Source organism: Globicephala melas, chromosome X, assembly GCF_963455315.2.
Source record: "Globicephala melas chromosome X, mGloMel1.2, whole genome shotgun sequence".
NCBI classification, from domain to species: domain Eukaryota; kingdom Metazoa; phylum Chordata; class Mammalia; order Artiodactyla; family Delphinidae; genus Globicephala; species Globicephala melas.
In genome coordinates, this window is record NC_083335.1 from 80,505,537 (window position 1) to 80,738,300 (window position 232,764).

The following is a 232,764-nucleotide window of genomic DNA, read 5'->3' on the forward strand; positions in this document are numbered from 1 at the left end:
AGACACATAGACACTTGGATGTACAGTCACTAGGATGTACAGTCACTAGGATGTACAGTCACTAGGGCACCTAGGCACTGGGAAACAAGGTACACAGACACTGAGACAACCACTGGGACTTACAGACCCTGAGACACACAAACACTGACACATAGAGATGTTGTGGTACACACTGGAACATACAAACATTGGGGTCCTCAGAAACTAGGACATACAGACACCAGAAAACATACAGATACTGGCATATACAGTAGCAAACACTTAAACCTACAGATTCAAGGACACGCAAACACTAGGACATACAGACAGTGTGATATAGTCCCTAAGGCACACAAACACTGAAACTCAGACAGAATACGACATGCTGACATAGGGACACAGTCACTGAAACATGTAGACCCTGGGATATGCAGACTCAAACACACAGAAACTGGGGTACAGACACTAAGGCACACAAAACACTGAAATACATAGACACACTGCAACATGCTTACTCTGGAACACACAGTCACTTTGGAACACACAAACACTGGGACATACAGACATTGACAGACAATAGAACATATAGTCCATTGGGACTTGCATAGACACTAGGACACATAGACACTGAAACTTACAGACATGGGGATACACTGACACTGGGACGTACAGACACTCTTTCCACAGATATTAAAACACAGACACTAGTATGAAAACACTAGGGCACACAGTCTGGGATAGAAACTGAGGCACACAGAAACACTGAAACTGAGCTATAAAACCAACATGCTGACACTATGACACACAGACACTGGGGGCACATGGACACTAATGCACTTATTTACAGAGATAGAGAAATTGGTATACATAGACATTGTGGTACATAGACAGAGACACATAGAAATTGAGACACATAGAAACTTTGATATACAGTGACATGGGGATATATATTCATTGAGACACTCAGACACTGGGAATGTAGATACTGGTGCATAGTCACTAGGATACTCAGACTCTGGGATATACAGGCACTGGAACTCATAGATATTGGTGCACACACACAAGGTACACAGACATTGGGACACACCAACACTGGGGCATTCACAGATTCTATGAAGCACAGACACCAGGAAACACAAGCATTGGGATACACAAACACTGAGGCATACAGATATGGGAACACACAGAAAGTAAGGCTCATAAACACTGGGATATACTGCCATCAGGAAATATACAACATTGGAACATACAGTAAATAGGATGCATAGACACTGGAAAGCAGGAGTTAGAACATACTGACAATAAGAACCACTGACTGGGACACAGAAACACAGGCACACTTGGTCAATGGGACACACAAAGACATTGTAACACAGAGACCCTGGGACACAGACACTGGGACCCAGAGACTAGGACAAACAGTCATTGGAACATACCTGGACCCTGCAACTCACAGACCCTAGGAAACACAGACATTGAGATATACAGCCACTGGGACATATTGAAACTGGAAACACAAAGGTTCTGAGATATACACAGATGCTAAGATAACATCACTGTTCAATATAGTCATTGGGACATGTACAGACACTGGGGCACAGAGACACTGGCATTTACACATAAGGGTAAATACCAACAGTGGGGACACGGTGCTGGGATATTCAAACACTGACCCCAAGACGCATAGACACTTGGGCATAGAGAAAAGCTATGACACACAGTCATTAGGACATACAAACACTGGAACACAGAGACACCAGGGCATAAAGACATTAGGACACACAGAAACTAAAACATTTGGACACAATGTCGCTGGGATATACACAAACACTGTGACACTCAAAGTTTGAGACACAAAGACACTGGGATACACAAACAGTGGGAGACATAGGAATGGGACACAAAGGATCTGAAGGTGTTCTTGATGCCAGGCCTTGTAGGACTTTTACCATTGCTTTACCATTGACAAAGAGGAGAAAAGGAGAGACTAGGAGAGGGAGTGGTCTCATACTGAGCCTTGTGACAGGGGTAAGCATGAGAGTGATCTAGTGAGGAGAGTGGATGGCAGGGTAAAACGAGTGAAGTGGAAAGAGGGAGTGTGGATGAGAAATGTGAGTTTTCTTCCAGGGCCAGTAGAACCAGTGCAGCTTGGGGCAAGGGATGGTGCTTGAAGCCAGACTTGAGGAGCTTGGTCTGATAGGATGGGAGGAGAGGAGAGGGGAGAAGAGAATGCCTTTCTGAGGTGTTAGTGGGTGGGAATGCACAAACACAAAACTCTATCCTTGGTGCACATTCACACTCCTTTTTCTTAATTGAATATTTTAATATTTCATTAAAAATATTATATTAGTTTCAGATGTACAACATAGTGATTCAATATTTTTATAGATTATACTCCATTAAAAGTTATTACAAAATAATGGTTATAATTCCTTGTTCTGTACAATATACCTTGTTGCTTATCTATTTTAAACATGGTAGTTTGTATCTCTTAATCCCATACCCCTAACTTGTCCCTCCCCAATTCCCTCTCCACACTGGTAACCACTAGTTTGTTTTCTATATCTATGAGTCTGTTTCTGTTTCACTATATACATTCATTTGTATTATTTTTTACATTCCACATATAAGTGATATCATATAGTATTTGTCATTCTCTGCCAGAGTTATTTCACTTAGCCTAATATTCTCTAGGTCCATCCATCCACAATATTGCAAATGACAGAATTACATTCTTTTTTATGGCTGAGTTATGTATATGTGTATGTATATATATATGCGCATATATATATATATATATATCTTCTTTATCCATTCATCTGTTGATGGACACTTAGGTTGCTTCCATATTTTGGCAATTATAAAATATGCTGTTATGAACATCGGGTACATGTATCTTTTGAATTAATATTTTTGTTTTTTCTAGATATATACCCAGGAGTGGAATTGTTGGATCATATGGTAGTCCTATTTTTAGTTTTTTGAGGAACCTCCATACTGTCTTCCAAAGTGGCTGCACCAATTTATATTCCCACCAACAGTGTACAAGCGTTCCCTTTTCTCTACATCCTTGCCAACATTTGTTATTTGTTGACTTTTTGAAGATAGTCATTCTGACAGATGTGAGGTGATATCTTGTTGTTGTTTTGATTTGCATTTCTCTAATAATTAGTGATATCGAGCATCTTTTTATGTGCCTATTGGCCATGCATATGTCTTCTTTGGAAAAATGTCTATTCAGGTCTTCTGCCCAGTTTTTAATTGGGTTGTTTGATTTTTTGATGTTGAGTTGTATGAGCTGCTTATATATTTTGGATATTAACCCCTTATTGGTCATATCATTTGCAAATATTTTCTCCCATTCAGTAGGTTGTCTTTTCATTTCATCAATGGGTTCCTTTGTTGTGCAAAAGCTTTTAAGTTTAATTAGGTCTTATTTCTTTAGTATTTTTAAATTTCATTTGCTGTAGGAGACAGATCCAAAAAAATATAGTTACAATTTATGTCAAAGGGTGTTCTGCCTATATTTTCTTCTAAGAGTTTTATGGTTTCAGGTCTTATGTTTAGGTATTTAATCCATTTTGAGTTTATTTTTCATATATGGTGTGATAAAATATTCTAATCTTATTCTTTTACATGTAGCTGTCCAGTTTTCCCAGTACTACTTATTGAACAGACTGTCTTTTCTCCGTTATATATCTTTTCTCCTCCTTTGTTGTATATTAATGGGCCATAAGTGTGTGGGTTTATTTCTACACTCTCTGTTCTGTTCCACTGACCTATGTGTCTGTACCATGTTGTTTTGACTACTGCAGCTTTGTGGTATAGTATGAAGTCAGGGAGTGTGATACCTCTAGCTTTGTTCTTTTTCCTCAGGGTTGCTTTGGCAATTCTGGGTCTTTCATGGTTCCATATAAATTTTAGGATTATTTGCTCTAGTTCTGTGAAAATTGTCGTGGGTAATTTGATAGGGATTGCATTAAATCTGTAGACTGCTTTGGGCAGTATGGCCATTTTAACAATGTTAATTCTTCCAATCCAAGAACATGGGATATTTTTCCATTTCTTTGTATCATCTTCAATTTCCTTTATCAATGTTTTATAGTTTTCAGAGTATAGGTCTTTTACTTCCTTGGTTAATTAATCTACCAGATAATAAGAATGCTAACTGAATTAGGGGAAAGAATAGATGAACACAGTGAGAATTTTTAAAAGTAACTCAAAAATATAGAAAAGAATCAGTCAGAACTGAAGAATACAATAACTGAAAGGAAAAACACACTACAAGGAATAAACAGCAGACTAGGTGATACAGCAAAATGCATAAGTTATCTGAGAGATAGAATATTGGAAATCAACCAATCAGAACAGCAAAAAGAAAAAAGTTTTAATGATAACAATTTAAGGGATATTTGGGATAACATCAAGCATACCAATATTCACCTTATACGGGTTCCAGAAGGAGAAGAGAGAGAAGGGAGTTGAAATTTTATTGAATGAAATCATGGGTGAAAACTTCCCAACCTGAAGAAGGAAACAGATATCCAAGTACAGGGAACACAGAGGGTCTCAATCAAGAGGAACTCAAACAGACCCACACCAAGACATATCATAATTAATATGGTAAAAGTTAAATATAAAGAGAGAATTATAAAGGCAGCAAGAGAAAAACAAAGCATTATATACAAGGGAACACCCACAAGACTATTAGTTGATTTTTTGGCAGATATTTTGTAGGTCAGAAGGGAGTGGCATAATATATTCAAAGGGTTGAAAAGGAAAAATCTGCAACCTAGGATACTCTACCCAGCAATATTTTCATTTAGAATTGAACAATAGATAAAGAAGTTCTCAGACAAGCAAAACCTAAAGAGTTCATCAATATTAAACCCACCCTAAATAAATGTTCAAGGGTCTTCTCTAAGTGGAAAAGAAAAGACTATAACAAGAAGTAAGAATTTATAGGAAAGGAAAAATCCCAATAGTAAAGGCAAGTATATAGTAGGGACTGAGTTTCACCATTTAAATAAGCTACTATGAAGATTAAAAGATTTAAAAAATTGTAAAGCAGTTATAACTACAATAAACAGTTAAGGGATAAACATGAAGATGTAAAATGTGACATCAGAAACAAAAAATGTGGGGGTGGGGGATAAAAAGTGTACATATTTCAGAATGTGTTTGAACTTAAATGACTGCCAGTTTTAGAAAAGTACGTATAGTTATAGGTTAACATACGTGAACACCCTGGTAACCACAAGTCAAAAACCTACAATAGATACACAGACACTAAAAAGAAAGGAACGCAAATACTGCTAAAGAAAATCATCAAACCAAAAAGGAAGAAATTAACAGAGAATAACTACAAAAACAACTGAAAAACAAGTAATAAAATGGCAGTGTGTTTCTTTCAATAATCACATTATATATCAGTGGAATAAATGATCCAATCAAAAGACTTAGGGTCAAATACCGTATGCTAACACACATATATGGAATTTAAGAAAAAAAAATGTCATGAAGAACCTAGGGGTAAGGCAGGAATAAAGACGCAGACCTCCTAGAGAACGGACTTGAGGTTATGGGGAGGGAGAAGGGTGAGCTGTGACAGGGCGAGAGAGAGTCATGGACATATACACACTAACAAACGTAGTAAGGTAGATAGCTAGTGGGAAGCAGCCGCATGGCACAGGGATATTGGCTTGGTGCTTTGTGACAGCCTGGAGGGGTGGGATAGGGAGGGTGGGAGGGAGGGAGACACAAGAGGGAAGAGATATGGGAATATATGTATATGTATAACTGATTCACTTTGTTATAAAGCAGAAACTAACACACCATTGTAAAGCAATTGTACCCCAATAAAGATGTTAAAAAAAAAAAGACCTAGGGTGCTGACTGAATAAAAAACAAGACCTATCTGTATGCTGCCTACAGGAGACTCACTTCAGAGCTAAAGACACACAGACTGAAAGTTAACAGATAGAAAAAGACATTTTATGTAAAAAGAAAAGACAAGAAAGGGAAGGTAACAATACTCATATCAGACAAAATAGAATTTATAACAAAGTCTAAAACAAAAGAAAAAAGAGGACATTATATAATGATAAAGGGATCAGTACAAGAAGAGGATATTGCACTCATTAACATAAACACACTGAAAACAGGAGCACCTAAATATACAAAGCAAACACTAACAGACATAAAGGGAGAAATTGACAATAATACAATGATAGTAGGCAACTTTAACACCCTAGTTACATCAGTGAACATATCATCTGGAACTGAAAATTAATAAGGCAAAAGTAGTGTTGATTCACAGAAAGATAGACAAGATGAAAAGGCAGAGGGCTATGTACCAGATGAAGGAATAAGATAAAACCCCAGAAAAACAACTAAATGAAGTGGAGATAGGCAACCTTCCAGAAAAAGAATTCAGAATAATGATAGTGAAGATGATCCAGGACCTCGGAAAAAGAATGGAGGCAAAGATCGAGAAGATGCAAGAAATGTTTAACAAACACCTAGAGGAATTAAAGAAAAAACAAACAGAGGCGAACAATAAAATAACTGAAATGGAAACAACACTAGAAGGAATCAAGAGCAGAATAACTGAGGCAGAAGAAAAGATAAGTGACCTGGAAGACAGAATGTGGAATTCACTGCTGTGGAACACAATAAAGAAAAAAGAGTGAAAGAAATGAAGACAGCCTAAGAGACTTCTGGGACAAGATTAAATGCAACAACATTCACATTATAGGGCTCCCAGAAGGAGAAGAGAAAGAGAAAGGACCAGAGAAAATATTTCAAGAGATTGTAGTCAAAAACTTCCCTAACATGGGAGAGAAAATAGCCACCCGAGTTCAGGCAGGGCAGCAAGTCCCACACAGAATAAACCAAAGAGAAACACACCAAGACACATAGTAATCAAATTGGCAAAAATTAAAGACAAAGATAAATTATTGAAAGCAGCAAGGGAAAAATGACAAATAACATACAAGGGAACTCCCATAGGTTAACAGCTGATTTCTCAGCAGAAACTCTACAAGCCAGAAGGGACTGGCATGATATACATAAAGTGATGAAAGGGAAGAACCTACAACCAAGATTACTCTACCCGGCAAGGATCTCATTCAGATTCTATGGAGAAACCATAAGCTTTACAGACAAGCAAAAGCTAACAGAATTCATCACCACCAAACCATGTGTACAACAAATGCTAACGGAACTTCTCTAAGTGAGAAACATGAGAGAAGAAAAGGAACAACAAAAACAAATCCAAAACGATTAAGAAAATGGTCATAGGATCATACATATCGATAATTATTTTTTAACATCTTTATTGGAGTATAATTGCTTTACAATGGTGTGTTAGTTTCTGCTTTATAACAAAGTGAATCAGTTATACATATACATATGTTCCGATATCTCTTCCTTCTCGTGTCTCCCTCCCTCCCACCCTCCCTATCCCACCACTCTAGGTGGTCACAAACCACCTAGCTGACCTCCCTGTGCTATGCAGCTGCTTCCCACTAGCTATCTATTTTACGTTTGGTAGTGTATATATGTCCATGCCACTCTCTCACTTTGTCACAGCTTACCCTTCCCCCTCCCCATATTCTCAACTCTATTCTCTAGTAGGTCTGTGTCTTTATTCCCGTCTTACCCCTAGGTTCTTCATGACCTTTTTTTTTTTCTTAGATTCCACATATATGTGTTAGCATACGGTATTTGTTTTTCTCTTTCTGACTTACTTCACTCTGTATGACAGACTCTAGGTCCATCCACCTCACTATAAATAACTCAATTTCGTTTCCTTTTATGGCTGAGTAATACTCCATTGTATACATGCATGACATCTTCTTTATCCATTCATCTGTTGATGGACACTTAGGTTGTTTCCATGTCCTGGCTATTCTAAAGAGAGCTGCAATGAACATATTGGTACATGACTCCTTTTGAATTATGCTTTACCTTAAACATGAATGGATTAAATGCTCCAACCAAAAGACACAGGCTAGCTGAATGGATACAAAAACAAGACCCATATGTATGATGTCTAAAAGACACCAACTTCAGACCTATGAACACATACAGATTGAAAGTGAGGGGATGGAAAAAGATATTCCATGCAAATGGAAATCTAAAGAAAGCTGGAGTAGCAATATTCATAACAGATAAAATAGACTTTAAAATAAAGAATGTTACAAGAGAAAAGGAAAGACACTACATAATGATCAAGAGATCAATCCAAGAAGAAGATATAAAAATTATAAATATATATATGCCCCCAACATAGGAGCACCTCAATACATAAGGCAACTGCTAACAGCTATAAAAGAGGAAATCGACAGTAACACAATAACAGTGGGGGACTTTAACACCTCACTTACACCAATGGATAGACATCAAAAATGAAAATAAATAAGGAAACAGAAGCTTTAAATGACACAGTAGACCAGATAGACTTAATTGATATTTAAAGGACATTCCATCCAAAAACAGCAAATTACACTTTCTTCTCAAGTGTGCATGGAACATTCTCCACTATAGATCACTACTTGGGTCATAAATCAAGCTTCAGTAAATTTAAGAATATTGAAGTCATACCAAGCATCTTTTCTGACCACAATGCTATGAGATTAGAAATGAATTAAAGGAGAAAAAACGTAAAAAACACAAACACATGGAGGCTAGACAATACGTTACTAAATTACCAAGAGATCACTGAAGAAATCAAAGAGGAAATCAAAAAATACCTACAGATGAATGACAATGAAAACAGAACAATCCAAAACCTATAGTTCTAAGAGAGAAGTTTATAGCTATACAACCCTACCTCATGAAACAAGAAAAATCTCAAATAAACAATCTACCTTACACCTAAGGGAACTAGAGAAAGAAGAACAAACAAACCCAAAGTTAGCAGAGGGAAAGAAATCATAAAGAGCAGAGCAGAAATAAATGAAATAGAAACAAAGAAAACAATAGCAAAGATCAATAAAACTAAAAGCTGGTTCCTTGAGAAGATAAACAAAATTAATAAACCATTAACAGTCTCATCAAGAAAAAGAGGGAGAGGACTCAAATCAATAAAATTAGAAATGAAAAAGGAGAAGTTAAAACAGACACCACAGAAATAAAAAGCTTCCTAAGAGACTACTACAAGCAACTGTATGCCAATAAAATGGACTACCTGGAAGAAATGGACAAATTCTTAGAAAGATATAACCTTCCAAGACTGAACCAGGAAGAAGCAGAAAATATCAACAGCCCAATCACAAGAATAGAAATTGAAACTGTGATTAAAAATCTTCCAACAAACAAAAGTCCAGGACCAGATGGCTTCACAGGTGAATCTTATCAAACATTTAGAGAAGAGCTAACACCCATCCTCCTCAAAGTCTTCCAAAAAATTGCAGAATAAGGAATACTCCCAAACTCAATCTATGAGGCCACCATCACCCTGATACTAAAACCAGACAAAGATATTACAAAAAAAGAAAATTACAGACCAATATCACTGATGAATATAGATGCAAAAATCCTCAACAAAATACTAGCAAACAGAATCCAACAACACAGTAAAAGGATCATACACCATGAGCAAGTAGGTTTTATCCCAGGGATGCAAGGAGTCTTCAGTATACGCAAATCAATCAATGTGATACATCATATTAACAAATTGAAGAATAAAATCCATATGATCATCTCAACAGATGCAGAAAAAGCTTTGACAAAATGCAACACACATTTATGATAAAGACTCTCCAGAAAACTGGCATAGAGGAAACCTACCTCAACATAATAAAGGCCATATACGACAAACCCACAGCAAACATCTTTCTCAATGGTGAAAAACTGAAAGCATTTCCTCTAGATCAGGAACAAGACAAGGATGTGCACTCTCACCAGTATTATTCAACATAGTCTTGGAAGTCCTAGCCACGGCAATCAGAGAAGAAAAAGAAATAAAAGGAATCCAAATTGGAAAAGAAGAATTAAAACTCTCACTGTTTGCAGATGACATGATACTATACATAGAGAATCCTAAAAATGTCACCAGAAAACTACTAGAGTTAATCAATGAACTTGGTAAAGTGGCAGGATACAAAATGAATGCACAGAAATCTCTTGCATTTCTGTACACTAATGATGAAAAATCTGAAGGAGAAATTAAGGAAACACTCCTATTTACCATTGCAACAAAAAGAATAAAATACCTAGGAATAAACCTACCAAGGAAGACAAAAGACCTGTATGCAGAAAACTATAAGACACTGATGAAAGAAATTAAAGATGATACCAACAGATGGAGAGATATACCATGTTCTTGGATTGAAAGAATAAATATTGTGAAAATGACTATACTACCCAAAACAATGCAATCCCTACCAAATTATCAATGGCATTTTTTAAAGAACTAGAACAAAAAATCTTGAAATATGTATGGAGATAAAAAATACCCCAATTAGCCAAAGCAGTCTTGATGGAAAAAAACTGGGCTGGAGGAATCTGATTCCCTGACTTCAGACTATATTACAAAGCTATAGTAACCAAGACAATATGGTACTGGCACAAAAACAGAAACATAGATCAATGTAACAAGATAGAAAGCCCAGAGATAAACCCACACACCTATGGTCAACTAATCTATGACAAAGGAGGCAAGGATATACATTGGGGAAAAGACTGTCTCTTCAATAACTGGTGCTGGGAAAACTGGACAGCTACATTTAAAAGAATGAAATTAGAACACTCCCTAACACCATACACAGAAATAAACTCAAAATGGATTAGAGACCAAAGTGTAAGTCCAGACACTATACAACTCTTAGAGGAAAACATAGGAACAACACTCTTTGACATAAATCAGAGCAAGGTCTTTTTTGGATCCACCTCCTAGAGTAATGGAAATAACAAAAATAAACAAATGGGACCTAATGAAACTTAAAATCTTTTGCACAGCAAAGGAAACCATAAACAAGAAGAAAAGACAACCTCCAGAATGGGAGAAAATATTTGTGGACGAATCAACGGACAAAGAATTAATCGCCAAAATATATAAACAGCTCATGCAGCTCATTGTTAAAAAAACAAACAACCCAATTAATAAATGGGCAGAAGACCTAAGTAGACATTTCTCCAAAGAAGACATACAGATGGCCATGAAGCAAATGAAAAGCTGCTCAACATCACTAATTATTAGAGAAATGCAAATCAAAACTACAATGAGGTATCATCTCACACCAGTTAGAATGGGCATCATCAGAAAATCTACAAACAACAAATGAGAGTGTGTGGAGAAAAGGGAACCCTCTTTCACTGTTGGTGGGAATGTAAATTGATACAGCCACTATGGAGAACAGTATGGAGGTTCCTTAAAAATCTTAAAATAGAATTACCATATGATCCAGCAATCCCACTACTGGGCATATACCCAGCGAAAGCCATAATTCAAAAAGACACATGCACCCCAATGTTCATTGCAGCACTATTACAATAGCCAGGTCATGGAAGCAACCTAAATGCCCATAGACAGACGAATGGATAAAGAAGTTGTGGTACATGTATAGAATGGAATATTACTCAGCCATAAAGAGGAATGAAATTGGGTCATTCGTTGAGACATGGATGGAGATTGTCATACAGAGTGATGTAAGTCAGAAAGAGAAAAACAAATATCATATATTAACGCATATATGTGGAACCTAGAAAAATGGTACAGATGAACCAGTTTGCAGGGCAGAAATAGAGACACAGATGTAGAGAACAAATGTTTGGACACCAAGCGGGGAAAGCGGTGGGGTGGTGGTGGTGGTGGTGTGAGGAATTGGGCGATTGAGATTGACATGTATACATTGATGTGTATAAACTTGATGACTAATAAGAACCTGCTGTTTAAAAAAATAAATAAAATAAAATTCAAAAATTAAAATGGCAGACTTAAGCCTTAACACATTATATTACATTTACATTAAATATAAATGATCTAAATATACCAATTAAGACTGAGATTGTCAAAAAGAAAAAGACTGAGGTTGTCAAAGTAAGTTTAAAAAAATAACATGACCCAACTACATTCTGACTACAAGAAATTTACTTCAAACATAATGACTTAGGTATGTTGAAATGAAAAGGATAGAAAAAGATATATCATTCAAATATTAATCAAAAGAGATCAGGAGTGGCTATGTTAATATCTGTGATGGTTAATTTTATACTTCAACTTGGCTGGGCTATGGTGTCCATGTGTATGGTCAAACACTATTCCAGGTGTTTCTGTGAGGGTGTTTTTGGATGAGATTAACATTTATATCAGTAGACTTTAAGTAAATCCGAATGCCTTCCATAATGTGGAGGGACTACCAGTTGAAGGTCTGAATAGAACAAAAGACTGACTTCCCCAGGCAAGACAGTATTCTGCCAGCAGTATAGCCTTTGGATTTTAACTGCAACATCAGTTCTTTTCTGGGTCTCCAGCCTGATAGCCTTCAGACTTGACTGCAGGTTTTGGACCTGCCAGCCTACATAATCATATGGGCCAATTCCTTAAAATAAATCTCTCTATATATATACACATACTATTGGTTCTGTTTCTCTGGAGAACCCTGACTAATACAATATCAGATAAAGTAGATTTCAGATCAAAGAAAATTTACATGCCCAGAGAGGGATATCATATAATGATAAAAGGGTCAATCCACCAAAAAGAGATACCAATCCTAAATGTGTATGCACTAAATAACGGACTGCAATATATGTGAAGTAAAAACTTACAGAACTGAAAAGAGAAACATGTAAATTCATAATTTTATCTGGGGACTTCAGTATGCCTTGTTCAACAATAGATAGAACAACCAGACAGAAAATCAACAATAATGTACCGTAACTGAATACTACCATGAAACAACAGAATCAAATCATCATTTATAGACTACTTCATCCAACAACAGAATACACAGTCTTTTTAAGTACCCAAAGACCATATCCTGGGCCATGAAACAAACCTCAACTAATTTAAAAGAATTGAAATCATACAGAATACATTTTATGACTACAATAAAATCATATTAGAAATGAGTAACAGAAAGATAACAGGAAAATCTCCAAAGGCTTGGAAACTAAACAACATACTTCTAAATAATCCATGAGTCTTGGGCTCTTTATAAAGCATTGGCAGAGTTAATAGAAACCAAGAGTGTATGATAAAGGACCCTGGGACTTGTGCCAGGAAGTAGTCATTACACCCACAAACTGGAAAGGAGTATGAACATGACAGAAAAGGCCGCTCTATGAGGAGATGAGACCTTAAGAGTAGAAATATTGTAATGGTCAGTACATGCCTCAGGACAAAGAGCCAAAGAAATAAATACCCAGAACTCATTTGTTTTCTACCCTCTAATGTCCTATCCCTTGGTAAGCATTTACATCCCTCTACTCTGTGCCTATCCCTAGAATTCCATCCAAATAACTAGCCTCCAGACTTCTTTGTCACCAATTTTCCTATCATATTCTTTCCTAGTGCCAGGCTATCAGTAAACTCATTCAGCCATTGGACACAAATCAATAAAGTCTAAACTCAGGACATCTCTCCTCCTAACAAAATGAACAAGTAAATGTACCTCCTAAAACTCTGCTCTGTGGCAGGATTTTACTTCACTTCAGCCTCTCATGGATACCCCTGAATTGGACTATAATGCAATAGTCATAGACTTCCACCTGATGCCACCATACTTGCAAGCCCATCTATAAACCAGGAGTGTGCTGTTTCCTCTTCTATTAGCTGGTTATAGTGAACTCCCCATAAAGCCATAAGGTGAGTTCAATAACAGGCATTGAAGCAGTGGGAATCAATATCATCAGAGTGTGATCCAGTTGCTCATACACTCTACTTGTGCCTTTTGATCCTGTTTTGGTCTGTTCTCATACTTACTATTCAAGTTAACAAAGGAACAGCACAACATATATCCAATATTCTGATTTGGTGGAATAGAACAGTTCACGACAAATATTTTGGGTCACATAATCACTTGCTGTCCTAGATTCAGGAGGTTAGTCTCTACCAAGACCAAATAGCAGGTCAGAAGCTATTTTTCGAATGGAGGATAGTTAGCAGGAAAAAGCATACTTTATTCCAAAACCTTAGGAGCCTGTAATCTTTCTGTGATGTATTCCAACAGCTCTACAATGCATATCTAACTGCACAGATATTTCTGATACCATTTTGTCTAATGGATCATAAGGCTCATGAGGTAAAACAGTTTGCACACTGGCCTGAATCACTGCAGAGCCTTCTTTTGCTCCAGGTCCCACTCAAAAACCTTATGGGCAATCCAGCAAACACAAGAGTGCAACTTGCCTAAATGCAGTATAACATGCCTCCAAAATCAGTGCAACAAGTTGTCTCTCTCTTTTTTTTGTTGTCTCTCACTTTTGAAAATATAACTTAACGTACCTCAGACAACTAATCCTCTAGAGACTTCATCAGTATGGATAGTTCCTGAATATTTATATTTTATCTCCCAATGATTATCATGCATGTTTCATACTTAGCCATCTAAAAGGCTTCTACCTCCTGCCCACTACTTCCATTTATTATCTAATGTCAATACATATAATGGACCAGTGCAATGTTTTTCAGAAAATCAATATGATGAGGGTTCTTCCAGACCTGACAATGCAGGAGACTTGATATAGGCCTGAACAAAAGAGTGAAAGGACTCTGTTTTCCTTGCTATACAAATGTCAGCTGCTTTTGATTTTTCATCCTGACAGAGATGGGGGAAAGTACTTGCTAGGTAGCCACATACTAATTTCCAGTGACTGTGCCAATTTTCCTAAAAAGACTACACAAGAAATCACAAACATGAATGTCATCACCACCTGATTAAGTGTGTAATACTTGAATAATTTACCAAAACCCATCTGAATTTTCACTACTACAGACATGAAATAAATGGGCATGCATATGGTAAGAATAGTTGAAGAAAAAGGAGAAACAGAACAAGAACAAGAAAAAGAAGAACAAGAACAACAAGGTGGCAAAACATAGACATTTCAATAATTTAAAAGTTGAGTGATTTCATTTCCAGCAGCTCTGGACTAAAAGAAAAGTTAAAGAATGACCTTTGGGCAACAAGAAAATGATGCCACTTAGAAATCTGTATTTACACAAAAGAATGAAGTGCATCAGAAATTGTTACCAAATGGTTAACCATATAAGATAAAAGCATGACAACAATAGGAAAAAAAGCTAGGAGGAGAAAAATGTAAGTATTCTATTGTAAGTTTTTTATACTATACATTAAATAATATAATACACTTTAAGAAAGACTTTAATATATCAAAGATATACATGGTAAATGTTAAAGCAACAGCTATAATAAAAAAAAACAAAGGGTTATAGCTAATAAGTCAATGAATTATATTAATGGAATCATAAAAATACTCCATTAGTCCTAAAGGAGGAAGAAAAAGAGGGAAAAGCGATTATACAAAAGAGCAGACTAAAAGAAAACAAATAGCAAAATAATAGACTCAAACTTAGCTATTTCAGCAACCATTAAAAGTAAACGGTCTAAATATCCACATGCAATCAGACAGAGATTGCCATATTGGATAAAAAGCAAGACCCAACTATATGTTGCATACTAGAAACACACTTTAAATGTAAAGGTAAATAGGTTAAAAGTAAAAAGTGGAAAAGATATAACAAGCTAGAGTGGCTATATTAAGATCAGGTGAAGGTAGATTTCAGGGTGAAGAATATAACCAGGGATTTTTAAAGGTCATTTCATAAAGATAAAGTGATTCGTTAATCAAGAGTACATAATCCTAAAGGTTTACACACCTAATGTCAGAACTTAAAATACATGAAGCAAAAACTGACAGAATTTTAAGGAGAAATAGACAAATCCCCAATGATAGTCAAAGATTTCAATAACTGACTCTCAATAATTGATAACTAGGCAGAAAATCAACAAAGATAAAATAGACTCAAATAGCACTATTGACCAACTTGACCAGATTTACACTTATGGAACCCTCCACTCAACAATAGCAGAATATATATTCATCTCAAGTGCATACAGAACATCTAACAAGATAAACCATATTCTAGGCTATTAAAAAGTCTCAATAAATTCAAAACTATTTAAGTCATACAAAGTATGTTTTCTGACCACAGTGGAATTTAACTGGAAGTCAGTAACAGAAAAGTCCTTAGAAACTCCCCAAATATTTTGAAATGAAGTAACACACTTCTAAGTAATCCAATAATCATAGAAGAAATCAAAATTAAAATTAGAAAATGTTTTGAACTGAAAAAATGAAACTATAATCTATCAGAATTTGCAGGATACAGTTAAAGCAGTACTTGAGGGGAAAGTTATGGTATTAAATACATAGATTAGAAAAGAATAGTCGCAAGTCAATGCCCTCATTTTCCATCTTAAGAAACTAGATAAAGAACACATTAGGGGCTTCCCTGGTTGCACAGTGGTTAACAATCTGCCTGCCAATGCAGGGGACACAGGTTCAAGCCCTGGTCTGGGAAGATCCCACATGCCATGGAGCAACTAAGCCCATGCCCCACAACTACTGAGACTGCACTCTGAGTTCTTCAGAACCATTTTTCTTTTTTTTAGATTCCATATATATGTGTTAACATATAGTATTTGTTTTTCTCTTTCTGACTTACTTTACTCTGTATGACAGACTCTAGGTCCATCCACCTCACTACAAATAACTCAATTTCATTTCCTTTTATGGCTGAGTAATATTCCATTGTATATATGTGCCACATCTTCTTTATCCATTTGTCTGTCAATGGGTATTTACGTTGCTTCCATGACATGGCTATTGTAAAGAGTGCTGCAATGAACATTGGGGTGTATGTGTCTTTTTGAATTATGGTTTTCTCAGGGTATATGCCCAGCAGTGAGATTGCTGGATCATATGGTAATTCTATTTTTAGTATTTTAAGGAACCTCCATACTGTTCTCCATAGTGGCTGTATCAATTGACATTCCCACAAACAGTGCAAGAAGGTTCCCTTTTCTGCACACCCTTTCCAACATTTGTTGTTTGAAGATTTTCTGATGATACCCATTCTAACTGGTGTGAGGTGATACCTCATTGTAGTTTTGATTTGCATTTCTCTAATAATTAGTGATGTTGAGCAGCTTTTCATGTGCTTCTTGGCCATCTGTATGTCTTCCTTGGAGAAATGTCTATTTAGATCTTCTGCCCATTTTTGCATTGGGTTGTTTCTTTATTATTGAGCTGCATGAGCTGTTTATATATTTTTGAGATTAATCCTTTGTCCGTTGCTTTGTTTGCAAATATTTTCTCCCATTCTGAGGGTTGTGTTTTCTTCTTGTTTATGGTTTCCTTTGCTGTGCAAAAGTTTTGAAGTTTCATTAGGTCCCATTTGTTTATTTTTGTTTTTATTTCCATTACTCTAGGAGGTGGATCAAAAAAGATCTTGCTGTGCTTTATGTCAAAGAGTGTTCTTCCTATGTTTTCCTCTAAGAGTTTTAGAGTGTCTGGTCTTACGTTTAGGCCTTGAATCCATTTTGAGTTTATTATTGTGTATGGTGTTAGGGAGCGTTCTAATTTCATTCTTTTACATGTAGCTGTCCAGTTTTCCCAGCATCACCTATTGAAGAGACTGTCTTTTCTCCATTGTATATCTTTGCCTCCTTTGTCATATATTAGTTGACCATAGGTGTGTGGGTTTACCTCTCAGCTTTCTATCTTGTTCCATGGATCTATGTTTGTGTTTTTGTGCCAGTACAACATTGTCTTGATTACTGTAGCTTTGTAGTATAGTCTGAAGTCAGAGAGTCTGATTCCTCCAGCTCCGACTTTTTCCTTCAAGATTGCTTTGGCTATTCATGGTCTTTTTTGTCTCCATACAAATTTTAAGATGATTTGCTCTAGTTCCATAAAAAATGCCATTGGTAATTTGATAGGGATTGCATTGAATCTGTAGATTGCTTTGGGTAGTATAGTCATTTTCAGAATATTGATTCTTCCAATCCAAGAACATGGTATATCTCTCCATCTGTTGGTATCATCTTTAATTTCTTTCAACAGTGTCATAGTTTTCTGCATACAGGTCTTTTGTCTTCCTTGGTAGGTTTATTCCTAGGTATTTTCTTCTTTTTGTTGCAATGGTAAATGGGAGTGTTTCCATAATTTCTCTTTCAGATTTTTCATCATTACTCTATAGGAATGCAAGAGATTTTTGTGCATTAATTTTTTATCCTGCAACTTTACCAAATTCATTGATTAGCTCTAGTAGCTTTCTGTTGGCATTTTTAGGATTCTCTATGTATCGTATCATGTCATCTGCAAACAGTGACAGTTTTACTTCTTCTTTTCCAATTTGTATTCATTTTATTTCTTTCTCTTCTCTGATTGCCATGGTTAGGACTTCCAAAACTATGTTGAATAATAGTGGTGAGAGTGGACATCTTTGGCTCGTTCCTGATCTTAGAGAAAAATGCTTTCAGTTTTTCACCATTGAGAATGGTGTTTGCTGTGGGTTTGTTATATATGGCCTTTATCATGTTGAGGTAGGTTCCCTCTATGCCCACTTTCTGGAGAGTTTTTTATCATAAATGGGTGTTGAATTTTGTCAAAAACTTTTTCGGCATCTATTGAGATGATCCTATGGACTTTGTTCTTCAATTTGTTAATATGGTGTATCACATTGATTGATTTTCATATATTGAAGAATCCTTGCATCCCTGGGATAAATCCCACAGATTGTGGTGTATGATCCTTTTAATGTGTTCTTGGATTCTGTCTACTAGTATTTTGTTGAGGATTTTTGCATCTATATTCATCGGTGATATTTGTCTGTAATTTTCTTTTATTGTAGTATCTTTGTCTGGTTTTGGTATCAGGGTGATGGTGGCCTCATAGAATGAGTTTGGGAGTATTCCTTCCTCCGCAATTTTTTGGAAGAGTTTGAGAAGGATGGGTGTTAGCTCTTCTCTAAATGTTTGATAGGATTCACCTGTGAAGCCATCTGGTCCTGGACTTTTGTTTGTTAGAAGATGTTTAATCACAGTTCAATTTCATTACTTGTGATTGGGCTGTTGATATTTTCTGTTTCTTCCTGGTTCAGTCTTGGAAGGTTATATCTTTCTAAGAATTTGTCCATTTCTTCCAGGTTGTCCATTTTATTGGCATAGATTTGCTTGTAGTAGTCTCTTATGATGCTGTGTATTTTTGCGGTGTCTGTTGTAACTTCTTTTTCATTTCTAATTTTACTGATTTGAGTCCTTTCCCTCTTTTTCTTGATGAGTCTGCCTAATGGTTTGCCAATTTTGTTTATCTTGTCAAAGAACGAGCTTTTAGTTTTATTGATCCTTGCTATTGTTTTCTTTGTTTCTATTTCATTTATTTCTGCTCTGATATTTATGATTTCTTTCCTTCTCCCAGCAGAATTTTTTGTGGATAAAAACAAGCTTACCTGAAATGCATTTGGAAAGGCAAAGGAAATAGAATAATTAGAATAATTTTGAAAATGAAGAATAAAGTTGGAGGAATCATACTACTTGATTTTAGGACTTATTATACAGCCACAGTAATCTAAACAGTGTGGTATTGACAAAGAAATAGACACATAGACCAATGTAACAGAATCGAGAACCCAGAAATAGACACACACAAGCACAGCCAAGTGATTTTTTACAAAGCTGCAAAGGAAATTCAATGGAGAAAGGATAGTCTTTTCAACAAATATTATTGGAGCTATAAGACATCTACATGCAAAAAAAAAGTGAACCTCAATGTAAACACCACACTTTATATAAAAATTAAGTCAAAATGGGTCATAGATCTAAAGGTAAAACCACAAACTTTTAGAATACATAGGAAAAAATTCTATATGACCTTAGGTTTGGCACCAAAAGTATGATCCAAAAAGAGATTTGCGAAATAGATTTGGACTTCAATAAAATTTCTAAATCTTTGTTTTGCAAATGACACTGTTAAGAAAATGAAAAACAAGCCATTTACTATGAAATAGTGTTTGAAAATCACATATCCAACAAAGAGCTTGTAGCCAGAATAAACACAGAACTCTCAAAACAGTAAGAAAACAAACAACTCAATTAAAATGTAAACAAGAGAGGTCAATCGGGGGAATTGGGAAGATGGTGGAAGAGTAAGATGCAGAGATCACCTTCCTCCCCACAGATACACCAGAAATGCATCTACACGTGGAACAACTCCTACAGAACACCTACTGAACGCTGGCAGAAGACCTCAGACCTCCCAAAGGCAAGAAACTCCCCCACGTACCTGGGTAGAGCAAAAGAAAAAGAATAAACAGAGACAAAAGAATAGGGATGGGACCCGCACAGGTGGGAGGGAGCTGTGAAGGAGGAAAGGTTTCCACACACTACTACGCCCCTTCACGGGCAGAGACTGTGGGTGGCGGAGTGGGGGAGCTTCGGGGCCACGGAGGATAGCACAGCAACAGGGATGCGGAGGGCAAAGTGGAGATTCCCGCACAGAGGATCAGTGACGACCAGCACTCACCAGCCCGAGAGGCTTGTATGCTCACCCGCTGGGGAGGGCGGGGCTAGGAGCTGAGGCTTGGGCTTTGGTTGGAGCGCAGGGAGAGGACTGGGGTTGGCGGCGTGAACACAGCCTGCAGGGGGTTAGTGAACCACTGCTAGCCGGGAGGGAGTCCGGGAAAAGTCTAGAGCTGCCAAAGAGACAAGAGACTTTTTCTTCCCTCTTTGTTTCCTGGTGTGCGAAGAGAGGGGATAAAGAGCACTGCTTAAAGGAGCTCCAGAGACGGGCGCGAGACGCGGCTAAAATCACGGACCTCAGAGATGGGCATGAGACGCTAAGGCTGCTGCTGCCGCCAACAGGAAGTCTGTGTGTGAGCACAGGGTACTATCCACAACTCCCCTCCCGGGGAGCCTGTGCAGCCCGCCACTGCCAAGGTCCGGGGATCCAGGGACAACTTCCCGGGAAGAACACACAGTGCGCCTCAGGCTGTCGCAAAGTCACGTTGGCCTCTGCCGCCGCAGGCTCGCCCCGCATCCGCACCCCTCCCTGCCCCCGGCCTCAGTGAGCCAGAGCCCCCGAATCTGCTGCTTCTTTAACCCCGTCCTGTCAGAGCAAAGAACAGACGCCCTCTGACAACCTACATGCAGAGGCAGGGCCAAATCAAAATCTGAGTCCCCGGAGCTGTGCAAACAAAGAAGAGAAAGGGAAATCTCTCCCAGCAGCCTCAGAAGCAGCAGATTAAAGCTCCACAGTCAACTTGATGTACCCAGCATCTGTGGAATACATGAATAGACAATGAATCATCCCAAATTGAAGAGGTGTACTTTGAGAGCAAGATTTATGATTTTTTCCCATTTTCCTCTTTTTGTGAGTGTGTATGTGTATACTTCTGCATGAGATTTTGTCTGTATAGCTTTGCTTCCACCATTTGTCCTAGGGTTCAATTCATCCATTTTTTTTTTCTTTTTAAATAATTTTTTCTTAATAATTATTTTTTATCTTGATAACTTTATTTTATTTTTATTTTATCTTCTTTCCTTCCTTCCTTCTTCCTTCCATCTACCTTCCTTCCTTATTTTTTCTCTCTTTCTTTCTTTCTTTCTTTCTAATTTTTCTCCCTTTTATTCTGAACCGTGTGGATGAAAGGCTCTCAGTGCTGCAGCCAGGAGTCAGTGCTATGCCTCTGAGGTGGGAGAGCCAACTTCAGGACACTGGTCCACAAGAGACTTCCCAGCTCCACATAATATCAAACAGTGAAAATCTCCCAGGGATCTCCATCTCAACACCAGCACCCAGATTCACACAACAACCAGCAAGCTACAGTGCTGGATACCCTATGCCAAACAACTAGCAAGACAGGAACACAACCCCACCCATTAGCAGAGAGGCTGCCTAAAATCATAATAAGTCCACAGGCACTCCAAAACACACCACCAAACGTGGACCTGCCCACCAGAAAGACAGGATCCAGCCTCATCCACCAGAATACAGGCACTAGTCCCCTCCACCAGGAAGCCTACACAACCCACCGAACCAAATTTAGCCACTTGGGACAGACACCAAAAACAACAGGAACTACGAACCTGTAGCCTGCAGAAAGGAGACCCCAAACACACTAAGATAAGGAAAATGAGAAGACAGAAAAACACACAGCAGATGAAGGAACAAGATAAAAACCCACCAGACCTAAAAAATGAAGAGGAAATAGGCAGTCTACCTGAAAAAGAATTCAGAATAATGATAGTAAAGATGATCCAAAATCTTGGAAATAGAATGGACAAAATGGAAGAAATATATAACAAAGACCTAGAAGAACTAAAGATGAACAAGCAATGATGAACAACACAATATATGAAATTAAAAATACTCTAGATGGGATCAATAGCAGAATAACCACGGCAGAAGAATGCATAAGTGACCTGGAAGATAAACTAGTGGAAATAACTACTGCAGAGCAGAATGAAGAAAAATGAAAAGAACTGAGGACAGTCTCAGAGACTTCTGGGACATCATTAAATGCACCAACATTAGAATTATAGGAGTTCCAGAAGAAGAAGACAAAAAGAAAGGGACTCAGAAAATATTTGAAGAGATTATAGTTGAAAACTTCCCTAATATGGGAAAGGAAATAGTTAATCAAGTCCAGGAAGCACAGAGAGTCCCATACAGGATAAATCCAAGGAGAAATACGCCAAGACACATATTAATCAAACTGTCAAAAATTAAATATAAAGACAATATATTAAAAGCAGCAAGGGAAAAATAACACAGAAGGGAAACCCCATAAAGTTAACAGCTAATCTTTCAACAGAAACGCTGCAAGCGAGATGGGAGTAGCAGGACATATTTAAAGTGATGAAGGGAAAAACCTGCAACCAAGATTACTCTACCCAGCAAGGATCTCATTCAGATTTCATGGAGAAATTAAAACCTTTACAGACAAGCAAAAGCTGAGAGAGTTCAGCACCACCAAACCAGCTTTACAACAAATGCTAAAGGAACTTCTCTAGGCAAGAAACACAAGAGAAGGAAAAGACCTACAATAACAAACCCAAAACAATTAAGAAAATGGGAATAGGAACATACATATCAATAATTACCTTAAATGTAAATGGATTAAATGCTCCCATCAACAGACACAGACTGGCTGAATGGATACAAAAACAAGACCCATATATATGCTGTCTACAGGAGACCCACTAGAGACTTAGAGAAACATACAGACTGAAAGTGAGGGGATGGGAAAAGATATTCCATGCAAATGGAAACCAAAAGAAAGCTGGAGTAGCAATTCTCATATCACACAAAATAGACTTTAAAACAAAGAGTATTAGAAGCGAAAAAGAAGGACACTACATAATGATCAAGGGATCAATCCAAGAAGAAGATATAACAATTGTAAATATTTATGCACCCAACATAGGAACACCTCAATACATAAGGCAAATATTAACAGCCATAAAAGGGGCAATCGACAGTAACACATTCATAGTAGGGGACTTTAACACCCCTCTTTCCCCGATGGACAGATCATCCAAAATGAATATAAACAAGGAAACACAAGCTTTGAATGACACGTTAAACAAGATGGACTTAATTGATATTTATAGGACATTCCATCCAAAAACAACAGAATACACATTTTTCTCAAGTGCTCATGGAATATTCTCCAGGATAGATCACATCTTGGGTCACAAATCAAGCCATGGTAAATTTAAGAAAATTGAAATTGTATCAAGTATCTTTTCCAACCACAATGCTATGAGACTACATATCAATTACAGGAAAAGACCTGTAAAAAATACAAACACATGGACGCTAAACAATACACTACTTAATAACGAAGTGATCACTGAAGATATCAAAGAGGAAGTAAAAAAAATACCTAGAAACAAATGACAATTGAGACACGACGACCCAAAACCAATGGGATGCAGCAAAAGTAGTTCTAAGAGGGAAGTTTATAGCAATACAATCCTACCTTAAGAAACAGGAAACATCTCAAATAAACAACCTAAACTTGCACCTAAAGCAAGTAGAAGAAGAAGAACAAAAAAACCCCAATGTTAGCAGAAGGAAAGAAATCATAAAGATCAGATCAGAAATAAATGAAAAAGACATGAGGGGAACAATAACAAAGATCAATAAAACTGAAAGCTGTTTCTTTGAGAAGGTAAACAAAATTGATAAACCATCAGACAGACTCAATAAGAAAAAAAGGGAGAAGACTCAAATAAATAGAATTAGAAATGAAAAAGGAGAAGTAACAACTGAAACTGCAGAAATAAAAAAGATCATGAGAGATTACTACAAGTAACTCTATGCCAATAAAATGGACAACCTGGAAGAAATGGACAAATTCTTAGAAATGCACAACCTGCCAAGACTGAATCAGGAAGAAATAGAAAATATGAACAGACCAATCACAAGCACTGAAATTGAAACTGTGATTAAAAATCTTCCAACAAACAAATGCCCAGGACCAGATGGCTTCACAGGCGAATTCTATCAAACATTTAGAGAAGAGCTAACACCTATCCTTCTCAAACTCTTCCAAAATATAGCATAGGGAGGAACCCACCCAAATTCATTCTATGAGGCCACCATCACCCTGATATCAAAACCAGACAAGGATGTCACAAAGAAAGAAAACTACAGGCCAATATCACTGATGAACATAGATGCAAAAATCCTCAACAAAATACTAGCAAACAGAATCCAACAGCACATTAAAAGGATCATACACCATGATCAAGTGGAGTTTATTCCAGGAATGCAAGGATTCTTCAATATACGCAAATCAATCAACGTGATATCATATTAAAATATTGAAGGAGAAAAACCATATGATCATCTTAATAGATGCAGAGAAAGCTTTTGACAAAATTCAACACCCATTTATGATAAAAACCCTGCAGAAAGTAGGCATAGAGGGAACTTTCCTCAACATAATAAAGGCCATATATGGCAAGCGCACAGCCAACATCATCCTCAATGGTGAAAAACTGAAAGCATTTCCACTAAGACCAGGAGCAAGATAAGGTTGCCCACTCTCACCACTCTTATTCAACATAGTTTTGGAAGTTTGAGCCACAGCAATCAGAGAAGAAAATGAATCCAAATCGGAAAAGAAGTAAAGCTGTCACTGTTTGCAGATGACATGATACTACACATAGAGAATCCTAAAGATGCTACCAGAAAACTACTAGAGCTAATCAATGAATTTGGTAAAGTAGCCGGATACAAAATTAATGCACAGAAATCTTTGGCATTCCTATACACTAATGATGAAACATCTGAAAGAGAAATCAAGAAAACACTCCCATTTACCGTTGCAACAAAAAGAATAAAATATCTAGGAATAAACCTACCTAAGGAGACAAAAGACCTGTATGCAGAAAATTATAAGACACTGATGAAAGAAATTAAAGATGATACAAATAGATGGAGAGATATACCATGTTCTTGGAATGGAAGAATCAACAATGTGAAAATGACTCTACTACCCAAAGCCATATACAGATTCAATGCAATCCCTATCGAACTACCACTGGCATTTTTCACAGAACTACAACAAAAAATTTCACAAATTGTATGGAAACACAAAAGACCCCAAATAGCCAAAGCAATCTTGCGAATGAAAAATGGAGCTGGAGGAATCAGGCTTCCTGACTTCAGACTATACTACAAAGCTACAGTAATTCAAGACAGTATGGCACAAAAACAGAAATGGTACTGGCACAAAAACAGAAATATAGTTCAATGGAACAGGATAGAAAGCCCAGAGATAAACACACGCACATATGGTCACCTTATCTTTGATAAAGGAGGCAGGAATATACAGTGGAGAAAGGACAGCCTCTTCAATAAGTGGTGCAGGGAAAACTGGACAGCTACATGTAAAAGTATGAGATTAGATCACTCTCTAACACCATACACAAAAATAAGCTCAAAATGGATTAAAGACCTAAATGTAAGGCCAGAAACTATCAAACTCTTAGAGGAAAACATAGACAGAACACTCTAAGACATGAATCACAGCAAGATACTTTTTGACCCATCTCCTAGAGAAATGGAAATAAAAACAAAAATAAACAAATGGGACCTAATGAAACTTCAAAGCTTTTGCACAGCAAAGGAAACCATAAACAAGACCAAAAGACAACCCTCAGAATGCAAGAAAATATTTGCTTATGAAGCAACTGACAAAGGATTAATCTCCAAATTTACAAGCAGCTCATGCAGCTCAATAACAAAAAAACAAACAACCGAATCCAAAAATGGGCAGAAGACCTAAATAGACATTTCTCCAAAGAAGATATACAGACTGCCAACAAACACATGAAAGAATGCTCAACATCATTAATCACTAGAGAAATGCAAATCAAAACTACAATGAGATATCATCTCACATCAGTCAGAATGGCCATCATCAAAAAATCTAGAAACAATAAATGCTGGAGAGGGTGTGGAGAAAAGGGAACACTCTTGCACTTCTGGTGGGAATGTGAATTAGTACAGCCACTATGCAGAACAGTATGGAAGTTCCTTTAAAAACTAGAAATAGAACTTCCATATGACCCAGCAATCCCACTACTGGGCATATACCCTGAGAAAACCGTAATTCAAAAAGTCATGTACTAAAATGTTCATTGCAGCTCCATTTACAATAGCCCGGAGATGGAAACAACCTAAGTGTCCATCATTGGATGAATGGATAAAGAAGATGTGGCACATATATACAATGGAATATTACTCAGCCATAAAAAGAAACGAAATTGAGCTATTTGTAATGAGGTGGATGGACCTAGAGTCTGTCATACAGAGTGAAGTAAGTCAGAACGAGAAAGGCAAATACCATATGCTAACACATATATATGGAATTTAAGGAAAAATATGTCATGAAGAACCTAGGGGTAAGACAGGAATAGAGACACAGACCTCCTAGAGAATGGACTTGAGGATATGGGGAGGGGGATGGGTAAGCTGTGACAAAGCGAGAGAGTGGCATAGACATATATACACTACCAAACGTAAAATAGATAGCTAGTGGGAAGCAGCCGCATAGCACAGGGAGGTCAGCTAGGTGGTTTGTGACCACCTAGAGTGGTGGGATAGGGAGGGTGGGAGGGAGGGAGACGCAAGAAGGAAGAGATATGGGAACATATGCACATGTATAACTGATTCACTTTGTTATAAAGCAGAAACTAACACACCATTGTAAAGCAATTATACTCCAATAAATAATTTTTTTAAAAAAAGCAACATCATCTCCATCAGCAACAAATAAGAACAAAAAAAAAAACCCCTGAGAATGGGAGGGTGGCAGATCTAATTTCCAGAACTGTCAAGTTATATTATTTTAAATGTCCACACTTAAACACACAATTTTGAATCTTTCAAAGAAATAGGAATGTATGGCTCATACACAGGGAAAAAAATGAAGTAAATAGTAACTCTCCCTGAGGACACTTAAACTTGTACTTACTAGACAAAGTCTTTAAATCAGCTTTTATAAGTATGTTCAAAGAACTAAAGGAGACTATGTCTAAAAAGTAAAAGAATGATATCCCACCAAATAGAGACTATCAATAAAGATGATTTATTTTTTAAATAGATATTATAATTTGAGGGACTTCCCCAGTGGCACAGTGGACAAGACTCTGTGCTCCCAGTGCAAGGGGCCTGGGTTCAATCCCCATTCAGGGAAGTAGATCCCACATGCATGCCACAACTAAGGAGCCCACCTGCCACAACTAAGACCCAGTACAACTTAATTAATTAATATTTTTTAAAAAGAAATTATAAGTTGAAAAGTACAATAACCAAATTTAAATTTTCACTAGACAAGAACCAGGCAAGGCAAGATGACTGGCCAGATGAAACCCAGAAGAACTGTCCCATATAAGTGATTCAAACTACCACAAAGGTGTAACTCTTTCTCTGAATTCACCCGTGTCAGTCACGGGTGAACATGTACACTTTTTCCTCCTAATAAACACTTAAATTGTTTCACTAAAAAATAAAATAAAATTTCACTCTACAGACTCGAAGGCAGATTTCAGCTGGCAGAAGAAAAATGTGAACTTGAAGATAGGTCTATTGATATAATCCAATCTCAATAAAAACAGAGGGAAAAAGAGTGAACAAAAATGAACGGAGCCTCAAAGAAATGTGGGACACAGTCAAGGATACCAACATTTTGCCTTCTTACTAGCAATATTCTTACTCAAAGAAGGGAAAAGGGGCAGAAAGAATATTTGAACAAATTATGGCTGGAAAGTTGCAAATTTAGATTTTAAAAAAGTATTACACAATCAAGACGCTCAAAATTCTCATCAGAGTCAAACTGCTGAAAGCAAAAATCTACCAACCAAGATTTTCATGTCCACAAAAACTCTTTTTGAAAAATGAAGAAGAAATTAAGACACTTCAAGACAAAAACAAGAGAATGTGTTGCTAGAATAACTAAACTACAAGAAATACTAAAGGAAGAAGTTGATCAGACTGAAATGAAAGGACACAACTCAAATTCACAAAAAAATATAAAGACCACTGGTAAAATAACTACATAAGTAAATATAAAAACTATATGTAGTTTTTACATTTTATATAGATATATATACATACACTATATAGAGAGTATAATATGAATTCATATATGTACAAAAACATTAAAAGGCAGTATCAATATATATTTAGTGTATACTCTTTTCTTCTCCTACCTGATTTATAAATGACTACTTTGCTCCAACTTCTAGAATGGCTACATAAGTAGCTCCATGGACTTTATACAAATCAAACAACCATAACTAATGAAAATTACTTCATAAAAACAGCCATTTAAAGTCCCTAGAGGGAACGGTGGTGGTGGTAGTGGCGGCGGCAGCAGCAGTGGCTTTGGGGCCGGTAAGCTTGGCTGCTACAGGTCCCACAGCAGCGCGCGTGAGGGACCCAGGCTGTGGGCGGAGGAGAAGGTGTGGGGCGGCGGTGCTTGGCAATGGTGGGCATCACTGGAGCAGCCATCTTCCAGCAAGCACTGGTTTAATATTTGCTCATTCAGTGATTGCAGCAGCTTTATGGAACACAACTACTGAGAATAACAAGTATCTGAATTATGAATTTAGATGGCAGAGTAGAAGGACATGCTCTGACTCCCTCTTGTGAGAACATCAGAATCACAACTAGCTGCTGGACAGTTATCGACAGGAAGACACTGGAACTCACCAAAGAAGATACCACACATCCAAAGACAATGGAGATGGTAGGAGGGGAGCAATCACAATAAAATCAAATCCCATAACTGCTGGGTGGCTGATTCACAGACTGGAGAACACTTATACTACAGAAGTCCACCCACTGGAGTGAAAGTTTTGAGCCCCACGTCAGGCTTCCAAACCTGGGAGTCTGGCAATGGGAGGAGGAATTCCTAGAGAATCAGACTTTGAAGGCTGTCAGGATTTGATTGCAGGACTTTGACAGGACTAGGGGAAACAGACACTCCACTCTTGGAGTGCACACACAAAGAAGTGTGCACATTGGGACCCAGGAGAAGGAGCAGTGACCCCAGGGGAGACTAAACCAGACCTACCTGCTAATGTTGGAGAGCCTCTTGCTGAGGTGGGGGGGGGGCTGTGGCTCACAGAGGGGGCAAGGACAATGTCAGCCGAACTTCGGGGAAGTATTCCTCAGTGTGAGCCCGCCCAGAGTCAGTCATTAGCCCCAACAAAGAGCCCAGGTACGCTGAAGTGTTGGGTTGCCTCAGTCAAACAACCAACAGGGAGGGAACCCAGCCCCAACCATCAGCAGTCAAGTGGATTAAAGTTTTACTGACCTCTTCCCACTAGAGCAACAGTCAGATCTACCCATCACCAGTCTGTCCCATCAGGAAACTTACACAAGCCTCTTAGATAGCCTCATCCACCAGAGGGCAGAAGTCAGAGGCAAGAGGAACAACAATCCTGCAGCCTGTGGATCAAAAACCACATTCACAGAAATATAGACAAGATGAAAAGTCAGAGGGCTATGTACCAGATGAAGGAATAAGATAAAATCCCAGAAAATAAAAACTACATGAAATGGAGACAGGCAACCATACAGAAAAAGAATTCAGAATAATGATAGTGAAGATGATTCAGGACCTTGGAAAAAGAATGGAAGCAAAGATCGAGAAGATGCAAGAAATTCTTATCAAACACCTAGCAAAATTAAAGAACAAAAAAACAGATGAACAATACAATAACTGAAATGAAAACTACACTAGAAGGAATCAATAGCAGAATAACTGAGACAGAAGAACGGTTAAGTGACCTGGAAGACAGCATGGTGGAATTCACTGCAGCGGAACAGAATAAAGAAAAAAGAATGAAAAGAAATGAAGACAGACTAAGAGACCACTGGGACAACATTAAACGCAACAGCATTCGCATTATAGGGGTCCCAGAAGGAGAAGAGAAAGAGAAAGGACCCGAGAAAATATTTGAAGAGATTATAGTCGAAAAGTTCCCTAACATGGGAAAGCAAATAGCCACCCAAGTCCAGGAAGCTCAGCAGGTAACATACAGAATAAATCCAAGGAGATACACACCGAGACACATAGTAATCAAATTGGCAAAAATTAAAGACAAAGAAAAATTATTCAAAGCAGCAAGGGAAAAATGACAAATAACATAAAAGGGAACTCCCATAAGGTTAACACCTGATTTCTCAGCAGAAACACTACAAGTCAGAAGGGAGTGGCTTGATATACTTAAAGTGATGAAAGGGAAGAACCTACAACCAAGATTACTCTACCTGGCAAGGATCTCATTCAGATTCGAAGGACAAATCAAAAGCTTTACAGGCAAGCAAAAGCTAAGAGAATTCAGCACCACCAAACCAGGTGTACAACAAATGCTAAAGGAACTTCTCTAACTGGAAAACAGAAGAGAAGAAAAGGACCTATAAAAACAAACCCAAAACAATTAAGAAAATAGTCATAGGAACATACATATTGATAATTTCTTAAACGTGAATGGATTAAATGCTCCAACCAAAAGACATAGGCTTGCTGAATTGATACAAAAACAAGACCCATATATATGCTGTCTACAAGACACCCATTCAGACCTAGGGATACATACAGATTGAAAGTGAGGGGATGGAAACATACAGACTGAAAGTGAGGGGATGGAAAAAGATTTTCCATGCAAATGGAAATCAAAAGAAAGCTGGAATAGCAATACTCATATCAGATAAAATAGATTTTAAAATAAAGAATGTTACAAAAGACAAGAAAGGACACTATATAATGATCAAGGAGTCAATCTAAGAGAAGATATGACAATTATAAATATATATGCCCCCAACAGAGGAGCATCTCGATACATAAGGCAACTACTTACAGCTATAAAAGAGGAAACCGACAAAACGCAATACTAGTGGGACACTTTAACATCTCACTCACACCAATGGACAGGTCATCCAAAATGAAAATAAATAAGGAAACAAAAGCTTTAAATGACACAATAGACCAGATAGATTTAATTGATATTTATAGGACATTCCATCCAGAAACAGCAGATTACACTTTCTTGTCAAGTGTGCACAGAACATTCTCCAGGATATATCATATCTTGGGTCACAAATCAAGCCACAGTAAATTTAAGAAAATTGAAATCATATCAAGCATCTTTTCTGAACACAATGCTATGAGATTAGAAATCAATTACAGGGAAAAAATGTAAAAAACACAAACACATGGAGGCTAAACAATATGTTACTAAAAAACCAAGAGATCACTGAAGAAATCAAATAGGAAATCAAAAAATACCTAGAGAAAAATAACAATGAAAACAAGATGATCCAAATCCTATGGGATGCCGCAAAAGCAGTTCTAACAGGGAAGTTTATAGCTATACAAGCCTACCCCAAGAAACAAGAAAAATCTCAAGTACACAATCTAACCTTACACCTAAAGGAACTAGAGAAAGAACAAACAAAATCCAAAGTTAGCACAAGGAAAGACATCATAAAGATCAGAGCAGAAATAAGTGAAATAGAAACAAAGAAAACAATACCAAAGATCAAAAAACCTAAAAGATGGTTCTTTGAGAAGATAAACAAAATTGATAAACCATTAGCCAGATTCCTCAAGAAAAAGAGGGAGAAGACTCAAATCAATAAAATTAGAAATGAAAAAGGAGAAGTTACAAAAGACATGGCAGAAATACAAAACATCTTAAGAGATTACTACAAGCAACTCTATGCCAATAAAATGGACAACCCAGAAGAAATTGACAAATTCTTAGAAAGGTATAACCTTCCAAGACTGAACCAGGAATAAATAGAAAATATGAACAGAAAAATCACAAGTAATGAAATTCAAATTGTGATAAAAATCTTCCAACAAAAAAAAAGTCCAGGACCAGATGGCTTCACACGTGAATTCTATCAAAAATTTAGAGAAGAGCTAACACCCATCCTTCTCAAACTCTTCCAAAAAATTGCAGAGGAAGGAACACTCCCAAACTCAATCTATGAGGCCCCCATCACCCTGACACCAAAACCAGGCAAAGATACTACAACAACAACAAAATTACAGACCAATATCACTGATGCATATAGATGCAAAAATCCTCAACAAAATACTAGCAAACAGAATCCAACAACACATCAAAAGCATCATACACCGGGCTTCCCTGGTTGTGCAGTGGTTGAGAGTTCACTTGCCGATGCAGGGGATGCAGGTTCGTGCACTGGTGCGGGAAGATCCCACAAGCCGCGGAGCAGCTGGGCCCGTGAGCCATGGCCACTGAGCCTGCGTGTGCAGAGCCTGTGCTCCACAATGGGAGAGGCCACACAGTGAGAGGCCAGCATACCGAAAAAAAGAAAAGCATCATACACCATGATCAAGTGGCATTTATCCCAGGGATGCAAGGATTCTTCAATATACGCAAATCAATCCATGTGATACACCATATTAACAAACTGAAGAATAAAATCCATATGATCATCTCAATAGATGCAGAAAAATCTTTTCACAAAATTCAACACCCATTTATGATAAAAATCTCTCCAGAAAATGGGCATAGAGGGAACCTACCTCAACCTAATAAAGATCATATATGACAAACGCACAGCAAACATCATTCTCAATGGTGAAAAAAGGAAAGTATTTCCTCTAAGATCAGCAACAAGACAAGGATGTCCACTGTCACCACCATTATTCAACATACTTTTGGAAGTCCTAGTCATGGCAATCAGAGAACAAAAAGAAATAAAAGGAATACAAATTGGAAAAGAAGAATTAAAACTGTCACTGTTTGCAGATGACATGATACTATACATAGAGAATCCTAAAAATGCCACCAGAAAACTACTAGAGCTAAACAATGAATTTGGTAAAGTTGCAGGATACAAAATTAATGCACAGAGATCTCTTGCATTCCTATACACTAATGATGAAACATCTGAAAGAGAAATTAAGGAAACACTCCCATTTACCATTGCAACACAAAGAATACAATACCTAGGAATAAATCTACCTAGGGAGACAAAAAACCTGTATGGGGAAAACTATAAGACACTGATGAAAGAAGTTAAAGATGATACCAACAGATGGAGAGATATACCATGTTCTTGGATTGGAGAATCAATATCAATCAATACTGAAAATGACTATGCTACCCAAAGCAATCTACAGATTCAATGCAATCCCTATCAAATTACCAATGGCAATTTTTACAGAACTAGAAAAAAAATCCTAAAATTTGTATGGAGACAAAAGAACCCGAATAGCCAAAGCAGTCTTGAGAGAAAAAAAATGAAGCGGGAGGAATCAGACTCCCTGACCTCAGATTATACTACAAAGCTACAGTAATCAAGACAATATGGTACTGGCACAAAAAAAGAAATATAGATCAATGGAACAAGATAGAAAGCCCAGAGATAAACCCACACACCTATGGTCAACTGATCTACAAGAAAGGAGACAAGGATATACAATGGATAAAGACAGTTTCTTCAATAACTGGTGCTGGGAAAACTGGACAGCTACATGTAAAAGAATTAAATTAGAACATTCCCTAACACCATACACAAAAATAAACTCAAAATGGATTCAAGACCTAAAAGTAAGACTGGACACTATAAAACTCTTAGAGGCAAACATAGGAAGAACACGCTTTGACAAAAATCAGAGCAAGATCTTTTTTAATCCACCTCTTACAGTAATAGATAAAAAAACAAAAATAAACAAATAGGACCTAGTGAAACTTCAAAGATTTTGCACAGCAAAGGAAACCATAAACAAGAAGAAAACACAACCCTCAGAATGGGAGAAAATATTTGCAAATGAATCAACAAACAAAGGATTAATCTCCAAAATATATAAACAGCTCATGCAGCTCAATATGAAAAAAAACAAACAACCCAATCCAAAAATGGGCAGAAGACCTAAATAGACATTTCTCCAAAGAAGACATACAGATGGCCAAGAAGCACATGAAAAGCTGCTCAACATCACTAATTATTAGAGAAATGCAAATCAAAACTACAATGTGATATCACCTCACACCAGCTAGAATGGGTATCATCAGAAAATCTAAAAATAACAAATGCTGGAGAGGGTGTGGAGAAAAGGGAGCCTTCTTGGACTGCTGGTGGGAATGTATATTGATACAGCCACTATGGAGAACAGTATGGATGTTCCTTAAAAAACTAAAAATAGAATTACCATATGATCCACCAATCCCACTACTCTGCATATACCCAGAGAAAGCCATAATTCAAAAAGACACATCCACCCCAATGTTCATTGCAGCACTATTTACAATAGCCAGGTCATGGAAGCAACCTAAATGCCCATCGATAGATGAATGGATAAAGAAGTTGTGATACATATATACAATGGAATATTACTCAACCGTAAAACGGAACGAAATTGGGTGATTTGTTGAGACGTGGATGGATCTAGAGACTGTCATACAGAGTGAAGTAAGTCAGAAAGAGAGAAACAAATATAGTATATTAACGCATGTATGTGGAGCCTAGAAAAATGGTACAGATGAACCGGTTTGCAGGACAGAAGTTGAGACACAGATGTAGAGAACAGATATATGGACACCAAGGGGGGAAGCCTCGGGGGAATGGGGATGGTGGTGTGATGAATTGGATGATTGCAATTGACAAGTATACAGTGATGGGTATAAAATTGATGACTAATAAGAACCTGCTGTATAAAAAAATAAATAAAATGAAATTCAAAGAAAGAAAAACTCCCTGGAGCATTGTTTGGCCTAAGATGACCCAGCAACTGAGCCTACCTAGCTCTTTGGTGGGGTTAATGGAGAACCCTGTGATGGCTCATGCCAAGGAATACAACCCAGAACTTCTGCTGCCAGTGTTCTTGTCCCCATGGTGAGCCACAGCCACACCCTGCCTCGGCAGGAGACCATCCAACACTAGCAGCCATGTGGCTGACAGGGCCATGGAGCTCTGGCCATGTGTCACACCTGTGCCTTTGAGGTGGGAGACACAGGTTCAGTACATTGGTCCACCAGAGACGTCCCAGCTCAATGTAGTATCAAATGGTGAAAGCTCTGCCAGAGATTTCCATCTCAATACTAAGACCCAGCTGCACTCAATGACCAGTAAGCTACAGTGCTGGACACCCTATGCCACACAATTAGCAAGACAGGAACACAACCCCACCCATTAGCAGAGAGGCTGCCTAAAATCATAATAAGGCCACACACACACCAAAACACACCACTGGATGCAGTCCTGCCCACCAGAAAGAGAAGATACAGCCTCATTCAACAGAACACAGACACCAGTCCCCTCCACCAGGAAGCCTCCACAACCCCCTGAAACAACCTTAGCCACTGGGGGCAGACACCAAAAACAACGGGAATTACGAACGTGCAGACTGCAAGAAGGAGACCCCAAACACAGTAAGTTAACCAAAATGAGAAGACAGAAAAACACACAGCAGATGAAGGAGCAAGGTTAAAAACCCACCAGACCAAACAAATAAAGAGGAAATAGGCAGTCTACCTCAAAAAGAATTCATATTAATGATAGTAAAGATGGTCCAAAATCTTGGAAACAGAATGGAGAAAATACAAGAAACATTTAACAAAGACCTAGAAGAACTAAAGAGGAAACAAACATTGATGAACAATAAAATAAGTGAAATAAAAAATCCTCTAGAAGTAATCAATAGCAGAAAAATACAGGCAGAAGAACGGATACCTTACCTGGAAGATAAAATACTCTAAATTACTACCACAGATCAGAATAAAGAAAAAAGAATGAAAAGAATTTAGGACAGTCTCAGAGACATCTGGGAAAACATTAAATGCACCAACATTAGACTTATAGAGGTCTCAGAAGAAGAAGAGAAAAAGGGACTGATAAAATATTTGAAGAGATTATAGTTGAAAACTTCCCTAATATGGGAAAGAAAATAGTCAATCAAGTCTAGGAATGGCAGAGAGTCCCATACAGGATAAATCCTCGGAGAAATATGCCAAGACACATATTAATCAAACTATCAAAAATTAAATACAAAGAAAAAATATTAAATGCAGCAAGGGAAAAACAACAAATAACATACAGGGGGATCCCCATAAGGTTAACAGCTAATCTTTCAGCAGAAACTCTGCAAGCCAGAAGGGAGTGGCAGGACATATTTAAAGTGATGAAGGAGAAAAACCTACAACCAAGATTATTCTACCCAGCAAGGACCTCATTCATATTTGACAGAGAAATTAAAACCTTTACAGACAAGCATAAGCTAAGAGAAATCAGCACAACAAAACCAGCTTAACAACAAATGCTAAAGGAACTTCTCTAGGATGGACACACAAGAGAAGGAAAAGACTTACAATAACAAACCCAAAACAATTAAGAAATGGTAATAGGAACATACATATGGATAATTACCTTAAATGTAAAAGGATTAAAATTCCAAGCAAATGATATAGACTGGTTGAATGGACGTAAAAAGAGACCCATATATATGCTGTCTAAAAGAGACCCACTTCTGACCTAGGACACATACAGACTGAAAGTGAGGGGATGCAAAAAGATATTCCATGCAAATGGAAATCAAAAGAAAGCTGGAGTAGCAATTCTCATATCAGACAAAATAGACTCTAAAATAAAGACTATTACAAGAACAAAGAAGGACACTACGTAATAATCAAGAGATCAATCCAAGAAGAAGATATAACAATTGTAAATATTTATGCAGCCAACATAGGAGTACCTCAGTACATAAGGCAAATGCTAACAGCCATAAAAGGGGAAATCAATTTAACACAGAGTAGGGGACTTTAACAACCCACTTTCACCAATGGACAGATCATGCAAAATGAAAATAAATAGGAAACCACAAGCTGTAAATGATACATTAAACAAGATGGACTTAATTGATATTTATAGAACTTTCCATCCAAAAGCAACAGAATACACTTTCTTCTCGAGTGCTCATGGAACATTGTCCAGGAGATATCATACCGTGGTCACAAGTCAAGCCTTGGTAAATTTAAGAAAATTGAAATCATATCAAGTATCTTTTCCGAACACAACACTATGAGACCAGATATCAATTACCACAAAAAGAAAAACTGTGAAAACTACAAAGACATGGAGGCAAAAAAATAAAACACTAAATAACAAAGAGATCACTGAATAACTCCAAATCAAAAAAATACCTAGAAACAAATAATGTTGAAAACAGGATGACCCAAATTCTATGGGATGCAGCAAAAGCAGTTCAAAGAGGGAAGTACATAGCAACACAATCCTACCTTAAGAAACAAGAAACATCTCAAATAAACAACCTAACCTTACACCTAAAGCAATTAAGCAGAGAAGAACAAAAAAAAAAAAACCAAAGTTAGCAGAAAGAAAGAAATCATAAAGATCAGATCAGAAATAAATGAAAAAGAAATGAAGGAAACAAGAGCAAAAATCAATAAGCTAAAAGTTGGTTCTTTGAGAAGATAAAAAATTGACAAACCGTTAGGCAGATTCATCAAGAAAAAGGGAGAAGACTCAAATCAATAGAATTAGAAATGAAAAAGGAGAGTAACAACTGACACTGCAGATATACAAAGGATTAAGAGTGATGGTACAAGCAACTATATGCCAATAAAATGGAAAACCTGGAAGAAATGGACAAATTCTTAGAAATGCACAACCTGCCAAGACTGAATCAGGAAGAAATAGAAAATAGAAACAGACCAATCACAAGCACTGAAATTGAGACTGTGATTAAAAATCTTCCAACAAACAAAAGCCCAAGACCAGATGGCTTCACAGGCAAATTCTATCAAACATTTAGAGAAGAGCTAACACCTATCCTTCTCAAACTCTTCCAAAATATAGCAGAAGGAAGAACACCCCCAAACTCATTCTACAAGGCCACTATCACCCTGGTACCAAAACCAGACAAGGATGACACAAAGAAAGAAAAATACAGGCCAATATCACTGAGGAACAAAGATGCAAAAATCCTCAACAAAATACTAGCAAACAGAATCCAACAGCACATTAAAAGCATCATGCAACATGATCAAGAGGGGCTTATCCCAGGAATGCAAGAATTCTTCAATATACGCAAATCAATCAATGTGATACACCATTTTAACAAACTGAAGGAGGAAAACCATATGATCGTCTCAATAGATGCAGAAAAATCTTTTGAAAAAATTCAACACCCATTTGTGATAAAGACCCTCCAGACAGTAGGCATAGAGGGAACTTACCTCAACATAATTAAGGCCATATATGACAATCCCACAGCTAAGATCGTTCCCAATGGTGAAAAACTGAAACCATTTCCTCTAAGATGAGGAACAACAAAAGGTTGCCCACTCTCACCATTATTATTCAACACAGTTTTGGAAGTTTTAGCCACAGAAATCAGAGAAGAAAAAGAAATAAAAGGAATCCAAATTGGAAAAGAAGTAAAACTGTCACTGTTTGCAGATGACATGATACTATACATAGAGGATCGTAAAGATGCTACCAGGAAACTACTAGGGCTATTCAATGAATTGGATAAAGCAGCAGAATACAAAATTAATGAACAGAAATCTCCATCACTCCTATACACTAATGATGAAAATTCTAAAAGACAAGTTAAGGAAACGCTCCCATTTACCATTGCAACAAAAAGAATAAAATACCTAGGACTAAACCTACCTAAGGAGAAAAAGACCTGTATGCAGAAAACTATAAGACACTGATGAAAGCAATTAAAGATGATTCAAACAGATGGAGAGATATACCATGTTCTTGGATTGGAAGAATCAACATTGTGAAAATGACTCTACTACCCAAAGCAATCTACAGATTCCATGCAATCCCTATCCAACTACCAATCGCATTTTTCACAGAAAGAGAACAAAAAAATTCACAATTTTAATGGACACACAGAAGACCCCAAATAGTCAAAGCAATCTTGAGAAAGGAAAATCATCTGGATGAATCAGGCTCCCCAACTTAGACTATACTACAAAGCTACAGTAATCAAGACAGTATGGTACTAGCACATAATCAGAAATATAGATAAATGGAATAGGATAGAAAGCCCAGAGAGAAACCCATGCACATATGGTCACCTTATCTTTGATAAAGGAGGCAAGAACATACTGTGGAGAAAAGACAGCCACTTCAATAAGTGGTGCAGGGAAAACTGGACAGCTACATGTACAAGAATGAAGTTAGAACACTCCCTAACACCATACACAAAAAAAAACTCGAAATGGTTTAAAGACCTAAATGTAAGGCCAGACATGCTCTTAGATGAAAACCTAAACAGAACACTCTATGACATAAATCAAAGCAAGGTCTTTTTTGACCCACCTCCTAGAGAAATGGAAATAAAAACAAAAATAAACAAATGGGACCTAATGAAACTTCAAAGCTTTTGCACAACAAAGGAAGCCATAAACAAGATGAAAAGAAAACCCTCAGAATGGGAGAAAATATTTGCAAATGAAGCAACTGACAAAGGATTAATCTCCAAAATTTACAAGCAGCTCATGCAGCTCAATAACAAAAAAACAAACAACCCAATCCAAAAATGGGCAGAAAACCTAAATAGACATTTCTCCAAAGAAGATACACAGATTACCAACAAACACATGAAAGAATGCTCAACATCATTAATCATTAGAGAAATGCAAATCAAAACTAAAATGAGTTTATCACCTCACACTGGTCAGAATGGCCATCATCAAAAAATCTACAAACAATAAATGCTGGAGAGGGTGTGGAGTAAAAGGAACCCTCTTGCACTGTTGGTGGGCACATAAATTTATACAGCCACTATCGAGAAGAGCATGGAGGTTCCTTCAAAAACTACAAATAGAACTACCATATGACCCAGCAATCCCACTACTGGGCATATACCTTTGAGAAAACTATAATTCAAAAAGTCATGGGGAGAGGAAACAAGATTGTGGCATAGAAGGATGTGCTCTCACTCCCTCTTGCAAGAACACCAGAATCAACAGTAGCTGCTGGACAGTCATCGACAGGAAGACAATGGAACTCACCAGAAAAGATACTCCACATCCAAAGACAACTGAGAAGCCACAATGAGATGGTAGGAGGGGCGTAATCACAGTAAATCAAATCTCATAACTGCTGGGTGGGTGACTCACAGACTGGGGAACACATAGACCACAGAAGTCAACCCACTGGAGGGAAGGTTCTGAGCCCCATGTCAGGCTTCCCAACCTGGGGGTCTGGCAACGGGAGGAGGAATTCCTAGAGAAACAGACTTTGAAGCCTAGTGGGAATTGATTGCAGGACTTCGACAGTACTGGGGGAAACAGAGACTCCACACGTGGAGGGCACACACAAAGTAGCATGTGCATCGGGACGCAGGGGAAGGGACAATGACCACAGGGGAGACTGAAGCAGACCTAGCTGCTAGTGTTGGAGGGTCTCCTGCAGAGGTGGGGGCTTGCTATGGCTCACTGTGGAGACAAAGACACTGGCAGCAAAAATTCTGGGAAGTACTTCTTGGCGTGAGCCCCCCCCAGAGTCTCTCATTGGCCCCACCAAAGACCCCAGGTAGGCTGCAGTGTTGGGTTGCCTCAGGCCAAACAACCAACATGGAGGGAACCCAGCCCCATCCATCAACAGTAAAGCAGATTAGTTTTACTGAGATCTGCCCACCAAAACAACAATCAGCTCTACCCACCAGCACTCCCACCCATCAGGAAACTTACACAAGCCCCTTAGATAGCCTCACCCACCAGAGGGCAGACAGCAGAAGCAAGAAGATCTACAATCCTGCAGCCTGTGGGAAAAAAAAACCACATTCACAGAAAGATAGACAAGATAAAAAGGGAGAGGGCTATGTAGGGAAGGAACAAGATAAAACCCCAGAAAAACAACTAAATGAAGTGGAGATAGGCAATCTTCCAAGAAAAGAATTCAGAATAATGATAGTGAACATGATCCAGGACCTCGGAGAAAGAATGGAGGCAAACATTGAGAAGATGAAAGAAATGTTTACCAAAGACCTAGACGAATTAAAGAACAAACAAACAGAGATGAACAATACAATAACTGAAATGAAAACTACACCAGAAAGAAACAATAGTAGAATAACTGAGGAAGAAGAACGGATAAGTGACCTGAAAGACAGAATGGTGGAATTCACTGCTGCAGAACAGAATAAAGAAAAAAGAAAGAAAAGAAATGAAGACAGCCTAAGAGACCTCTGGGACAACATTAAACGCAACAACATTCGCATTATAGGGGTCCCAGAAGGAGAAGAAAGAAAGGACCTGAGGAAATATTTGAAGAGACTATAGTCAAAAACTTCCCTAACATGGGAAAGGAAATAGCCACCCAAGTCCAGGAAGTGCAGAGAGTCCCATACAGGATAAACCCAAGGAGAAACACAGTAATCAAACTGACAAAAATTAAAGACAAAGAAAAATTATTGAATGCAGCAAGGGAAAAACAACAAATAACATACAAGGGAACTCCCGAAAGGTTAACAGCTGATTTCTCAGCAGAAACTCTACAAGTCAGAAGGGAGTGGCATGATATAGTTAAAGTGATGAAAGGGAAGAAGTACAACCAAGATTACTCTACCTGGCAAGGATCTCATTCAGATTCAAAGGAGAAATCAAAAGCTTTACAGACAAGCAAAAGCTAAGAAAATTCAGCACCACCAAACCAGATCTACAACAAATGCTAAAGCAACTTCTCTAAGTGGGAAACACAAGAGAAGAAAAGGACCTACAAAAACAAACCCAAAACAATTAAGAAAATGGTAATAGGAAGATACATAACGATAATTACCCTAAACGTGAGTGGATTAAATGCTCCAACCAAAAGACACAGGCTTGCTGAATGGATACAAAAACAAGACCCATATATATGCTGTCTACAAAAGACTCACTTCAGACCAAGGTACACATTCAGACCGAAAGTGAGGGGATGGAAAAAGATACTCCATGCAAATGGAAATCAAAGAAACCTGGAGTAGCTCTACTCACATCAGATAAAATAGACTTTAAAATAAAGAATGTTACAAGAGACAAGGAAGGACACTACATAATGATCAAAGGATCAATCCAAGAAGAATATAACAATTATAAATATATGCACACCCAACATAGGAGCACCTCAATACATAAGGCAACTGCTAACAGCTATAAAAGAGGAAATTGACAGTAACACAATAATAGTGGGGTACTTTAACACCTCACTTACTCCAATGGACAGATCATCCAAAATGAAAATACATAAGGAAACAGAAGCTTTAAATGACATGATAGACCAGATAGACTTAATTGATATTTATAGGACATTCCATCCAAAAACAGCAGATCACACTCTCTTCTCAAGTGCGCACAGAACATTCTCCAGGATAGATCACGTCTTGGGTCACAAATCAAGCCTCAGTAAATTTAAGATATTGAAATCATATCAAGCATTTTTTCTGACGACAAAGTTATGTGATTAGAATGAATTAAAGGGGATTTAATTAATGAATTAAAGGGGAATTAATGAATTAAAGGGGAAAAATGAAAAAAAACACAAACACATGAAGGATAAAAAATACGTTACTAAATATCCAAATGATCACTGAAGAAATCAAAGAGGAAATCAAAAAATACCTAGAAACAAATGACAATGAAAACACGACGATCCAAAACTTATGGGATGCAGCAAAAGCAGTTCTAAGAGGGAAGTTTATAGCTATATAAACCTACCTCAAGAAAAATCTCAAGTGCACAATCTAACCTTACACCTATAAGAACTAGAGAAAGAACAACAAATGAAACCCAAAGTTAGCAGAAGGAAAGAAATCATAAAGATCTGAGCAGAAATAAATGAAATAGAAACAAAGAAAACAATAGCAAAGATCAATAAAACTAAAAGCTGGTTCTTTGAGAAGACACAAAAAATTGATAAACCATTAGCCAGACACATTAAGAAAAAGAGGGAGAGGACTTAAATCAATAAAATTAGAAATGAAAAAGGTGAAGTTAACAACAGACACCACAGAAATACAAAACATCCTAAGAGACTACTACAAGCAACCTTATGCCATCAAAACGGACAACCTGGAAGAAACGGAAAACTTCGTAGAAAGATATAACCTCCCAAGACTGAACCAGGAAGAAATTGAAAATATGAACAGACCAATAACAAGTAATGAAATTGAAACTGTGATTAAACATCTTCCAACAAACAAAAGTCCAGGACCAGGTGGCTTCACAGGTGAATTCTATCAAACATTTAGAGAAGAGCTAACACCCATTCTTCTCAAAGTCTTCCAAAAAATTGAAGATGAAGGAACACTCTCAAACTCATTCTATGAGGCCACCATCACCCTGATACCAAAACCAGACAAAGATACTACAACAAAAGAAAATTATAGACCAATATTACTGATGAATATAGATGCAAAAATCCTCAACAAAACACTAGCAAACAGAATCCAACAACACATTAAAAGGATCATACACCATGATCAAGTGGGATTTATCCCAGGGATGCAAGGATTCTTCAGTATATGCAAATTAATCAATGTGATACACCATATTAACAAATTGAAGAATATAAAACATATGATCATCTCAATAAGTGTAGAAGAGCTTTTGACAAAATTCAACACCCATTTATGTTAAAACCTCTCCAGAAAGTGGACGTAGAGAGAACCTACCTCCATATAATAAAGGCCATATATGACAAACCCACAGCAAACATCATTCTCAATGATGAAAAACTAAAAGCATTTCCTCTAAGATCAGGAACAATGAGACAAGGATGTCCATGCTCACCACTATTATTCAACATAGTGTTGGAAGTCCTAGCCCTGGCAATCAGAGAACAAAAAGAAATAAAAAGATACAAATTGGAAAAGAAGAAGTAAAATTGTCACTGCTTGCAGATGACATGACACTATACGTAGAGAATCCTTAAAATGCCACCAGAAAACTACTAGAGCTAATCAATGAATTTGGTAAAGTTGCAGGATACAAAATTAATACACAGAAATCTCTTGCATTCCTATACACTAATGATGAAAAATCTGAAAGAGAAATTAAGGAAACACTCCCATTTACCACTGCAACAAAAACAATAAAACACCTAGGAATAAACCTACCTAGGGAAAAAAAAAAACCTACCTAGGGAGACAAAAGACCTGTATGCAGAAAACTATAAGACACTGATTAAGGAAGTTAAAGATGATATCAACAGATGGAGAGATATACCATGTTCTTGGATTGGAAGAATCAACATTGTGAAAATGACTATACTACCCATAGCAATCTACAGATTCAATGTAATCCTTATCAAATTACCAATGGCAATTTTTACGGAGCTAGAACAAAAAATCTTAAAATTTGTATGGAGACACAAAAGAACCCGAATAGCCAAAGTAGTCTTGAGGGAAAAAATCGGAGCTGGAGGAATCAGACACCCTGACTTCAGACTATACTACAAAGCTACAGTAAACAAGACAATATGGTACCAGCACAAAAACAGAAACATAGATCAATGGAACAAGAGAGAAAGCCCAGAGATAAACCCACACACCTACGGTCAACTGATCTACGAGAAAGGAGGCAAGGATATACAATGGAGAAAAGACAGTCTCTTCAATAAGTGGTGCTGGGAAACTTGGAGAGCTACATGTCAAAGAATGAAATTAGAACACTCCTTAACACCATACACAAAAATAAACTCAAAATAGATTTGAGACCTAAATTTAAGACTGGACATTATGAGACTCTTAGAAGAAAACATAGGAAGAACACTCTGACATAAATCACAGCAAGATCTTTTTTGATCCGCCTCCTAGAGTAATGGAAATAAAAACAAAAATAAACCAATGGGACCTAATGAAACTTCAAAGCTTTTGCACAGCAAAGGAAACCATAAACAAGATGAAAATACAACCTTCAGAATGGGAGAAAATATTTGCAAATGAATCATTGGACAAAGGATTAATCTCAAAAATATATAAACAGCTCATGCAGCTCAATATTAAACAAACAAACAACCCAATCCAAAAATGGGTAGAAGACCTAAATAGACATTTCTCCAAAGAAGACATACAGATGGCCAAGAAGCACATGAAAAGCTGCTCAACATCACTAATTATTAGAGAAATGCAAATCAAAACTACAATGAGGTATCCCCTCACACCAGTTAGAATGGGTATCATCAGAAAATCTACAAATAACAAATGCTAGAGAGGGTGGGGAGAAAAGGGAACCCTCTTGCACTGTTTGTGGGAATCTCAATTGATACACCCACTATGGAGAACAGTATGGAGGTTCCTTAAAAAATTAAAAATAGAATTACTATACGTCCCAGCAATCCCACTACTGGGCATATACCCTGCGAAAACCATAATTAACAAAGACACATGCACCCCAATGTTCATTGCAGCACTATTTACACTAGCCAGGTCATGGAAGCAACCTAAATGCCCATCGACAGACGAATGGATAAAGAAGATGTAGTACATATATACGATGGAATATTACGCAGACATAAAAAGGAATGAAATTGAGTCATTTGTTGAGACGTGGATGGATCTAGAGTCTGTCATACAGAGTGAAGTAAGTCAGAAAGAGAAAAGCAAATATCGTATATTAACGCATGTATGTGGAACCTAGAAAAATGGTACAGATGAACCGGTTTGCATGGCAGAAATTGGGACACAGATGTAGAGAATAAACACATGGACACCAAGGGGGAAAGCCGCAGGGGGATGGGGATGGTGGTGTGATGAATTGGATGACTGGAATTGACATGTATACACTGATGTGTATAAAATTGATGACTAATAATAACCTGCTGTATTAAAAAATAAATAATATAAAATTTAAAACAAAGGCTTCCCTGGTGGTGCAGTGGTTGAGAATCTGCCTGCCAATGCAGGGGACACTGGTTCAATCCCTGGTCTGGGAAGATTCCAAATGCCACGGAGCAACTAGGCCCGTGAGCCACAACTACTAAGCCTGCGCGTCTGGAGCTTGTGCTCTGAAACACAAGAGGCCATGACAGTGAGAGGTCCGCGCACCGCGATGAAGAGTGGCCCCCACTTGCCACAACTAGAGAAAGCCCTCACACAGAAAGGAAGACCCAACACAGCCATAAATAAATAAATAAGCTTTCATTTTAAAAAAATGAAAAAAAAAAGTCATGGACCACTATGTTCATTGCAGCTCTATTTACAATACCCCGGACATGGAAGCAACCTTAGTGTCCATCAACAGATGAATGGATAAGGAAGATGTGGCACATACATACAATAGAATATTCCTCAGCCATAAAAAGAAACGAAATTGAGTTATTTGTAGTGAGATGGATGGACCTAGAGTATGTCATACAGAGTGAAGTAAGTCAGAAAGAGAAAAACAAATACCATATGCTAACACACATATATGGAATCTAAAAAAAAAAGGTTATGAAAAACGTAGAGGCAGGACAGGAATAAAAAGCACAGACGTAGATAATGGACTTGAGGACACGGGGAGGAGGATGGGTAAGCTGGGACAAAGTGAGAGAGTGGCAATGACTTATATATACTACCAAATGTAAAATAGATAGCTAGTGGGAAGCAGCTGCATAGCACAGGGAGATCAGCTCAGTGCTTTGTGACCACCTAGGGGGTGGGATAGGGAAGGTGCGAGGGAAACACACGAAGGAGGAGATATGGGAATATATGTATATGTATAGCTGATTCACTTTGTTATAAAGCAGAAATTAACACACCATTGTAAAGCAATTGTGCTCCAATAAAGATGTTATTAAGTAAATAAATAAATAAATAAAGTCCCTGGAACTTATCTTAATGGCATACACCAAATTTGAAAAATAACATTTATTCTTGAAAATCTACCAAATCCCCCACAAGAACAATGAGAGTCTGTAGCACTTCAACCATAACCTGATCCCTCCCTCATCTCCCCAGCTTATCTTGACAGAAGCTCAACTCTAGGGGAATGTGGCCCAAGGAGTGCTTCCTCTCCTCATAGCTCCTAATCAAGGGATGATATCTTACTGGAGGGGAAGTCTGTCAGCATTTCTCAATTGCTTCAACTCTGAGTTATAGAGGCTAAAAATTCTGAGTGAGTTCCTTCCTCCAGCCAGCTCCAAATCATAGGGCAAAGGTTCTACCCCAGATACAGCACACCAATAATATGGGACTCAAAATGGCCTCACCTCAGCTTTCTCATTTAGTGCAGACCCAACACCGAGAGAGGCAATATAAGAAGGCCAGAGGCTACCATCCCAGCCAAGTGCTTGGAACAGTGGCTCAGAGCTTTTGCCCAGAGAAAGAAGCAGTCCCTAAGAACTGACTTTATTTGAAGCCTAAGGACATTCTCATAACAATAGATTTTGGTGATAGGGAATTAAGAGGAGGGTGATGGCTCTCTGTGAGCCACAAGTTAAATCATAGGTCACCTACATTACCAGAGAGAACAAAATAGAGAGATAAGAAGAGTCCTCCTTGGGGTCAGAACAAATCTCAAGTCTGACCTCAAAAAAACTACTTCTTCCTAAATATAATTGAATCAGACATCAGCAATTTATTCCGCAGGGCATTGTTGCAAAAAATAGAGCAATCAGCCTGAAATTAGTGAAAACTAATAACTGTAATATCAACAGAGGCACACAACATAGAAATCAGGGAAAGATATAGTCAAAAAGAATCCTGCTAAAACCTCTGTCATCCCAAGGTGACTGTGCATGACCAAGGCTATACCCTCTGAGGAGTGACATAAGAGGCATCACACTGTTGAGGAAGAATATTTCACTAAAATAGTCTAGGCACATGACTAAACAAATAAACAAGCAAAAACAAAACAAAATAAAAATAAGCCCAAATAGAGAGGGAAGGGAATCAATATATAGAGTTGCTACAATATATTGCATAATATGACTGGTCTTCAACAAAAGTATGAGACATGCAAAGAAACAGAAAAATGTGACCCATATAAGGAGGGAGGGGAAATAAGCAACAGAAGTGATTTGAGAGGGCCCTGTTGTCAGAGTTAAAAACTTCAAAGCAGTCATTATAAATGTTAAAAGAACTAAAGAAAACCATGCTTAAGGAAATAAAGCATGCTGTGATGACAATGCCTCACAAACGTAGAATATCAATAAATAGACAGAAGTTATTTTTAAAACAATCAAATAGAATTTCAAGAGATTAAAAAGTACAGTAACTGAAATAAAAAATTCACCACAGGGATCAATAATAGGTCTAAACTAACATTTTTAAAAAAGGATCAGTTAGCTGGAAAACAGATTGATAGAGATTATGAAATTTGAAGAACAGAGAGGAAAAAGAATGAAGAAAAATGAACAGAGAAATATAGACATTAAGCACACCACCATATGCATAATGGGAGTACAAGAAGGAGAGAAGAGAGAGAAAGGAGCAGAAAAAAGTTTTACAGGAAACAGTGACTGAAAACTTCCCAAATTTTATGAGATGCATTCATCTATTAATCAAATAAATTCAACAAATCCAAGTAGGATTAACAAAGAAATTCACACCCAGGCATATCATATTAAAAATATTGAAAGACAAAGACTAAAAGAACACTTTAAAGAAGCAAGAAAAAAATAACTCATCACATACAAGGGAACCCGATTAAGATTAATAGTTGACGTCTCTTCAGAAAAAAATGTAAGCCCGCAGGCATTAGGATGACATATTTAAAGTACTAAAAGAAAAAACTCTCAACCAAGAACATTATATCCAGAAAAATTAATTTTAAAAATGAATGCAAAATAAAGGCATTCTCAGATAAACAAAAACTGAGATAACTTACTGCTAACAGACCTTCCTTAAAAAAAAATACTAAGAGGAAGTTCTTCACGCTGAAAGTACGTGATCCCAGACAGTCATTCAAATTCACACAAAAAAAGAAAGATTATCAGTAATGGTAATTATGCAATTATAAAAAACAATATAAATTCATATTTCTTCCCCTTTCCCTTCTTAAGCTAATTTTAAAAGAAATTATATAAAATCATATCTAGATAGATAGGTGATAGATAATAAACAGATCATACATGTGTTCATATATACATGTATAGGTATATTTGTATTGTAGGTCCATACATGTAAAAACTAAAATACACTTGACAATAAAATCACAAAAGTGTGGGTGAGAGCAAAGCTGTATTGGCATAAGGAAATAATACCCGAAGGTAACTTAAATCCACAAGAATACATGGTAAATAATGTTAGTGTAGAGGAACAGTCACCAAGGTGGAAGAGTTGGCGACCCAAGCCTCCATACCCTCACAAAGATCAACAGCTAGACAGCTATCCATGAACAAAAACAGCTCTGAGAGAGCTCTGGAGTCCACTTAAAAAGTTTCAGCAGCACAGTGGAACAAAATATTTGAGAATAACCACACAAACACGGAAGGAAGAACAGCTTCATTTTGCCTGCATCATCCCATCCCCCAAGCCAGCATTACTCAGTGCCAAGAGAGAACTCCCCAACTAGAAAGATTTTGCCTCACCCTCCCTGGTTAGAAAAGGAGGATGGGTTGGGAGACCAAATTCCCCAGCCTTTTGGGGCACTGCATGAAAGACCTATTTTGGTTCCCCCCTGCCCCCCCGTTCAGAGACAAGCAAAGCTTAGACATATAGTGATGGCTAGGAACAAGGAAGAAAATCAGGGGCTACCAATACCAGCCATGCAGTGGGAATAACCAAATTTCCCAGTGACCTGCTCTGCAGAAGACCCAGCAGATTTCACTGCTGAGGAAACCAATGGCCAACACAGCCTCCACAGACCCCATGTAGATTTCACCATGTTTCATGAAAAAGTATTTGTGTTGACAAATGCCAGCTGCTTGCGTCCCTCCATGCTCCCTTCCTACATGCCCATGCCATAGCCCAGAAACTGCACCAGCAACAATCCCAGGCCCTTTAGCTGCATGAGTGCAAAATGCCAGCCTAGCTCATGCAGTTAACCACCACCACAATATGTGCACTCGGGGCTAGTCCCTATAGCTATGCTTTTGCTCACCATTGGCCTGATGCCCATCACTGGCCTCCATTGCCATGGGCACACCCATTGTAAGATTCTGCAGCCATAGAGGTGCATGCCAAAGGCCCCTAGAGATGCTATGGGTGCAGATATGACTGTATCCTGTCACTGGCCTCACCTAAGGATAGCCCCTCTAGCTGTGCACCTGCACATCCCCAGCACAACCCACATCACTGGATTCCATTGCCATGCACAAGTCCCTGGGAAGACTGTGCAGGCACTAGTGTGAACAACAACAACCAGAGTCTCCATAGCTGCTCATGGACCCAGATCTGACCCTATCATTGGTCTGGACCACTGAGCTCAACTGGAGCTAGCCTCTCCAACTGTGTACCTGCATGTCACCTGCCTGACCCGTGTCACCAGTCTCCACTGCCATTCACATGCCTGTGGGGAGACTACGCAACCACAGGAAGGCATGTCCAAGCCAGGACTTCCACGGGTACTTATAGGCTCAGACCCAGCCCTGTCTCCTGTCACTGGCCTACATCACTGGGCTCACCAACAGCTAGCCCCTCCAGACTTAACACTTGCATGCCCCCAGCCTGACACCCAATACCAGCCTCCACTGCCATGTGCCTGTAGTGAGAACCAGCATCCACAGTATTACGTGCTGACAGCCAGGTCCCCTGTGACTGCCAGTGTGCCTACAGTTGGCACTGGCCCTTGTTGATGCCCTAACCCCCTAACCACTATGTGTATTGTTGCAACTAGTGCCTGACACTACACAGGTACCTGCATCTGGCCCCTGCAGCTGAGTATGTACACACCACCAATTCCAGCCACTACCACTGCCGGCTCTGTTCCCTAGATGCTGGACCCGAAGGTGCCACTGAGGAACCCAACAGCCTGTGCAGACACTGTGGACCCCACAGCACTTGCCATGTACCACATGGTTGTTGGTGCTGTGGACCCCAGTAGCCTGAGCTGAAGAGATATCACACACACTCCCAGACCTGGTGCCACCACACACCCCTGCACTTGGTGATCTGCACCACTAGAACCAGGGTCACGGCACTTTCCAGCATACCTCACCCCCAGCACACATACAGGTAAAAGTCTTTCCTTACCAAAGTCAGTCCATGAAGTCCATAGAAGCAACTGCTTCTTCAAATGCACAGACACCTACAAAACACTACAGGGACCATGAAAATCAGAGAAATATGACTCCACCAAAGGAAACAATAAACTTCTAGTAACTGACCCCAAAGAAATGGAGATATAGGTATTTCCCAACAAAGAATTCAAAATAATTATTCTAAACATGCTCAGACACCTACAAGAGAACACAAATGAACAATTTAATGAAATCAGGAAGAACAATACAAGAACAAATTGAGAAGTTCAACAAACAGATACAAATCATAAAAAAAGAACAAAACAAATTTTGTAGCTAAAGAATACAGTGACTGAAGTGAAGAATTCAATAGAGAGTTTCAACAGCAGACTGGACCAAGCAGAAGAAAGAATCAGTGATCTTGAAGACAAATCATTTGAAATTGTCAGAGGAGCAAAAAAATAAATAAATAAATAAAAGAAAAGTAATGAAGGAAAGCCTTCAGAACTAATGGGATACCACTAAGAGAAATAATCTACACATCACTGTAGTCCCAGAAGGAAAAGAAAAGTAGGAAAGAATAGAAAGCTTATTTAAGGAAATAATGTCAGAGAATTTTGCTGACCTGGGGAGACATTTGGACATCCACATTCATGAAGCTAAGAGTCACCCCAAAATTTCTATCTAAAAGTATTATCTCCAAGACACATTAAAATAAAACTGTCTCAAAGACAAAGAGAGAATTTTAAATCAGCAAAAAACATTTTTTTCTTTCATACAATAGAAAGAGTGGACTTCTAAGCAGAAACCTTGCAGGGTGGGAGAGAATGGGTTGATATATTCAAAGTGATGGGGGAGGACTTCCCTGGTGGTACAATGGTTAAGAATCCACCTGCCAATGCAGGGGACACGGATTCGAGCGCTGGTCTAGGAAGATCCCACATGCCACAGAGCAACTAAGCCTGTGCACCACAACTACTGAGCCTGCGCTCTAGAGCCTGCAAGCTGCAACTACTGAGCCCTCATGCTGCAACTACTGAAACCCATGTGCCTAGAGCCTGTGCTATGCAACAAGAGAAGCCACCATAATGAGAAGCCTGCGCACTGCAATGAAGAGTACCCCCCACTCACCGCAACTAGAGAAAACCTGCGCGCAGCAACGAAGACCCAGCGCAGCCAAAAATTAATTAATTAATTAATTAATTTTTTAAAAAGTGACAGGAAAAACTGCCAACCAAGAATACTTTACCCAGAAAAGTTGTCCATCAGAAGTAAAAGCAAGATAGGGACTCCCCTGGTGGTCCAGTGGGTAAGACTCCATGCTCCTAATGCAGGGGGCCTGGGTTTTATCCCTGGTCAGGGAACTAGATCCCACATGAATGTCACAACTAAGAGCTTGCATGCCACAACTAAAGATCTCACATGCTGAAACAAAGATTCCACATGCCACAACTTAGACCCAGAACAGCCTAAATAAATAAATAAATAAATATTTTTTTAAAAAAAGTAAAAGCAAGACAAAGACTTTGGAAAACAAACAAAAGCTGAGGGAGTTTATTCCCATTAGACCTGCCTTAAAAGAAATGCTGACAGGTGTTCTTCAAGATGAAATGAAAGGACACTAACTAGTAACACGAAAATACACAATGCACTGGTAAAGTTAAATATGTAGTCAGATTCAGAATACTCTACTATTGTAATGTGGTGGAGTGTTAAACACTTAACTCTAATGTAAACTTTAAAGAATAAAAGTATTTTTTAAAAGGCTATAGCTACAATAATTAGTTAAGGGAAACAATATAAAAAAAGATGTAAATTGTGACACAAAAACATAAAATAGGGAGGAGGGAGGTAGAAGATAGACATTTTTTATACAATCAAATTTAAGTGATTATCAGCTTAAAATAGACTGTTATATATCCATAAGATGTTTCAAGTAAGCATCAGGGTAACCACATACACACACACACACACACACACACACACACACACACACACACACATGTACAACCCTATGGTAGATACACATAAGATAAAGAAAAGGGAATCAAAGTATACCATGACACAAACCATCAATTCACAAAGGAGGACAGACAACAAGAGGAAAAGAGAAAACAACAACAAAAAAGTAACCAGAAAATAATTAAAAGATGGCAACAGTGCTTATCTAACACTAAATCACTTTAAATGTAAATAGACTAAATTCTCCAATCAAGAGGCAGAGAGTGGATGAATGGATTTTAAAAAAATATTCAACTATACTGTGCCTACAAGAGACTCACTTCAGCTTCAAGGATACACACAAGCTCAAAGTTAAGAAATGGAAAAAGATATTCACGCAAATGGAAACTGAAACAGAGCAGTGGTAGCTGTACTTATAAGGACAAAATAGACTTTAAGTCAGAAACTGTAAGAAGAGACAAAGAAGGTCATTATATAATGATAAAGGGGTAAATTCATCAACAGGATATATCAATTGTAAAAATATATGCACCCAACATTAGAGCACCTGAATGTTAATCAAATACTAACAAATGAGAAGGGAGTAATAAACAACAATACAATAATAGCAAGATACTTCAATACCACACTGTCAGCAATATATAGATCATCCAGACAGAAAATAAGGAAACACTGTATCTGAACTGTACTTTAGACCAAGTAGACCTAACTGATAAATACAGAACATTCAATCCAACAGTAGAAGAATACACATTCTTCTCAAGCACACATGGAATAGTCTCCAGGATAATATATGTAGGTCACAAAACAAGTTTCAGTGATTTTTTAAATAATTTGTAATTATATCAAGTAGCTTTTCTAAACACAATGGTAAGAAACTAGAAATCAATTACAGGAGGAAACAAAATTTTTACAAATATGTGTGGAAATTGAACAACACACTCCTTATAAAAAAAGGATTAAAGATGAAATCAAAGGAAAATTTAAAAATAGCTTGAAACAAATGAAAATGGAACACAATACACCAAAACTTATGGAATGCAGCAAAAGTTGTGCTAAGAGTGAAATCTATAGTGATAAATGTAGACATTAAGAAAAAGGAAAGATCCTCACGCACCTATGGTCAGCTAATCTATGACAAAGGATGCAAGAATATGCAATGGAGAAAACACAGTCTCTTCAACAAGTGGTGCTGGGAAAACTAGACAGTTACATATAAAAGAATGAAATTACAGGGCTTCCCTGGTGGCGCAGTGGCTGAGAGTCCACCTGCCGATGCAGGGGACATGGATTCGTGCCCCGGAATGGGAGGATCCCACATGCCGTGGAGTGGCTGGGCCTGTGAGCCATGGCCGCTGAGCCTTTGCGTCCAGAGCCTGTGCTCTGCAATGGGAGAGGCCACAACAGTGAGAGGCCTGCATACCACAAAAAAAAAAAAAAGAATGAAATTACAACACTGCCTAACACCATACACAAAAATAAACTCAAAATGGATTAAAGGTACTTCCCTGGTGGCACAGTGGTTAAGACTCCACACTGCCAATGCAGAGAACCTGGGTTGGATCCACGGTCAGGGAACTAGATCCCACATGCATGCCACAACTAAGAGTTTGCATTCCACAACTAAGGGGCATGCATGCCGCAACTAAGGAGCCTGTGAGCCACAACAAAGGAGCCTGCCTGACACAACTAAGAATCAGTGCAACTAAATAAATAAATAATAAATGGATTAAAGACCTAAACATAAGGCAGGACAGTATAAAACTCTTAGAGGAAAACTTAGGCAGAACACTCTTTGACATAAATCACAGCAAGATCTTTTTAAATTTTTTTTGTGTGTGTGGTACGTGGGCCTCTCACTGCTGTGGCCTCTCCCGCTGCAGAGCACAGGCTCCGGATGCACAGGCCCAGCGGCCATGGCTCATGGGCCCAGCCACTCCGTGGCATGCGGGATTCCCCCAGACCGGGGCACGAACCCAGGTCCCCTGCATTGGCAGGCGGACTCTCAACCACTGCGCCACCTGGGAAGCCCCAGCAAGATCTTTTTTGAACCACCTCTTAGAGTAATGAAAATAAAAACAAAAATAAACAAATGAGACTTAGTTAAACTTCAAAGCTTTTGCATAGCAAAGGAAACCATAAACAAAACAAAAAGCCAAACCTCCGAATGGGAAAAATATTTGCAAATGATGAGCAATAAGGGGTTAATATCCAAAGTGTATAAACAGCTCATATAAGTCAACATTAAAAAATCAAACAACTTGATTAAAAAATGGGCAGAAGAACTCAATAGACATTTCTCAAAAGAAGAAATACAGATGGCCAACAGGCACATGAAAAGATGCTCAACATCACTAATTATTAGAAAAATGCAAATCAAAACTACAATAAGGTATCACCTCACACCAGTCTGAATGGCCATCACCAAAAAATCTACAAACAATAAATGCTGGAGAGGGTATGGAGAAAAGGAAACCATCCTACACTGTTGGTGGGAATGTAAATGGGTACAGCCACTACGGAGAACAGTATGGAGGTTCCTTAAAAAACTATAAATAGAGCTACCATATGATCCACCAATCCCACTCCTGAGCATATATCCAGAGAAATCCATAATTCGAAAATACATATGCACTCCAATGTTCATTGCAACTTTATTTACAGTAGCCAAGACATGGAAGCAACCTAAATGTCCATCAACAGAGGAACGGATAAAGAAGATGTGGTACATATATACAGTGGAATATTACTCAGCCATACAAAAGAACAAAATAATGCTATTTGAGGCAACATGGATGGACCTAGAGATTGCCATACTGAGTGAAGTAAGTCAGACCGACAAAGACAAATATCACATGATATCACTTATATGTGGAATCTGAAAAAGGGTACAAATGAACTTATCTACAAAACAGAAATAGAGTTACAGATGTAGAAAACAGACTCATGGTTACCAGGGAGCAAGGGGGGAAGGGATAAATTGGAAGATTTGGACTGACATATACACACTACTATATATAAAATAGGTAACAAATAAGGACCTACTTATAGCACAAGGAACTCTACTCAACGCTCTGTAATGGCCTATATGGGAAAAGAATCTTTAAAAAGAGTGGATATATGTATAACTGACTCACTTTATACACCTGAAACTAACACAACATTGTAAATCAAATATAATCCAATAAAAACTTTGAAAAAAGAGAAAATGGTGCTACAAAATAAAATAAAATAGGCGAAGGACTTGAATAGACATTTCTCCAAAGAAAATATACAAATTACCAAGAGGCACAAGAAAAGACACTCAATATAATTAGTCATTAGAGAAATGCAATCAAAAAAACACAATGAGATAGCACTTCATACTCACTAGGCAGGCTGTAATCTAAGAAACAGGAATTAGCAAATGTTGGGGAGGATGTGGAGGGGAAAACAGTTTGTCAGTTCCTCAAATACTTAAAACATAGAATTACCATATGACACAGTAATTCCACTCCTTGTTATTGAATATATACCAAAAGAATTGAAAACATGTATTTAAACAACTACTTGCACATAAATCTTTTTTTTAACTTTTTATTTTATATTGGAGTATAGTTGATTAACAATGTTGTGATAGTTTCAGGTGTACAGCAAAGTGGTTCAATTATAAATATACATGTATCTATTCTTTTTCAAATTCTTTTCCCGTTTAGGTTGTTACATATAATTGAGGACTATTCCCTGTGCTATACAGTAGGTTCTTGTTGATTATCCATTTTAAATATACAAGTGTGTACATGTCAATCCCAAACTCCCTAACTATCCCTTCCCACCACCCTTCAACCCTGGTATTCATAAGTTCATTCCCTAAGTCTGTGAGTCTGTTTCTGTTTGGTAAATATGTGTCATTTGTATCATTTCCTTTTAGATTCCCTGTATAAGTGATATCATATGATATTTCTCTTTCTCTGTCTGACTTAATTCACTCAGTATGACAATCTCTTGGTCCATGCATGTTGCTAAAAATAATATTATTTCATCCTTTTTAATGGCAGAGTAATATTTCCTTTTATATATGTACCAATTTTTCTTCATCCATTCCTCTGTCGATGGACATTTAGGTTGCTTCCATGTCTTGGCTATTATAAACAGTGCTCCAATGAACATTGGGGTGCATGTATCTTTTTGGACCATGTTTTTCTCCAGATATATGCCCAGGAGTGGGAATGCAGTATCATATGGTAGCTCTATTTTCAGATTTTTATGGAACCTCCATACTGTTCTGCATAGTGGCTGTATCAATTTACATTCCCACCAACAGTGTAGGAGGGTTCCTTTCTCTTCACACCCTCTCCAGCATTTACCATTTGTGGATTTTTTGATGATAGCCATTTTGACTACTGTGAGGTTATAGCTCATTGTAGTTTTGCATTTCTCTAATAGTTAGCGATGTTGAACACCTTTTCATTTGCCTCTTGGCCATCTATATATCTTCTTTAGAGAAGTGTCTATTTAGGACTTCTGCCCATTTTTTGATTGGGTGGTGTGTTTGGATGATATTAAGCCACATGAGCTGTTTGTAAATTTTGGAGACTAATCCCTTGTCAGTCACATCATTTGCAAATATTTTCTCCCAATCTGTGGGTTTTCTTTTCATTTTGTTTATGGTTTCCTTTGCTGTGCAAAAGCTTTGGAGTTTAATTATATCCAATTTGTTTATTTTTGTTTTTATTTCCATTACTTTGGGAGGTGGATCAAAAAGATATTGCTGCAATTTATGTCAGACAGTGTTCCGCCTAGGTTTTCCTCTAAGAGTTTTATAGTGTTCAGTCTCTCATTTAGGTCTTTAATCCATTTTGAGTTTATTTTTGTGAATGGTGTTAAAGAATGTTCTAATTTCATTTTTTACATGTAGCCTGTCCAGTTTTCCCAGCATCATTTATTGAAGATATTGTATTTCCCTCATTATTTAGTCTTGCCTCCTTTGTCATAGATTAATTGACCATAGGTGTGTGGGTTTATTACTGGGCATTCTATCCTGTTCCATTGATCTACATTTCTGTCCTTGCTCCTGCACCATACTGTTTTGATGACAGTAGCTTTGTAGTGTAGTCTGAAGTCAGGGAGCATGATTCCTCCTGCTCCGTTTTATTTCTCAAGAGTGCTTTGGCTACTTGGGGTCTTTTGTATCTCCACACAAATTTTAAGATTTTTTGTCCTAGTTCTATGAAAAATGCCATTGGTAATTTGATAGGGATTGCATTGAATCTGCAGATTGCTTTGGGTAGTATAGTATTTTGACAATATTGATTCATCCAATCCAAGAACGTGGTATATCTTTCCATCTATTTGTGTCTTCTTCAATTTCTTTCATCTGCATCTTATTATTTTCAGATTACAGGTCTTTTGTCTCCTTAGATAGGATTTTTTCTGGGTGTTTTATTCTTTTTGATGCAATGGTAAATGGAATTGTTTGTTGGATTTCTCTTTTTGATCTTTTGTTGTTAGTGTATAGAAATGCAACAAGTTTCTGTGCTTTAATTTTGTAACCTGTGACTTTACCAAATTCATTGAAGAACTCTAGTAGTTTTCTGGCGCTGTCTTTAGGATCTTCTATGTACAGTATCATGTCATCTGCAAACAGTGACAGTTAAATTTCTTCTTTTCCAATTTGGATTCTTTTTATTTCTTTTTCTTCTTGATTGCTGTACCTAGGAATTCCAAAACTATGTTGAATAAAATTGGCAAGAGTGGACATCCTTGTCTTGTTCCTGATCTTAGAGGAATTGCTTTCAGTTTTCATCATTGAGTATGATGTTAGCTGTAGGTTTGTCATATATGGCCTTTATTATGTTGAGGTATGTTCCCTCTATGCCCACTTTCTGGAGAGTTTTTATCATAAATGGGTGCTGAATTTTCTCAAAAGCTTTTTCTGCATCTATTGAGATGATCATATGGTTTTTATTCTTCAATTTGTTCATGTGGTATATCACAATGTTTGATTTGCAGATATTGAAAAATCCTTGCATCCCTGGGATAAATTCCACTAGATCATGGTGTATGATCCTTTTAATGTATTGTTACATTAATTCTTCTCCTGAGTTCTACGAGTGTCTTTATGATCATTACCTTGAACTCTTTGTTCAGTAGATTGCTTATCTCCACTTCACTTGGTTCTTCTGGGGTTTTATCTTGTTCCTTTGTTTGGAACATATTCCTCTATGGCCTCATTTAGCTTAATTCTCTGTTTTTATTTATATGTATTTGGTAGGTTTGTTATGTTCCTGATCTGGAGAAGTGGCCATATGTAGGAGACGTCCTATGGGGTCCAGCAGTACACACCCCTCTGGTCACCAGAGATATATGTTCTCTCTGTGTGGGCTGCCCTCTATGTGAATTGTGTGGGCCTTTCTGTTTTTGCATGCTGATATGCATGGCTGGCCCCATTCCAGTCCAACTGGTTACCTAATGTGGAGGCTGCTGGCCACTGGTGGGCAGGACCATGTCCTGGCATGGCTGGCTGTATGACCCAGGGAGTCCTGGTGCTGGTGTTGGCCTGCTGGTAGGCTTAGCTGTGTCACCAGATGGCTGGCTGCAGAGTCCCGGGGTTCCTGGGGCTAGTGTTGGTCCACTGGTCTGCAGAGCCAGGTCCTGAGGTAGCTGGATGTGGGGCTAAGGATCCCAGAGCTAGTGTTGGCCTGCTGGTGGGTGGGGCTGGTTTCTTATATGGTTGGCTGTGGAGTCTGGGACGTCCCAGAGCTGGTGGCAGCCCACTGATGGATGGGGTCAGGGCCCAGATAGTGTTGGGGCTGTTGCTGGCCTGCTGGTGGGTGGGCTGGGTCCTGTCACTGCTGGCTGTGGGGAGGCAGTGGTCCCTGGGCTGGTGTCCACCAGCTGGTGAGCAGTATTGGGGTCCATATGGTCCCAGGTGCTGACACCCACCCACTCGTGGGTAAGGCCAGGTACTGGAGCTAGTGCCAGCCCATCCATGGGTGGAGCCAGGTCCTGGGTTCTCTGGCTTCAGGCCCCAGGGATCCTGGAGTTGGTGGTAGCCTGCTGGTTGTCAGGGTCATGTTCCAAAGGCTGGCTACTAGTCCCAGGTGTTCCAGGGCTAGTGACAACCCACTGGTGTGTGGTGCTGGTTCCTGGGCCCTCTGGTGGGCAGGGCTGGGCCCTGGAGTGGCTGGGGGTTTAGGGGGTCCTATGGCAGCTGGCCTGCTGGTGAGTGGGGCTGTGTCCCTGCCTGGCTAGCTGCTTGGTCTGGTGTATCCCAGGATTGGTTCTGACTATCCAGTGGGCAGGGCTGGCTCTCACCACTGATAAGCTAGAGGGAGGGATCCAGAATGGTGCTTGCCAACACCAGTGTCCTCATGGTAGGCTGAGCTCCCCAAAATGGCTCCTTCCAGCATCTATGCTTCCAGTGTGAGTCCCAGTTGCCTCCTGCCTCTCTGGGAGGCTCTCCAAGATCAACAAGTGGGTCTTACCCAGGCTACTTTCAAATTACTGCTTCTGTCCTGGATCTTGGAGAGTGTGAGATTTTATGTGTGCCCTTTAAGAGTGGAGTCTCTATTTCCCACAACCCTCTAGCTCTCCCAAAAGTAAGCCCCACTGGCTTTCAAAGTCAAATGTTCTGGAGGCTTGTCTTCCTGGTGCAGGACCCCTGGGCTGGGGAGCCTAATGTGGGGTTCAGACCACTCTTTCCTTGGGGAGAACCTCTGCAATTGTAATTATTCTCCCATTTGTGGGTCACCTATCCAGGGCGGGTATAGGTATTGACTCTATTGCATCTCTACCCCCCCACCTGTCTCCCTGTGGTTCCTTCTTTATATCTTTAGTTGTGGAAAATGTTTTCTTCTAGTCTTCACATTGTTCTCATCGAAAGTTTGTATCTGAACAGTTGTAACTTTGGTGTGCCCATGGGAGGAAGTGAGCTCAGGGTCTTTCTACTCCACCATTTTGGCCACTCATTCCCAGAAAATATGTCTCTTGGTATTTACCCAAATGAGTTTAAAACTTATGTTTATGAAGAAAACATGCACTCAAATATTTATGGCAGCTTTATTCATAATTACCAAAACTTGAAAGCAACCAAGATGTTCTTCAGTAGGTGAATGGATAAAGTCTGGTACATCCATAGACTTGATTGCTATTCATCAGTAAAAAGAAATGAGCTCTCAAGCCACAAAAGCACAGAAAGAAACCTTAAATGCATATAACTAAGTGAAAGAAGCCAAACTGAAAAGTCTATATACCATATGTTTCCAAGTATATGACATTCTGGAACAGGCAAAACCAGAGGGAGACAGTAAAAAAGATCAGTAGTTGCAAAGAGTTGGCAGGGTGGGGGAAATAGGAGGGCTGAATAGGTGGAGCACATGGGATACGGGAGGCAGTGAAACTATTTTGAATGATACTGTTATGGTTAAAATATATAACACAAAGAGTGAACCCTAATATAGTCTAAGGACTTTAGCTAATAATAATATATCAGCATTGGATCATCAACTCCCTCTTGTGAGAGCACCAGAATCACAACTAAATGCTGAACAATCATCAACAGGAAGACACTGGAACTCACCAAAAAGATATCCCACATCCGAAGACAAAGAAGCCACAGTGAGACGGTAGAAGGGGCATATTCACAATAAAATCAAATCCCATAACTTCTGGGGGGGTGACTCACAAACTGGAGAACACTTATACCACAGAAGGCCACCCACTGGAGTGAAGGTTCTGAGCCCTACGTCAGGCTTCCCAACCTGGGGGTCCAGCAATGGGAGGAGGAATTCCTAGAGAATCAGACTTTGAAGGCTGGCAGGATTTGACTGAAGGACTTTGACATGACTGGGGGAAACAGAGACACCACTCTTGGAGGGCACACACAAAGTAGTGTGCACATCAGAACACAGGGGAAGGAGCAGTGACCCCATAAGAGACTGAACCAGACCTACCTGCTAGTTTTGGAGGGCCTCCTGCACAGGTGGGGGGTGGCTGTGGCTCACTGTGAGGACAAAGACAATGGCAGCAGAAGATCTGGGAAGTACTCCTTGGCATGAGCCCTCCCAGAGTAGGCCATTAGCTGCAACAAAGAGCCCAGGTTTGCTCCATTCGTGGGTCACCTCGGACCAAACAGCCAACAGGGAGGGAACCCAGCCCCACCCATCAGCAGACAAGTGGATTAAAGTTTTACTGAGCTCGGGCCACCAGAGCAACAGCCAGCTCTACCCACCACCAGTCCCTCCCATCAGGAAACGTGCACAAGCCTCTTAGATAGCCTCATTCACAAGAGAGCAGACAGCAGAATCAAGAAGAACTACAATTCTGCAGCCTGTGGAACAAAAACCACATTCACAGAAAGATAGACAAGATGAAAAGGCAGAGGGCTATGTACCAGATGAAGGAACAAGATAAAACTTCAGAAAAACACCTAAGTGGGCCATTTCGTGGACGACGGGTGTGGGAGAGCATCTGTGGGTGCCAGGAGCGAGGGGACCGGGAAGACCCAGGCGAGGGTGTGTGGATTTGAGCCTACGCGTTTCTAACCCGAGATCTCGAAATGCATCGTGATTCCTGTCCGTTGGACTGTAAAGTTTATGTAGGTAATCTTGGAAACAATGGTAACAAGACTGAATTGGAACGAGTTTTTGGCTATTATGGACCACTCCGAAGTGTGTGGGTTGCTAGAAACCCTCCCAGCTTCGCTTTTGTGGAATTTGAAGATCCTCGAGATGCAGCCGATGATGTCCGAGAGCTAGATGGGAGAACACTATGTGGCTGCCGAGTAAGAGTGGAACTGTCGAATGGTGAAAAGAGAAGTCGAAATCGTGGCCCACCTCCTTCTTGGGGTCGTCGCCCTCGAGATGATTATCGGAGGAGGAGTCCTCCACCTTGCCGCAGATCTCCAAGATGGAGAAGTTTCTCCCGCAGCCAGAGCAGGTCCCTTACTAGAGATAGGAGAAGAGAGAGATCACTGTCCCAGGAGAGAAATCACAAGCCGTCCCCATCTTTCTCTAGGTCTCGTAGCCGATCTAGGTGAAATGAAAGGAAATAGAAGACCAGTTTGCAAGAGGAGTGGTGTACAGGAAGTAACTTCATTTGACAGGAGTATGTACAGAAAATTCAAGTTTTGTTTGAGACTTCATAAGCTTGGTGCATTTTAAAAATATTTTAGCTGTTCACATTTGTTTGTCTCTTGGAACAGTGACACAAAAAGATGTAATTCTCTATGGTTTGAAATGGATCATATGAGGCATGTAATATCAAGAATTGTTACTTTACAATGTTCCCTTAAGCAAAATTGAATTTGCTTTGAATTTTTAGTCTTGCATAGATTGATAATAAACCTCTAACTCCTGCCCAGCTAAAGTGTGATGTTTAATATTACGGAAACAAAACTGGTAAAAATTGAAAAGACTCTGTAGCTGGGATATGGTATGCAGCTGTAGTTAAGCGGTCTTTAAAAGCTGCTGTGAACACAAGCCAGCAGGTAAAAATTAAAGTTGCACCCTTAAACTAGATTAGAGGTTTAAAAATTCCACTAGTCTTCACACTGGACAAGAGGTTGTCCAGTGGGTTTAGAATCTAAGAAGTTTCAAGAAAGTTAGTTTACCTTCTGTGATTGCTGAATATGGATACATAGCTCTTTGTAATATTATTTGGAAATTTGACACTATTCAAGATACCCATGTCCTGCCAGTTTAAGGGTACATTGTAGAGCTGAACTATGAGTTACTGTGCAAGATTTTTTTTCATGCTGTCATTTGTAATATGTTTTGTGAGAATCCTTGGGATTAAAGTTTTGGTTACAAAAAAAAAAAAAAAACACCTAAATGAAGTGAAGAAAGAAACCTTCCAGAAAAAGAATTCACAATAATGGTAGTGAAGAACATCCAGGACCTCGGAAAAAGAATGGAGGAAAAGATCGAGAAGATGCAATGTTTAACAAAGACCTAGAAGAATTAAAGAACAAACAAACAGAGATGAACAATAACTGAAATGAAAATTACACTAGAAGGAATCAATAGCAGAATAACTGAGGCAGAAGAATGGATAAATGACCTGGAAGACAGAAGTGTGGAATTAACTGCTGTGGAACAGAATAAAGAAAAACGAATGAAAAGAAATGACAGCCAAAGAGACCTCTGGGAAAACATTAAATGCAACAACATTCGTGTTACAGGGGTCCCAGAGGGAGGAGAGAGAGAGAAAGGACCCGAGAAAATATTTGAAGAGATTATAGTTGAAAACTTCCCTAATATGAGAAAGCAAATAGCCACCCAAGTCCAGGAAGCATGGAGAGTCCCATACATGATAAACCCAAGGAGAAACATGCCGAGACACATAGTAATCAAACTGACAAAAATTAAAGACAAAGAAAAATTATTGAAAGCAGCAAGGGAAAAACGACAAATAACATACAAGGGAACACCCATAAGGTTAACAACTGATTTCTCAGCAGAAACTCTACAAGCCAGAAGGGAGAGGCATGACATACTTAAAGTAATGAAAGGGAAGAACCTACAACAAAGATTATTTTACCCAGCAAGGATCTCATTCATATTCGATGGAGAAATCAAAACCTTTAAAGACAAGCAAAACCTAAGAGAATTCAGCACCATCAAACCAGCTGTACAACAAATGCTAAAGGAACTTCTCTAAGTGGGAAACATAAGAGGGGAAAAGGACCTACAAAAACAAACCCATAAGAATTAAGAAAATGGTAATAGGAACATACATATTGATTATTACCTTAAAGGTAAATGGAATAAATGTTCCAAACCAAAAGACACAGGCTCCCTGAATGGATTGCAAAATAAGACCCATATATATGCTGTCTACAAGAGACCCACCTCAGACGTAGGGACACATACAGACTGAAAGTGAGGGGAAGGAAAAAGATATTCCATGCAAATGGAAATCAAAAGAAAGCTGGAGTAGCAATTCTCACATCAGATAAAACAGACTGTAAAATAAAGAATGTTACAAGAGACATGTAAGGACACTACATAATGATCACCCTTGATCAATCCAAGAAGAAGATATAACAGTTATAAATATATGTGCACCCAAAACAGGAGCACCTCAATACATAAGGTAACCGCTAACAGCTATAAAAGAGGGAATCGACAGTAACACAATAATAGTGTGGGACTTTAACACCTCACTTACACCAATGGACAGATCATCCAAACAGATAATTATTAAGGAAACACAAGCTTTAAATGACACAATAGACCAGATAGATTTAATTGATATTTAGAGAACATTCCATCCAAAAACAGCAGATTACACTTTCTTTTCAAGTGCACACAGAACATTCTCCAGGATAGATCACATCTTGAGTCACAAATCAAGCCTCAGTAAATTTATAAATGTTGAAATTATATCAAGCATCGTTTCTGACAACAATGCTATGAGATTAGAAATCAATTACAGGGGAAAAAACGTCAAAAACACAAACATATGGAGGCTAAACAATACATTACTAAATAAGCAAAAGTTCACTGAAGAAATCAAAGAGGAAATCAAAAAATACCTAGAGAAAAATGGCAACGAAAACACGATGGGATCCAACTCTATGCCACTAAAACGGACAACCTGGAAGAAATGGACACATTCTTAGAAAGGTATAACCTTCCAAGACTGAACCAGGAAGAAATAGAAAATATGAACAGGCCAATCATAAGCAATGAAATTGAAACTGTGACTAAACATCTTCCAACAAACAAAAGTCCAGGACCAGATGGCTTCACAGGTGAATTCTATCAAATATTTAGAGAAGAGCTAACACCCATCCTTGTCAAACGCTTCCAAAAGATTGCAGAGTAAAGAAAACTCCCAAACACATTCTATGAGGCCACCATCACCCTGATACCAAAACCAGACAAAGATACTACAAAAAAAGAAAATTAAAGACCAATATTACTGATGAATATAGATGCAAAAATCCTCAACAAAATACTAGCAAACAGAATCCAACAACACATTAAAAGGATCATACACCATGATCAGGTGGGATATTTCCCAGGGATGCAAGGATTCTTCAATATAGGCAAATCAATCCATGTGATACACCACATCAACAAATTGAAGAATAAAAACCATATGATCATCTCAATAGATGCCGAAAAAGCTTTTGACAAAATTCAACACCATTTATGATAAAAACTCTTCAGAAAGTGGGCATAGAGGGAACATACCTCAACATAATAAAGGCCACATATGACAAACCCACAGCAAGCATCATTCTCAATGGTGAAAACCTGAAAGCATTTCCTCTAAGATCAGGAACAAGACAAGGATGTCCACTCTCGCCACTATTATTCAACATAGTTTTGGAAGTCCTAGCCACAGCAATGAGAGAAGAAAAAGAAATAAAAGGAATGCAAATCAAAAAAGAAGAAGTAAAACTGTCACTGTTTGCAGATGACATGATAGTATACATAGAGAATCCTAAAGGTGCTACCAGAAAACTACTAGAGCTAATCTATATATTTGGTAAATAGCAGGATACAAAATTAATGCACAGAAATCTCTTGCATTCCTATACACTAATGATAAAACATCTGAAAGAGAAATTAGGGAAACACTCCCATTTACCATTGCAACAGAAAGAATAAAATACCTAGTGATAAACCTACCTAGGGAGACGAAAGACCTGTATGCAGAAAACTATAAGACACTGATGAAAAAAATTAAAGATGATACCAACAGATGGAGAGATATACCATGTTCTTGGATTGGAAGAATCAATATTGTGAAAATGACTATAGTACCCAAAGCAATCTACAGATTCAATGCAATCCCTATCAAATTACCAATGGCAGTTTTTACAGAAGTAGAACAAAAAATCTTAAAATTTGTATGGAAACGCAAAGGACCCCGAATAGCCAAAGCAGTCTTGAGGGAAAAAAATGGAGTTGGAGGAATCAAAATCACTGACTTCAGACTATACTACAAAGCTACAGTAATCAAGACAATATGGTACTGGCACAAAAAAAGAAATATAGATCAATGGAAACGGATAGAAAGCCCAAAGATAAACCCACGCACCTATGGTCAACTAATCTATGACAAAGGAGGCAAGGATATACAATGTTGAAAAGACAGTCTTCAATAAGACCACCATTCAATAAGTGGTGCTGGGAAAACTGGACAGCTACATGTAAAAGAATGAAATTAGAACGCTCCCTAACATCATACACAAAAATAAACTCAAAATGGATTAGAGACCTAAATGTAAGACCGGACGCTATAAAACTGTTAGAGGAAAACATAGGAAGAACACTCTTTGACATAAATCACAGCACCATCTTTTTTGATCCACCTCCTAGAGTAATGGAAATAAAAACAAAAATAAACAAATGAGACCTAATGAAACTTAAAAGCTTTTGCAAAGCAATGGAAACTACAAACAAGACGAAAAGACAACCCTCAGAATGGGAGAAAATATTTGCAAATGAATCAACGGACAAAGGATTAATCTTCAAAATATATAAACAGCTCATGCCGCTCAATATTAAAAAAACAAACAACCCAGTCCGAAACTGGGCAGAAGACCTGAATAGACATTTGTCCAAAGAAGACATACAGATGGCCAATAAGCACATGAAATGATGCTCAACATCACTATCAGAGAAATGCAAATCAAAACTACAATGAGGTATCACTTCACACCAGTCAGAATGGCCATCATCAAAAAATCTACAAACAATAAATGCTGGAGAGGGTGTAGAGAAAAAGGAACCCTCCTACACTATTGGTGGGACTGTAAATTGATACAGCCACTATGGAGAACAGTATGGAGGTTCACTAAAAAACCAAAATTAGAGCTACTGCATGATCCAGCAATCCCCCTCCTGGGCATATATCCAGAGAAAACAATAATTTGAAAATATACATGTACCCAAATGTTCATTGCAGCACTGTTTACAATAGCCATGACATGAAAGCAACCTAAACGTCCATCGACAGAGGAATGGATAAAGAAGATGTGGTACATATAGATAATGGAATATTACTCAGCCATTAAAAAGAATGAAATAATGCCATTTGCAGCAACATGGATGGACCTAGAGATTGTCATACTGAGTGAAGTAAGTTAAACAGAGAAAGAGAATCTCTTATATGCAGAACGTAGAAAAAATTATACCAATGAACTTATTTACCAAACAGAAACAGACTCACTGACTTAGAGAACAAACTTATGGTTAGCAGCGGGGGAAGGGTTGGGGCAGGGATAGTTAGGGAGTTTGGGATTGACATGTACACACTGCTATATTTAAAATGGATAACCAACAACGACCTGCTGTATATCACAGGGAACTCTGTTCAATATTATGTAACAACCTGAATGGGAAAAGAATTTGAAAAAGAATAGATACATGTATATGTATAACTGAATCACTTTGCTGTACACCTGAAACTAATACAACATTGTTAATCTACTATACTCCAATATAAAATAAAAAGTTAAAAGAAAGAGGGGCCTTAGTTAAATAAATTCTGTTATATCCATACAATTTAATACTATGAATTTGGGCTTTTTTAATGAAGTAGTTAAGTACTGACATGGAAAGGTGTTAATGATAATTTGTCATGTGAAAAAGCAGGTTGCAGAACTTCCATTGCCGTTAAAAAGGAATATATGCACATTTATTTTTATATAAGAGAGGTATATGTTTGTATATGCACAGAAAATATCTGGGAAGATGTAGAACTGTTGAGTTACTGTCTCTGGGAATTGGTATTGGGGAAAAGAGGGTTGGATAAAGGTTTCTTTCTTTAGTTTATACATTCATTCATTCACTCATTCAACAAATACTGAGTGAACTTCTATTATATGGCAGCACTGTTTTAGGTTCTGGGACTACAGATGAGGCCTCTGCTCTGTGTTGAAGGAGAGACAGACGATAAGCAATGACATAAATGAATAGCACAATTTCAGACACAATATCAACACAATAAGGTCTGTGGAGAAAAAAACGGGGTGATATGATGGAGAGAAGTAGGGGGAAAGGGTTGGGTGGGCTATTTCACATTGCATGGCTGGGCAGGGCCTCTCTGAGGAAGTGACAATTGAGCTGAGACCTAAATGACAAGTAGGAGCCAGCCACCAGAAAATCAAGAAGAAAAGCATTCCAAGGAGAAGGAAGATTCGGTGCAAAGGCCCAAAGGCAAGAACAACCTTGATGTGTTCCAGAAACGGAGGCCAGTATAGCTGGAGCTTAGTAAATGTAGGGGAGAGTTGGAGAAGCTGACTGAGAATCAGACACATAATCTCTGTATTGATTATTTTTCTTTTATCTTTTTTTGTAACAAATTTGTGGTAATTTTTAAAAATAACAATAACACCTTAACACTTTTAAAAGAGAATAAGAGAATCACATAGACTAGCTCCATCACCTACTGGCTAGGTTACCTTAGTCAAGTTAATCTCATTAAGCCTCAGTTTGTTCATTTGTAAAATGAGGAAAAATACACTCACCTCAGAGGGCCAAACCTATGTAATGGGTTGTTTTGGTTAGGGCTCTTTTGGACACAAGGAAGAGAAACTCAGTCAAGCTAGATCAAGAATCAGAAATCCAAAATCAGGAAGTTGAGCACAGTTAGAGCTCATTAAGCCTGGAGCTGTAGGAAAGTTCTGGATGAGGCATGGGCCTCTGCTCTAGAGCTTTGCTATTAACATGACTCATCTACATTACATGTCTGCTTCTTTCTGCACATTTCCCCCATGCATCGTGCTCAACTCAGAAATGCAGCTGAGGGACTTCTCTGGTGGTGCAGTGGGTAAGACTCCGTGCTCCCAATGCAGGGGGCTCGGGTTCAATCCCTGGTTGGGGAACTAGATCCTGCATGCACGCCGCAACTAAGAGTTTGCATGGCACAACTAAGAAGTCCACATGCCACAACTAGGAGCCCACATGATGCAACTAAAAGATCCCACACACCACAACTAAAGAGCCCGCACGCCACAGTGAAGATCCCGCATGCCACAACTAAGACCCGGTGCAGCCTAAATAAATAAATAATAAATAAATATTTTTTTAAAAAAAAGAAATGCAGCTGACACTTGACTTGTTCCATAATGCCCACCCCCCCACCAGCATCCTGGTCTGCTAGACCTGCCCGCTCAACAACTAACTGGCAACTCCCCTCTGCATCTCTTATTTCACTTTCCCAAAAGTGCAATCTGATTGGTCCACATCATCTTGTCAAGCAGGGCCATAAAACTCTCAGGTTGTCTGGCTGGGCTTGGATCAGATGCAATCAGCTGTACCTTAAGGGAAGGGAGGATACAGTACATAGTCAGGCCTGGCTTGCCCATTCAGCAGGAGCTGTAAGTAGAACAGATTCTCCCAGAACGGAGGTGTAAAGATGGCAGGCAAGAAGTGGCTTTTCTGATGCATGTGTGTAGCAGAGTGACTGCCATACAGTAGGTGTTCAAAAATGGTCACAATTATTAACAGTAACATTATGCCACCTCTTACAGGAAGCCTTCTCAGAACTCTCAAGCGTCTCAAATTTTCCCCCCAGAAGAGAAATCCTACTGCAGGAATTGTCCAGTTAAGAAATCATTGAAATTCCTTCATCTAGGGCAGACTTTTAAAGGCTCGTAGGTGTAATGCACTGGGAGGAGGGATATACAAATGAATCAGGCCCTTATCCTGGCCTCAAAGAGCTCCCAGGGTAGTGCAAGGGAAAAGGAAGGCTAAGCCATGAGAGATCCACAGATAGGAAACTCTAGGAGTTCAGAGAAGGGCAAATATTGCTGTTTATCCGTATGTATGCATGTCTCCTGGATACATCCCCTTAGATGTCCCAAAGGCACCTCATACTAAATGTATTTAAAACTGATCTCATCTGCCCCCACCCCCAAACCTGTTCCTCTTCTCAGATTCCCTGTCTCCGTGAGGCAAGTTCATCCACACCTGTTGCCCAAGCTTGAAAGCTGAGCTGCACCCTCTCTCAATGTCAGCTGTTGTAGTTGCTAAAGTTGTCCCTGAGCCTTTAGTGTGTGTTTGTCTTGCCCCAAAGGGCAGAACTAATAATAAACTTGAGAGTTGCTTCAGGAGGGAGAATTTTAAACCAGCCTGGAACAATACCTGGAGTTCACTAGGGTTGATTTCGGATTTGGCCTCTGGCATCAATGGGTACAATCCCTTTCAGGAAAGTGGGTCAATAAGAGCCTAAAACATTCATGCCATTTTCCCACTAATTCTGCTCCTCAATATCCACCCAACCCTACTCCGAAACAAGAAAAGCTCTAAGCACAAAATTATTCCTAACAAGGCTATTTTCTGATGGTCAAACAGAGAAGTAGTCTTAATATCCAACAAGAGGGGAAGGGTTAAGTGATTCGTGGCACAGCTGTCTGATGGAACATTCTATAACCATTACCGATGGATGATGGCTGTGGAGATTCTATAGCAACAGGGGAAAATTATTATGCTGTAACTAAGGACACAGGGTTATGTGTACACTCCGACTGCAACAACGTAAAAGCTGCGTAGGCTCAGGGTCTGCTGGTGAACATTTAAAATGTCTCATCTACAGGGGGAAAAAAATGTCCTAAACTTAAGTAAACCATGAACATCTCTGAGGTTTTTCCTCTCTTTTTCCCCCTTTTCATTCAATCAGTCAACCATCTTAATTACGTGCCTTTTTTGTTACCGGGCCTCCCATTAGGTGCTGGAGATTCAACGAATCACCCATGATTCTTTTTCTCAGGGACATTAGGGCAGAAGAAGAAAGAGATACAAAAATAAACCGTTTCAAAATATATAGGCCAGTCTGTGCGGAACCATTTGTGGATGTGTGCAGGCACGGTCACCCCCTGGCGGCCACCCGACTGTCTTCGGTGGCTCTAACCTCCTCCTGGGCAGTGGCTTCCACCCTCGGGAGTCCAGCCCCAGCCTAGCTGCCTCCAAGACTCCTTCCTCTCCCCCGTTCTGAGGATCTCGACCTCTTAGTAGGTGCTTCAGCCTGAAGTTGGCCCGGACTGATTCCACCCTGCTACTCTCACCCGAGCTCCTCCCTCGCCCAAAGCCTCTCTCCGCTGGGATCTACAATATGATGTCATTCTCACTGGTTCGCATGCGCTCCCACCACTGGCCAATTGGTGCGCCGCTGCCGCAGGTGGGGCCGAGCTTCAGGTTCCTGAGTTCTCTCTTTTCTTTATTCCAATACTTTAAAAAGTGGCAACACCCTACTCGTAAGAAATGCAGGCAAACTCTTGGTTCTAAGAGCCGGATCCAAGAAAAGCTGCGAACCCTAAACTTCACTACTCCCTACTCTGCCTTTGTCGCACCCACTCCAGAGATAGATATCGCCCCTTTCTGACTCCTTCCACCTCCTTTCTCCAAGCGTGGGAATTGAAGCCCAGACCTGTGTGCGGCTCACACTTCTGAGATACTCTAACTGCGCCTGCGTCTGTTCGTAGCCGGCGGGGCTAGCGGGAGGCTGATGCAAGAAAGTCAGGGCGGGGCGCGTCAGATGAGATGGGAGCGGGATTGGAGAGGCCTGTTCCAGCCTTCCAAGTGGAAGTTGCCGTGGGGGCGGGGGGTGAGGGGGTGTTGGAGGGCTATTTGACAGTGTCTGTTAAAACTTTTAAGTGCGGGACTTTCATGGTGGTGTGGTGGTTAAGACTGCAGGAGGCCCGGGTTCCGTCCCTGGTCTGGGAACTAGATCCCACATGCATGCTGCAATTAAGAGTTCACACTAAGGAGCCATTGAGCGGCAACTAAGGAGCCCCCTGCCGCAACTAAGACCAGACGCAACCAGATAAATATTTTTTTAAAAAACTTTTAAATTCATGTATCCTATTGGCTCAGCAATCCCATTTCCATGTATACACCCAAGAGTCCTAGAGCAGTGCAACAGAATCACCTAGTGGGCCTGCTAAAACGCAGGTTGTCAAGGTTCACCCACTATCAGAGTTTCTGATTCAGTAGGTGTGGAATGGGGCCTGAGAATTTGCATTTCTAACAAGTTGTGAGTAATGCTGATGCTAACTGATTCAGTGACCACACTTCAAGAACCTTTGCTCTAAAGGGAAAAATACTTTGCAAGGACCCATGCGTGAACAAGTATAAGCCTTACTCATTTGTTTGCAAAAATGAAAATTGAAAGCGTCACTAGGGGGGTGATTTTATCTGTTAAAAATGGGCTATATCTTTATAAACTGACAGGGAAAGATACTGATGATGGTGGTGGTGGTGGTGGTGATGGTGATGATTATAGTTAACATTCATTGAGTGCTTACACTGTCCTAGGCACTATACTAAGGACTTTTATAGTCATTTAATTTTACAGCAACGCTCAATGATATGGACCATGTCTAACTCACCCTATATGTCCAGTCCAGAACAGGTTCTGGGACCAAGGATCTTGTCTGTAAATTTTTGTGGCTTCATATAGTCAGACTTACCCCCTGTCTGGTGGAGGAGACAAAAATACAAGTAAAGGAAGGCTGTAGGAGCCCAGAGGAATGGATCAGGCAGAGTTTCAGGAAGAGGTAGAACCTGAAATGTGGGTAAGTGTTTGCCAAAAGGGAGGAAAAGGCTGTCTCAGACAAAATGAGTGTGTGGCAAAACATCCCATTCCCAAACCATAGGACTTCAAAGGCCAAACAACATTTCAAAACATTATGAGGTGACAACAAATGCTGGTGAGGATGTAGAGCAACATGAACTCATGCACTGCTGGTAGGAATGCAAATTGGTACAGCCACTTTGGAAGACAGTTTGGTGGTTCATGCCAAACTAAATATACTCTTACTATATGATCCAGTGAACACATTCCTTGGTATTTACCCAACGGATTTGAAAACTCATGTCCACTGACAAAGATTCTTTGCTTGACCAAACTTTAGTCAGGCTTCCCTGAACCTTCTCCCCAGTAAGGCCCATCCATGTACTTACTTCCTTGTAGAATTCAGTTCTAGCTAGACTCCTACTAGGTCAGTTTAGTGAGAATTCCCCACCCTTGATATCTGATCAAACTGCTCATCCACACTATCCCCCAGGTGATACCTGATCACCTAGCCTATCGTCAGCAAGAATCCTGTTAGGTCAGTTCAGCCAGAATTCTCCCAGACTTCATGGCTCCTGTTACTAATTTTCCATCCACCAATGCTCCCCCTCAACTTGCTCCTTAGCTATAAATCCCCAGTTTTTCTGGTTGTATTCAGAATTGAGCCCAGTTCTATACTGGAGTCTCTCTTCTGCTGTTGCAATAATTTATTGAATAAAATCTATCTTCACCACTGTAACTTCTGTCCAACTTTGGTTCTCTTTAACAGTTTTTGGTGCCGCAACTCAGATCTGGATCAGAACCACCATCAGACCCTCAACTCGGACAACCAAGCTTCCCATCTCCCACCAAAAATTTTGTCTCCAGTCTGCTTGCTCATTTGGGTGTCCACTGTTGAGTCTGACTCCAACCAAAACCCGGTGCTCCAGATAAATGTCCGCTGAAACACGGTGAGGATAGACTTTGATTCTTAAGATTCTGAGTATATTCTAGAAGCCAGGTTAGAGTCCCAGACAAGCAGAGGCTAGTTAGAGTCCTAGGTTTCTCTGTTTGTAACAAGCTGGGTTAGAATCCCAGGCAAGCATCTGTTTCTAAGTTGCTGGGTTTCTCTTTCTGACCCACATTCTGGATAATTTCTTTGGATCTATCTTCTAGTTCACTAATTTACTGTTCATCAAGGTTTAATTTGCTGTCTGATCTATCCACTGACTTTCTGTTTTCAATTGTTATATTTTTTCATATATAGTAGTCCTATTTGGTTCTTTTTCAAATCTACTTGGTCATTTGTTATTATCTTCCATTCTCTGTACATATTTTCAATCTCCTGTTTTATTTCTTTAAAACTATTATAGTTTTATAATATTCTGTGTTTGAAAAATTTAATATCTTTATATGTCCTATGTTTTGTATGTAACCAATATCCTCAGACAAAGGGCTGCCACCCTGCTCTTCTCCCTTCCTCAATCAGGCCCCAATCCCTACTGGGCCATGAACTCATCGTTTTTTTCTTTGCTGGGGCCCCAATGCCTGCTGAGCTGCCAACCCATTCTTCAGCCTTCTGTGCTTGTGCCCTGACCTCCAATAGGCCACTGTTTATCTCTCATTAATATTTCTTGAAAGAATGAATAAATAAATAAAGTGAATTAATGAATAAACAATATTCTCCTTGCTGCCTCTGCCACCCAAGTGCCAACTCCATTTCATTCTAGCTCTGCCAACAGCTCCTCTCCATCTTTGCAGCCTAGTTTAGGTCCCATCACTTCCAACCTAGGTTACTGTCCACCCCCAACCTTTATACTTCCTAACCATTCTGTCTACAAAATCAAGTCCAAATGTTAGGTCTGATCATACCCCACTCCTCTGCTATAGAATATTCAGCAGCTCACCAAGGCCCACTAGAGAAAGATGGAGCCTTCAATCATTGCATTAAACCCTTCTGAAACTGGCACTCCTGTCATCCTCCTCTACTTTTCCTATGCTCGGTTTACAGTGGTTAACACATCAAAAATAGAAGTCATCAGAAGAAAACTCCCAAAATCTCTAACCACCTTTGCCCACCTACTCCCATCTGTGCCAACACAGTCTCCCTGTAACTGTGGATAGCAGGTCACTGCTCCTATCTAAGACCAATTCTTCCACTTGGGCACCTGATCCCACTGCATCTTGCTTCATCAGAGAGAGAATTACTGCAATTCTCCCATCTCTTCTTAAATCCAGCAATATATAAAAATAGCAAAGCTCTGCAACCAAGTTAGGTTTGTGTTGGGAATACAGAGCTGGATCAATATTTGAAAATCCATCAATGTAATCCTCCAAATTAACAGGCTTATGAGGAAACCCCACATAATCATATCGATTGATGCAGAAAATCAACTGAAAAAATTCAACACCATTCATGATTTAAAAAAAAACTCAGCAAATAGGAGTAGAGGGGAATCTCCTCAACTTGATAAAGAGCAACTATGAAAAACCTACAGCCTACATCATACTTAACAGTGAAAGACTAGATGTTTTCCCCTAAGATTAGGAACAAGATAAGGATGTTCAATCTCACTACACTTTTTCAACATCTAACTGGAAGTCCTAACTAGTGCAATAAGGCAAGAAAAGTAAACAAAAGGCATGTATATTGGAAATAAAGAAATAACACTATACCTATCCACAGATGATATGATGGCTTATGTGAAAAAATATCACATGGAATCTACAAAAAAAAAAGCTGTTAAGACTGCTATGTGAGGGATACAGCAACATCAGCAAGATACAGGGCTAGGAGGTCCCAATGTTCATCACCCCCATAAACAACAAATAAATAACTACAAATCAACAAAAATAGGGATTGCATTGAATCTGTAGATCACTTTGGGTAGTATGGATATTTTAACAATTTTAATTCTTCCAACCCATGAACATGAGATATCTTTCCATTTATTTGTGTCCTTTCCAATTTCTTTCATCAATGTCTTATAGTTTTCAGTGCAAAGATCTTTCACTTCCTTGATTAAATTTATTCACAAGTATTTTATTCTTTCTCATCGTACTGTGAATGGGATTGTTTCTTTAATTTCTCTTTCTAATAGTTCATTATTGGTGTATAGAAATGAAACTTATTTTTGTAAATTGATTTTGTATCCTGCAACTTTATTGAAATTGTTTATTAATACAATAGTTTTCTAATGGAGTCTTTAAGGTTTTCTATATATAATATCATGTCATCTACAAATAGAGACAATTTTACTTCTTCCCACTCCAAAACTATGCCTTTTATTTATTTTTCTTACCTAATTGTTCTGGCTAGGGCTTCCAGTACTTTGTTGAATAAAAGGTGTAAGAATGGTAATTCTTGTCTTACTCCTGATCTGATAAAAAGTGTTCAGCTCTTCACCATTCTTTCTGGTATTAGTTGTGGGCTTGTCCTATATGGCCTTTATTATGTTGAGGTATAGTCCCTCTATATCCAGTTTGTTGAGAGTTTCTATACTAAAAGGATGTTGAATTTTGTCAAATGATTTTTCTGCATCTATTGAGAAGATCATATGACTTTTATCCTTTATTGTGTTAATGTGGTGTATCACATTTACTGATTTGTGAATGTTGAACCATCACAGCATCCCTGAAATAAATTGTGCTTGATCGTGTTGTATAATCCCTTTAATGTATTATTGAATTTGGTTGGCTAATATTTTGTTGAGGATTTTTGCATCCATGTTCATCAGGGATATTGATCTATAGCTTTTTTTCTTGTAGTGCCCTTGTCTGGATTTGATATCAAGGTAATGTTGGCTTTGTAAAATGAACTGGGAAGTGTTCTCTCATTTTCTATATTTTGGAGGAGTTTGGGAAGATTTGGTCTTAATTCTTCTTTAAATGTTTGGTAGAATTCACCCAAGAAACCATCTACTGTTGGCCTTTTCTTGTTAAGAGATTTTTTACTGTTTATTCAATTTTCTTCCTAGTAATTGCACTGTTCAGATTTTCTATTTCTTCCTGATTCAGTCATGGTAGGTTTTATGTTTCTAGTAATGTATCCATTTCTTCTAGGTTGTCTAATTTGTTAGCATATAATTGTTCATAGTAATCTCTCATGAGCCTTTGTATTTCTGTGATATCAACTGTAATTTCTCCTCTCTCATTTCTGATTTTATTTATTTGAGTCCTCTCTCGTTTTTCCTTGGTAAGTCTAACTAATGATTTTTCAGTTGTTTATCTTTTTTAGAAAAAGTAGCACTTAGTTTTATTGATCTTTTCTATTTTCTTTTTAGTCTCTGTTTCATTCTTCTCTGATCTTTGTTATTCCCTTCTTTCTGCTAACTTGGGGCTTATTTTGTTCTTCTACTTCTAATACATTGGGTGTAAAGTTAAGTGTTTATTTGAGATTTTTCTTATTTCTTTTTTTTTTTTTTTTTTTTTTTTTTTTTTTTGCGGTACGCGGGCCTCTCACTGTTATGGCCTCTCCCGTTGCGGAGCGCAGGCTCCGACGCGCAGGCTCAGCGGCCGTGGCTCACGGGCCCAGCCGCTCCGCAGCATGTGGGATCCTCCCGGACCAGGGCACGAACCCGTGTCCCCTGCATTGGTAGGCGGACTCCCAACCACTGTGCCACCAGGGAAGCCAAGATTTTTCTTATTTCTTAATGAAGGCTTTTTTCACTAGAAACTTCCCTCTTAGAACTGCTTTTGCTACATCCCATAAGTTTCAGTATGTTTTGTTTTCATTTTCATCTATCTCAAGGTATTATTTTTATTTCTCTTTTGATTTCTTCTTTAACATGTTGGATTTTCCAAAGCATGTTATTTAATCTCCACTTATTTGTGATTTTTTTCCATTTTCTTGTAAATGATTTCTAGTTTCAGATCATTGTGATCAGAAATGATACTTGATATGATTTCAATCTTCTTAAATTTATTAAGACTTGATTTGTCACCCAACATATGATCTATCCTGGATAATGTTCCGTGTGAGCTTGAGAAGAATGTGTACTCTGCTGTTCTTGCATGAAATGTTCTATATATATATGTTTGTTCCATCTGTCCTAACATGTAGATTAAATCCAATGTTTTCTTATTGACTTTCTGTCTGGATAGTCTATTGCCAAAAGCAGGGTATTGATGTACCCTGCTTTTATTGTATTGATGTATATTTCTCTCTTCAGATCCGCTAATATTTGCTTTATATATTTAGGTGCTCCTATGCTTGGTGTATAAATATTTAAAATTGTTATACCTTCTAGATGAACTGACCCTTTTATTATTATATAATGACATTCTTTCTCTTTTTACAATCTTTGTAAAGTCTATTTTGTCTGATATAAATGTAGCTTCTCCTGCTTTCCTTTAGTTTTCATCTGATGGAATACTGTTTTCCATCTCTTCACTTTCACTTTATGTGTGTCCTTAAAGCTGTGGGGAGTCTCTTGTAGCCAACATAAACTTCATATACTTGGAACTTTCTAAAATTCTTAAATTCTTATTGATATTTCTTTCAAGATAGTCTTTTTTTTTTTTTTTTTTTTTTTTTGGCCTCACTCTTCAGCTTCTGGGATCTTAGTTCCCTGACCAGGGATTGAACCTGGGCCCTCGGAAGTGAAAGCACAGAGTCCTAAAAACTGGACCACCAGGGAATTCCCCAGTTGGAACTTCTTTTTAAGCCATTAAGCCATTTTATGCCTTTTGACTGGAGAATTTATTCTATTTATATTTAAAGTGGTTATTCATATTATGGACTTACTGTTTCCATTTCATTCATTATTTTCAGGTTATTTTTTAATTCCTCTGTGCCTTTATTCCTTTCTTGTTCTCTTCATTTGTTATTTGATGTACTGTACTGGTATGCTTAGATTCCTTTCTATATACTGTAGGCATTTGCTTTATAGTTACCTTGAGGCTTACATAAAACATTACACTTATAACAGTCTACTTTAATCTGATAACTAACTTTTAACACGTACCAAACTCCTCCACCCCCAAATTGTATATTTTTGATGTCAAAATTCCACCTTTTTACACTGTGTATCCATTAAAAAATTATGTTACAGTTATTTTTAACACTTTGGTCTTTTAACCTTCATACTAGAGTTATATGTGATTGACCTAACAGCATTACATTAGAATATTTTTAATTTAATTATATATTTAACTTTACCAGTGAGCATTTTAGTTTCATATGTTTTCCTGTTACTAATTAGCATCTTTTTGTTTCAGCTTGAAGAACTCCTTTAATATCTCTTTTAAGGCAGATCTGGTGATGATTAAACCCTTCAGCTTTTATGTGTCTGGAAAACTTTTAATCTCTCTTTCAGTTCTGAAGGACAACTTTGTTGAGTAGAGTATTTTTGGCTGGCAGGATTTTTTTTTCTTTCAACACTTTGAATATATCATCTCACTCTCTTCTGGCCTGCAAAGGATTCTTCTGAAAAATTGGCTGATAGTCTTATGTTGGTTCCCTTCTAGGTAACAAGTTCTTCTTCTCTCGCTGCTTTTAAGATCCTCTACTTGTTTTTAACATTTGACAATTAATATGTGGATTATTATCCACATATTATATTATTATATTATCTTTTTTTTGATGATAGAGAAATGGTTTATTCTTTTTTTTTTACAATGGTGTGTTAGTTTCTGCTTTATAACAAAGTGAATCAGTTATACATATATATATGTGTTCCCATATCTCTTCCCTCTTGCATCTCCCTCCCTCCCACCCTCCCTATCCCACCCCTCTAGGTGGTCACAAAGCACCGAGCTGATCTCCCTGTGCTATGCGGCTGCTTCCCACTAGCTATCTATTTTATATTTGGTAGTGTATATATGTCCATGCCACTCTCTCACTTTATCACAGCTTACCCTTCCCCCTCCCCATATCCTCAAGTCCATTCTTTAGTAGGTCTGTGTCTTTATTCCCATCTTACCCCTAGGTTCTTCATGACCTTTTTTTTTTTCTCTTAGATTCCATATATATGTGTTAGCATGCGGTATTTGTTTTTCTCTTTCTGACTTACTTCACTCTGTGTGACAGACTCTAGGTCAATCCACCTCACTACGAATAACTCAATTTCGTTTCTTTTTATGGCTGAGTAATATTCCATTGTATATATGTGCCACATCTTCTTTATCCATTCATCTGATGATGGACACTTAGGTTGCTTCCATCTCCTGGCTATTGTAAATAGAGCTGCAATGAACATTTTGGTACTGACTCTTTTTGAATTATGGTTTTCTCAGGGTATATGCCCAGTAGTGGGATTGCTGGGTCATATGGTAGTTCTATTTTTAGTGTTTTAAGGAACCTCCATACTGTTCTCCATAGTGGCTGTATCAATTTACATTCCCACCAACAGTGAAAGAGGGTTCCCTTTTCTGCACACCCTCTCCAGCATTTATTGTTTGTAGATTTTTTGATGATGGCCATTCTGACCAATGTGAGGTGACACCTCATTGTAGTTCTTTTTTTTTAACACCTTTATTGGAGTATAATTGCTTTACAATGGTGTGTTAGTTTCTTCTCTATAACAAAGTTAATCAGCTAAACATACATACATCCCCATATCTCCTCCCTCTTGTGTCTAAGACCTGGCACTCCCAAAATACATAAATAAATAAATATCTTTTAAAAATAAAAGCAAAACTAACAAAAACAGAAAACAAAAATCAAAACAGGGACTTCCCTGGTGGCAGAGTGGTTAAGTTCTGCCTGCTGGAGCAGGGCACATGGGTTCGAGCCCTGATCCGGGAGGATCCCACATGCTGCAGAGCAGCTAGGTCCATGTGCCACAACTACTGAGCCTGTGCTCTAGAGCCTGCAAACCACAACTACTGGGCCCACGTGCCTAGAGCCCATGCTCCACAATGAGGGAAGCCACCACAGTGAGAAACCCTCACATTGCAATGAAAAGTAGCCCCTGCTCACTGCAACTAGAGAAAGCCCTTGCACAGCAACAAAGACCTAACACAGCCAAAATAAATAAATAAATAAATAGATAGATAAATAAATAAATAAATTTTTAAAAAATCAAAACAAAAACAGAAAGCAAACTAAGAAAAAAAGCAAAGAATACATAAAACAAACACAAAAAAACAGTGGAAAAAAGATAAAAACAAAACAAAAGAAAACAAAGAGAAAAACAAAAAAATGAAAGAACAAAATCGTAAAATAAAAATAGAAAAATAAAAAATATCTTACACAAATTTTTAAAAAAGAAAAGAAAAAAAATTTAAAAAGTAAAAGAATAACAGGAGAGCAAAACAAAAAAAAATTTCCTGGGGTCTCAGCTGTCAGTGTTCTTGCCCCCACAGTGAGGCACTGCCAACCCCCACCTCCCCAGGAGGCCCTCCAATACCTTTAGGTAGGTCTCTGGACCCACTGTGGGCACTGTGGGGGCAGTTCAGCCTCTGACCTGCCCCAACTCCTGCATGTACTTGCCCCCAAAGTCCATGGCTGCTAAAGCTAGACTGGTCTCAGTTGTGGGAGCACTCATTGTCTATTCAGATATTCCACAGATGCAGGGTTTACCAAGCTGATCATGGGGATTTAACCCACAGCTTGTGCAGCTGTACAGAGAGATTTCTGTTCCTCTCCCTTGTGCAACTGTACAGCCCCTGGGGCTCAGCTTTGGTTTTGGTCCCACTTCTACGTGTGGGCCACCCTCAGGCATCTGTTCCAGGTGAGACGGGGTAAAAGGAACAGCTGACTGGGGCACACTTGCTTGCTCAGGGCAGGGATGGATCAGGTGGTCACAACTGGGGCACTCACACTCACTCTGATGGGATCCCCCTCTAGTGCATGCAGCTGCAGAGACCAGCAGGAAGTTGCAACAGTCTGAGGCACTCTGGTGGGCAGTTCCCGCAGAAGCAGGGGCTGGCGTGTGGGGAGAGAGTCCACGATGACAGCCCAGCCCCTTGCGCACCACTCAACAATGGCACCTCGTTTCCAAGGCAGACCACGCTTCCTCCAGGAGGATTCCCAACCACAGAACCCCTCACTCCTGTCCCCTCAGGTTGTCTCCGCGCACCTGAGCTCCTCATTCCCATCCCTTCAGGCCATCTCCATGCAGCCAACAGGAGCCTTCTCCCCAGGTCCACTCTCCTAACCCCACACTTTAGCACTCAGCCCCCGCCAGCACTGGCAGATTCCCGTCTCAGGTTGGGGCACCCAGGGCTGGTTCCCTGGAGGCTTTGGTTGGGGCAGCGCTCAGGACCCCGGACCCTGCGTGGGCAGAGGAGGCCTAGGCTTGAGGTGCAGGCCAACCTTCTCAGACGGGTGCCCCTCCACTGCATGCAGAGTCAGGGGCTGGAGGGTAGGGAACAGCATTGCAATGGTGGCCCCGCCCCTTGTGCACCACTCAACAGTGGTGCCTTGTTTCTATGGTGGCCTGGGCTTCTTCCACAAACATTCCTGGTTGTGGATCTCCTTACTCCCATTCCTTCAGGCTGTCTCTTCACAGCCAACAGCTGTCCCCTCCCTGGGTCCACTCTCCGAACCCCACTTTCCAGTACCCAGCCCCCCTCCACACCAAGAGACACACAACTCAAGGTGGGGTGCACAGGGCTGCAGCAAGGACCATGTGCATAGATCTTACTCTGTCCTGCTTTCCACAGACCTGTTGCTGTGTTATCCTCTGATCTCTCAATCCCCCAAAGGTCTCTCTCTGTCCCAGCTGATTTCTCCACCATGAGGGGGCTTCTCTGAGTGCAGGAAGCTCTCCTCACCTTCATCTCCCTGTCAGCGGTGCTGGTCCCTTCCTGTTTCCTCTTTTCTTTTTTCTCTTTCTTTCATCTTACCCAGTTGCTGGGGGGTTTTCTTGTCCTTTTAGGTGTCCAAGGTCTTCCACTAGTATTCAGCAGGTGGTCTGTGAGAACTGTTCCATTTGTAGATGTATTCTTGAGGTACTTGTGAGGAGAGGCGAATTCCATGTCCTCCTATTTCACCATCTTGACTCCTAGAGTCAGCAATGATTTTTTAAATATGACACCCAAAGTATAAGCAACAAGAGCAAAATGAAGCAAGTGGGTTACATCAAACTAAAAACCTTCTTCACACCAAAAAAAAAAATGTAAAGGCAACCTATGGAATGGGAAAGAATGTTTGCAAATTATATATCTGATAAGGGGTTAATATCCAAAAATATATAAAGAATGCATACAACTCAATAGCAACAAAAACCAACAACCCAATTTAAAAACAGGCAGAGGAAATGAATAGACATTTTTCCAAAAAAGATATACATATGACCAAAAGGTACATGAAAGGGTGCTCAACATCACTAATCATCAGTGAAATGCAAATCAAAACCACAATGAGAGGGACTTCCCTGGTGGCACAGTGGTTAAGAATCCGCCTGCCAATGCAGGGGACACGGGTTTGAACCCTGGTCCGGGAAGATCCCACATGCTGCAGAGCTACTAAGCCTGTGCGCCACAACTACTGAGCCTATGCTCTAGAGCCCATGGGCCACAACTACTGAGCCCACATGCCACAACTACTGAAGCCCATGCACCTATAGCCTGTGCTCCACAACAAGAAAAATCACTGCAATGAGAAGCCCATGCACCACAATGAAGAGTAACCCCTGTTCACCACAACTAGAGAAAGCCCACACACAGCAACAAAAACCCAATGCAGCCAAAAATAAATAAATAAAAATAAATAAATTTACTTTTAAAAACACAATGAAATATCACCTCATACCTATTAGAACTGCTATTGTTAAAAAGACAAATGATAACAAGTGTTGGCAAAAATGTGTAGAAAACCAAACCTTTGTGCACTATTGATGGAAATGTAAATTGGTATAATCACTACATATAATAGAATGAAGTTTCCTCAAAAAATTAAAAATAGAACTCTCATATGATCCAGCAATCCCACTTTTAGGTCTATGTCCAAAGAAATGACATCACCATCTCAAGAAGATATCTGCATCCCAACGTTCATTGCAGAATTATTCACAATAACCAAGAGACTGAAACAACCTAAGTGTCCACTGATGTATGAATGGATTTTTAAAATGTGAATTTATATACATATGTGTGTATGTATACATATATAACACTCACAAATAATGGAATATTATTCAGCCATGAAAAAGAAGGAAGTCTTACCATTTGCAACAATATGGATGGACCTTGGGGGCATTTATGCTAAGTGAAATAAGTTAGACAGAAAAACACAAATACTTATGATCTCACTTATATGTAGAATCTAAAAAAGCCAATGTCATAGAAACATAGTAGAATAATGGTTGCCAAGGAATGGAGAGTGGGGGAAATGGAGACATGTTGGACAAAGGATACAAACTTCCAGTTAAGATGATTGAGTTTTGGGGATCTAATGTAGAGCAAGGTGAATATAGTTAATAATACTGTATTGAATACTTGAAAGTTGTGAAGAGAGTAAATATGAAATGTTCTCACCACAACAAAAGGCAATTATGTAACATAATGGAGGTGTTAACTAACCTTATTTGGTAACCATTTTGCAATATATACATGTATCAAATCATCATGTTGTACACCTTAAACTTAGACAATGTTACATGTCAAATATATCTCAAGATAGCTCAGGAAAAAATCAATTGTATTTCTGTGCGCTACCAAAATTCAACTGGAAAATGGAATTTTAAAAATTACCACTTATAGTAGCTCCACAAAAATGAAATATGTAAAAACCTAAAAACATGTACAGGATATGCAGGCTGAAAACTAAAAAATACTGATGAAAAATCAAAGAACACCTAAATTAACTGAGAACCATACCATGTTCATGGATTAAAAGACTTGTGGAGGTGCAGGAAATTTTTCAGCTCTCTCCAAATTGACCTAAGGATTAAACATAATTCCAATCAAAACTCCAGTGGATTAGTTGTAGATACAGACAAACTGATTTTAAACTTTATATGGAAAGGCAAAAGAACTAGAAGAAAAGAATATTAAAAAGAAGAAATTTGGAATAATCACACTAATTCAAGACTTACTATGAAGCTATAGTAATTAAGACAACATGAAATTTGCATTGATAAAGACATAAATCAACATAAGAGTCCAGAAATAGACCCACGTGAATATAGTCACTTGATTTTTTTTTTTACAAAGATACAAAGGCATCTTGATGGTGGGAGAATAGTAATTCTTTTAATGGTTTTGAGAAAATTGGGTATCCATATTTTTTAAATGAACCTCAACTTAAACTCCACACCTTATATAAATATTAAGTCAAAATGGATCATAGATCCAAATGTAAAATTACAAAACATTCAGAAGAATACAAAGGAGAAAATCTTAATGGCATTGGTATAGGCAAATAGTAGACATGACACTAGAGATACAATCCATTAAGATATAATTGATAAATTAGAATTCATTAAAATTTAAAATATTTGCTCTGATATAGTCACTGTTAAAAGAAGGAAAACGTAAACCACTGACTGGGAAATAATATTTGCAAATTACATATCCAATGACGACTTGTAGCCAGAACTCACAAAACTCAATGCTAAGAAAATAAGTGACACAATTCATATGTGGGCAAAAGACATGAGCAGACACTTCACAAAAGAGGATTATAGGATGACAGATAAGCAGATAAAAAGATGTTCACCATCATTAGCCATTAGAGAACTAAAAGCTAAAACTATGAGTACCACTACACACCTTTTACGATATCTAAAGTAAACAATTATAACAACACCAAGTGCTGGTGAGGATGGAGCAGAACTATAGTTAGCAGAACTATAACTCTCATACCTGCATAGTGGGTGGGCAAAATGGTAGAGCCACTCTGAAACACAGTTTGTCAGTTTCTTACAAATATAATTCGTATCACAAAAAAAAGGATGAAAGGAAACTTTTAGAGGTGATGGGTAAGTTTATTACCTGATCGTGGTGATCATGGGTGTATGAATATGTCCAAACTCATCAAATTGTATACATTAAATGTGTGCCCTTTTAATATCAATTATAGCTCAATAAAGCTGTAAAAAGTTAAACATAAATGTACCATAAGGACCAGCAATCCTAAACCAAGTATTTGCTCCACAAAAATAACAATTCTGTACCTGCAAAAATCTGTACACAAATGTTTGTAAAAGCTCCATTCATAATCCCCATATATTGGGAACAACCCAAATAGCCTTCAATGAGGGAATGTATAAACAAACTGTGGTATATCCATACAATGGAGTACCACTCCAGAATTAAAAGGAATAAAGCATTGTTACATGGAACAAAATTAACTAATCTCAAAGCTGAGTGAAAATAATAGCTGTTCTCAAAAGTCCTATATTCTATTCTGTGTTTCCATTTATATACTGACAGAAAACAGACCAGTGGTTGTCAGGATTTAGGAATAGAGGGGAAACATGAAAACAAAGGGATAACACAGGCAGTTTAAGGGGTAATAGAACTGTTCTGTATTCTGATTGTGTTTGTTTTTAACCAATCTATACATTTGAAAATTAATAAAGGAAACCTCAACTAAAATTAAAGTTGGGAATGACTCTCATGCATGCATTATCACTGGCCATCCTTTGCATGCACTGACCTTGATTTGCATGCCCAACAGGAAGAAGCATAAGTTGCACTCCCAAACAGAAAGTACAACTACTTTAGTATCCTGAAGGAAGAATTTTCCTTGCTCAGCAACAGCCCAACCAATAAGGAATGGGTGCAGCTCAGCCAATGAGAAACCATCACCACCATGAACTCCTACTTTTCTCCAATGAACTTTTATTTAGAGCTGTCCCTCTCAACTACGCCTGCTTCCCTATAAAAGCAGCCTCTTTTCCTTTGTTCTCTGGACATGTCTGTGGTTTGACATAGATTGCATGTCTTAAAGTGCAATTAATTGCTGTTTCCCAAATAAAACCCATTTTGCTGGTAAAATAACTTCTGTTTTATTAGTTTTCAGTTAATACATGTTAAAATTCATATGACAGACAAATCTGAAATCCATGAGGTAGTATGCAAAAAATATATTTTAAGGTAAGTCTTTAAATATTGTACTTTATTATTTTACAGCAGTTTTAGGTTCACAGCAAAATTGAGAGGAAGGTACAAAGATTTCACATTCACCTCCTGTCCCCACACATGCGTAGCTTCCCCCACTTTCAACATCACTCACCCGAATTGTACAGTTGTTATAATTGATTAATCTACATTGACACATTATAATCACCCAAAGTCCATAGTTTACCTTTGGGTTCACCCTTGGTGTCATACAATCTATGAGTTTGGGCAAATGTATAATGCCATGTATCTATTATTATAATATCATACAAAGTATTTTTACTTTCCTAAAAATTCTCTTTGTTCCACCTCTTCATTCCTCCCGCCACCCCAACCCCTGGCATACACTGATCTTTTTACTGTCTTCACAGTAAAAATGGAGACAAATGTCTTTTCCAGAATGTCATAAAATTGGAATCATACAGTATGTAGCCTTTTCAGATTGGCTTCTTTCACTTAGCAATATGCATTTGTTTCCTCCATGTCCTTTTATGATTTGATAGCTCATTTCTTTTTATCATTGAATAATTTCCCACTGTTTGAATGTACCACAGTTTATTTATCCATTCACTTACCAAAGGACATCTTGGTTGCTTCCAAGTTTGGATAATTATGAATAAAGCTGCTATAAACATCCATGTGCGGGCTTTTGTGTGGACAAAATTTTCAACTCCTTTTGGGTAAAAACCAAGGAATGTGATTGCTGGATTATATGGTAAGAGTATGTTTAGTTTTGTAAGAAACTGCCAATCTGTGTTCCAGATTTGGTCGTCCTAATAGGTGGGAAGTGGTATCTCACTGTTGTTTGAATTTGCATTTTCCTGATGACATAGAATGTAAAGCATCATTTCACATGTTTATTCACTATCTGTGTATCTTCTTTGGTAAAGTATCTGTTAAGGTTTGGGGCCCATTTTTAATCAGGTTGTATGTTTTCTTATAGGCGAGTTTTAAGAATTATTGGTATATTTAGGATAACAGTCCTTTATCAGTGGTGTTTTTGTAAATATTTTCTCTGTCTGTGGCTTGCCTCCTATTTTTCTTGGCATCTTTCGCAGAAGATTTTAATTTTAATAAAGTCTTGTTTATTATTTCTTTCATAGATCATTCCTTTAGTGTTTTATCTAAAAAGTCATCACCATACCAAGGTCATCTAGGTTTTCTACTATGTTATGTTCTAAGAGTTTTATAGGTTTACATTATACAATTCGGTCTATGATCCATGTTGAGTTGATTTTTTTTGAACTGTGTAAGGTCTGTGTCTAGATTCATTTTTATGCATGTGGATATCCAGTTTTTCCAGCACCATTTATTGAAGAGACTCTCTTTGCTCTATTTTATTGCATTTGCTCCTTTGTCAAAGATCAGTTGACTATATTTATGCAGGTCTATTTACGGACTCTCTATTCTGTTCCATTTATCTATTTGTCAGTTCTTTCCCTAATATCTCACTCTTGATGACTGTAGCTTTATTGTAGTTCTTGGAGTCAGATGATGTCAATCCTATAATTTTGTTCTCTCCTTCAATATGTGTTGGCTATCCTGGGTCTTTTAACTCTCCATATAAACTTTTTTTTTCCTTTGGCCAGTGGCTTGCAGGATCTTAGTTCCCCAACCAATATTTGAACCCCAAGTCCTAACCACTGGGCCACCAGGGAATTCCCTATAAACTTTTGAATCAGTTTGTCAATATCCATAAAAAAACGTGCTGGGGGCTTCCCTGGTTGCACAGTGGTTGAGAGTCCGCCTGCCGATGCAGGGGATGTGGGTTCATGCCCCAGTCCAGGAGGATCCCACATGCCGCAGAGTGGCTGGGCCCATGAGCCATGGCTGCTGGGACTGCACGTCCAGAGCCTGTGTTCCGCAATGGGAGAGGCCACAGCAGTGAGAGGCCTGCGTACTGGGGAAAAAAAAAAAAGTGCTGGGATTTTGATTGGGATTGCATTGAATCTATAGATCAATTTCAGAAGCACTGACATCTTGACAATATTAAATATTCCTACCCATGAACATGGACTCTCTCATCATTTATTTAGTTCTCTTTTGATTTCATTAATCAGCATTTTATAATTTTTCTCATATAGATCTTGTACATGTTTTGTTAGATTTATATCTAAATATTTAATTTTGGGGAAGCTAATGTAAATGATATTACATTTCTAATTTCAAATTCAACTTATTTGTTGCTGATATGTAGAAAAGAAATTGATTTTTGTACATTAAAATCTTATTCTGCAACCTTACTATAATCAATTATTAGTCCCAAGAGTTTTTTGTTGATTCTTTCAATTATCTACAAAGACTATCATGTTATCTGAAAACACAATTTTATTTCTTCCTTCCCAATCTGTATACATTTTGTTTCCTTTTCTTGTCTTATTGCATTAGCAAAGACTTTCAGAAATGGAATGGTGAGAGAGGAAATCTTTTCCCTGTACCTGATCATAGTGGGAAAGCTTCAAGTTTCTCACCATTAAGTAGGATGTTAGTGATAGATTTTTTCATAGATAGTCCTTATCAAGTTGATAAAGTTCCCCTCTGTTCCTAATTTACTGAGAGTTTATCAGGAATGAGTGCTGGATTTTGTCAAATGTGTTTTCTGCATCTATTGATATGAACATGTGATTTTCTTTTTTAGTTTGTTGATGTGATGGATTTCATTTATCAATTTTCAAACGTTGAACCAGCCTTGCATACCTGGAATAATTTACACATGGTTGCAGTGTATAATTCTTTTTATACCTTGCCGGATTTGATTTGCTAGTATTTTATTGAGAATTTTTGCATCTGTTAAGCCAATATTAAAAATAAAAGTTAAGATAATAGGGTTCAAAATGGCAGCATAAAAAGAGCCTGAACTTACCTCCTCCCAAGGATACAATAAATATACAGCTATATAAGGATCATTCCACCTGAAAAGAATGTGAGAATTGACTTGAGATGTGGGGGCGAGCAGTCACAGCACTATCCCACCACCTTGCTGAAACTAGGGAATGTCTGTTGTTGCAGCACACACACACACACACACACACACACACACACACACACACACACACACACACACACCGTTCCCTGGCTGGGGAAGGCGAGTATGACAAGTTGCAGTATTATTCCTCTCCCAGCCTAAAGCCAGCTCAACACTTCCCTGCCACCAGGCTGGGTCTTGCAAATATGAGCAGTTGCAGCATTCTCCTACACCTGGCCTAAAGCTGACATGCACTCAGACAAGGCACTCTACTGCTGTGTTGCTGAAGCCTGCAACTGTATGCAGTCATTTTCCCACTGCCTTTATGAAAAAAGGGAACAAGCCCTGCACCATACACTCTCCAGCTTCCTAGCCAAAGTTGTTGGGCATGTACAATTCACAAAAGGGACAGCACTTGATTGCCTGGCCCTGTTGACCAAGAGGGCTGGCATTCCAGAGCTCCATGGGACTGTAACAATCAGAAAGACAGTTCTCAGCAGGCCACCAACACCAGGGTACTGCACAGACAGCAGACTGAAACACAATCTCAGTCTTCCTGTGAAAAAGGCCTATTTACTTAGCCTGGAACTTCACCCTGAAGTAGAGGCTTCAGGTTTCCCACACATCTAGAGGTTAAGGAGGTGCTCCCAGGGTATATAAGCAGGGAGACACCATCCTTGCCCACCCTCTTGGCCTCACTAATGCTCAACAAGGCTCCCCAGAGTGCAACTTATATACTAGTCAGGAGCCCCAATGTTTGTAGCTGTTACCCAGAGGACACCTCCAGGTCTCCTCATCTGGAAGCCAGCAGAGAATACAATTATGGCTCCACTGGAATGTATATATCTGTGTACTTTAAAAGTACTGCCTGAGGGTCTGGCTTCCAATCAGACTGACATTGGGGTTAAATGAGATTCCTCCCCTTGGAACACTGAGAGGTCTCAGTACATCCTCAACATCAGGGGCATATCAAGAATAAATCAGGTGGTATAGACAACTGCAAAGATTTGTGAGACAACCAAGAGCTAGGACGAGGTTGAATGAGAAGGATCATCACCTACACAAGGTCACTCCTTCAAGAATGAGAGAGGTAGCAATATTGCCTAATACATGGAAATAAACATAGAGATCAAAGCAAAGTGAGGAAACAGAAAAATATGTTCAAAATGAAAGAACGAGACAAAACCCTCAGAAATAGATCTTAATGATATGGGAATAAGTAATATAATTTATAAAGAATAAAAATGGGCTTCCCTCGTGGCACAGTGGTTGAGAATATGCCTGCCAATGCAGGGGACATGGGTTTGAACGCTGGTCCAGGAAGATCCCACATACTGTGGAGTAACTAAGACCGTGAGCCACAACTACTGAGCCTGCATTCTAGAGCCCATGCACCACAACTACTGAAGCCTGCGTGCCTAGAACCTATGTTCTGCAACAAGAGAAGCCACCACAATGAGAAACCCATGCACCACAAAGAAGAGTAACCCCTGCTCATGGCAACTAGAGAAAGCCTGTGCACAGCAATGAAGACCCAATGCAGCCAAAAATAAATAAATAATAATAATAATAAAGAAGTGGTGGCCCCTTAAAAAAAAGAATTCAGGGCTTCCCTGGTGGCGCAGTGGTTGGGTGTCCACCTGCTGATGCAGGGGACATGGGTTCATGCCCCGGTCTGGGGGGGTCCCGCATGCCGAGGAGCGGCTGGGCCTGCGGGCCATGGCTGCTGGGCCTGCGCATCCGGGACCTGTGCTCTGTGGCGGGAGGGGCCATGGCAGTGAGAAGCCCACGTACCGCAAAAAAAAAAAAAAAAAATTCAAAGTGATGGTCATAAAGATTCTCATTGAACTTGGAGAAGAATGGATGAACACAGTGAGAACTTCAAAAAAATTTATAAAATATAAAAAAGAACCAATCAGAGGTGAAAAACACATAACTGAAATGAAAAATACATTAGAGGGAATCAATGGAAGGTTAGATAATACAGAAGAACAGACCAATGATCTGGAAGACAGGGTAGTGGAAATCATCCAATCAGAACAGCAAAAAGAAAACAGAATTCTGTGGAATGAGGATAGTTTAAGGGAACTCTGGGCAACCTCAGGCATACTAACATTTGCATTATAGGGACCTCCAGAAGGAAAAGAAAGAAAGGGGCAGAAAACTTCTTTGTAGAAATAATGGCTGAAAACTTCCCTAACCTGGGGAAAGAAACAGACATCCAAGTATGGAGAGTCCTAAACAAGATGAACCCAAAGAGATCCACACCAAGACACATTACAATTAAAATGCCAAAAGTTAAAAATAAAGAGAATTTTTAAAGCAACAAGTGTAAAACAACTAGTTACATATAAGTGAACCCCCTTAAGATTATCAGTGAATTTTTCAGCAGAAACTTTGCAGGCCAGGAAGAAGTGGCATGATACATTCAAAGTGCTGAAAGGACAAAACTTACACCAAGACTATTCTATTCAGCAAGGTTATCATTCAGAATTGAAGGAGAAATAGTTTGCCAGACAGGCAAAAACTAAACGAATTCATCACCACTAAACCAGCCTTACAAGAAATGATAAAGGGACTTCTTTAAGCAGAATGGAAGAGTCCATAAATAGAAATAAGAAAATATGCAAAAGAGAAAATCTTGGTAAAAACAAATATATAACAAAGCCACTTATAAAGCTAGCATGAAAGGTAAAAAACAAAAGTAGTAATATCAACTAAAAGTACAATAAGTAGTTGAGGGATACACAAAATAAAAAGATTTAAAATAGGCTGTCAAAAATATTAAAAGGGGGAGTAAGTTAAAATATAGTGCTTTTAGAATGCATTTGAATTTAAGCAACTATCAACTTGAAATAATCTGCTTTATATACAGATTGTTAGATATGAACCTCATGGTAACCAAAAACAAAAAACTTATAATAGATACACAAAAAATAAAGAGAAAGGAATCCAAATATAACACTAAAGAAAATCATCAAACCACAAGGGAAGAGAACAAGAGAAATAGAAAAGAACAGAGAAGAACTGCAAAAAAAAACAACCAGAAAACAATGAACAAAACGGCAAAAAGTATATACCTCTCAAAAATTAACTTAAATGTAAATGGACTAAATTATCCAACCAAAAGACATGAAGTGGCTAAATGGATTAAAAAACAAGACCCATATATATGCTGCCTACAAGACACTTACTTCAGATGAAAGGACACACACAGATTGAAAGTTAAAGAATGTAAAAAGATCTTCCATGTAAATGGAAACCAAAAGAAAGCTGGAGTAGCTATACTTATATCAGAGAAAATAGACTTTAAGACAAAGACTGCAATAATATACAAATTAGGTCATTAGATAATGATAAAGGAGTCAATCCAACAGGAGGATACACAGGCATACCTCATTTTATTGCCCTTTGTTTATTGTGCTTTACAGACATTGCATTTTTTACAAATCAAAGTTTCGTGACAACCCTGCATTGTCTGATGATGGTCAGCATTTTTTAGTACTTTTTCAAAGATATAATGCTGTTGCACACAGTAGACTACAGTGTAGTGTAAACATGACATTTATATGCACTGGAAAACCAAAAAATTCATGTGACTCACTTTATTGCAATATTCACTTTATTGAAGTGATCTGGAACCAAGCTCACAGTATTTCCAAGGTATGCCTATAATAATTTTAGATATTTATGCACCCAACATAGGAGCACCTATATACAAAGAAATATTAATAGACCTAAAGGGAGAATAAAAAGCAATACATAATTGTAGAGGGCTTTAATACCCCACTTTTATCAATGGATATATCATCCAGACAGAAAATCAACAAGGAAACATTGACCTTAAATGACAAGATGAATTTAACAAAATATACACAACATTCCATCCAAAAGAAACAGAATACACATTCTTCTCAAGAACACATGGAACATTCTCCAGGATACATCATATGTTAGTGCACAAAACCAGTCTTAATAAATTTAAGGGACTTCCCTGGTGGCATAGTGGTTAAGAATCCACCTGCCAATGCAGGGGCACGGGTTTGATCCCTGGTCCAGGAAGATCCCACATGCTGCGGAGAACCTAAGCCCATGTGCCACAACTGCTGAGCCTGCGCATCACAACTACTGAAGCCTGCATGCTCTAGAGCCCGCGTGCCACAACTACTGAGCCCACGTGCCTAGAGCCCATGCTCTGCAACAAGAGAAGCCACTGCAATAAGAAGCCTGCGCACCAAAACAAAGAATAGCCCCCTCTCGCCACAACTAGAGAAAGCCCATACGCAGCAATGAAGACCCCACGTAGCCCAAAAAAATAGATAAATAAAATAACTTAAAAAAATAAATTTAAGAAAATTGAAATCATATCAAGCATCTTTTTGGACTATAGAAATCAATTAGAAGAAGAAAAGTGGAAAATTCACAAATAAGTGGAGATTAAACATGTTACTGAAAAACCAATGAATAAAAGAAAAATTCAATAGAGAAATAAAAAATGCCTTGAGTCAATGAAAATGGAAATACAACATACCAAAACATATGGGCTACAGCAAAAGGAGTTGCAAGAGGGAAATTCATAGAGATAAATGCCTACATCATAAAATAATAAAAAGCTCAAATAAACAACTTAACTTTATACCTCAAGGAACTAGAAAAAAGAAGAACAAATGAAGCCCAAAGTCAGTAGAAGGAAGGAAATAATAAAGATCAGAGTGGAAATAAATGAAATAGAGACTAAAAGGACAATCAAAAAAATCAATAAAATTAAGAGCTCATTCCTTGAAAAGATAAATAAAATTGACAAAATGTTAGCTGCATTCACCAAGAAAAAAAGAGCAAGTCTCAAATAAAATCAGAAATTATAGAGATGTTACAATTGATACCACAGAAATACAAAGGATAATAAGAGACTACTATGAAGAATTATATACCAACAAATTGGACAACCTATAGGAAACTGATAAATTCCTAGAAACATACAACCTACCAAGACTGATTTAGGAAGAAACAGAAAATATAAATAGACCAACTACTCCCAAAACATTAAAAGCCCTGGATTAGATGGCTTCGATGGTGAATTCTACCAAACATTTAAATAATAAATACCAATACTTCTCAAACTCTTCTAAAATATAGGAAATGGAGGGGGCAACACATCTAAATGCATTTTTTGAGACCAACATTACCTTAATCTCAAAATTAGACAAGGACACCAAGAAAAGAAAATTACAGTCCAACATTCCTGAGAGACATAGAATCAAAAATCCTCAACAAAGTATTTGCAAACAAAATTCAGCAACACAATAAAAGAATTGTAACCATAATCAAGTGGAATTTTTCCAGAGATCAGTAATGGTTCAACATCCACAAATCAAACAGTATGCCATACCACAGTAACAAAATGAGTGACAAAAATCATATGATCATCTCAAAAGACAGAAAAGACATTTGACAAATTTCAACATACATTTATGATAAAAACTCTCTCTCAACAAGGTGAGTATAGAGGGAATATATCACAACATAATAAAGGCCATAGAAGACAAGTCCATGGCTAACTTCATGCTCAGTGGTGAAAAACTGAAAGCATTTCCTCTAAGGTCAGAAACAAGACAAAGATGCCCACTCTCTTCACTTTTATTCAACATAATATTGGAAGTCCTAACCACAGCAGTCAGACAAGGAAAAGAAATAAATGGAATCAATATTGAAAATGAATAAGTAGAATTGTCACTGTTTGCAGATGAAATGATACTACATAGGGAAAATCCTAAAGACACCACCTAAAAGGGGTGGGATGAACTGGGAAACTGGGATTGACACATATACAATAATATGTATAAAATAGATAACTAATAAGAACCTGCTGTATAGCACAGGGAACTCTACTCAGTGCTCTGTGGTGACCTAAATGAGAAAGAAATCCCCAAGGAGATATATGTATACATATAGCTGATTCACTTCACTGTACAGCAGAAACTAACACAACATTGTAAAGCAACTATACCCCAATTAAAAAAAAAACACCTAAAAGTTATTAGAAATAATAAATGAATTCAGTAACGTTGCAGGATACACAATTAATACATAGAAGTCAGTTGCCTTTCTATACAATAATAATGAATTATCAGAAAGAGAAATTAATAAAACAAGCCTATTTACAACTGAATCAAAAAGAATTAAATACCTAGGAATAAACCTAACCAAGAAAGTAAAAGACTCATACTTGGAAAACGAATAGGTATTGATGAAAGAAATTGAAGATGACACAAACGGATGGAAAGATATACCATGTTCATGGATTGGAAGAATTAATATTGTTAGGCAGAACACTCTATGACATAAATCACAGCAAGATCCTTTTTGACCCACCTCCTAGAGAAATGGAAATAAAAACAAAAATAAACAAATGGGACCTAATGAAACTTCAAAGCTTTTGCACAGCAAAGGAAACCATAAACAAGACCAAAAGACAACCCTCAGAATGGAAGAAAAGATTTGCAAATGAAGCAACTGAAAAAGGATTAAGCTCCAAAATTTACAAGCAGCTCATGCAGCTCAAGCAGCTCAGTATCAAAAAAAAACAAACAACCCAATCCAAAAATGGGCAGAAAACCTAAATAGACATTTCTCTAAAGAAGATATACAGACTGCCAACAAACAAATGAAAGAATGCTCAACATCATTAATCATTAGAGAAATGCAAATCAAAACTAAAATGAGATATCATCTCACACCAGTCAGAATGGCCATCATCAAAAAATCTAGAAACAATAAATGCTGGAGAGGGTGTGGAGAAAAGGGAACACTCTTGTACTGTTGGTGGGAATGTAAATTGATACAGCCACTATGGAGAACAGTATGGAGGTTCCTTAAAACACTAAAAATAGAATTACTATACGACCCAGCAATCCCACTACTAGGCATATACCCTGAGAAAACCATAATACAAAAAGAGTCATGTACCAAAATGTTCATTGCAGCTCTATTTACAATAGCCAGGACATGGAAGCAACCTAAATGTCCATCAACAGATGAATGGATAAAGAAGACGTGGCACATATATACAATGGAATATTACTCAGCCATAAAAAGAAACGAAATTGAGTTATTTGTAGTGAGGTGGATGGACCTAGAGTCTGTCACACAGAGTGAAGTAAGTCAGAAAGAGAAAGACAAATACCATATGCTAACACATATATATTGAATCCAAAAAAAACAAAGGTCATGAAGAACCTAGGGGCAAGATGGGAATAAAGATGCAGACCTACTAGAGAATGGACTTGAGGATATGGGGAGGGGGTAGGGTAAGCTGGGACAAAGTGAGAGAGTGGCATGGACATATATACACTACCAAACGTAAAATAGATAGCTAGTGGGAAGCAGCCACATAGCACAGGGAGATCAGCTTGGTGCTTTGTGACCACCTAGAGGGGTGGTATAGGGAGGGTGGGAGGTAGGGAGATGCAAGAGGGAAGAGATATGGGGATATATGTATATGTATAACTGATTCACTTTGTTATAAAGCAGAAATGAACACACCATTGTAAAGCAATTATACTCCAATAAAGATGTTAAAAAAATAAAATAAAGATAATACACCTAATTTTCAGAGGTGAAGAAAGGATTAAATAAGATAATTCATTAAACATTTTTAGTTTTGTGACTATAAAATAAATAATCCATTAAAAAACTTTCTGTTATAAATAAATAAAGTGGCAGAGCCCGGAGGTTGGCGGGGGGAAGAATTAATATTGTTAAAATGACCATACTACCCAAGATGATCTACAGATTTGATGCAATCCTTATCAAAGTACCAATGAAATATTTCACTGAACTGGAACAAAGGATCCTACAATTTGTATGGCATCACACACAAACTAAAACCCAAGTAGCCAAAACAGTCTGAGAAAGAAGAAAATGCTGGAGGTATCATGCTCCCTGATTTCAAACTATACTAAAAAGCTACACTAATCAAAACAGTATGGTACTGGCACAAAAACAGACACATATATCAATGGAACAGAATAGGGAGCCCAGAAATAAACCCACATTTATATGGTTAATTAGTCTATGACAAAGGAGGCACAAATATGCAATATGAGAAAGACAGCTTCTTCAATAAATGATATAGTTGGAAAAACTATACAGCCATATGCCAAAAAAAAAAATCAAACTGGAGTACTTTTTCATACCATGTATAAAAGTAAACTCAAAATGGATTAAAGACTTAAATGTAACCCCTGAAACCATAAAATTCATAGAAGAATCACAGGCAATACATTCTCTGACATTAATCTTAGCAACGTGTTTTTGGATAGGTCTCCTCAGGCAAAGGAAACAATATGGGACTACATCAAAATAAAAAGCTTTTGCACGGTGAAGGAAACTATCAACAAAATGAAACGGAAATGAGAGATTTTGCAAATGATATATCCAACAAGAGGTTAATATGCAAAATATGAAAAGAACTCATACAACTCAACATCAAAAAAACAAACAACCCAAGTAAAAAATGGGCATGGGGGCTTCCCTGGTGGCGCAGTGGTTGAGAATCTGCCTGCTAATGCAGGGGACACGGGTTTGAGCCCTGGTCTGGGAGGATCCCACATGCCGTGGAGCAACTAGGCCCGTGAGCCAAAACTACTGAGCCTGCGCGTCTGGAGCCTGTGCTCCGCAACAAGAGAGGCCGCGATAGTGAGAGGCCCGCACACCGCGATGAAGAGTGGCCCCCGCTTGCCACAACTAGAGAAAGCCCTCACACAGAAACTAAGACCCAACACAGCAAAAATAAATAAATTAATTTTTAAAAAATGGGCATAGGGCTCTTTACGTGCCTAGTGCAGCCATGGCTCATGGTCCCAAGAAGCACCTGAAGCATGTAGCAGCTCCAAAGCATTGAATGCTGGATAAATTGACTGGTGTGTTTGCTCCTCGTCCATCTACCAGTCCCCACAAGCTAAGGGAATGTCGCCCCCAATCACCTTCCTAAGGAACAGACTTAAGTATGCCCTAACAGGAGATGAAATAAAGAAGATCTGCATGCAGCGTTTCATTTGGATTGATGGCAAGGTCCGCACTGATATAACCTACTGCTGGTTTTATGGATGTCATCAGCATTGACAAGACTGGAGAGAATTTTCGTCTGATCTATGGCACCAAGAGTCGCTTTGCTGTTCATTGTATTACACTTGAGGAGGCCAAGTATAAGCTGTGTAAAGTGAGAAAGATCTTTGTGGGGACAACAGGAATCCCTCATCGGGTGACCCATGATGCTCCCACCAGCCACTACCCTGATCCCCTCATCAAGATGAATGACACCATTCAAATTGATTTGGAGACTGTCAAGATTACTGATTTCATCAAATTTGACACTGGTTACCTGTGCATGGTGACTGGAGGTGCTAACCTGGGAAGAATTGGTGTAATCACTAACCGGGCGAGACATCCTGGTTCTTTAGGTGTAGTTCGTGTGAAAGATGCCAGTGGCAACAGCTTTGCCACCCGGCTCTCCAACATTTTCGTTATTGGCAAAGGCAACAAACCATGGATCTCTCTTCCTCATAGAAAGGGTATCCGCCTTACCATTGCTGAGGAGAGAAACGAGACTGGCGGCCAAACACAGCAGTGAATAAAATGAACTCTAAGTGACATGATTGGAAAAGTCTTTGTACTTAAAGATAATACCACATAAAAAAATGGGCATAGGACCTAAATTGATATTTTTCCAAAGAAGACATACATATGGCCAACAGACACATGAGAAGATGCTCAACATCACTAATCATCAGAGAAATGCAAATCAAAATCACAATGAGATACCACCTCACACATGTCAAAATGGCTATTACCAAAAAGACAACAAAATACAAGTGTTGGTGAAGATGTGGAGAAAAGTGAACACTCCAGCACTGTTGGTAGAAATACAAATTGGTGCAGCCAGTGTGGAAAACAGTATGGAAGTTCCTTGAAATTTAAAAATAGAACTGTCATATAATTCAGCAATTCCACTTCAGGGTATTTACCCAAAGAAAACAAAAATACTAATTCAAAAAGTTATGTGCACTTCATGTTTATTGCAGCATTATTTACAATAGCCAAGATAGTAAAGCAACCTAGGTGTCCATCAATGGACAAATGGATAAAGAAGATATGGTATCTCAATAATTAAAAAAGATTTTTTAATACATTGAATTGGATTGAGTTGGATGGAAATGAAAATAAATCATATCGGGCTTCCCTGGTGGTGCAGTGGTTGAGAGTCCGCCTGCCGATGCAGGGGACGCGGGTACATGCCCCTGTCCAGGAAGATCCCACATGCCGCAGAGCGGCTGGGCCCGTGAGCCATGGCTGCTGAGCCTGCGCGTCCGGAGCCTGTGCTCCACAATGGAAGACGCCACAACAGTGAGAGGCCCGCGTATCGCAAAAAGAAAATAATAAAATAAATCATATCAAAATTTGAAGAATAAAGCTAACGCAGTGCTAACATGGCTGTTTCCACATTTGTAATCAACCAGTGTAATCCATCACATCAACAGACTAAACAAGAAACATCAAATAATCATATCAATTGATACGGAAAAGTTTTTGATAAAAATTCAACATCCATTCATGATAAAAAAATAATGCTCAGAATAATAGTGATAGACAGAAATTTTCTTAATTTGACATAGAGAATGTAAAAAAGAAACTATAATGTTACACAAAATGGTGAAAGACAATGTTTTCCCCTAAGATATGGAATAAGGCAAGAATTCCACTTTCACCACTTCAACATTATACTGGAAGTTCTCACCAGTACAATGGGCAAGAAAACAAAATAAAAATCATATATACTGAAAATATAGAAATAAAACTGTCTAAATTTGCAGAAGGCAAAGTAATCTACATAGAAAATCCCAAGATATTCACATATACAAAACCTAGTACAAATAAGTGAGTTCAGCAAGGTAACAGTATACAAGAAAAACATACAGAAATCAAACATATTTCTACATGCTAGCAATGAACATGTGGAACCTAAAATTAAAAATACAATCCCTAAATTCCTATTACAATTGTTCAAAAAATTAAATAGATGTTAACCTAACAAAACACACACAATACTTGTATGCTGAAAACTACAAAACACTGAAGAAAGAAATCAAAGACTTAATTATGTGGGGACATACCATGTTTAAGCTTTAGAAAGCCTATTATAGTAAAAATGTCAATTATCTCCAATTAATACACAGGGTGAATGGAATTCCTATCAAAACCCCAATGCCCAGAAAGATTTTTTAAATATTGAAAAGAAAATTTAAAATTTTATATGAAAAGCTGGGAAATGAGATGTCCAAAGCTCCAATGTATTCCTGGGAATCAGAGTGCCACATACATATGCAGGTCTGTGTTTATGACTAAGGTTGTGTGTACACTGGGGAAATACCTGAGAAAGCCTTAGGCTCTCACCTCTGCCTGTTAATGAGGCTCTGTACTAGTAGGAAGTTAAGGTTAAGACAGAGTTGTAAACTGCCTGATGAGCTGATAAAAGCATGTCCCCAATAAAGACACAGAGCCCCTCAGAAAAGACAAGGAGTGTTACTATTTCCAGACATTTAAAGAATCTCTGTTGGGGGCTTCCCTGCTGGCACAGTGGTTAAGAATCTGCCTGCCAATGCAGGGGACATGGGTTCGAGCCCTGATCCAGGAAAATCCCACATGCCGCAGAGCAACTAAGTCCATGGGCCACAACTACTGAGCCTGCCCTCTAGAGCCCATGAGCCACAACTACTGAAGCTCGCATGCCTAGAGCCCATGCTCCGCAACAAGAGAAGCCACCACAATGAGAAGCCGAGGCACCGCAATGAAGAGTAGCCCCCACTCGCTGCAACTAGAGAAAGCCCGCGAGCAGCAACAAAGACCTAACTCAGCCAAAAATAAATAAATAATTTTTTTTTTTTAAAAAACAGGAATCTCTTTTGGTCATTAGCTAACCACTTTGCTCACCAAGCAGAGACTTCAGTGGTCACAGATGACAAAGAATGCAGGCTTTACAAAATTAATTCAGAAAAGACACTAAATTAAAAAAAAACAACAAAGAGCAACAAAACACAGGAAAATGAAAGAATCTGACTTCCAGAGTTGCCACATTTTATATATACATACATACACACACATATATGTTACTGAGGTAACATTGATTTATAACATTATATAAGTTTCATGTGTACAACATTATATTTCTAATTCTGTATAGCCTACATGCTCACCACCAAAAATTTATTTTCCATCCGGCACCATACAGTTGAACCCCCTTACCCATTTTGCACTACCCCCCCGATACCACCCCCTCTGATAACCACTACTCTGTTTTCTGTATCTATGTATTTGTTTTTGTGTGGTTTGGTTTGTTCATTTATATACACATTGTATTATTGCAAATGTCCAGTTTTCAACAACAACAAAAAAATGAGGCATGCCAAAAACCAAGAAACTATGGTTCATATACAGGAAAAAAGCAATCAGTTGAAACTGTTCCTAGGGAAGCCCAGAGGGTAGACATAAAGATAAATATATTAAATCAACTGTCTTAAATATGTTCAAAGAGCTTAAGGAAGTTATGTGAATAATGTCTAAATACATAAAGAATATCAATAAAGAGATAAAAATTAAACAAAGGAACAAAATTAAAATTCTGGAGCTGTAACGTTAAATACTGAAATACAAAATTCACTAGAGGGATTCAATAGTAGATTTTGGCAGGAACAAAAAAGAATCATCAAAAAAAGATCAATTAGAGTATCCAATCTGAAGAGCAGAAAGAAAAAAGAATGAAGAAAAATGATCCAGACCTAGGAGACCTGTGGGACAGTAATAAACATATCGACATGTGCATAATGGAAGTTTAAGCAAAAGAGGAGGGAAATGGAGAAAAAGAATATTTGAAAAAATAATAGGGGCTTCCCTGGTGGCACAGTGGTTAAGAATCCACCTGCCAATGCAGGACATAGGTTTGAGCCCTGGTCCAGGAAGATCCCACATGCCGTGGAGCAACTAAGCCCATGCGCCACAACTACTGAGCCTACACTCTAGAGCCTGTGAGCCACAACTACTGAGCCCACGTGCTACAACTACTGAAGCCCATGCGCTTAGACCCTGTGCTCCACAACAAGAGAAGCCACTGCAATGAGAAGCCCACGCACCGCAATGAAGAGTAGCCTCCACTCGCCGCAACTAGAGAAAGCCCACACAGAAACGAAGATCCAACACAGCCAAAAATAAATTAAATAAATAAGTTTTTTTAAAAATAGCTAAAACTTCACAAATTTAATCAAATACATGAATCCATACATCCAAGAACCTCAAGGAACTCCAATGAGTTAAACTCAGAGATCCACACCAAGACATTATAATCACATCACTAAAAGATAAAGACAAGAAGAAAATCTTGAAAGCAATAGGAGATAAATGACTCATCATATATAAGGGGTTCTCAATAAAAATTAACAGCCGATTTCTTATCAGATGCAAAGGTGATTACATGTTTAAAGTGCTGAGGGCCTGCACTGGAACCCACATCGAGCTCTGTGCCCCCTAGCCTGCCAGGGCGTCCCTGCGCCCAGTTGTCACTGAGGCAGTGTGCCCCACATTCTTTGCTGCCCCGGACGACCAGCTCAGGTGTTGCCTGGCTCCCCTTGGCTCGCCCACTCCCTCCTGCACACCTGAGGCACTGCTGTCCCATGGCCAAGAATGGTGAAAGTCTCAGCCCCCCAAGCTCCCAGGACAGTGCCACCACTGCCAAAGGTGCCGGCCCCCCTGCCACCGCTGCCTCCACAGAACCCAACATCACAAAAGTCACCCTGAAGACCCTGAAGAAGAAGGAGTACTTCACAGTGTCCAAGAATAGCTCCACCCCCACAGTTCAAGGAAGAAATCTCTAAATGTTTCAAATCACATACCAACCAACTTGTGTTGATATTTGCTGGAAACGTTTTAAAAGATCAAGATACTTTAAGTCAGCATGGAATTCACAATGGACTTATTGTTCACCTCGTCATCAAAACACAAAACAGACCTCAGGATCATTCAGCTCAGCAAAAACACACCAGTGGAAGCAGTGCTACCACATCATCGGCTCCTAATAGTAACTCCACATTTGGTTCTGCTGCTAGCAACCTTTTTGGTTTAGGTGGCCTTAGAGGACTTGCAGGTCTGAGTAGCTTGGGTTTGAATAGTACCAACTTCTTTGAACTACAAAGCCAGGTGCAGCAGCAACTTGTGTCCAGTCCTGAAATAATGGTCCAGATCATGGAGAATCCCTCTGTCCAGAGCATGCTTTCAAATCCTGACCTGATGAGGCAGTTAATTATGGCCAATCCACAAATGCAGCAGTTGATACAGAGAAATCCAGAAAGTAATTATATGTTGAATAATCCAGATATTATGAGACAAACATTGGAACTTGCCAAGAATCCAGCAATGATGCAGGAAATAATGAGAAACCAGGACCGAGCCTTAACCAACCTAGGAAGCATCCCAGAGGATACTACAATGCTTTATGGTGCATGTACCCAGATATTCAGGAACTAATGCTGAGTGCTGCACAAGAACAGTTTGGTGGTAATCCATTTGCTTCCTTAGTGAGCAATATATCCTCAGGTGAAGGTAGTTAACCTTCCCGTACAGAATATAGAGATCGATTACCCAAAACGTGGGCTCCACAGGCTTCTCAGAATTCATCAGCTTCTGAGGGAGGCACTCAGAAGTGCCTGGGAGGCACTAGTGGTAGTGCTGTCAGTGGCACTGCTGGGCAGAGTTCTGTGCCAAATTTGGGGCCTGGAGTAAGAGCTAGTATGTTCAACACACCAGGAATGCAGAGCTTGTTGCAACAAATAACTGAAAACTCACAACTTATGCAAAATATGTTGTCTGCCCCCTACATGAGAAGCATGATGCAGTCACTAAGCCAGAACCCTAATCTTGCTGCACAGATGCAGACTGCTGATAAGTTATTGGCAATGTCAAACCCTAGAGCAACGCAGGCCTTGTTACAGATTCAGCAGGGTTTATGTCTCTAACAATAGGAAACATCAATGAAATTAAAAGCTGGTTCTTTGAAAAGATAAACAAAATTGATAAACCTTTAGCCAGACTCATCAAGAAAAAAAAAGAGAGAGGGCTCAAATCAAAATTAGAAATGAAAAAGGAGAAATTACAACAGACACCACAGAAATACAAAGGATCATAAGAGACTACTATAAGCAACTATATGCCAATAAAATGGACAACCTAGAAGAAATGGACAAATTCTTAGAAAGGTACAATCTCCCAAGACTGAACCAGGAAGAAGTAGAAAATATGAACAGACCAATCACAAGTACTGAAATTGAAACTGATTTTAAAACTCCCAACAAACAAAAGTCCAGGACCAGATGGCTTCACAGGCAAATTCTATCAAATATTTTGAGAAGAGTTAACACCTATCTTCTGGAACTATTCCAAAAAAACTGCAGAGGAATACTCCCAAGCTCATTCTATGAGGTCGCCATCACCCTGATACCAAAACCAGACAAAGATACCACAGAAAAAGAAAATTACAGGCCAATATCACTAACGAACATAGACATAAAAATCCTCATCAAAATACTAGCAAACCGAATTCAACGATACATTAAAAGAATCAGACAACATGATCAAGTGGGATTTATCCCAGGGATGCAAGGATTTTTCAATATATGCAAATCAATCAGTGTGATACACCATATTAAAAAACCGAATACTAAAAACCATATATGATCATCTCAATAGATACAGAAAAAGATTTTGACAATATTCAACACCCATTTATGATAAAAACTCTGCAGAAAGTGGGCATAGAGAGAACACACCTCAACATAATAAAGGCCATATATGACAAAACTACAGCTAACATCATTCTCAATAGTGAAAAGCTGAAACCATTTCCACTAAGATGAGGAACAAGACAAGGATGTCCACTCTCACCACTTTTATTCAACGTAGTTTTGGAAGTTCTAGTGATGGCAATCAGAGAAGAAAAAGAAATAAAAGGAATTCAAATTGGAAAAGAAGAAGTAAAACTGTCACTGCTTGCAGATGACATGATACTATACATAGAAAATCCTAAAGATGCTATCAGAAAACTACAAGAGCTCATCAATGAATGTGGTAAAGTTGCAGGATACAAAATTAATACACAGAAATCTCTTGCATTTCTATACAATAACAGCAAAAGATCAGAAACAGAACTTAAAGAAACGATCCCATTTACCATTGCATCAAAAAGAATAAAATACCTAGGAATAAACCTACCTAAGGAGACAAAAGACCTGTACTCTGAAAACTATAAGAAGCTGATAAAAGAAATAGAAGATGACACAAACAGATGGAAAGATTGTGTTCTTGGATTGGAAGAATCAATATTGTCAAAATGACTATATTACCCAAAGCAATCTACAGATTCAGTGCAATCCCTATCAAATTACCAATGGCATTTTTCACAGAACTAGATCAAAAAATCTTAAAATTTGTATGGAGACACAAAAGACCCCATATAGCCAAAGCAATCTTGATCTGGAGGAATCCTGCTCCCTGACCTCAGACTATACTACAAAGTTACAGTCATCAAAAGAGTATGGTACTGGCACAAAAATAGAAATATAGATCAATGGAACAGGACAGAAAGCCCAAAGATAAACCCACACACCTATGGTCACCTAATCTAGGACAAAGGAGGCAAAAATATACAATGGAGAAAAGACAGCCTCTTCAATAAATGGTGCTGGGAAAACTGGACAGCTACATGTAAAAGAATGAAATTAGAACACTTCCTAACACCATACACAAAAATAAACTCAAAATGAATTAAGGACTTAAGTCTAAGACCAGATACTATAAACTCTAGAGGAAAAACATAGGCTGGACACTCTTTGACATAAATTGCAGCAATATTTTTTTGGAATCATCTCCTAGAGTAATGGAAACAAAAACGAAAATAAACAAATGAGACCTAATTAAATTTAAAAGCTTTTGCACAGCAAAGGAAACCATAAACAAAGCAAAAAGACAACATATGGAATGGGAGAAAATATTTGAAAACAATGCAACCAGCAAGGGATTAATCTTTAAAATATACAAACAGTTCATACAGCTTAATATCAAAAAAACAAGCAAACAATCCAATCAAATAATGGACAGAAAACCTAAATAGACATTTCTCAAAAAAAGACACACAGATAGCCAAGAAGCACATGAAAAGATGCTCAACATCGCTAATTATTAGAGAAAAGCAAATCAAAACCACAGTGAGGTATCACCTCACACCAGTCAGAATAGCCATCATCAAAAAGTCTACAAACAATAAATGCTGGAGAGGGTGGAGAAAAAGGAACCCTCCTACACTCTTGGCGGGAACGTAAATTGGTACAGCCACTATGGAGAATAGTATGGAAGTTCCTTAAAAGATTAAAAATAGAGTTACCATATGATCCTGCAATCCCACTCCTGGGCATATATCTGGTGAAAATTCTAACTCGAAAAGATACATGCACCCCTATGTAGCACTATTTACAATAACCAAGACGTAGAAGTAATGTAAATGTGTATCAACAGATGAATGGATAAAGAAGATGTGGTATATATATACAATGGAATATTACTCCACCATTAAAATAATAAAATAGGGACTTCCCTGGTGGCGCAGTGGTTAAGAATCCACCTGCCAATGCAGGGGACACGGGTTCAATGCCTGGTCCGGGAAGATCCCACATACCGCAGAGCAACTAAGCCTGTGTGCCACAACTACTGAAGCCCACGCACCTAAAGCCCACGCTCCGCAACAAGAGAAGCCACCACAATGAGAAGCCCGCACACTGCAATGAAGAGTAGCCCCCACTCACCACAACTAGAGAAAGCCCATGAACAGCAATGAAGACCCAACGCAGCCAAAAAAATAAATAAATAAATTTTTTAAAAAAGAATAATGCCATTTGCAGCAACATGGATGGACCTAGAGATTATTATATTAAGTGAAGTAAGTCAGTCAGAATAAGACAAATATCATGTGATATCAGTTATCTGTGGAATCTAAAGAAATCATACAAACTTATTTATAAAACAGAAATAGATGTAGGAAACAAACTTATGGTTACCAGAGGGGATAGCGGGGTGGGGGAGATAAATTAGGAGTTTGGGATTAACATATACACAGTACTATATAAAATAGGTAAACAAGGACCTACTGTATAGCACAGGGAACTATATTGAATACCTGTAATAACCCACGATGGAACAGAATCTGAAAAAGAATATATATATATATATATATATATATATATGTATAACTGAATCACTTTGCCGTACACCTAAAACTAACACAACATTGTAAATTAACTGTATTTAAATTTTAAAAAAAATAAAAGAAGGGCTTCCCTGGTGGCGCAGTGGTTGAGAGTCTGCCTGCCGATGCAGGGGACACGGGTTCATGCCCCGGTCTGGGAAGATCCCACATGCTGCGGAGCGGCTGGGCCCATGAGCCATGGCCGCTGAGCCTGCGCGTCCAGAGCCTGTGCTCCGCAACGGGAGAGGCCACAACAGTGAGAGACCCGCGTACCACAAAAAAAAAAAAAAAAAAGAAAGAAAGAAAACCTTTAAAAAAATCTTGAAGATAGGAACAAATTTAAAAAGAGAACAAAAAAGAAAAATTAAAACAATCTTTATTCACAGAGAACATGATTATCTATGTAGAAAGTATAATGAAATCTAGAAAAAAGCTACTAGAACTAAGTAGGTTTAGCAAGGTTTCAGGATATAGTGTCTATATACAGAAACCAATTGTATATGTATATACAATTTTGGCCGTGCCGTGAGGCATGGTATCTTAGTTCCCCAACCAGGGATTGAACCCGTGTCCTCTCTGCATTGGGAGTGCACAGTCTTAACCAATGGACCGCCAGGGAAGTCCCACAATTGTATCTTTATATACTAACAGTGAATGACTGGAAATTCACTGCTACAATTGTATTTTTATATACTAGCCGTGAATGACTGGGAATTGAAAATTTTAAAATACCATTTATAATAGCATCCAAAAATATGAAATAAGTGGGGATAAATCTGAAAAAATGTGATAGACCTGTACACTGAAAACTATAAAAAAATATTGCTGAGAAAAATTAAAGGCCTAAATAAATGGAGGAATACATCTTGTTCATGAGCCAAAGACTCAATATTGTTAAGAGGTCAATTCTTCCCCCACTTTAATCTATAGATTCAATGCAATCCCAACCAAATCCCAGCAGACTCTTTTGTAGAAATAGACAAGCTGATTCTAAAATTCATGTGGAAATTCAAAAGACCCCCAAAGAGCCAAAACAATCCTGAGAAACAACAAAATTGAAGGCCTAAGACTATCTGATCTCCCAAATTATTATACAGCTACAGTAATCAAAACAGTGTAATACTGGCATAAAGGTAGACAAATACATCAATGGAACATAACAGAGGGTCCAGAAATAAACCCACGCATATATAGACAATTGATTTTTGACAAAAGCAATGCAATGGAGAAAGGATAGCCTTCTCAACACACACTGCTAGAAAAACTGGGTAACTATATGCTAAAAAAAAAAAAAAAAAAGAACGTGGTGCCATACCTTGTGCCATATACAAAAATTAACCGCAAATGGCTCATGGACCTAAATGTAAAGCCTAAAACTATAAAACTCATAAAAGGGAACATAGGAGAAAACCTTTGTAATCTTATGTTAGACGAAGATTCCTTAGATATGACACCAAAAGCATATTCCATAGAAGAATAAAATAATAAATTAAACTTCATCAAAGGGAAGGGGGGATGGGATGAACTGGGGGCTTGGGATTCACATATATACACTACTATGTATAAAATAGATAACTAATGAGAACCTACTGTATAGCACAGGGAACTCTATTCAATGCTCTGCGGTGAACTAAACGGGAAGGAAATCTAAAAAAGAGTGGATATATGTATACATATAACTGATTCGCTTTGCTGTACCTCAGAAACTAACACAACATTGTAAAGAAACTATACGCCAATAAAAAAATTTTTTAAGCTTCATCAAAATTTAAAATGTCTTCTCTTCAAAAGACACTGTTTAGATAAAGAATAGAGTTGAGAAAACTGGATATCCACATGCAAAAGAATGAAGTTGGACACTTTCCTTATACCATACATAAAAACTCAAAATAGATCAAAGATCGAAATGTAAGAGCAAAAACTACAACACTCTTAGAAATAAACATAGGCAGAAAGCTTCATGACATTGGATTTGGCAATGATTTTTTGTGTATGACACCAAAAGTACAGGCAACAAAAGAAAAAACTTAACTATATCCAAATTTAAAACTATGCATTGAAGGACACAATCAACAGAATGAAAAGGCAATCCAGGAGATGGGAGTAAATATTTGCAAATCATATCTGATAAGGAGTTAATATGCAGAATATATAAAGAACTTCTACAACTCAACAATAAGAAAATTTTTTAATGGGTGAAGAAGATATACAGATGACCAATAAGCACAAGAAAAGATGCTCAACATCACTAATCATTAGGGAAATGCAAATCAAAATCACATATCACTTCACACCCTTTAGGATGATGAAAGAAAAAGAAGGAAGGGAGGGAAGGAGGGAGGAAAGGAAGGGAAAGAAAGAGAAAGGAAGGGAAGAAAAAGTGTTGGTGAGGATGTGGGGAAACCGGAATCCTAGAGCACTCTTGTTGGGAACATAAGATGGTGCAGTCTCTACAGAAAATAGTATGGCAGTTCCTCAAAAAATTAAAAATGAGTTACCATATGATCCAGCAATCCCATTCTTGGGTATATACCCTAAAGAATTAAAAGCAGGGACTCAAATAGATATTTGTTTACCCATACTTAAAGCAGCATTATTCACAATAGCCAAAAGGTAAAAGCAACCCAAGTGTCCATCAATGGGTAAATGGATAAACAAAATATGGTGTACACTACAATGGAATATTATTTAGCCTTAAAAAGGAAATTCTGCCACATGCTACAACATGTATGAACCTTGAAGACATTATGCTAAGCGAAATAAGCTAGTCACAGAAGGAGAGATACTGTATGATTCCACTTATATGAGGTACCAAGAGTAATCAAATTCAGAGGCAGAAAGTAGAATGGTGGTTGTCAGGGGCTGCGGGGAGGATGAATTAGTGTTTAGATGGTAGACTTTCAGTTATGCAAGATGAAAGGAGTTCTGAAGATGGATTGTGGTGATGGTTGCACAAATGTGAATAAATTTAATGCCACTCTATACTTAAAAATGGTTAAGATGGTAAATTTTATATGTATTTTACCACAATATTTTTTTAAATTTTAAATGTTTTAAAAGCTTTTTCAGGGGACTTCCCTGATAGTCCAGTGGTTAAGACTCTGGGCTTCCACTGCAGGGGGCACGGGTTCAATCCCTGGTTGGGGAGCTAAGATCCCGCATGCTGTGTGGCCATAAATGAAAAGCTTTTTCAGAATGAAAAAAGACACTTTTTAAAGAATGAAAAGACAAGCCACAGACTGGAGAAAAAATGTTACAAAACATACATATATCTGATAAAGAATTTTTATCCAATTATATGTAGAATTCTCAAAACTCAATAATAAAATGAGCAACCCAATACAAAATGTGCGAGAGTTGAACATTTTACCAAAGAAGATATTTGGATGGCACATGAAAATACTCTCAAATCATTAGTCAGTAGAAAAATGCAAATCAAAACTACAATGAGATACCACTACATCCTACTAGATTAGCTAATGTCAAAAAACTGACAATGCCAGCTGCTGGAAAATGTGTGGAGAATTTTCACACACTGATGGGAATGCCAAATGGTAGAGCTACTTTGAGAAAGTTTAGCAGTTTCTGAGCCTGTTAAACATATACTTACCATATATCCCAGCAAACCAACTCTAAGTATTTAAAGAAATGAAAACACAAAAAAATCCATGCAAATGTTTACAGCAGGTTTATTTGTAATCACCCAAACCTGCAAACAACCCAATGTCCCTTCAACTGGGGAATGGATAAACTAATGGTGGTACATCCATACAATGGAGTGTAACTCAGATAAGGAACTACTGATAAACCCAATAATGTAGATGAATCTCAAATGTGCTTAGTGAAAGAAGCCAGTCTCAAAAGGCTACATATTGTATAATTCCATCTATATGACATTCTCCAAAAGATAAAACTATAGGGACAAAGAACAAATCAGGGTTGCCAGGAGTTAAGAGGTAGGGAGGTTTTTACTATAAAGTAGCAGGGATGAATTTGACGGGGGAGAGCAGAGGGTAATAGAACTGTTCTATACCTTGATTGTGTTGGTTACACAACTCTATGCATTTTTCAAAGCTTATAGAACTGTACACCAGAGGTTATCTTATTCTAAGTACACCAGAGGTTATTTTATTCTATACCTATAGGCATAAAATAAGCCTACATGCTGTATGATTCTTTTTACATGACATTCACACGAAGGCAAAACTATAGGGACAGAAAAAAGATCGGGGGCTCCCAGAATCTGAGGGTGGGGGTAGGGGTTGACTACAAAGAGTTCCAAGAGTTTTGGGGGTGATGTAAACTATACCTTGATAGTGATGGTAGTTCACTACTGTATACATTTGTCCAAACTCACAGAACTTACACTATAAAGGGTGAACTTTATTGTATATAAATTATACTTAAAAAAAAAAAGCAAGAGGGAAAAGACTCGAAAAATAGCATTGTAAAAAACTTGTGATAGGGCTTCCCTGGTGGCGCAGTGGTTAAGAATCCGCCTGCCAATGCAGGGGACACGGGTTCGAGCCCTGGTCCAGGAAGGTCCCACATGTCGCGGAGCAACTAAGCCTGTGCACCGCAACTACTGAGTCTGTGCTCTAGAGCCCGTGGGCCACAACTACTGAGCCCGCATGCCACAACTACTGAAGCCCGTACACCTGCAGCCTGTGCTCTGCAACAAGAGAAGCCACTGCAAGGAGAAGCCCACACACAACGAAGAGTAGCCCCCGCTCACCGCAACTAGAGAAAGCCCACACGCAGCAACAAAGACCCAACTCAGCCATAAATAAATAAATAAATAAATGATTTTTTTAAAAAAAGCAGAAAAAAAACTTGTGATATGCTGTAGAAAATCTGGAATCCCAAATTCTTATCCTGACATGACTACTTTAATTCTTCTGTTTGACTTGGGCCAAATTTTGTTCCCATGATGTTTCTTACTCAACGAGATACCTCTTATTCCTAGTATTTAGTTACCAGTATCTCTTAGGAGTATTAGAAAATATTTTTAAAGTTAAATTATGAATTGCCATATGGTTATAAAATGGCATTAGCTGTCCTGGTATGCAATTTTTCATTGTAGCACTATTATCTATCAGGAGATTTTGATACGATAGTGTAAAGTAAGTTGGACCCCATTAAAGAGTATTTGGAGTGGCATTTTATCAAGGCCCTATTTTTTAAAGCCAAAAAAAGAGAGAACGTATTTAAAAGACTTGATAACAGAGGCTGGCACACCGTAGGTACTTAATGTTAAGGAGGCAGTACAATGCAGAGGAAAGGGACTGCATAATGTTTTTATCACACCTGGGTTCCAATCCTGGCACCACCACTTAATATGTTGTTTTGGGTACTTCCTGACAACTTTGAGCCTATTTATCTTTCATATGGGGAGACTAACCTCTTACTGGCAGAGCTGTATTGAAGGCTAAAGAAGGTAACAGGTTTTCAGGGTCTGGTTCAGTTTGTGCTCAAGCAGTATGTAATTCTCTCCTCTGGCTGCCCCAGAATGCAGAAGTGGTCTGCACTTCCCTGCCAACCATCCTGCAACCAAGGGCCTATCAGGCCATCACACGGTTCCAGTCTCAGGATTTGAATAGGGTGACAGCAAAAGAGGCAAGGCTAAGATGTGGCTGTGGATCCACAGATGATGTGGAAGTTTGGGGTGGGGGGCAAAGCCTGCAATCTAACACCCATTCCCTTCAAACATGTCCAGTCTCAGGTAGACTGCTAGGAACTGAGGTCCTATGCATAACCCAAACAACCCCTGGTAAAGTAAGATACTGTGTTTCTGTTGCCATCATTTACCCTAGTCCCTTTCTGAGGGGCCCTGACACTGCCTGGGTCTTTTTCTGATGGAGTATGCTCCCCCAGAAGAGGTGGCTAATATTTTTATGGGGTATAATGTCTTCTAGACACCAGAAAAGGAGTTTGCTGGTATACCCCTGATATAGCAGCTCTTGAGGATGCAGCCTATGAATAAATGATACCGGAACTCTTTTGAATCATGGAATTCAAATGCTGGTGCTGGGTGAGACGGGGTCACACAATGACGGGTCCCAGCCAGAGTGCTTCAGTTCAAGCAATTCCAACTCACAGTCTGCCCAGAAATGCCCCACAGCAGCAACCTACCAAGAGGTACCTTTCTTCCCCTTTGTGTAAACAGGCAGTGCTTACCACACCTCAGCACCAGCCAGGCTTGTGTGTTGTCTTCTTTCCTCTATTCTATCCCTAAACCCTTCCAGAGACTCAGAAGGCTCATCACTGTTCCCCCTACTCCTGCTGCCACCCAAGCGAGGATCTGTGGGCTTGGGTGGGAGGAAGATGTGTGACCTGCAGCCCATTGCAGGGATGGCGTGCTGCTGAGCTTTGTTGTAGACTGGTAAAGAAATCATCACCCCCACCACCACCGAGGAAGCCCCAGATCTACGAGCAGCCTAGCCTCCAGTTGCATGTTTAGCTCTCCAAGAGGGTTTTGTGAGGGGTCGGCCCTCCAACCAGCCCAACCTATAAGGTGGGGGATAAATTGTTAGCATAAGGGATCTGCTGATAATTTTTTTTTAATTTCTCTTGAAAACAGAGTACAGATTAAATAAGGGTATTGGGTTTGTCAGTTTCAGACACTTGGGACTTTTTTTTCCCAGAGAATGGAGGGAAGGGGGGTTGGGGGAAGGGGCTCTTTTAATTTCAGGGAGAAGCAAACCATTTCATCTGTTATTTCCACTGGAACTGATGCTTGGAGTGGGGGAAGGAGGTGAGATCAGTGGATCAGTCACCAGCACTGTCATCAGCATTGCCAGAGAGGTCAAGGGCGGACATCATGGAATCAGACAGCTTGCTGGCGAGTTTATCTGCAGATGGAGAAAAATGGGCAGTCACTTGGTGGCTGGCTTGCCAACAGGAGGCCTGCAGGAGCTAGCCTACATTTACCTTGGTCTGCACCAAACTCCCAAACTGGCTCCCTAACCGCCCCCTCCCTACCCAACACTAAACAAAACAACTGGTGAGCTAATGGCAGCCACTGCTCAGCCTCACAGGAAGACCCATTTGTCTACCTATGAAATGATCACCCCAAAATAGCTTGTATCTCAGAGTGTCAGAGTACTGAGCTTCAAGTATTTTTCTCTTCCTAGTATCAAAATAGCTGTTTTCTTTTACTGTGTTGAACTTACTAGCACTCTGCCATGACCCTCAAAGCTCTCACGGCAAAGGGGCAGGATGGCAGTAGGGGCTTTGAGCCTGAATGCTCACCTCCATCCTCCAGCCACACCTTATTGTTCCTCAGGATTCCCCTCAGACATCACCTCCTTCTGGAAGCCTTCTCTGATCACCCCTACCCCACCACGACCTCCAGGCTGGGTTAGGTTCCCGCACTGTGCTTTCTATGTCTTCACAGTGATCACTTTGTGTTGCCAATGTCTGTTTTCTCGTCTCCTCCCCACTCCCCAATAAGACCAGCAGTTCAAGAGCAATTCATCTCTGTATTCCCAGGACTCAGCGTGGAATCAGGCCAAGAGCGAATGGTTATGAACATAGTCTAGTTCAAAGAACAGGGCTCATGGGATCAGTCAAATCTAGGTTTGCATTTTGGCCCCATCAAATACCTTGAGTGTGTCACTTAATGTCTCTGGGCCCCAGTTTCCTCACTTAACAAATGAGAATAAGACTTTTGCAATGAGTTAGTGAAAATTAGTATAGCATGAAGACCTAAATGGACCAGCCATACAGCAGACCACCATTGAAATGAAGGGAGAAGTTCTTTTGTGAATTGATGGGGAAATATCTATAATATATATTGAGTGGAAAAATGATGTGGCAAAACTATATGTTCAGGAGACTAGCCTCTGTCTACAAAAAGAGAACAAAGAATATACAGATATTTGCCTGTGTACCTATCTCAGGAATGAGATACAAGAAATTAACTGGTTGCCTCTGGAGGGATGCCTGAAAGACTGCGGGATTGGAAGGAGACATTTTATTGTATATTCTTTTGTACCCTTTGGATTTTGAATATATCGCCTATTGATAAAGTAAACATATATAGCCTGAAAGCTTCTTAACACATAGAAAGCAGGTGATAAATAAATGGTGGGTATTTGATACATAAAACTAGGCCAGTGGTTCTCCAAGTGTGGTTCCCAGAGGAGCAACATCACCACTAACTGGCAACAAGTTAGAAACACAAATTCTCAGCGCCCTGCCACCCACCCACCCAAGGTCCAACTACTCAGTTAGAAACTCTGGGGGTGGGTCCCAGAAACCTGTGTTTTAATAAGCCCTCCAGGCAATTCTAATACAAGCTAAAGTTTGAGAACCACTGTGCTAGCAGGTAAGCCTCCTAACCCCTCCCTGCCCCCTAACCCTGGCCCGGGGCTGGACACGTGGAGATGCTCATTCAGGAGCCCCTAATTAAGGCCTCAGGTAGGTTCTTTTTGGAGCACAGGGGTGTGGTCAAGTGCCCCTACCTGTACGCTTCTGGAGCTTCTTTTTATTCTTCAGGGCAGATGCCAGAGCCTGGCCCTGCTGCAGGGGGTCTGTCTCCATGATCCTCTGTAGCATCGGGCGGTGGTCCACTGGGCAGACATCCACTGAGCTGTTGTTCCTGGGGTGAAGGTCCACATTGCGCTTAGCCCACCCCATCTGATGACGGTTTGGATTGGTGCAATACCCAGTGAGATCTCCGATCTGGGGAAAGAAAGGACAACAGTGAGGTCTGGGCCCCCAGAGTACCTCCAAAGACTTCTGCAGAGGAGGCAAGGACAGGCTTGCATAAGAACAGGAGCCTTGGAGCCACACAGAACTAATAAGCTTCAAGTCTGGCTCCACCACAGACTAGCAGGTGCTTAGTTATCCTTTCAGCCACAATTTGCTCATCTGTCAAATAAGGGTGGACAGTAGGTAGCTTGCATGGCTTTTACAAGAATAAAATGAAAAAGCAGAATTACTTGTCAACGACAATTGGTATTCAATGATTCTTTGTTCAAGTGACCCTTCAAGGTCTTACTCAATTTAACAAATATGTTCTGACACCAATTTTGTGCCTAGCTCTGTATGGGGAAATGTTGGAGAAATGGCTCGGATGCAGTCCCACCTTCAGGAAGCAACCAGGCTAAAGAGGAAAAAACCCAACCACACCTCAAGTTAGAATGTAGTAAGTGCCCACCAAAGAAATGCAGCGTAAGTGACAGAGGCTGAGGGGATGGTGGTGGTCAACATACTTCTGCTAATGGAAGGGTCATTCCTGACTGAACACTGGAAAAGCAGAGAGCATACCTGGGCACCCAAAAGGGTGTCTATTTGGCTGTAACAGAAGGTACATGTGGTCAGTAAAAGGTAATATTGACAGGAAGCTCACTATGTGCCACGTACCTTTCTAAGCATACACATATATGTGTGTGTTATACATATACATACATATGTATATGTATACATGTACTCACACACACCTGTGTATTAACTCATTTAATCCTTGCAACAATGTCTTTGACAAACAAGGCACATAAGGTCACACAGCTAGTAAGCAGTAGAATAAATGAGAACCCAAGCAGTCAGGATTCTGTATGTATGGCTACCTGCTACACTACAGTGGGTAAAAGGCAAGGCTACCACACTGTACAACTATGGGGTTGCGGGGGTGGGAGGGGGCACCATTTACAACATAGCACTCCTAAATGGAGTTGTGCAATTGAGTGGCCCTACTCAGGGCCCTGAACCTGAGCCTAGAATTTGCAGTATGGAGTAGGGAACTACTGCTGGTCCTTGAGGAAAAATGGTATGTTCTGGGGCTTATGGGCTCAGTGAGAAATATCAGGGGATGGCCTTAAACTCACAACTTTAAACTGATTTTCCTGTAAGCACTGGGGGGACTTTCGAAACTATGTGAAGATGGGAATGGCGTGATTCCTACCACTGCCCCAATGCAGGCCTCATCATTTCTTACAGAGCTCAGGCAACAGTTTCCTTCCTGGACTTCTTACCTCCACTCTGGCTCCTTTCTTTCCAACTTGATTTTTACCCCAGCCACTGGAGTGATAGTTCTAATACATAAACTTGACCATGTTGCTTCCCTGCTTAAGAAACCCTTCCAGATATTATATAGCCATCAAAAATGAACGACAGAGGATTTCCCTGGTGGTCCAGTGGTTGAGAATCCGCCTTCCAATGCAGGGGACGTGGGTTCAATCCCTGGTCGGGGAACTGAGATCTCACATGCCGCGGGGCAACTAAGCCCACGTGCCACAACTACTTAGCCCCCGCATGCCACAACTAGAGAGAAGCCCTCGCGCTGCAACGAAGAACCCACATACCACAGTGAGGATCCCGTGTGCCACAACTAAGACCCGATGCAGCCAAATAAATAATTTTCTTTTTTAAAAATGAAGGACTGTTCTTTAAGTAATCATGTGGAACAATCTACAAGATGAATTTGTAAGTGAAATAAGCAATGTGCAGAACAATAAAAACAGCATACGACTATTTGAATTGAAATAGATCTGTTGGGACTCCCCTGGTGGCTCAGTGGTTAAGAATCCGCCTGCCAATGCAGGGGGCATGGGTTGGAGCCCTGGTCCGGGAAGATCCCACATGCCATGGAGCAACTAAGCCTGTGTGCCACAACTACTGAGCCTGCGCTCTACAGCCCGCAAGACAAATACTGAAGCCTGCACACTTAGAGCCCATGCTCCACAACAAGAGAAACCACTACAGTGAGAAGCCCATGTACTGCAACGAAGAGTAGTCCTCACTCACCACAACTAGAGAAAGCCCACACACAGCAATGAAGACCCAACATAGACATAAATTAATAAATAAATAAAATTTTTTAAAAAAGCATTGAAATAGATCTGTTATCTGCTTTTATATATATATGTGTGTATAAAGATGGAGTAGCTCTGAAAGGACACTCAGGAGGGGGCAGGGTGGCTGGGAGAGAGAAGCAGGAGAGAGATTTACTTTTACTGTATACCCTTTACCTTTCCTTTTTTTTTTTGGCCACGCCACACAGCTTGTGGGATCTTAGTTCCCCGACCAGAGATTGAACCCAGGCCCTCAGCAGTGAAAGCGTGGAGTCCTAACCACTGGACCGCCAGGGAATATCCTACCTTTTCAATTTTATACCATGTACCTAATCAAAAAAATATCTTAAATAAACAAAATGGGAAAAAAATTTTAAACCCTTTGCCTCCCCTCCCCCACAAAACATAAACAACTTTCAGTGTTTACCTATTACCCATGGTTTAAAGTCAAACTCAAGGCCTTCAATGATCTGACACCAGATTCATCTTTCCCTGCCTCTACCCTCACTCCAGTCACCTCAGACCACTAGTGATTTCTGCAAAATAACACGCTCTCACCCTTTTGGGTCTTGGCACGCGCACTGGCTGAGCCCCTGACCACAGGTTGCTGCCCCCCTTGCCCAGAGAATTCCTCAACCTTCAAGACGTGGCACAAGCATCAAGGCCCCCTGGAATACTTCCCTGACCCACAAGTAGTATAGGTTAGTTAGGGCCCTTAGATCCATGCTTTTCCAACCTCTGCCCCCAACCCCAGCCTGTGTGTCTCCCATCACAGTGTAGATATCCGTGGTTGAAACCACTAAACTGTGACCTCTCGAAGGGCAGCGATGGGGGACTGGCAGACATAGAGGCTGAAAAAGCCTCCAGAGATCATAGCAGAGCATATCTACTTGATCCTGGGGAGCCATGAAAGGGCAGGTGACCTTTGGGACCTGCCATATGGAACAAATGTCCAGGTGGGAGACAACTGGAAGGTTAGGCTAGGGTTACAGGAATGGTAGGAATAGAAAGAGGCCAAGAGCATCTCTTAAGACTTAGGCAGGAGAAGCCACAGAGTTGGTGACTGACTGTATATAGGATCCAGGATACTAGTTAGAAGGAAGGAAGAATCAGGGTTGCCCAGGTTTGTAACTTGAAGAAGCGGGTGGATAGACAGGGATCCTGCTTTCTAGGCTAGAGCTGGGCTGGGAAAGCTACTTGAGAGAGCATGCCTCCTCCTCGGACCTGCCATTGCTTGGCAAAGGATGCACCCTGCCTAGCACCCAGGGAGCCCACAAGGTATGAATGAACAACCCGCATCTCCCCAGTATTATAGGCGGACCTTGTGGGAGCCAGGTGGAAGGGACTGACCATTTCCCAGAGCCCGGGGTAGAGGAGAGTGTTCCCATGAAGAAAGAGAACAGGTACCTTATACACCGTGGTTTTATTTTCCATGGCATCTGCTATTTTCACCATAGGAGAATGGAGCCACTTGATCTCCATTTCGAGCGGGTCCATGTCACCCAACAGCTCATCAGGTTCTCCAGTGGCCAAGCCTTTAACACAATAAATACCACTGTCAGGGCCCTGGCTCCTCCCTGCTACTAGCCCCCTGGTCAGGCCTCAGTGGAAAGGATATGTGGACGCTGCCCAGGGTAGTCAGGAGGGAAGGCTCTTTTATTCCTGCTGGGAGGCCACATGACAAAGGATTCAAGATGTGGGTTTTGCAGTAGGGTACTCGCCTGCTGGGAGCTGGTCTTGGAGCCTCAGCTTCCTCATCTGGAAAATGAGAATGCCACAAGCCCTATAACAAAGGGCTGCTGTGAATTACAGCAGAGGGTACCTGAAATGCACTGGCCTGAGACACTGCTCTGTAAATGGCAGCTACTGGGATTCCCTCCCCAGGACCGGGCCTCTCTCCCTCTCTCTCTGGTGCCTTGCCTAGAGCTGGCCTCCAGTGCAAACCACAAATGTGTCCATTGCCCTGGGCCTCTAATCCCTAATCTTCAAGATTCAACACTAGGGCAACTAGGAAATTCTCGCTATTAACCACTCCCTCTTCTCAATTTCCGGGACCTCTATCTTTTGCCAAAGTACATTCTCACTGCCAGAGCCCTGCTTGCCCTCACACACAGCCAGAGTCAAGCATCATCATAAAAATGTGAGCACTAATTCCTCCCAGCTACCCACTTAATAGAAAAGCAAAGTTCAGAAAAAGGGCTGACTTGCCCAAAGCCACATGGGGGTAGGCAAGCCTCTTGTCCTCATTTGTAATCCAAGCACACTAAAAGGCCCAGAGAAGGAAAGCTACTGGCCCTCAAGAGAAACAGGGTAACTAGAAGCCAGGCCAGCCAAGGCTTTCTCCACTACCCCAGAGTGTCCACAGACAGGCCCAGAGATCACCGGGTACCTTCCTTGGGTGGGATAGAGAAGAAAGGAGCCATCAACCAGAGCTGCAGATGGTAGAGTATCTGAAGAGAACAAACTTCCTACAGGAGTTTCTGAAAGTCATACCTCTATACCTCAACAAATAACCATCTTAATAACAGCTAATATTTACCAAGCATGTACTATATGCCAGGCAGTGTTTTTACATATCAAATAAGTCTTCACAACTATCTTATCAGGTGGGTGCTACTGTCCTCATTTTACAGATGACATCATTGGACATGGAGAGCTTAAGAACTTGTACAGCACCACACAACACTCAAATTTTAATCCAGGCAGTCCATTCTTTTAACCACTTAGATATTGAGTTGGGAGAATCTTCAAAACAAGGCAAGAGAGCTAGTTTGAATGCCACGTCTGCCTGTCAATGACCATGCATCATTTAGCAAATATCACCTTTCTGTGTCTCAGATGCCTCACCTGCCAATGTGGATAAAAGTAAAAATCTAGAAATGGACATGCAATGGCTGTGACAAAACCTGGAGCAAAATGAGAGAAGGGGTTTTTGAGAGGAGTATCTCAGTCCACTCCAGGCCTCAAGAGATGGGGAAAGGAACCTCACACTTCGTAAATACCTCACCATGTTCCAGGTACTTTGCTGATTTTTTTCCTATCTACCAAGAGCCCACAACCAGCTGCCTCCCTACCCCACCCCACCCCCATATTCCCATGACCCAGATTACAATTCTCCACCTTGTGGGAAAAGACATTAAGGTTAAAGCTAGTTAAACAGTTTTCCCCAAGTCAGAGTAGAGCCAGAGCAGGGGGAGGTCAAATGTAGGACCTGTTGTCAGGTCTGTGTGGCTCTACTAGGGCAGGACCAGGTGCCAGGCAGGCCAACCTACTCGCCCTTACTTACATTCCATGGTGTCCTCATTGGCCTGCTCAGTATCCTCAATGTCGAAGACCTCAGTCATCTCCTTAACGATCTCAGCACTGAGATGGGCAGGCAGAGTGTGGGTGGAGGGTGGGAGTGTATAGAAGCTGATCTTCCCGCTGAATTGGGAGGTGGGAAGAAATTGGTGATCTCATTAAGACAACAAATGACCAATCAAAGAGAGAATGAGTTCTCAGGTCAGAAACAGTGAGGGTCAACTAGAAAACCCAGACAGTTGCTTCTGAACAAGAGGTTGAGCTGCTGGATAATCACTGGGCATAAGTTGCCAAGCAGGATGTGACCTGGTGCCTTGGACTTCCCTACCCAAGAAGTTAGGCTGCCCCGCCGCTGCAGTGAACACAGATGATCCCCTTCGTGGAGCCTGACTCCCAGCAGGCTTCACCCTTACACCTAGCCCCCTCCTCACCTCACCCAGTCAGCCAGGACAGCTTTGGCTGCCTGCTCCTGACTGTATATGCCCCCCTTCTTCTTCTTCCCCAAGCGGTGGGCCACTGCAGTCAGAAAGTGCTCAGTGGTCTGGAACCCAGAGACACCGTAATAGCTGGAAATCTGGTGAAGAGAGGAAGAAGAGAAATCATGAGGAAGAACAAAGGGCCCTTGGAGCAGGGTAGGGCATAAGCAAGAGGCCCGCGTACCTCCTCCAGGTTGCAGCGCTGAAGAATGGTCTCCACTGGGGTCACAGGATCCGCCAGCTTCTGCACATGAATGCAGTTGCACAGGATGGTGCCCACCTCCGAGTTGGGTCCTGGGACAATGCCCGGGGCATCCAGCAGCCTGATGAATTTGTCCAGGTAGACCTCCTGCATGAACCTGGGGTGGGAGAGGGGAGATATGAGGACACAGGACGGTGATAAGCCCAGATGTGCCTGGCATCCTCTAGGCTCCAAGCACCCAGTTGAGAGAAGGGGTGGGACAGATGGCACACAGGTGAAGGCGGAGAGATATGGGGTCTGATTCCAGTCTAGCCTCCACCACTGGGGACTGAGCTGCAGGACCACAGGCAAGCTTCTGACTCTCTGAGCCTGTTGCTTCACCGAGGAAGTGGAGCTGCTTATTCAGAGCCCAATCTTGCATGGTGTCGGGAGGCTTCAAGGAGCTAAGTGGGGGAAACACCCAGCTGGGTGCCTGACCCACAGCCAGGGTGTGCCAGGTAAATGAGGGCTATTAGTGAGACTCCCATGCCCAGGGAAGAATCAAAGGCTGGTCCAAGATAAGGGACAGGGGCTGAAGGCGTGGGAGTTGGGGGAATGGTAGGGTGAAGGATCTGTGAAGTGGGGGAGCAGGCAGGTGCTTACTTGGTGACCCCAGGAACGGCTCCCACACTGCACGCACGGCTGCGCTTCAGGCTATTGATCAGGCTGCTCTTCCCAACATTGGGAAGGCCTACAAAGGAGCAGCAGATGGCTCAGGGCAGGAAGGGTCCTCAAGAATATCTGGGACAGCCTGTGTGTGGGAGGCCCAGGCAGGGGCAGTGTGACCAGGCCATGGGGGAGCCAAAAACAGAGCCTGGCCTCCTGCCTTCCCATCCAAGGCCCTGACCAACCCCCTCCATGGTCTTTCTACCCCTCTCCTCCATATGTGAGCAACCTGGCTAGATGTGTCCCTCTTTCTAGATGTGGCACTCACCTCCTACCTACAAACAGCCTGGGAAAGACGCTCAAAGCAAGGCCTCTGTGACAAAATCCAGTGGAGGGTGGACACTGGGAAATGTTGTAAGACAGAATCATCCATCCTGATATATAATTCACCTGGCAGGGGGTGGGGGGAGCTCATCTCCAGATGTCAGTCTCTGAGCAGCTTTCTGCCCGTGGTGCGTGTTTTTTTGTTTGGGCATCTGTGAGCACCTCTCAGCCTATGGATGTTCTTGTCTATTTCTTCCTCACTGGGTCTCTCATTCCCACCATTCTCTTTCTCTGTGTGCTAGAACTTACACATGTACTGCTCCCTCACAGATGTGCCTGTGTATATATCCCTCATGTATAGAAGTCTCTGTATATCTTCTGTCTCTTGGTTGTTCTCATTCTAAATACCACTGCTTTTCCCATTTCTGTCTTTCTCACTCCATCTTTTTCTCTATCACATCTTTCTTTGTCTGTGTATCTCTGTGTATCTAAGCACCTCTTTCTCTGCCGGTTTGTCTCACTGTATCTCATTCTGGCCATTGTCCTTTCTCTCTAATTCTCCCCACCCCACCAATTCTACCTCTTTGTAATTCCCTCTATGTCAGCTCCTCTCAGCTCTTTCTGTACATGTTCCTTCTCTCCATGGGCTTGTCTCTCTACATGTATGTCCTTCCGTACGTGTTCCACTGTGTCTCTTTTTCTCTGTGCCTCCCTAATGCCCTCTGTATCTCTATTTCTCTATATATACATATATATCCGTCTCATCATAGACGTGTATTTGTCTCTGTGACTCTGGGGCGTGACTATGTCTGAGGGTCGAGTGTATCCGGGCACGTGTCTCTCCGTGGCTCTATTTCATTGGGGAGGGGAAGCGGAGTTGGGTGAGTGTATGGGAAGAGCTTGGTCTGCATGTATTTTGCCTCTGGGTCTGTACATGTCTCCATACATGTGGATGTGTACATGTGTTTGTGGATCTGTATGTGTGCATAGGTCTGGGGGTGCATTCCTCTGTGTCTGCATCTTTGTTCCTGCCTCTATGTGTATCTCCCTCTGAATCTCTCTCTATCCCTGTGTTTGACTCACTCATTCTTTCCTTGGGTATACATGTCTGCCTCTCTACTTACATGGGAGGGTCTCTAGCCCTCTTATGTTTCTCTGCAAGTCTCTGCGCACACTTCTTTGTGATCATATCTCCCTCTCTCTGCATGCCTCTGTCATTCACATCTGTCTTCCCTTTCCACTCCCCACCAATCCCACCATTTGGCTTCTCAAATCTTCTGTGTCTACTCAGGTATGCAAATCTATACCTTTTTCTCAGTGTCCACCTTCACTTCCTCTCCCTGCGGGTCTATCTCTGCCTCTCTCAATTTCCCTGTTCCCTTCCCACCAGCCTTCCCTCAGTACCCTGGGTTCCAGGTTTGAGCCTCAGCTCTGCCTTGTCTCACCCAGGGCTGAGCCCTACAAGTCCCTTTCCCTCCTCTGAGCCCCAGTGTTCTTATCTATGAAAGGGAGGTGTTCACCCCTCCCTCCCACAGCTCTGGTAGAATGAGATGAGGCCAACTCCAAGCCCGGCCCCGCACTTTTGGTCCATGGTTCTAACACTCAAACCATGGTGGTGATCCTGAGTATGCCTTCCCACGTCCACCTATCCAAATTACAAATCACAAGACCCTTCCTGAACAGTTCCTCTCCTCCCCCCACAAAAGTAACATGAAGTTCCCAGAATCCTTTGCCCCAATGAAGCCCCTGCACAAGGAAGAAGCCTGGGTCCCATGACCTCCCCCAAGGCCTTACCCACAACGCCCACACGGATATGGGTGCGCACTTCACCCAGGCGGCAATAGTTCCCCAGAACCCTCATGAGATTTTCAGCTCCAAAGCAGGCTTTGCTTTTCAGCAGTGACTCAGAGGCTTGATCCACTGGCACACTGCAGCGATTCTGGAAAATGAGGGGTATTATAGAAGAGGCATCAGGTGGGAGATGTGGTCTCAGCTCAGATTTCCAACTTTCAGGGCCGCCTCCCTGTGATCACTGAAACCCCCAGCCTGAAGCAGAGGACTTCTCACATAGGCCCTGAATACCTGCCATTTCCCTGCTTCCACAAGGCCTATTTTTCCACTGTCTTTGTACCTCCAGTCTTCTCTGTCCCTGCCTGTCTCTTGCCTCCCTCAGCAGGGGCAGGATAGCATCCTTGCCTCTAGGCAGGCCAGGTTTGAGTTCAGCTCTGCCTCTCACAGGCGTGTGCCTGGCAAATTCTGATTTCATTCTCTGGGCCTCAGTGAACCTCGCCTACACAGTGGGGACGTTTGCCTCCCTGTCTGTGGAGAGAAGAGATGGTGCCTGGCCCACATAAAGTCTACCTTCCCTTGATTCCTCACACAGGTCAAGGTCATTTCGGCCTCCATCTCCTTACTCCTGATGCTACCTCCTCTGCCTACAATGCCCTTTCGGCTCTTCTTCTGTCCTTACTTACCTACCACAGTACTTCAAAATAGGAATTGACTTAAATATCTATTAATAAGAAACAGATTAAGGAGCTATATCCTTGAAGTGGAACACAAATGAAAGAAAACTGTTAAAAAAGGATGCTTATCACATTTTTGCCATGAAAAAGGCCAAAAAATTATAAAGGAGATATCATGTTTCTCCCAGATGAATAAAGATTTAAATGTTTAATGATATCAAATGTTGGCAAGGGTGTAGGGAAATAAGCCCTCTCACACATTCATCTATCCCATTAGTGGGAAGATAAATTGGTACAGCCACTGAGGGGTGGGGGTGGAGGAGGTGGGGTGCTGGGGAACAATTTGTCAGTGACTAGGAAAATGTAAAATGCAAAAAGCCTATGACCCAGCCACTCTACCTCTCAGTGCCCAACCTACACAAACACTTGCCCACTAGCCAAGACGTGTAAGAGTACATGTTGTAGTACTGGTTATAATGATAAAAAAAAATTGGAAACTAATTTTATTTAGCATCAAAAAGGTAGAACTCTATAGAAAGATCTTCAAGGGAAAAAAAAACAAAATGCAGGATGACATATATGATACTCGTTAACACTATTTTCTCTTTATAAACACATCCACATATAATATAAAGCACAGAAAAACATCTGGAAGGATACACACCAAACTAACAATGGTGGTTACTTCTGGATATGGATAAAAGAGTTTGGAATTAGAGGTACCAGCGTAAGGATATTCAAGCTTCCATCTATACAGTTGACCCTTAAACAACACGGGTTTGAACAGCACAGGTCCATTTATATGCAAATTTTTTCACTAGTAAATACTATAGTACTACATGATTCGCAGTTGGTTGAATCTGCAGATACAGAACTGCAGATATGAAGGGCCAACTATAAGTTATACACAGATTTTCCATTGTGCAGAAGGTGGATGTCCCTAACCCCTGTTTAGTTCAAGGGTCAACTGTAATTGTTTTTATTTTTTCTACTTTATTTTTTTAAATAAATAAGTTCTATACCTGGTACAAAATTGAAAAAACAAATGTCCCCCAGGACCCAGTTTCTCTCCATCAAAGCAACAAATGTTTCTGTATACTTTAATATCTTACATTGAAAACACATTTCTATGTTAATGATATAATTAGAAAACAGTGTAGCCCCAGGCTACCCTGAAAGAGGCTAGATGTCCCTGGCCCCAGCTTACCAGGTTTTTGACCTGATGCTGGGTGCTAGCCTTGAAAGCCACAATTGGCAGCTCATTCCGAAGGTATTCCAGCCACTTCTCCACAACCTCCTTGGGGACCAGGTCTGGGGAAAATAGGAACAGAGAGGACTGGAAAGGAGAACATCACCTCGATGGCTCACTCTAAAGATGCAGCCACCCACATCCAAGACTTGGCCCACCTCCTGCCAACAGATATCTCCCTAGCACTGACAGTCCCTGTCCAGTCCCCAGGTTAGAGTTAGAAAGGACAGTCTAGTCTAGGGGACCAGTTGGCCCTCCCTGAGGAGACCTGTTTCCTCAAGGAGAATGGGTAAACAGCTCTATGGTCCTAGATGCCTTCCTTCCAGACCAGGGGGCCCAGGGTACCAGAGGCCTCCCAAAGACAGTGCTTCCCACCCCTCCCTGGATCATTCTAGGTTGGGCCAAATGTCAAGAATAACCTTGACAAAAATGGCTACCATTTATGAAGAACTGAACATGTATGTACCAAGCACTTTATCATTAATTCTCCAACAATCCTATGAGATTGGGACAATCACAGCCCATTTTACACCTAGAGAAACAGAAGCTCTCAGGTGACATGACTTGTCCAAGATCCCAGAGAAAACAGACAGCAAAACTGGGATGAGACCCAGACCTGAGTGACTCGTGAGCCGATGTGCTCTTCTGCCCCAGTGTCCGGGTTCCAGCTTGGGAGAAAAGAGGAACTCTCCAGGGTTGGCCAGTCACAGATAAAGCTCAAAATGGCAAAAACAGGGGACTGAAAGGCAGACAGGCTTTAACTCCATTCCCAACTTCTGCTGTACTGTGTGTGTGGTGTGTGTGTGTTTAGACAAGTGACTTCACCTCTCAAATCCCTGGCTTTAAAAACTCAAACAAGAATTCCTACCTTGCACAACTGTTATGGATACCACTGAGTTGCTGGGTGTCAGGGTCTGGTCCAAGCTAGTTTTTCAACAAGTCCTGGTCCCTGCCTTGCCTTACCCAATACTGCCCAATACCCACCAATCTTGTTCAAGACCAGGACCAGCTTCTTGTTGCCTTCTGCCCGCAGGACAGTCTCCTCCATTTGGAAGCAGCGGCAGCCCAATGGGTCCCTGGCATCCAGGACTTCTAGAATCACATCAGAGTATTCCACCACCTGCAGGGCAGGGAATGAGGGATGAAGGCAGGGAAAGAACTGGGTAGCAATCAACAGGCCCATGAAAGAAGAGGTCTCCATCTTAGGAAAAACAGAAGCAGAGAGGAGACAGCACTGGATTGATGCCCTCCCTAAAGGGCCTTAAGAAATGCGCCCCCGGGACTTCCCTGGTGGTGCAGTGGTTAAGAATCTGCCTGCCAATGCAGGGGACACGGGTTCAAGCCCTGGTCCAGGAAGATCACACATGCCGCAGAGCAACTAAGCCTGAGCGCCACAACTACTGAGCCTGCACTCTAGAGCCCACAAGCCACAACTACTGAGCCCGTGTGCCACAACTACTGAAGCCCACATGCCTAGAGCCTGTGCTCTGCAATAAGAGAAGCCACCACAATGAGAAGCCCACGCACTGCAACCAAGAGCAGTCCCCGCTCACTACAACTAGAGAAAGCCCACGCACAGCAACAAAGACCCAATGCAGTCAAAAAATAAATAAATGAATAAAAATTTTTTAAAAAAATGGGCCTCCATACCTTACGGAACTCCTTGTAATAAGCCTTCCTTGTGGCCTCATCATCCAACTGAGGAAACATATTTAATTCCTCCAAAACTTCCTCCTAAAGGGAAAAAAAGACAATGGTCCAGGGGAGGAAAGAGAGTGAGAGCTGTCTTTGGCAACCATGGGAGGCTGGGAGAGCCATGTGAGTCCCAGCCCACCAAAGAGCAGCTTGTAATAGCCAACAAAGCCAGGAACTAGAAGAAGAAAGGATAGACCCACATGGTCCATGTGTGTGCCTATTTGTAAGTGTGTGTTTGAGCACCAGCTAGAGGCCTGGGATTGCACCTGAGTGTATAAGGGAGGAATGTAAGAGGGAGGTATAAGTGAGAAAAACAATCTATGGGGAATGTGGGATGGAGGAAGCAAAATGTGTACTTTATATTAGAAAAGGAACTTTAAGTTGGAAAGTATATATTCTGTGAGATGAGACTATATGCCAGAAAGGCAGTAAGAGGTCCTAGAAAGAAGACTCTTCTCTTAACTTTCCCCTCACGTTCTCATTCCTTCTCTCCCCCTGTTCCCTAGTCCAACGCCTCCCCACTCCCAGATCCCAGTCTTTGGGTTCCAGCTTGGGAGAAAGGACCTAACCAGGGTTGTCCAGTCACAGATAAGGCTCTTCACCTCCCTCTCACCCTCCCTCCATGTCCCTACTGTTTCCCGTCTTCTCTGAACTGATTCTCTACTCCCCCTCCAACAATCTCACACCCTTCCTCTTTCCTTTTCACAGATCAATGGCAAAAGATGCTTTTGAGCAAACCCACACCAGTCCTACCCAGGGGCAAAGACTGCTCTCTTACCTTGCGCTCAAACTCCTCCTGGCGTCGCAGGACATCCTGACAATAGCTTTCAATGGTCCTGCGTCGGTGTCTCTCTTGCTCCCGGGCAGCCTGCTGCTTCTCCCTCATCTCCTCAACCTAACAAGTGAACGCACACCAGGGCTGTAGCTGACTAGGTCTGCAGTCTAAGGGAGGGATGGAAGACCAAGAGTAACAGGGAGCAGGTGACAGAGGGAGAAAACAGTGTGACATGGCACAGGTGGGAGGAGCAGGGATACAGGAAGGGAGAAGATATGACAGCAAGAGATAAGGGGTTTGAGAGAAAGAAAAAGACAAAGAGATGAAGGAAGGGAAAGTATGGCAGACACTAATACAAGGAAGATATGTGAAGCTGAGAGAGAATGTGTTCTAAGTAGCGGGAAGCACTTAAGACCAGAGAGGAAAAGAAAACAAGGTCCTGGGATGCTCCATCATTTACAGAGCAGCAAGAGACAGCAGAAAAGAAAGGACATCCAGGAGAGTGAGATGACAGGAAAGCCAAAGTGAGAGTGTTTCAAAAAAAAAATCATGGTCTCAAGTGCTGAGAATTTGAATAACATGAGGGAAGAAAGTTATCCATGAGTCTGATACCAGAGAACATGCTGGTGAGGCTGGCAGGGGTCATTCCAGTGGAGCAATGAGAACATAAACCAGACAGCCATGGACTGGGAGGTGAGCAAATGGACACTAAATCAAGTATCAAGGCAACTGCCCTCTCTTCCCCTTTCCACAAACAGCCTCAACAACCCTAACAGTTCTGGCCTTTGCCTTTCAACATTTCTGTAGACCTGGCAGTCAAGCCAGGCCCTCTCTCTCCAAGGGAAAGGGCTTACCCTCTTCTTCTTTAATTCAGCCTCCCGATTGGCATGATCATTGGAGTGAACAAACTGGGGAGCGGAGGCCACTTTGGTGGCTGCTTTCTTCCCATTCTGCTTTGCAGGCTGGTCACCACACAACAGGGAAAAAATGAACAGACTTAATGAACACATGGAAATCACCCTTCCCAGCGGGTGTTAAAGCTGCTCAGAAGTGTAGTTGTTGGGGGAAAGAGGAGAGAAGCAAACAAAAAGGGCTCTGTCCCCAGAGGTCTGCCCATCTGACTAGAAAAAGACCCTTCTTCCCCTAGCCAGGCAGGGACGTGCAGCCCTTGGAACAACAGTAACAGCATCACCTAGGCACTAGAAATACCAATTATCAGATGCCAAGACAGATCTACCAAATCAGAAACTCAAGGGTAGAGCCCAGCAATCTGTGTTTTAACCAGCCCTCCAGGTGATTCTGGAGGGCTAGTTAAAGTTGGAGAACCGCTGCTCTGACCCAAGTCCTACGTGTCCACAACTTTCCCAGCAGGACCAGAAGATCCAGGAGCTGGGGCCAAAGACTGTTTGAACCTCCCTCCTCTCCATGAGCAATAGGGACTTGGGAATTAGACAGACTCAAGTCCTAGCTGTGCTACCTTGAACCTAAGAACTTTCTCACTGAGGCTCAGTTTCTTCATCTAAAAAATAGGATGATGACAATCCCTAACCAAGGTAAACCAAGCACAAAGCAGTACATGGCTTGTGGTGGGAACTTAATAAATGCTGCTGCTTCTCTGCTGAAGCCACCCAGAGAGGGAGGGAAAGCCAGATCTACTGATTCCAATGCAGTGCTCTGTTTGGAGTCACCCAATATCTACCTGGTTTTGTGGGCCTCTTCTAGGGTGGGTAACCTGTTCCTGACCTTGTCGTCACCAATGGGTATACCTTACCTGAGCGTGGAACCAACTTACCTTCTTGCAGCCTTTGGAACTTTTACCTGGCTTTTTATTTTCTAAAGAAAGAAAAAAAAGCCATCATCCACCTACCCAACATTTGTTGAACCTTAATGGAGGTCAGGCCACACTGGGAACCTAAGGAAGCCTCAGACACCATGTCTGTCTAGGCGCACAAGACAGACACGGAGCTGGCACCAACAGTGTCAGAGGAGGTACTGGATATAAATGTTCGGGGTATTCAGTGCAAACTGAAACAATTCTTAAGGGAATCCTGTGAAGAGAGCAACTTGAAGGTGCGCTTCTGACTCCTTTCTCTCTTCCAACTTCTAGCTGGGGCAGCTCAACAATTTTGGCACCAGGCTGAGGTGGGGGGCTGGTAGCATGGGAAAGTGATCTGAGGGTTAGGGTTAGAGTTAGGGACCCTGGTTAGTCCCTGGTTAGGGACTCTGAGGAGTCCCAGCCAGCTAAGCCAGAGTAGATGCCCTCAGCACATGGGGAGAGAACTGTCCCTTCCTGCTGACCCTGCTCATGTCATTGCCTCCAAAGGGAATTGCGCTACACAGCTAAACTGCAACCTCCCTTTGATTTAAGGAGGAGAGAGTTCACCTTCTACAATCACGCCTTAACAAAGCCCAGCAACTTAAGGGGCCTCTTCCCACTTCAATGAGGAGTCCCGTCTGTCATCTCCTTCACAGCTGGCCTCTCAGAAAGAATGGCTTCCCTTAATTCTCACCATTTGCAAGGGGGCTAAAGGAATTCTTACAGGGGGAGGTTCTGGAAGGTCAGGATATATGCTACAAACAAATATAGGAGCAGCTTGAGATTATCAGAGAACAGGCTCCCCAATCACACTAGGTGGTTCACGCCAAAGCAGAGTTAATGTAGGAAACAGAGGAGTTAAATACTACTGCAGGACTTCCCTGGTGGCACAGTGGTTAAGAATCTGCCTGCCAACGCAGGGGACACAGGTTCGAGCCCTGGTCTGGGAAGATCCCACATGCTGCAGAGCAACTGAGGCCGTGTGCCACAACTACTAAGCCTGTGCCCTAGAGCCCATGCTCTGCAACAAGAAGCCCCTGCAATGAGAAGCCCGCACACCACAACGAAGAGTAGCCCCCACTTGCTGCAACCAGAGAGTAGCCCCCACTTGCCGCAACCAGAGGAAAGCCCATGCGAGGCAACAAAGACGCAACACAGCCAAAAAAAAATTTTTTTAATAAATTAATTAAATAAATAAATACTACTGCAAGTTCTTAAAGAGATTCAAGAAGATACTTCAAATGAACTGTGTGAGAAAAAGATTCCCAAAATTTGATATTGAATAAAAATTCAATTGATGTAGTGAAAAACAGAACAGACATCACTAATAACCAAATTAATAAGCTAGAAGGCCAAGGGAAGAGCTTGCTTAAAACAGGACAAAAATCCAAAGAAAAGTAAAAACAGGGGCTTCCCTGGTGGCGCAGTGGTTGGGAGTCCTCCTGCCGGTGTGGGGTACTCGGGTTCGGGCCCTGGTCCGGGAGGATCCCACATGCCCCGGAGCGGCTGAGCCCGCGAGCCACAACTGCTGGGCCCGCGCGCCACAACTTAAAAAAAAAAAATGTAAAAACAGAAAATGGAGAATGGACTCAGGAGAGCTAGTATCTAAATTAACAGGAGTTCCAGAAAGAGAAAAGATACAAATGGAGAAGCAATTATTTTTTAAAATAATAGATGAAAGTTTCCCAAGTTGAAAACAGGACTGAGGCTTCAGACTAGAAAGGCGCATGGAGCATCAAGATTAACAAAAGACATATGCCCTAGGCATACACTGATGAAATTTCTGAACTCCAAGGATAAAGAGAAAATCTTGTAAACTTCCAAACAGAAGGCATTCCCAACAAATGTGAGAGAAGCAGACAGCCTTCTCAAATCCACAATTCTGAACACTTAAGACAGAAGAATAACCATTACAAAGTACTGAGACAAGGGACCGTGTTCCAAGCTAAATTCCTATAACTGATCAATATTTCACTCTTACGTGAAGGTAAAAGACAGACATGTGCAAAGATTACCACCTGTGTTCCCTTTCTGGTAAAACTACTTGAGGAAGTATACCAGCAAAAATAAGTATAAAATCATGCTAAAGGTCTCACTTTGGAAGAGTAGGGCAAAAATAGTTATTTAACTTTGGTAAAGTGATAAAAAAATTTAGTTATGCTTGATATAAATATGAATGCAATTACCAACGTAATTTTAAGTCCTGGTGGAGGATTTCTTTTTAACTTGTTAAACTTTTTAAAAGTAATAAGGGAATAAGAAGAAACAAACAAAAAAATATAAAATAAGATGGTAAAAATCAGACCAAACATATTAGTTATCATAATGAATGTGAATGGGCCTAATTTCCCCATAACAAAAAAAAAATCAGATCCCAAGTCTCCTTTTCTTCCAAAGTACTCATGTTACAATGAAAAGAATGTGAGGTTTGGAAGGAACCAGGTCTGGCCATTTTACTCAACAATTTCCATCGGCCTAACTTCCCTGGAAAATGAGGGCCTGCACTGGATACAGGCACACGATGAAAGAAAATACATCACTTAAAGTGGCGAAAAACGTCTGCTTCAGAGAGGAGAAGGAGAGGGGAGGAGAAGCGAGGAAGAGGGTAGGGGTGCAGTCACCACTCACAACACTGCAACACCCAGGAGCCGCTGTTACTGTTTTTTAATAGCTTCAGAGAGAAAACAGCTACCATTTTTTAGCCAGCCATACCTAGGTTCCTGTTCTGGCTCAATAACTACCTAGCTATATGACCTTGAAGAATTTCCTTAAATCTCTCTGACCACCAATATCTCCATCCACCAACTCTCATATCAATACTCAAAGGTGGATCTCTCCATTCATCCATCATCTCCCATACTCTCACCCCACTACATCCCTGTATCCCCAGCCTGGCAGTGACTCTGCCCCCATCCTCCATCTACCCCTGCATCCGACTTCCCACTATGCCCTCTGAAACTCCCACTTAGGAGATCAGCACTCCCCTAATTCTTCCATCTTTTCTTGGGAACAATTCCTCAACCTCCTGCCTTAATAGAGACTCAGCTCTCCCCTGAGGACACTGCTTCACCTGCAGGCTTGAAAGGTGGCTATTAGTTTATATTAACATGAATACCTTGGAGCCAGTAGGTGCAGGAGGTATCTTGCAGACTCACCACTGCCAAACCAATTTCTCCCTCTTGTTAAAAAAGAGGGGGGAGGGGGGAATCCTACTTTTTTTTGAGACTGCTGCTATGCCTGTCACCTATGAGTCACTTTTCCTCTTTTACTGAAGCACCTAGCTCATAGCTTTTTTTTTCTTAATTATCTTTTTTAAATTTTTGGCTGCATTGGGTCTTCGTTGCTGCACGTGGGCTTTCTCTAGTTGCAGCGAGCGGAGGCTACTCTTCACTGTGGTGCACAGGCTTCTCATTGCGGTGGCTCCTCTTGTTGCAGAATACAGGCTCTAGGTGCACAGGCTTCAGTAGTTGCAGCATGTGGGCTCAGCAGTTGGGGCACGCAGGCCCTAGAGTGCACAGGCTTCGGTAGTTGTGGCACGCGGGCTCTAGAGTGCAGGCTCAGTAGTTGTGGTGCACGGGCTTAGTTGCTCCGCGGCATGTGGGAATCTTCCTGGACCAGGGATTGAACCCGTGTCCCCTGCACTGGCAGGCAGATTCTTAACCACTGCACCACCAGGGAAGTCCATAGCTTTACTTTCAACTGAACTCCTGCCATCATCAACCTGGGCAACTTTGGCGATCACTGGGCCCCTTCCAATGCTCAGGTTTCCCACTTCCTTGACATCCCCATTCCATATAGCCACCTGCCCACGCATTGCATTGGTGACATCTATGATCATCATCTATAACTGCTTGTACTTCAGAAAGCAATCTCAGACACCCCTCTCAACTATCTTCAAGCACATTTGTTCAACCTCCTAGAGACTTCCAAAACACTGGCGCCACTCGGTTCTTTATTCAACGGCCACCCTATTTCCCTCCCTGTGCAGCTTACATTCCAGTCTGTCATTACGATGGATTACATACCTGTGCCACCAATCATTGATGGTTGTAAATCTTTTAAATGATAAAACGTACCCTCCTTTTTAATAGCCATTCAAAAACGTACAACAATTGAAACTGTATGTGAACACTCTTTCTAGGGCTTCTCAATAACCTTCCCAGATCTAATCATTATCATTACCATTTGGGTCCAAGGTATCTCTAGCCCAGGGTGCAGGGAGCTGCACCATGAAGCACCTCCCCCATCTTCCGCTGCAATCATCCTAGTTAGTCTGATCAAGACTTCAGTTGCAATTTAACAGTGAAAGTCTTTGTTTTGTGTGCACATGTAAAGTTTTTCTATTTAATTTAATGTTCACCATTTTCCCACTAATGCAGATATGTATGATTGTTCTTTAACAGGTAATACAGTCAGATGGTTCCAAAGTAAAACCATGTCAGATGTAGAAAACAAACTTATGGTCACCAGTGGGGAAAGCGGGGGAGATAAACTGGGAGATTGGGACTGACATATACACACTACTATATATAAAATAGATAACTAATAATGACCTACTGTATAGCATAGAGAACTCTACTCAATACTCTGTAATGGCCTATGTTGGAAAAGAATCTAGAAAAGAGTGGATATATGTATAAGTATAACTGATTTCCTTTGCTGTACACCTGAAAGTAACACAACATTGTAAATCAACTACACTCCAATAAAAATTATGAAAAATAAATAAAAATAAAACCATGTATTCTGAGAGATCTCCCTCCCACACTTGTCCCTAGCCACTGCAGTCCCCTCACCACAAGAAACCACTTTATTAGTTTGTGATGCATCATTCAGTTTCTTTATGCAAATACAAATTTATATTCTTATTTCCCTCCATTTTCTCCCAGGGAAGGTAACATACTATGTACTCCTGTCAGCAACTTGCTTTTTTCACTTAACAAATCCTGGAGATCTTTCCATCTAACAGTTTTTCCATATAATAGTCTTTCCATATACTACTTCCTCATTTTTTTAAACTGCCAGGGTTCCTTTGTATGCATACACTCTATTTCCCCAGGTAATTATTGTTTTTCATCACTATTAATAATTCTATTACCAATAAAAATTAATTAAAAAATAATACTTCTATTATTATCTTGTATTTGATATTCTTAAATAGAGTATAACTACTTTTGTTCACTTTTCTTGTGTTACGTGAAAAAATGATTATTTGCTTTTGGTATTAACATAACCAAAGTCTGATTCTTGATGAAATTTTTATGATTATATAAAGTAAGTGAATTTTTTTTCACCAAGCCCTACATAGGCAGGGCCACAATTCACACAGAATACAAGGCCACTGGGTTGCACAATTCTCATCCAGTCTACCCAGTGTGCTATCCAAATGTTATCATTTTCTGCTTGGGCCATAGCAGGATAAAGGCAGGGAAGCACAGAACCAGACCTGTCCTACTGCCTTTGCCTTCCCTCTTTTAAGGAAGAGTCCATGTATCACATTTGTCTTCTCCCTCTAGGCTGTAAGCATCATGGTGGGAGGAGGGGGGGATTGAGTTAGCACTATTAATTGAGACATTCTAGTGCCTGGCATACAGTAAGTGCCAAATAGCTATGCCTGGTCATGCTGGGCCCTTGGGACACAAAGATGAACCAGATGTCAGTGAGAAGTTAACAGTGTTGTGAAAGAGACAGACCCAATCATAGAGTCAACAGCCCTGGTTCCTGTGGGTACACAGACAAGTAGAAACCAAGGGAGGAGGTTAACAGGAGGGATTCCCAGAGGAAATGATGTATAAGTTGAAATCTGAAAAACAAGCAAGAGTTATCCCATTAAAGGATGAGAAGGAAAGGGAAAGAGTCCTGAAGGCAGAAAGAACAGCAATGTATCCACACTGTCTGTTTCATAGGTAAGAAAAATCCAAAGCTCAAGAGAGATCAGACAATAATTCAGTGGCAGACAGTGTATGCATCCTCTGAGGGGCTAAACTCCAAAGAGAAATGAAGGTTGAATCTTTAAAGCTAATACTTACAGACCACTTATTATGTGCCAGGCACTGTTCTAAGTGTTCTACCTATTTTAATTCATTAAATCCTCACAACAACACTGGTAGGCAAATACTATTACTGACTGGACAATTTACAAATACTGTGCGTCTGGACAATTTTTTTTTTCTTTTTTTTGCGGTACACGGGCCTCTCGCTGTTGTGGCCTCTCCCATTGTGGAGTACAGGCTCCGGACGCGCAGGCTCAGCGCCCATGGCTCACGGGCCCAGCCGCTCCACAGCATGTGGGATCTTCCCGGACCGGGGCACGAACCTGTGTCCCCTGCATCGGCAGGAGGACTCTCAACCACTGCGCCACCAGGGAAGCCCCATTCTGGGAAATTTTTTAAAATACTATGAATATTCATTAAAGCTTAGGATTGGGAAGAAGTGGTAAAAGAAACTCACTGTGTCTAAGTTTCACCATGATGACTAGCTTGAAAGCAGGTAGATTCAAATCTGCAGGCTTTTTTTTTCCTGTTGGAATGAGAGAAGAACCAATTTGAAGACAGAGAGAGGAACCACAATGCTATAAGCCCCTTCTGAGCCCCCTGAAGGCAAAATAAAATGTTAAAGAACATGATAAGGAAGCCCTAACAATTAGAGGAATCTGAGAGAAGGGGTTATACTGGAGCTGGCACCTGGTATGGCTGAGTATAATTAATTATAATAATAATATTACAGGGAAGGTAGTGTCACACTACCCAATGGGAAATTAGGTCTAAACCTCTCTTCCTGGGTGGAGTCAGTGCCTCAGTGCATCAGATATAGGATACCCCAGGTAAGGGACTAGCACTAAACCTCTCTAAGGGGAGAGTGGTATGCAAGGACAATCTGTTTCTACAAAGGGTATTAACTGCACCTCTTTTCCCCAAATAGGGGGTTCTCATTTACCCTGGAAGTGGGAGGAAAAGACATATCCCAGGAATCTACCCTGGGGAAAAGGGACCTCAGAATAGGGCTTTTTATCTGTATGTCTATGTGGACTGAGGTCAGTGCAAAATCTTGGGGGAGGGGGGAAAAATGTGCACCTGTATGTATGGCTGGGGTCTGTTCCTTGGTGACAGGGGGGAGGAGGGCAGGATGCCTTTTGTCACTCTACTCCAGGATACAGAGGAACTAGATAAACCGGCACAGTGGCTGTGTGCATCTCCGCTGCATGGGAGAGGAGCACAAGTCTACATCTGTAAGTTGTGCAGGGACCGGGGCTGGGGGGTACTTTGAATCACTTTATCCTAGGGAGGGCCATGAGATGGGACTGATATACCAATCTCCACTACAAGGTGACATTAGTGCCATGCTAACAAAGGGGGGAATTATGCAGCTTTGCATGAATGGGGTCTGCACCTTGCCCGCAGTGGGTTACTCTAGCCCCTTCCATGGGAGATGGGATGGGGCACGATCTGTTTATCTCGTGTACGGGTTGAAGTCAGCAGCGTGTTAATATTGAAGGAAAAGGACCTCTGGTTCTCTGCATGGGGGAGGGGGGAATGCAGCTATACATTCAATGGAACGGCCCTTACAGTAGGTGGGGGGGGGGGGGTCCTGTGGGTTTTTTTCCTGGATAGGGAGAAAAAGATCTGAGCTCCTCTACCTCGGATAAGGGGGTAGCCCATATGCACGCACTATGGGGTGATCAGTGATGTCACTGCTTCTCAACATTGGAGGGCACCTCTCTGCTCCCTTGGGGTCTCTCCTTTCCTACAGTTGGTGATTCTAAATCCTTGGGGAAGGGGGGAGAGGAGGGATGATCTGTGTCTACCTAAAAAAGAGAATAAATCTGAGCCCTTCTTCCCCGGGTACCCCAGGAGAGGCAGTTCTGACTGTCTCTTCATGGGTTAAGGTCTGCTGTTGTTTGCTGCAGGGCATTTTTGGGTCAAGCCTTTACAAATTCAGTATGCCAGCACCTGGGGAGGAGGTGGTGAGATCTGATTTTCCATAATGGGGACTCACTCTAGCCTAGAAGGGGTAAATCTGCGTGCTTCTCTGTGGGATGAGACTTGTGCCTCCAAACACATAGGGAGGGGTGGTCTACCGCCTCTGCAGGAGCGGGGGCGAGACATCGGTCAATTAGTTACACGGGGGCGAGGTAGGGAGGTCTCTAGGTCTTGACGCTAAGGGAAGGAGGCTCACTCCTCTGTATATTAAAATTTCGGAGCTCCTCTATTCTGGTCGTCAGGCGGGGGTGGGGGTAAATACATCAAAGCCTCTGCCTAAGGGAAAAGGTGTGCGCTGAGGTGGATCTGTGTGCCTTAGCGCCAGTAGAAATCTGCGCCGTTCAGCCTCGTGAGGAGGGAGATGTGTCTCTTTACGGGTGGGGTCGATGTCGCCACACCTTCGGGGTGTCCACGCCTGTCTACACCGGGAAAATACGGAATGGAACCTCACTACCCTAAAAGGAGGAGGGCACTCGACGCTTCTCCACACAAGTGGGGTCTGTAACTCTCCATACAGTGTGTCCAGGGGTCTATACCTGTCCAGATGAGGTGCGTCCGTGCCCCTCTACCCCGCAAGAATGTGTTTGGGCGCATGTCCACAGGCGAGCAATCCCTGCCTCTCATCCGGGCCCTTCTACCCTGGAAGGAGCCCGACTCTTCACCTCTCTATTCCAGGGCAGAGGGCGCCTCGGGTTTCACCTGAAATAGTTGATCCTTTCGGCGCGGCGGGCTGGGTGAGCGCTCACCACGAAAAAAGAGAGTCGTGCCTTACCTCCACTTCCGGCGAAGATCTGAGAAGAGAATACAGTACAACACTGTCAGCCCACAGACTGCGCTCGCAGCATTAGACTTCGACTTCCGGATCCCAGCCTCGCTGTGAGCGTACCCGGGGGCGGGGCTTAGGATTGACAGCTCGCTCCCTCCCGTCCCTTCCCCGGGGCCGCGCTGGCCCCGCCTCCCGGACGCTCCGTAAGGTAAGGAAATAGCCGAGCAGGGGAGGCGGCGAGGCGGCGAGGGGGGGAGGCGGGGAGGCGGCAGCGGTTTGTTGGCTGGTGTGGGCATATAACCTACTTGTAAGACAAGTTCTTGTCTGCGGGCCTCTGCCTGGCCCTAAATATGTATGTTCTCGAATCTTAGTGACCAAGTGATCGCCAAGGCCGCATCAGACAAGGGTGGGGGGGGTCGGTGCCTTTGTCTACAACGGAAGATGGCGACGGGCAGGGTGTGAGAAAATGGCCGCCAGGGTCACATGTTTTGCTGAGTATACCCACCTGAAATGACTAGGTTAGCTGCTCCCAGCAACCGTCCCGGCTTGCGGGGTCCCAGAGGAACCCTGAGGGAGTCACTCAGAGCTCTTTCTGCTGCAGCGCAGATCCACGGCCAGGCCTACAGACGGAAGAACTGGAAGCCTCTCCCACCCATTTGCCTTCTTCCCCTCCTCCTCCCTCCCTCCCTCCCTCAGGCCCCAGAGCAGAGTCCGCTGGAGGGAATGGATTTACCTCTGGAGTGGGGGCAAGTAAGAGTTTCTTCAGAAGCCATCTCAGGGAGCTCCTGACCTGGCTGGAGAATGAGGTCTCCCCCTTAAAAAAATAATTATTAGTCTGAAAATGTCTTCTTCCTGATAACTTAGTTCCAGCCACTCCTCTTCCTCTAGCCTAAACTTTGGGGTGAGGCCGAGCCCCTGTACCCCAAGGATATCAACCTCTAGCATATCCAGGCAGAAAATGACTCCCTCTGCCTACTCCTACCTCTTACGTACGAAGGACTCACTGCCCCTACATTCATGGAAGGCTTCTAAACTCTTACCCTAGAGAAACACAACTCCTCTGGACCCCAAACCAGCCCTAGCCACCTTCACCTTCCCCCCTGCATTAGCAAATTCTTCCTTTTTCTTTAAGACCTAACTCTTGTCGCTTCTATGAACTTTCCCAGCTGAGAGAGAAACTCAGAGCACCTTGTTGCATTTATCACTTAGTATTATAATCATTTATGTGGCTGTATCTCCTCACAGGAGAGTGAACTCCCTGAGACTAGGAGCCATCTATCTTCGCGCCCTCAGCAGGACCCAGCACAAGACTGGTACAAGGCACGCTTCAGCAAATGTTTGTTAAACGGGTAAGTTTACGGGCCTACACCACAAATCAATGGGAAATGGACATTTTAGTAGATAGTGCTGGGAAATTTGGCTCACCATAACGAGAAAAATAAAACTGGATCCCTATTTATTTCCACATGAGAGGGTGGAGAATATCTTTGTGACCTAGGACTGTGGAAGGACTTTTTAAACAAAGTCCGAAATGCACAAACCATGAGGAAAAAATTTGTGATGAAGTCTTTGATAGGAATGAAAATTGGTATTACTACTTTGGAAAACAATTAAGAATAGTTAAACAATCAGAATAGCTAAAGATGGCCCTGGGACCCAGCAATTCTGTTAGAGATGTGTGTGTGTGTGTGTGTGTGTGTGTGTGTGTGTGTGTGTGTGTGTGTGTGTGTGTGTGTGTGTGTGTATATGTATGTTAAGTCCTAGAGAAATTCTTAAACATATGCACAAGGAGGCATGTGCAAGAATATTCATTGCAAAATAAAGATAAAAGGAAAACAATCAAGAAAAGAATATTCATCACAGAACTGTTAGTAATAGAGAAAAAAATCTCAACAATCTAAAAGTTCACCAAAAGGAGAATAAATAAATAGTGGTGTAGCCACACAACAGACTACTATATACAACAGTAAAAAAAAAATGAACCAGAATTGGTTATATCAATCCAGATTAATTTCAGAAACATACTGCTGTGATAAAATGCAAGTTGTGGAAGGATACATGATGTGTGAGACCATTTATATAGATTTTTTAAAACTAGAAAACAGTGCACTATGTTGTTTATCAATTACATAGCTATGTAAACAATATTTTTTAAACAAAGGAATTAAACACCAAATGCAGAATGGTGATTACCTCTGGGGAACAAAATGAGAGAAAAATACACAGGGGACTTTGACTGTCTAATATTTTATCTGGGTAATAGGTACATGGGTGTGTGCTATATTATTCTTCATACTTATTTGTATGCCTGAAGTATTTCATATTTTTTTAGAAAGACTGTGAGGATCTATAACAAAATTAATGGTGTCTAAATCTAGATCAGTGGTTCTCAAACCTGGGCTGCAGCAGAATCACTTGGGAGAGCTTGTTAAAATACCAGATGCTGGGCCCCACACCCAGAATTGTGTTTTAGTTAAGTGTGTATTGCATTTCTAACAAGTTCTCAGGTGGTGGTGGTGGTGGTGGTGGTGGTGATGAAGAAGAAGAAGAAGAAAATGATGATGACGATGAAGCTGCTGCTGCTGCTAGTCCAGGTACCACATTTTGAGAACTGCTGACAGAGAAAATGAAATTATCAATGAATTTAGTTTTCTTCATTGTGCTTTTCTTTGTTTTCCATGTATTCAATGAGTGAGTGTTACTTTAGGGAGAGGTCTTTGTTGTTTTTTAAATTCTCTTTCATCTCTACTTCCCACTCTCATTTCCTTCATGTAGGCAAGCATTTTAAAGTGTTTTATGCATATCTTTTTGTTTATATGTGTTCTTGCAAAATATGTATTGTTGTTTTACATGCATGTATTTCCCCAAAATTTTCATTTTTCCATTTTTCAAAATTCAGAACAGTTGAAAAAATAGTACAATGAAAGCCCATACACTCTTAATATTTTGCCAAATTTGTTCTACTTCTCTTTATATGTATATGTGTACATCTTCTTGCAGGCAGTATAACAGCTCACCCCTAAAAACTTCAGCACTCATCTACTAGAATAAGGACATTCTCCTGCATAACCACAATACTGTTATCACACCTAAGAAAACTTACTAATTCAATAATACCATCAAAGATACCCTATATACAAATTTTCCAATTGAGCCCAAAATGTTCTTAGACCTGCTCTGATTTTTTGATCCCAGTATCTAATTAAGGTTTGTGTATTACGTTTGGTTGTTTTAGCACTTTAACCTCTTTTAATCTAAAATAGTACCCCTAGATTTTTTGTGTGTTTGAGATTACACCAATACTTTTCAAGAGTCCAGGCCAGTTTCTTATAGAATATCCCACAGAATATCTGGATTCATCTGCTCTTTCCACATGAAAGGTTAAATTATTAATTATATAAACTTATTAATTATATAATTGTATATAATTATATGTAATTATGTATATTATATATATTATATATAATATATATCTAATATATAATTATATAATTATGATTATATAAATTATTAATTATATAAATTATATAAACCATTATTCAGGTTAAATAATTTCAGCAATAACAGGACATAGAGGATACCGCTTACTTCATATTGTATCTTCTCAGGAGGCACTTAATACCAGGTTGGCCCACGGTGGAGAATATTTTGTGTCTGTGCATTTTTTTTTATATCTTTATTGGATTGCTTTACAATGGTGTGTTAGTTTCTGCTTTATAACAAACTGAATCAGTTGTACATATACATATGTTCCCATATCTCTTCCCTCTTGCATCTCCCTCCCTCCCACCCTCCCTATCCCACCTCTCTAGGTGGTCAAAAAGCACCGAGCTGATCTCCCTGTGCTATGCAGCTGCTTCCCACTAGCTATCTATTTTACATTTGGTAGTGTATATATGTCCATGCCACTCTCTCGCTTTATCACAGCTTACCCTTCCCCCTCCCCATATCCTCAAGTCCATTCTCTAGTAGGCCTGTGGCTTTATTCCTGTCTTACCCCTAGGTTCTTTTTTTTTTTTTTTTAAAACATCTTTATTGGAGCATAATTGCTTTACAATGGTATGTTAGTTTCAGCTTCACAACAAAATGAATCAGTTATATATATACATATGTTCCCATATCTCTTCCCACTTGCGTCACCCTCCCTCCCACCCTCCCTATCCCACCCCTCCAGGCGGTCACACAGCACCGAGCTGATCTCCCTGTGCTATGCGGCTGCTTCCCACTAGCTATCTACCTTACGTTTGGTAGTGACCCCTAGGTTCTTCATGACCTTTTTTTCCCTTAAATTCCATATATATGTGTTAGCATACGGTATTTGTCTTTCTCTTTCTGACTTACTTCACTCTGTGTGACAGACTCTAGGTCCATACACCTCATTACAAATACGTCAGTCTTGTTTCTTTTTATGGCTGAGTAATATTCCATTGTATATATGTGCCACATCTTCTTTATCCATTCATCCGATGATGGACACTTAGGTTGTTTCCATGTCCTGGCTATTGTAAATAGAGCTGCAATGAACATTTTGGTACATGACTCTTTCTGAATTTTGGTTTCTCAGGGTATATGCCCAGTAGTGGGATTGCTGGGTCATATGGTAGTTCTATTTGTAGTTTTTTAAGGAACCTCCATACTGTTCTCCATAGGGGCTGTACCAATTCACATTCCCACCAGCAGTGCAAGAGTGTTCTCTTTTCTCCACACCCTCTCCAGCATTTATTGTTTCTAGATTTTTTGATGATGGCCATTCTGACTGGTGTGAGATGATATTTCATTGTAGCTTTGATTTGAGCATTCTTTCATGTGTTTGTTGGCAGTCTGTATATCTTCTTTGGAGAAATGTCTATTTAGGTCTTCTGCCCATCTTTGGATTGAGTTGTTTGTTTTTTTGTTATTGAGCTGCATGAGCTCCTTGTAAATTTTGGAGATTAATCCTTTGTCAGTTGCTTCCTTTGCAAATATTTTCTCCCATTCTGAGGGTTGTCTTTTGGTCTTGTTTATGGCTTCCTTTGCTGTGCAAAAGCTTTGAAGTTTCATTAGGTCCCATTTGTTTATTTTTGTTTTTATTTCCATTTCTCTAGGAGGTGGGTCAAAAAGGATCTTGCTGTGATTCATGTCTTAGAGTGTTCTGCCTATGTTTTCCTCTAAGAGTTTGATAGTTTCTGGCCTTACATTTAGGTCTTTAATCCATTTTGAGCTTATTTTTGTGTATGGTGTTAGAGAGTGATCTAATCTCATACTTTTAAATGTACCTGTCCAGTTTTCCCAGCACCACTTATTGAAGAGGCTGTCCTTTCTCCACTGTACATTCCTGCCTACTTTATCAAAGACAAGGTGGCCATATGTGCGTGGGTTTATCTCTGGGCTTTCTATCCTGTTCCATTGATCTATCTTTCTGTTTTTGTGCCAGTACCATACTGTCTTGATTGCTGTAGCTTTGTAGTATAGCCTGAAGTCAGGGAGCCTGATTCCACCAGCTCCGTTTTTCGTTCTCAAGATTGCTTTGGCTATTCGGGGTCTTTTGTGTTTCCATACAAATTGTGAATTTTTTTGTTCTAGTTCTGTGAAAAATGCCAGTAGTAGTTTGATAGGGATTGCACTGAATCTGTAGATTGCTTTGGGTAGTAGAGTCATTTTCACAATGTTGATTCTTCCAATGCAAGAACATGGTATATCTCTCCATCTATTTGTATCATCTTTAATTTCTTTCACCAGTGTTTTATAATTTTCTGCATACAGGTCTTTTGTCTCCTTAGGTAGGTTTATTCCTAGATATTTTATTCTTTTTGTTGCAATGGTAAATGGAAATGTTTTCTTGATTTCACTTTCAGATTTTTCATCATTAGTGTATAGGAATGTCAGAGATTTCTGTGCATTAATTTTGTATCCGGCTACTTTACCAAATTCATTGATTAGCTCTAGTAGTTTTCTGGTAGCATCTTTAGGATTCTCTATGTATAGTATCATGTCATCTGCAAACAGTGACAGCTTTACCACTTCTTTTCCGATTTGGATTCCTTTTATTTCCTTTTCTTCTCTGATTGCTGTGGCCAAAACTTCCAAAACTATGTTGAATAAGAGTGGTGAGAGTGGGCAACCTTGTCTTGTTCCTGATCTTAGTGGAAATGCTTTCAGTTTTTCACCATTGAGGACGATGTTGGCTGTGGGTTTGTCATATATGGCCTTTATTATGTTGAGGAAAGTTCCCTCTATGCCTACTTTCTCCAGGGATTTTATCATAAATGGGTGTTGAATTTTGTCAAAAGCTTTCTCTGCATCTATTGAGATGATCATATGGTTTTTCTCCTTCAATTTGTTAATATGGTGTATCATGTTGATTGATTTGCATATATTGAATCCTTGCATTCCTGGAATAAACCCCACTTCACCATGGTGTGTGATCCTTTTAATGTGCTGTTGGATTCTGTTTGCTAGTATTTTGTTGAGGATTTTTGCATCTATGTTCATCAGTGATATTGGCCTGTAGTTTTCCTTCTTGGTGACATCCTTGTCTGGTTTTCGTATCAAGGTGATGATGACCATGTAGAATGAGTTTCAGAGTGTTCCTCCCTCTGCTATATTTTGGAAGAGTTTGAGGAGGATACATGTGAGCTCTTCTCTAAATGTTTGATAGAATTCGCCTGTGAAGCCATCTGGTCCTAGGCTTTTGTTTGTTGGAAGATTTTTTTTTTTTAACATCTTTATTGGGGTATAATTGCTTTACAATGGTGTGTTAGTTTCTGCTTTATAACAAAGTGAATCAGTCATACATAAACATATGTTCCCATATGTCTTCCCTCTTGCATCTCCCTCCCTCCCACCCTCCCAATGTTGGAAGATTTTTAATCACAGTTTCAATTTCAGTGTTTGTGATTGGTCTGTTCATATTTTGTATTTCTTCCTGATTCAGTCTTGGCAGGTTATGCATTTCTAAGAATCTGTCCATTTCTTCCAGGTTGTCCATTTTATTGGCATAGAGTTGCTTGTAGTAATCTCTCATGATCTTTTTTATTTCTGCAGTGTCTGTTGTTACTTCTCCTTTTTCATTTCTAATTCTATTGATTTGAGTCTTCTCCCTTTTTTTCTTGATGAGTCTGGCTAATGGTTTATAAATTTTGTTTATCTTCTCAAAGAGCCAGCTTTTAGTTTTATTCATCTTTGCTATCATTTCCTTCATTTCTTTTTCATTTATTTCTGATCGGATTTTTAGGATTTCTTTCCTTCTGCTAACTTTGAGGTTTTTCTGTTCTTCTCTAATTGCTTTAGGTGCAAGGTTAGGTTGTTTATTCGAGATGTTTCCTGTTTCTTAAGGTAGGATTGTATCGCTATAAACTTCCCTCTTAGAACTGCTTTTGCTGCATCCCATAGGTTTTGGGCTGTCGTGTCTCCATTGTCGTTTGTTTTTAGGTATTTTTTTATTTCCTCTTTGATTTCTTCAGTGATCACTTCATTATTAAGTAGTGTATTGTTTAGCCTCCATGTGTTTGTATTTTTTACAGATCTTTTCCTGTAATTGATATCTAGTCTCATTGCGTTGTGGTTGGAAAAGATACTTGATACAATTTCAATTTTCTTAAGTTTACCAAGGCTTTATTTCTGACCCAAGGTATGATCTATCCTGGAGAATGTTCCTTGAGCACTTGAGAAAAATGTGTATTCTGTTGTTTTTGGATGTAATGTCCTATAAATATCAATTAAATCCATCTTGTTTAATGTATCATTTAAAGCTTGTGTTTCCTTATTTATTTTCATTTTGGATGATGTGTCCATTGGTGAAAGTGGGGTGTTAAAGTCCCCTACTATGAATGTGTTACTGTTGATTTCCCCTTTGATGGCTGTTAGTATTTGCCTTATGTATTGAGATGCTCCTATGTTGGGTGCATAAATATTTACAATTGTTATATCTTCTTCTTGGATCGATCCCTTGATCATTATCCTTCTTTGGCTCTTGTAATAGTCTTTATTTTAAAGTCTATTTTGTATGATATGAGAATTGCTACTCCAGCTTTCTTTTGGTTTCCATTTGCATGGAATATCTTTTTCCATCCCCTCACTTTCAGTCTGTATGTGTCTCTAGGTCTGAAGTGGGTCTCTTGTAGAGAGCATATATATGGGTCTTGTTTTTGTATCCATTCAGCCAATCTGTGTCTTTTGGTGGGAGTATTTAGTCCATTTACATTTAAGGTAATTATCGATATGTATGTTCCTATTCCCATTTTCTAAATTGTTTTTGGTTCGTTATTGTAGGTAGGTCTTTTGCTTTTCTTGTGTTTCTTGCCTAGAGAAGTTCCTTTAGCATTCGTTGTAAAGCTGGTTTGGTGGTGCTGAACTCTCTCAGCTTTTGTTTGTCTGTAAAGGTTTAATTTCTCCATCAAATCTGAATGAGATCCTTGCTGGGTAGAGTCATCTTGGTTGCAGGTTTTTCTCATCACTTTAAATATGTCCTGCCAGTCCTTTCTGGCTTGCAGAGTTTCTGCTGAAAGATCAGCTGTTAACCTTATGGGCATTCCCTTGTGTGTTATTTGTTGTTTTTCCCTTGCTGCTTTTAATATGTTTTCTTTGTATTTCATTTATGACAGTTTGATTAATATGTGTCTTGGCGTATTTCTCCTTGGATTTATCCTGTATGGGACTCTCTGTGCTTCCTGGACTTAACTATTTCCTTTCCCATATTAGGGAAGTTTCAACTATAATCTCTTCAAATATTTTCTCAGTCCCTTTCTTTTTCTCTTCTTCTTCTGGAACCCTTATAATTCGAATGTTGGTGCGTTTAATGTTGTCCCAGAGGTCTCTGAGACTGTCCTCAGTTCTTTTCATTCTTTTTTCTTTATTCTGCTCTGCAGTAGTTATTTCCACTATTTTATCTTCCAGGTCACTTATCCGTTCTTCTGCCTCAGTTATTCTGCTATTGATCCCATCTCGAGTATTTTTCATTTCATTTTTACTGTGTTGTTCATCGTTGCTTGTTTCATCTTTAGTTCTTCTAGGTCCTTGTTAAATGTTTCTTGCATTTTGTCTATTCTATTTCCAAGATTTTGGATCATCTTTACTATCATTATTCTGAATTCTTTTTCAGGTAGACTGCCTATTTCCTCTTCATTTGTTAGGTCTGGTGGGTTTTTATCTTGCTCCTTCATCTGCTGTGTGTTTTTCTGTCTTTTCATTTTGCTTATCTTACTGTGTTTGGGGTCTCATTTTTTCAGGCTGCAGGTTCGTAGTTCCCGTCGTTTTTGGTGTCTGTTCCCAGTGGCTAAAGTTGGTTCAGTGGGTAGTGTAGGCTTCCTGGTGGAGGGGACTAGTTCCTGTGTTGTGGTGGATGAGGCTGGATCTTGTCTTTCTGGTGGGCAGGTCCACGTCTGGTGGTGTGTTTTGGGGTGTATGTGGACTTACTATGATTTTAGGCAGCCTCTCTGCTAATGGGTGGGGTTGTGTTCCTGTCTTTCTAGTTGTTTGGCATAGGGTGTCCAGCACTGTAGCTTGCTGGTCGTTCAGTGAAGCTGGGTGCTCATGTTGAGATGGAGATCTCTGGGAGATTTTCACCGTTCGATAATATTTGGAGCTGGGAAGTCTCTTGTGGACCAGTGTCCTGAAGTTGGCTCTCCCACCTCAGAGGTACAGCACTGACTCCTGGCTGCAGCACCAAGAGCCTTTCATCCACGTGGCTCAGAATAAAAGGGAGAAAAAGAAGAAAAGAAAGAAAGAGAGAAAGAGAGGGAGAGAGAGAAAGAAAGAAAGGAAGGAAGGAAGGAAGGAAGGAGGGAACGGAGGAAGGAAGGGGGTAAAATAAAATAAAGTAAGATAAAATAAAATAAAATAAATTTTTTTAAAAAGTAAATAAAAAAACAAAAAGAAAACAGACTGACAGAACCCCAAATGGTGACAGCAAAGCTATACAGACAAAATCTCACACAGAAGCATACACACTCGCAAAAAGAGGAAAAGGGGAAAAATAATAAATCTTGCTCTCAAGGTCCACCTCCTCAATTTGGGATGATTTGTTGTCTATTCATATATTCCACAGATGCAGGGTACATCACGTTGCTGGTGGAGATTTAATCCGCTGCTGCTGAGGCTGCTGGGAGAGATTTTCCTTTCCTTTCTTGGTTCGCACAGCTCCTGGGGCTCAGCTTTGGATTTGGCCCCGCCTCTTCGTGTAGGTCACTGGAGGCTGTCTGTTCTTCACTCAGACAGGACGGGGTTAAAGAAGCTACTGACTTGGGAGCTCTGGCTCACTCAGGCCGGGGGGAGGGAGGGGTACGGAGTGCGGGGTGAGCCTGCAGCAGCAAAGGCCAACGGGACGTTGCACCAGCCTGAGGCCCGCCGTGCGTTCTCCCAGGGAAGTTGGCCCTGGATCCCGGGACCCTGGCAGTGGCGGGCTGCACAGGCTCCCCAGAAGGGAGGTATGGATAGTGACCTGTGCTTGCACACAGGCTTCTTGGTGGCGGCAGCAGCAGCAGCCTTAGCTTCTCATGCCCATCTCTGGGGTCCGCGCTGTTATCCGCGGCTCGCCCCCGTCTCTGGAGCTCTTTTAAGCAGCGCTCTTAATCCCCTCTCCTCGCGCACCAGGAAACAAAGAGGGAAGAAAAAGTCTCTTGCCTCTTTGGCAGGTCCAGACTTTTCCCCGGACTCCCTCCTGGCTAACCATGTTGCACTAACCCCTTCAGGCTGTGTTCACGTCGCCAGTCCTCTCCCTGGGCTCCGACTGAAGCCGGAGCCTCAGCTCCCAGCCCCACTCGCCCCGGCAGGTGAGCAGACAAGCTTTACGGGCTGGTGAGTTCCGGTCGGCACCTATCCTCTGTGCGGGAATCTCTCTGCTTTGCCCTCCGCATCTCTGTAGCTGTGCTCTCCTCCGTGGCTCCAAAGCTTCCCCCTTCCGCCACCTGCAGTCTCCGCCCGCGAAGGGGCTTCCTAGTGTATGGAAACCTTTCCTCCTTCACAGCTCCCTCGCACTGGTGCAGGTCCCGTCCCTGTTCTTTTGTCTCTGTTTATTCTTTTTTCTTTTGTCCTACTCAGGTATGTGGGGAGTTTCTTGCCTTTTGGGAGGTCTGAGGTCTTCTGCCAGCATTCAGTAGGTGTTCTGTAGGAGTTGTCCCACGTGTAGATGTATTTCCGGTGTATCTGTGGGGAGGAAGGTGATCTCCATGCCTTATTCTTCCCCCATCTTCCTCCGACCCCCTCACCTTTAGGTTTTAATCCATTTAGAATCCACGCTCATTTGTGGTGATAGGTAGGTATGCAATTTTATTTTTTCCACATAGTGAGCCACATTTCCCACCACCAAATACTAAACAATCCTTCCTTTTTCATTGATTTACCATGCCACCTTTGTCGTATATTATGAAACATACACACATAGGTCTGTTTCTGTTCTTGTACTAATACCACCTATTTTTTTAATATTTTGTAACGTATCTTAAATCTGATAGGGCAAGTCCCCTCCTCTTTAGTCTTCTTTTGGGTTGTCTTAACTATAACTCTGCATAAATCTTCAAAAGATTTTATCAAGCTCTTCAAAAAAACAACTGTAATTTTGATTAGAATTGCACTGAATTTATAGATTAATTTGGGAGAGTTGACACTATCAAAATATTAACTTGTCCCATCCAAGATCATGGAATATCTCCTCATTTGTTCAGTTCACCTTCTACCTGTGCTCTTTATTAAGAGTTTAAAGTTTTCTCTTTAGAATTTTTGTGTTTTTACTAATTTAATTCCTAGTGACTTTACAGTTTTAGTTACTATTCTGAATATTTTTATTTTTTGAATAGATAATATACACGCATTTTGAATAGCAAAACTATATAAAAATTATACTTTGAGAATTGTCACTCATCTTTGTCCATTCTACCCAGTTGCCACCGTACACACCACCCACAGTTACCAGTTTTATTCATTTATTTTTTTATTCTTCCAGTGTCTCTTTATGCAGATACAAACAAGTATAAATGTATATCGTATTCCATCTCCCTCTTTCTTACACAAAAGGTGACATACTATACATACAGTTATACATGTTGCTTTTTTCACATGATACATCCTGCAGGTCCTTGCATATCAGAGCATTAGAAAGTTTCCACTACATAGAAAATCATGTAGTATGACTTGAAACTGTTGAGAGCTGAGAAACCGTTACATTATGTGGATGTGTAATAGTTTATTTAATGACTGCAATACCCTACTGATGGATGTTCAGGGTATTTTCAGTCCTTTGGTATTACAAATGGTGCCATGATGAATAGACATTTCATATGTATGCAGATATTTCTATAGGATAAATTCTAAGAATCACATTTATAACTTTGGTAGATATTGCCAAAATTTCCCTCCGTAGGTGTACCATTTTGCACTTACCACCCATGTATGAGTTTATGTGTTTCACCACCACCTCGCTCAGAAAGTGTATCATTAAAGACTTTCGGATTTTTGCTAATGTGATAGGTGAGAAACAGTATCTCACTGTAGTTTTAATTGACATTTCTTTTATGATGAGTGAGGTTGAGCATCTTTTCATATGTTTAAGGGTCATTTTTGGCTTTTCCTGTGAGTTGTCTATTTATATGCTCTGTTTATTTTCTCGATTTCTACAAGCTTGTTATATAATTAGAGAAATTAGACCTTTGTGAATGATATCAGTTGTCAGTATTTTTTTCCCAGTTTGTTGTTCTTTTGACTTTGCTAATGGATATTTTCCAAACAAATTTTACTTTATTTTTATGTAAACAAGTCTATGTTTTCTTTTATGGATTCTAGATTTTGATTTGTACTTTTGTGATAGATTGCATTAATGGCCCCAATTTTTTATGTGTCTTCACACCCTTTGGTAGTGCCCTCCCATAGTGACTGAGTTTGGCCATATAATTTACTTCAACCAACAGGATAGTAGCAAATTTGATATAAGCAGAGACTTGAGAAAGCTCTTGCATATTCTGCTTCCTCTCTTGGACCCGTGCCACTGCTGTGAGAACATACCCAGGCTAGTCTGCTGGAGGGATGTGAGAGACATATAGAAATGAGCCTGGTCCTCCCAGCCAAGGCATCCTATAGCAGCCAACCTCCAGCCAAGCCACCAACTTAGTGCAGATACATGAGCTGGCAGAGTTGAGATCAACAGAGCCTGATCCAGTGCATAGAACCTCTCAGCTGACCATAGACTCTGTCTAAGTTTGGGTATCTAAATATTCATTTTGGTTTTTTATAGAGAATTATTGTAGCAATAGTCCCCCATCATTGTTCTTCCTTTTCAGAGATATTCTGGCTGTGCTTGTTCGTTATTTTTCCATTTGATCTTTAATTCAGCTTGTCTAGTTTCAGAAAAAGAAAAAATATGGTATTTTTAATTAGCTTATACTAAATTTATAAATTAATTTTACATCTTTATGATTTTGAGTCTTCCTATTTAAGAAAATGGGGTGCCTTTCTATTTGTTTCTTCAGAGTGTTACAAATGTTTTCTCTTGAAGGATTTAGACATTTCTTGTTAAGTTTGTTTCTAGGTATTTGCTGTAGACTGAATGTTTGTGTCTGCCCCCACCCCCCGAATTTTACGTTGAAACCTAACCCCCAATGTGATAGTGTTTGGAGGTAGGACCTTTGGCAGGTGATTAGATCATGAGATTGGAGCCCTCATGACTGGGATTAGTGCCCTTATAAAAGAGACCCAAGAGAGTTCCCTTTCCACTCCTGCCATGTGAGGACACAGCAAGAAGATGGCTGTCTATAAACCAGGAAGTGGGCCCTCCCCAGACATAAAATCTTTGAGTGTCTTGATCTTGGACTTCCCAGCCTCTAGAACTGTGAATAGTAAATTTCAGTTGTTTATAAGCCAACCAGTCTGTGGTATTCTGTTATAGCAGCCGCAACAGACTAAGACATTATTTTGTCTTTTTTGTTGCTATGATAAATGAAGCCTTCTCTTCCATATGTCTTCTAACTGAATGATTTCTATATATGAATTTTATATCCTGCTACCTTGCTGAGTTCTCTTGTTTGTAATAGTTTTCTATTGGTTTGCTTGGGTTTTCTGGCTCTACAGTCTTATCTATAAGGAATGATAGCTTTACCTCCTCCATTCCAATTGTAATTTCTAATTTCTTTTTCTTTTCTAATCACAATGCTTTTGCTACCTCCAATATAATGTTAAATTGTAGTGGAGAGAGTAGATACCCTTGTGAGTTTAGCATATAAATGCTACTAGTGTTTCCTGGTTAAGTGAAGTGCAGGATTGCTGGATTTGGGGATGGATGGATGGATAGATAGATAGAGAAAGAGGCAGACATAATTATATTAAGGAAGAAATTTTTATAAAGAATTTTTTGTAAAGAATGGGTATTGAATTTTGTCAAATGGTTCTTTGGCATCTCTGGAAATGATGATATGATTTTTCTCCTTAGATTCAACAATATGTTAGATTGTATTAATGGATTTCCTAATATTGAATGATTTTTGCATTCTTGAAAATAAACTCCACATAGTCAGGGATTCTGTTTGCTAATATTTAGGATTTTGCATCGATATTCATAAGTGAAGATTGGTTTATATCATTTTCTTTTTCTTGTGAAATCTTTGTTAGATCTTGATATCAATGTTATACTCACTTCATAAAAAGAATATGAAGGTGTTCCTTCTTTATCTAGGATCAGGAAAATAAAAATAGCATTCAAATGATCTGCTTTTCAGTGTTAGCAGACTTCCCCTGTGAAATCATCATGGCCCAGTGCTTTGGGGGGAAAGTAGCTCTTTATAACTTTTTCTGTTTCTTCCATGGAAATTGGTCTATATGGACTTTTCTCTTTTAGAGTTTTGGTAAATTATATTTTCCTAGGATGTTTTCCATTTCTTCAAGGTCTTTAAAACGATTTGCATAGAGTTGCATGAGGAAGTCCTTCATAATGTTTAAAATGACCTCTTGCTATGGTTATGTCCAACTTTTCATTTCCTGGTTTGTGTCTTTGTGCTTTCTCCTTTTTTTTGATTATTATTTAATGGCTTATTTATTTCTTTTTAACAGAATTGGTTAATCTATTTATTTATTAGTTCTACTGTTACCTGTTTTCTAACTCCTTTATTTGAGCTTTTCTCTTTGTTAATTCTTTCCTTCTGTTCCCCGTAAGTTTATTCTGTTTCTCTTTTCAGTAACTTTCTGAGTTGGGTTCATTTAATTTTTTCCCTTGTTTTTAGTATAAGTATTTTGAGGCAATGAACTTTTCTCTGACTGCTGCTTTATCTGTACCCATAGATTCTGATATGTAATGTTTTCATTATTATTATTGTCTAGAAATTCAGCAATTTTGGTTTGAATTTGCCCTTTGACCCAAGAATTGTTTGACAGAGAGTTTTTATATATTCAGATGGAAGATCTTTTTTACATTGATTTCTGCCTTTATCCAGTTGTGATCAGAGAACATTGTCAGTATTAGTTCTACCTTTTGGAATTTATTGAGATTTTCTTCTTGGCCTAATATTGATTTTGTTGTTTAGGTTTTCTGTATTCTTACTGGGTTTTTGTTGCTGTTGTTGTTCATTTGATCTGTCCTGGAATGAGAAAGGTGAGTTAAATTTCTCCTTAGTTTGTTTCAATCTATTATCTATTTCTCCTTGTATCTCTTAATATTTCAGCTTTGTGAAAGTTGCTATGTTATTTGATACAAAAATACTCATAACTTTATATTTTCATTGTGAATTGTGGCCTTTTTTGTCTCAATTCTTTTTTGTAATAAGCTTTTTATTTCAGAATAATTTTAGTTTTATAGAACCCTTCATCTAGTTGCCTCTCATGTTAATATCTTATATGACTACATCTGAGAAAACTAAGAGATTAGCATTAGTACATTGCTATTAACTAAACTCCTGACTATTCAGATTTCACCAGTTTTTCCACTAATATCCTTTTTCTGTTCCAGGCTCCAAACCAGAATCCCACATTGCATTTAGTCATCATATCTCCTCCAACCTGTGGACAGTTCCTTAGTCTTTCCTTTTCATGACATTGACAGTCAATTAATGCCTTTCATTCTGACTTTCTAACTTGGCTGATAATTAAGATTACAACCTCTGCTTTCTTTATTTGCATTTGACTGGTATACCTTTGCCCTTCTTCTATTTTTAACCTCTCTGAATCTGTTTTAGTTGACTCTCTTGAATACAGTAGTTGAGTTTTGCTCAGGGATCCAATACAAAAATGTTTTTCTTTAAATAGATGAGCTAAGACCATTTATATTTATCGATACAAAAGATGTTTGGTGTTAATATTATCACATTAAGTTTTATTTTCTTTTTTAGCTATATTTTTATATATTAAATTCATGTTACTATGTAGTCTATTTTGTTTGTTTTTTATCAGTTAACACTCAATTTTTTTGTTTTCTTTTATTTTTTGAATTTATGAATTTTATTTATTTTTTTATACAGCAGGTTCTTATTAGTTATCCATTTTATACATACTAGTGTATATATGTCAATCCCAATCTCCCTATTCATCACAACACCACCATGCCCCTGCCACTTTCCCGCCTTGGTGTCCATATGTTTGTTCTCTACATCTGTGTCTCTATTTCTGCCCTGCAAACTGGTTCATCTGTACCATTTTTCTACATTCCACACATATGTGTTAATATATGATATTTGTTTTTCTCTTTCTGACCTACTTCACTCTATATGACAGTCTGTAGATCCATCCACGTCTCTACAAGTGACCCAATGTTGTTCCTTTTTATGGCTCAGTAATACTCCCTTGTATATATGCACCACATCTTCTTTATCCATTCGTCTGTCGATGGGCATTTAGGTTGCTTCCATGACTTGGCTATTGTAAATAGTGCTGCAGTGAACATTGGGGTGCATGTGTCTTTTTGAATTATGCTTTTCTCTGGGTATATGCCTAGTATGCCTAGTATATATATGCTGCTGTATCATATGGTAATTCTATTTTGAGTTTTTTAAGGAACCTCCATACTGTTCTCCATACTGGCTATATCAATTTACATTCCCACAGCAGTGCAAGAGGGTTCCCTTTTCTCCACACCCTCTCCAGCATTTGTTGTTTGTAGATTTTCTGATGATGCCCATGCTAACTGGTGTGAGATGATACCTCATTGTAGTTTTGATTTGCATTTCTCTAATAATTAGTGATGTTGAGCAGCTTTTCATGTGCTTCTTGGCCATCTGTATGTCTTCTTTAGAGAAATGTCTATTCAGGTCTTCTGCCCAGTTTCAGACTGGGTTGTTTGTTTTTTTAATATTGAGCGGCATGAGCTGTTTATATATTTTGAAGATTAATCCTTTGTCCGTTGATTCGTTTGCAAATATTTTCTCCCATTCTGAGGGTTGTCTTTTCGTCTTGTTTGTAGTTTCCATTGCTTTGCAAAAGCTTTTAAGTTTCATTAGGTCCCATTTGTTTATTTTTGTTTTTATTTCCATTACTATAGGAGGTGGATCAAAAAAGATGGTGCTGTGATTTATGTCAAAGAGTGTTCTTCCTATGTTTTCCTCTAACAGTTTTATAGCGTCCGGTCTTACATTTAGGCCTCTAATCCATTTTGAGTTTATTTTTGTGTATGATGTTAGGGAGCGTTCTAATTTCATTCTTTTACATGTAGCTGTCCAGTTTTCCCAGCACCACTTATTGAATGGTGGTCTTATTGAAGACTGTCTTTTCAACATTGTATATCCTTGCCTCCTTTGTCATAGATTAGTTGACCATAGGTTCATGGGTTGATCTTTGGGCTTTCTATCCTGTTCCATGGATCTATATTTCTGTTTTTGTGCCAGTACCATATTATCTTGATTACTGTAGCTTTGTAGTATGGTCTGAAGTCAAGGAGTCTGATTCCTCCAGCTCCATTGTTTTTCCTCAAGACTGCTTTGGCTAGGGCTTCCCTGGTGGCGCAGTGGTTAAGAATCCACCTGCCAATACAGGGGACATGGGTTTGAGCCCTGGTCCGGGAAGATCCCACATGCCACAGAGCAACTAAGCCCATGCACCACAACTACCGAGCCTGCGCTCTAGAGCTGCGAGCCACAACTACTGAGCCTGCATGCTGCAACTACTGAAGCCTGCACGCCTAGAGCCCGTGCTCCGCAACAGGAGACGCCACCACAATGAGAAACCTGTGCACCGCAAGGAAGAGTAACCCCCACTTGCTACAACAGGAGAAAAGCCCACACGCAGCAACAAAGACCCAACGCAGCCAAAAATTAAATAAATTAATTAAAAAAAAAAAGACTGCTTTGGCTATTCGGGGTCTTTTGTGTCTCCATACAAATTTTAAGATTTTTTGTTCTAGTTCTGTAAAAACTGCCATTGGTAATTTGATAGGGATTGCATTGAATCTATAGATTGCTTTGGGTAGTATAGTCATTTTCACAGTATTAATTCTTCCAATCCAAGAGCATGGTATATCTCTCCATCTGTTGGTATCATCTTTAATTTCTTTCATCAGTGTCTTATAGTTTTCTGCATACAGGTCTTTTGTCTCCCTAGGTAGGTTTATTCCTAGGTATTTTATTCTTTTTGTTGCAGTGGTAAATGGGAAGTTTCCTTAATTTCGCTTTCAGATTTTTCATCATTAGTGTACAGGAATGCAAGAGATTTCTGTGCATTAATTTTGTATCCTGCAACTTTACCAGATTCATTGATTAACTCTAGTAGTTTTCTGGTGGCATCTTTATGATTCTCTATGTATATAGTATCATGTCATCTGCAAACAGTGACAGTTTTATTTCTTCTTTTCCAATTTGTATTCCTTTTATTTCTTTTTCTTCTCTGATTGCCATGGCTAGGACTTCCAAAACTATGTTGAATAATAGTGGCGAGAGTGGACATCCTTGTCTTGTTCCTGATCTTAGAGGAAATGCTTTCACTTTTTCACCATTGAGAATGATGTCTGCTGTGGGTTTGTCATATATGGCCTTTATTATGTTGAGGTATGTTCCCTCTATGCCCACTGTCTGGTGAGTTTTTACCATAAATTGGTGTTGAATTTTGTCAAAAGCTTTTTCTGCGTCTGTTGAGATGATCATATGGTTTTTTTTCTTCAATTTGTTAATATGGTGTTTCACATAGATTGATTTGCATATATTGAAGAATCCTTGCATCCCTGGGGTAAATCCCACCTGATCATGGTGTATGATCCTTTTAATGTGTTGTTGGATTCTGTTTGCTAGCTTTTTGTTGAGGATTTTTGCATCTGTATTCATCAGTGATATTGGTCTGTAATTTTTTGTTTGGTAGTGTCTTTGTCTAGTTTTGGTATCAGGGTGATGGTGGCCTCGTAGAATGAGTTTTGGAGTGTTCCTTCCTCTGCACTTTTTTTGGAAGAGTTTGAGAAGGATGGGTGTTAGCTCTTCTCTAAATGTTTGATAGACTTCTCCCGTGAAGCCATCTGGTTCTAGACTTTTGTTTGTTGGAAGATTTTTAATCACAGTTTCAATTTCATTACTTGTGATTGGTGCATTCATATTTTCTATTTCTTCCTGGTTCGGTCTTGGAAGGTTATACCTTTCTAAGAATTTCTCCATTTCTTCCAGGTTGTCCATTTTATTGGCATAGAGTTGCTTGTAGTAGTCTCTTAGGATGCTTTGTATTTCTGCAGTGTCTGTTGTAACTTCTTTTTAATTTCTAATTTTATTGATTTGAGTCCTCTCCCTTTTTTTCTTGATGAGTCTGGCTAATGGTGTATCAATTTTGTTTATCTTCTCAAAAAACCAGCTTTTAGTTTTATTGATCTTTGCTATTGTTTTCTTTGTTTTTATTTCATTTATTTCTGCTCTGTTCTTTATTATTTCTTTCCTTCTACTAACTTTGGGTTTTGTTTGTTCTTCTTTCTCTAGTTCCTTTAGGTGTGAGGTTAGGTTGTTTATTTGAGATTTTTCTTGTTTCTTGAGGTAGGCTTGTATTGCCATAAACTTCCCTCTTAGAACTGCTTTTGCTGCATCCCATAGGTTTTGGATCGTCATGTTTTCATTGTCATTTGTTTCTAGGTATTTTTTGATTTCCTCTTTGATTTCTTCAGTGATCTCTTGGTTGTTTAGTAATGTATTATTTATCCTTCATGTGTTTGTGTTTTTTACGTTTTTTTCCCCTGTAATTCATTTCTAATCTCATAGCGTTGTGGTCAGAAAAGATGCTTGATATGATTTCAATTTTCTTATATTGACTGAGGCTTGATTCGTGACCCAAGATGTGATCTATCCTGGAGAATGTTCCATGTGCACTTGAAAAGAAAGTGTAATCTGCTGTTTTTGGATGGAATGTCCTATAAATATCAATTAAATCTATCTGGTCTATTGTGTCATTTCAAGCTTGTGTTTCCTTATTAATTTTCTGTTTGGATGATCTGTCCATTGGTGTAAGTGAGGTGTTAAAGTCCCCCACTCTTATTGTGTTACTTTTGATTTCCTCTTTTAGAGCTGTTAGCAGTTGCCTTATGTATTGAGGTGCTCCTATGTTGGGTGCATATATATTTATAATTGTTATATCTTTTCCTTGGATTGATCCCTTGATCATTATGTAGTGTCCTTCCTTGTCTCTTATAACATTTTTATTTTAAAGTCTATTTTGTCTGATATGAGTATTGCTACTCCAGCTTTCTTTTGATTTCCATTTGCATGGAATATCTTTCTCCATCTCCTCACTTTCAGTCTGTATGTGTCCCTAGGTCTGATGTGGGTCTCTTGTAGACAGCATATATATGGGTCTTGTTTTTGTATCCATTCAGTTAGCCTGTGTCTTTTGGTTGGAGCATTTAATCCATTCATGTTTAAGGTAATTTTATGTATGTTCCTGTGACCATTTTCTTAATTGTTATGGGTTTGTTTTTGTAGGTCCTTTTCTTCTCTTGTGTTTCCCACTTAGAAAAGTTCCTTTAGCATTTGTTGTAGAGCTGGTTTGGTGGTGCTGAATTCTCTTAGCTTTTGCTTGTCTGTAAAGCTTTTCATTTCTCCATCGAATCTGAATGAGATTCTTGCCAGGTAGAGTAATCTTGGTTGAAGATTCTTCCCTTTCATTACGTTAAATATATAATGCCACTCCCTTCTGACTTGTAGTTTCTGCTGAGAAATCAGCTGTTAACCTTATGGGAGTTCCCTTGTATGTTATTTGTCATTTTTCCCTTGCTGCTTTGAATAATTTTTCTTTGTCTTTAATTTTTGCCAATTTGATTACTATGTGTCTCGGTGTGTATCTCCTTGGATTTATTCTGTATGTTACCTGCTGAGCTTCCTGGACTTGGGTGGCTATTTGCTTTCCCATGTTAGGGAACTTTTCGACTATAATCTCTTCAAATATTTTCTCGGGTCCTTTCTCTCTCTCTTCTCCTTCTGGGACCCCTATAATGCGAATGTTGTTGTGTTTAATGTTGTCCCAGAGGTCTCTTAGGCTGTCTCGATTTCTTTTCATTCTTTTTTCTTTATTCTGTTCCATGGCAGTGAGTTCCACCATTCTGTCTTCTAGGTCACTTATCTGTTCTTCTGCCTCATTTATTCTGCTATTGATTCCTTCTAGTGTATTTTTTATTTCAGTTATTGTATTGTTCATCTCTGTTTGTTTGTTCTTTAATTCTTCTAGGTGTTTTTTCTTTAGTTCTTCTAGGTCTTTGTTAAACATTTCTTGCATCTTCTCTCTCTTTACCTCCGTTCTTTTTCCAAGTTCCTCGATCATCTTCACTATCATTATTCTGAATTCTTTTCCTGGAAGGTTTCCTACCTCCACTTCATTTAGTTGTTTTTCTGAGGTTTTATCTTGTTCCTTCATCTGGTACATAGCCCTCTGCCTTTTCATCTTGTCTATCTTTCTGTGAATGTGGTTTTTTTCTCATTTTTTTTTAGTTGTCCTGACATTTAGAAAAGTTTATACTTTGGTCTAGTGATTAATTTTAGGTATCTTATTTTTTCTAGTTGTTTATTGCTAATGTAAAGAAATGTTATTGATTTTTATAAGTTGATTTTGTACCTGGCAACCTTGCTGAAATCTTTTTAATTCTAATAGTATGTCAGTTGAATCTGTTGGTTTTATCTCTTCTCTTCCAGTCCTTACACGTCTCATTTCTTTTTCTCCCTTTATAGTATTAAACAAGACTTCCAGTTCTATGTTAAACAGTAGTTGGTGAGGGTAAGTATCTAGTCTTATTCTTAATCTTCAAGGAAATGCATCTTAAGTTTCTCCATTTTCTGCAAAGTATGCTGTAAAATTTTGGTATGTAACCTTCACCAAGTTAAGAAATTTGCCTTCTATTCATATTTTTTAAAGAGTTTTCATCGTAAGTAGGCATGTAACATAATTTTCCTATATTAATTGAGATACTCATATGATTATTATCCCTTAGTCTATTCATGTGGTAAATTACATTGATAGATTTTTCTGAGTTTGAATGCATTCTCCTTGCATTCTTGGAATTAACTCCATTTGATTGTGATGTATTTTTTAAATACTGTTGGATTCGATTAGCTAATATTTAATTTACGATTTATGCATCTATATTCATAAGTGAAATGAGCCTATAATTTTCTTTAATTGTCCTTATCTGTTTTTAAAATCAAGACTTCAAGATTTTACTAGACAAATAAAATGAACTAGGCAGCTTTCTCTCCTTTTCTATTTTCTGGAATAACTTGTATAAGAAGAGAAGTAACTCCTGAGAGTCCCGCACACTATACCTGTAAATCCATCTGGGCCTGGATTTGGGGGGAAGCGATGTCCTTACCTACCATTTCAGTTTCATTAATGCCTAGTGGTCTATTCACGTTCTCTACTTCCTATGCCATTTTTATCACTTTATATTTTTCTAGGAAAAAAACTTTATCTAGATGTTTTCAATTATTTCTGTCTAGTACCTAGCAGTCAGGTTTCTGGCTTGAGTACTTGGTGGTGCCTTCACAGAGAGGGGGGCACAAGAGGAGCGGCATGTCTGTTATTTGGGGGCCAGAGGAAGTTTGGCTACCTCTACACTTTCAGCAAAGCAATGGCTATATGTGATTCTCTGTTGCTTTGGATATTTGTGATTATGTATGAATGTGCACACTTCTATAAAGGTGTGTTTTTTATACATGATGCTCTGGTGTGTTTCTGTTTATATGAAAATGTCAGGCTGAAAAAGAACAATTTTTCTATGTAATTATTTTTCTGTATCTGTTTGCATGGGTCCGTGAGCTGTGATGGGGGTATTTCCATGGTTCTCTCAATGTCCCTGTGTACATCAGCATCTCTGCCAGCTGGTAATTCATTCTGTGTGCTTTTCCATGTCTTGGAGTGTCTGCAACTGTGAGGGTTCTTGATTCTATGTGTATCTATATGTCTCTGCACATGTCTGCATCTCTGAGGGTGGGGGATTATGTATGCATCTCTGTGTTTTACTGTAGAAATATATGTATGCAGTGCACATGCTACGTGGCAAGTTCAGACTCTCCAAGTCTGGAAGAAACATTACAACAGGAAATGCTCTGGATTCCAGCTTCCGGATGGAATTTCACTCAGAAAAATACCCCTTCCTGGTCCTCCCAATAACTGCAGCATTCTTTGTCTTTCTTGAAGAGGCTGAGTTGAGGGGGTTTATGCTAACCTTGACCTCAGAGGCCACGTCGTTCAGGAGGATTTGGCAGAGCCATGAAATTCCACACCCTGCCACTTGCCTCTTGCCAGGCCTACTGCTTCCTCCTAAACCCTTTTATAGCTCCACATTATCTACCAGACCAATTCCAATCTAAATTGTCCAGAGAGGCCAGAAGAAGACACAGGGAGATGAGGAGAAAGAAACAGAATAAGATTTTTATAAAGAAATAGATAAACAAAGATAGATATGGGAACAGGGGGATAGAGAAATGAGAACAAGGATATAAAGAGACAGAGACCAAGAAATAGGGCCTGAATGATAGGAACAGATAGTCAGAATGGTGATAAAGAAGCAAAGAAGTTTGGGGACAGAGAGATATACAGACAGATGGAATGGGCAGGGTAGAAAAAGAGGGACTGACAGAAATGAGGCTGGAATGTAGGGAGAGAGAGAGATGGGGACAGAGACACAGATTGGGGTCAGAAAGGCAGTTACGTAAAACATGAGGATAGAGACACAGAGATGATAACAGCCAGGTGGATAGAGAGAGACACAGATGATAACAGCCAGGTAGATAAAGAGAGTGACTGGGATTAGATAGACAAAGATAGAAACGGAGATGGTGTTGAGGAGGAAGAGGTTGATGATATAGAAGTTAATATTTTTTAAGTGAAGTATAGTTGATTTACAATGTTTCAGGTGTACAGCAAAGTGATTCAATTATATATATATGTAAATATATAGGTATATAAAGTCTTTTTCATATTCTTTTCCATTATAGGTTATTACAAGATATTGAATACAGTTCCCTGTGCTATAGTAGGTCCTTGTTATTTATTTTTAGGAGCTAATATTTTTGAGCATTTCTTATATTTGAGGCATGGTTCTATAAGCTGTACATGTGTTAGTTCATTTAATGCTCTTGGTAACACTGAAGCAGGTACTGTTATCAGCCCTGTTTTACAGATGAGGACACTGAGGCACAGCAAGTCAGCAGCACAACTAGGATTGGAATCCAAACAATCTAACACCAGAGGCCATACTCTTGACTACTCTGTCAGTGACAGAGAGATACAGACAGACAAGGATCTGGGGACAAGATGGCAAACAGATGAAACACACATAGGGACAGAAAGATGGAAACAAGAGACAGGCACATGAGGAGAGCCACCCAGCAAGAGAGATGGTAACAGAGGTAGAAAAGGGGTGATAGATGAGGAGAGACTCAAAGAGGGAAACAAGGGCAAGAAGACCAACATAGGGGTATGTGTGTGAGAGAGAAACAAAGGGAATGTAAATGTTAGTTGTGAGGGGGTGGGAGGCTGGGGTGAAGACAGAGACTGGAACAGAAAGGTGAGAATAGAAATAGAGAAAGATAGGTGGGGAACAGAGACGGATGAATGCAGCAACATAAATACAAAGATGAGAACTGGGAGACAGGCAGAGATAAGATAAATAGGTACAGAGTGTTGGAGACAGGGGGGTGGACAGAAAAGAGGCCAAGGAGCCAAAGGAAATTGAAAGAGAAGCAGAAAAGACAGAAATTTTGGAACACAGATTCAGAAACAGATGAGGTAGAGTAATATGGTATTATATATGTGAGGATGGAGACACAGACCAAGAGGAGAACCATAAGTTAGATGGGGACAGGATGGAGACAAGGCAACCCCCAACAGAGGCAATGGAGAGAGAGTGAGAGCAAGAGCAAGAAGGGGAGAGATTGAGAGAGAATAGGAGAGATAGGAAAGAGAAACCACCAGAGAGATGTAAACAGAAAGACAAGAGAGAGCAAAATAAGAGAGATGGGAGACATCTGAAAGGTGGTGACAGTGATGGTGAACTGGGGTGACAGTAAAAAATAAAAGAAATAGAGGCACAGAATGAAATAATTTTGATTCAACAACCACTCACAAGTCTTGGATATATCAGGGCTGGCACTGGGCCGTGTGGTACCCAATAGGCTGTGAGCTCAGGAAGGCAGGGCCTGGGCCTTTGTTATGCAATACTGTATCCTCCACCTACAGTATACTCCCAATCATGTGGAGGGCTACCATTTATTAAACATTAGGTACTGGGGACTGTGCATGCGTTTCATGGATTATGTTATTGAATCCTCACAACTCTGATGTAGTAGGTATTATTATCATCCCCAGTTTACAGATGGGGAAACTGAGACTTAGAGCAATGAGTAACTTACCCAGGGTCACACAGAGGAGCTAGGAGTGAAGCCCCAGCCTGGACCAATGGTAGAGTATGTCATGAACCAAGGATTAGGATGAACCCTGTTCTTTCTGTACACCCAAGGTGCAAAAAATCAAATTCCAGTCTGCCTGCCTCCAAGGCCTACATGTTTGACCACCATACCACACTGCTCCAGTGAAGACTCACTCACAGACTAATGGAAGACTGCTGAACCAAGGTAAGTGTGTCCTGACTCCTTACCCTCTGGAGCTCCCTCTATCTAGCGAAGGAGGATGACCTGGCTACCTCAGAGAGAGTGAGAAAAGTCCTGTGAGTGACAGGAATAAAGCCCTGTGGGAGAACCTCGGCCAGGGAAAATCAGAGAATGCTTCCTGGAGGAGAAAGTAGGTCAAAGAGGCCAAAGACAGATTTATAGAGAGGTCAGTGAAGCTTCAGGGTCCCTCATTTGTTTCTTCCAAGACCCTGCTTAACAATCAGCGAAAAATCAAAGAGTACTGAAGATGTGTACTCTTCACTCTATAAGAAAATTGAAATGCCCTGACATCTTACAGCTCATATATGAAAGAAACTAAACAGGTTTTCCCAAATTTGACAATAGTCCTAAAACTACATTATCGTAAAGCTGAAACTTTTCTAAACTATCAATAGTAAAAAATTTCTATCAACCATGCTATTAAGAAAGACTGACTAATATTTCTATTCTCTCTACAGAAAAATGATCTTATCTCATGCTTCAGTGACAAAATAAAAGCCATCAGACATGGGAGAATTGTTCCAGGACCTTCATCTTCCCACCACTGAATCTCTAAACCTCCCAGTATCTGTATTCATCTTTTGTTTCATTCCTTCCTGTTACAATGAAGGGCCTGAGGACCTCTCCTCTCTGAGGCCCAGTGCCTCAGATCCCAGCTCCTCCTTTCCCTTCCATTATTCCCTTTCTCTTCTGTGTTGCCATCCAGTCCCTCTCTATGGTCTCTGGGTCTTTCCCAGCAGCAAACAAGCATAGTCTAGTATCTCCCATCTTAGAAAAATCATTCTTTGCCCCTCCTCCTACCATCACCTTAGCTCTCTGGGCTCTGTTCCCATTCACAGCCATGTTTCACAAGGAAATCGCCTACACACCTAGCTCCACTTCAGCAGGATCGGGGGCAGTGTTTTATTCCCTCTGACCTCAGGGAGGGTCCTGTAACAATCTACCCTCCCACCAGCACTCTATCCAATTATTCCTGCTTTTTAAATTTTATTTATTTTTCATGATAATACATTATAAATTTTATAATATACATATCTGTACAGTTCGAATAAATTATAAAACAAATACCTATGTACCTGTACCCATCACCCAGCTTCAAAAACAAATCATTTCTGAATGACAAAACCCGCCATGTAGCCCTCCCCAGTCACATCTCCTTCCCCTCCCTGAGGTAACCAGTGTCATTTTTCATGCCTTGCTTTTTTGTATGGTTTTACAACATATTACTGCATCCATATATTGTATAATTTTGACTGTTGTTCAACTTTATATAAACATTCTTTCATGACTTTTTTGAATCAGTATTAGGTTTCCTGAGTTTTATCCATGTTGATACATGTAGCTGGAGTTCATTCATTTATTTAATTATAGTATTCCATTGTATAAATATGTCTCAATTTATTCATCTTATTTTCTTGTTTCTGTTTCTTGCTGTTTCAAACAGGCTTTGGTGGGCTTCCCTGGTGGTGCAGTGATTGAGAGTTCGCCTGCTGATGCAGGGGACACGGGTTCATGCCCCAGTCCGGGAAGATCCCACATGCCGCGGAGTGGCTGGGCCCATGAGCCATGGCCGCTGGGCCTGCGCGTCCAGAGCCTGTGCTCCGCAACGGGAGAGGCCACAACAGTGAGAGGCCCGCGCACCGCCAAAAAAATTAAAAATAAAAAATAAAAATAAAAAAAAAAAAACAGGCTTTGGTGAACACTCTTGTAGTGTCTCCCAGTATACGCATGTGAGGATTTCTCTAGGGGAGCAATTCTCAAACTTTCTGGTCTCAGGACTTGCTTTACATTCTTAAAAATCACTGCAGACCCTAAAAAGCTTTGGTGTATGTGGGTTATACCAATTGATACTTGCTGTATTAGAAATTAAAACTGAGAAAGCTTAAATATATTAATTTTAAAATAATAAGCCAATTACATTTAACAAAAGTAACATTTTTATGAAAAATAACTATATTTTCCAAAACAAAAAGAATATAGTGAGAAGAGTGGCATTGTTTTACATTTTTGCAAATCTCTTTACTGTATGGCTTAATAGAAGACAGCTGGATTCTCATATCTGCTTCTGCATTCAATCTGTGATATTACATGTCATGTAGCCTCTGGAAAACTCCACTCTACGTACTTGAGAGAATGAGAGTAAAAGAAGCAAATAACATCTTTCTAGTATTATGGTTTTGGCTCCCCCACCCCCCCATCCCTGCCCTCAGGATCCCCAGACCACATTGTGGGAACTACCGCTCTGGGATAGACACCTAAAATTGCTGGACCTAGAGTATGTGCATAGTTCAGCTTTACTAGAAAATGGCCAACATTTTCTAGAGTGGTTGTATCAGTTTACACTCCTGCCAATGGTGTATCCATCCACTCTTCATCCATTCTGGTTTTCACCCCACCACTCCTCCAAAACTACTTATATCAAGGTCACTACCAACACCCATATTGCCGTATCCAATGGACCCTTTTCAATCCTCATTTTAGTTGACTTCTCAGCACTCTTAAAACATCCCTGACACATCGCTAGTTATGTCCCTATCTCTTTACCTCTTTTCAGTCTCTTTGCCACCTCCTACTCCTTCATTCAACCTCTAAACTTGAAATGAGAATCTCAGAGCTCAGTCATGGATCCTCTTCCTTTCTCTTTGTTCCGTCTCTGACTTCTTCTCTCGTGGTTTTTTAATGCTATCTCTATACTGCCAACTCTCATTTATATCTGAAACCAGACCTCTCTGGGATGTACAATATATACCACTATCTGCTTGACTTCTTCCTTTGGCTATTTCAAGGGCATGTAAAACTGAACTCTTGATCTTCCCCTGAAAACCTGTTCCTCTTTCTGTCTTCCTCATCTCGATGAATGACCTGGCCTCACATCACCAGGTCCCTGGGAGGTATCCTTGATTCCTCCCTCTCCCTCCCACCCGCAAGCCACCACACCAAGCCCTTTCAATTCTAAATATCTTTCAAATCTACCTCTCTTCATCTCCACCTCTGCCACCTTAGTCCACTCACCGTCATCTCTGATTGCAGTAGACTCCTAATCTTGTCCACCTCCAATCCAATCCACAACAGCCAAAGTAATCTCTTTAAACATTAACTATACCATGTCAATTCCAAGCTTAAAACCTTTCAATGTAGTGTATTTCAGCATTTGGGGGATAGGAAGTATCTACAAAAGAGATACTATTTCATCATGATCATATATGATGCAAACTGAGACATGCTTACCCTTCCTACATAATCCTATGATACGTTCTGATATTTTCTATTTTCTCAAGTTGATTTCAGTACCTTCTGCAGTTTGACCCACATTTAAAAGCACTGCTTCAGTACCTTTTTATTGCTCATAGTATAAGATCTATTCTCCTCACCATGGCCTATAAAGCCCAACATAAGTTGGCTTCTGCCTGCCTACCTCCTCAACCTCACATCCCATACCTCTTGCCCTCAGCTCACTATGCTCCAGCCACACTGGCCTTCCTGCAGTTCCTAAGTATACCCTTTCCCTTTCTTCCCAGGGCCTTCTCACTTGCTGTGGCCTCTGCCTGGGACACTTTTGCCTCCACTCTTCATGGGCTAACTCCCATTCCTTTACTCACCTTAAGTATCAGCCTTGCCTGAATCTCAGGCTAAATTGCCCCCACCTGTTATTCTCTTTCCTATCACCCTGTTCCAACTCTTTATAGCCTTATCACAATTTGTAATTTTGTGTGTTTATATGTTTTAATTATGTATTTGTTTACCTCAAGTCCTCTCCAGCGCCAGACTGAAATTCTGAGGGCCGAGTTTGTTTTCCATGATCTTTTTCATGTCTGTCTTATTCACCACTGCATAAGTAGTGCCTCATGTGGTGCCTGGCCCAAAGTGTGTGCTCAAAAGGCATTCATCAAATGAGCAGAGATCTGAAGAACAAATGAAATGGAACTGGGGAGATGTGGACAGAATTTCTTGCAGATGCAACAGCATATGCAAAGACTCCAAAGCTAGACATAAGGAACAGTCTAATAATTTCAGCTTTGACTCAAGCATGGAGTCTGGAAAGGCTGGTGGTGGTCAAATCATGAAGAGCCCAGCTTGACTTTGCCTGTTGAGGAAGGTAGTTTTCCTTTAGAGCAAGTGGGGGACTCATTGAAGGATTCTAAACGTGAGAGTGATATGATTTTGGTTTACCTTTTCAAAAGATCATACTGCCTACAGTGAAGAGACTAGATTCCAGGGAATAAGACTAAAACAGGGAGGTTGTGACAGTATTCAGGTTAGAAATGGTGCTGGCCTAGATTAGGGTAGTAGCAGCAGAAATAAAAGAGACTACGTAAATTTGGGAGATATTCAGGAGATAAAAATGACAGGACTTGGTGATTGCATGGGAGTGGAGGAGAATGAAGAGGGGTATAGCTCAGGTTTCTGCCTTGACTAGGGTCATTCGCTAAGGTAAGGCACAAAGAAGGACAAAAAGGCTGGGAGGAGGATACCTTGAGTTGGAGAGAAGCTGAGGCTTTAGGTGTCTCCAGGGTATTCAGGTAGAGTTATCTGTCTATTAACCCGCTGAACGCATAGGTCAGGAGAAGTACCTGGACTTGTATCAATTTGGGAGTCATCAGAAAAGAAATGATAGTTGAAACCATGAGAATGAATGTAATAATCATAGGAAAGAGCAGAGAGAAGAGAGCTCAGGCCAAAACCTAAAGAGCACCAGCATTTAAGAGTTGGACAAGGAGGAGTCTGGAAAGTAAAAAGGAGTTACCAAGGAAGCAGGAGAAAACTGAGAGTGTGGTGTCATGGAAGTGGTTTAAGGAGGAGGAAGTGGTCACTAGTGCCAAATGCTACCAAGAAGTCAGGTAAGATAACCTCTGAATAGATTCTATTGGATTTAGTGACATGGGCCATGGCAGACCTTGATAAGAGAGCAGTATCAGGCAAATAGTAGAGGCAGATTGGAGTGGGTTGAAAGATAAGTGGGAAGTGGGAAAATTAAGACAGTTAAGTGTAGGCGACTCTTGAGACGTTTATAGAGGGAAGAGAGGGAGGTGGTTGGAGAGGGAGATTTTTTGGTAATTTTTAGATGGAAGAGACCTGAGTATGTTTAAATGCTGTTGGGAAGGAACAAGGGACAGATTCTGTAGGTTTGGTGGCAAGAAGGAAAGAACTTCCTTTTTGGTGACTTCTGTTTACTCTGTGAAGTAGGTGGGGTCATCTGCTGAGGGTCAGGGGACAGATGGAGAAGTTAGGGGTTTGAGGAGAAGGGAGGTTAGAAATGGCTGTTGCAGAGCATGAGAGAGAAGGCTGTCCGGGAATGCATAGTAGGGTTGTGGGTCAGCACCGAGGGCCTGGTAGAAGCTGGGGACCATGAGTTTATAGTGGCACAAATCTGTGAGGTTGAATAGTTTTCTCCAGCAGTGTTTAGCTGCCTGGGCACAGGCATGGAAAAGGCGGACAGTTGGACTGATTCAAGGTTGGAATGCTGCCAGGCAGATGCGACAATCCTGGAAACTGAGGCTATTGGCCAAAGAGTGGCGAAGTAAAGAACCATGAGGTCTGGTCTGAGCTGCGTGAAGAGTATCAAAGGCAAGTCCCCTACGAGCCAAGCCCTAGGGAAACTCTGGAACATGTGGAAAGGTTGCTGGAAAAGAGATTGAACGATGAGCAGAGGGAGGCAGAACTGAGATGTGACAGAAAGGCAGATTTGGGGGTTTGAGCCCGTAGACTTGACTGAGCGGGACCAGGGGGAGATGGGGAGGACAGGCTGAGGGGTAATTTTTAAGAAGAAGGAGTGCCTTGAAGGCGGTCGCAGTGAGAATTGAGGCCGGCCGAAGTGAGGAGGCGTGGCCAGGCGCAAATCCCGGGCGAGGGGGCGGGGCCCGGGCAACTGGGTCCCAGCGCCGCTGTGGCTGCGGCTGCCTCAGCGACTGCTCCCGCCTCCCCACCCCCCCTTCCCCGGGCTCCTTCCCGCCTGCCGCCGCGGAGACCCAGGCCAAGGCTGGGGAGGACGGCAGAGCCGGGCCCAGGCTGTGCCCCTGCCCCCGCCGCTGGAGCATCGTCGGGAGGCATTGGCTGAGGGGGAAACCCCCAGCCCGAGCGCGCGGCGCATACACGCGCCCCCCGCCACCGCCATCCTCTCCTCCCTCCCTCCCCTTCCCTCTCCTCTCCTCCCCTCCGCCCCCCAGCCTCCGCTGCGGCGGGAGGAAGAACCTTTTCCGACCAGCCAGGAGAGCCCAGATCGATTCCCATCTGGGGAGAAAGAAGAGAACACGCACTCGGAACAGACCGGCCGCTCGCCCCGGGGCTACGGAAGTGGCTCGCCTCTCACGAGAGAGCCCGCGCCGAGCGCTACCCCCCGACCCTCACCCAGCCGCTGCCGCATAGACAGCGCTCCCCAGCGGGCCCCCAGCCCCGCCGAGCCCACTCCCAGCGCGGGGCCCGGGCCGGCGATGCCTGGCACCGCAGCGGCGGTGGCCGCGGCTGCTGCTGGTACTGCCACCGCTGCCACGGCTGCTGGCCCGGGCCCGGGCCGGGGGCTCGAGTCTCCGCAGTGGGGCTGAGCCCGCAGCCCCGCCCCCCGAGCCTGAGGCCGCTGCTCCGCCGGGCGCCGGGCCTCCTCCGCCCGCGCCTACGCCCCAGGAGCTGGAGCCAAGCGGGGAGCCCGGGCCCCGCGCCCAGGCCCGGACCATGCACGGCCACCGAGCCCCGGGGGGCGCTGGGCCTTCCGAGCCCGAACACCCAACCGCGAACTCCCCCAGCGCCGCGCCACCGGCCTATGCCGACTCGGACCCTGGAGCCTCGGAGCCTGCACTGCCGGTGCCCAGGGGATCAGGCTCGGCTCTCGGAAGCCTCTTGGATCCCCAGTTTGCCGGACCCTCGGACGCCAGTCTGGGCGTCGCTCCAGGCCCCCGGGTCTTGCCCTGCGGCCCCAGTCCACAGCACCACCGGGCCCTGCGCTTCTCCTACCACCTGGAGGGCTCGCAACCCCGGCCTGGTGAGTGATCGAGAAAGCATGGGAGCCCGAGCCATGGGCCTGGGAGCGGGTTCTTGTTCTCGGGCCCTTTAAGCCCCACCTCTGGGCCGGCCCGCTCACCCCAGCCCTTCGTCTCTTCTCAACCCGCAACCCCTTCCCTCGCTCCTCGGCCTTCGTCTAATTCTTTCAATCCCGGCCCCCACCTCCCGCCTCCTCTCTGTCCCCTGTGCCCCCTCAATCCTTCCGACCCTCTTCTCTTCTATCTGCTGAGGCTAATGGGAGAGGGAGCACTCTAAGAAAAAGGGGCTGGATTGCAAGGCAGTAAAAAGGGGGTTTGTTTGGGGGAATGGGAGAAAAGAACGAGTCTCCCATTTGCCAAGCGCCTACATTGTGCCAGGCACTGGGTGCTTTACATGGGTTTTCATTTCATCTTCAGGAGCCTCCTGTGAAGTAAGTATCATTAGACCCATTTTGTACGGGAGGAAACTGAGGCTCAAAGAAATTAAGTAACTTGCCCAAGGTTACACAGCTAGTATAGAGACAGGATTCCAAACCAGATCTGTTTGAGTCCAAAGTCTATGGTCTTTCTGCTTCCCAAACTGAGGTTGGAGACCATGAAAGTAAAGCCAAGCTTTCTGCTTATGTGATTTTCTCCTGTACTGTTCGGCAGCTCTGGAGTATGAGTGGAAAAAAAAAAAGAGGGATGGTGGATTGATCCAAGGTTGGGGTTTTGCCAGGTGTATGTGGCAGGAGGACAAGGGAAGGAGGGAGTAGAAGGTGCTGATGAGAGACAAAGGTGGAAGAGGTGGGCCTTGGGGGTCAAGTTGGAGGGAAGGGCTGGAGGGACTGGTAGGTAGGGAGACAGCAGAAAGGTGGTGATGGGGGGAGGCAGAAGCCAGTTGTAGCAGAGCTGCAGAGGTGCAGGGCTTTAATAAGGTTGTTTGTGAGGCGAAGTCAGGATGCTTGAACTTGGATTTGCAGAGGTGGAGCAGCTCTAGGTCAGGCTGGGGCCACAGGCCACTGCCTGGAGAGACCTTTGCACTGCACAGAACTGAGTGTCTGAGGAGTCCAGCAGGGCCTCCCCCATCTGGGGACATCCCATGTGGACCTGAGCCCGGGAGCCATGGAGGAAGAGCAGTACCTTCCCCTGGGCAACACTTGAAGTAGCTGTTGAGCCTCTGGGACCTCCCAGGGTCCACATCCCAGGCTTCTCAGGTTTGGGGGGACTGTGGCCCAGTACCAGGTAGCATTAGTAAAGCATAAAAGTATGGGCAACATGTGCCCCTTGCTGCTCTTGTGACCTTGGGCTAGTTGTGGAACCTCTGGGAGTTCTCAGGGGCTCCCTCAGTGTGGGCTGGAGATAACCAGCTGACAACAGGCCTTTAACGCCCTGCCCTGCATGTTGCTCTTGCTGACTTTCCAAACTCCCCTTGACAGACACTGTGTGGAGCAGGTTACTCACCCACTTTACTGCAGCACCTTCTTTCAGATCCCAAAACATGCCACAAGCACTCCCACCTCAGGGCTTTTGCATCTGCTTTCCCCTCTGCCTGGCAGCTCTTCCCCCTGCTCTCTACCTGGCTTGTTTCTTATCTTTCAGGTCTCAGCTCAGATGTCACCTCCTCTGAGAGACCTTCCCTGATCACTTTAGGTAGGAGCCCTTGTGGGTCTCCATCGAAATTGCCACTGCACTTCCATCCTTGTGCTTAGTACATATGCAGTTATCTTATTCTATGTGTCTACTTATTTATTGCCTGTCTTCCTCAACTAGAATATGAGCTCCGTGAGGGCAAGGGGATTATATCTGTTTTGTTCACCGTTGTATCCCCAGCAACTAGCATAGTGCCTAGCTCAATAAATCCTTGAACAAATGCCTGAACAGATAAGAAGGGATCACATAGTAGGCCCTCAGTAACCATTGTCTAAGAGAAGGACAACTGAGCTCCTGCCCTCCAGATACTCTTGGTATGGGAGTCAGTAGCTGGGCAGCATCTAGGCCCCTGGTCTCTGGCCTCTGATCAATACACAGCAGTGATTCTTTCTATTCCATCAGTCCTTCCAAATTACAATCAAAATACCCATCCTGAACCACTCCCCTCCTCCCCCCAAAAAGCAGCACAAAGTTCCTACGATCCTTTTTCCCAATGAAGTCCCTGCCTCTCGAATTGGTGGGTGTCTTTTTCTTTCTTTCACTTCAAGTTGAGGAGTGGGAATAAGAAGGGTGTCAGGGAAGGACCTGGCCTCCCATCTAACCATTCCTAACTGACTCACTGTGGAACCCTGGGTGAGTGACTTCCCTTCTCTGAGCCTCAATTTCCTCATCTAGAGAATGCCATGAGAAGTCTATGAGATACTGGTTGCAAAGCCTGCAGAATGAAATAAAATTTTAAAAAAAATAAGAGAAAAACCTTCTGAAGAAGAGGCGGAGGAATTACTCAGGCCCTGGCAAGACAAGCGCTGGGCCATGTGATTCACAGCAGCATGGGGCGTGAGAGCCCGCCACCCCCACTGCCCAGCCAGCCCAGGGGTAGGCACAAGTGACTTGCTTCTCTCTCCACAGGACTTGCCTATAATTGGCCCAAAGAGGACAGGGTTGGTAGTTGCAGGGTGTGTGTGTGTGTGTGTGTGAGAGAGAGAGAGAGAGAGAGAGAGAGAGAGAGAGAGAGAGTGTCAATTAAAGGATTGAAACATTTTAGTCCACATGTTAAGATTTCCGTGTGCCTCCCCGCTTCCTCCCTCAGACTGCTGAGGCCTTTATAGAATCACCATCCTTAGGGGCAGTGGCCCATCCTGGTGGGGGGGATGGTTTTTAAAATAATATATCTTATCCATGTAAAAGCTTTGAATTGCTTCAAAGTGCTTTCTCTTTTAGTTACCCTGATTCCTAGTGGGGGGTTGGTTGATTGTTTTTATGCCCATTTCCCGGTTTGATAAAACCTAAGGCCTTATTGGGTTACTGAGATAACTAAACTCTGAGATACCAGAGAGGGCTTTGAGAGAGTCAGAAAGGAGTTCCCAAGTGTAGGTTTGCTCATAGAGATTTGGGGGAAGCCCTGCTCTCTTCCTCAGCTTTGGGAATATCTTTCCAGATGCTGATTGGGGGATAGCTTGGGACTTGACCCTAGCTCAGTCAAAGGAGTTGCACCTGGTGTTAAAGCCTTTTCGTGGGTAGTGGAAGGACTCAGCCTGTTGAGGGGGGCAGCAAGAGGGGCTGGCTCCTTCTGATTTGGAGCCTGGGCCATCATCTGACACTCTTAGAGTAAGAATTGGAGCTGGAAAGGCCCCTAGTCACCGTCTGGCCCTGGGTTTCCTATACTGGATGAACATCAGAATCCCCCTTGTTGACTTTGAAAAAATAAATGTGATTCCCAGACTCTACCTCAAAGCTCCAGGATCTTAGGGTTGCAACCCAGGAATCTATTTTGAAAGCTCCTCAGGTGATTCTGATGTATAGCCTAGAGTGGGAACCATCCTTGAGCTGGGACAGTGGAGACTCTGAGAGGCAGTTTAGCTGCGGTCCTACAGTGAGTAGCATCATTAGGATACCACATCAGCCTCCACTCTGAGGCCCTCTCCCCAGGGCCTTGTGTGGGCCTCCCACCATAACTCCCAACCCTGAAGGGAGGCATGGGATCTAAGCTAAAGGGAGTGAGTCAACCTCTCACCCACATACGCACAAACACTGGCAGCCTCAGTTTACCCTTTATGCCTAGCTCTTATGTATGGCTGCCATTTGGCAATTTAAGCTGGAAGGCAGTTACAGTTCTGGGACTCTAGGCAGAGGAAACGCTGGCATCAGCAGCACTCAGCACAGGGCATGGCCCAAAGGAAGGGCTCTAGAGGGGTGCCAGCAAGGTTTGCAGAGCTAGGAGGAACATAGCAGTTCAGGTAGGAAGTTCAGTGGGAGCAAAGGCACTGAGACATGAGGCATCCTCGGATAGGGGCTGGTATTGGGAGAAGTAGAGAGATAAGGCTGGTGAAGGGACTTTATCCTGAGGGCAAAGGGGAACCTTTGAAGGGGAATGATGTGCTCAGATATGGGTGTTTGAGAAATCCCCACGGCTGTATGTGGAGAGTGGATGGTAGGGGCACAAGAGTGGAGTCAGAGACCGGCAGGTAGGGGTCACAGTCATCCCAGCCATAGGTGATAGTAGCTTGGGTTAGAGTGATGGCAGGTGAGGAAGGTAAGATCTGAGAGATATTTTGGTGCTAACATGGACAGATCTTGGTGGTGTCTTGGATGTAGAGGCCGAGGAAGAAGGAAAAGTCCAGGATGAGTCTGGGTTGTTTTCTGAAACCAACTATGGTGACCTGGTGGATGCTGGTGGGGCCACCTACTTGCAAGAGAAGGAGCAGGTTTGGGGGGAGATACTGATGTACGTTTGAAACCTGTTGCATTTGAGAGGCCTGGGGGGGCATCCGGGTGGCGAGCAGGGGCTACTCTTCGTTGTGGTGCGCGGGCTTCTCTTGCTGCAGAGCACGGGCTCTAGGGCGTGTGGGCTTCAGGAGTTGTGGCTCGCCGGCTCAGTAGTTGTGGCTCACGGACTGTAGAGTGCAGCCTCAGTAGTTGTGGCTCACGGGCTCAGTTGCTCTGCGGCATGTGGGATCTTCCTGGACCAGGGCTCGAACCCGTGTCCCCTGCATTGGCAGGTGGATTCTTAACCACTGCACCACCAAGGAAGCCCCAGTCCCATCCTTGAAGACATAGATAGTGAGGTCAGATAGTGAGGTCAGCAGAGTCACCCAAACTTTGCCTTAGAAATGTCATTTGGGGGTGGGGTGGGGGGAGGAGCAGTTTTTAAAGTATATTTGCATAAAGCTGAGACCCATTTCACATATACCCAGGGTAGTGGCTGCTGCAAAGAACGGAGGGAGTACTGAAAAGCAAATCAAACATTGGTGAAGTAAATTCCTGTGGCTCCTTCCATGTTTTCCCTGTTGAGGGCATCCTGAGAGACCATAGAGGGAGGTTGCTCATGGAAAGGAGAAGAGGGGACTCTTGACAGGAGGGAGTGGTGGGCTCTGCTGGTGATTTTTGGAGAGCAGCAGTTTGAGATTCCAGGGGAGTGTCTGGGAAAAGACCCTGATTTGGTTTCTAGTCAGCTGGGGCCTCCCAAACAAACACAGCAAAGTGTAAAGACTGGGTAGCTGCAAAAAGGACTTCTCCAGACAGGACTAAAAGAATTGAAGTTTCCAGCTGCAGATGGTTGGCACCCCCATTCCTCGGCCCTTTCACGTGCCTCTGCCCCTAGGGGACAGCCTGGCTGGGGCTACTTGCTCCTTCAAGGGTGAGCGGCAGCTACCAGTGCTCCAGACAGATGCCAGCCATGGTATTCTGGGGACCAGTTAGCTAAATGCCTTAGGCAGATGTGGAGCTGGCCAGATGCTGGCTGGGTGGGGCTAAGACCTGTCTGGAATGAGGACAGGAAGTACACTCTGCCGTTGCCCAGCCCAGAAGTGTTAAGTGCCCTCATCTGGAGAGAGCAGACATCCTTGCAGCAGTGAGTCCAGCCTCTCCAGGCTCCAGTACCCAGTTCCTTCGACCTGGAAGGCATCACACCTCCAAAAGGTACCTCAAAACACAGAGGGCTGGAGACAAGGATGAGGGCAATAGCAGAAGGCACCTCTGCACTCCTGACTCTGCCCTTGGTTCACTGTGCCCTCAGGCTTCCCTTCCCACCTCAAGGCCTTCGTTTCCCCATTTGTAACATCAAGGACCTGTTCATCGCATTTGTCTGGCATATAGTAGGGCATCCTTAAGTACTTGGTGAGCAGATAAGGGAGAGTGCAAGAGGGGAAGAAGGAGGACATTTCTTCATTTAACAAATGTTTATTGAGTACCTACTTTGTGCTTGGCCCTGTGTGAATTGCTGGGTGGGCAACAAAAGGCAGGCTCAGTCCCTGTCCTCCTGGAGCTCCTTTCTAGCAGGGAAGACATACATGACAGGTAATTCCAAGCACAGATGCTGAAGGAACAGATGAGGAGGGGGCAGGCAGGGAAAAGAGGACACTTGAGCTGAGATCCCATGGATAAATAGTCCAGAGGTAAGGAAAAGCAGAAAAGCTGTTCAGGCCCACGAGAATGACATGTGCCAAAGCCCCAGGCAGAGGAGAGCACTTTCGAGGAACAGACAAGAGGCCTTTGTGACTGGAGGGTGGGGGTGGGGGTGGGTGTGGGGAAGTGTTTTCAGGCTGGGCCTTACTTGTCCCTAAGCTCAGGAGTTTGGAGTTTACCCCCGAGGCAAGGGGAGCCCTTCACTGGGCTACAGAAATTGAAGGGGATTGTATTTTCATAACCTGGTTGTGGTGTGGAGAATACCTTGTAGAGGGCCCTGAGGATGGGAGGAAGACCCGTTAGGAGGCTGGAGTGGGAAAAATAGTCTATGGATTCCTGCCCTCCTAAGAATTTGAGTCTGTAGGACTTGGGGTCTGGCTGGATGTGTGAGTTAAGGGAGCAGGGGGAGTCGTGGAGAAAGCCCAGCCTCTGGCTTAGGGAACTGGGTGGCTGGAGGTGCCATTCCTGGGGTGGGGAAACAGGAGGAAGAGCCACTAGGGGCTGGGATAGAGCTGGGTTTTAAGATGCACTGAGTCTGAGGAGCTTGAAAAAGGGTCAGTGCCCAGTAGGCGTCAATTGTGTCCATCTGGGCCCCAGACTAAGGACAGGAGGGTGAGGGGCACAGGTGTGTGGCTGAGGCCCAGAGAGGGAACTGAAGGCTTTTCCCGTTGCTGGAGGCTTTCAGCGCTCCGCAGCACCTCCCCGTGGCCCGTGCAGAGAAGGGGTTAAGTCAGGGAGGGAAGGCGCCTGTAGAAAGCGGGAAAGGCAGGACTGGCAGCGCTGGCCCCAAGGAGCTGAAGCTGGCATAGAAGCCCTTCTGCCTGGGCCTGCTAGGCCCTCGCCGCCGCCCACGCCGCTGCCTTCAACTTCACCTTCACCTTCTCTGCCCCCCTCTCCAGCTTCTTCCCTGCTCCCCAGGCGGGGCCTCCCAGCCTAATGCGTTCCAGGTGTAGCTGCGGCCCCCTCCCCCACCCGGGGCGCAGGGGAGGGGGCAGGGAAGGTGCTGGGCTCTTTCATTCTGCATCTCTTAGGGGCTCCAAGTCTCCAGATCTCCCTGACAGCTTCTGTCTCTGGAGAATTCCTTCAGGGATCTCTGTTTGGGCCCCATGTCCCTGTCAGGGGCAGGCAGTGGTGAGAGCCCCCCAGACCCAGCTCTGCCACTTTCTAGTTTCATGTGATCCTGAGCGAATCACCTCACCCCTCTGAGCGTCGGTTTTCTCATCTACAAAATGGGGTTAGCATCCCCACCTCCTAGGGTTGTTAGGATTAAATGCCACAGGTAGAACAGAGCACTGGGCATGGCACATTGTAGCCATGTTCAACAAGTGGCCCTGGTCTGCTCTTTTTGTCCCCTTGCCTCTTTGGGCCTGCATCCCTCACTGTCTCTGTCTCCCTTCTGACTCGCCCCCGCCCATTTTTTCCTGTCTCCCTCTCTAGCTGTCCGATTTTCTGGGTCTCTGTAGTTTTCCTGTCTTCTTTCTCCTTGTTTTTGTCTCAGTCTCTCTCGGTCCTTTTCCGTCATGATCTTTCTGTGTTGCCAACTCTCAGTTTTGACCAGGCCTCGGTGTGGGGGCAGGGGGAGGGGGGAGGGGTGGGTGTTGGGGGCTCTGGGGTCACACACAGCAGGGGTCAGAGGGGCCATCCCCTAGCGGCTTTGTCCTCAGGAGGAGGGAAATCACAGCCAGCGTGGCAGCCCCAGCACTGGGTAATTACTGCCCCCAGTGCTCCCAGCTGCAGCTCCACTCCCTTCCCTTCCTGTCCTCTGAAGTCCCCAGCCCCTCCCTGGGGGTGGAGCTACCACCCCCAGCCTTCTCTGGCCTCAGGTCCAGAGATGCTGGGAGGAGGTGGCCAGGCTCTCAACAGCAATCAAGCAACTGGAAGAGAGATGGGCTGTCTGTGCTCCCATGTGGCTGTGTGTGTGTGTGTGTGTGTGTGTGTGTGTGTGTACGTGCGCATGCGTGCACATGTGCCTGGCTGCCTCGCTGTCTTTGTCCCCATGGGTCTGTTTTGTGTATATCTTAATGTTCTTGTTTCTGTATATCCATGTGTATGTTTGAGTGTGTGTCATTATATATCCATGTGTGTCTATGTGTGTCTTTGGGTCTGTATATGTTATGTGTTCCTGTGTTATGACACCTTGGCTCTAAGCCCCTGGGGCATTTCCAGATGTTTCTGCGTGTGTGTCTCTGTATGTAGACTCTGTGTGTGTGTGTGTGTGTGTGTGTGTGTTTCTGTGCCAGTGCCTGCCTCTGCATGGCCCCTATGGGTCTGTATCTTGGTGGTAGTGGTTGGTGGAGAAGGAGGGTGCCTGCCTGTCTTTTGGCTTTTTCTGCCCCTTCCTCCTGTTCTTACAAACCCAAGACCCTGGTCACTGTGCCCTTCAAACACACTCTTCACCTCCCCACCCCTAGTATCCACACCGTTGCTCACTTTTCTTCCCTTGCCTGCAGGACTGTGCCCAGTCTATCTACACCTGAAAAAACAACCTGGATGGCCAAACTCAAAAACCATTTCCTTTAGAAAGTTCTCTGACCTCCCCCCCACCGCCCCCAATGTGATTTCTTTCGCAATTCAGCAAACATTGACTGAGGATGTGCTCTGTGACTCTGGACACAGACACACTTGGGATCCAGTCTCAGTTCAACCACTTCTAGCTGTGTATCCTCAGGCAAGTTATTTTGTTTCTCTGTGCCTCAGTTTCCTCATCTGTAAAATGGAGCTAATAGCATACAGGGTTGTTAGGAGGATGCCCTGCAGGAAAGCATCAACAAAATGCCTGGTGCAGAGTAGGAGCTCAACAAACAGTTGAATCCTCATACCTTATATCCTCCACAAAAAACTGAACACCTTGAGTTCCAGAGAGTTCTAAAAGTTCTTGCAGTCTCCTGCTTTTTTCACCAGGCATCCTGCACAAGGCAGAAGACCAGACAGAACGAAAGGCAGATTCCAGTTCACGGAACTGCTGACAAGTATTGCATGAGCGAGCTCCCTGAGAGTGCTCAGGCCCAGAAGAGACTGGGCCCTTCCAGGGGGTAGAGGAGGGACTCCAAAGCTGCTGCCCTAGGGCCAGAGCACATCAGATAGAGCAGGAGGTAAATGGCAGAGGTGGAAGGGACCTTAAGGACCATCTAACTCAGGTATTGCAAGTTGCAAACTGGTGGCCCACAAGTTTAATTTGACTCAAAAGTTTCATGTGGCCTACTCACTGTTTTTAAAATTAGGGGATTTCACATAAAAGCCTGGATTTCTGATTCTCTTGAAATATTGGAAGACCTGAAAATGCAGGGCCCCCATTACTGCAATTAGATAGATAGACAATTAGATAGAGGGGAGAAGCTGCCATCCCTACTTTAAGTGAGACATGCGCTCTCCAGTTTACCCCCGTCTTCACCATCCCCTATTGCATTATACTGTCTCATTTTACAAAAAGGTCCTCACTTTACACAAGGGTCCACACTTCACAAAAATGTTCTTCACTTTACATAGGAGCCTCATTTTACAAAAGAGTTCCTCCGTTTTACAGAACAGTCTTGTATTTTGTCAAAGGGTCCTTCATTTACAGACATCATCCATTTTACAAAAGGGTCTTTATAGAACTCTCCTCACTTTACAGAATGTCCCTCCACTTTGAAGAAAGCGCCTCCATATTGCAGAAACTTTCCCTTTGCAGAAGGAGCCTTCTTTTTATCCAAAAGACCTTCATTTTACAGAAAGTTTCTCCAGTTTTCAAGAGGGAACATTCTAGGAAGCTCCTTACTTGCCAGAATGGCTCCCACTTTCCAAAAATGCCTTCACTCTGCAAAAGGTGCCTCCATTTTTCTGCAGAGTCCTTATGTTCATAAGACCAGTCCACTTCAAGGAAGGGATCTTCAGGCTAGCCACAGGGTTCCTATAGACAGCTCCCCCTGCATTTCTCATTCTTGACAGAGCTTTGTGTTTAAATTTTCAGAAAGAACATCTGCCAGGCCAAGCAAGTTTGGCTGCAAAGGTGGAGCAGGGCAGCTGGGCTGGACCTCACATTCAAGGGGCAGGTGGGAAGAGGTGGGGCAGCTACTCCACCTTTATCCTCTGCTTTTTTCTCAAGCTAAGGGACTTCCCTTCCCCCCCCAGCCCCCCCACGGAGCTGGCTGCCCAAAGGACACTTTCTTATTTGTTGTTCTTTCTTCTCCACTCCCTCTGCTCCTTTTCCCCACCCCACCCCACCCCCAGGAATTCAACTGTCCTAGGGGCCTACCTCTCAGCCTGGAGGCTGAGGGCTGCTGGGAGAACCATGCACTGGGGGTCTGGAGGCCTGAGTGCTAGGGCTGGCTTCTGCCCACAATAGCATCTCACCAGTTCCTCACAATGAGAAGCACACACATATTCTCCCCATTTTGCAGATGGGGGAAATCGGGGTCCAGAGTTGTGAAGCGATTCCCCATGTCACCAGGGCGTTAGTGGCTGAGGTCCAGTCTGGGGTCCTATTAGCTGTCTTGAGATTAAGCCAAGGCTAAAGCTGGGAGAAGGGAGAGGGGGTGCTGCTGGCCAGGGATGGGGAGAGCTGGGAGCTGAAATTCTCGGAAAGAGGTAAGGGTCCAGTTCCAGTGGTAAAGTCATTGTCCTCAAACTCAGCTAGATGGTAGACCTACTCTGCCAGTAAGCTCAGAAGCACATGCTCAAGGGCACCTGCCAGGCAGGGGCATGAAGCTACCAGAAACAATTTTTGGAATGAGTTTGCTATTTCACTAACAGTAAGTTGTCATGGGAAAATTCCAAACTCTGTTATACTTCTTGACACTTATTTTGTGGTTTTGTTTGGTTTCTATATTTGAACTGAATTTGAATGGGGGATGGGGTACCATTGTCTTTTCTCTGCCATTCCGCCTCTAGTAGGAATCCCGCCCTGATCTGAGAAGCTGCCAAGGAGAGTGGGGCTGGATTCTGTGTCCATCTCTGGCTGGGTTTGCACACGTTTCTCAGTGTGTTGATAGCTTTGTGTTGGGTTGCAGCCTGTGGTCTGTGGGTTTATGTATCTGTGTGCATAGTTTTGTGTCTTTGTGGATGTGCGGTTCTGTTGGCTTTCAAGTTCAAGCCACATTGCTCTGTGGGTGGGGGAGCACTATGCTCTTTCCCTTCTTTGTCTCATGGACTCCTCAAAACCAGGGAGCTGTGATTATTATCCTATTTTCCACACAAGGAAACTGAGGCTCAGATAGATGGAGAGGCTTGCCCAGGGTCACACAGCTAGTAAGTGAGGGTGTTGGGATTTAACTGAGGTCTGTGTTACTCCTGAGCCAGATGTTCCTAGTGAAGGCTTCACAACACCTTAACCCATGCAGTCTGGTCAGTGAATGTGATCATGCCACCCTTCTTTGGAATGGTCAAGTACCACAGGTTTTTAATTATTGACTTTGTTTTTTTAATAAATAAGACCAGATTCAAGGTGATCCCTGAAATAATGTCACTGTCATAAGCATTCAGGTGCCCATTGCAGGGAAATTGGGTAGAGCCCACAGCTTGCCTGGTGCCACCTCGGAGGCCTGGCTCCACCTCATTCACTAGAATCCCTTCTTGACTAGGGCTTCTGGAGTTCACCCCCAAAAAAGTACAGTTAGATTTGAATTTCAGATGTACAACAAAAAATTTTTAGTATAGCATAATACATTTTTAGTATGCATGAGGCATGCTTATACTAAGAAATTATTCATTGCTTATCTGAAAGTCAAACATAACTGAGCATCCTGTATTTTATCTGGCCATCCTGTCCCTGGCCTCTCCCTCCCCTGAGCTTCCCAGTCCCGACAGGCTGACCCCTTTGCACTTCCTGAGCCGCACTTAGCTTTTCCTGAATGAGAGTTTCTTGTCTTTGAGATTGGGAGCTCCCTCAGGGTCAGGATCAAGATTGACCTTCGGCCTGCTGAGGGGCCTGTCAGAGGGCGCACCCCACGCCCACAGCAGAGCCAGGGCCACACCCAGGCATCCTGGGGTGCCCAGGGCGTGTTTCCCATCAGTGACAAGAGACGCCTGAGTATGGCTGTGTGTACACACCCTGTGCCAAGCGTGTTGCATGTGGATGTGTGAGCAGCTTTGTGGTTCTCACCAGGTCTTTGCGGTTTTCTCCACCCCCACCCCAGACCAGGGATCGAACCCGTGCCCCCTGCATTGGAAGCATTTGGTGGTGTGACTTTCGTGGCAGGGAGGGAGATGCCCTTTGTGGCCTCTGTTCTAATGCCAGTGGTCAAGGGGGCAGTGCTGGTGGAAGACCTTGTCAGGTGTGTGGGTGTGAGTGTCGATGTACGTGCATGTGTAAGAGAGAATGTTGTGGATTATCAACCATAAAAAATGGACTGGAGGACTTCCCTGGTGGTCCAGTGGTTAAGACTCCACACTTCCACTGCCAGGGGCGCAAGTTCCATCCCTGGTCGGGGAACTAAGATCCTACATGCGGAGCAGCTTGGCCAAAAAAATTAAATTAAATGTAAAAAAATGGACTGGAGAAAATCAATGCAGGACTTAAGGGGTGTGGGGATGGGATAGGGAAGTGGGAAGGGCTGTGATATCTAGGGGAGGGGAAGGACCTCCCTTCAGAGCTCCCTGAGGGCAGAGATAGGATTTTCAACTCCCCCAGCACAGAATCTACCAGGCTCAGAGCAGAGCTCAGAAGTATTGGGGCAACTAAACTAAGCTGAAGGAAGCCAGGGAGTTTAGCAGGGTCTTGAGGGGCCATAAAGAACCAGCTGGGAAGCTTCTATTTTCCCCATGGGCAATGGGGAGTCATGGAAGGTTCTTGCGCAGATAAGTGGCATGACCTGAGCTGGAGGTCCATCTAGCCACCCGAAGGGAGCAAGACCTGGGGCCAAGGGGGCCACTAAGGGGAAACATAGGAGGAAACAGGGAAATGTAGGCAGAGGGACAGGGAGGGGGAGCCCTGCAATAGGAGAGAGATGGATCTTGAATCTTCTTCCCTCAGTGGAGCCCTGCCTGGTTCTTGGCCAGGCCTAGGCTCCTGAACTGAAGCCCTGTTGTCATAATCTGTGGGCAGGCTTGGGGGTGTTGCTCTTACTAGCCGCACTAGCTCATGACTTTCGGAAGCACTGACGCGCACCTCTGCCCCTCTAGATTCCCCTCTTTCCGAGCTTCCTCTTGGAGAGCAGGGTTAAGAAATCCAGTCTCAGATCAGTCTGCTACAAGTCTGTCACTGACTTGCTGTGTGACCTCGGGCAAGTCACTGCCCCTCTCGCTGCCTTCATCTCTTCATTAGAAACTGGGCTGACAGTCCCTGCCCCTCTCACCTGGGAATCCAGGATGTCCCCGAATATTTGAATCCCATTCTGCATGGCTGCCTGCAAGGAGGCAGAGAGAAAGGAGGGGCAGGCCCATCTGTGCGCTCCCAGGTGAGGTGGGTGAGGAGGGAGCAGAGAGTGGGCCAGAGCAAGGCCACAGAGGGTGGCATGGTCACCCTATCCCTGGGACAAGCAGTGGAGAGAGGGAGAGGCCCCAACTAGGGGCCCCACTGCCCTGTACCGACTGGGTGGGAGGGCTTGCCCAGGGAGGCCTGCCTGCTTTGAGCTGTGGAGACAGGGCCAGGTGGGCGCCTCCAGGCCCAAGGAGGCAGACAAGGGGCACCTGGGACCCTGGCACCTATGTGTGTAACCCTGAGAGGGGTCTCTGCACGGTGGGGTGCCTGGCTTTGCTCTCTGGATCTCTGGTCCTTTCAGCTGCTCTCTGTGTCTCACTTTCTCTAGCCATATTGTCTCTCGAACTATGTCTCTGCATGTGCCGCCCTCCAGGTGATTCATCCCCCTCAACCCCAAGCCCAGGGGGAGGACAGGGCAGGACCAGGCCAGGATGTGCTGAGCAGGGCAGGGTAAGCAGCCCAGCTGAGCTGAGAGGAGCACCTTCTCCCTCCCAGCCAGGGCCCTGCCTGCTCAGGTGGGAAAGGAAGTAAGGAAACTGCACCCAAAGCCAGGTACAGAGTGAGGGTGGGGGCCTCAGCCTGTGGCCTGGGGCACCTCGTTCCTTCAGGGCTAGGAGGGGACCATGGCCTGAGGCCCCTGGGGCCTTTGCGACTGGATTGTGGCCTGGATGGAGTCAGAGACCCTGGGAAGCTGCTGGAACCCTGTGGGTTGGGCTACTCCCTTCCCTCCAGGACTGGGAGAGCTAAAATTCCCCGCTGTTCTTTCTGCCTGTGACCCGGTAGGGTATCTTTGTGTTGTAGCTGTATGTTTTTGCAACAGAGGCCGCATGTGAAACCATGACTATTTAGACCACGAGGCAAGTGTCATGTGGGTGTGTATACCTGAGCCCCTAAGACCCAGGGACTCCATGGACATGTTTGTTTCATGAGTATGACATAGTAAATTATGCCATGTGTCTGTGATTGTGTGTCTGTGTTTCTGGGTACATGCTGGCATGTGACTTTGTGCTGTTTTGCCACTGTGCAAGGTTGTGTCTGACATGGTATAATGACCCTGTGTGGCTATAGTCTTGTCAATGTGTGAACCGTTTGCAGGTGTGTGAACCTGCAACACCATATCCTGTTTATGACACCCTGTGGCCCTGCAATTGTGAGGTACAGGATAAATGGCACTGTATATCTTTGTGACTCGGTGGAACCATATTTGAAGAGTATGTAAGTGGGTATATGATGGTAAGTGGTTGGGTGATTGTTGTATGAGGCTGTGTGTGAAATTGTAGATTTGTCACTGTGTGACTTGCATCTTTGTGACTGTGCATGGCCACGTTTGCTGGTGCATGTGATACCGTGAGGCTGTGTGATAATATGTGAAGTTGTGACTGTGGGTCTTTGTGACTATGTGTGACCAGGCTTTCAGAAGCATGATTGCACATGATTGGATGTTTGAACTTGTGCGGCCCCAAAGTTAAGTGAAACAGTGTAAATAACCCCATGTGTCTCTGTGACTGGGTGGGCCCACTTGTGACTGGCACCACTTGTGACACAGGTTAACAGACTCTCTGTGGCTGTGAGAGGCCACGTGGCTGTGGCACAGCAAAACTGGCACCATATGTGGTTGGGAGCTCTGGGGGCTCTTGGCTGCCACTCACCCTCTCGTCCTCACACCTGTTTGCCTGCATCCTTCCCTACAACAGCTTTTCATGGTTCCCTTCTGCCCACAGGGTAGTCACCCAGCTCCTCAGACTGCCATGCAGGGCTTGCCCTCTCTACTCTACTCTTTCCCCTCCCCTTCTTCTCTATCATCTGAGACCCACCACAGCTCCCTGCCCATCCAGGCCACACTCCTTCCCTTAGGACATGCCATCCCTTGGTGCAGGGGGGGGGGTTGTTCCTCACACCTCCCAGATTGAATCTTCTCTCCCCAGTGTGACCATCATCTCCCCCAGGCCCAAAGACAAAGGTAGGTAGGGAGCCCACAGTGAAAGAAGAGGGACAGTGCAAAAAGGCCTCCCTTTTCTGAATTTTTTTGCCTGTTTAAAGCTGTTCCTATGACCTGAACTCTGGGTGCTGGCTGTGTGTTTGTGTGTGTAGGTGTGGAAATAGAGGATAGTACAGATTAGTGAGAAGCTGGCATTTTAAGAAGCAAAACTTTTGTTCATGAAATATAATTTCATCATTTTTAGCTATATAAAACCATAGAAAAGGAAGTCCAGATATCCTCAGGACCTTAAGAAAAAAGGTGAAGAATGGTTTAGGCTCAGCATCTCACTGTGGCTAAATAAACAAGAGTGCAAGCATGTACACAAACCATAGGCTGCTCGTGCTCACCCCCAGCCTGGTTAAACTCCCTAATAATAATGCCTGCTGACATACAAGAAATCAATGTACTAATCACAAAGAACTCTTGTCTGTTACTGAAAACAGCCAGCCACAACCCTGGGCCTGGCTCCCCGTCTGACGGCTGGGGTAAAGGCTTCCCAGAAAGGCAGTGTGGCCAGGAAAGGGGCTCAGGAAAACCCGATATCACAGGTACCTGCTAAGACATACAGCTTCCCAGTTGGGGTAATCAGTTGCTTCACACCCAGTTTCTCCCTTTCTGCAGGGCTGCACCAGGGAAACCGTATCCTGGTTAAAAGTTTGTCCCTTGACCCTGGCCAGAGCCTTGAGCCTCATCCAGAAGGTCCCCAGCGACTTCGCTCAGACCCAGGTCCCCCCACTGAAACCCCCAGCCAGCGTCCTTCACCACTGAAGCGGGCACCGGGCCCAAAGCCACAGGGTAAGTGGGTCCAGAGAGGGGCAGAAGAATGGCCCATGAGAGGGGACACAGGAGGGGAAAGGTTGGCCAGTGGGAGAGGAGAAGGCTTGTTAGAAGGACAGGAAGCACTGTGGTCTAGGGGCAAAGGGCTGAGACCTGGGGCTAACATGTGCATACTGGCATCTCACCTCAGGCCTGCTCTGTGCCTACCTCAGGCAAAGGTACAGACTGGGGGTTTGTGGAGAGGCCTGTGGTCTGGCTATGACAGCCAACTCCAAACTCAGCCCATTGGGATCTCCCCTCTTTTTCCCATCCATCTCTCTAGTCCCCCCAAAGCCCAGCTACCTGCAGATGCCCCGGATGCCCCCACCACCTGAGCCCATCCCACCCCCGCCATCACGCCCACTGCCTGCAGACCCCCGAGTAGCCAAAGGCCTGGCCTCCAGGGCAGAGGCCAGCCTCAGTTCTGCAGCAGTATCCTCACTGATTGAGAAATTTGAAAGGTGAGTCTGGTCCCCAGGGGACCCTGTGGGGGTAGGGTGGGCCTGGGATAGAAAGGACAGTTGTAAGACAGGCCTCTCAGTCAAGCTCATACCCTGCCTTCATGTGTGTCCACCACCCACCTCAGAGAGCCTGTGATTGTTGCCTCGGATAGGCCAGCCCCTGGCCCCAGCCCAGGTCCCGCAGAGCCAGCCATGTTGCCACAGCCACCCCTGCAGCCACCAGTGCCCCAGCTCCCCGAGGGCGAGGCCTCCCGCTGCCTGTTCCTGCTGGCTCCCGGGCCCCGGGACGGCGAGAAGGTGCCCAATCGGGACAGCGGTATTGACAGCATCAGCTCACCATCCAACAGCGAGGAGACCTGCTTCATCAGTGATGATGGGCCCCCCAGCCACAGCCTCTGCCCTGGGCTCCCTGCCCTGGCCAGTGTCCCTGTTGCTTTGGCCGACCCCCACCGACCCAGCTCCCAGGAGGTCGATAGTGACCTGGAGGAGGAGGATGACGAGGAGGAGGATGAGAAGGACAGAGAAATCCCAGTGCCCCCGATGGAGAGACAAGAGTCTGTGGAGGTACTGACCCACGTTCACCGAGAGGCAGGACTGTGTGGAGAAATCAGGAGCCTGGCTTTTACACTTGATTCTTCCCCCAGCTCAGTATTTCTTGAAACAGGGCATTGTTTCCACTTGGAATGTTTGGCTTCCCTGGTCTCCTGGTACTAAATATCAGTAGCAGACCTGTACGCTGTCCCCCCATCACTGTAAATACAAAAATGACCATGGACAGTTCCAAATGCCCACTAGGAAAATTGTTCTACCCTCATCCAAGAACCACTAGCTGGACCTCAGTTTTTCCATCTTGAAGATGGGCATCATCGTTAGGGATCTTTAAAGTCCTGTTCCAACTGGAAAATCCCCAGATTCAGTAGCTGTGTGACATTGGGCAAGTCTCTGCTGCCCCACCACAGCCTCAGTTTCCTTATTTGTAAAATGGAAAGTTTCACATCCAGAGAGACTTCCAGACAGCTGGCCTCCGGAGGGCCACAAGAGCTTAGAGCCCCCTAGGAACCTGAGGCTGTGGACAAAGGCTGTCAGCAGCAGGAATCCCTTTCTGTGCCCCAGCAGCCTAACACTGCTTCCAAAGGCATCCTTGCACTTAATTAGGTTGCAGCCAGAATACCTGCTCCGCCAGAACCCGGCTCAAATGTGGGGGCCGAGGTCTGGGACTCAGCAAATATGTGTCCAGTGAACAGGCAAGTGGCCCAACAGGCAATGAGTTTTATACATTTTTATACTTTTGGGTTTTCCTCACACCCCAGGTACTCAGTAAGCCTTTGCTGACAGTGAACTGAGTTGGTGAATAAATAACATTTATAGTCTATTTAATCCATAGTCTAATATGTTTTATTTATATTAAATGATTTTGTTTTCTCAATTACAAATGGACTTAGGTCCTATTATTATCTGTATATGTAGATGAAGAGACTTAAATACAGAGCATTTATACAACTTATGCAGGCTAGTAAATGTCAGAGCTAGGATTTGGACCCAGAAAGTCTGACTTTCCAGCCCACACCTTAACCACTACACTATGCTGAGTGAATAGAGGGAGCAGATGGCTGGGTGAATGAGTGACCGAATGAGGAGTGCACGGCATCAGAATTGAGGGGTGACCTTTACGAAACACGGGGGAGTTAGGGGTGAACCTGTGGGGCTTATGGGTTCAGGGATGGGAGGTAGGGTTATCTCGGGGTGGCATTAGGCTTAGAGTAGCATTTGCACTATCTGAGAATTCTGGGGGTTTTGTGAAGATTAGGGTACAGGATGATGGACCAGCAGTTGCCTCTTCTCTCTGCAGTTGACTGTGCAGCAGAAGGTGTTCCACATTGCCAATGAGCTCCTGCAAACCGAGAAAGCCTATGTTTCCAGGCTCCACCTCCTGGATCAGGTGAATGGTCCCTCAGGGGTGCCGGGGCACCAGGACCTGGTAGGCGGGTGCCAAGGAGGAAGTAATAGGACCTGAGCCCAACCCTACCATTGGGGCCAGAATCTAGAGTTTGGTAAGGCTCCCCTCTGACCTTGACCCCCATCCTATCCCTGAAGCCAACTCTGATTCATGACCCCAAGCTTGATCTTTGTATCAACCCTCATTCCTAAACCTGGGTAGGTATACCAGCCCTGACTGCAACTCTGACCCAGATCCTGAATTAACCCCTGGCCGTGAACCACACTCTGAACCTCATTCTAACCCTGGACCTATTCCTGACCCCCAAACCCACTAGAATCCCTAAGGGTAGGAATTTTTGTCTGCTTTGTTCACTGCCTGGCACACAGTAGACACTCAAAAATATTTGTTAAATGAATGGATCTAATTCCAAACTTCTCTCTGATCCTGACCCTGATCCTGACTTCTCATTGTTCCAGTGCCTACCTTCAGATCCTAACCTTGACAACCTGAAATCCAACCCCACATTATAAGCCAAACTCCATTCCCTCACTCCTCAGTCTCAAGATCAGTGCTGATCCCAAAACTCCACAGAGCTGCCCAAAGACACTGCCCTCACCTGCCAGTTGCCCCTTGCCCAGCTAAGCCCCAGGCCCCACTGGGCTGATCTCTCCTGCCCTGCCCCATAGGTGTTCTGCGCCCGGCTGCTGGAAGAAGCTCGGAACCGCAGTTCCTTCCCGGCTGACGTCGTCCATGGCATCTTCTCTAACATCTGCTCCATCTATTGCTTCCACCAGCAGTTCCTGCTGCCTGAGCTAGAGAAGCGCATGGAGGAATGGTGAGGGGCCCCAGACCTAGGCTGCCCGCCTTCCTGTCCACTTGCCTGCAGAGCCCAGGCCAGATGTGTGCACGAGAGTTCATTCCTGCCTGCCCTCTCCCCTCACTACCTTTCACAGAAAGAATCAGGCCTAAGCTCTGCTTTCTAGGCCCTCCCAATCTATAATGAAAGACAGATCAGGACTCAGAAAATTACAACAGAATAATAGCAAAGCTCTAAAGAGTATGAGGTTAGGAGCCAAACTCGCTGGGGTCAAATTCCAGTTCTGCCTCTTGCTAGCTTTATGATGTTAAGCAAGTTTCTTAAATTACTCTGCTTCAGTTTCCTCAGCTGTGAAATGAGGGTAATAGTAATAGCCTACCTTGTAGGGTTATTTTAAGGATTAAATGAGTTGATACATGTAGAGAGCTTAAAACAGTACTTGGTATGTAATAAGTGCTAAATGAATGTGAGCTATTGTTTTTTTTGTTGTTTTGTTTGTTTTTGTTTGTTTTTATCAGTGCTATGATAGAGCTGAGAATGGGAGGCTGTGGGAATCCAGATAAAGGGACCAAAACTAGCCTGGGGGTTAAAGAAGGATTCAGGGAGGAGGTGAGATCTGAGCTGAGTCCTGAGGTAGAAGGGCAAGGTTCATAGGCAGTCTCCTGGCTTCCAAGCTCTCCTCTTCCAATTCATCCTTTAGCGTCTATACCACCTGCCATAATGGTCTTTCTGAACAACAATCAGACCATGTCACTTCCTGATTAAATCATCTCCATGCTCCCCACACCCACAGGATAAAGCGTGTCTGTGTGACCACAGACGGCTGGCATGAAGTCACTTCCTACATCTCCCCAACTACTATGACCCCTGAGGGCTGAACCAGGGCTGGTTCTCATGTCTCCCCCAGCAGACTGTGACCAATGAAGGCTGGGACCAGGTTTGGTCCTCTGTATCCTCCAGTAGACTGTGACTCCTGAGGAGTGCAACCAGGCCTGGTTACTTTGCCCTCCCCTACCTGACAGTGACCCTCTCAGGGCTCAGCTAAGTGTGACTCATTTGTGTCCCCAGAATCACCCAGCACAAGGCTGGGCACAGAATCAAAAAGCAGTGTATGAAGTGGCCCTTGCAGTAAGGTCAGAGCGGGTATTCCAGGACGTGTCATCCCTTGTGCTCAAGGCAGGGCAGAGTTGGGGTGGGTGGCAGCCCAGGCTGTGGTCTCAGGTCAAACTGAGCCTTTTGGCCTACTTTGTGTATAATATAAGCAGCATTTCCAAAGGAGCAGACTGGCTGAGAGGTAGATTTCCAGGACTGAGATAAGACCGGCCTACAGGGTGGGGGCATTGTGGGGGACAAGAATCAGCAGGACCACATCAGCCCCTGTTTCCCCCTAGGGACCGCTACCCACGCATTGGAGACATCCTGCAGAAGCTGGCACCCTTCCTCAAGATGTACGGCGAGTATGTGAAGAACTTTGACCGGGCCGTGGAGCTGGTCAACACCTGGACAGAGCGCTCTACCCAGTTTAAAGTGATCATCCATGAGGTGCAGGTAAGCAGTGAAGCTGGTTGGGGCCGACTGGGGTGGACAGGTCTGCAGGGACCCAGTCAAGGGTCTTTGGCCAGACCTGAACCCTCCTGCTTCTGCCTGTCACAGAAGGAGGAAGCCTGTGGCAACCTGACCTTGCAGCACCACATGCTGGAGCCTGTGCAGCGCATCCCCCGTTATGAGCTGCTTCTCAAGGACTATCTGTTAAAGCTGCCCCATGGCTCCCCGGACAGCAAGGATGCCCAAAGTGAGTGCACACAACGGGCCCTGCCCCCCCCACCCCAAGACTTAACTCACAGGGTCAGCCTTCCATTGCCACGTAATTGAGATCTCAGAATAGGACCTCCAAACTGAAAGGCCCACCTTGAGGGTCCAGAATGAGACCCCAGGATGAACCTCCAGGTTGAGATCTCTACCTGAGTACCCAGACAGAACATTCAGGAGTCCCCCCTCAGTCTGAAGTTCCCAACTGGAACTCCAGAGTTTGAGGGGCATACCCAGAAAGATCCCCTAAAGGGAGCCATCTGTTTCCTAGGTTGAGACCCCAAGGCTGACCCCTTGACTTGTCCTCAAACGAAGTTGTCCCAAGTGCAAAATGAAACTGAGTCTAAACCCCCAGGGACTGAGCCACCGGGCTAAGAGCCCAGACTGACCCTCTCAGGCCAAGTCCTCTTTACTGAATCTCCACAGCTGAGCTCCCCAGAAAGAGGCTTGTCTCATCAAACCCCTGACTTTCCATCCTCCACATTAGAGCTTCACTCCGTATCCACCAGCCACTACCCAGAATGACCCTCCCAAAAGAACCCCCATGTCTGATCAGAACCCCACAGAATCACCTCTCCAGAACTGAGCACCTCAGACTGGACTCCATATTTTCTGCCTCCCAGATTTGGATCTCTAGGCTGAGATACCACCTCCTTAGACAAGTACTCACACACTGAACCACTAGAAAAGTGTTTCATTCTGATTTCTTCAGTATGAGACCCACTCCTCAGGGTCACACTCCAAAGAGTGCTGCCCAGAGTCTCCCCAACTTTCTCTCCCCAGACTGTTACTTCCATTCATTCCTTCATTAATATAACAGCTATTTACTGAGCACCTCAGTGTTCTGTGCATTGTCCTAGGCACATGGGACATGGAGGTGAACAAGACAGACAAGGTCCTTGATCTCAGGGAGTGTGTATTATACTCGGGGAGATAGTAGACAAAAGTCATAAATACACTGGAGAACATTAGATAGGTGCTATGTGTGATTCAGAGAATAAGAGGGTAATGTGACAGTGACTGGGGGGTCAACTTTAGATTGGGTGGCCTCTCAGAATAGAGGATATTTGAGTCAACTCTGAATAAGAAGAAGGGAGCCATGTGCTGAGTAGGGAGGAGTATGTTCCAGGCAGAGGCAACAGCAGGTGCAGAGTTCCTAAGGGGGGGTGGGGGTGGGGCAGGGGGCGGCAGCTTGCATATCTCTGGACCAACAAGAGGACCAGTGTGACATGAGCATGACCAGTGAAGGTAGAATGGTGGAAGAAATAGGGCTGGAGACAGGAGCAAGACTTTGAAGGCCAAGATGAGGAGATGGATTTTATTCTGAGTGCAGTGGGTAGCCATGGCAAGGTTTTGATTAGGATCACTTGAGGAGCCAGAAAGGGAGCCGAGAGACCAGTTAGAAGCCTTTTGCAATAATCTGAGTGGGAAAGGTTGGCTTGATGAGAATGGTAGCAGTGGAAGTAGTGAGAAATGGTTGGATTCAGAATATATTATATTTGAAAGTAGCACTGAAAGAACTAGGGTGAATGGGTGTGGGGCTTGGGAGAAAGAGTCTCAAGAATGACTTGCATGCATATTTTTGGCTGGTGGTGATGGTTCCTGAGATGAGTTTAGGACTTTGATTTGGAGTTAGATGAGCCTAGAATCCCAGGGAGAGAGATTTGGATGTCACTAGCACAGGGATAGTGTGCAAAGCCATGAGGCTGGCCATAGTCACCAAGGGATTGAGTGTAAATGGAGAAGAAAAGGGGGCCAAGGACAAAGCTGAGGGAGGTGGAATCAGCAAAGGAGACTTAGAAGGAATAGCCCTAAAGGTAGGAGGAAAACCAAGAAAATGTGGGGTCCTGGAAGCCACAAGGGTCGGGAGCAGACAGTTGTGTCCACTGCTGTGTCCACTTCCTAAACTGAGCCCCTTCCACCCCACCAGATGGGGCACTTTGCTACCAAGCCTGGACTTCTAGAAAGAGCTAGAACACTAGAAAATTTGATAGCTGAACTCTACAAACAGACCTCTGCAGACTAAGTGCCTTAGTCCTTTCCCCGAAATGAGAATCCCCACTGAGGTATCAGGATGAACTATAAAACCTAAACCTCTAGAAAAAGCCTTCCAGACTGACTACCTGGGTTGAGCCCCATAGACTGACATCTCCAACCTGAGCCCTCAGGCTGAACCCAGTTTGAGGTCCCAGTTATAGATCCCCCACACTGGTTTCCCCAAACTAACATCCCCAGACTGAGTTTCCAAAATGCTCTCCCCACCCGGGGTGCTGAGAGTGGGTTCCCAGTCACAGCCCTCGGCCTGAGGTCCCAGAGGGAGATTCCCCCAAAAGAGCTTCCCAGTCTCATCTCCTTAGCCACCATTTTATAGACAGGTATTGCCAAACTGAGCACCCTAGATTACCCCCCGCCATTTACTGTCGCTCAGACTGAGACTTCTAGCTTGACCCCAAAAGAATGACTCTCCAGATGATGATGATACCTACCTCATAGAATTGTTTTGAGGATAAATGAGATGATCCAGGTGACGCTATTAGCACAGTACCTGGCACATGGTAAAGACTCAATAAATGTTAGTTGTTTTTATTACTGAATGCCCTGACTGATGCCCTCCATACTGAATGCCCCTAAAATCAGCCCCCAGATTGAGTTCACCTAACTTAGGTTCCTGTTTTATACCAATCTCAGCCCTATCTGAGTCCCTAGAATGAACTTCAGAGCTTGAGCTTGGCCAGCTGAGCTCCCCACATTGAGCCCAAAGATGAACCCCCCAGAAAGAACTTCCCAATCCAGTTTTCTGAGCTGCTCAGTATGAAAATCTCTGAATGAGAGCCAGCCTGAGATGTGCTCACTAAGCTCCCCAGCCCAAGATCTTAAGCTGACCTCTCTATTTTTTTTTACCCCTCAAGACTCAAATCCCCAGGTAGAGCCCCAGAAAGTACCTCCAGGTCTGAGCCCCCACTGAATCCTGGTTCCCCAGACTGACTCCCCCACTTTCTACTTCCCAGACTGAACTCTGGAGCCTGGACCCTAGACTCCCCAAACCAGGCCAGCTGGAACTCCTGGCCTGAGCAGCCTACCCTGAGCCCAAGACTGAACTCAAACCAAGATCCCAGACTGCCAAGCCCAGACCAGGCCCACCAGAGCTTCCAGACCAAGCTCCTACACAAAGCTCCCCAAAGCGCACTCCCTAGCCTGAACCCCCAAGTGAAATCCTGGACTGAAATCCCCACACTGAATCCCCAGACAGAGCCTACACACACTGGATCCCTGTAAATGCCAGTCTGTACCTCACACAATACACTTTGATAGCAAAGCGGTCTGAGCCCAGCGGCCTCCACAGGCCTGAACTTATATGCCCACAGCTTGCCAGAGTCTTCTTCCTGTCCCCTTCCCGGGGCACTGCCTACCTCCACAACCCAGCATGCCCGTTGCCCTGGGGTAGGGGAGATGCAGAATGTGTGGGAGAAAGGGCAGCTCTGATGTCAGCTCTGCTGCCTCCCAGGCAGATAGCCTAGGGCCGGCACCTCTTCTCTCTGAGTCTCAATATCCTCATTGGACAAACAGGGCACATAGGGTTGTTGTGACAATTGAATGATGGCATGCAAAGCATCTGTTCAGGAGCCCAGGAGAGGATGGTGAGACCTTGGCCCCATCCTAGGGAGCTCCTAGTCTGCTGAGGGATGCAGATATATAAATACACAATGGATACGTAGTGTGACTGGTGGGACAGAGGGGAGCAAAGGGGAAGGTGGAAATCCAGACAGTATCCTAATCCAGCCTGGGAACTCAGGGCAGGCTTATAGGAGGAGGTGAGCTGAATTCAGAAGACTGAGTTGGCCAGGTGAAGCAAGACAGGACATGTTTAGAGAGGTGCAAGTGGAGAAAGCTGGAGAGGTCAACAGAAGCCAGATCACCAAGGGCCTTGAATGCCAGGCTAAAGGACTGGGTCTTTACCCTGAAGGCAAAGGGAAACCACTGACAGATTTGAACAGAGGAGTGACAGCAAGCTGTATGTGAGAATGCTCCCTCTGGCAGCTAGGATGGAAAAGGGCTGGGAGGTTGGAGATGCACCTGAAAGGCCTGAACTGGGTTAGGGGCCACAGATCTTGAGCACCAAGACTTGGTCATGGAGGTCATTTTCCATGGTCATTTTCCTTGGTCACTTTCCCCTAGGAAAATAACACTTGGTTTGCCAACCATGTGGACCCTCTTCAGAAGCACCTGTGCTCCTCCATTACAGGCATATTTTCTGAGTGGGAAAATACAGCACCGTGCAGACAAGAGAGGGGTGCAGTGCAGCTGGGCCTCAAGCATGGGCAAGATTTGTTAGTGTGTGGAGATGCATAGGGACTTATTTCGTTTTTTTTCTGATACCTGGTCACAATAGGAAATATGGAAATACAGGAAAGCTGAAAGAGGCAGGGAAGAAAATCACCTATGATACGAGACTCCAGAGAATAAGCGTGAGGAACATTTTGACATATTTTCTTCCTGGTGTTTTTTATACACGTATATTTGTGAAATTGAGATCATTTGGTATATACAAGTTTGTATCCTTTCTTTTTCTTAAAATGTCCTGAGCATTTCATAGATTATGAAAAACCCTACCAAAGCATCATTTGCAAAGGTTGTTTAGTATTGCATTATATGAATGCACATTTATTTAACTGGGTTGTTTCTGGTTTGACACTGTTGTAAACACCACGGCAATGAAAGTGTATTTGTACATAAAACGTGTATTTTCTTAGTATAGATTCCTATAATCAGAATTATTGAGACAAAGAATAGGATCATCTCTTTGCTTCATCTGACTTTTTTGTGATTATAAAAGTAATATGTGTTCTCTGTCAAAAATATGGAAAAAGAAGACAATAAAAATCACCCATAGTCCCATCATCCAGAGACAACTTGTTAAACATGGGTATATTTCCTTCCAGTTACATGTGTAACTATTATTGTTGTTTTTTTAATGGTAATAATAATCTTAAGCTTGTGTTTTATTGGCTGCCAGCTATTTCATGTCCTGTGATTCTGCTATTGTGGCATTAATTGAGTCAGTTTCTGATTTTAAGTGATGTTGCTATGGACATCTTTGAGGCTGGCACTTTCTGGAATGGGAAGGGTGTGGTCAGGCCAGGAGGAGGTATTCAGGGAGCAGAGAAGCTCCCAAGAGCCTTTTCTCTGCTAGCCCCCCCATCTGACCTCCCACTCTGCCCGCAGAGTCTCTGGAGCTGATAGCCACAGCAGCAGAGCACTCTAATGCTGCCATCCGCAAAATGGTGAGTGGTCCTTCTAACCCCTGCCCTTCCTTGGCCAAGCCACCTATCTCGATCTCCGTTCTGGGGTGGGGGGCTTGCGACTTGTGGACATCTGAGGGGAGGCCAGCACCCCAAACCCTGCCTTTTATTCACTGTCTCCTGCCAGGAACGAATGCACAAGCTGCTGAAGGTATATGAGCTGCTAGGGGGTGAGGAAGACATTGTCAGCCCCACTAAAGAGCTCATAAAAGAAGGCCACATCCTTAAGCTGTCAGCAAAGAATGGGACCACTCAAGACCGATACCTCATACTAGTAAGTGCCACGGGTAGGGGTGCATGCCCCCCACCCCTGCCCGCCACATTGACCTGGTACTCACTCAAGGCTATACTTCCTGCTCTCCATTCTTTCCTCTACTAACTCATTGTATTTTCACTACCTTTACTGGGAATTTTTTTTCTCTCTACTTTACAGATAATGTAACTAAGACTTAGAGAGAAGTGACTTGCCCAAGGCCACCCAACTAGGAAGGGACTCCCATGCCTAGGCTCTTTCCTTGCAACCTTTGTGCCCAGTCTGGACTGTGTTTTCTCCACCTATTGCCTTGAGTCCCTAGCAGTAAAGCTTCGGGAGTAATAACGGAAGGGAGCTGGGCCACACCCCTTGTGGGTCCTCCACACATACATCTGAAACCTTTTCCTTCCTAGTTCAACGACCGCCTCCTTTACTGTGTGCCCAGGCTGCGGCTCCTTGGCCAGAAGTTTAGCGTGCGGGCACGCATCGATGTAGATGGCATGGAGGTGAGCACCAGGAGGTGGGAAATGGGGACCTGGAGTGGGGCCTTGGTGCTGGGAGGAACAAAGACATTCTGACTTTGACCCCAAGTGTGTGCATATGTGCAGGGGGCGAGGGCCCTGTAGAGCTCAGTAGGCCTCACCAAGCCCCTTTCTCTCTCCATTCAGCTAAAGGAAAGCTCCAACCTCAATCTGCCTCGGACCTTCCTGGTGTCAGGAAAGCAGCGCTCCCTGGAGCTCCAGGCTAGGTACTTGCCCTTGCCTATATCTTCCCTCCAGCCCCCTCTTCCCTTCAGATATGCTGAGGCATTCTAGGCCTAGTGCCAGGGCAGAGGCTACCTCCCTAGAGGAGAGATTGTTCCAGAGAAAGGGTGGGTACCTTTCCCCAAAGATGCTTGCTCTTCTGATGGGTTTTGTTAGAGGAGAGGGAAGAATGAGATAGTAAACCAAACATAAATAACAACAGCACAAATAGTTTATTGCAGATTCAGAGATTTAAGAGAAATAACAACCAAATGCAATGCTTGGTCCATGATAGGAGTCTGGTTTGAGAAAAACAGCCCTAAAAGACATTTGCAAGACAATAGGGAAAATCCTGTGAACTGGGCATCAGCTATCAGGGAATTATTGCTAACTTTCTCAGGTGTGATAATGGTATAGGAGGATATAGGAGAATGGCCTTGTTTTTTGTTTTTGTTTTTTCTTGCGGTACGTGGGCCTCTCACTGCTGTGGCCTCTCCCGTTGCGGAGCACAGGCTCCGGATGCGCAGGCTCAGCGGCCATGGCTTACGGGCCTAGCCGCTCTGCGGCATGTGGGATCTTCCCGGACCGGGGCACGAACCCATGTCCCCTGCATCGGCAGGCGGACTCACAACCACCGCACCACCAGGGAAGCCCCAGGGCCTTGTTTTTTGGTGATGCATGCTGATGATTTAGTATCGTGATATCTGTAACTTATTTTTAAATGATTTATCAACCAAAAAATATATACATATACACACATATCTACATATATAAATATATATTAATATATACATATATATGAAATAAATATAGCAAAATATTTTTAAAATTTGCATCTATATAGTGGGTATATATTTAATGTACTTGTGTTATCCTATCTACTTTTCTGTATGCTTGAAACTTTTCATAATAAGAAAATTTTAAATAATAACAAATTTTAAAATAATGCCTAGCTATTTAACAAAGGGGCCTTCATATCCATTCTCTACTTGAATGATTATAATAATAGTTCACATTTAATGAAGACTTGCTCTTATGCCAGGCACAGTTTTTGTTTTGTTTTGTTTTAATTTTTATTTATTTATTTATTTATGTCTGTGTTGGGTCTTCGTTGCAGTGCACGGGCTTCTCATTGCTGTGGCTTCTCTTGTTGCAGAGCACGGGCTCTAGGTGTATGGGCTCCAGTAGTTGTGGCACACGGGCTCAGTAGTTGTGGCTCACAGGCTCTAGAGAGCAGGCTCAGTAGTTGTGGCGCACGGGCTTAGTTGCTCCGCGGCATGTGGGATCTTCCCGGACCAGGGCTCGAACCTGTGTCCTCTGCATTGGCAGGCGGATTCTTAACCACTGTGCCACCAGGGAAGTCCCTGCCAGGCACAGTTTTAAGTTGATTTTAACTTAAACAATTTAAGTTTAAATTCACTAGTCAGATTCTTAAAACAATCCTTGAAGTAGCCACTGTTACCATCAACCTCACTTTACAGATGAGGAAACTGAGGCACAGAAGAGTTATGCACCTTGCCCAAGATCCCACAGCTAAAAAGAAGCAGAGCAGGAATTGGAGCTCATGCTGCCTTCTGAGGGCCCAGGTGATAGGGTATCGAGGCCATGGTCAGGGCCAGCGAGTGGATGCACATGGGTAGATTATCTGCTTCTGACAGGCTGCAAGGAATTAAGAAATGAGAGTCAGAACCCTCATTGCTGGAACTGTGTGGAGGCAGGAGAGTGAGATGAATGTGGGCTAGAGGGTGTCGTCCTGGAAGATGAGAGAAGGGAGTTAGGTTTGATGCTCTGAGAGACTGAGAGAGCATCTCAGAGGCCTGTGGCCAGGAAAGTGAGAACAAAGGCAACAACGGGCACTTCCAGGGGAGGGCAGGTGTGGGGCCCAGTCAGGCCTCAGCAGAGCCTAAGTGATAAGCCACGTGACTGGGATGAGTCTTCTGCTGGGAGGCTGGGAAGGAGGGGGCTGCAGAGGGATGCTGGGCCCAGAAGGGTGCACCGAGCAGTGTAGGGTTTCCTCCTAGTGGCAGAGGGAAGGCATGGAGCATTTGCTTTGCAGTTGCTTTTACTGCCCTTTAAAAAGTTGTTTTTAATGAAAATTTTCAAATATCCAGAGAAGTAGAAATACAACAAATACCCATATGCCCACCATTTAGACAACTGATTCTCAACTTTAGTGACACAGGAATCAGCTGAGGAGCTTTTAAAAAATACTGATGTCTGGGACCCACCCCTGGAGACTTTGGTTTAATATGTCTGGGGTATAGCCTGAACATGGGGAGTTTTAAAAGCTCCCCAGATGATTTTAACGTGTGCACCAGGGTTTAGAACCACTGACTTAGGAATCAGTATATATTTTTGCCTTCCTTCCCCAACTCTCTGGTCTGCCCTGCAGTCTCCAAGGCCTCCACCCTGGTGCAGGCCCATCAACTGCTCACTAGGAGTAGGACCAGCTTCATGGCTGACTCCTGCCTGGCCTCTTCTAATTTTTAGTTGCTCCGTGGCATGTGGGAGCCTGCCTTCTTTTTTTTTTAAATCCAAACAAATTTAATAAGTACCATATCTAATGACTTTATCAAGATCACCAGATATATGGTTGATATAAAAATTAATTATATTTCTACATACTAGCAACAATTAGAAAATAAAATTAGAAAAATAATGTTCTTTACAATCATATCAAAAGTATCAAATACCCAGAAACAAATTTAATGAAATAGTTTCAAGACCTCTACCCTGAAAGCCATAAAATTTTGCTGAGAGACATTTAAAAGGAACTAAATAACTGAGAGATTTATCATTTCATGTACTGAAATATTCAATATTGCTAGGACTATGATGATCTCAAATTGATCTACAGCTTCAGTTCCAATCAAAATCTCAGTAGATTTTTTTGTGTGTAAAAGTTGACATACTGATTATAAATATATATGGAAATGCAATGAACCTAGCATAGCCGGACCAATCTTGATGACAAAGTTTGAAGATTTACATTACCAGATTTCAAGACTTAGCAAAAAACTACTAAAAAGTGTTTTATGGCAGAAGGATATAAATTAGACAGACTGAACAGTCCAAAAATAGATGCATACATATATGGACACTTAAAGACAAAAGCAGTAAATACAGTTCATGAGGGAAATTATGTAGAGAAATTAGATATCTCTATGGAACAATATGAAGCAGCCTTATAAACTTTGATGGATAATAACATACTATTTAAAGCTTAAACAAAAAGCAACTCACACTGATTGAGCACCTAGTGTATCAAGGATTGTGCTGGGAACTTTACAGATCACCTCAGCCCCATTTTCCTTCTGTCACAGCACTGATCCCCCTGTATTGTCCCTGTCTCCCCCTCTAGACCGTGAGCTCCTTCCTTGATGGTAGGGTCCTCTCTGAGGCCCAAGTTCCTAGCACAGGGTCTGGAGAGTATTAATAACTGTTGAATAAATAAACTCAGATAGGTTATATGACTTGCCTAAGGTCACAAGTGATAAGTGAAGGAGAAAAGGGTCAAACTCACATCTTTCCAACTCCAAAACACCTGCTCTTTACCACTACAATTGCTTTTGGTTGGCCTGCCTAACCCAACATCTTTCTTTCCCCCTGCCCCCACCACCTTCCCTACCCAAGGACTGAGGAGGAGAAGAAAGACTGGGTCCAGGTAACATCCAAGAAGGCTTTGTGGTAGGGGGCTGGAAGAGTATTAACAGGTCTTCAAGGGGGTGGTGGGCTCTCCCCTAAAATTCACATCTCACCAGAATGGGCCTGGACACCTGCCTTCCAATAAACTTTACCATCCCCTTTTCACAGATAAGCAAACTGAGGTCCAGAGGTTAAGCAGAAACTAACCAATTCTTCCTTTAGAAAGCTGGCTCCTCTGAGGGTGTAACCCCAGTGAGTTAAGCCCTGTAAAACCTTAATCCCAGATAGTAATAGCCAGGAAGGCCTTTTGTGGTTTTTCAGCCCCTGATCCCCCTCCCCCACTTCACAAATATAAGAACTGAGACCTGGATTTGGGAAGGGACTTGCCCAAGGTCATACACCTAGCAAGGGGTAGAGCTGGGCCTAGAACCCAACTTTTCTGACTCCAAGCTAGGTTATAGGAAGGTTGAAGTAAGGGTGGAAATGGGTGAGTTTTGAGGTGTTCTGACCTCTTCTTACACCTCCTCCCAGGCCATCAACTCTACCCTCCTGAAGCATGAACAGACGCTGGAGACCTTCAAACTGTTGAACTCCACAAACAGGGAAGATGAAGACACACCCCCCAACTCTCCGGTAAGAGTCCCCACCCCCTCCTCCTGCACCGGGACCCCCTCCGGGCCTCCAGGTGCCCACCTTACCTTGTGATGCTCCTCTCCCCTTCCCAGAGGGTAAAGACCAGAGAGGCAGTACATGACCTCAGAAGCACAGTCTTCTTTTGGTAGGGCCACAGAGAAATCATTGGGCAAACAATGCTCAGAAAGTAGACGTGACTGGTCGTCAGTCGCACAGTGAGGTAGAGCAGAGCCAGGACTCAAAGGCAGGTCTTCTGAATGTATCTGCTGCCTCCCAGTGATGATCCAAGCCTTGGGGCAGGGGCAGGGGCAAGGGCTGGATGGACTGGACTGGGGAGTAGCTGTCTCTGACCTGAGCCCTGGCCCTCTCTCCAGAATGTGGATCTTGGGAAGCGGGCACCTACGCCCATCCGGGAAAAGGAAGTCACCATGTGCATGCGCTGCCAGGAGCCCTTCAATTCCATCACCAAACGCAGGCACCACTGCAAGGCCTGCGGGCATGTGAGTGCTGGGAGGCAGGGGCAGAGCTAGGGAGGGGACAGGCTGGCAGCCCAAAGGCCCACTTCTAAATGGGCACTCTCTAAGTGGGGGGAGGCTGTGAGTCTGCTGTGGGAGTTGGTACACTGAAGGGGAAGGCCCGCTGGAATCAGGCTGTTCTTACCCACTTGCCACCCCAGGTGGTTTGTGGGAAGTGCTCTGAGTTCCGGGCCCGCCTTGTCTATGACAACAACCGCTCCAACCGTGTGTGCACTGACTGCTACGTGGCCTTGCATGGGGTGCCCGGGAGCAGCCCAGCCTGCAGCCAGCATACCCCCCAGCGCCGGAGGTCCATCCTGGAGGTAAGAGCCAAGCCCCCCAACTAACCCACCCACACTGACCACATGGGCCCCAGCCACCCACGCAGTGGTGGCTGAGGCCTGGGCATCTCTGAAATCGTAGTACCATGTGTATCCACTGAACAAGTGACCCAGGCTTGGAGTGAGTAAAATGAGTATGAGTGAATGAAAGAGTAATTTTTATTTAAGTGCTTTATTCTTCACAGTAACTTACCTATCAATGCTATTCCTATTCCTGTTTTACAAATGAGGAAACTGAGGCCCTGGGAGGTTATTTGCTCATGTTACACAGTGAGTGGCAGCTTTCTTATTACAAAGTAGGATATATGCACTGAAGAAAGTTAGACAATATAAACAAAAATACCGTATTCCTTTGACCCAGAGATTACCACCATTAATGCTTATGCTTCCTATCTTTCTAGATGCACGCACATACACACACTTTTGCTTTTTAAATGAGGTATTTATTTAACGCTTAAAGAAAGCTAACTCTGTGCCAGGCACTCTTCTAAGCGCTTTGTATGTATTAATTCATCTAATCCTTACAACAGCCCTATATGCTCTCCTTCCAAGTCAATATATTTCCATCTAGGGCTGGGATTCTGGGACTGACTGCCTTACCCACCCACCCAACCCCTTAACCACAACGCTAGGTTGCTTCTCGCTGAGTGCAGGGAATGCATGTGATGAAAGATGAAAAAAAAGATGAAGTGTAAATGCATAAATGACTTGAGGAATAAATGGACTGATGGAAGAATGCCTGACTGGCATTTAGGTGCCCCCACTGAGCGCTACACACCCCTCCCAGCAACTCTTAGAGGCAGCAGCCATGGCCCAAATCTGGCAGACAAGCCTGGCTTTGAATCTCGACTCTGACTGAGTGACAACAGGCAAATCACTCCTGCCACCTGAGCTTCAGCATCCTCCTCTGAGACATGGAAATAGCAATGCCTATGCTGAGGGGGTGTTGAAGCCAAGAGGAGCCAGGCTAGGCCTCCTATCAACATTGATGCCCCCCATGTCTCTGGCCACAGAAACAGGCCTCAGTGGCTGCGGAGAACAGCGTCATCTGCAGCTTCCTGCACTACATGGAGAAGGGCGGGAAAGGCTGGCACAAGGCCTGGTTTGTGGTCCCTGAGAACGAACCCTTGGTGCTGTACATCTACGGAGCCCCTCAGGTGTGCATCCTACTCCTTTGGGTCCTTTCAGCCACCTGGCAAAACCAGGCTGCCCTCCTTTCACATGAGTCCTTCACCTCTCCTTGACCTTGGAGGATAGGGTGAACCTAAGGAGAAATCAGAAGCCCCCACCCTTGTGAGACAAAGACTGGCTGGAGACAAGGAGTGACTGTGGGTCAACTTATGTAGAGAAAAGTCGGTGACTTGTGGGAGGGCTAGCTTCTTGGAGGAAGCTGTAGTGGAGACAAGGCACTGCTTAATCCAATTTGGAATGGGGAAGATGCAGATGGGGGGCAACAGCCCAAAGGCTGGAAAACATTATATGCTAAAGAGACTAGCCCACCTGGTTTGGGGTGTGGAAGGAAAGAGGTATTTGAACCAGCCTGCGTTCTAGCCCCAGTTCAGACATTTTCCTGTTGCTCAGTGAAGCCACATAAGGTTCTTGAGCAAGGGAAGAAAAAGAGGGGTTTAGCAGATACAAAACCAGTGAGAAGCCCAACCCCTAGGTGACCCCTGGCTTTGTCCCTGTCCCCCAGGATGTGAAAGCCCAGCGCAGCCTGCCCCTCATTGGCTTTGAGGTGGGGCCTCCTGAGGCTGGGGAACGGCCTGACAGACGGCATGTCTTCAAGATCACCCAGAGCCACCTGAGCTGGTACTTCAGTCCTGAGACAGAGGAGCTGCAGCGGCGCTGGATGGCTGTGCTTGGCCGGGCAGGCCGTGGGGACACGTTCTGCCCAGGGCCCACACTGTCTGAGGACAGAGAGATGGAGGAGGCACCAGTGGCAGCTTCAGGAGCCACGGCAGAACCCTCTGAAGCCCCCCAGACCCGAGACAAGACCTAGAGGGTTTGTGGGTAACTGGGGCCCCCTGCCCCACACTCTAGCTGCCCATGTCCAATTGAGGGCCCCAGCCCGCTCTCTCCCAGCTCAGTCAATACTTGAACTCCCATCATGGGCACTTTCAATCCTGAATGCTGGGTCTTGGGTTTTTTAATTCATCTTTTCACAAAACCTGGGCTTTTAAAACAAATATTCCTACAGTGATGTTAAATTTTTTAAACCCTGTCCTCCAGGGAGGGTGGGAGCTGTTGCTAGACCTGCCTGAATTAGGCCATTTCCCCCTAACCCCTCAATACCCTACAGCTCCTGCCTCCACCCAATTCCCCCCAAAGCACCAGAGGCAGGAGATCTGGATTCAAGTGCCAGCTCTGCCACTGACCCCATGGTCCTGGCCCACCCCTGCCCCCTCAACCAGTGTCTTCACATGTATGATGCTACATGGGGTGGTGACCTCCTGCCTCTCCCACGGCTTACAGCTTCTACCTGGCCCCAGGCTACCCAGTATTTTATCGTCCAGACCCATGGCAGGGCCACCGGGCAGGACAGGGGAACGGGGGTGGGGGTGGGGGGCGGGGAGGACAATGAATACTCTTTGTTTTGTTTTTTAAAGAAAAATACAGTTTATTTCAGGCTTACGGAAACGTTCAGAGCGCTGCTGTGCTCCATTCGTCCGTTTGTTTGTCCAAAGTACCAGGCTGCTGGGGTGGGCCCAGAAACTGCTCCCTTGCTGAGCTCTGAAGCTCAGCTCCCAGAAGGCTGATTCCAAGACTACTCACAGGTCAAGCCACAAATTAAACAATAAGGTATTATTTATTGAGGTCTTAAGCCTCATCCCTGGACTTCAATGGGATGAGGAGTTTGAAAAGAGGTTGAAGGAGACAGAAAACAAAGCCCCAGGTCCCCCGAGCTCACTGCCTAGACAAGGTCTTAGACATCCTGAAGGAGCCCAGGGCTGGACACTGGGCTGCAGGAAGCAAGCATTCCTGGGAGGTTCCAATTTCTGGGCAGGGGCATACAGCTGCTCTGTGTGGGGGCAGGGGGAAGCGAGGGAGAGGTACCACAGCTACTTCCGTTCACATCATCAACTAACCATGAGCAAGCTCATCTTAACATTCCTTACCCAGCGGGAATACTGGTTCTCCTGTTGGTCCTCTCCCTTCACACATCCACCTGTCTACTACCAGCCAGCGTTTAGCTTTTCCTCTAGTCACGCCCATACCCACTCATCCCTCCCTCTTCACACTGACTGCACCCAAGTGGCACTTTGCTGGGAAACCAGGCCTCATCACTCAGACCACCCCAAGACCAAAGACCCTTGGGCTCTTCTTCCCTGGAAGGAGCTGGACAGGGGAATGGGAGAGGGTGGAGATGGGGTAACCAGTCCAGAGGTCCATGACCCTCCAAAAAACCCCTACAAACAAGCCCCAAACAACTAGCAAACAAGGACCCAGACTATTTCCAGCCCCACTCATTTCTTTCTCCGGACAATGGTCCAGCCATCCTCCACTATCTCCTCTTCCTTAATAGTCTGGGAGTCTGGACCAGGCTGGGGGCAGACCCCATCTGTAGCTGCCCCATCATTCGTAGCTGCGACCTGGAGGAGAAATACAAGAGAGAGCTAAATACAACACCTCCCAACTGTGGCCAATGGAAACCCAGGCTCTCCCAGCTTTTCCAGGACTGGCTGTGTGACCTTAGGAAAGTTTCCTGCCCTCTCTGGATAATACAACCACCACCACCATCACCACCACCCCCATCACTTCCCTGTGAAACTAGCTGATCTTCCAGAAGACTGAAAATATCTGCATCTCCACACCCAAGAGGCACCCCCTTCACCTCCATCTCCTCCACGCTGTTTGCATCATCATCCTCATCAGTCTCTCTGGCTGTCGTCAGTACGGTGGCTCTGACCTTGCACTTTCTTTGGGTGATGAGAGAGGCCATCTCCTTCAGAGCAGCCCTATCACCCCTCTGGAAGTGGTGGAACATGGTCTGTAGCTGCTGGCTCACCTACCAAGAAAACATTCAACCAGCTTGGATTTTCTAGAGAACCTACAATATAACCAGCCCGTGTTTGCAGCAAGAGTGGGGAGGGGTCTGGAACTTTCCAGAAGAGAATGGGTCTCTTTCCTCTCCAAGGAGTTCACTAATGAAGCAACCACATATGAAGGGCTCAGTAAGGGTCTGAAGCATTGAAGGAGGGCCTCCTAGCAGGGAAGGCACTAGAACTGGGTTTGAAAGGTGGAAGATGTAAAAAGGGAAGGCAATCCCAGCGGGGGCAGTTATGTTAACCAGAGCAGGGGTGGAAATGTACCTGGCCTGATGTGTCCTTGAGATGGGGGTGACGAACAGACCTAGCTGAGAATGATGTATAGAGAGAAATAGAAGAGGCAAGATTTGAAAAGCCTGGGAAGACTAGACTCAGGCAATAGGGAGTCATAGAACGTTCTTGCACAGGACTCAAGAAAAGAATGGTTATAGCCAAGAGCATTGGTCTAAAACAGACAGCTAGGGAGAAGAAAGGCTGCAGGCAGGGAGACAGCAGTTGTATCCACGATATGCTCACCTGGGGCAGACTCCCATCCTCCACAACCGTATCAAACTCGTTTGTCATTAGCTCCCCGAGGAAGTCCTCCACCTCATCTAGCTCCAAGTCAGCTGAGTAGGAAAGGATAGGGTCCTCTGATCAAAGACCAGCCAACTTCATCACCCCTGCCCACTACCCTTCAATACCTACTTAGTGGATCCACATCTGGTTGGTGGATAAAGGTTCAGTGAGCCTTTTATTTGCTAAAGTGCTCTACTTTCCAGGTTTTAACATGATTTTTAAAAAGAAAAAACCAAACACTAAATAAAATACCTAATTTCGAATCTCCTGCATTCTACTAAGCCCTCTATTCCTGCAGCATTCCATCCACACTCGCCATCTTTCATCTGGCCTATTTTAACCGGCCTCCTCTCTATGTGACCTTGAGCATGTGACTCATCTCCAAGCCTCAGTTTTCTCATCTGCAAAGTGATGTTAATAGTAACCTCCTTGAAGGTCTGTTATGAGAAGTCACCCAAACAAATGCCTAGCACAGGGGAGACCCATAATCCATGTTCACTTCCATCACTCAAGGGCTGAAGTTTTTGAAATGTAGAGACTCTTCCCAGCTGTTGTTCCACCGACACAGGAGGCCATAGACCAATGGCATAGGTAAGAAGAAATGGATGTAAGTACTTGCCACAATGAAATCATCACAGCCTTGACCTAACATCCTATCGTGTTACTTTGGCTAAGACTCTTGGCTTCAGTTACCTTATAGGCCCATGCTCTACTTTTTCTGTATTAGAGAATAACTCAAGAAAGTCTTCCACAAAGCTCCTTGCTCTCTCTTCCCTCTGGGAGAGCTCATTCACCCCCTTGGCTTTCCCTAACACTCTAATATCCCCCAAATCTGTCTCCAACCCAGACTACTCTCCACCTTTTTCACAGGTGCCTCAGACCCTCCATATCCAAAGCCAGATTCATCATCTTACCCTGTAAACCTACTTCTCATTCTCCAGCGTTCTTCTATACCATGAAAGCCACCTAAGCCACCCAGCGACTCAAACCTGAAACCTGCCCCCCTTCCCCTCCCCCTCTACAGCCAAACAATTTCCTTAGGGCCACGCCTTCCTGTCCATGACTATTGCCAGTGCCCTAGTTTAGGCCTCATCATTTTCTAGACAGAAACAGCTTCCTCATCAGTCTTTCCCTCTCCAGTCCATGCTCCACACTGACTACTTTCTAGCCAGAAAACCCCATCGTTTTAGATCCCGCTCATGAATTTTTAATCACCTACTGCAGTGTTTCATGTTCTGCTTCTGAGAAATAACTGTCCTGCTGGGTTTTAAGGGAAGCTATTCACAGAAAACTAATGGGAACCAAAGGTAAACAACTTTCTTTTTGGTGATTCTTAACCTTATCCAAGCCTTTAATATGTTAATGATTACTGTGACTCTTAAGTAAGAAACTGAAGAAAAGAGCTTTTCTTATATAATTTGACTGGAGAAGGTTTTTCTTCGCTGAACATCTAACAGAACTAGTCTTCCAACGCATGCATTTTGGCAAACACTAGCTTAAAGGACAAAAATCAAAGGCCCATAAGACCTACCGTGTCTCACCCCTTTCCAGGGTCCTCTCCAACCCCCATTCTCCACCACTCCTCCCTTCCACACACCCACAAGCACACACACACCGTTACTCTAACAGTGAGCTCCCCGCCACTTTCCAAATATAACACATAATCTCCTCATACCACAGGACTTATTTTTGAGTGCTACTCTCTCTGCCTCCCCCACCTAGTTAACTCCTTCTCATCCCTTAAGATTCAGCCCAATCACCACCACCCCCTAACGATCTCCAAAAGACGCCTCCTTCCCAGTCTCACATTACCCAAGCACCGAGCTCCTCTTTACTAGAACACCTATCACCCTATGTGTAAACGCCTATTTACTTATCTGGATCCCTCACTAGATGGTAAACTTGAGAGAAAGGACACTGCCTAATGTCATCTTCAAGACTAAAAAACTATATGAAAAATTCTGTAAAAATCATACTTTGCAAAAGACTCCCTGCAGGGCCCCTTATTCTTAACGACCCTCAAGACACACCAAAGATGTAGATCTCTGCTGTCCACAAAAGTCAAATGTGGTTACTGAGCACTTAAAGTGTGGCTAGACCAAAAACATGAGATGTGCTAAAACTGAAAAATACCCACCAGATTTTGAAAACGTAATGCTAAACAAAAATGTAAAACATCTCATTAATAATGTTTTATACTGACTACATGTCGAAGTATTTTGGATATGTTGAGTTAAATAATATTAATTTCATCTGCTTCTTTTTACTTTATTCAAGTGGCTGCTGAAAAATTTTAAATTACGTGATGCGACTAGCATTGTATTTCTATTGGACTGCGCTGGTGGATACTTTTATATCCATTTTACAAATTATGAAACTGAGTCTCAGGGGAGTAAACCGACTTGTCCAGCCTGATACCCTGAGTCAATGGCACGGCCCGTAAGGCATTCGAACTCAGGATTCTGACTCCAAAGCCTGCATTCATTCCACCTCGCCCTCAGGTACCAACCGACAATTGCTCAAGAGGAAGTGCCGACTCACTAGGATCGGCCTCCTCCTTCCCACGCCCCACAGAGACACGTCCTAGCGCCTCACATTCACTCACCATTGCGGAAGAAGTACTCCTCCACTGCACCCCCCAGCCACTCAGCCTTCTCCTGGCTGTGCACACCCCCGAAGCCGTTCTCCACAGCGATCTGCGAACACAGGCCCAAGCCCACCACGTCAGCCCGGGAGCCGGACTACGGGGGCGCAGGAGGCCGCTGCTTACACCGCCCAACCAAGCCTCCGGCGGCTCGCCGGACCAACTCCTGTTGTGCCCCGGTCTTTAACCTTTGTCCCAGCCTTGGCCCCGCTCACCTGCAAGGCGGGCCAGGCCTCCAGCGCCGCGCGGACAGCAACCCCGAAGAGCGCTCGCAAATCTTCAGCAGCGCCCGCCATCATCCGGCCGCGGAGCATGTGACGTCCAGGCGGGCCAATACCAGCGCAGCACCGCCCAGGCAGAAGGAGTCGGAAGCCGAGCCTGAGAACGCAGATTCGCCTTTCCGCAGACCTGGCAGCAAGACTAGAGCAATAGAAAAGTCTGTCGAGCAATCGATGACACCACCGCGTCACTCACATGTAATAAATCTAAGGAAGCCAGGAGCGGAGGGCGGCTGAGGCCATGAGTTCCGGACCCATGGGTACTACGCAGAAAAGATGTGGGGAACTTATTAAAGATGCACGTTTCAGGCCCTAGGACAGAAGCAACCTCACGTAGCATTGCCTAAAAATCTGCATTTAATAATGCATCCTAACATCTTATAGAACACTCCACCCAATAACAGCAGAATACACATTTTTCTGAAGTGCACGTGGAGCATTTTCCAGGACAGACTATATGTTAAGTCTAAAGCAGGCCTCAATAGATTTAAAAGGATTGAAATCATACAAAGTACATTCTCTGACCACAATGGAGTGAAATTAGAAGTCAATAACGGAAAGACATTTGTGAAATTCACAAATATGTGGATATTAACACACTTCTAAATAACAAATGGGTCAAAGAAAAAAATCACAAGAGAAATAAGACATCTTGAAATGACTTGAAAGCTAAAGCACAGCACACCAAACTTTATGAGGTGCAGCCAAAGCAATGCTTAAATGGAATTTTATAGCTGTAAACGTCCCTATTAAAAAAGAAGAAAGATCTTAAATGAATAACCTGAACTTCCCCCTTAGGAAACTAGAAAAAGAAGAACAGAGTAATCCCAAAGCAAGCAGAAGGAAGGAAATAATAAAAATTGGAGAGGAAATAAATGTAACAGAAAATAGAAAAACAACAGAGAAAATCAGTAAAACCAAAACTCAGTCTTTTTAAGAAAGATCAACAAAATTGACAAACTTTTTGCTACATTAACTAAGTAAAAAATAGAGAAGATTCAAATTACTGAAATGAGGAATGAAAGAGGTGACATCACTACCAACTAGTCAAAAAAGCCCATATGTTGCATGGTATCGTTTATATGAAATGTACAGAACAAGCAAATCTATGAAGACAGAAAATAGATTAATGGTTGCCTAAGGATAAAGGAAGGGGGAAAATGTGGCCTGACTCCTAATGAGTATAGGGTTTCTTTTAGGGGCAATGAAAATGTTCTAAAATTAGATGTGGTGATATCTGCTGTTAGGGCCTGAGTTGTGTCCCGCCCCCAACCCCATTCATACGTTGAAGCCCTAAGCCCCAGAATGTGGTTGTATTTGGAGGCAGAGCCTTTAAAGAGGTAATTAAGGTAAAATGAGGCCATGTGGGTGCACCCTAGTCCAATATGATTGGTGTCCTTATAAGAAGAGGAGATTATGGCCCAGCGGTTAGGACTCAGTGCTTCCACTGCAGGGGACACAGGGGGTTCAATCCCTGGTCAGGGAACTAAGATGCCACAAGACGCATGGTGTGGCCAAAAAAAAAGAGATTAGGACAGAGAAACCAGACGCATGCACAGAGAGATGACCATGTGAACACACATCTGCAAGATGAGGAAAAAGGCCTCAGAAGAAACCAAACCTGCCAACACCTTGATCTCAAACTTCTAGCTTCTAGAGCTTTGAGAAAATAAAGTTTTGTTGTTAAAGCCACCAGTCTGTAGTATTTTGTTATGGCAGCCCTAGCAAACTAATATAGTTTCACAACTCTGAAAATATACTAAAAACCATTTAATTGTACATTTTAAATGGGTGAAGCTTATGGTATATAAATAATATCTCAATAAAGCTGTTTTTAGAAAAGTATTATAGGTGATTCCCTCTCACAGCAAAGGTTGCAAACTTCGGACAAGTCCATGTTAACAAACAGTACTGATACTTCTGTGTCTGGCCCTGTGCTTAGTGCTGCTGGGTCATGGGGTTTGGTCAGATGCTCAAGGAGCTTACAGTCTGGCATGCAAGATTTTCCAAGGACCATAGAGTATGATCAGTGCTCAGGGTGAATGCAGATTTTTGAAAGGCCTGAGGCAGATAGAATTTTGCAAGCTGTTTTTAAGAAAAACAGTACAAATTTAGGGATGAAAGTGAGTATTGCTTTAGATTTATAAAAGAAATTTTAAAATTTACAAATTCCAATTTTAAAAAAAACTGACAAATGCCACAAACATCCTCAAAACTAGAGAAATAAAATATTTTTATTAATTGCCTGACTAATCTCTCTACTAATTTTTCCTTTTTTTTTTTGGTTGCAAACACTTTGATATCCTCCTGTAAGTAAATGACAATTATTTTATAATAACATTTTCAAGAGAGAATAAAAAGAATTCGATTGAATTCAATTCCATTCGGTTGATCAAAATATTTTGTTATTGGTAGTTTAGAAAAATTTCAACTTCACAGCTTGTTATTAGTAACACAAAATTTAAGATTGTTGTTAAATTTGGGAAAACTTCTATTTAGTTTCGTTTACATGTAAGCTGTAAAATTTCATGGTATTTTGACTGTTCTTGTGCAGTGACAAATCTTAAGTACTTCTCAAATTGACAATGCTCAACACCCAGGGACTTGGAAGTGGTCTGTGTAAGTGTGAAGTGCGGAGGCTTAAACTTTATTAGTTCTATGATAAATCCATCTCTGTGCAATGCTAGAGGAGAAAGGATCACAGGAGCCCATGGGAGTCCAGCAGAGGGTGTTCCTGATACAGCCTTGGGGATTATGGCAAGCCTCTGAGAGATAATGCCTCAGACTTAAAGTTTGAGAGGAATTTTGCCAGGTGATGGGGAGTTTGTGTAGATGAGGGTGAGGGTGTGTTTCTAAAGAAAGAAAGAGCCTTTCATGCTGAGGAAACAATCTATACAAAGAAACAGAAGCAGGGAACAACATGGTGTGTGATGATAATCATGAGCATTCCCAGACTGATAATCTCAGGAGGCATAAACTCCTACGGGGCTCTAGAGACTCATTCCTGCAGACTCAGCAATTTAAATTGAGTTCAAAGAAGCCCAGACGAAGAAACTGAGATTAAGCACTTGCGTGTGAGTTCCCAGGGCCTCAAAGTTACGTACGTGGAGAGAGTAGGTAAGATTCCGGTTACCAGTTGCAGTGTGTGTGTCTTGAGTTTTCCCACACCACCAAACAATTCTTCAATATCAGCTGGGTGTCCTACAATTCAACTCAGTTCTGATACTATCTACCTGGAGATAGTGTCAGATTCCACAGGTTAAGGGCTCAGTCACACAAGACTGCCCCCACCACAGACGCCAATCACCAAGTCCAGGTTGTCACCTGTGCTTCTGACCCACAGGCCCACAGGTCAGAGTTCCAACGCCCCCCCCAACTAGAGCGGCTCACAGAGCTCAAAGAAACATTTTACTTACTAGATTATCAGTTTATTATAAAAGGATATAACTCAGGAACAGCCAGATGGAAGAGATTCATAGGACAAGCCATGTGGGAAGGGTCAAGGGGCTTCCAAGCTCTCTGAGCATGCCACTCTCCTGGCATCTCTGCGTGTTCATCAACTCTGAAGCTCTCAGAATCTGTTCTTTTGGGGTTTTATGGAGGCTTCAGTACAGAGGCACGATTGATTAGATTATTGGTCATTAGTGATTGAACTCAAACTCCAGCACCTCTCCCCTCCTAGAGGTGGAGGGGAGGGACTGAAAGTGCCAAACCTCTAATCCCCGTGGTTGGCGCCACAGACAACCAGCCCCCATACTTAGTTACCTAGGGGCTTTCCAAACATCTCTTCATTAACGTAACAAAAGACACTTTTTATCACTCTCATCTCAGAGGAAATTTCAAAGGTTGTAGGAGCTCTGTGTCAGGAATGGGTTGAAGACCCAATTTGTATTTCTTATTATAAATCACAATATCACAGTAGGCCCGCTGGAAATTCCCACACAGGGAACCCAATTCTGGGCTCCAACAAACCAAGGCCACTGAATGAATCTTGAGATTTCGTCTTGAGACTGAAGTGCAAAGCTGAGTGTACTAAGATTTCACCTTTTCTGTGACTTGAACCCATCTAGCAATCTGGTGAAGCCAATATACCTCTTGCCAGAAAAATGTTTTTAAGTGCATAAACTAAAATATAGAATTACAAAGGAAACCAATTATATTAAAATAGCAAAATAATATAAAAATTAATTGTAATATACATTTTTGGGGGGCCATGCCGTGCATCTTGTGGGATCCTAGTTCCCCAACCAGGGATTGAACCCAGGACCTGGCATTGAAAGCACTGAGTCCTAACCACTGGACTGCCAGGGAATTCCCAGTATACATATTTCTTTATTAATGCATTAAATACCATGATCTACTAATGAAACAGGAGGGAAGAGGGAAGGGCACAACCTTTAAAAGAATGACAGCAGTTGATGACATAACATAAACTGGTTAGAACCAATTAGGTCCAAGATGGCAGAATATTCGACTTCCAGTAGATCTTGAGCCTCATTATACACTCATTGTAATACAGTGCCATGATAGTTCTGAGGCCAACCCTAAAAGGCCAAAAAGTGGGCGGTGGCCCAATTCCTGGAAATCTCCGCCCCCTTCCCCCCAAAATAGTTAGAATAATCCTCCTGTTCATTAGCCTATGAAATTACCCAGCCCATAAGAACTAACCATGCGGGGGACTTCCCCGGTGGTCCAGTGGGTAAGATTCCATGCTCCCAGTGCAGGGGGCCTGGGTCTGATCCCTGGTCAGGGAACTAGATCCCGCACGCATGCTGCAACTAAGAGCCCGCATGCCACAGCGAAGATCCCACGTGCTGCAACTAAGACCCCGGGCAGCCAAAATAAAATAAATAAATAGATAAATATATAAAAAAAAACTAACCACCCCATATTTCAGGGCCTCTCGCCTTCTGAGATGGCCTACAGTCCGTCTGTGGAGTGTTTCTCCCAAGGCCATTCCCCTTTTTGAGACAGACTGCATTCTGTCTATGGAATGTGTACCTCTCTAAATAAATCTACTTCTTACCTATCACTTTGTCTCTTACTGAATTCTTTCTGCGATGAGACATAAAGAACCTGAGCTCCAATAAGTCCTGAGACCAGGTGTGTGATCTCAATTAAAAGACTGTAGGTTTTGTCTGGGTTCAAGTCCTGGCACGAGGGTTCAAGTCTCAACATCAGGCGCACAGTTTCACTAACAGGTTAAATGACTACTGTGATTTCAAATTAATGATGAATGTAAACAATACTTTAAGAGATCTGCTATGAGAAATATCTGTGTATTGGTGACAAAGTCATATGTACTGCTAATACTACTGTGGTCGGTTGCCTACTTTCATTATTGAAAGAAATGTCAAGTTTCAGTGGAGGTTGGTGAAAATAAGATGTGTTTTTCTAGCATCCAAATACACAGACACTCCAAATTCTATGCATGAAACTTTATAAATCCATGAATCCCAGGTTAAATATCCCTAGACCCTACTCTAGAGGGAACATTTCAGGCTAGCTTAGACCTTCAGATGAAGATGATCAGATTGATGTATCAAAGACTGAACTCCCAAAACTTAAACCAAAATTCAGTCCCCAGCATGAGACCTCAGGCAGAGCTCCAAGATTGAAATGCGGGTTGAACTGCCAAACTGAACTGCTAGCGTGTAAATGCAGAGAGTGCTTCCAGATGAAACTTTTCAGACTAGGACCCCTCTTAGGATTCCAAGACAGAGCCCACCAGACAGAAATCCCCAGGTAAGGTCTTCACATTGAGATACCCTACGCATGACTCCTCGGGCTAAAATACCCCAGACTGAGCCCCCAGTATCTGAGCCTCCCGAAGTTGGCCAGACCCGCCACCCAGACAGAGCCTTGAGCCTAGCACTCTCTTGGTGAGAGACTCAGTCATATCTGAGACCAAAAATCAGGCTCCCATATTGAATCCTCAGGTGTCTCAAGAGTGAACTGTCAACATTTAAACCCTCAAAGTCAGGTTCCCCATAATGAACCTCTAGGCAGAGCCATAGGACTAAGACCTCAAGCTTAACTCCTTGAAGGAGAATGGGGGTGGTATCTTGGAAGTGAGCCCAAACTGAGTTCCCAGAAGGACCCCTCACACACTGAGGCCACAAATATGCCCCCACTGAAAATACAGACTGAGTCCACATTCTGAAACAGATTCCCTCAGGCTGAAAACCTAATGTCTGAGGTCCCAAATAACACACCCAGAATGAGCCCTAGAGGGAATCCCCAGAGAGAACAAGTATGCATACCATGGTAACCATGAGAATGCATCTCATAGACTTTAAACTTCAGGATGCATAATTGATCAAGAGCCCCAGCTTCTGTGTTCTGAATTCCCCTCATTTGTGCAGAGACCATACTTCCCACGAGCTACTCCCAGCCAATGACTGAGTGTGGTATGGATACTTGGGTGACTTTGGTTCGAGGAATCCCACACAGCCTTGCCAAAACTCCCTTGCACTGCACAGCAGTCTAGGACACTTTCACTCAACCTTCCCTCTTTCTCTCCTTAGTCTGGGTCAGACTGCATTATGTTCCAATGGCTCTCCCAGCCTTCCATGGCACCCACCCCATTTTCTCTCATTGGCATTTCCCCTGATAAAATTGTTGCTCACTTTTGTGACACTAATCCCATCTTAGTGTCTGCTTCTCAGAACTAACACAAGCTCCCAGGCATGAGACTGTGAGGTTAATTGCTCCAGACTGAGCTGCCACTGTCTGAGACCCACAACTCCCATTTTCAGAATAAGTCTACAGATTGAGATCAGAAGCCAGCATGCTCCCAGATGAGCTTCCAAGGTCTCAGCCTCAAACTGATAACCCAGTCTGAGTCCTCAGGTTTGTATGGAAGAGGGAGCAACCCAGGTGGACCCCAAAGGCTGCCAGATGGAACTCCCACTCTGAAAACTTTAGGCTTATGTTCACAGAATTAGCTGCCAAGACTGAGCGCCCAGTCTAAGTGCCCCAGAATGAGCTCCTCTTAACTGACCCCCCGAGAAAGCTCCCACACAGCCCCCAGACTGAGCTACCAATGTCTGAGCTTTCAAGACACATGCCAAAAAATGAATCCTCAGACAAGTATCCAGAGAGGGGGTCCTAACAATCCAGACTGAGGACCCTACCCTGAATCTGAAAAGTGATGACTGAAGGCTAATCCCCAAAACTTAGCTGGTTTCCTTAGATTGAACCTCTAACCTCTGGGCCCACAAAACAAACCCAAAGCCCAGAATGAAGCACCAGACTGGTGATACAGAAGCTCAGACAGACCCTGGACTGAGTCCCCAGATAGAACCCCAAGAATCAGACTCCTAGACTGAACTCTATTTTTTCTTTTTTCTTCTTTTTTTTTTGGCCGCACAGCGTGGCATGCGAGATCTTAGTTCCCCAACCAGGGATCAAACCCGCGCCCACTGCAGTGGAAGTATGGAATCTTAACCACTGGACCACCAGGGAAGACCCTGAACTCTCATACGGAAGTACTAGAATGACCCCCAGTCTGAGCACCCCCAGACTAAGCCCCTTGTAAAATGAAAACCAAGAATGGGATTCTATAGACTGAATCTACCATATTGTCTACAGATTCAGAAGTTGAACTGAAGCCTTTAGAGTAAGTTTCTAGACCAAGGTCCCCTAACTGTGATCATGAAACTGATTCCCCAGAATGAACTTCCAATCTTTTAGACTCTAAATTCATACCCCCAGAATTAGTACCCAAAACTGTATCCACAGAACCAGGGGCTCAGACTGAGAAACCCAGGATGAGACACCTGTGTAGCAAGACTGCTAGCTTAACACTCCAATTTACATTCTCCCTTTCCTCCTTTAGAACAGAATCCATGTTTTTAGCTGAGTGGGCAAGAGTCCAGCTAAAAGACTACATTTCCTAGTCTTTCTTGCAACTGGGTACAGCCATGTGATACACGCTTTGGCCAAGGAGATTTAAATGGAATAGAGGGGCAGTTCCTTGGGATTGTTTTTACCTGAGAGAAATAAAAGCTTTTGCCTTGTTCAAGCCATCCTTATAAGGTGGTTTTCTGTTGCTTGCAATCACATCTTTGATGAGATGCTGAGCCCTCCCGGGCGGGGGTGGGAGGGTGATGTCTGAGTCACAGTGAGTCAGCACTCTAAACCCAAATCCTCATGCTGAGCACCCAACAGTGAATGATCCAGATAGAGCTCCTGAGTGACCAGTACCATGAGACTGATCCCTGATACTAAGTTAGCAGTGCCTGAGCCCCTAGACAGGCAACAATAAGGTAGGTGACCAAACAGTTTCCAGGTCAAACCCCCAAAATGATATCCCCAGAACAAATACCCTGCCTGAGCTCCCTGAAGAAGTTCCCCAGGTTGTGTACAAGAGATTTAGTTTGCAGAATGAAGTTTCAGATCCCCATACTGAGGCCACACTGAGCCCCCCACCAAAATGAATCTCAGAGTACATCAGAGTAACATCAGAATAAACTGTTAGATGGAGCACCAGTCTCTCACATCCAGAGTGAGCCCCTTGACTGTGCCTGGTAGCCTGAGTACCCCAGTTGATGAGTCCAAATTGAGTTCTCCAGAGTATAATTCCCAGATAGAGCTCCCTGAAACTGATCTGTCAAACTAAGGTCCCAACTTGGAGTCCCTCGGGCTAAGACTCCAGATTGACTTATATGCAATGATAGCCCTAGGTGGTCCACTTGGGTTGTTCAGATTGAACCCAAATATAGGTGTGCATAGTGACTGCCTGGACTAGACCCCTGAACTGATTCTTTCAGATTGAAATCTTCAGACTAAACCCCTATACTGAAACTGAGATAACCAGTGACAATATTGAAACTTATCTGAGCCCGATGTTCCTGGAAAGCAGCTTGGTCCAAAAATTCTCCCTCTCTTTTGTGCTCTGAGAAAGGGCAAAGGACTTCCCTGCTCCCGTGTAGTCCAAGATAAGGCTCAGCTCTACCTTTCTTCAGTGACTCAGATAAGACCTGTCTCTCTCATTCCTCATCACTCCATAAAGCTCCCAGACCATCTACCCTTGTCTACTTGCCTCCATAGAATCCCAGTCTCCCTTCATATTCTTTGAGACATTTCTCCATAGTGTACAGTTTCTCTATTGTACTATCCTGAATAAAATCATCTCCTTAATTGTCCAGTGCATTTTGTCCTTCACACCAATCTCAGTCCCCACACTGAAGTACTCAGATCCTCAGAGAAACTGCCTCACTCATTCATTCATTCATTAACCAAATATTGATTGAGTGCTGAATGTGTGCCAGGCACTGCACTAAGCACTGGGGAGCTAACATGACAGACAAAGGTTCTGCTTTCACAGGGCTTACAATGTGAACGAAGATAACAGAGGGGGGAGGAAGAGTTTTTAGTAGGATGGTCATGGAAAGAGCCTCTGTGGATATAACATTTAAGCTGTGCTCTTAAGGAGGAGATGGAGGACAAGGAAAACGGTTCCAAGAAAAGGAACAACAGGCACAAAGGCCAGGGAAACAGAACTTAGTATGGGATGGAAAGAGCTACAGGAGATGAGGTGGGTGACACCAGCAAGGGCCTTGTTAGTCATGGCAAGAAGTTTGAATTTTATTTGAAATGCAGTGGAAAATGTTCTATGCAGGGTGATAAAATGATGTGATTTACTTTTTTTGAAAGACGACCCTACCTACTTGTGTGGAGAAGGAATTATAAAGGGGCAAAAGTGGAAGCAGAGAGACGATTGGGAAACTATTATAATAATTCAGACAAGACACAGTGGTGGTTTGGCATAGGTTAGTGATAGTGGAGACAGAGAGATGCGGACAAATTCAAGTTAAATTTTAGAGATAAAACCAATAGTACTCCATAATAAGTACTATTGAGTGTGGAGGAGGTGAGGGAAAGGGATGATTCTCAGCTTTATTTTTTGGCCGCGCCCTGCAGCTTACAGGATTTTGAACCCTTGCACTCAGCAGTGAAAGCACGGAGTCCTAACCACTGGACTACCAGGGAATTCCTGATTCTTGGCTTTCTGAGTAGCTGGTAATTGTGTTGTAGGGAAAATGGGGCACAAGAGGACGGTCATGTCCCAGGTCTCTGGTGAGTCCCTGGGACAGGCTGCCAAGTGAGGATCCTTGGCTTCATGTAGGAAAGAATACAAGAGCAAGCCATAGCAAAGTGAAAGCGGGTTTATTTAGAGAGATGCACACTCCACAGACAGAGTGTGGGCCATCTCAGAAGGCAAGAGCAACCTGAAGTGGGGGGGGGTTAGTTTTTATGGGCTGGGTAATTTCATAGGCTAACAAGTGGGAGGAATATTCTAACTATCTTGGAGAAGGGGTGGGGATTCCCAGGAGTTAGGGTGCCACCCACTTTTTAGCCTTTAATGGTTGGCCTCATAACTGTCGTGGCACCAGTGGGTGTGTCATTTAACATATGCTGATGTATTACAATGAGAATACAGTGAGGCTCAAGGTCCACTGGAAGTCAAATCTTCCACCATCTTGAGCCTAGTTCTAACCAGTTTATATCATATCCTCAACGGCTATGTCATTCCTTTAAAAGTTGTGTTCTGCACCCCTTCTCTCCTGTCTCAGTTATACTGAGATAGGGAAAGGAAGCAGGAAGAACAGACTTGGGGGAAATATCAAGATTTCTGTTTTAGACACGGTCAATTTGAGGAGCCTGTGAGATATTCAAGTGCAGATGATAAGGGGGCAATTGGGTCTACAAGCTTAGAGAATGTCAACATTTAGAAGTCAGCAAAGGAGAATGAGAAGAAATAGACATGTTTCAAGAAGGGGGAATTGGTTGACAGCGTCAGATGCCACTGGAGGACAAGTAGTATGAGAGGAAAGTATCTGTCAGATTTGACAACACAAAGTCTTTCATGACTTTGACAAGAGCAGCTTTCACGGAGCGGTACAAAACTAGACTGCAGTTAGTTGAAGAGTGAAAGGGAGGTGAAGTGGAGAAATCAGTGTGTAATGCATGTCTTGGGAAGTTTTGCTGTGAAAGAAACAGAGAACTATGCATAGCAGGAAGAGCTTGTGGAATTCAAGGGGGACTCTTAAAATGGTAGATGATAGAGCACATGCATGCACTGATGGGAATAGCCGAAAAGAGGAGAAACTGGTGATGCAAGAGAGATGGGAGTGACTGAAAGAGTGAAGTCCTTGAGTGGGTGGGAGGAGTCTAAAGCAGAGGTAGAGGGACTGGTCTTTGACTTGAGGAGGGACAGTTTCTCCATGTGACAAGACAGAAGAGGAAGTTGTGTATCCAGAGGATTGTAGATCTGGTGGTGAGATAAGGAAATTCCCATTTGAATATATCTATCTTCTTAATGAAGGGTGATGTGAGGCCATCAGCTAAAGGTGAGGACAGAGGCTGGGATGTGGGAGGTTTGGGAGGAGAAGATAAAGTATGAAATAGTTCTGAGAGTGGGGAAGTGAGCAGAGCAGGATTGCTATGCTATTAATGCCCATTTGAGGTCCACAACCAATAATTTAGGACTTCCCTGGTGGCACAGTTGTTAAGAATCTGCCTGCCAATGCAGGGAACACAGGTTCGAACCCTGGTCTGGGAAGATCCCACATGCCGCAGAAGATCCCACATGCTGCGGAGCAACTAAGCCCGTGCACCACAACTACTTAGCCTGCACTCTAGAGCCCGTGAGCCACAACTACTGAGCCCGTGCACCACAACTACTGAAGCCCACGTGCCTAGAGCCTGAGCTCCGCAACAAGAGAAGCCACTGCAATGAGAAGCCCATGCACAGCAATGAAGAGTAGCCCCCGCTCTCCGCAACTAAGAAAGCCCGCGCGCAGCAAGAAAGACCCAACACAGCCAAAAATAAATAAATTAAAATAAATAAAATTTTAAAAACCACAATAATTTAGAGTGAAATTAATTGACTTGTGTGGTTTTTGGTTTTCTCTAATAACATTCAGCTGCTCTGATACAGATGCAGAGTAGGTGGGGCATTGTGACTAACCTGGGTTATGTTTGGCCAAGTCAGTATAAAGATGGGATAGGGGAGCTGTATTAGTTTTCTTCACTGCATAACAAATTACCACAAACTTAGAGGCTTAAAACAACATGCATTTATCATCTCACAGTTTCTATGTGTCAGGAGTCTGGGAACAAATTAGCTGGGTCTTCTCCTTCAGGATCTCATTAGGCTCCAGTACAGATGTCAACTGGAGCTGCAGTCCCATCAGAGTCTTGACTAGGTAAAATATCCACTTCCATGCTCCCTCAGGTTCTTGGAAGAATTCATCTCCTTGAAGCTCTAGGACTGAAGTCTTCATTTTCTTTTTCTTTTTTTTGTTTTTTTTTTTGTTCTTTTTTTATTTATTTTTTTTTCTGTTTTTAATTTCTCTTTTCCTTTTTTTGTTTTTTGTTTGTTTTATTTTTATTATTTTTTATTTGTTTTTTGGCTTTTGAAGTCCTCATTTTCTTTTTTTTTTTTCTGCGGCACGCAGGCCTCTCACCGCTGTGGCCTCTCCCCTTGCGGAGCACAGGCTCCAGACGCGCAGGCTCAGCGGCCACGGCTCACAGGCCCAGCCGCTCCGCGGCACGCAGGATCCTCCCGGACCGGGGCACAAACCCGTGTCCCCTGCATCAGCAAGCGGACTCTCAACCACTACGCCACCAGGGAAGCTCCTGAAATCCTCATTTCCTTGCTAGCTTTCAGGCAGGGATAGCTCTCTCAGCTGCTAGAAGCCAAGTTCCTCACCATTTGGTCCTTTCCATTGGCCCTCTCACAACATGACAGCTTACTCCTGCAAAGCTAGCAAGAGAAAGTCTCTCTAACTCCAGTCTGATAAGATGGAGTCTTAGGGAAGTAACATCCTATCACTTTTGCCATACTCTATTGGCTAGAAGCAAGTCACAGGTTCTGTTCAACTCACAGGTTCTGCTCAAAGGGAAGGAATTGCACAGGGCATGAACACCAGGTGGTGGGGATTACTAGAGGTCACTTTAGGGTCTGTCACCACAAGGGCTAGAATAGTAAGGATGTTTGCAAGGGAGTGATTATAATGATGGATAATGAAACCTAAGCTGGGTGTATTAGTTTTCTATTGCTACAGAACATATTGCCACAAACTTAGCAACTTAAAACAACACATGTTTACTATCTCACAGTTTCCATATGTTAGCAGTCCAGACACAGCTTATCGGGATTCTTTGTTCAGGTTCTCACAAGTTGCATGCAAGATATTGGCCAAGGCCACGGTCTCATATGAGGCCACATATCATTTCATATTCTCTTCTAAGCTCACATGGTTCTTGTTAGAATTTAGTTTTTTTTGTGGTTGTAAAACCGAGGACCACAGATCCTCGGGTCTGCCTGAAATTACCTGCCATGCAGCCCTCTCAACAGGAAGTTCACAGCCTAGCAACTTATCTCTTCAAGGCCAGCAGCTGAGTTCCTTGCATGGTAACAAGATGGAGCCATAATATACATACGGATAGATAGATAGATAGATAGATAGATAGATAGATAGATAGATAGATAGATATAGATATTCTCCCATCACATTTGCCATACTCTATTGGTTAGAAGCAAGTCGCAAGTCCTGCTTATACTTTAGAGAGGGGATTATATAGGGCAAAATACCAGGGGATAGAGATCATGGGGGTCATCTCAAAATTCTGCCTATCACACTAGTTAAGGAAGTAAGCGAGGACATGAGAAGAGTGAGGGGCAGTGAAAAGGTGATGGAGTGAAAGAATCAGAGGTTGAGATGAGATTGAAGAATTCTTATGCAGGGCAGGTGCGAGAGTAAATCAGCTAGAGGACCAGGAAATGATGATTAGAGTGGTATGTTTGAAAATGAAATTTGGGGAGGAGTTTCCTTTTTTGCTGAGGACAAGGGCTAGGCTGTGACCATGGAAGTATGAGGCTGAAGTGGCTGAAGGACAAGGTTAGAAATGAGGAGGTCAGAACACTGAGAGGCCAGGATGGTGGATGGGTCATCTACATCTAAGACTTGGCCTGCCATAAGAGCCTTATAAACTGAGCCCTGCCCCCCAAATGGAGCCCTCAAACTGAGATCCTAGAGTCCCACAGATTTCATGCCCCTCAGATAAAGCCCCCAGATTATACTGAGAAGCTCACATCGGCCTGAGTAAATTCCCAGGGAGAGGCACTGCCCTTTGTTTGTCCTTTTCCTTACATAAAAGCTCCTGCCCTGAGTACCCACCTGGGTTTCACACAATGTTTTATCTGTTTCCCTCCACCTCTGTCAAGCTAACAGCCTCTCATCCTATGCTGTCTCATCCTTATCCAGCCACCCCTACTCACCCCCTCCGCACACCTACTCCAGGGAGATGCAGCAGATAAGGCTGCTACTAGCCCATACGGTGCTGTTCTCTGAATAGAGTGAAAAAGACACTCCCCTGGGTGGACAAATTAGAAACATGAGCCCCTTCTTCCAGATAGGCACAGGTTTACAAAGGGGCAGCAGGCTTGTTGAGTGGATCACAGGCTAGATTTCAGCTCAGCCCCAATCCTCTGGACTGGGCACCTTTGTACAATGCATAAAATGCACAACAATATACAGCAGCCAAGGCAGCATGTGTAGGGGAAATGACCAGTGTAAGGTCAACCTCAGCTCTGCCACCTCCTAGCTAGGCAAGCTAGGGACAGCCACCTCCATTGTCTGAGCATGTTTCCTTGTTGGACAAATGGGACATAATCATACCTATTCTACAGGGTTGTTGTGAGGATTAAAGGAGTTAATTTATGCAAAATATCTGATGAGGAGTCCTGGAGAGGGCTGTGGGACCTGGGCCCTGCCCTAAGGAGCACTCAGTTTAATAGTGTATGTGACCCCTTGTGGGCAGGGACCACCTCTGTTCAGATAGTCTAACACTCATTCCTCCACTGTACTTCCTTTTCTGCAAATGGTCTGTTCATATCCCTTGCTTATTCTTCTACTGGAATGTCAGGGTTTTGTACCCAGGGATGCAAAGATAGAAGAAATGATTGGTGCTTATTCATGCACTCTAGGAATGGTATCTGGGGGAAACTGTTAATTTTTTTGCTATTATCAGGTTCCCTTGGTAGCTGAATGGCTTCTGTCTATCTAGCCTTCCTTTCAATCCAGTGAGTTCTCCCCCAGCCTTGAAATAATTCCATTTTTGCTTAAGGTAGCCAGGGCCACTTTCTGTTACTTGCAAGCAAAGACTTCTTATCAAAAATCACAGTTATAAGAGAGGAGATGAGGTTGGGCTGGACTTCTGCCAACCTTACAAGAATGATTTTGAGAGGAAACCCTTACATATATCATTCTGAATACTAATGAATGAAGTCTTACAGATTCAAGTTTTGCTCCCTGTGAGTGAACTCTAATAAATTACTATGTGATATAAGATAATAAGCCTATTATAAACAAAAGTTAAAGTGGACATAATACCTCATATTATTTGCTCTCAGAAAATTTCTGGAGCCTTGGAAGCAGAGTCATTTGGGCAAAATGTTGGGCAGGCAGGAACCACTGATTGTGAAAACAGTGTGGAGAAGCAAAACTCATCCATTTTTTTGCTTCATCCACTATGGAATCTGCTCCATTCCAAATATGGCCCTAGATGGAAATCCCATAAGAGTGTTCCATTACTTGCCTGGGAGAAACCAGAGCTGAACAGTTCCTGGAATTCCCAGCTGCTGGGCCTCATCCACAATAATGCTTATGTCCTCAGACATTCATTCCATCTCTGGGAACCAGGGATTTCATATGAGGGCTTTACTCAAAGATTAACCCTCACAGAGATGGTAGGTCTGGTTTTATTTTTATTTTTAAGGAGGAACTTTCTGAATTGTTCTTATCAGCTGGTAACAATCTCTCAGGTACACACTAAGAAACTCATATTTTGTCTTGCAGCTTTGTACCTGAGTTGTCAGATATCAAGCTCAGATCACCCCTTAACCGTGTCTCCTTCCCACCACATAGCCTTCAATAAGCTATAGCATTTGTAATGCCAATTCCTTCAAACATGACCTTCCAGCAACTTGATGAACCAGAACAATTAATAATGGAGATTTTGACATCGATGCAAATAATCACAGTGATGTGCAGACCTTTTTTCTTTATCAAAGCAGGAAAACTAGATGAACAGTCAAGCATCTCTGCACATAGTTCCCCAAAGTTTTCCTCCAGTTGTTACTGGACAAAGAAACTTTCTACTACTTTGAAGATGCCCAAGAGCCTTAATAGTCTCCCAAAGGGGTTCACAAAATAGAATGTCTTTGATGACATCAGCAGCACATAAAGGCTGAAAACTAGGTGCTGGCTGTACAGAGAGACAATGGTACTTTGACCCAGTTACATGCTGGAGGGAAATTGCTGTCTCTCTCCCTCCCTCCCTCGCTCTCCTCCTTCCTTCTTCTGGCTGCAAATATCAGAAATAAATTCTGTCACCTTGAATATGAAATATAATTTACTGTAAGGATAGAGAGAGCTTGTAGAAATGGAAGGAAAGGCTGAAGATTCAGGTCAGAGGGGACAGGATCTGGATCCAGTCTAGCAACTCTAGACTGATGATCTTTCAAGGTTGCTCCATCTGGATGAAGCTATTACACACAGTTCTGGATGAAAGTACTGTTTGCTCACTCCACTCCCTTTCTACTCAAAAGGTGGTCTGTGGACCAACAGCACTGGCATCATCTGGGAGTTTTTTAGAAATTCAGGATTTCAGGCCCCACTGACTCAGAATCTGCATTGTAACAAGGCTCTCAGGTGATTCATATGCACGTTAGAGTTCAGAGAAGCGCTGACCTCTTCAAGATCCAGCTGGTCTGGTTCGGGTCACGTGTCACTCCCTTGACTAGAGGAAAGCATGATACTGTGGTTGACAGTCCTGCCAGACTATATCCAATAGAAGAGTAATAATTCAGATCTCCCAAATAAGGGTGCTGTTACCAAAGGAGTGGGGAATGAATGCTGGGTGGCTAAGAACCAATTAAATATCCATTTCACCCTTGTTCTTTGGGAGGGTGAGGTTTGGAAGGTGTTTTCTCCTAGGAAGGGTTAACAAAATTTTGTGTATTCATTAGATCTGGGCCCTCCTTGGAGGCAATGAAGTTATTTTGCCCAAGAAAGGGAATTTCAGGGGCTTAAAAAAGAAAGCCTCTCAGCTCCACGGATTAATCCCTAGAGAATGGAAAGTAGGAGGGTCTGTGATGGGAAGTCCCGCGGCAGCTCCAGCAGGAGGTAAGCGCCCGGAGGGGCTAGGGCAAAGTTGCCGCGAGTGCGGGGCGGCTGGGGGTCCTGCCTGACCTAGAAGACTCGCTCCACATCTGCCGGGATGCGGAGCGGGGGCGGCTGCCCAAATTCGGGACTAGGAACCGCGTCCCCTTGGCCCGGGCTGATGGAAGTATGGAGGCGGGGATGTGTCTGAAGGACTCGGGCGCTTTCCAGTCTCGGCTGCGGGCTCCCTTTCTGCCTTCCCGGCTGTGGCGCTGACTCCCCTGTGCAGTCCCAGAGAATCTCCTTAGAGTGCGGTCGCCTCCAAACTCCAGATTGCCGAGCTCTCTGCAACCGCACCCAGAGCTGGGTGCCAGATAATTCTCACCCTTTCGGGGAGAGGACGAGAAGGGGGGCGGCTGACCCGCCATGCAATTGAGGACTAGATTCAAACTGTGCGTCTGGGGGTCGTTACAGCGCCGCGCTCTCTCACTCTAGGACCCCTTGC

The 232,764-nt window shown here is 42.3% G+C and overlaps 3 protein-coding genes, 1 long non-coding RNA gene and 3 pseudogenes across 9 annotated transcripts; 5 read left to right on the top strand and 2 right to left on the bottom strand.

The window, feature by feature from the left end:
- Window positions 1–63,048: 63,048 nt before the first annotated feature.
- LOC115849144 (serine/arginine-rich splicing factor 3 pseudogene) lies at window positions 63,049–64,143 on the top strand (annotated as a pseudogene).
- A 35,780-nt stretch (window positions 64,144–99,923) lies between these two features.
- Window positions 99,924–100,722, top strand: LOC115849140 (small ribosomal subunit protein eS4-like; annotated as a pseudogene).
- A 4,074-nt stretch (window positions 100,723–104,796) lies between these two features.
- Window positions 104,797–106,134, top strand: LOC115849151 (ubiquilin-1 pseudogene; annotated as a pseudogene).
- A 6,899-nt stretch (window positions 106,135–113,033) lies between these two features.
- On the bottom strand, window positions 113,034–142,017 carry GNL3L (G protein nucleolar 3 like). The gene is made up of 16 exons (XM_030850116.3): window positions 141,907–142,017; window positions 139,606–139,674; window positions 133,132–133,172; window positions 132,194–132,301; window positions 131,343–131,459; window positions 130,520–130,603; window positions 129,854–129,989; window positions 128,828–128,931; window positions 126,950–127,094; window positions 124,829–124,916; window positions 124,169–124,343; window positions 123,940–124,082; window positions 123,495–123,631; window positions 121,616–121,743; window positions 117,878–118,097; window positions 113,034–116,263 (listed from the first exon to the last, which is right to left on the bottom strand). Exons 2-16 carry the CDS (start codon window positions 139,622–139,624, stop codon window positions 116,181–116,183), a joined length of 1,728 nt encoding a protein of 575 aa, XP_030705976.1. The 5' UTR covers window positions 139,625–139,674; window positions 141,907–142,017; the 3' UTR covers window positions 113,034–116,180.
- On the top strand, window positions 141,833–170,105 carry LOC115849146 (uncharacterized). 3 transcript variants are annotated; one of them, XR_009560810.2, is made up of 7 exons: window positions 142,154–142,418; window positions 143,146–143,249; window positions 144,401–144,494; window positions 157,380–157,447; window positions 163,962–167,864; window positions 168,359–168,464; window positions 169,345–170,105. It is a non-coding gene; the product is annotated as an uncharacterized lncRNA (long non-coding RNA). The 3 variants fall into 3 exon arrangements; XR_009560809.1 differs by lacking the exons at window positions 142,154–142,418; window positions 169,345–170,105 and adding an exon at window positions 141,833–142,108 and having other exon boundaries at window positions 168,359–169,337; XR_009560808.1 differs by lacking the exon at window positions 169,345–170,105 and having other exon boundaries at window positions 168,359–169,337.
- A 4,362-nt stretch (window positions 170,106–174,467) lies between these two features.
- On the top strand, window positions 174,468–210,103 carry FGD1 (FYVE, RhoGEF and PH domain containing 1). Of its 3 annotated transcripts, XM_060291899.1 has the most exons (19): window positions 174,468–174,873; window positions 176,453–176,503; window positions 190,906–191,079; window positions 191,384–191,561; window positions 191,687–192,125; window positions 193,411–193,500; window positions 194,187–194,335; window positions 195,709–195,865; window positions 195,971–196,109; window positions 201,350–201,408; window positions 201,554–201,700; window positions 202,093–202,185; window positions 202,348–202,427; window positions 206,056–206,086; window positions 206,599–206,700; window positions 207,075–207,200; window positions 207,377–207,538; window positions 208,570–208,713; window positions 209,250–210,103. In XM_060291899.1, exons 1-19 carry the CDS (start codon window positions 174,567–174,569, stop codon window positions 209,553–209,555), a joined length of 2,934 nt encoding a protein of 977 aa, XP_060147882.1. In that variant the 5' UTR covers window positions 174,468–174,566; the 3' UTR covers window positions 209,556–210,103. The 3 variants fall into 3 exon arrangements, with proteins under 3 accessions (XP_060147882.1, XP_030705983.1, XP_060147883.1); XM_030850123.2 differs by lacking the exon at window positions 176,453–176,503; XM_060291900.1 differs by lacking the exons at window positions 174,468–174,873; window positions 176,453–176,503; window positions 191,384–191,561 and having other exon boundaries at window positions 190,961–191,079.
- Window positions 208,171–215,128, bottom strand: TSR2 (TSR2 ribosome maturation factor). Of its 2 annotated transcripts, XM_030850125.2 has the most exons (5): window positions 215,020–215,124; window positions 214,766–214,856; window positions 212,119–212,210; window positions 211,389–211,562; window positions 208,171–211,146 (listed from the first exon to the last, which is right to left on the bottom strand). In XM_030850125.2, the coding sequence occupies exons 1-5, from the start codon at window positions 215,116–215,118 to the stop codon at window positions 211,021–211,023; spliced, it is 582 nt and encodes a 193-aa protein (XP_030705985.1). In that variant the 5' UTR covers window positions 215,119–215,124; the 3' UTR covers window positions 208,171–211,020. The 2 variants fall into 2 exon arrangements, with proteins under 2 accessions (XP_030705985.1, XP_060147884.1); XM_060291901.1 differs by lacking the exon at window positions 214,766–214,856 and having other exon boundaries at window positions 215,020–215,128.
- Between the last annotated feature and the right edge of the window lie 17,636 nt (window positions 215,129–232,764).

Coding starts and splice junctions, on each gene's coding strand:
- GNL3L (XM_030850116.3), bottom strand. Junction 124,344..124,828: donor GCCGTTCCTGGGGTCACCAA/GTAAGCACCTGC, acceptor CTCCCACCCCAG/GTTCATGCAGGAGGTCTACC. Junction 124,083..124,168: donor AGCGCTGCAACCTGGAGGAG/GTACGCGGGCCT, acceptor TCTCTTCACCAG/ATTTCCAGCTATTACGGTGT.
- FGD1 (XM_060291899.1), top strand. CDS start 174,567: ATGCACGGCCACCGAGCCCCGGGGGGCGCTGGGCCTTCCGAGCCCGAA. Junction 194,336..195,708: donor GAGAAGCGCATGGAGGAATG/GTGAGGGGCCCC, acceptor GTTTCCCCCTAG/GGACCGCTACCCACGCATTG. Junction 202,428..206,055: donor TCCCTGGAGCTCCAGGCTAG/GTACTTGCCCTT, acceptor TCCCTACCCAAG/GACTGAGGAGGAGAAGAAAG.
- TSR2 (XM_030850125.2), bottom strand. CDS start 215,118: ATGCTCCGCGGCCGGATGATGGCGGGCGCTGCTGAAGATTTGCGAGCG. Junction 214,857..215,019: donor AGGCCTGGCCCGCCTTGCAG/GTGAGCGGGGCC, acceptor CTGTGTTCGCAG/ATCGCTGTGGAGAACGGCTT. Junction 211,563..212,118: donor AGGATGGGAGTCTGCCCCAG/GTGAGCATATCG, acceptor TTTTCTTGGTAG/GTGAGCCAGCAGCTACAGAC.